This window comes from Buteo buteo, chromosome 6 (assembly GCF_964188355.1).
Source record: "Buteo buteo chromosome 6, bButBut1.hap1.1, whole genome shotgun sequence".
In the NCBI taxonomy this organism is placed as follows: Eukaryota; Metazoa; Chordata; class Aves; order Accipitriformes; family Accipitridae; genus Buteo; species Buteo buteo.
The window spans coordinates 18,503,098-18,791,455 of NC_134176.1; the positions used below are offsets into that span (position 1 = coordinate 18,503,098).

At 39.5% G+C, this 288,358-nt stretch overlaps 6 protein-coding genes and 2 long non-coding RNA genes across 20 annotated transcripts; 5 read left to right on the forward strand and 3 right to left on the reverse strand.

Moving 5' to 3' along the window:
• Positions 1-40,398: 40,398 nt before the first annotated feature.
• CPSF2 (cleavage and polyadenylation specific factor 2) lies at positions 40,399-55,425 on the reverse strand. 3 transcript variants are annotated; one of them, XM_075029943.1, is made up of 15 exons: positions 55,335-55,425; positions 54,482-54,667; positions 52,847-53,006; positions 52,650-52,755; positions 50,992-51,121; positions 50,547-50,662; positions 49,799-49,986; positions 49,093-49,383; positions 47,891-47,991; positions 47,341-47,541; positions 46,549-46,701; positions 45,750-45,975; positions 43,566-43,865; positions 42,455-42,589; positions 40,399-42,349 (listed from the first exon to the last, which is right to left on the reverse strand). In XM_075029943.1, the coding sequence occupies exons 2-15, from the start codon at positions 54,628-54,630 to the stop codon at positions 42,257-42,259; spliced, it is 2,349 nt and encodes a 782-aa protein (XP_074886044.1). In that variant the 5' UTR covers positions 54,631-54,667; positions 55,335-55,425; the 3' UTR covers positions 40,399-42,256. The 3 variants fall into 3 exon arrangements, with proteins under 3 accessions (XP_074886044.1, XP_074886043.1, XP_074886042.1); XM_075029942.1 differs by having other exon boundaries at positions 55,331-55,420; XM_075029941.1 differs by lacking the exon at positions 55,335-55,425 and having other exon boundaries at positions 54,482-55,318.
• A 52-nt stretch (positions 55,426-55,477) lies between these two features.
• On the forward strand, positions 55,478-58,255 carry NDUFB1 (NADH:ubiquinone oxidoreductase subunit B1). Of its 2 annotated transcripts, none has more exons than XM_075029944.1 (3): positions 55,478-55,610; positions 56,640-56,784; positions 57,990-58,255. In XM_075029944.1, exons 2-3 carry the CDS (start codon positions 56,645-56,647, stop codon positions 58,024-58,026), a joined length of 177 nt encoding a protein of 58 aa, XP_074886045.1. In that variant the 5' UTR covers positions 55,478-55,610; positions 56,640-56,644; the 3' UTR covers positions 58,027-58,255. The 2 variants fall into 2 exon arrangements, with proteins under 2 accessions (XP_074886045.1, XP_074886046.1); XM_075029945.1 differs by having other exon boundaries at positions 55,507-55,610; positions 56,643-56,784.
• A 585-nt stretch (positions 58,256-58,840) lies between these two features.
• On the forward strand, positions 58,841-75,508 carry ATXN3 (ataxin 3). 3 transcript variants are annotated; one of them, XM_075029947.1, is made up of 11 exons: positions 58,841-58,914; positions 62,555-62,719; positions 63,248-63,292; positions 64,650-64,735; positions 65,152-65,218; positions 67,571-67,658; positions 67,912-68,044; positions 69,139-69,314; positions 69,746-69,869; positions 70,618-70,706; positions 71,369-75,508. In XM_075029947.1, the coding sequence occupies exons 1-11, from the start codon at positions 58,891-58,893 to the stop codon at positions 71,461-71,463; spliced, it is 1,092 nt and encodes a 363-aa protein (XP_074886048.1). In that variant the 5' UTR covers positions 58,841-58,890; the 3' UTR covers positions 71,464-75,508. The 3 variants fall into 3 exon arrangements, with proteins under 3 accessions (XP_074886048.1, XP_074886049.1, XP_074886050.1); XM_075029948.1 differs by lacking the exons at positions 64,650-64,735; positions 65,152-65,218; XM_075029949.1 differs by lacking the exons at positions 58,841-58,914; positions 62,555-62,719; positions 63,248-63,292; positions 65,152-65,218.
• Positions 63,776-69,820, reverse strand: LOC142031993 (uncharacterized). Its single transcript, XR_012650694.1, has 3 exons — positions 69,070-69,820; positions 67,896-68,006; positions 63,776-63,992 (listed from the first exon to the last, which is right to left on the reverse strand). It is a non-coding gene; the product is annotated as an uncharacterized LOC142031993 (long non-coding RNA).
• Positions 69,918-78,410, reverse strand: LOC142031991 (uncharacterized). Of its 3 annotated transcripts, none has more exons than XR_012650693.1 (3): positions 77,848-78,378; positions 70,153-70,314; positions 69,918-70,042 (listed from the first exon to the last, which is right to left on the reverse strand). It is a non-coding gene; the product is annotated as an uncharacterized LOC142031991 (long non-coding RNA). The 3 variants fall into 3 exon arrangements; XR_012650692.1 differs by lacking the exons at positions 69,918-70,042; positions 70,153-70,314 and adding an exon at positions 71,484-71,607 and having other exon boundaries at positions 77,848-77,990; positions 78,265-78,410; XR_012650691.1 differs by lacking the exons at positions 69,918-70,042; positions 70,153-70,314 and adding an exon at positions 76,562-76,627 and having other exon boundaries at positions 77,848-77,990; positions 78,265-78,410.
• A 199-nt stretch (positions 78,411-78,609) lies between these two features.
• On the forward strand, positions 78,610-113,543 carry TRIP11 (thyroid hormone receptor interactor 11). Its single transcript, XM_075029946.1, has 20 exons — positions 78,610-78,942; positions 81,589-81,665; positions 82,814-82,924; positions 84,057-84,332; positions 85,194-85,262; positions 85,967-86,132; positions 87,808-88,173; positions 88,844-88,884; positions 89,892-90,098; positions 91,195-94,224; positions 97,093-97,233; positions 97,447-97,640; positions 99,119-99,282; positions 99,617-99,720; positions 100,065-100,164; positions 106,150-106,231; positions 107,037-107,151; positions 107,703-107,825; positions 109,144-109,291; positions 111,267-113,543. The coding sequence occupies exons 1-20, from the start codon at positions 78,804-78,806 to the stop codon at positions 111,473-111,475; spliced, it is 5,862 nt and encodes a 1,953-aa protein (XP_074886047.1). The 5' UTR covers positions 78,610-78,803; the 3' UTR covers positions 111,476-113,543.
• Positions 113,544-128,918: 15,375 nt separating this feature from the next.
• On the forward strand, positions 128,919-175,735 carry FBLN5 (fibulin 5). The gene is made up of 11 exons (XM_075029950.1): positions 128,919-129,386; positions 131,530-131,584; positions 134,034-134,085; positions 135,278-135,520; positions 161,571-161,693; positions 164,938-165,054; positions 166,021-166,140; positions 168,988-169,110; positions 169,649-169,775; positions 172,699-172,894; positions 174,873-175,735. The coding sequence occupies exons 1-11, from the start codon at positions 129,370-129,372 to the stop codon at positions 175,032-175,034; spliced, it is 1,335 nt and encodes a 444-aa protein (XP_074886051.1). The 5' UTR covers positions 128,919-129,369; the 3' UTR covers positions 175,035-175,735.
• Positions 175,736-190,471: 14,736 nt separating this feature from the next.
• On the forward strand, positions 190,472-226,281 carry TC2N (tandem C2 domains, nuclear). Of its 6 annotated transcripts, none has more exons than XM_075029951.1 (12): positions 190,472-193,223; positions 208,426-208,552; positions 209,202-209,435; positions 212,672-212,836; positions 215,918-216,009; positions 216,654-216,729; positions 217,786-217,886; positions 218,779-218,895; positions 219,498-219,689; positions 221,642-221,756; positions 222,229-222,428; positions 224,850-226,281. In XM_075029951.1, exons 2-12 carry the CDS (start codon positions 208,486-208,488, stop codon positions 224,958-224,960), a joined length of 1,470 nt encoding a protein of 489 aa, XP_074886052.1. In that variant the 5' UTR covers positions 190,472-193,223; positions 208,426-208,485; the 3' UTR covers positions 224,961-226,281. The 6 variants fall into 6 exon arrangements, with proteins under 6 accessions (XP_074886052.1, XP_074886057.1, XP_074886054.1 ...); XM_075029956.1 differs by having other exon boundaries at positions 209,205-209,435; XM_075029953.1 differs by having other exon boundaries at positions 190,472-193,176.
• Positions 226,282-288,358: the final 62,077 nt, after the last annotated feature.

Here is a 288,358-nt window from a genome sequence, read left to right on the forward strand (position 1 = left end):
GGAACCTGAGACATGCAGCACGGAGCGGTGCCAGCAAGCATAGTCTGGTAGCCACAGAGACTTGGCTAAAAGCTTTTCATTTAGTCAAAGCAATTCCTTTGCTGCTTATTAAATTGATTAGAATTGATCGCTTTTTAACAAAGTTATTGCTTTGATCTTAGGCTCAATACAAAGGAAATAAAATAGGGAAACTCTCATTATGAGATAAAGTGAAACATTGGAGCTCAATGAAAATGTGAAGGCTTCTTTTCTCCTCGTGTTTGATTAGGGGTAACGTTTCAAATGGAGGTTCACACATGAACAATTCATTGAGATTCAATAAGATAGTCACTGTATCTATTTAAATAATGAATTTAAATCATCCTGGCTCTGCACTATCCAGGTCCTCAAGCTGTATTTACCAAGTGGCACTGAAGAGCAGGGAGGGAGGGCCCCTGGTTTCCTCTGCTGTAAGCAGTATGAGAACCAACGATTCCCCCGCATCTCAACTCAAATCCATTAGCTCTGCTCAGGTAGATGGAAATCCAGCACAGCCGTATACCCACACGGCCTTTCCCTGCCTCTTATTCACCAAGTCCTCTCTATTGGCAGCCACACAGGAGTTCTCTGCCGCAGCTTTCCCATCTGTACTTTGGGATAAAAGCACTTCCTTGTGTGATGAGAATCAAACCACTGACATCCAAAAATAGCATTTAAGAACTAATGCTTACATCAGAACAAGATTTAATACAAATTATCTTTTTGACATATAAATAAAATTAGGGAGAAGTTTATGTATACATATATAATTAGTACATGGTTAGAAGGTGGACAGCATTGTCACAGGCTTCATATTTTAGAGGAAATTCCAGTCCCTAGAGGCTTTACTCTGCCATTTGATGCATAATTACTGTTACAGCCTGTCCTGGTTTCAGTTGGGATAGAGTTAATTGTCTTCCTAGTAGCTGGTATAGTGCTATGTTTTGAGTTCAGTATGCGAAGAATGTTGATAACACTGATGTTTTCAGTTGTTGCTAAGTAGTGTTTAGACTAAGTGAAGGATTTTTCAGCTTCTCATGCCTGGCCAGAGAGAAAGCTGGAGGGGCACAAGAAGTTGGCACAGGACACAGCCAGGGCACCTGACCCAAACTGGCCAAAGGGGTATTCCATACCGTGTGGAATAACGACCCATCTAGTATAGGAACTGGGAAGGGCGGGGGGGGGGAGATCGCCGCTCAGGGACTAGCTGGGTGTCAATCGGTGGGTGATGAGCAATTGCACTGCACATCATTTGTACATTCCAATCCTTTTATCATTACTGTTGTCATTTTATTAGTGTTATCATTATCATTATTAGTTTCTTCTTTTCTGTTCTATTAAACCGTTCTTATCTCAACCCATGAGTTTTACTTCTTTTCCCCATTTTCTCCCCCATCCCACTGCGGGGGGGGCGGGGGGGGTGTTGAGTGAGTGGCGGCGTGGTGCTTAGTTGCTGGCTGGGGTGAAACCACGACACAGCCTGAGGACCAGTAAACATCATCCACAAGCTTCATGTGGATGTGCCAAAGAAATTTTCTATCAACTGACACATGCAGACCAACAACAGAAGTTTTCAACCAAGCAAGAGATGGAGAAGATGGAAGAGAAATATTACCAGCGTATGAATCAAACCTGTGTGTCCACAAGATAGCTGTAACTAATGCTGGATATCTACTAAAGATGCAGTGGGTCTAAGTTACCTTCAGGCAAGGTACAGCCCAACAAAATAGATATAATAGAAGTATTTCAGATGTGAAGTTTCAGTTCCAGCCTACTTCTGTCTTCTAAGATAATTCAGTTTAAACTAAAGTACTCACCAAGTTAATGTCACAGAGGTTTTGTTTTTCTCCCAAATTAGAAGAGAACAGAACACAAGTTTGAGCTAACAGTCCAGAAGGGGTGTGTTTGCTGATCCTTATGTAGCAGCACATGTGCCTGATCAGAGTCAAGCAAAAGGGCATGATGGGCCCAGAACAGGTACATATGCCATCAGGACAGTTTACAATGCAGGAAATATGACGATTCATTGGAAAAAATCAGCTGCATTGCTCAGCACTGTACATTCCCAGAGGGAGGGACTCAAGCCATACACAAAACCTGAGAACAAAGTTTTTAGTCAGATACACTACTGCTTAGAAAGAGTAACAGCAGAGATGGACCAACTGCTTGTGCTCATCTGATCAGTCACCAGTGGCTGAAAAGTAGAGTTGTTGCTTGCACTGGTTTTCACCCAATCTCTCTGGGTTTTTATGTACACAGAGCCATTGCTGCTGAAAGAACAGAAAACTCAATACTTTAAAATATATTTTATGGCTTTTGTTAGTATCTGAATAATTGATAATTTCTGAAAAGACAACTTCAAAAGCTAATCTGAAGAGGCTGTAAGTAGCACCTGGGACTCTGGTTATTTCTTCTACTGTCCAACTCTTCATGACTCAGAGGAAACTCACAGAAAACAGACACTTACTACTTCAACTCATGGTCTACAGTCAACAAGTAAACTAGACTAAGGAATTTGGAACTAAGACATGCAGAAGTTAAAAAATCACCCGAAAAACCCAAACAAGCCTGCAGGTAGCACAAGACCATATCCTCGCCAGACTTGGCTTCACAGTTGATCAAAGAAAGATGAAACTGGGAACATACCAGCCCACACTGCTGAGCTTCACAGACAATCTTCACAGTGATTTATATCCTCATAGGGCTACTGCCAGGCTTGTCTGCCTTGGAGGAAAACAACCACATCTGGCTACTTCTGCAGGAAGAACTGATTCAGTTTAACCCTTCCACATACAGCTAGCCTTTTCCTAAACCCAAGTGCACCTCTATGTGTGATTGCAATGATATAATCCTTTCAGCTAATTAAGTAAAGATATTTCCTAGTATAGTCATGGAAAAAGTAGTTTATTAGCATATCTTGTCTCCAGGGGAGGTTTAGACTGGACAGTAGGAAGCATTTCTTTACTGACACGGTGGTCAAACACTGGAACAGGCTTCCTAGAGGTGGTGGATGCCCGAAGCCTGACAGTGTTTAAGAGGCTTTTGGACAGTGCCCTTAATAACATGCTCTAACTTTTGGACAGCCCTGAAGTGGTCAGGCAGTTGGATTAGATGATCATTGTAGGTCCCTTCCAACTGAAATATTCTATTCTATTCTATTCTATTCTATTCTATTCTATTCTATTCCATTCCATTCCATTCCATTCCATTCCATTCCATTCTTTATTTTCCATGACTGATGGTAATATAAGAAAACCCTGCCTTTTCTCCATGAGAATACAATTGATCAGCTAGTGCCCAGAGTATTGAAATGCAGCATGGTTAGCGAAGTCTTGCTGGGATTAAGAAGAGCACAAGCCTCCTGACTTTTTAAAAAACTGGGTTTGGATTAGCACAGGAAGAGAGGACTCAGGAGGGAACTCTGAGAATGTTCTTATGTCTCTGCAAAAGTTTGTCTCAGATTTGTTTGGCTCAGAGGCTGCAGTCTCCAACCTGCCCCTGTGTAGTGTGCAAAGTTAGAGAATAAAACACACAAATGTTTCACCTTTCCAGAGACCTATTTTTAAAACTAGGATCAATCACAAGGAAGACAAATTTGATACTTTGACCTGAGGGCTAAATCCAAAGGGGAACTGAATTAGTCAGAACCAAAGAGACCTCACAGTCCTGGGTAGGGTGTTTGGGGCTCCCCAGGTAATGTCATGAAGCAGTAGAAAGTGGCTTTACTGGAAACAGGCAAACCAAGGAAAGGGCTGTCTAAGCCTAGCCAACGGGGAAGGCCACCAAGAAGAACATGTAGTTGTGTCTGCTTAGAAATGTCAGCTGTGAGCCCATTTCTGAGTTTGGCTGTTTAAAGACAGAGAGAAACAGGTCCAGCTAATGGTTAGATAATTTCAAATTACCGCTTTTGGCTGATTTGGAGCAAGGATTTGAACTCTGTGATGCAAGCCTGCATGATCTCTTTGAGCTTTGTAGACTTGCTGCATGCCAAAGACACTTTAGGAAATTGTAGTCCCTAGAAGACGGAGTCCTTTTTCACCAAATAATTTGCCTGCATTACTAGCTTTCAAACCAAAGATTGACATCCTTCAATCCCCTGAGAGACAAAAAGGGAGTACAACTCTTTGGCCTCCTGAGCAGATCCATTGCACAGGCAGATAAGGGAATCCCCCAGATCCTGATCCCTGCTCCATGGACTGTTTATACATCTCCTTCAGTGACTTTTCCACATGAAACAGTTGGTCAGGACAGTAGCCAGCATCAACCTGCCAAGTCAGTGCACCACTTACTTTTCCCTATCATCTCTGGTCCAGCCAATATTTAAACTTTTATTTTTTTAAATCACAACTTTAATAGGCAAGACAGAAAGACAGAGTAGTACATAGCCATAGCAGGCTGGTAAGAAATGGATTCCTTTTAAGCAGAGGAAGGGACTGAATGTATGCCACGGGCAAACACTCCAGCCGCAAGAGGAGCCATTTTGGCAGAAACCTGTTCTATTACTGTATTTTAAATGTGCTCCAAGGATGCTACGTCTGGTGTGTTAGCCTTGGCCAATAGTCAAACTCCCACCCAGCTGCTCACTCTCCACCTCACACCCCCAGTGGGATAGGGCAGAAAATAGAGGGAAAAAACCAGCAACAAGAAAGCTCATGTGTTGAGATAAAGACAGGAAGATCACTTAGCAATTACCATCATGGGACAAACAAACAGATTTGACTGCCTCGTATCAAAACCTTGCCATCTACACCCAATATACCACCAGAACAAGCCTCTGAGCAGTCTGGTTTTCATAGCAGCACCATACAGGCTGCTATGAAGAAAATTAACTCCATCCCAGCCAGACCCAGTACACCCTGTCACATAAGCAAAGCGGTTTTCCTGTTTGGCCCTACAAAAAGTAACTTCTGAAGGTATCTGCAGAACATCTTACTAACAGATGCAGGTACCTATGGAGTTTGGAAACCTCCAAGGTTAGGAAGGAATTGGCAGGGAGAATGAACCCCGGTTGAACCCCACTCCTGCAGATTGGGAACTGGGCACCAAAATTCAGCCTTGGTCCCTTCTGGGTCTTGGTCCTACGTCGCTCTGTAGATGGAGTGCTTAGTCATTACTGGATGTTTGTATAAATGCAATAGAACATCAGATGGTGGAATTTGCTAGCCCAGCAAAGGTTAGGGCAGAGGTTCTTGCAGATAAGGCTCAAAAATGGTGGCAGAACTGAGGGGGGGAAAGTAGATAAGTTTTGCTCAGCCTCATCTGGTGCATGCTGCACTGGTGGAAGGGAACCAGAGCACCCCTCTAAACCCCCTGGTCCTCCCCAGGGCCTCCGCACTGGCAGGCTGCACTTCTGGAGCAGGAGTCTTTGGTACAATGTTTGAGCTACAGATGGACCATGTCTGCATTTCATGCGTAACCCTGATGTCCTGTGGAAACATCTGCTTGTTACAGGCCTTTCTGGCTTCTTTCTGGGAGCTTGGTAAAACAAGTTCCCTAGAGATGAATGTGCAAAAGTCTAACTAAAAATGAAATTTAATTCTTCTCTGCAGGTGAAATGGAAAGCTGTTACTTTCTGTGCTCCTGAAGGACGCATTTCTGAAAAGAAGATAATTTTCTGAATTGTCTTAAAGGCTTGCAAATAAATTGCTCAGTTTCAGGTTTTATTATAATCTTGAGGTTCAGTAGGAAGTTGCTAAAACATTTGAGCAATGCTGACTAAACATTTGAGTGAACCTAGTGGAATTCAGATTCCAAATGAAAGTCACATAAACGTTACTCTCACTCAACTTTCACAAAACAAGTAAAATAAGGGCATTGGCTTTTGCTTTGACATTATGGACCGTATTCAGAGGGAATGAACTGCTGCTGTATCTGAACAATGAAGAGAGCAAGGCACATCCAAAGAGTGATTTACTGAGCCTATCACGGGGCTGACTGGAAACCCTTCTAGAGCCAGCTAACATAATACTCAGCACAGGAATACAGGTGCAATCGAGGCTGTCTCATACAGGCTTTCCTACTTGGTTCCCTTTAGAGGAACATCACATGCGAGGTGAAGGAAAGGACAAGCAGGCCATTACAAAACAAGAACAAAGAAAAGGCTTGCTCAGCGTGTTGGCAAGCAAGCATACCCCCAAGTTGTAATCTAGTTCTTCTCATCACTGGACCTTGTCTGCAAACACAACCACCCACTGTCCTGTTTTGCTGACAAGGAAATGGAGTTACAAAGGTTAAATTAGTTACAGAAGGACCTTCACCACTGCCCAGAATTGCAAGGGCAAAGCCAGGAGTAAAGTACTAGCATTCAGTTATCTGTTGACAGGGCGTAACTCTGCATTCATTAGTTGGTAACAGTCTCCATAATTTCCAGCTGTTAGAGCCTAAAGCTAGTGGCTTACTACTGAAAATTACGGACTTATGCCTCCTAGTGAGCCTTATGAAATGCGGCCACTGGGTTTTGGTACAGGTTGTGATCTACAGATGTCGCGTCTGGTTTATTTGCAACACCTGTCACCTGAGATTTGCTGTTAACTCCCAACATTGCAGACATGTATACCCAACTCCTGCCAGTATTACCAGGTATACCAGAGCTTAGTGTATGAGCCTCTGACTTCAGTACCTGGTTTCAGAACATTGCAAGTCTGAAGCACTACATTATTTTTTCCTCTCTACTTTTATTGCACCATTTATATGTAGGTTCTAAAAATAACAACAGAAAACAGGAACCACTTGTTGCTAGTCAGTAACTACAGTTGTAAGGAGCACAAACCACAGAATTTACAGAGGACATGTCTGACCAAAAAATACTTCCCATTTTCTATTTCTGTGGGGAAAAAGCCTTGCAGACTTGCATGAAGGAAAATTATCAGAAATAACTGATAGTTATTTTTTTATAGTATTCTGATAGAGGCAGATATTCACATCTGTGATCAAGTTCAGTCATCCTAGCTTTGTTCTAGCTGTCAGTGCCAGAGCTCAGAGAAGTGTCAAATGTGTAGAAGTTCCCACTGGACACAACTTCTGCTGCATTTAACTCTGGTACCAAATAGCATTGGAGGGCAGGGGAAGCCAAAACAGGCTCAGGCTGTCAACCTTCCTCACAAGTCCTAGCACAAAGGGGAGAGCCATTCATCCAAGTGTAGTTGCCTAACTGATTTCAGGCTGTGCCTTGCTTCACTAAGATCTAAAGATCTTTTAGACACCTAAAATAGGACACATGAATCATGTGACTTTTGCCCTAGACTATGGGCTGGAGACCTGGACAACTAGCACAGATAAATCCCAACAGGCAATGGCTGTTTCAACCCTCACTTCAGGGCATCATTTTTTGGCTGCACCATCAGCTTGCATAAATCCCAAAATGATATTACTGTTGGCCCAAAGAAGAGCCTTTTGCCAGTGCCTCTGTGCTGCAGATGGTTCTTCCCCATTTGTCCTAAACACCAGGAGCTCCCTCAGCTCCAGGTCTTACAGTCAGCACCCCCATGCCCGGCTCTTTCCCCACAGAGGTACCTGGCTCCAGACCTCCAGCCTCTCTGCCTATATCTGTACTGCTGAATAACAACAGGACCAAGACTGAGGCCAGGTGACCCACAGTGGGTCACATCCACACTGCATAGACTTGTCCCTGCATGTCCTCTGGGGCCCATGTAATGCTTTGTGGCCCTAAGACATTACTGGGACAGGGGATGGTGTTCAATTAAAAATGCCTGAAATCATGGGATTTAAACACATCATGTGATTTCAGCAGAGTGATGATTTTATAGCAAGTACATGTGAAATAGACATGCCATGCGGCATGGCATAAGGGCATACAGGAGTGTTTGAGGAAGCCAGGCTTGCTGGAGTGTGTCAGGGGACTGAGGAGAGGGGCAGACGCTGCACAGCATCTTCCATTCTGCCTGTGAGGGATGGTCTCTGGAGCATCATCTTCCCTTAGCCACACAGCCTGCTGACTGGCATAGCCCAGACACAGCAGGGAGTAACCTGCCAACTAGGTGATATGGATAATTACTGTCCAGTGCTTAAGCTCACTACTGGATGTTGTTTTATTTAGCTATATGGACACATAGTCTTATATCCAAACACTTCCCTGGAAAAGGGGTGTATCTCAGCAAGAGAGGGACTAGACCTAAAAGTGCAGATAACCTTGCTGCCCCAATAGCCAAAATCTCATGGATATTTTTGCCCTTACTTTCTCGCTCCCTCAATTTCCTATCAGCAAGAAGTGGATAATAGCAAACCAGGGATGGGGCAGTCAATTCACTGAATTCCACAGAGCATGGAGAGCTAATGGAGAGAAATGAGGCACAACTTTGTAAGATCCACCTAAAACCTCGATTAGGTTAGTTATCTACAGCAGAGAAGGATGAATCTAGAAGTAAAGCGTTGATTTTGCAATTGAAATTACCTTTTCAGGCTGTGTTTCTGAGAAGGGTCATAGCTGAATGATGCAGAGCCAGCAGCATGCTGTACATGAATGTGCCAGTGTATATGGCCCTACAAAGGAAACAGGCAGCAGAGAGGCTATTTTAAAAAAATTAAAGAAATTGATTAGATTTTTTTCCAGGGAAAATGTAAAAGACAATCAGAGAAAAGCAAGTGAAAGTTTCTTACACAATCCCATTTTTCATAATCTGAAAAACTATTAGCAGTTGCAGGCAAGGAAGGCATTTACAAAACCCAAAGCTGTCTCTGTGATAAAAAAAAAGGAAGTTACTGAATAGCATTTGCAAAAAGTTTTGAGCCGTCCTTTACTTACGAACAGGCCCATCTCAAAGCAGAGCTAAGTAGGTTGCTCTGTTGCAGGTCGTCACAGATTTCTTCGCCTGGTGTTGCTTATAAAAAGACCAAAAGAGGGTACGGGTATTAGCAGTGAATAATGTATGTGGATGTTCCCTGTCATCTTTTTGATACTGGTCGTACAAAAAGGTTTCTAGAAAACAACAGAAATCTTTTCAGAGGCCATCTCCACTGAACTGGGGCACTGAGTAGCTAATGGCTGTGAGAATGATCAGTGAGGCAGAGCAGTGTTTTGGGTGCGATGGCTTTTTAGGTTTTTCTTTTTCTCCAAATGCTCTCAACAGATTTGTGATGGATTAAAGAAATGATTTACAACAAGATGATGGGGGAAGAATAATAAAATAATCACTTTAATTACCATAAATAATTCATCATTTGTTAGGAAAAATATCAAGCTACCAAATTTGTTTCAGAATATACGGAAATGTCTTCAGGGTGTCTGTTAGAGGATCTGCTCATCTATTCAAAGATTAGTGGCAGAAGACATCCTTGTTTGAGATCAGCGATGCAAGACCTTCATCACCAGTGATGTCACAACTCAACAAAACCAGGATTGTGTTTCTAGACACCATAAGCTGTATGTGTCCTTTCACTCTAAGTCACATATTTGATGAAAATAAATACAAACGTTAATATAAATTCCTCACTAAAGAGAGAAGCTGACCTCAGGGCTCTCTTTCCGAGTTCCTCTAGATGGGATCCTGGCTGTCAAAACAGTACCTGTGCACAGCTCCAGGAACACAAAGAAGCCATAAAGCGGTTCCAAGAAGCAGGTACACACGCAGTTGTGTGTACACATGCAGTTGTCACTGCATGGAGAAATCTTCAGGTAGTGTTGAGAAGACAAGGTAAATTCTGTGTGCTGTTAATGCCCAGGGTACAGGCCCTGTAGGGAGAAAGTGCTTGCAGAAGGGCCCTGGGGAGATCTAACCAGCGTGACCGTGCTGCTGTGAGTGATCCTGAGCCAGGCCAAGGCAGAGCAGCACTGAGGCTGCTTTAACACCTCCTAGGAGAACATCAACGCCCCGGGAATCACAAAAGCTGTGCTGGGCCATCTTTATGCATGTTACATTCCTCTAGTGAGTACAACTCAGCCCGATGCCCGGGCCTCAGGTTTTCATCCTCCTAGGCAGCCTGCTTTCCTACCTTTAGAGACACAGCACTTGCAGCGCTAGCTATGTACAGCACAGGAAAGATGCTTCGGTAACATGCAAAGCTGCCCCATGCCGGGAACCACCAAGGCAAAAATATTCGGTGAAAAACCAGCAACCTTCAGAAATGCTGGAGGAAGGACATTTGCAGCATGACTGCAATCAATGTTCAGTCTGAATTGAGGCCTCAGGCCAGCTGCTGTGCTGAGTACAAAGACTGAGGCTGGCCTGAAATTGTCTGTTTTTCAACAGACAGTATACAATTTATATGAAAGATTTATGTGATCTGAAGAGAAACTAGAGCATGTTTCAGCCAAATACTTTTCTGAGTAAAGCTCTTTTTTAAAAAAAATATATATTTTTCTTTAGAAAGCCAAAATATAGACAAACTTGGCTAAAGTGACAAACTGGCAGTTTCCTGGAGTTCAGTTGCTGAGAATGAAAAAACCCCACTGATTTTTATGAATTTTATTTTTAATTAGAATTATCCATGGAAGGAAAAAAAATTCTCACCATGTCTAAGTTGGCATTCATTTACCCAGCAGCCTTCTGGTCCTGTTCTCCCCACCATAGCCCCTCTTTCTCTTCTTCCACAGCTAAGATTGTCACATAAACTTGTAGAGAGTAGAGACCAATAAGAGACTTAAGTGGGGGCTTTCCTCTGAGAAGCCACGTGTGGCCAAATGTAATACTGAAAATAGCAATAATAATGGGAAAAGAAAGAAAAAATACTTGCTTTGGTCCACATTTCTTACATGCCACAGTCACCACACTAAACTTTCCTAGGCTGTATATCTATTTGCAGCTAGAAACTTTGCAGCTCCCCAGGTTCCTGGTGCACATGTGTAACTTTCATTTCTGTAATTACCATTTTGATGATCTGTGAAGGCATTCTGGCACAGCTTCATCTCTCAAAAGTGAAAGTACAAGGAACTTCAAGTTTTTTTCAAGGATTCAAACAGTGAAAGCTATATCAAATAGGAAGGATTTTAAAATCTGCAGTGGTTTAAAATACGCTGAAAGTTAAAAAGTGCCAATGGGGCTAAATACTGTTCAGATGACAAAACACACGTAGAGCAACTTACATAGTTTGGAAAACTACACTCTGATTTTGGAAGAGCAATATAATAAAATACAACATGACCTTTTTACCTATGTTTCACGTGGATGAACAAGCGGATAGCTTACGAAACATCACACAAATCTCATGATCTTTCAAGTGGTCAGTCTCTCTTTCAGCAGCATCTGCAGTATCACATCCTGACTGAGGTCAGGTCCCCAGGGCCATGCCTTTCCTTGCACTTTCTTCAGCAAAGCACCTTCTATCTGATACCAAACTGTAAAAGTGCTTTCTCAGTGGCACTAGTGAAGAGGAAAAATATTTGCTCATGACCTGGATCTTGAAAAATTAAACCAGATCAATCCTACAATCCAAGCCCCCTCCCTCAGGAGCAGGTTAAAAGACATGCAGGGTTAAAGCCTGTTCCTGTTGCAAGCAGTATGAATTAGATCCATGGTATTGGAGACTACCCCTGGACAGTGATATTGAGGAGGGATAAAGCTCTAAAGCATAGCATCAGAGCAGTAACATTTGATACCACCTTACCCACAGAATACATTACATAAGGTCCAAGACAAAGCTTAGCCCTGAACATATTAATGATCATTTTTTCAACAAGATTTTAACACCCTGATTTTGCAAAGTCTGCATTTTTTTCAGTTGTGGCTTTCTCTATCAAGGAGTGGAGCAAGAAACAAGACTATCCTTTTCTGTTACTTAGAAGATAACTATATCTTTGAATGTGTTTTCCTTTAATTCTCATACATAGCACTACTAGAAGAATTACCTGTCTTAGTATTGGGAAGGTGCTGTATCAGATTGCAAAGTGTTATTAAATCCACCCAATAGCAACAGTGGGATTAAACTCAGCAGTACCCAGCTCACAGTGGCAGAACATCAAATGGAAACAAGCCAGTTAAGATCAAAGCACATTTAGGGTGATGAGGTTCCAGTTAAAGGACGCTGAGACTCAGTAAGGATGTGGCCTGAAAAGGTTTATGCAGCCACTCAGAACATAACTGAGAAAGGTACATAGCAAGCAGGGACTAGCAAATGCTTTGGGGCACTAAAATAAATTTACTTGATCATGTGAGAATCAGGAAACCATCCTGTGACTTGTGAGCCATGACACAACCCCCATCACTGAAAAACAGCAAAAAATAATTCAGAGCAACAAAAATCTTACTGAATCTGTATGTTTGAAAGTAATTGCTCACATGTCAGAGGGGATGGACACACAGAGGACAGACTTGGAGGAGCATCAGTGAAAAAACAAAATTGCAAATTCCTGTTTAGCCCCTAGACTACACGCTTCTCAGTTACCAATACTATTGATAAATATTTTGACAGCTCTTCAGTATGATAGCTTTCAAAGGGGAGACAGCAAGGTCCTGTCATAAGTATCAGATCAGCCTCAGTATCAGAGCTCACAAACAAGGCAGCAGAGTCAGCAAGCGATACTATAGGAAGCTCACGAACCAACTTGTGCACTTTGTTATAGCAATGGCAGCGCTGAGAGATTCCAGCAACTATTTTCCACAGGCACAAGAAGAGAGGTCCCTTGGGAGATCTATACTGAACACTGCTCTAACCATCCTTCCCCTTCTCTATTTCTCTAGTGGAGGGAAAAAAGTAAAAAAAAAAAAAAAAGTCAGGCAGATATAACTGGATCCAGAGTGGAGGCTGGTGATGAGAACCTGCCGACAGCAAAGAGTTTTAAGATATCTTTTAAAAAGTAGAGAAGGAGGCTAACAGAGAAGTAAAAGGAAGTTTGAGGTGTGAAAATTTGCATGTCTGTATATTTATATAGATGATATTAGCAGGATCCAAAAAGAAAGAACGGAAGCTGGAAATTCCTGCACACATTTCAGAATATTGCACATTCCCAAACATTATACTATGTGTGAGGTTTTGACACCTTTAGCATCTCCAGCAGGAAAGAATTTTGCCACAAGTATTGGAAACTGCTGAAAATCCAGTCAACTGACTAAGAGCAAATGACAGCTGGTTTTTTTTTATTAAACATTATGTAAAACATTAACACATAGGCCTGCCATGTTAAATCCTCCCTCAGGGTACTTGGCCTCACATGTGTAAGCCTAAAGCAGCTTTTGCTGAAAGCAAATGAAGCTAGCAAATCTATCCCACAACTACGTCTGAAAGCTAAAATACTGATGAGGCTCTAGCAGACACTGCAATCAGCTACAGCAATCATCTGGCTGCTTGGCCCCTCTTCCGTTCAGGATATGTTTCGGATGTAATGAATTTCTGCAATTGGGGAAAAGGTGGCAGGAAAAGCTCAGGGGACTTGTCTGCAGCAGCGTTAAGCTTTCTGAAGGAAGAGTCCTGCTGCACTGGCGATACAGCAAGGGGGCTGGTACTGGGACACCTCCCATCACTCACAGGTCTGGAGCTGGCAGCGGGGGAAAAGGGAAAGGGGTGGCGAGCCCAGGTGCTCAGGAGCTGAAAATAGCACTAGGAGACCCACCGCAGTGGAGGGGAAGAAGGTAGAGGAATATCCCAGCTCATTCTTTGGAGTAGAAGGAAAATACAGAAAGGTTAAAGCCAGACATCAAGGGAGGGAACAGCAACGGAGTTTGCTCACGTTCATAGGGAAACTGTGGTCCCAGTCATCTTTAGAGGCACTGGGGAGGAGGGCACAGGTCTTTTCCGGGGGACACCCATGAAGGGTTGGGACAACCTGCCCCAGACAACCTACCAGAAGCCTGCTGGGCCTCCAGTCATTCCTTTGAGAAGTACAGGGGGGTCTTACCCCTATTCCTCCTTTGCTGCAACAGTGTTTATGCAGGGTCACAAACACCGGCAGCAGAGGTAGACGAAAACGTCACACCCCATTGGAAATCCCCATCTTAACCCATAACAGTAAGAATATTAACTTGTATATTTTTCATCAACAGTTCTCAAAACATTTTATGGAACAGAAATAACCACCTATTCTCAGTTCACAGATACAGGCATAAATTGGTAAGAGATTTTCCTAAAGCCAGAGAGCAAGTGAGGAGACAGTAGGAGGCCTGCCAGGCCTCCTTCCTCTTCAACCAGGGAGGAGGCCACAACTCAACAAAAGACACCCTCTTTTCCACTTCTGTTCTCATGCCTCTCAAACCTCTCTGAGCTTTGCATCTCAAAAGTGGCCAAATGTGGCAATAGCAGAGCCAAATTAAGCATAAATTGGTTTTGATATCAAGGATACACCTTTTGCAGAGAACTCATACTACCGCTTTGCTGAGCAAATATTTGAATGGAGTGGAACCAATTGGCAATTGTCATGTGTTATTTGCAAGTGAATACACCAGATCTTTTACTGCACTGAGAAAACAAATAACCAGACCCCCAAATTCATGTCCTTTCCCTTTAGAAAGAGCCACATTGTGTTGTTACATCAGCAATTGAAATATGACAGGGTGCTTGTGTTTATACTCAGAGAAGTCATATACAGATTCCATCTGTTCAACATTTGGAGCAAATTTGCAGTGATTACTCAGGCTGAAAATTGCTTTAGAGTTTTGTCTGCTGTTGCTTTACTTGAAATAAATCACTGATGTGGTGCCTCACTTTTAAACACAGACATGCATGTCAAAGTGAGAGGACAGCAGCCGAACTTTGGCTGCTCTGATTTGCAAGACATTCTCGTGTTGTTGACACTCACAGGGTGGTTTTCTCATAGGCTTTGAAGAAACCCAAGAAGAGCTGAAGCTACTGCTGAGGTGAGGAATTAATTTCCTGGAGCTTTGTTTGCGCAAACTAAGACTCATTCTGCTTTGGACGAAGACTATCCCATGCCATGGGCTCTGGGACAGAGCTGTCAATAGACAATGTCACATCATAGAGTTGCAGCTGCATTGCTAAACGTGGTTGCCCAGTAGTCTGATAGAGGTATCAGTTAAACTGAGGCACAGATGATTCGCAGCCTTTTGAGCTCATCAGGTCTGGACTTACATCCAAGCTTTGAAGCAGCAACCTCGCTCTGAACAGGACATAGCCAAGACTCTGGATCTCAACAATATCAAGGAGAACTAAGAAACTTTGGAGTTTGCTCCAGCTTTGCTGATTAGGCTCTAAATCACAGCAACAGAGAGATGAATTTCAAACTCCATCCTTGATATGGTCAAAGAGGAAATCACAAAGGAGAAAAATTAATTTCAGTCGTTCAAATGTAGTTGAATATGCTCAGCTGCAACTTCAGGGAAAAATCAGAGAAGAAGAATTTAGCTGATTAGATTTTGAGCCAGAAACAACTCCTATTAAAGTGCCAGATGTTCAACAGTAGTCACAAATAATAGGGGTTAAGCCCTACATCACCATTATCCAATCCTTCAAAATCATTGACTGACGGGAGGCTTTTTTCTGTGAAGGTAGCTATTCTTCCAACTCTCTGCCTAGCTTGCGAGATCAAGTGGAGTAAAGTAAGATGACTAGCTACCCCAGATAACAAATTAGTAGGATGAAAGAGCGAAAGCATGTGTTGCTCTGAGAATCAGGCTAACTATGTGGGTGGCAAAGAGATGGGAAATGGGTTGGAGGGAGCCGGTATGCATTACCAGCCCCTGATCCTCTGCAAAACTTGTTGACAATGGTACTGCAGCCAGGCAGCTTTGGAAGATGAACAGCTCGGCTGGTGGAAAAACCTGTTCTCTCTGGCCACCCACGCCATGGAAACCAGCGAGCAGTTGGCTTAGGATGGATAAAAGGTTATTTCTATGGATGAAACACACTCAACAATTAAGGGTAAAGTGGCAAAGTTAGGCATCAACTGAGCCCTAGCTAACACCCAGTGACTGCAGCATGACTTGTGAGACACTGACACCATGACACCATCTGTTTTTGATTTATGCTGAACAGACTGCATATAGAAGCAGATGGGAGGTGTCAGCTTTGATCAGAATTGTTATGCTGGTGATTCCGCAGCACATTATATAGCTGAGCGCTTAACTTTCCCACATACTTCTATAAAGAGGAAGGTGTTTGTATTTGTAGGAGCTCCATGTTACTCAGGGAATTATTCTTGCTGAATCCCCACTGGAGAGAGTCCTAAGGTTATGCAGTGGGGACAGACCTTTATTATTGTACCAGATACGTTCAAGACAGACAGTCACTTTGTCAACTCCAATGTTCCTAAAATAAGGTTCCAAAGTGTCTTTTTTGGGCTAGCTCTCAAGGTCAAATCAGAAACTTGCTGAGACTGTGTTCAAGTTCATTATGAAGCGAATCTCAGGCACCACTGTTCTTTAGCACTGCCATGATTATCACTTCAAGTCTCAACATTAGAAGGTTTCCCTTATGCTTTTATGACTTCATGTAATTGTAAAAGTTAATTTTAAGTTTTTGTGACTGTGGAAAAAGCTGATAAATGTAATTCAGATTCAAAATAACAGAAATGCCTGTTGGAAGGGACCCCTGGACAGCCTTTGTGTAATCTCTCACTTGAAGGGTGATCATCTCCAACACTGGAACAGGTCAGCCATGGCTTTGTCTGGCTGGGGCTTGAAAGCCTCCAAATTTAGAGACTGCACATCCTCCCTGGGCAGCATGTTCAGAAGCTGAAATGTAGATATAAAAGAACCCAAACCATGTATTTGCCAAGCCTGATTTATGATTAACACAAATACCTGGCATGGATACCTTCAAGAATAGTTTTCTAGTATAGATAATAGACCAAAAGGCCAATTTGCTGTGTTATCACTGCCTATGGACTTTCCTTAGGCCACACAGTTATTCGGAGACTCAAATCAATAAATATTAGATCAAAATAGCCAAAAATAATGCTACATGTGAAGACAACTGTTAAAAATGAAACTAATTCAAAACTTGAGTATCACTTCTGTGAGAGTGCAGAGGCTTTCTAATATTCCCAGTTAGCTACACTAGAAAGCCACTATTATGAGAGACTTCAAGTCAGTTCTCAGAAGTCTGACAGATTTTTTTACCTTGTTATCCACAGGTGTTCTCCAAGCAGCAACGTGTTCAAATGTAATCTCACTTAAATAGCAGTTATCTGTATCCTGAAATGAATGGGGCATACAACTACTGTGAGAAACCACACCAGTGGGCAGTATGGTGCAATGATCTGTCATTGCTTTCCCAGTTTCTGATCAGGATGTAAATGGGTGAAAGTAAGGTACAAATGTCACCAAGTGACATGGAGCAGAAGAGAAACCCCATATCTGCTCACACACACTTACAAATCCGGGGTAGTCCTACCACAATCAGTGGCACTGAATTCAGGTAAAATGAGTGCAAGAGTGGGACAAGCCCTCTCGTCTCACTTCCACTGATCACTGAGAATGTAAAATGTCTGTGCCTGTGGCTATCAATGTCTTAAATGCTATGCGACTTTTTGCCAGTCAGTGTAAACCAGCTCTCTTGAATGCCAAGGGACTCAAGCCTGTTCACATCAGCAGGGTGCTGAGGCCCACTATATTTTCAAGCATGAATGTATGCGCCAGACCCTCAAAGTACAGGTGAGTAAAATGACACAGGTGTGGATTGTGTAGCACAGAAAAATCTGGCCACCTTTCCCAGGAAGCAAGGGAGTTCTGCTAGTGCTACTCCAGGGCACAGGCCTCAGGACCACTGGCATGTAGCTGCAGGTCCTCACCACTACTGAGAAAGCAAGCACCCAAGCTGTTGATTAGCTGCATAGCACCCACCAGGTTCAAGAATAAAAAGCAGCAGATGGCATAGCAAGAGTCGTTATAGAAACAAAACAGAAAAGTTTTTTTACTTTTTCCTGAAACTAATAAGGTTTCCTGAAACTACAATGAAATGAAGCATGTATCACTCCGAGTTGACACATCTCTCCCGGACGCTGTACCTCAGGGCAGCACTGCAGTGGAGGGAGTCACCTGCACTGCTGGGAGCTACAGACACAGGGGCCACCCACCAGTCATTGCACTTGCAGGACAACAGCAGACATGGGGACCACTTGTTTTAGGGACTGTTTGTATTTACTATATAGACAAGAAAGAGTCGATTAAGAAACAGCACGTTTAGGCTGAAGGAGTTTTTCACAAACTTCCCCAGGCCCTGGAGAAAAAAACCCCACGTTATAATTCCCAAACTCTACTGGCTTTCCACAGTCTGCGCTGCCCCACCTACCTGCTGTTATCAGAACTGATCCTGAAAATCACCTGCCAGATCAATTGCATTAACTTGCCAGGGCAAGATCCAATTTTGCACAGTAAAGATGCAGAGCCCAGGCTGGCCTGAAGGCACGCAGATACAATGGGAGCACAGGGTCTGGCAGGGAGGACACTCAGTGAAACTGGCTGGGAGCTGCTTTCTCAGTAGTCAGCATAGTGAATGGTTTACAACTAGGGACAGAGCCATGGGAAGCAGCTACTGGCAGAGAAAGTTTCCCCGTGTGTTTAGGGCAGAGGAGGGAGGCTATGGCCTTTGGGCAGATACCCCCCCTTTCTGCTGCTTCTGTGCTCAGTGCTGCTGCTTGATTGCTGCCCTTCTGCTCAGCCACCAGGCTGGTTGTGCTGGTGGGCTTAGAAGAGTCACCACTCAATGGTCTCACAGACACTCTCAAGATAGCTGGGTGTGCACACTTATGGTAGCACACCCTGTTGGGGGGCGGGGGGGGGAGCAAAGGACCCTCCCATTCCTCCAGCATCATCCAATTCCCTCAGTTCAGCTTTACTGGGCATATAGACATAGCACAGTCCCTGGACACCTAACACAAGGACGGACGGCATTAGCCTGTGAGAACTTTTCCCAGCCTCATCTACGCTTGTCAGGCATCTTGCAGCCAGGTCAGCAGAGTAGAAAGCCGACAAGGAAGGGTTTCAAACTTGGCCAAGTGTTCGAATAGAGGGGAAATGCTTTCATTTCTTAACTTTCCCTTAAAATAATGCGCACGATCTGTTCTGGGAACACCCACCCAGTGAAAATCCCTCCAGAGGCTGCCTGCCAAAGCCTGTGAAAATCCCTTCTGGGAGCCGTGTCCGCTATTTCAGACACAGCCTGTTCATAGGAACATAAATCTGCTGTCCTCACTGATGAAGATTATTCGAGCTGGATTTAATGTGCCTAGGCACATCTTTCTTAACTTGGCTCAGACAACCACCTGCTACTTCACGTGCATTTGTCGCTCAGTACAGATCTCTTAATAGTCACCCATCCTGTTGATAGCAGCTGCAGAGGGCTGCACACTTACTTTTCCCCACCACCTAGCACAGTCTATGCACGTAACTGGCGCTAGGGAAGAAGCCATTGCTCTCTGCTCTGCCTGAGTATTTCACCTTGGGATTCTCTCCAGTTGCAGCATTTTCCAACACGTTGTCAAATCTCGGGCAGAGAATACCTGATGTTTAAGAAAGAAAATAATAGAGTATGGCACAACTCCCTAAAAATATAACAGTGATGACACTTATGGAAACTTAACAACATCTGTAGAAAGTTACATGAGTATCTCTATACAATTTACAAGAGAGTGGGTTTCTTTTGGTGAACCTCTGTCTGGAAGTCCATACCAGCGACAAAGTGTCTCCTGTATTTCACTAGGGGGTCAAAAGCACTGGAGGAGGATTCTGAATTCTGTAGGACATCTCTCTCCATTACTGTAATTCCTATAGTAAAGGAGGGAGGCAGGAGGAGCAGGAATAAAACCCATATTTTAGCACTTCTTCTGCTGGCAGCTTGTTGAATTGTTTAAAACCAAAGGAATCCCCACATTTTTGGGGACGTCAGAACATTGGCACACACAGACCCTTGTAAGATTTGGCATACGACGACACTGTTTTCACCCATACCCAAAGAGTACTGCACACTGCCAGCCGTTCCAAGCACACTGCCATTACACCGTGCTGCTGGCACCAACTCCACCTGCTGGAAATAACCTACCACCCCAGCTGCATTCAGGTTTTCTGAATGCAATTGCTCTATCAGAGAACTTGACTCTGCTGACATCCTTGGTGATTTCTCAATATTACCACCGAGAATCAATGAGTTCCTGGTGCTTTAAGGTTTCATATTTTTCTGAATTAACTGATCAGAAGTCAATCCTTGTTCTGATGCAACAGTTTAACTCTGTCCATGTTCTTTATAATTCACCCCTTTATCCATGTATTTCAGAAAAATAAAAAACATGTCAAAAATAGAAAGTTTATCCTATGCTCTCAGTTTTTAGATAATCTTAAAGACAGAATCAGTTCAAACTGATTTAGTTTATCTAGTTTGATATAAAGTAGATGAAATAGTAGCAATTAATGATTATTTGTATCTCTCAGCCAAGGCTCCTGGAACACATTACAAGCATTAGGCATAATAATTCATGTTCACGATTCCCTACTAATGGATGATCAGATACCCACATTACCATCATCTTATGTACAAGTACTCAGCACAGAGGATTTCAGATGGTTGTTCCAGTTCTAAATCCACTGTTTATAAGGCTCAGAACTCTGAGTTGAAGCAAGCCTCCACAAGATACTCAGCTTCAATTTGAAATTGCACCCAGTGAGGAAACTACCCTGTCAACTGCTATTGCACTCAACTGTTAATTACCTTCACTGTTAACGTTTTGCATCTTACCTCCAGTGTAATTTCACTTCCAAGAGATGATGGGCTATTATCATCCCTTTAGCTGCCAAGCAAAACACACTCTATTAGTAGAAGTGTCACAATGTGGATGTTTGTCAGCTGAATAAGTTATCACTTAACCTTCCCTTTTTTCCAACTGATAAAGAGGAAAAAGGGATATGGCTGAAATCCAAACAAGGCAATAGCAGAGTCAAGCAGCATGCCTTGCAGGATCTTGATACTCAAACTTCTGTCCCTGACACTACTTTCTTCTAAGAACAAACTGATATTTCTGCTTTTCTCCCAATACTATTTAACAGCAACACAACAAGCTGGTACATGCTGGAAATTCCAAGAATACAGAGTGCAAGATGGTAGACGAATACATGCATTATAAAAACAATATTTTAAACAGCTAGGAAACCGTTGACTCAGATGAACTAATACAAAAGTATCTTGTGAATCAAAGGATAAGAAATAGTAATTTTGAGTTTTACTGCATATTATGATCAAATAAAAATTGATTATTTCCAGAAACAATTCTTTGATTCATCTAATCTGAGAATCAGCAGTAATATTGGGGGGGTTTAAATCATCCAGTGTGCTGAATCCACAATTTTCTAGGTGTCCTACAACATATTTGCTGAAATCAAACACATTCAATCATTGAAGTATGTGGCAAATACCTAATTTTATTTCTTTGTTCTGAGCTTTTCAAAATAAACTAAATGAACACTCAATGCTCACAGATAAAAGCAGGCATAGAAAAGTTCATGTAATGCTGTGTTACTTAGTTCATGAAAATGCTGGCATTTTTCCCAACAATTTGGTGATTTGATTTTCCTAGTATACTTTTTTGCAATAGATAGATTAAACTCATACTTTCTGAAGATACCATCAAAACACCTTCATTAGCCTTCTGTATGATTCACAGTTTTTCTTATGGCTATATACCACTGCAGTAGCTAAGATGGTCTAGCAACATCAGAGGTAAAATTTGCTGGTAAAAGCAGAATCTTTTGTTACAAAAAAATGATGTATTTACGAGAAAAAGGGTTGTATTTTCAAAACATATCAATCTAATATAAAAGCTGCTCTCCTATCAAATTTTCAAAATGTCTTGAGTCAGTTTTAGATCATTAAAGTATCACAAAACTTCTTTGCAGTACTAAACCAGAAAGGTAGTTGCAAACATATTAATCAGAACATTTTTACCTCTTTACATCAAACTTTGTCTTCAAAATCATATGGAAGTTCCTCTAACCTTATACTATTCTCAACATGTTATGTTTCCTAGAAGATAGAGGCTGCAAGTTTGACTCAATATTAGGAACGATTATCTACAGCTGTAGCGCTCTTTCATCAACACTCAAGATGTCACCCATTTGCTCTATGAGTGGAATGACTACTTTTTTTTTAATTAAAAAAAAAAAACAAACAAAACAAACAAGCATGAAATCTCCCAAGAGAAGCTTTAAAAATAAATTTCCTTTTGATTAGTCTGTCACTTCTGGAAAGGCATTTAAGCTTTATCAAGGTGTGTCAGGTGATAATCTCAGATGTGGCAATCAACAAGATGCACAACTTTGATGCAACACCTCACATACACAACAAAAGAGCTTTTTGGATTTTGTTCCAACAATTAAAATCTTCAGCCTTTTGCAGGAACTGAACTGCTGCGTGAGTAAGCTCAGAAGGACACAGAAGACTCAACAGCTGAAAGTACACTTGAGTGAGATCTTAAGCAAGGTTCCACAGATTTCACATCAAATCAGGACTGTCCAGCTTATGGTTTCAGTGAGACCACTGTACCAACACTTGCCATAGCAGAGTCTCTGTTATTGCATCTCTTTCAGTGTGGGCACGAACTAATTATGTACATTGACTGCTGTGACTTCTCCTGTCTCTGGAGTTCTACCAATACTGAGAAAATATTGACAATTTGATAATGAACCATTATCATTTGGGAAAAATGAGGGAGAGATTGAAAGTAAACATCTGGCAAATGGAATTAAACATATTCTCTTATCACACATTATAGGTACTCAAATCACACAGAGTATCTGCTGCAGGTCTGCTGCTCAGCATACACATTTCCATCATGGGTTACAAAACTTTTTTTCTCCTTTTATATCAGATTTATTCTGATACAACTTGGATAACTGCTCTGAAATTATTTGCTTACTGGCCACTGCAATACTGCATCCTATGTATGTCAAAATCCTAACATCCTGTGGCACTGGACATTTTTTTTCCTCCTTCACACTTTTTTACCTGAAAATCCTTTCCCCTCCCTGCAATGCTCACCTAGTGACTTCCTTTTACACCTCCAGCACCAAGTCCTCCTCCTAAAAAAGGCCAAGATCTTGAGCATAATGAGCCATACTTCACACCCATGGAAATTTTGTCATCTTATTCATACCATAACTACTAAAATCAGTCTGCTACAATGTGTGAGGACACAAGAATGGACATTCATTGAAAAGACTTTGAAGTATCTATTTTTGCACTTGAATATCAGGTCAAATTCCTTCGTACCATAAAGGTAAGTTTTTGTAGTCTTATTCTAAGTTATGATTATCAACATTATCTGCTAGTTAAGTAGAAAAGGTCTACGTAATTTTTCAAACAGCTGCTTTTTATCAAGCAATGTGGTTAGTGAGTTTTAAGTTAGTTTATTTATGGAACTATCACAAAGTATCCACTCACTTCTTAAAGTCCTTAAAAATCCCTCAAACAAATAATAAAGAACAGAAAGCAGCAAATTTGTGGGTTTTTTTTTTCCTCTCCCATGTTTCAGAGGTAACCTACCTGATAAGCTTCCATTAAACGTTAATAAAACAAAGGTTACATAATTTACTATCCAGCAAGGACTAAGCAGGATAAAACCAGATACTAATGATGGTTTGTTTGGGATTAATGATAAGCGTTGGATTAGTTGAGGACTTCTTGGTATCTGCAGTTCTCATCTCAACAAAAACTCCAACTGCAAAAGACTAGTGCCACCTTTGGATGAATATTAGTATTAGATCTCTCAGTCAATCTGATCTGTTCCCTACAGACACTGTTTTTTGATTACATATTTTGTCACGCTTTCAGAAAGTTTAGTAAGATTTAATCAGAAAAGCCTTTTTTCCTTCTCTGTCTCACCTTCCTTTTTCCTTTTGCCTCCCATTCAACTTTAATTTTCAAGCAATAGAGAGATAGAGTCCTTCCCTCTTCTCAGTACTCATGTTACTTCACCTCTTTGGAGTTTATCCTTGGAAATGTATCAGAAAGTCTCCTATTAATCATCATGACATTTGATTAAGGTCCATTTGAAAGCTATTTCCACAAAATTGTTAATCATTTAAGGAAAAAAAAAAATCAGTGAAACTTTTTACATAACTTATTGTTTTTTTGGTACTTTGGTACCCATTTCCAGACTATCCTTATTTTACCTTGCTTCGGATAGCCAGAAATGTCCTCATCAGTCATCAGACCTGCAGCGCCTAATTCATCTAACAAGGAAGGACTGCTTAATTTTGAAAGATGGTATCCAAATGTGGTGCACCAGAACTGGCTGGAATAGAGTTCACTTTCTTCATAGTGGACCATGTCCTGTTGCATTTTGAGTTTGTAACTAAAACAGTGTTTGTAACACACCAGTGGTTTTGGCTATTGTTAAACAGTGCTTGCACGGCATCAAAGCTTTCTTGTTTGTCACTCTGTCTCCCCAAGCAGGTAGGCTGTGGGTGGGCAAGAATTTAAGAAGGGACACAGCTGGGACAGCCGACCTAAATTGGCCAAAGGGATATTCCATACCATATGATGTCATGCTCGGTGATAACAACTTCGGGTAGGGAGGTGGAACATCTTCCAACATAGCCATTGCTCAGAGACTGGCTGGGCATCAGTCTGGTCATGAGAGATGGCGAGTGTGCCTTTGCAGCACTTTCCTCCTACCCTCTTTCCTTCACTTTTAAACTGTCTTTACCTTGACCCAGGCATTTTCTAGCTTTTGTTCTTCCTATTCTCTCCTCCTCCCCACTGCAGGAGGTGGTGAGCAAGCAGCTGTGTCGGTGCTTAACTGTTGGCCCGGGTCAAACCACCACACCAGGATTTGGAAAACTTCTGTCTCCAAAATAGGCACACAGAAGCATGCAGTGTCTTACTTCTTAAGGCAAAATGGTATAGTATTACTGACAATCAAATCTACATTCATGTATTAACAAAGAGTGGAGACTGTAAGCTAAAATCCCAGAGAGAGGCAAATGATACCATTTGCTAATTGGCTTTGGTTTTCCATCTCTGTGTGGGTTTTATAATTACACATAAGCTCCATTTGATTTCAGGGGCTCTGCTTTTATTTCTAACAGTAGCACTTTCCAGTTTTTATTGAATGATCCCCTGGAGACCTTGCATTAGGAAAAAAGAAAAAATGTGATCAACCAAACGCTTCACTTCATATGTTCAGGCATACTTCTACAGCAAAATGAAACAGATGCCATTTAATCTACCACACACACAGGCAAGTGACAACTTGAGAAAGACAGTCTGGAGTGAGTCAAATCAAAAGAAGGGACTTTTCTTGATGATTTCCCAATGCAACCAATTAAGTTCACACCCTGTACACTGTGTGGCCTTGTTTTTCAATTTTTCATTACTTTTTTTTCCTAACAATTTCCCTTATACCCTTAGGGATGAATGGACAAGTGTTTGCTTTCTGCTGAGAAAATGCTCTGTCATCAGTGCCCCAGCATGGCCATTCTAGTTTTAAAGCTTCTGATTGCAAAGCTGAGGAAAGTTTGGCCAGCTGAATTTTTTTTGCTCTCTACAAGTATCTCCTACCACTTTAGGAGAAAATTCAGGCTCATCTGCCAAAAAAAATTATTTCACACATCAACATGCAATTGAAGTGATATCACTAATACCACGTGAGCAAACACATAATAATTTATTGGGGAAAGGGCTCATGTTCCCAGTTCAGTTCTTATGACTGTTCTTCATCTTGTCTACATGTTTGGCTCTAGCCATGAGTTGCAGTGAGGTGTCTGCTTTGTAAGAGGCTCTCTCTTTGAACTTACTCATCAAACCTAATTTTAATTCCCTGGTATTACAGGAGGAATCAGGGACAACAGTTATTCTCTAACCTTACTGTAACTCATCCATGTGGGTCCCCAGTGAATGATTCGCTACATAGTCACTGTAACAAGGTCTGACTTTAAAGTCTTGTGGAAAGAAAAGTAAGCAAAGAAATTAAGAGAGAAAACAGTCCATTCACATGCTAAAAAGTAAAAAATATGCTTGTATACCATCACTATAATCACTTTGATCAGGCTAATTTTCATCATCTAATATTTTTTCTGTGATCATTATAAGCAGTTATATTTATGCTGCACTATCAAATTGCTGATTTGTGAAGGCCATTTACAAAGCCATAACTACATAATTTAATACACTCTAAAAATCCAGGGTTTCTCCATATGCCCTACACTAATGCGCGAGTGCCTGTAACTCACCACTTGAGTACAGGTCAGATAAGTATTAGGACAGCGTATGTCAGAAGATTCCTGGAACTCCTGACATGCTGGGAGATTTTAAAGAGTAGCTAGAAATCACATCTTGTGTAACAGCATCTCTTATTCATGTTTTATTTATGTGAAAGTCAGTCAAGGAATTAAAGTGCATGTGCAACTCTTATACTACCTCTTATTTCCCCCACTTCTATCCAAACAAATTTAATACATATCCCAGAAGGAACTTTGGAGCCACAAACATGTCCGTGTACATTTAATAAAATGGAAAAAACCTGAAGTAGATATAAACCAGCAAAAAAACAGCAAATGATGCTCTTTCCTCAGTCCAGGCCCTGTTTCTTGGCCCATCTGGCACTTAAAGCCACCTTTATACTTCCACCAACACAAGGCCATGTGAGCCCAGACTATATCCCAACATAAAAATGAACAGCTCCAGTCTGTGAAAGCTAGATTAAACCATTTGACACGTACTTTATCCCTGTCCTGCCAACATAAAATGCAGCAGCAAGCAGGCCCTGTCTGTCAATACAACTCCTTCATTTTATCAGGAATCCGCCACAAGTCTGCAGTTCCTGTCCAGGTAACTTACATTAAAGCTGACATTCACTCATGCATCTTGATCACACCCAGCTTTAGTGTTATGCTGGGACATATTCAGTGACTGACAGCTGACCACATTAGTATTCAACAGCAGCATGGACCATCATTAGTTGTTACCTTTATGACTGCAGCCAACTAGTCTTAGTAGTTGCCTCGTACCCAAGTCAGAATTTTAATGCAGAACACAAAACTCAGCAGAGGTTGGAAAATGCATCCAAAAAGCTGGGTAAATATTTGGCCAGAGGATCCAGTCCTGGCCTCCCAGAATGGCTAGTTTAAAACATCAACTGCAGCAACAGAGAAAAACATCTGTAGATTCTTGTCAAGTAATTCATCAGAGCATGTAGCTCAACCAATAGGCAATACTCTACTAGACTTACCTCAAGCCTAAGCATACCTGATACCAAAATGATAAGATTGTGACCATATCACAGTACTTAAATTTCTGTATTACCTTGCCCCAAAAGTCTGACACCATCCCCCCTATCTAGGATGCTAATATAGGCAGAAGCCAGTAGGCTGACAGTGGATCCTGGCCCTCTTTTTTCTCCCGGATCAGGTGGGATTCTTTCCTTTCTTCAGCAAACTGCTAGAACTCATACGGCTGCTCTGCTATGAGAAAAGGTAAAGGAGCAATTTTGTTCAGACTGGGGGGAGGGGGATGGGGGGGGACGGGACTGTCACTGCCAGCACCATCTCACCTTGCAGTCTCCCTGGGACAGGTTCTGGCTTTCCAGCAGCTAGATTAACACCTCCCACCCCACATAAACAAACTCTCTCCCCTATCCACCACCCCAGGAAACCATTAGGCCTTTGTCCAACAGGTTTAATAGTAGCACAACTGCAAAAGGTACAATACCAAAGAGAAGCATCAGTATCATGAAAGATGCAAGAGATGCATAGGTAAACGTATTCCAACATTTAACAATACGGTAGGCAATGCAATTCTAGAAAGCCAGCAAGACACACTGTAATACAAATCTAGGCACGCAGAAATGCAGTGGACCCCTTATGCCTAAGGCTGTTAAGTACCAGCAGGGAAAAAAAAAAAAAAAATCTCTTGCAACTCTATTAGAAATCCCATGTCTCCCAAAACTTCAGTGCTAACTCTCAACTTTCAGTGCTTTGTTCTAACTTCTTACCCCAGCCAGGATCTCTCCATGTGCCTCCTACAAAGCACACGGTGCACCGCAGTGCTCAGCTTGACAAGAGCAAAGAGAAATTAATGACCAACACTGTAAAGATGTTTGTTCCACGTATGGTTGCAGCTCACACTTTGTTAGTGTCTGTTCCTGAATGTCAAGTTTATCTGTTGCTTTGATGCTAGCTGGCTCATGCCTGCCTAACCATACCACACGCAAGACAGACAACAGCAGTTTGGTTCCAAGAAATTCCACATTCCATGTAATTCACTTCTCTGGTGAAAAATCATACACTGCATAAGCCTTTTAAAGGTGTCCATAGCAAATAGGATGTTTGATGAGGTCTGTAATATTGCTAGTCAATCACTAATGGCTGACACCATTTTGAACATTTACACCAGCCTGTAATTGACCCTCTGCTTGCCAGGTCAGTGGGCCTGAAGGGACCTTCTCAGGGTGGGCAGTCACAGGCCTGTCACAGGCAGAACAGCCTAGGGACCCAGGGATGTATTCTCAGTGTAATTTATTGCCAGTTAACACCAACTTCGGATCACTGATCTCAGTGCTGGGGGGCAGGGGGGAGTAGAGCACAAACACACCCATGAACAGCTCTCCCCCCGCTTCCTAGTCTCAGCTTTGCCTGGGTCAATGGCTAGTGACAGTCAGCCCGTCCCACCTCCCTGTTGAGGCGACGGACAAGGCAGGCAGTCGCGGTGGTGTGGTAACAGTCTCGCCCGCTGCTCTTTCCATCTTACTGGTTTTCCATTGCCACTCCGCATCTTTGTCTCCAACCCAGTGGTGCACCCACAGCCACTGTCCCTCCATTGGGGGGGTGGGGGGTGGGCAATCCCCACCCTGGTGTGGAGTGCTGACGGCCGCCATCCCTCAGGGGATGCCTCCTCTGGCGTGGGTCACCTTCTTCCAACAACAGCCATCCCCTCAGCATGGTGTCTCCGGCCCCTCACAGCTGCCACTTTTGCTCAAACAGGTCACTGCTGATGGCCATGGGCTGCCCGTACTGGCTGGAACCGGCTGGAACCGGCTGGCACTGGCACAGGGCAGGCGATGGCTGCCTCCCAGCCAGGGCGCCCGCAGCCCCTGCTGCTCAAACACAGTACGTTGCCACGCAGCGACAAGCTGCTGTGCGTCACACAGCTTAAAAGCATTAGAGTCAAACTATTAAAAAAAAAAATAAAAATAAAGAAGTATCTCAGTCTACCTTGCTCTTACACCACTGGGTAAGTCAAAATATTGAAATAATATTAAAGTAGAACAGCACTAACACTTCAGCAGTCTTTCACATGAAATGGTGGAAAATCCTCTCGTGATTTATTGGATTTGTTTATCTGTTCCAGATTTGGCATGTTTTTTCACCCTGCAGATTTCCATTTGTTTTAGCATATATACCAAAACTGGGCTGATATTGCTATGCAAATTGTTTCCCTCAGATTTCTTTTTATAGCTGCTTTTGTTTCAAAGGCTTGCATAACTTGCTAAGGAACTCATGCTTTAAAAATACACGCACTGAAAACAAATTAACATCTTCTGCAGGAGGTTTCAAATATCTGTACAAAGGGGGAGTTAAAAAAAATTAATTATCCTTCTAAGTGGGATATCAGAAGTGAGGCTTTTTAAGTTACTTGAAGATTATAATGGAGGTGTTTGTTCAGACACTGAATGCAATTTCAAACACAAAACTATCATTGGTTCTAATTATATACTTTCCTGAAAAGAGACTTTAATTTGGGCACAGACACACATACATCCTGCTTTTCCAAAGAAGCTTCTTTATAACTACCCCAAGCAGCACCACTGATGCCCCACTTTCTCCTTCAAAGCTCCAGCCTCAGAGCACCGCTGAGACGCAGCACGTGCCCCAAGCCCACAAGCGCAGGCTCTGCATTATGGTGCTGTATGTACTGCAGTGCAGAACCTGAAACTGAGGAGGTGAACATGGCAGGCAAGACACTACGCCCAGACGTGGCATACAGACAAATGCGTTGGGTTTGTACGACAAAGGATTGGTCTTCACTAACAGCCACACCAGCTGTTATTTCTGGCCAACTGTAGAGTTGGTATCACAACTGTCCGCCCCCCCGCCCCCCCCTTTTTTAAAATCAAAATTACTTGCACTTGCAGTCATTTATATTGGGATTTCTTTTCAAACACAGGAAAAGGCACAGAGGAGGTGTTTGCACTGAAATTCTTCTGTTACTTTCATGTGACTGTAGCAAGAGAATGTCTTTTAATCTCTGAACTACAATGCCTTCTACCATATTCTTTAATGATGTGGCTACTAGTAGCTAGCAAAGAGGATTCTGAAATGCGTTATTTTTACAGCTACTGTATATGAAGAAGAGCACTCAAAAAAATCTAGAGCCTCCTTGATATTTCATCATTCAAGATGGCAAAAGAAAATTCAACATTATCATTAGGAATGTGACATTCTGAAAAGACAGTGTTGGTTTTAACAGTCCTGCACATCAAATTTCACCAGAAGTCATAGAAAACAAGACATGTTTTTTCCTCAGTTATATTTTTCTAGGAGTAAAAGACTTCACGGCTCAAACACTGCATGACAGAGCCTTTATAACTTCTACACATTTTGTGACTAGATTATTGGGATGTTTAATCAACAAACTGCACTAGTTTAATCAGACAGCAATAACTAACAAGCAGCAATGCAGAGGCAGACAACTTCCATTAGCTTATGTCCTGGTTTTGGCTGGGATAGAGTTAACTGTCTTCCTAGTAGCTGGTATGGTGCTATGTTTTGAGTTCAGTATGTGAAGAATGTTCATAATGCTGATGTTTTCAGTTGTTGCTAAGTAGTGTTTAGACTAAGTGAAGGATTTTTCAGCTTCTCATGCCCGGCCAGCAAGAAGGCTGGAGGGGCACAAGAAGTTGGCACAGGACACAGCCAGGACAGCTGACCCAAACTGGCCAAAGGGGTATTCCATACCGTGTGACATCCCATCTAGTATAAGAACTGGGAAGTGGGGGTGGGGAATTGCCGCTCAGGGACTAGCTGGGTGTCAATCGGTGGGTGATGAGCAATTGCACTGCGCATCATTTGTACATTCCAATCCTTTTATCATTACTGTTGTCATTTTATTAGTGTTATCATTATTAGTTTCTTCTTTTCTGTTCTATTAAACCGTTTTTATCTCAACCCAGGAGTTTTACTTCTTTTCCCGATTTTCTCCCCCATCCCACTGGGTGGGGGGGGAATGAGTGAGCAGCTACGTGGTGCTTAGTTGCTGGCTGAGATTAAACCACGACATCCTAATATCCCATTTCTTGACTGAAGAATTCAAATCGAGAACAGCCTTGCACCATACAGGCATCCTTATGTCCCTGAAGAACAGCAACTCTTCTCTCAATAAACAGTCAATATGTCACAAGTATTACATGATAACTCCTAAGCTTTCTGAACTTCTGAGACTACCTTCTAATTTAGGCTCGATTTCAGAACTGCCACTTCCACAAGCTGAAAAGCCTAGAAAAGTGAAAAACAATGAGGCATTGTTGGTTGAGTAGAAGAGATCACAGAAAAGACAAAAAGGGGAAGAAATGCACAAAGAACTCAGGAGACCTGGTGTGGAAACCCAGTTGATACCAAGGGAAGATCTCAGGTTCTCATGTTCTGAATCACATCCTCCAGTTTACATAGGCAGCATGAGAACACTAGGCTCCTATTCACCTAAATGGCATAGCTGATGTTAGTAAAAGAGTAACTGCTCTTATCTCCACACACTGTAACAGATCAAGAGTGGAAGACTTGTACAGATCCAACATAGAAAAAAGAAAAAGGCCCTGTGCTTGAGGAGATAGTTATGCTAATGCAGACTAGTATAAACATAAATCACAAATACGGTGAAGCTGATGATCCAGAAAGTAATTCTTACGCATATTCCACAGAAGTATAATTAGACAACCAAGTAGGAACCTGCCTGTCTTCGCCACTTCAATCTTTTCCCCCTTGTGTTCCCTGAAGCATACCATTTTGTCAGCATAGATAGATGTCCAATCAGACTAGACATTACAGGTGCCTTGCTAGCTAAATCTCACCTGCTTACATAGAGTCATAAACTGGTTACCAACTCTGGGGCTACAAATTTGCTAGACAATGGAAAAAGAGACCCTGGGAATCAAAGCCAAGCAGCTGACTTGACATTTTTCAAAATAACATAAATAATGCTGTACTTCAGCAGTTCTCATCAGTCACACAAAGGAAGTCAAAGGTCTGTGCAATAAGAAGTCTGCTGCAATGCTGATAGGACAGAGATTTTACACTTGTACATAAATCAGTAAGCAGCAGACTTTCAAATTGCAATATCCTGTTCAGAGACTTCCATGCATCTGCCCTTTTACAGCCACAATACACAGAAGATGTGGCAGAGTTCTTGCAACAAGAAATCAAGGCTTACAGAAGTATACATTTAGGAAATCAGTACTGCTTTAAACACAATTTTAGAAAGCTCAAGGAATTAAAAAAAAAAGGTTACTATCATAATGAAAAGTCATTGAATACTAGGAAGATTTTTCAATATTTAGGAGCCCAATCATAAAAACTCCCTTTAATTCCAGATTTCATAGAATTACATTGCATATGATTGAACTATTTCATGAATTATTATGCCGCAGAATGGTATGATTAATACAATGAAACAAAAAGCAGAAGTAAATATTGTTTAGTCCAACAAGTTACACAAAGCTGTGTATTCAAAACCTTAAAGACCAATGCTTTGACCAGTGACAGTGAATGGAGTGCTGCATATACTAAAAGTTTATGAACACACAAGAAATAAGTCTTGTAACTTCTTGTTGTTGCTGTCAACCCAGTACCAGTTGATAAAGCATAATTTGCCAAGAATATCCATGATTTGCCTTCAGTGCTCTACTCCATTTGTATTATCAATACCAAGCCTCATTCTAACTTCTCGCACCATGTGACAAAATGTAGATTTGTAACCCTGGTGCCTCTAACCCTGTCCTTAGCCATAACCTAAACTATAAATCAAATAAACCAAACCATCCAGCACAGAACATTTCATAAACCACTTGCAGCCATCAAAACTAGACCTGCAGACCCTGGCTGCGTGATCCATGAGTAAGCCTAACTCTTTCTGATGCTGTTCATAATCTTAACCTAATCTTAATCTGGAGAAAAACATATACCATTCTTTTCTTCTGACATGATAGGCTTACAGACACTGAAAGATCTGCCAGTAAAACTCTCCATTTCCCCTCCCAAATCTTAAACTCATGCCTAATTCTACAGGGAACAGTTGACAAAACATCCATAACCCTCTCAAGCAAAGCAGAACATCTCCCTAGAAAAGTCATCACAGTTTTGATTATTTCTCCTTACCTTCCACGTTGTCTAAAGCTCTTTCTTCATTCCATCTATACCTTATTTCCAAACCAAGAATACCAGGGCAGATATCCTTCCCCAGTCTCAAGAAGATGGTAGGTTTCTTTAAGCAGCTCAACTTTAAAGAAAACATATTCCCTCTGTAGCTAGAAAGGTTATTTTAGAACAATTTCAAAATTGTTAGAGCACATGTTCTCACAAGCAAAGGAAAATTCCATTCACAGATCAAAAAAATACCTGTATAATTTGGAAGCTATTTCTTTCTTAAAAAGCAATTGACTGAATTGTCCTGCAAATGTAGGAGTAAAATTACCAGAAGTGTGAAGCACTCCAGTCCTGTACTCTTAGGTATGTAACTATTGACTCTTGTATACACACAGCTCATACAATGCAGTCTCTAGCTGTTTTTGAGATCATGCACATACGCATTACAAAAAATAAGCTTCAATTCTGTATTAAAAAAAAATCATGTAAATTACCCATTTCTGTACATCAGCTTAAAGGCACTCATTTTTATATATAAATAGCAACAAGGCTACTAGTCAAATGTTCAATCTCTCCAACGGGTTCCTTGCACACAAAGCTGATGACTTCATTCACTATATATTCTAATACCTCAATTACAAATGCAGTCTTTTTTTTTTTTTTTCCCTAAAGCTGGCTTTTTACAGCAAGCTGTCAACTATGACATAAAAGTTGTGCACATGTGAAATCAAGATGATGCATCTTGACTGACCAAAGGCAATGCACAATATTGCAGGAAATAAAGTCATTAATATATGATGGCATGATTTTATGGCTTTTTCATAACAGTTAAGTTGTTAAAACAGTAAGAACAGGGTACACAGAATGAACAAACAGGTGCAGTTTTGCAGGATGAGACTGTCATGCAGGTATTTTACAGCTATTCAGTTTGGAAGGTATAGACTACATACATGATTTCTAGTTTTTCCAGTTTAACATTTCTTTTTCTTTTTGCCTCTCCATACAAGAACCAGAAGAAATTAGTGTATGTTAAATTATCACCAATCCCCTCCTCCCAACCAATGGAGCAGTAGCCAATGGGCTACTTAAATCACATATTAAAAAGTCAAGAATTAATGAAAACAATGCCCCAAAGTAATTAAAATCCTATTCCACACAAGAACAAAAGTAGTATTTTGACACTTCCAGAAGAGAAATCAGAACTATGAAAAGTTGCTACTGAATTTTTGTGATAAATACGATGTTAACTATTCAAGTCATCAATACACAGAAACACAAAAGCTGCGCTGAAGAACTGTTGCCATCATCTCCAAGAGGAAGCAGATTAGGATCATGGTTTGCAATACCAGAGTGTTTTTTGACTGCAACAGAAACTAAATTTAGACCCAGTTACATAAAAAATACTAATAGCTTTAACACTTTTAATCAGCATAAGAGGTTTAGAGATACACAAATGATTTAAAGTCTGTTGACTAGTTTTATACTGCATTTGCAATATTGTGCATTAGTAAAATCAGGGAGCTTATGAAAGAAATACTGAAGCATAATAAAATTACATAAAACATAAAAAGCAGGCTATACAGAGTGACTCCAAACTTTGGTACTAATAGACATTTTACTAGAATACATCAAGAACATAATGTCTCTATAGATTCCTGCAGCATGCAGGCTAACCCACCCAGGTAATGCAACAAAAGTACCTGGCAGGTTCAGAAAACAGGCTGGACTCTTTATACATGCAATATTAACTTGTGTGATCCTACAAAGGGCAAAAAATAAAACGCTTACTATCTTGATACCGTTGCACACTGCTGATCCATGGCTAGTGCAACAGCACAAAGCAATCTGGCAGGCTTTCAAATGCCAAGTCTGGCATGGTGACGGGCAATATGCTCTGCCAGCTGTGCAACTCCTTCAGGAGCTGCAAATGGCAAAAAATAATTCCCTGATGATTTTTAAGGAGAGTTCATTATTATTGCTTGCAGAGCACCCACCAATAATTTATGAAGTATTGATCACATCATGCTCAGGGTTTTTTCTCCACAGCACCTAAACAAGCTCCCTGAAAACAACAGAAGACACAATATTGTCCCAATACAAATAACTACTTGGATAAGCTACAACTGTTGCCCTAGGCATGTGGCAAAATTGCAAAATAGCTGGCAATGTTAATGTATGCCCCATCTCCCATTTTTTGATATGTAATCTACACCATGCAAACATTTTCAGGTTCACATCTTGAAGCATATGCAACAGGCGAGTTAACTAAATGTGGGTAATTATTTTTTTTTTGACTTGAATAGTTCATTGCACAATGTCATCAGAAAGTATTCCTTAAAAGCCTGTTTCTATCACTGCATACTAGCAGATACAGAAATTAAACCGACAGTCCTGAGTTTTAGTGATGACTAAGTTCTATCTACATTCCATTTTTTTCTTTCAAGGATCTTTCAAAATCCTCTTGTACAATTTTTCTATACAATTTGAGTGTTACTACTAATAAAGACGTATTACCTACCCCTTTCAGATTTATTTTTGAGAAACACTGGTAGTAACAGCTGAGATGAGTATACTATAAAACTTACCCAGATGGATTTAAAAGAGGAAAAAAAAGACTAACTTTTAAGCAATTACTGTAAAATATACCTTAAGGCAGGTATTATCATTGATACCTGGCCATTCACTTCCGAAGCCAACTGTTCTTTCTACAAAAATATAAAGATCTGGAGAGGAAGCAGTAGTTTCTCCAGATTAGATTAACTGCAATGGTTTTATATAAAACTACAACTTTAAACAAACCCCAATAAAAGGCTAGCTATTGATTGTTTTTTCTTTGCAGGAACTTATTCTCAGTGATTTAAGCCGCCTCACTCCAGATCAGAGTACTTGTTCCAATTTACCTATCTGTAAAGCAGTCTAGAAAATGACTGTGCTCTGTGTCACAACATTATGGTTTAGAACTGGTGAGACAACTAAACCAGACTCCTTGCAGACAAGGCAACTGAGTTAAGTGACAACTCTAAGAAGGTATCGATGAAACCACCGGCTTGAGAAACTGATCACTCCAAGTGTTGTTGCTTAACAATTGTGTTGCTATGAGTTCATTCTTCGTAACTGACACCTAAATATTCCTATCAACTTATTAGCCACAAAGGAAAAAATAATTTTGGCTGTATCTAAAAAAATCCTTTAATACATTGGAGATGGAATAGTTACTTAACTGCAAGTGTTCTGACATTGTTACATGACATTAAATATTATGCTTTATTTTCTACATCTTAAATACCAGCAAGAGCACCATAGCCACTACCACATGATGAACTCTTTCCATTGATTTCCCTACATAATTTTCCTAAGTCAATTTTATGAAAACTGGTACCAACCTTGTGCTGAGTTGGACAGAAAGTTTGTGGTTTGGTTTTTTTCTTTTTTAACTGGAATTAGCATCATGGCAAATTTCTTTTGTTTGTCAAAAACACCTTTTAGAGAACTTTTAGCACTTCAGAAAAACTGAATTGAAAATGAGAAATAAATAATTAAGAAAAGCCTACACAACTGAAATCATGTATTTGCTCGTTATCAAAATTTGTGAATACCAGATTGCAGTTACAAACTATACTTTTTGGCAGATGCTTAGCTCATTATCACTCAGCTGTTGAACCACAGATCCAGCTTGCATCACCCAAGAGGATTATGCAACAACAGGCAGGTTATTACTGCTTAAAGCTCATATACCAAACTTGCATTTTCATAATATTTTTAGTTCCTATGGATCCCTTTCCAGGAAAACAGCTACATAGCTTATTGGAAGTTGTACTCAAAAATACAGTCTTTTTTTTTTTCCCCACTTCTTATCACAGTGGTAATACATAACCTATCAAGGAGAGTAAAATTTAAAGTGCACTGCATGAAACAATCTAGTTCTCCCATGTTTATCAAAACTCCACACTATCACTACGCACAAGAAGACATACTTGGTAATTAATAGATATTTTAAATACTACTTCTATAGTCCTCTTCTACCACTGTGAGCAAGCTTTACTGAGCTGAAAGGAGTGATCAGTTCACTTACCACTGAACTGCAACTACTCTTCAGAATTTCTCTGCCAGAAACACTAAGACACCTTTTAGGACAAGGAATTAAGAATTTTACTAATGTAATTAAAGTAATTTAGATTGATCAAAACAACATGCTCTTTCATTTCTTGGTTAATACTGGTCAAGCAGTGTGATGTACACTAACAGCTCACAACATATACTGCTTATCATGCTGGGAGGATGCAATTTTAGACCATCCAAAACATTCAACGAATTATCTGCCCTGCTGGCAAACTTCATGGAAGATGATTTTCTACAAAAGCTTGTATTATTATAATGGAAGCGTTCAAACTCACTGGAAAGAATAAAATACTCTCATTTAAGATGAACACTGCTCACATCAACTGCGGCTAACTACCCTGTTCTATACTTGCAGGAAACAAGCCACCCAACTGATTCCCATTTACAAAATAAATTCTAGTGATGCAAACTTTGATCTTTGCATCACATCTCTTTTCCAATCAGAAAGAGTCTCAGAGAAGGTGTCCTGGTTTCAGCTGGGATAGAATTAACTGTCTTCCTAGTAGCTGGTATAGTACTATATTTTTGAGTTAGGATGAGAAGAATGTTTATAATACACTGACATTTTCAGTTTTTGCTAAGTAATGTTTAGACTAAGTGAAGGATTTTTCAGCTTCTCATGCCCAGCCAGCAAGAAGGCTGGAGGGGCACAAGAAGTTGGCACAGGACACAGCCAGGACAGCTGACCCAAAATGGCCAAAAGGGTATTGCATACCATGTGACATCACATCTAGTATATAAACTGGGGGGAGTGGGGGCAGGAGGGATTGCTGCTCAGGGATTAACTGGGTGTCGATTGGTGGGTGGTAAGCAATTGCATTGTGCATCACTTGTAATAATAAAAGGATTGGAATGTACTATTTTCATTTTATTATCATTATCATTTTCTTCTTTTCTGTTCTATTAAACCCTTCCTATCTCAACCCATGCGTTTTACTTCTTTTCCCCAATTCTCTCCCCCATCCCATGGGGGAAATGAGTGAGCAGCTGCGTGATGCTTAGTTGCTGGCTGGGGTTAAACCACGACAGAAGGTAAGACTTAAGACTGTTTAAAGTATTTTTAAAATTAAATTTCCAACAGGCAATTTTAAAGATTCTTTTGATCTAGTTTCATTATCCCAGTTTGAACTACCATTGGTTCCTTATGCAGTTTTCAGATCAAGACCTAAAATTGTTTACTGTTTACATTTCTTTATCAGATTTGACTGCGAGATCATCTTCCCCAGCACTGTCTTTTTAAAACTACGAACACATCTGCAAAAGCCATGAAACAGAATATTGTGCAATGTTCAGATCCTTACAGTAAGATTTCTTTTGCCAAAGTCTCAAAAAATTTTAGTAGTTTTAAGTGTTTTTCCCCAGGCAATACACTGCTCTTTCCTAACTGAAATAATACATGTCATGCCTTATCAAAGAAATCTTGATTCAGCACAAAGTGTTTTAGGGTACAACCATCTATAACAATTATTTATGAGGTGGAGGGGGCAAGGTTTGGGGTTGGTAGGGTGTCTCTTTGCTTGTTTATTCCAAATGAATAGGGTTTGACAGCAATTAAAAGCTAGTACAGATACAGGAGAATTCCCACTTTTCCAAACAAGTTTTACCAGCAAATAGATCTCAAATGCTCTCACAAGACTGTTACTCTGACTGAATGCAGTGCACTACCTTTCCAATAACAGCATATTTTGAGAAGTGGATCTGGTTAAGTCTAAATATTGTCCAAGGAAGGAGAACAAGAAAGATTTTCAGCTTCACTTCACATCCAATATATGTACTGTCAAAGTAAAATGATTAAAAATGAGACTGTCGCCCACGATAAAGTTATTTAACTTCAGGGTAAAGCTATATTTAGACAATGGGAACAGCTTAACAATTAATTCTAGAATTTTTTTATTATTATTATTGAAGAGTTCTGCTTCTACATTCCCTTAATCTTTTGAAATATGTCTTCATATTCTGTTACATAGGCACAGGAAGTAGAGAATACAAAAGCTAGGATTTACTCACAAATACTACAGACTTTGGGGATGAGGGAAGGCAAGTTTCTGCATTTCCTGTGTCTCCACACCCCCTTGTCTCTTCTTAGCTGAGGAATCTGAATTATTTAAGACCCGTAGAAAAAAATATTTTTAAATGGCCATTAAGCACCAAAACTAGGTTTGACTAAGTTAATATGCTTGCCATTAAGAGCAACAGAGCAAAGAGTAAGAAATGGTACTCCTTATCAAATTTTTACTGCTAATGAAGAGAATGCAAAAGTCAGAAAATACAGCTTACAGTCCGTGGCAGCACTGACATTTGTGGAGGTAAGGGGAAATGAATCTTTAATTTCAGATACAAACAAGAACCAGATTAGTAACTCTGAAAATCACACAGAGAAGTTCAATTATTGTTTAAAGCAAATCATAGTTAAGAACAAAACAAACAAACAAAAGAAAAGAAGAAGAATAATATGTCAGAGAACTGATAGCAGACTAGGCAAAATTCATGGGAATTTGCTTCAGTTCCACACTGCTTGCAAGGAATGAATGCATAGCCAAGGAGCACACCTGTCCCACAACGCAGCTGCAGCCTATGGTATGTTTACTACAGACTTCCTGTATTCCCCTGCATCCCTCTCACCACCAGAATTGTCCACAAGCCCAGCTTTCCCCAGTCCCAGCACTCAGATGACTAGTATCGCCTTGCATATCAGCTTTCTAGGTCTGATTTCAAGCCACACATGCTGAACAGACTAAAAAAAGAAGTTAGCTGTTTTGCTCATAGTTGAGTCTTTTCCTTAGTGATGGCACTAATTTGGGGTTCTCCCCTTACCAGAATGTACAGGAATTTAGTGAATGATAACACCAAACTTTTGTTAAACTTAGCCAAATTTGAATCGGTAGGTTAAAAGCGCCAAACAAAACCGATAGAAAGGTTCACGGTCACACTGTCTTGTCTTTATTCCTTTCTTAAAAACAGCGCTATTTTCAGTTTGATTTTCTAAGGGGTGTTTTCTTTATTATTATGATCCATGCAGGCATGTGTGATCTCTGCCCACCCTAAGCCCTCAAGTTAAAAAGTCCTAAGGCCAATATGATCATGTACAAAGTAATTCACTTTATAAAAGTTCATTTGTATCAGCAATAATAGGAATACAACAGTATTCACCAACAAGCATCCAGCAGCATGTAGGTTTACATAGCATTGCTACAAAACAGCTACAAAGACAGAGCATTTCTATGAACTTCTGGCTGCCAATATAATGGAAAATAAACATTTTTCTACACTTAAAAAAAAACCAAGACAAAAAAAACCCCAACACATTCAGCCATTCCTAGCCAAGATTTTCTTTGTGTATCAAAATACATTCTCACTCACCATTAACTTTTCAAGTTTTTTACATTTTTAATATATATAGTTCTAGCAGTTTAGGTTTTTTTTCTGTGGCTTTGTTTTGTTTTTTTTTTTTTAACACAGTCTTCAGTTTTGAGCTACTATTTTAAACAGAATAAGTTGTCTGTAGATCAAGTAGAAAACTAATTGTCAAGAATGAATTGTAAAGTAAATTACCTTTCCATTTATAGCCCACAGGGCTATTTTTTTGCCACTTTTTCAAAAGGTTTTATTTAAACATACACACAGAAAGCACATATTACATTGCTGTTGTATGTAAAAACAAGCAAGCAACCCTCCACTGCTAAGGCTGGTGGTTCACATGTGGACAGGGGGAAAAAAAAAAAAGGATTAAATAAACTTGAGAGGCCATTTGTTTGCATAAGTTAATTTCTGAGAAATTAAGGCGCCCAAAACTGTGCTCAGGTTCACCTAAAAAGTAAGGTCAATTCCTAGCATCAGCAGCTACACTAAGTCCCACTGTCAACTAGAATGAAAAATGGCACAGAACACGCAACTAGAATGAAACATGGCACAAAAGCATTAAATACATCACATGAACTCAGATTTCAAGATAAAGGATCTTCCTGAACTTGGCTCATGGCACTCTGAACAAACAGCAGTGCAGGGATAAAGTACTTTGAAAGTATTAAAAACAGAACTCAGGAAAGATTTTATAGTTGGCATAATTTTGCAAAAGCTAGACATTACAAATCCTGTAAATTTGTACAGAAGTTAATCTGAAGCAGACAATTACTGGATTTTAAACTGCCTGACAATATCATCCAGTCATCTTAGAGTACCTTTCCAAAGTAATTTTTTGATCCTGCAGATTAATACTTTATATAGAATATGAAATGCTGTTCTGGAACAAATCAGTAAAATGGAGCAGATACGTTAAGATGTAGCCAGATTAACACTGGGGGAAAGTTTAAGTAGTCTAGCTTTTAACATGGGCTATTAAAAAAATACTTTAACTAACCGCCATTTAAAAAAACAAACAAAAACCAACCAACCAAAAAAACCCCAAACAAACAAGAAACACCCACAATCTCAAGACTGTCCCCTCAAAGTTACTAAAAAAAACCAAAAAACCCCCCCCAAAAAACCCAAAGGAAAAAAAAAAAAAAACACACAAAACCAACCCACACAGAACCCAAGAAGAACAAAACCAAGGAAAACCACAGTTCCCTATCTAAACTTGTTTTAGAACAGAAGAATGACTTTTATATATTTTGTACTCTTTGGCAGGGTATCTATGAAATCAAAACACACCCTGACAAATTGAACCCTTCCTGAGAAGGGCTCACAGTCATAAATTCATTTATAATGTGTTATGTGGGAGACGGCAAGTCATAACAATTTGAAAATCAACAACATGGAATGTACCAACAGATTTATGAGGAATGACAGTAGCAGTTATTTACATGTTCAGGATAGTTAATTATTCTTTATGAATTAGGTTTCCCCCATATAAATTAGAAAACTACAAAAAGTCAAAACTGGGAGAAATCCCCACTGTCTTTAAAAGTTCAAGTAAAAACATCTTTGCAGCACTTTCCTTAGACAATAGCGTATTGCTCGTATAAAAGGTCTCTTATCCTATAGAAGTCCTGACAGAGACAGCCTTCCAATCCTATGCGCCCCGTCTCAGTCTGAAACAGAAGACACGTTTCAATTTATTATCTTTACACCAATGAGAAACTTAATTTTCATTCAGAATATTATTTACCAACATGTTTAAGACACAGAACACCTACCCTGCGAACAGCCACCAGATTGTTGCACACAAGCACTCCTCCTACAAATTCAGCTTGTATTCCTTCTCGCAGGAGAACTTGCTTGAAGTCAGACAGTCTTGGCTCATTCATAAACACAGACTGATGTCCAAGAACCTTTAAACAATACACACAATTTTAATACTTCTGCTACTTAATACCTTCCATTTTTTCCAAAGATCTCCTTATCATTGCGCTGGCAGCAGCGTAGCCTAGACTACAGGACTATAAGTGAGAAGATTGGTTCTATTTCTGTTCACCTGCAGCAATACACTTCCAGGATAGAAAGGCCTTAGAAGTTATCTGTCAAGTAAAGGAAAAGTTTCTGTCTTTGCTCACATATTGAAGACAAATGGAAGAGGGACCTTCAATGTCAGCTTTCCAAGCCATGTTATGCCAGGGACAGAGCTGTAGTAAGCTGTACTGCTGATCAGATTAAATACTTCTATGACAGTTGTCATGAATCTGAACAGGCTTTAGAGTTGTCTCCACATTTATCTAACTCCTAGAACAGACTATATTCAGGACTGTGCAAGAGTATCTTAAAAAGCAATTCCAGGATTAGAAGGCATTGTAATCATTCAATGAAGAGATAAAATAATATCTACCCACATGCAAAGTATTTTAATTTAAGAGTAAAGATAAATTTCTAGAAAAGATTTAATGAACTCTCAAATCACTACTACAGAAGCAGACATATGAATTTCAAAGATGTGTATCTCCAGTATATGAAGTATTTTCCATAGCATCAACAAAACGTTAATAAAATCCAAGAGTGACTAAACGCCAATTAATTTCCCAATCTGCAAGTACTAACTACAAATATGAAACATGTTAATTAAAATCTTATCTTCATAAATAGATGGTACTGTATGCTAGGCACTGTTAGCGTATGCAAGAGATCATCCTTGCTGAAAAGCATAAAATCTGAACAAAGAACAGTACCAGGTTTAACAAAGAGAAAACCAAACATGAAAATCCAGTTTCAGTTAGGCTTTCATTTGAATAAGATCACTGTATCAACCTCTAAGCACTCAAAAAAGACAAATAAATACAGAGCTGTTTGAAGTCCAGATCAGCGTAATTTCTGTACCTCATGAGGTGGCAGAGGTTCCAAAGTAGGAATGATCTCACTCTCCTCACACATCTCCTTGTCATCATCACCAAAGAGGCTTTTCATGGCCTTCTGTTGTGCAATGACACTAGAGTCTGAAGAAGGCATATCTACTTGCATCTCTAAGTCTTCATCTTCCCTCAGCTCTCCCTCTTCCAAAATAACTCCAGTATCCACTTTCGAAACCCGCATGTCCAGAACACCATCTATCCAAGCCAACTCAGCATCCTTGGCTTTACAGAACTGAAGGGAGCTGACAAGAGAATCTTTTAACCTAACCTGGGTTGCACAAAAATAAAAGTACTGTTAGTTTGATGGAAAACACAGAGAGTTCTTACTTTAAGCTTTAAAAATTAGCAGGTTTTCCTCTCACTGTCTCTCCACATAGGTTTGATTCACACTCTTTTGGGGAGGGAAAGGAGAGAAATGGTATCACCAAGGCAGTATGTTCTATACTTTTAAAATATAATTCTTATAACCCTCACATCACTACTCAACGTAAAAAGCAGCGGAGATCAATACCTTTTTTGTCTTGGTTAAAATAAAAGAACCACCTATACAACTGCAAACTTGAGTTAAACTTACAGCAAGTGCAATCAATTCCTTTTAAAACACCAGGAACTTTTTTGGCGGCCAAGAAGTTCCTCAGTTGGCCTTAGTAAATCTAAGGAAATTTTCTATAGATACATTTAGGTTACTGGACAGCAGTTCCAAATTTCAACCCTCCAAAAAAATTATAATTAATATATTATTGTAAGAAGGGGTGTTGTAAATATCACATTTTAAAGTGACCAAAACATTACCTTACACTGACTCCTCTGGTGCATTCCAGGACCTTAACCCATTAAATAAGCCCTACTCTGAAAGACTGTTATCCACATGAGATTGTGCATCATCCCCATAGCAGAATCAAGGCTGCAACTGTACGAAGGATACTGCAACTATCTATCCGTCTGCAACACAGTTCACTGAAAAGACACTGGGATTCTGATGCCCCACTCATATCTATTATTTTCTAATTCAACGTCTCCAGTGTACTTCATCTACCCAGAAAGCTTCAAACAGAAAAGCAAACTAAAGCTATGCAGAAGATTGAATTTCCCCTTTTCATATATATATATTAAAAATTGATACTAAATATGAGACAATTACAATTTTATTCAGATAAATATTTTGTGAAAAAAATCACATTCCTGTCACCTCCTGCACACTAGCAATCCTCATAGCTTTAAAAAAAAGCAAACCCACACAACAAAAAACCAACAACCAACAAACCAAACACAGAAAACACTGCTGTTTTAAAACCATCAGAATGGGGTAATTTTGAATAACTGGACCTTTTCACTTGCTACAGGGCAACAGATTCTTCTCTGGAAAGAAGCAGAAATACCTCTTTCAAAAATTCTACTGATGTTTTTCTATTAATTTTAAAAGGACAGAAGCAATAAAGGACTAATCCTAAAGTGCATGCGAGAGACTTTCCTCTAAACAACTTCAAAAGTTGAATCGGGACCATACACAATTTTCACATACTTCAGACAAATTAGCCAAGTTTTCTTATTTAGAGCTTAACCGTGAAAATTAAATGCAATATAGCAACACATATTGCATATCACAACACATATTATAACCTTACTTTCCAAGAACCATCACATTCACTTTTTTGGGGCATTAGGTGTGTATTATTTATTTATTGATAACATTAACTTGCTCCTAACTTTACATGTTCATTCTTAAGTATTATTTAGGCACAAAGGACTTTTTTTATCTTTGCTTTCTAAGGCTCCCCTTCAGATTCCAAAAAGAATCCTGAATTACAAGTACTGTACAGTGGTACTCTAAATATAGGCATTATAAAGCTATTAAGACTTGAGTAAACTGATGTTCCCATGGACACGAACCTCGCCTTTTGCACTACAGGTAAAAACGCACTGATCTCATGTTTAAGCTCTTAAACACTTCTTCTAAATAGTAAGTATAAGGAGAATGCTTACCTAGAAGACAGAAAAATGCTACTAATGTCTTGATCACACAAAATCAAGTGTACACACAGGTAGTACCACCTCGCCTCTTCCAAAGGACAGAGGGCCAAATTAGAGTCTGCCAATACAGCTCTACTGCAGTTCACAGTAGTTACACAACTAACAAATTCCAGTACCTTACCTGGTAAATGTGAGTTTCACTGGTTGCATCTACAGTTTCATGCAGTTTTGGCATGTAAACTTTAATATCTTTTCCACCAAAAGCTCTGCAACATTCTGCAAGGTCCTGACTGGCCTCAGGTGGTCCGTGGACAATGATCAGTTGTCTTGGTTTCATTTGGTTAATAATTTTTTTAATTGAGTCCCCATCTGAGCGTCCTTCATAGTCAATGTATGTAACTCTGGCTCTAGTTTGAATTAAAAACCCCAAGAATAACATTTTTTAGTTTAAAAGATTAAACCTTCGAGTGGTCCAAAATATTTCATTTAAAAATGGAAGATATTTTGAAATTATTTTACATCAGCAAAAGCTGTCAGCACAATATATATTATGGATCAGTAAAATACAGACCTGCCAAATATCAGCACGTATGTGTACTTAGCACCATAACATTCACTTACATAGTTATCCAAAACATGAGATAAGCATGTTTGAGTAAGTTGTTCTTTTATCAAAATACATATACATACACTTGAGTATCTATGCTAACATACTATTGTATCATTTGTTCTTCCTCCTTCACTTGTCTCCCATCAGACAGGGAACAAACTGCAAATTTCTTAAGACAGTGAGGAACTGTAAGACTCTCTACTATGCTCCCAGAAAGACTAGCAAAAAACTAACTTAGATAACTTGGGGGAAAAAACTAAAAAGCAAGCCCTTTTCCACTTTCTCACTTCCAAGCTAGCCTTTTATCCAATTTGAACCATACCCATGCCACCATTTTAGCAGAACTGACAAGAACAACAAAGCCACTCACTTAATTTCCATGGATTCTGTTGCAGAAATACATTTGGTAGGAACATCTGACAAATCCTGGTCCATAGGCTCTTCTCCATTTGTCAAACCAGATTCCAATTTGCTTTTTTCTTCTTCTGTTGCTTGAAGTTCTGGAACTAGAAAATCCTCAGGTCTAAAGAATGAAAGGCATTTTGCTTTTAGTAGTCTTACACTAAAACCAAAGCACTACATAATATAAAAACAAACAATGCTGATTATTACTACTGACATGTTTTATAATTGTTATTGCCAACAATTTTATTACACTTGCCTTCAATATTTCCATATTTGAACAGAAGTCATTTGGAAATTATCATCTTCCTATCTTAACAAAGGTATCTCGGGAAATACTAGCAAATTGAGGATTCCTAGCAGTATTCTTTACACAAATAAGACAAGTATCACTAGATTTTTCTAGGCTGAAAAATGTTCTTCCCCCTCATCATAAATTTATCAAAATTATGTGTAATTTAAAGCAGGAAAAAAGTCAGGTTAAAAAAAAAATCAATTAAATCTTACAAGACTTAAAAAAAAAAAGCCCAAAGCGGAAGCACATCCTAGGAGGTGTGAACATGTGAACACAGGCCAAGGATCAGCACTCTGCAGCTTCAATCCTATCATAAGCTTCCTGTGAGACTTAATGCAAACTGTCCTAACTGTTCAAAAGTTACTGTGATTGGAAGAGTACAAAATTATGATTTTTATTTTTATTACTTCTGGTTTTGAATTATTTCATAGCTACTACATGTTAGTATGCATTACCACCACATACTTGATAATCTCGCCATATTCATCCCATTTAATTCTTTCTTCAGGGGCTGGAAACATTGGGTAAGATTTCTTTGCCTGTTTGAAGAAGCTTCCTTTCCGGCTACCTTCACCTTTCATCATCAAATCATGTTTGGTCTTATGTACAGTTGGCTGATCAATATCCTCTTCAGCATCACTCTCATCACTGGAATCGATATCTGCCCTGAAATGATGTTCCAAAAAAAAAAAAACCCAAACAAACTAGCACTTCCTTTTTTCCTTCAGGTTTAATATTACATAAACACACTGACTGGAAAATAACAGTTGACATAACAGTAACCAAGGACAAGGGCAGTTTAGGTATCTCAGAAAGAGCTCACAGTCAAACAGCAGATGAAACAGATCTATAATAACAAGAAGATTAAAAGACAACCACTCCCAATTCCTCAGTGCCCTCAGACAAGTCTACCAGCACTATGATTTTCATTTATCCCTCTAAATGGTTGAAGTGGCAGAATGAAATCTCAACTCTGACCATAACAGAAGAATGCAAGAACAGCCAATATACTTACTCTTTAGACTGTTCTAACTTCTTCGCTGCTTCTTTCTTCAGCTTCTCCTTTTCTAGGTATTCTTCAAGCTCTTTTCCTTCCAACTTGACACGTTTTCTCAACTGCAGACAGAATTAAAATTAATATTGTGAGTAGCTGACATGATTTTACTACTTTTCCTACACACTGCTGGCTAGAATATTTGTATTTAAGTACCAAGTGCAATTACAACTTGTATGTCACATACAAGACAAGATTAGGCAAACATGTGGCACCTTGGCATGGCAACATCATGAAAATGTAATCAATTAGTAGAGTCTACTTTAACAGAAAAGCATTTCTAAAAGTATTAAAGTCAAATAGCTTTACAAAAATTTCTCAAAACATCTTCAGGAAATATCTCTAATACGTGAATGCAAATATTCTGAGATGAGCAGTGTTTTTTATAATTTTTGTGTCACTAATGTCAAACCAGAAGAACCTGGCAAAGTCATACTAGCAGGCAAAACAATGGTAAGTTCTGTTTCTTGTTTTCTGAAAATCAAATTAGAGTATAGGTCACACTAAATAATACTGAATTCTAGTAACAGTCTAATACTGTAATTCAATGCTCCCAATCCAATCTAGAACTAAAGCTGCATCATCAGGATTGAAATTATCACTGCAAACACAGGGGTCTCCTATAAGCTAGCAATGTTTACAAGAGAAGTAGACACAGGTATATAAATTATGGAAAACAATTTGAAAGCATGAATAATAATTAATTGTGTTATAATTCCTAACTTTCACTTATCTTTCTAATTCTGGTGGGGTATGCTATACTAATTTGACTTAATTCTCCCCTTATCCAAAACCAGAGTATTTTCCAGCAAGAATAATAATATATTGTGATCTGTACATCAACTGCAAGCAGAATTTCTTCTATTATAACAAAACCACAAAGTGTTGTCTAAAAATAAATATTTAAAAGCAACTTCACGCTCATCTCTATGGAATATGAGTTTTGCCACACCACCAAAAAGCATTTTGCAATTCCCAATATGAGACCTATTTTTATGCAAGTTTATCCACAATTGGTTAAACATGCAACACAGTGATTTCAGATTTCCCTCTGCCACTAGGAGCATTTTCAGTAGACCAAAGAGGAAACTAAGTTCTGTTTTGCTCATATTCCTGCAGATGACCCACAATAAAAAACTTTGATATACACAGACAGCTCTTACCTCAATATCTATAACTTTTTCAGAAGGATTATCAATCAGGAATCGTGCTAGTGTTCCAGGTGTAGTGCGGTAAGTTAAAATTATAGAGTTTTTGGAATCCTGGCACCACTGAATGAAAAGATCTCTAGAAAACCCACACTCTAGGTCAGGTTGACTGGCAAGAACCACTTTTGGACTAGGCACTCGAGCCAGATCAGACAGACTATGACATAAGGAGAGATGGCGGAACTGAAAAGGATTGTTTCTCTTGTCTTCAAAGCACCTCATCAACTTGTCGCTCATCCATTCAACCTAAAATATGCATTAACAAAAAGTTACCTATAAGAATACAAGTTCTACAATAATGTACAAACCTGATATGATGTACAGGATGCAACATGCACGTGATTACACCGATGCTTCTCAGCAAGTGTAGAAATAATGCTGAGCATAAACAACACAGAAACAAATACTTTATGTCTTCTTTTTTAACAGCTATAAACTATGCTAATAAGTCTTGTCATAACAACAGAAATGAGTATCAAGAAACATGCCCATAGCCATGACTGGACTCTGTGTTACTTGATCAAAAGATCTGAGACACAAACACGTACTATGGAATAAAGACAACACCCAGCATTTAGCCATTTTTTACTGTTAAAAACAAAATGCTTTTGCATATATTCCATTACCCTCTTCATAACTGCATTTTAAAATCAAAACAAACCTGTGATTTGGAGAACTCCACTACATTGTAGCTGACGTTATTCAGAAGTGCTAGAGAGTAGACTCCTAATCCTGCATCTTTCGTTCTCCAGATCTGATCAAGAAGTTGAGCAAGTTCCAGAACTCTGCCTGCTGTATCCACAGCTATTAATACGTTTCCATCACCTCGTAATGTCTCCAAAACATTAGCTAAGAAGAATTAAAAACATTAAAAACCCACTTACACTTTGAACCAAAATCAGAATGTTTGTGGTTTGGCTTTTTTTGTTTTTGTTTGTTACATCACACTAGCAATCATAATTAAAAGCAAATTGAACACAGAAATAAATCAAAATTCAAAAGAGATCCAAACCCACATTTCCACCAAAATTAAAGGGAGCTGGAGTTTTCTTGGTAGCTCTGAAGATCTCACTGCCTTGATACTACTTTTTCTTTCTTTATAAAAAACAAACAAAAAACCCCCAGTAAAATGGAGTTTAAAGAAGACTGTGCTGAGGAAGGTAATTTAAAAATCCCTTAAGAGATTAATTGATACTGGGTAAAATACACTTTTTTCAAATAAGGTTCATTGCGTTCAGGAAAATGTTTAACCCACAGGATCAGTACCACCAGAAAAGAGTAATTCAAAATTTGTTACATTTTAATAAAGGTTCTTAGTTTGGATAGTTATGAATTTCTCATAGAAAAACAATTTACAGTGGCTAATAAATCACATTACTGCTATTTTCAAGCCCAAACAGAATACATACTTAGTAGCTGTTCATCTCTTTGCTTCCTCCTGGGTTGTACGTAAGTAGCATTAAATGAATCTGTAATAAGCAATGAAGGCCTGCTCAACATTTCCAAGGAACATCCATTCAGATGGCTGTGGAAAAAAGGCAAAATCTCACTTTTTGCACTTCTATTTTATGAGAAAAAATAAGACAGCTAGCTTCCAGATGTTTGCATGTACAGAAATCAAACTCCTCAGTAGCTGAATGTTTCCTGCTTCAAACTTAGAAATAAATAAAACTGCGTGGAATGAAGAAACCCAGAGCTAATGCTTGTTTCAAATTGATTAATCTGAATGCGAGTGAAATTAGTGGTCATCTTAGAGCTGGAAAGCACTACTACTACCATACCTGTTTATCACACACTAAACAATGCACAACTAACACAACATCTAAGAAATATGTATTGCTATGTTGAACTTACATCTCCCTCTTGTGGTTGAAATCAACTGCATAAACAATTTCTTCCTCTCCATCCTTGACAATCTTCCAAATTGTGCCTCCTATCATGTGGCCAGCTGGCAATGGTGTGATTGACAAACCATGTCCTTTGCCTACAAAAGTTTTCAGTATTTTAGGCACATTACATGTATTAAAATCCATTACTCTGAATAAGAGAGAATAATTTTAAACAGCTGAATGCTGAAATTATTACTGGGGAAAAACAACAAATGAAGTATGAAAAATCAGTAACATATCTGTCCTTCCCATCTAACCACTAACTTCAAAATTTTTTGCAATTGACTTCTATTTTGCCTCCAGAAAAAGAAACTAAAGTGAAGAACACTTCTTCCCTCCACCACCCACCAGTATTCAGAGGCACTGCAGAGCTGCTGTAACTATAGACCTAAACAACAGTAAATGATATAAAAAACATACTGCAAGCAAGCAAGTACACTGGTGAAAGGCAGACTCCTCTCTGGGGCAACACAAAATGTTTCATATATCATTCACTGTCTAGGTACTTAAAACACACATATAAATTACACAAACTGGAAGTTTTCCAGAATGACAAACATGCAAGTCAAACAATACCAGGAAAGGTGTTCATGTGCTGCAGTCAGGGATGACTAATCTTTTCAACACCTGATGCCTTTTTTTTTTAAATAATGCACTGTTGCTCCTCATCACTGGTGCTAGCCCATTTCTTTGTCAGAGTAAAACTAGACCATCCCATGACCATTACGCACCGAGTTCACTGCATTCCGCCAACTTGAACAGAAGTGCACAGCTTTAATAATAATTAAAACATACATTATTGGATGGATGCATCCATTGAGTCTTTCTGGGTCACTTCCATTAAATATGAAAAAAGTAGGGTGTTTTAAAAAAGCTGTTCACTAAAATTACTTCTAGGATGTAAAAGTTAGCAGCATGGACATAGCCTTGCTACAAATATTTTGAAAAAGGGTCAGCAGACTTTCAAGAATGGCATCCCATTTCTATTTTCCAAATTACAGGACAAGTATTTTGGCAAGCAGCATTCAGGAACTGGGACATACTGCATCTCAGAGACAAGCTGCTGGTGGTCAGATTGTACGTGTCTTTGTTCAAGAACATGGTTTCCATTTCATTCTGATCTTTAAATTCAACAAGAGTGAAAAGCTGCACAGTTCCTAGCAATAAGCTACACTAAGTATCATTCAGAGTCAGTGAAGACCTCACTAAATCATCCACATGCTGTAACTTAAACTCTGCAACCTATCCATTCTCTAGAAAGCTTTCCTTTGTGTTACTGGTTACTGAAGAGTTCTGAAGTATCTACCACTAGGCATGAGTAAATGCATTTGAGAGACAAGCTAATTCCAAGAAAAGTTACAAAAACACAAAAGAAAAACAAATCTCTAAATATGCTTTGGCATGACCTCCTCCTTGTTAAGTGGAAATTCTACCCATTTCCACATACAATTACTGAGGCAAACACTCAGCTAATATAGACTGATGCACACTGCTACTGAATTCAGCCCTGCAAAATGCACATTTCAAAACTTACTCCCTTGAAAAAAAAAATTACTTAAATTCTTAGCGACTCTGCTGCCTTTCACTACAAGTCATTTATTGAAACTTTAGTGACAACTGTACCTTTCAAGTTCACAATCTGAGAAAACTTCAGCTGTTGTATCTTATCAAAGGCTGCATCTACATCATCCAACGTAAAGAGTGTGAAATCCTCAGTATTATGGCGGGACTAAAATAAATAAGAAGTATAGAGCATTCAAGAACGTGAGCACTCTACCATATCAAAGGTGTTGTGTATGAGAGTATCAACTTAAGTATACCTGGTAGAGATCATACATAAACATCTGTCCCATTTTATATACAGGAATAGTTGCATAAATTGCACAATTCAACCCCATTTTTCCAACTGCATATGGAAGAGCACCAAGGTGTAGAGGGTCAGGATGAGAAAGAAGAACAGCATCAACCTGGTGTACGTGTCTACAAAAAGAGGGACAACAGAAGTTGGTGAAAAGAGTTCTGTATGGTGTTAGATACTCCCTATTATGGCTACTTTGAGAACACATACACAGTCTGAATGCCAAACAAGAAAACTTAAATCCTTCCAGCTTTAGAACAAAGTTTTAAAAATCATAACTAAAAATTACAGCTATTTCCAAATCTTCAAGTACTTTAAAATGCAAGTGACTTCCAAAAACATAATTTCAAGGTCTGGAAGACTTACGTTTCACATCAAATTCTTGATTAAAAAGACCTTAATATATACCTGGACACCAGAAAATACACTAACTGAGGGGCCAAAAATACTATCAATGCAGACATGCTACAACTTTTCTCCTAATGAGAAAGATCAAGTAACGGGACCAAAGATACCACCATCTTTGAACTGATAAGGATCAAATCAAAATATATTTCTTTAAAAACAGAAAAGGTCAAATATATCATTTAAGTGGCACATAAATTTGGGGGTTTTGATTAATTTTAAAACCAGAAGATTTTTTTCTTGCAAAGTGTTGCATAAAATAAGAACTCAGACTAAAAACTTACCACCCATCATAACTGAAAAACTTGACGGCATAAAACACATGCAACAAGTGAAAATACAAGTTGAGCTGAAAGCTTTTTGTTCCCTCACATAGTAACCAGGGCACAGACATTCTTCTTGATGGCTGTTATTTAAAAGGGGATTTAATCTAATTGCTTCTCAGGTAAGACAGTCAAAAAATTTTATAAATTATTCTCACTTGAAAAATTTTATAAACTATCCTTAGTACATACTAATCGTCAATTAAGACTTCAAACACTACAAGTGTGTCAATGCTAGAAAAGTGAATTTATAAAAATAGCATCACAAAGCTTAGCTTCTTTCAGGAATTTCCATGTTTCAGTCCTAACCTTGTAATCAATGCCTGCATCAGCAAGGCTCCTTGCTGTAAACCTGCAGAAGTTCAGTATTAAAGTCTAGACAGGTTTATTTCTTTACAGGGCTGGGATAACTAGCAGAAGCTGTTTTCCTGACTGACAGTCTATTCAACTTGGAACAAGAGGCTAGAGTTGAACCACTTTGTATTCCGCCTACATACACTAAGGATTCTTTCATTTAAAACTTAGTTAACCGTTCTAAATTAGTTTAGAGCCAAGGTCAGTCTTCCACAAACTCTTCTCTGTGTGATGTTTATGAAAAAACCAAAACAATCAAGCCAAAACAAACACAGAACAGTTTGAGAATTACAGTTAAAAGATGTAACTCCGTAGACTCACAAGAAAAACCCAAGTTTCTACTGAAAATGTTTCAGCAGCATAATTCCCTTCATATAAAACATACTCCAAACAACAACAAAAGAACAATTTTGTATTTAACATCACCATACACATACCATTACATGGTATTTTGAAAACTTTCAGAAAAGGACAAGACCTATTGAAAAAAAAAGTGTACGAACTGAAGTACTTACTTCCTCAGAGAATCAATTATATCCATAGAAAAGTTTTCATCCCAGCCACAGTCCAAAAGAAAACGAAATTCATCTACTTGTAACAGATAGCAAAGGGCAGATTCCTCCTGCACCCCTGAAAGCGTAGTTAACTTGATAATCGATGTCATTTTCCTCTCCAACTGTTTAATCTCCAAAAGAACTAATCTGAACGGTGGAAGAAAATATTTCATTGACAGAACCAAGGGAAAAGTCTATTTATTTAGACCTAACTTCATACCTTTCTGAGAATACGCAGGATAACACACGTGAATACTGTTCAATACAGCTACTGGATATCAATTAACTCTCAGATAGTAACTTTTGATCGTTGTAGGTCTTTTGTTATTAGAAAGAGGTTTTTTTTAACAAGGAATAAAAAAAAAAAAAAAGGCTCACTAGGAGCAGTGCCGTTAACAGCGGCCCCCCCCCGGGGGCGTATGGGGGCACCGAGACATGGCGCATCCAGGGCTGTGGCCCCTCAAGCCCAGCCACTGCCCGAGACGGGCCGGGGGCTCCGCGCGGCGGCTCCAGCGCCCTGCCGGGCCCCGCCGCCGAGACCGCGGCCCGGCCCTGATGGGGCACACCTCCCCGGCCAGGCCCAGCGTTAAGGGGCCGAGGCCTGCGCCCACGCCAGTCCCGAGAGGAAGAGGAGAAAGAAGAAGATGAGGAAGAGAAGGGCGAGCTCGGCGAGGACAAGCCGAGCGCTTCACGCCTCAGCACCGGGCCGAGCCCGGCTCCCCGCGGGGAGGAGAGGGGCATTCTGCGGGGAGGGCTGGGGCCGACCCGCAGCGCTGCCCCCCGAGCCGCCGCCGCCGCCGCCGTCGCTACCTGCCTCGCGGGCCGCCCGCGCGCCGGCCTCCCTCAAGCCCACCGGGGCCCGCGCCCGCCACCTCCGCCCCGTGCGGGACCCTCCGCCATCTTGCGGGAGGCGGGGAGGGGGAGGAGGAGGGAAGGTGGAAGGGCAACGGACGGCACCACCGCGAGGCCGCCGGGGGTGAGGGCCCTCCTCCCCCTCTCGCTGCGCAGCCGGTGGTCTGTCCCGGCCTGCTCGCGCCGCCCGTTGCCCTTGGTGCGGCCGCTGCGCGGGGCCCGTCGGCAGCGAGGAGCGGTACCGGCTGGGGCTCGCGCGGGGGGCGGGAGCAGCCGAGAGGGTGTTTGCGTGGTACCGGCGTCCGTCTGCGCTGGGGGCGCCTCGCCCTGTCCCCTTCGGCCGGGACACGGGGCCGGGGAGTGGGAGCGCCCCTCAGCCCCCGGGCTTTATGGCGCTCTTGCCCCCGCGGGCACGGGCGTGCGGGGGGCGGTCGGGTTTCTAGGCAGGCTGGGGGTAGCGTTTCTCCGCGCCCGGCGGAGCCGGGAGGCTGGCGGGGCCCTCCCGTGGGTCGGTACCGTGAGCGCCGGCCCGAGCCGTCATCGAGGGCGACGGAGGGAGGAGGGGCCGGGGGAGGTCAGGGCCTCCCGCCGTGCTCCCTCCCCCACACCGCCTCGGGTGTCCGGTGTGCCGCCGGCGCGCGGCGGCTGTGAGAGGAATGGCGCCGTTGGTGCCTGTGCTCTGTAATTAGCATGCCGTTTTGAGCTCGCGGCTGTATGACTTCCTTGGTGTCTCTTGTAGCTTGCGGCAAGACCCTAATCTGGAAGGCTTCGGTTGGGTTGGAAAGGGCTCGCTGGGTTTTAGTAATGTCCGTTCTTCCTTACCTGTCAGTTCCCCACCGAATGTGCAGCGTATCTTTCAGCCTTGTTACAGATAGTAAAGCGTCTGTCTGCAGGAGTCGAGGTTATAAGTGCATTTGTAGCGTTTTACAGAACAGCAAACTTCTGTATTGCTAGAGTTACTTTAATGGATTAATTACTCTAGGACATTTAACGGGAACTATTTCACCGGGGACATCTTAAAAGACATGTTCTGTTTCTCTTCCATTTTAGGATAAAATCCTATTTCCCAGGGCCAAGAGTCAGTTAGGATTATTTCTAAGAACCCTGTGTAGGGATCTGTGAACAGCATGTGTCTTGTAGGAGGTGTTTGATGGCCTTCGTATTTATTATGGTGTTGTAGGATCTTAGAAAGTGAGATTAAAGGTGCCAGGTGTGCAACAGTTTCCATGTACAGATCTATCAGTAACTCTTACGCTTTTCTTTTTAGCAGTCATGGTGAATTTCGCCCAAGCTGTGCGTGATCACTGGGTTCACATCCTTGTTCCCTTAGGATTTGTGATTGGATGCTATTTGGACAGAAGGAATGATGAAAAACTATCTGCCTTCAGAAACAAGAGCTTACTATATAGAAGGTCTGCTTTATGATGCCTCTTAAATATATATCTATAGTTACCTTGCAAAGTGCTTCTCTGTTCTTTTTGAGGGTCTTTAAGTATGACAAAAAAAATCAGTGATGCTGTCAAAATATTAAAGGGAAGAAAGCCCTAAAAATTTCAGCAAGAATACATGAAGGGTCATACAATAGGTCACTAATGCCCTCTGAATATCGGGGCTTTAGGAGCCATCTTAGTCATTAAAGAAAGGATCATTAACTGCTGTCAAGTTCTTAGTCATGAAATGTGGAAACCATCATTTTCTCTCTCTCTAAAACTTCAGCAGGAAACAGAGTGCTTGAATTTTAATTTTCAACTTTTCAGTGGATTATTGCAAGCTTCTGTCTTAATTTTAAAATTATCACAATGCATTTTAACTAATTATAAATTTGTGTCATTTAAAAATAATCAGATTTTAAAAAATTAATACAACATCTATGTTGGCAACTGCTGTACCTTCACTGAGGGATGTGATTATATACACTGATCACTTTGGGCTTAGTGGCTGACTTCTCAGGGAGAATTTAGATAACTTAATACATTGCCTCATCTATGTCAGTTCTCCAAATTCTGTATTAGACCATAGAGTTAACGAAACAGAAAAAAAATATCATGCTGCATAGCATGGACTAATAGTAGGAATGTTATTTTCGGTTTGCTGGTAGACTTTTTTTTTTTTACTCTGGTCTCACCTAAATTAGTTCTGAGTAAGAAAGTAAGCTTACGACATAATCCACCCCACTGTTACATTAGCACTTTCCTTACTGCAGTTGCTGGTGAAGTTGGGCTGGTATTTCAGCGTATTGCAACAATCCCCTCTGCTTTCACACCTAGTTCTCTTCCCACCAAAGCAGTGATTTTTTTTTTATTTAAAAGAAGTAGAATTTTTCCTTTTGGATCCCCTTATGTAAAAAGTGTGTTAACTCCTCAGAGATCAGCTGTTTTTTGCTTCCATTTAAATGAATGGGAGTTAAGAGGACTCAAGCCTTTGGAGCTTTGGAAAGAAAAGAGGAAGCTTCTCAGTATCGAAAGATTTTTAACTGACAATGATTGCAAGGAAAGATAAATTTATACCTAAGTCTCAAAAATTAAGGTATTGTAGAATAATTAATTACATTTATTAGTAATTATTCTGAAAAAATTATCCTAATTTTAGTTTCTTTCCTCTCTTTCTTTCCACACAGAGAGTTGAAGCCTGGTGAAGAAGTTACATGGAAATAAAGGCTGCTGATGAAATGGAAAATATTTTCGTTTGATTCCTCATCGTATCTCACACGTTGAAAGACTAGGATTATGGTTTTTATCTTGAGAGAATATGTAAAGCTACAGAAAAGGACACCTGCAATTCATCAGTGCTAGTTTAATTTCCAATCTTACTTTTGTCCCCAGAAGTCACACTCTGGAGCAGGGAGGGGGAATTATGTAATAAAGAAAAACTATGCAAAAATTACTGAACCGTATGGTGTGGAGTTCATGTATTTCTAGCTAATTTATGAACTAGCCTTGGAAGGAATACTTAACACGGACCCAGAATGTATGTGGTCGACGGTTGGTTTTTTTTTTCATTGAATCGAAACAAGTTTGTTTCCAGATTCCCTGTGTAGCCGTGTCTGCCCGGAGCGGCAGTGAGCGGGGGGGCTGCGGCGGCGTCCCCGGGCGTGAGAAGGGGAAGGTGCAGCCAGAGGACGAGCAGCTGCTGAGAACAGGCAGGGAGCTGGCACTGCGGGGCGTTTGCTGAACTCGGTGACGCAGGGAAATCTGGCCTTTCCGAGGGAACGCGGCATTCGGGGCGTTCTCGAATTCGCGCCGACCACTCGAGGCGAACGGGCGATACCCCTTCGTTTGCCGCCCGGCACCGCGCAGGGCGGCAGGGCGGGGGCGGGAGCTGGCGGCCCATCAGCCCGGCGGCCTCCTTCCCGGCAGGGGGCGCCGCCACGACTGCCAGCCCTCGCGCCGGCCTCGCTCGGGCGGCCTAGCCCAGCAGGGGGACTGCGCGGATTGGCTGCAGCGGCTCGTCGAGGAAGGGAAGGCTTGATTGGCTGGAGAGGTCACGTGAGGCGGAGGCTGCTGCCGTTGACAATAAACATGGAGTCAATCTTCCACGAGCGGGTGAGTGAGGGGTTGGGGGTGGGGTAGTTCCGCTCCTGGCGGAGGCCGGCCGGGATAGAGGGGGTTGCGCCGTCGGATGGGCTCTCCAGGCTGGGGCTGCTTTCTCTGAGGAGCTGCTCGGGGCGGCGGCCGGGTCTCCCGTCCCTGCGCTGGCCCCGAGGCAGCCCCCGGTCCCCACGCGGTACGCTTGGCCCGTGCCCTGCCCGCCTCGGCATCCTTCCGGTGGCGGGATGAGGCAGCGGCAAGGTTTCCTCTGTCTCCGGGGAGAGCTGGGGCCCGCTCGCGCGGCGATGCCGGTGCCCGTGGCCCGGCCCAGCTCGGCTCTGCCAGGCCTGCCGGCTCTGCGGGGCAAGGAAACTTTGTTACTGGAGATCAAAGAGGGTCAGGGCTGAGCCTCGGCGTTTCCCCTTGCGCCGTGACCGCTCTTCTTGGGTCTTTAGAAACAGACCTCAAATATGGGAAGGTGCGGGCTCCAGCTGCTTGTGTTTCTTGAGAGAGATCTCACACGGCTGAGAAATGACCATGAAGATGAGCAGCGGCAGGCAGGGCTGTTTCTGTACTCTCAGACACATCTCTTCACTAGCCTGGCTTGGTTGGGGCTGTGGAAGGAGCAGGGAAAGGGGGAGCTGTGAAGGAAATCCTAATTCGTGTACTGTGCTTCTCTGTGCCAAACAGCGTTTCCTGTTTTGGAGGACAAACGCTTCTGTGAATTGCTGTGGTTTATCCATGTTCCCAAATATGAGCTATTTATGCTTTAATGCTATTCAAATATAATTGTCTTTTTCATGTACTTTGCCAATGTCTCTGCAGCTTTATTGTGTTAAGATTAACACTGGCTTTTATACACTGTTCTCACGCGTAATGGTTGGTTTACTTAGCAAATAAAGCAAGACAGCTGTATAACTTCCAAAAAAACCCCCAAAACCCCTGTTCTAAATCCATAGAACCTGAGGAGTGTTCTTGCAAACTAGATTTGGGTTGCAAAATTTCAGAGGATGAGTGTTGGATTTCAGCCATTATGGCCTCTGCTACAGTGACCTTGAGTTCCAGACTAGATTTGAAAATGAGTTCAAAACAAGTGTACCCTTCTCTTATCTGGCCTAGCATATCACATAATGAAATTATAACTTTTTTTACGATGAAGTTGCTTTCTAGTTTAATAACAAAACTGCTGTAATTTAAGTGACAGAGCATAATACATTCCAAGTTATGAGCTGATTGTAATTTGTAGTTGCTACAGGTTTTGGGGGAAGGAAAGGTACAATCTTGGGTGTCTCACATGTGAAACATAACTGCTCCCTGGTAAGTTAGTTACAAAGTTACACTTCAATGCCTGTTTTAAATTGGAGTACCAAATATTTTTATTTCATTATCATTATTATTCTAGGGGAAATTTAACTGAAAGTCTGCCTTTTTTTCTTAAGGGTTCCCCCCCACCAAGTGCACTATCTTAGTTCCTGTCAAAATATTTAAAGTGCTGCATGTACACGCACACCCCCTGCTTGAATCTGCACACCTCAGATATTCCAATAAAAAGGCATGAAAAACATGGTATTTATAAAGGAAACTTAACAAAAGACCTAAGTAATGTGGCATTTTTAACGGGGGAATGACAATTGCAGAGAGTAGGACATGGGGGTGGGCCTTAAGGAGCCCCTATCTTAGAAGTTGGTCCATTCTTTGATAAGGTACCAGTGATTGAAAACACTGAAAGCAGGGCATTAGTTTATATCATGATAGGTTTCAGTGAGGGGGTTTCAGATTATGGAAAGATGCAGTATTCTCTGCAAAAAAAGATTGAAGTTAATGTCAGTTAAAACCTGTAAGATCAGTTTTCACTTCTGTACTTTGCACTTAGTATGTACAAATTTTCCATATGAAAATTAAAGTTTATTACTTCAAGGTAAAACTGTACAAATACAGAAAGGTCCTTTTAGTGAAACTAAGATATAAGCCTGTAATACAACTCATTTTCAAAGGTATTTTAAACATCTCTGTTTCTAATTCAGTTTCATATAATTCTGGTGGAGAAACCTATGATTCTTGAGCAGGTTCTTCTGTTACAGCTTTATCATATGACCAGCAGCAGGCATGTGGTCCCAAAGGGACAGGAGCTGGTGTTTAGTCTTAAGTTTCTTGTGGGAAGGACATGAGCTGGAGGAGGTTTCTGGATTCTGTTGAACCCTAGCTGTAAAGCCAGTCTAGCTTTAATAACTCATTGCTCAATTGAGTGATGAAGCCCTAGGAAGATTCTGTAATCTGGGGTAAAGGGAATTTTTTAGGTTCCTGCTGTAAGGGAGATCGTGGGAGACTTGTGCATATGATTTGTATGAGGCTTCCATGGAAGTTGAAAGAATATTCCTCCAAGGCATGCTCTTGTATTCTTGGTTTCTGTGGGTTTGGTGTGAGGGAGGGGTGTTCTTTATTGTTGTTGAGGGGTTTTAGTTTTGTTTTTAATAGAGTGCATGCACATTAGAGTTCTTGTTGTAAATAAAAATGAGGACTGTTTAAAACAAAAGAGAAAAGCAGGATTTTGAAACTGATGTTAATCTTATCTTGCACATGTTTTGTAATTTGTAATAAAAGGTTGGTTTCTTTTCATGGGCAACTGTGATTTGGTTTGGTTTTGTTTTTTTAAGAAGGCAGTATTTATCTGCACTTATGAAAATGATGGAGCGTGATATGTAGCACAAATTAAAAAATATCTGATCTGAATGAATACAAAATCATGACTGACACTTCTAATTTACTGATTTTTAATTCAGGTTGACAGTCTAAAAATGTTATATTACAGTTCTGTTATCTCCAATGTGCTGGATATGTAACAAAGTATCTGAAGTGTTTTCCATTTAAATAGTTTATCAACAAAAAAAAATATTTTTGTTGTTTAATATGCTGAATTTAATTTTTTTCTTGCCACCTCATCATTGTCACCAAGATTTTAGAACCAGTACTATTAGCTTCTTTTATCTAGTTATAAATTTCATGTGGAAAATGAGCTTTGTCGCTCGTCCAGCTCCTAATTGCTCTCTCAGCAATAAACAAATTGGTTATAACCTGAACTGGGTGAGTAACCTGAAATGAAGGAAATAAATTCTGTAGATGTATACTTTTAAATCTCTCCAAAGTCCTAATAGTCTGCTTTTCTTTAGCCACATGTGGAGAGCAGATTGCCAATAGTCACATCTGGCAGGGAAGAAATTTAAAAAAGAACGAGAGCATCTGTTGCAGAAAACATTTGTTACTGGGAAGTAGATATCTAAACGGTTTCATTTTTATGTGGTAGAGATTTAGAAGAGGACAGAATCCATTGTCTTGATGGTTGCCGAGTCCTTGTGTGATTTGGTCAGGCCATTGGCAATTTTTACAGTCTTTTCAAAAATAACATTGTTACATGAAATTTAATTCCTCTGAGAAAATAAAGTAGTATGTGTGTTGGTTTTTTTCCCATCAAATTGATGGGAGGGTTGTATTCTGTATTCTGTTGTATTCTGTAATACATCTGAAGAATATATGGCATTCTGGGTGAGTGGGGAGGGCAGGAAGTTTGCGAGGATGAAATGGTTGAGTCATTTTACAGAGTAAAACATTAACGTGTTTTTTTTGTTGTCTTTGGTATTTTTTTCTCTTCCAATGTTAGCAAGAAGGCTCATTGTGTGCTCAGCACTGTCTGAATAATTTGCTACAAGGGGAATATTTCAGTCCTGTTGAGCTATCCTCTATTGCACAGCAGTTGGATGAGGAAGAAAGAATGAGAATGGCAGAGGGAGGAGTGTCTAGTGAAGAATATAGAACATTTTTACAGGTAAAATCATCTTAATTTGGGGCTTGATATTTGCCTGAAATCTAATATTGTGTAGCACATATTCTTGCATAGCTAGAGAAGGTTAATTTTCTAGTGCTAAAACTTCTTAAATTTATACATCTTGTCATTCACACATCTTAAATTTGGCATTTTCAAATGTTACTAGTACAGCTTTACAATAACTCTACAAAAAGCTATGTTATCTTCATCTTACAGGTAGGAAGGTCAGGCATGGCAAGAAGGAGGATCAGCGATTTGCCTATTGTTTTTGTAAGCCAGTGGCAGAGATAGGAACAGAAGTTCCCATGCCTGTCTGTTCTTTAAGTGCTGGGCATTTCTAATTTAAAGGTTTGAGGTTTTAATTAATAAGCTTATTTGGGCATTGTAATCAGCCTTACAGACTAGGACATATTGAGTTGTTGCTTGAAGTATGTGCAGTTATATTTATTTCAAAACTGAATTATTTCTGACCTTTTTTATGCTTACACCATTTTCCCATTTTCTCCCTCCCAACCTCACACTGAGCAGCAGCCTTCTGTAAATATGGATGACAGTGGATTCTTCTCAATTCAAGTAAGCATGGCTTTATACTGCCAGAATTTTTTATTTATGCGACATAAGTTCTCTCATATAATTTAAATGGCGTCAAGCCTTTTCATCTAGTTTCCAGTTTATAGGCTAAATGGGATTAAGTGCTGGACTTCTAAATCTTCACAGTGTTTTCCGTTAAGAGCAGTGACTTGCAGTTCTTCAGTTCATGGGCCCTTAAACACATAGTAGAAGCATGGACTCTTGAAATGTGAAATGACACCTGCTGGCAATAAGTTTGATTTCTAAGTTTCTTCTTATGGGCACTTCAGGTGTAGACCTTGGCTCCCATAGACTACAGATGAAAAAGCAGATTTGAGATTGTTTTCTCTAATTATAGACTGTAAAGCCCTTGGCAATGGTTACAGGGTGATCTGTAGAATGGAAAAAGCTGCAATATCTGCATTCCAGTTTTTACAACACACCTCAGACACTTTAGAGCTGGGGTTTTTTTTCTTTTTTTTTTTTTTAAGGACCATAACGGAAAAGTAATTAATAATAAATACTTAAACCAGAACAACAAAAAAAAAAGGTATATAACACTGAATTGGGGCTTGTGTCTAGCACTAGAGCTGTAAGCAATGCTTTGTACCTTTGGCTGTCTCCTGAGCTTTCAGAGGTGCTTGTCAATCTTCCAGAATCCCTTGAGAGCTTCTCTTCTTTATGGCAGGACAGGGCTGTTTTTCTATTTGGTGAAAAACCATTAGCAGTTTGGCATTTCTTGTATTCTTGATTGTGCTGCTTCAGTATTGAAGCTGAAAAATAATGCTGCCTCATATTCTACTTTTTTTCTCCTGTCATTGCTTTGCTGACTTGCTACATAGTTGGCTCACTGAAAGGAAGATGAATTGTTAACTTAAAATTTCCTACAGCATTATTTAAGATAGCTTTAAACAGTTATTGTAAAAGTTTGTGCTAATGTACCTGACTGATCCGGTGACAATCCAGTGGTGCAAAATTTCCAATAGTTCCTGTGGGGAAGGATGACATTGTATTGGGGGGGGGGGAGGGCAGACTGGTACTTTGAGAGCAGAGATGACAACTTGTGAAGTGTCTGTGGGAGGTGAAGTTACAGCTTTGTCTGGGGGAGTAAGCCTATTAACACATCTTGGTTAAATCCTAGTTTTGTTACTTCCCCCTAGATACAGTAATGTGTGTTATGTTTGCATGTAGATTCATGACAGTTGCGTTTTGAATAATGTAATTGCTAGTTTTGCTAACAATGTTTTGAAATCTAAGGTTTATTAAAACAGTATAATTGTTTATAGCAGCTAAGATGGTTGCATTGCTTAAATTTAGATTTGACTGGTTTGACTTATGAAAAGCGCTATTTTTTTGACAGGTTATAAGCAATGCTTTGAAAGTTTGGGGTTTAGAACTAATCCTCTTCAACAGCCCAGAGTATCAGAGGCTTGGGATCGACCCTATGTAAGACAACTTTTTCTTAGCACCCTGCTTTCATTTTACAGAAAAATAATACTCTTAATCTATGATTTAAATCTTTCTTTAAAATTACTGTTTCAAGCTCTGTTGCATTCTGATGTTTTTATTATCCCCTCTGTCTTTAATTTTTTCCTTTTGGGGGTGTGTGTGAGCATCTGTCCTCTGTGCCTTCATGATATCTCAGTATCTGTGGCATCACAGGTATATGGAGATTTCAGTAATGTTGACAACTTCCTAAATGTTATTAAAGCACTATGAGTATGCTGTAACATGAACAGTTGTATTACTGAAATTTTAATATATAAGTTTAAATTAGTGGTAGCAAAGAACTTAAACATTAATATGCACTCCAATATTAGAGTATTTAATTTTATCTATACCTTTTGTTTTTCTTTTTACAGAAATGAAAAATCATTTATTTGTAATTATAAGGAACACTGGTTTACAGTTCGAAAGTTAGGAAAACAGGTGACATTGTCTTTTTTTATTTAAAAATTGACTTCAGAATGGGGGTGGAAAAGTGGTTGCGAGTAAACCATGTGTTGGCCTTTTGCAAGCTTTTGCTGCAGTTTGCTTTAATAGTATCCCATATTAAAAAAAAAAAAAAAGTAAATGTTTGTTATATCACAAAAATGCCAGGCAGCTTTTTGTGAATATTAGCCTGGGGAAAGACCGTAGGATGAATCCCATCAAAGTGAGCCTATCCTCTAGGAAGCTGCAGCTCTGGTAGAGTCTGTGTGATGTCTTAAGCTCTTTTCTTTTTTTTTCTGCATGAAAAATAGCAGAAAAATTGGACAGGGGGTAGTCCTAGACAAGGATTAGGATCCCTATAGAATGCAAACTTATTTTAATGCACTAAGTTATTGACATTGTAAAAATAATTTTGCTTGTTTAAATGGACAGTAGGTGTAAGACAAAGTTCAAATTTCAAATGTAATAATATTCATGATTGCAAGTATTTAACATAAGGTTGGGGAAAGTAGAATCACAACTTTGCACTACTTTAAAAAACTTTCTGAAGCAGTTGTATTATAAGCAGGAAATAGTTATTAAAGGTAAGGGATGGCCATACAAGTATATGGTACATATATAATAACGCAAGTCACATCCATGTCCCTTGTAACACCAATGCAGTGTTTTATTTCAGTGGCCAATCATTGTTCTGGATCATACTGCATAAGCTTTTATACAATATAAGCTGGTTTTATGTTGGGTTTTGTGTCATAGAAAATGTTCATGAAATAAGCTTTTAGATTCTACAATAGTAGACAGGAGTCTCTTTACCCATTTGGTTCATTTTGCAAGTGGTGTCTACCTATGTTGTCATCCAGACTAAAAAAAACACAACAAAAACCCTGAAATTAAACATTTCACCTGTGAGTAAACAAATTAAACTCTGCTGTTCTGCTTTAGTTTAAAAGTATGGCTAATGTTTACAAGCAGTTTTTGTATATTTGATATCAAAAAGGCTGAATGGTCTCTTAAAAGTATGGAAATGTTCCTTATATATGCAGCCATGTAGGGTGAGATAGCAACCATTTCCAAAATGTTTTAAGTTGGAGGAGGGATGTCTTTTACTTGTACATGTGGTTTGTAACCACTTGAAGACAATACTAGGTGTCTGTTACCTGGAGAGTAATGAGAAAAGATAGACAAAATAGGTTGACTTAGATTTGACCTGCTTCTCTTCTGTTACAGTTAAAGCACAATTAGTTTTCCAAACCTTCCTCCTCCATATTCCCTTTTAGAAAGTTTGTCTGTAATCTGTCCATTGTATTTGTTTACATAACTTTTTATTCCCCACTCCTACACTGTTGGTCTTCTTACCCTTTCCTAATGGCAAAGGGTGTTTTTGACAAATTGCGTGACTGAATGACAGAATGGTAGATAGCCACTTACCTGTATTCCAGGTGAATTACAGTATGGGCCTGACTGCAATTGTGTGACTGCATATATGGAAGTTTGGGTAGATAAATGCATTTTTGTGAGAATGGAGGTAGAATTCTCCTGCTATCTGAAATGGTGCTTCCTGGTTAAAATTGGATAATATTGAACAAGTATGGTATAAAAAAGGTTCTTCAGATTGATTGCAATATATATGGTGTTTTAAAGGTAGAATATTTTGTTGTCCATGTTGAATATATTTTCTCTATAGAAGAAGTATTATAAATTACTAGTCCTCTTCAGGGAGATCAGAAATTATCTGTGTATATTTATCTCAAGTGTCCCCTATTGTAATATTATGCTGTACTATCAACATATAAAATTTGAGTTCATTTTTCTTAATTTTTAAATTTAAAAATTATCTCAGAAGTAAAAAATAGTTTTCAGCATCACCAGCTATTAAAGGCAGAATATTTAATGGAAGTATTTCATGGAAAGAATTCAACGTCTGTTTCCTGTATCTATTAAATTCTTAAGATACAGCATTAACTTATGAAGGGTTTTGTCCTTCATTAGTCTCTGAACAGATTTAAAACTAGGATTAAGCAGAATTTTGGAATTATGTCTGAAATAATTCTTCTACCCTTATATTTTGATTTATCTGTTTTAATCTGTTCGTCTGGTACCAGTGTTCAGTAATGGGAGAGAGCATGCCGTAATTTCCCCACTTTGGATCTCCTCTTAGCTGAAGAGTATTTGAAGGGTAACCTTTAGCAGTATAGGTATTGTGCTTCAAAAGACTTTTAATTTGATAATTTATTTACTAGATTTATTCGGATATTCCATCATAGAAAATGACCACAATGTACAGAAATGGATTACCAAGTAATCTTTATGCTAATTTGTTCTCTCAAACCTTTTTTTTCTTAATTACAGTGGTTTAACTTGAACTCTCTCTTGATGGGTCCAGAACTAATATCAGATACATATCTTGCACTTTTCTTGGCTCAATTACAACAGGAAGGTAATAGTAACTTGCAGATGTTAAATCTCATTAATTAAAAGTAGGTAATAATCATTATTTATTAGATCTTTATGTATTCACTTAACTACCCTTAGTTTTGTGATTGAAATAGTGAAATAACCCCAGTCCTTATAATGAAAGGTAGAGCCTTACACTGTAATAAATTGCACATCATTGTGTTCCGTATAGCGTGCATTTTAGAGTGTTTATGCATGCACCTTAACACTGTAGACTTACAATTTATTTTTCTCAGGTTATTCCATATTTGTAGTAAAAGGTGACCTGCCAGACTGCGAGGCTGATCAGCTATTGCAGATGATTCGGGTGCAGCAGATGCAGCGACCAAAACTAATTGGAGAAGAGACAGCACAGTCAAGAGATCAGAGGTAAGGTAAATAGATTTCATTTTAACAGTGTTCCATATGACTGGTTTCCATGATTAATGCCTATGTGGAGACAACCCTCTTAAGAAGTAATTAGAAGTACCTTTAGTGCAATATGCTTACTACTGTTGCACACAGTAAAAGCAAGTTGGTAGAATACAGATGGTGTATTTTTAAGTGGGCAAAAACTACCTTAATAAGGATTCAATCTTTCCATGCGTGTAAGTGTTGTATAGTGCAGATTTTTAACTTCATGATTACAGTAGTTTCCAATTATAGTAAAACAGGTTAACAGATCTTACCAAACTGTGGTTAATAGTGATCAATCTATAGTTCAGACTGGCTTGTGCATTCTGTTGTAAGTAGAAAAGAACGAGAAACCTGTATCTGAATTGTACATCATATAAATCATACAGCATTTCCTTTTGGAATAATTTCACTGTAAATATTGTGGTGCTCTGTTGTGATGCATACTGCTAATATAAAACAACCTTGAAAGCGTATGAAGTACTACAACTACAATAATTTTATCACATTTTCATAGTGAATAAATTGCATATTGATAAAAAGGCTTAAGGCTTTTCAGAGGAATTAATTATTATTTCTTCCACTTTGTGAAGGTAAACTGTGTTGTAAATTGATCGAATAAAAACAAACTACTTGGCAGTAACATGGGAAGCATGTATAGTTTACAGAGAATCTGTTGCTCTAGTGTGGTCATCAAAGCTTCCTAAGAAGGAGACCACATGCACTATGTTATTCTGGTGTAACTGTTTAAATAGCAATGGGTTTGAATAACATGTATTACAGCTTTTTGTAGGCTTATTATTTTTGAAGTTTTTCCAACAGAACAGATTCTTGTCAATATGTGCATGGGTTTACAGTTGCGGTATTTTCATTTTTGTAGGCCTTTTGTGCTTTTTCATGTAGAAATGAAAATATTTTTTTATATAGCAGATTTTCACAATAGAAATGTTTCTTTCCAAAGTTAGGAAAAAAGTAGAGTTAAATCAGCAGAAAATACTTACTTCAAATCTCACAGTAAAAGTTAATATAATTTCTGTCTGAATTCTGCCATAAATATATCAATTTCACAGGCTTCCCAGAAGTGATGTGGACCAATCAATAGAAGTCAACCATCCTTTTGATGGAACAGGCATGTTAGATGAAGATGAAGAGAATTTTCAGAGAGCCCTGGCTCTAAGTAGGCAGGAAATTGATATGGAAGATGAAGAAGCTGATCTTCGCAGAGCCATTCAACTCAGCATGCAAGGTGCAGTACTCATTTAAATTTCTCTTACAGTGTTCATGTTGCTTATGCTTTAGGCAGCTACTGAAACCAGTTTCAGTCAGCCACTTTATCCAGCATGTGTCAAGCTCTCTGAAAAGACTGGCTTTGAGGCATGGAAGGACAATCCAGGATTTCCTGTAGCTATCTCCTTTCTGCTTTTTGAAAAGCTGTAACTTTCATGTTCGCGTTGATCATTAGGAAGCAAGAACAAATTGGCAAAGGGTGGCAGGAGGGAAGGGCAACAGTCCTAAGGTGAGGGGGAGAGATAGTATCAAGTGAAGTTAGCCTAGGTGCTTATTTTTCCAACAAGTTAGTCTCTTTCTCTGAAGTTTGAGGACATTTCCTTAAGCTATCTTTCATTTACTAACTTCATTTTACTGTAATTAGTAGGATATGGCATGTTCTGGTTTTAGGTAGTCGTCGAAGTGAGTTGTTGGACTCATTACCACAGAATGTTCCTCAGTTGCCTCACACCAGTCAGACAGACTCCCTTTCTTCAGAAGAACTGCGAAGGAGAAGACAAGCATATTTTGAAAAGTAAAGTAGTTAATAGAAGACTGCATGTGGAAGTACATGTTGTATTTTTCAGTGCTTTTGGGGTGTGGATGGGTTTCTGACTGAGGTTTAGCTTAACTTTTCTCTCTTAACATATTTTCTTAACAGTACCCGAATTTTGCTATTCCCAGGTGGTTCCTACGAAGAACAGAAACCTGTAAATAAGAGGGGATCTGTTAGTAATGCAACATCAGTCTTGTGAAGAAAGAAAACATACATGTTATAGAAGTATTTTAAATGAAATCCTGTAAATTTCTGTAATTACCTTCCTGAAGAAAAGTATTCTTTCTCTAAGACTTTGCTTCTGGTAGTGAAGCCTCTGATGTGCATCACATGAAAGCGTTCTAGATGATATTTTATGTTGCTGTTTTGGAGTACCTTCTTAATACATAGTTGGGGTATTGTAGCTTTTCCTTATCTCTGTCTCCTAGTGATGGAGGAAATAAAGACCAGGGAAAAATGCTATGGATGGGAGGAGTTAGACTTTGCATGAGAGGATAAGAACACAGACCATCCAAATTCTGGGAAAATAGTGACGTGGCTTGGAGTATAATGTTGGGAGGATAGGTGTCTGAAGGTTAGGAAGGTGAAACGATTGAAGACAATTTAGGTGCAGGGGTGTTATTGTACCAAACAGCTGACTCTTGGCCTTCCTTACAATGACATAGACTTGATACAGGTCTCATATTGATGTTAATCTTACTCTTTTATAAATTCATAACACTTTCAGGCAGCAACAACAGCTACAGCAGCAAAGTCGGACCCAGAACCTACATGATAAGCCAACTCTAAGCTCAAGCACTCCAGAAGCTGACCCAGGTATTGTTTCTTAAACTTATTTCCAACACTGAAATATTTATGTCTTTTTCACCTTTGTATTGTGCTCTGTTTCTTAACTTTCCTTGTCTGCCTACTTCCTCGCTCCAGCAGCTATTCAAACTGTGTCACAGCCATTACTCGTTTTGGCAGCGAAGGAAATGTTCACTTTCTTGAAAGGCCTGTTCTGCTTTGAATGTCAATAAGCTGTTGCAAAGTGAAGAGCGTTACTATTAGACTATTTGAGTTCTGGCTTTGCTTTTTGTTATTTTGTTTGGCTTTAGCGTTACAAATTGTAATCTTCGATGGGATTTGTGCCAACAATTTGTTTTCTAAATGACTTTTAAAGTTGCATGACAATGTAGTAAACTTGAGTAATATCTGACAAAATAACTGGAACCAATTTTCAGCAGAACATAAGTATGTAGGCCTCACCAGTATTAGGTATTGGTGATCCAAAATTAATGTGTATTACTTGTTACAAACTGACTTGTGGATGGAAAACTAAGTGCCTAATGTTTAATGACTTTAAAAAAACAAAAACAATTTTGGGGGTGGGGTGGAAACAAGTGGGTGTGGACAAAAGGAACAACAAAAGCATTTAACTACAGTTGAGAACTAGCTCTGTGCATTTATTATAATTTACATGCATTTATTTTCTTTAGGAGGTGATATGAGTGAAGAAGACATGCTTCAAGCAGCCATGAATATGTCTCTGGAATCTGTTAGAAACCACTTGAATACAGAAGAGGAGAAATGATGTAACTTCCCCCCCCCCCCCCCCATTGGCAAAACACTAAGTCTTCATTATAATTTTACTGTGTGGATGTTGCACAAGCAGGGTTCATTTCAGAGTTCTGGAAGCAGGAATGAAAGGGGGTCTGGAGGTCAGTTTAGAGGGAATCTGCAAATACAGAAAAGATTGCACTAATTTAGAAGACTGTAGCACTCCTACTACAGAACATCTGTTCACAGAGTAGCTGTATTAAAATTGCTTAAACAATTCACATGAACAAAGTTAGACACGTGTAGCAGCTGTAACTTGCATTTTAAAAGCAAGTTTACGTTGTTTTGAAGAATATAGAATATACAAAACGTGCCAAACTCCAGCATCAACTCATTTCCTTCAGTACTAATGGAAAAATAGATACAAGTAGTAAGTTGTGCTCACAAATGACTAAGTTTTTGTAAGAAATCACTTAAAATGGGAAAAAGAATTAAATTCTGTTTATCTTAGATAATATATTTTGTGATTGTTTATTCTGAATGACTTAATGTCAACTTTTCAATCCTGCTGTCCACTTTTGAAATGACCCATTCTGCAGGAGAAACATGAATCCATAAATTTCTTAGTTTGCAACTCAAGAGAAAATCTTCAGGGTATTGTTGATTATGATGTTACTTCTGTATCTTTCAGTGACTTCTGACCTTCTAATGCTTTGATTTTACTTCCAGTTCCAACTGTAGGTTTTACTTTCTTCAGTCGCAACTAAAATTTTTAGATCCATGTTTAAAGTAGGATTTTTGTGTTGCCTTATTGTCATTTGGCAGGTAACTTGCCTTCTTTGTTTTGTTTTTTTTATTTGTTTTTGCTTTCTTATGGTCTTTCTAGTTATGCCACTATCTGCTATAAAAGTAGTGTAGAATTAGTTGGGTTAAAGAGGTTTTCTTTTCTACCTCTTCTGGAGTCTTTTTTCCTCTTCAAGCTCAACCCTTCATTCTGGCCTTCCAGTATGAAAGAGCTGTAACTGAGTCTAGGAGAAAGGAGGAGGGGATTTAGGTGCCATAAAGTCAGTGCCACACCCATAAGGTGCATTCCTGCAGTCTGAAATGACCCCTGTGCAAGTAGCTCTTTTAAGAATGAATATTTATGTCTGTGTGGATGTTCTTTCTGAAATGCTTTTTATGAGTGTCTGTCAGAATGTTGCAGCTTTTCCAGGAATGGCCTTTTATTCACGCACCTTACGATTTTTTATCATGCTGTTTCTGATCCTGAGAAAAATTGGGGAGCAAAGTATGTGAGATAGCTTATGCTATTGGTTGTAAGACATTTGCTTTGGTATCCAGGATGAATGTGTAACAGGGTGACCAAACCTGACTTTCAGCTTCAGTGCAACAATTGAGAGATGTTTCATTTTCCTAAATGGTGCTTGAAATACAAATTCTGTTTACATATAAATTATATGGAAATATGTTGTAGATAGAGTATGTAAGCTGTAGTCCACTTAATGCATTAACAGTTAGCACAGGCATTCTAAGAATCTTTTGAAGAGAACCCCAAATTTCTTTATCAAAATATTCTAAAGTTATATCATTGCACAATAGTAACATTTAATTAAAATTAGTGTGAAATGAATGGTAGCTAGATGGAAATACACATTCAGCATCAAGTAGTACTGTACATGAAAGGGCTCTTACCTCTCAGTAAAGATTTGTTTACAGCAATGGTTTCTTGATAGCTTAGGATATTATTATATTATACATAATTGGGCTAAATTCTGTTTCCCTTACCTGTGTGCTGAATTTCCACCAGAACTACTGGTATGTGTAAGACAATGTGGATTTTGACATGAGACAGCACTACTTTTTAAAACCTGATTTTAAATTTTGTCTTTTTTAAAAAATTCTGTCACACATATTAATTATAATATCTGTAATGTCTCAAATTAATACAGCTAAACAATGGCTTTAAAAGTCCGTGTGTGCATATGCCATTTTGAAATACTATGTTTTTCAGGATGTAAATTTCTGCTTTCAGTTTAAAATTTATATGAAACTGAAGACAGGAAAGGAATCTCTAAAGCACTGAATTATTTCTTTGCTCATCTATAAGTTATCCACAGCTTTAATTTCCCTTCTTTTGTTGTGCCATAAACTGATTCCGAAATAAGACTCTGAATTTTATAAATAGCTATAGGCTGGCAATTTGATACCAGTACTTGGAACTTGGACCTTTTATCCTCTATTATAAGAATATAATAAGAATGTATTATTTTCTATAGCTATATAGTGTAGCAGCCCTATATTAAAGAAAAAAAAAATCTAAGCCCCTTGAATTACATTAACTGTAACCTGTGACAATTACATGTTTTTATAATCACTAAAGCATGGAGGTTTGCATTTGAACTTTCATGTCACTTTGTAAGTTACTTCATCACCCAAGTGTTTTATTATGTAAGGAATATAAAGTAACAGTGCCTGAAAAGCACAACTGTGTCAATCATTACAGGGCTAACCATATTCCATTCTGTGTAGAAACATTGTCACTCTACAAATAACAGTTTGAATTTCAGAAGAATGTCAAGTTTAATGAAGAAGGTGTATCTGCCTAGTCAAGCAGTTAAGAGGTAGCAATTTAAGCTACGTATGTTAATTGCACCAAAGGAAAAGACTAATTGATGACAGTACATATTTTATAACCCAGACCTAAAGTTCAAAATGTGTGGACCTGCCAAGAAGCTGTCAATAAAAAGCTGATCTCATTTTTTGGTGTGCATTCTTTCAGTGATAAACAGTTCTCAATGTGGCTGAACTATGCTCATAAAGTGTTTACTAATTTAGAGCCTATTCCTAGTGTTACCTATTCTGTCAAGTTGAAAGTTTTTTTTTTCCCATGTTGTAGCTTTAGGCCGAAGTCCATTGTAAAGGAGCAGAAATTGATTTTTAATTTTTTTTTTTTATTGCAGTATGGTACTTGAGGGAATTTCAGATTTCATTCATCCAACAGGTGTTTACTGTCTTCCTTACAGTGAACAGTCCATGTGACATAACTTGTGTTTTTCTGCCTATAGAAGTCAAAGGAGTGGGGGGAATAACTGATACATTAAATATCTTCCAAAATGAGTTCTCTAAGTATAATTCTGTAAACTGCTTTCATGGTCTTATAAGGAGGGTAGGAGGAAAAAGTGTTGCAATGCAGTCATGCTTGAATGCAGTTCTTGTTAGGCACAGCAGGTATAAATGTGAGCTATTTAAATGCTCACATTTTTCTGGGCTTGAAACTAATCTGATACAATACTGGCCTACTTTCCAATGTTTGAGCTCCTTGTGCCCTTCAAACAACTTCAGCAAGTTTAAATGTAATTTTCAGCTAGGGTACTCTTACTGTTTTTCATACTTAATTACTTTGCAGACTACTTAAAAATAACCAATACAAAGTTAAATCTCTGATGTGTTTTAATGTTGGACTATTGCTTCTATTATAAATCTATAAAATGGTGGGCAGTTTAAAATGCCTTCAGCACATGTCTAGTAAGCAATTCTGCTTCTGTATCTCAGACACATACTGTCATTTGCAAGCTGCTTTGTTTTATTACAAAAGTGACAATTAGGCTTTTAAAAATGAACAAGAACATGTTACAACTCTAAAATGTCTGAAATTTTCTAGAATTCAGTTATTGTTTCAAATAATGATGAAAACGTACAAATGGTGGCCTTTTTACTGAGAAATATTATGGGGAATGGGATTGGAGAACTCTAGAACTCAGACTTACAAAGAAGTATTATTGTACAATTCATGTTATCAGCACATACTTTTAAAGGAATCAACAAAAGAATCCAGGGAAAAGAAAAACTGAAGTGGAAACTTTTTTTAAGGGCTTAGATATAAAATTATGTTGCTCGCTTGGTAAGCCATTACTGTCTTGCATCAAACGAACTTAATTCCTGGGAACTCTTCATAGTTACTCACAAATCATTTTAAAAAAAAAAAAACAACAAAACAAAACAGAACAAAAAAACCCCCAAAAAGTCTAATCGGTAAACATATCTACGCATTTCCCCCATACACATAATCGGTTGTTCAAGTAAGAACAATACTTAATACATTTGAACTGGTCAGGCCCAAATATTCAATACTTCAGTTTCGAATTAGTAGCTTCTTTGTGTTGTATCCAGGTTTGCATCTTAAGAGCATGGGCTGTTTTGCAATAAACTTTTTTAACTTGCATACAGACATTTTGCCTTATTTGCATTTCAGACATGGAGGGAATGCTTTAGTATTTAACCTGCCGTAGTCATCTACTTCCCCAATTACAGTTCTTTAGAATGTTAAAGTACATGTGACTTTTCAACTGCTTTTACCAAATCAAAATGTTTTTATTTTCTTTGTTAAGAAAAGCAAATAATTGTTACTACACTTAGATAACTTTTTTTTTTTAACACTCACACCACTCCCCCAGTATAGCCACTGTGTGAATTCAGGAGGGGAAATTTATAAAAGGGTTTGAACAGAAAGGGATGTAATGTTTAAATGCCACTGTGCAAACAAAGGAGAAAAACCTTGATATTGTCTTTAAAGCATGCAAGCATTGATAAAATTTTATTTTTTGCTACATGAAACCCCATGTGTACAAAACACTGTAGTGTCAGGATTTTGTAAGGGAGTAATTTTTTTCATCTCTTGTCTAATAGTTGTGTATTTTAGAAATAATTTTCAGTAATAGATTTTTTTTGTCTTGAGACTGCTTTCAGTATCATGTCTTTGGCTCTGGATTCCTATACAATTGTCTCTATTTTGTGTATATAAAGCATATAATACTGAAAAGATTAAAAAAAGGAAAGCTGAAATGCTTTGTCATTGTTTTCACTGGAAAATGGCAGCGCTGTTTGATATTTTGAAAATGCTCTTCAAGTAGGCACAAATATATATGCTTGTATTTGATATCACTTTTTAAAATAAATATTATTATAGCTTCTAATGTTTCTCTCTTGACACAAGTAATTGTATATCTGCTTTCCCTTATGTGGATTGGGCACAGAATCATCAGACATTAAATTCTCAACTTTGGTATCAATAGGCCTTGCACCAGATGTTGTGTATATATATTAGCAGTGGGGTAATTTTCTGTTGCTCATAACTGACATTTTGTTGTCTGTGATGTCTTTTCATCTGTTGATATCCCCAGATTTGTGTAAAGACACTCCTGTTAGGAAGAAAGTTGGTGCTGATTATAGTTATGCTACATCTTTGAAAATTGTATGCTAATTTTAAAATAAGCTAGTATTTCCTGTTTTGCTACCAGAATATACATTCTTTTTGTGGCACAATGCAGTTTTGTAGCTTAGTCAATCCACAGAGTATACTGGATGGTTTCTGCTTACCTTTTCAGCAGTAGATGAAGCTGGTCAGCTAAATAGTTTCTAGTTTTTCAAAAGTAGTAGTTTAAAGAACTGGGGGGAAAAAAAGCCCTCTGTGCTACTTTCTTGACTTCTTGCCTTACTTAGCATTATAAAATAAACCACAATAGGAGACAATTTCCCATAAAAATGAATTAATCAAATGGTATTGGAAAAGATGACATCTTTTATCTCCTGCGGACCCATATGATTTTTGTTAAGCTACAGTAGAGGGTATTCTGAGCATTGTAAACATTTCATATCCATTAAACCCAATGTTTTAAACTAAAATTAACAAAACTGATCAAGAGATATACGTACATTTCATGCTAATACTTCTTACATTTCTGGTGCCTTTTTTTTTTTTTTTTTGAGCTAGAAATGGATTTGAAGTGTGTATGATCATTATGGATAATTATAAGGGTGGTAAATATACTATTAAAATTTGGTAATGTATAAACCTGATGGAAAAATTGTTCACTAAAAAGAGGGAAAGCAATATTTATTAGAAAACTGTCAAACCCAACAGCTATTTCAGTTATTTTTAACTTCTAAACTCCTGGACCACATACTGTGCCCAACCTCAGAGTTGCCTCTGAGTGACAGTGGACAGTAAAGCTAAAAAGGCAATCCAGTATTGCAGGCCAGCTACGCAGCCTTCACCAAGGCTCTGCAAGATACCATTTGGGAAGCAACTAAAGATGGTTTTTCGATAGCTGCCTGGTAATGTTTGTCAGCTTTTAACTCTACACCATGTGCATTGTGCTTGCTGCATTCTCAGCTCCTCTCTAAAAATGTGAAGATTTCAGCTGTGAAACACTTTCTTCTCAGTTTCATTTTACCATTGATGTGGTGCTTTATTTATTAATTTTTATGTAGTTATTAATTTGAAACACAATGAGCTAGCTGCCCTGTATTTCATTTCCAGTATTGGCAATTTTTTGTATCAGTATTCTTCTTACTGCTGTAGTACCGTATTTTTTGTAACAGTGTAGTACTACTTGTGGTCCCTAATAATTTTACATACCTCGTTTGATCAGAACTGGAAAGAACTTTGAATCGGACCAGTGCCAGGGTTGTGGCTGGAAATCTACCCAAGCATCCACCACATCTGCATCCACAGCAGAAAGGGGCTAGTGTTCCGTACTCGAAGGCGGTGTGTCTCTATTCCTGTAGCAGTCGGACAGGGTGTTTTATTAATGACACATGACCCAAGTACGTGTATTTCACCGGGTTCACGTTAATCGGAGGCCCATCTCCGCTCCCGGCTGACGTTGTCCGTGGTGCCGCCGGCCCCCTTGGCGCCCGGCTTCGCCAGCTTCTCCGTTCCCCCAACTTTACTTTTACCCGGACTAAGATTTATACACAGACACGCACGAGGCACACCGGCCGGGCCTGCTGACAAGGTGGGCCCAGCTGCAGCAACTCAAACTCAACCACGTACCCTGGTTGTGGTTTTGTTCCTCTGAAAGCGACCGCGTTTCAAAACGGCGCGGCCCCGGGCCCGCTGCCTGCCGTGGTGAAGCCTGTCAGCTCGCGGGGACGCTGTCTCGGCCTCCGTGCGTCACCCGCCACACCCCTCGGCCGCCAGCTACCGCCCGCCCGCCCCTGCCGCGGCTCCGCCGCTGTCCCGGCATCCTCCGCTGCCTCACACACGTCATCGCCGCCGCGAGGGCGCGCTAGCCGGCTGCGGCCGCTGTCGATGGTGTTCCGGGAGGGGGTGTCATGGCGACCGTCGAGGTGGCAGAAGCCGGAGCCGCCGGGAGGAGCCGCTGAGCCGGGTCGTGCCGAGGGGGGATGTGCGCGGCGCTGGCGGAGGGGTCGCCGAGACCGGTCTACTGAGCCCGCAGCGGGAGCCTTGACCCTCCCTAGCGAGGAGAAGAGAGGACGCGGCCGCCCCTTCGCCCGCGGGAGCCGGCTGCCAGCTGTGGGGGCCGCCGGGCGCGGGGCTGAGCGAGGCCCGGAGCCCTCTGAGCGGCGGCGATGGCGTCGTGGTTGGGCGGGCTGGGCTCGGGGCTGGGTCAGTCCCTGGGGCAGGTGGGGGGCAGCCTGTCTTCGCTCACCGGCCAGATCTCCAGCTTCACCAAGGACATCCTGCTGGAGGGCGCGGAGGAAGTGGGCGGTAAGGGGGGCTGAGGCGCCGGGCCGGCCGGGGGGCGGGGGGGTGTGTGTCTGCGCTTGCCGGGGCTGTCTCTATTGAGTGCGCCGCTGCTAGGATAGGCCTGGTTTCGTGAGAGAGCCCTTCCTCCCGCCGCCGGTTTCCTCAGGGATCGGCAGCGGCGGGGGCCTGCGCTGGCGATACCGGCACCTGCACCCGCACCCGGCCGTGAGGGAGCTGAAGGGTCCTGCCAAACCGCGGCTGGGTGCCTTTCGGGAGAGCCGCTGGCTTTGCTGGCTTTGTTTTCGTTTTTATTCCGTGCCAGTGACCTCAGGATCTGGAGAATAAACACACGTATTCCCAGGCTGTAATAGCAGAGGTAAACCTGTTCTAGGCTTATTATTCGGATGTTTCCGAATTGTGTGAAGCGTTGTGTTGATCAGTAATGAAAGCACACAAACAACGGTCTTCCTCCGTTCTCTTTGCTTATTTTATCTAAACCCCCCTTTGATTAGCTGCTTTTAGAGTGATTTCATAACACTGCAGAGTAGTAGTAGTAGTAGTAGTAGTACAGAGGGGGTTTTTTGCTACTGAGGTGATCTAAGTCTGACGTGTCACACAGGCAAAGGTCCAGTGTTTCTGATGTTTTTGTCATATTTCAGTTGGGCCCAGAGAAACCTGTGGAGTTCTACCATTCTCCTACAGCCAAGTAGGAGAACATGGCCCTTGTTTTGTAGGGATTAGAAGCTAGGATGACTTATTTATGAAACAAAATTGAAACAAAAAAGCTGAGATACCAGAGTAAGATATTCAATAAAGTAATATTAAATTTATTCTAGACTATAGTTTTTTGTTTATATTTTTGATGCCTTTTTGTTATGAGTTTTTGAATAAAAAGTTTGATTTTTTTCTGGTAAAGCAATTGTATAAATATATAAATTGTATATATTGTATAATAAATATCAGTAGGTTAATACCACTAGTACCGTTTACCATCCTGAAACTACAACTTCTTGAGAAAAATTAGCATTCTCAAAACAGTGTGAAGAGTAGCAACCACAAAGAACAGCTAAGACTTCTGAATACTCATCTTAAACGTGAAATTAAACACTTCTACTTTGTTTGCAACTTCACAACCATGAAGCATTGTGAAAGTATTATATAAATCTTGTTGGTAAGCTGATACTACTGGTCTCATATGGATGGGATTTTTTTGTATACGGGTAGACTGCTTGGAAAAGAGAAATTTATTCTGATAACTGCAAAGTTATCTTTTTTTTTTTTCTTTTCTGAAAGACTTGCTTAGAATTATTTTACATTCCAAAATCCGCATTAGTTTAGTTTGGAAGCTTAATTTACACCTCTGAACTGTGTAGTCATCTAGTGCGTTTGTTTTGCCTTTTTAAAAGATAAATTGAGATTCCGATTCACACGTTTGTGTTTAGTTTGTGCCAGAGAGGTGTGCTGATGTTCAGTAGTTACCTCCAGCGTACTTGACTGCTAGATACTGTTGTGAACAACTTACGTTTCCAACAAATTTCAGAGTAGTATGTTTTTATGGGTTACTTAGCCTTGAGGGTGTAAAAATCTAGTGGCATCTAAGTACTCTTCCTTAAAGACCTTTAAATACTACGTGGCCTAAAGAACACTTTTCAAGCAGTTCCTTGCATCCCTTTTTTTTTTTTATTTCCTAATTTTCTTATATTTCCTAATTTTTAATATTATCCCTTACATTCACTGCTTTGACTGTCATCTGAACTAAAGATGGTGTTTGTGGATTATAGACTTTAACATCTTCAGTTTAGCAGTTTTCATGGGCAGATTGTTGCCTCTGCAGCACTTGAGCTGCATCAGTTTTAAACAGCACATAGGAAATGAAGAAGTACAGTATTTACTTGAAAATTATATTTATTTCAAAGCTTGAAAAATTGTCAAGGTTGCTTTATAGTCAATTCAGGATGATTTCTCATTAATAAAAGGAAATGCATTACTTCTATCCATTAGAAGTGGGAGAAGTAAACACAGCCTATTTGAGGAAGGTTGATCATTAGAGGAAGAGTATCCAGGGACAGAATTATGTGCTTTTTGTAGTAGATAAACTGGTACGGTAGATTGTGTCACCTTTGTAAATGAAAGCATGTTTTACGGGGTTTTGTGCCTTTACAGGGGTGGCAGGGTTGGTGTTTTGTTGTATAGATTATTTTGTGGATTTCATTGGGTTTGGGTGCATGTTTTTTCTGAAAATTTAGTCACTGTTGTATGTATGTTAAGGAACTAATTCTTGTTTTGAAACTTCTCATGAGATTACTGAGAAACACACAACTGTCGTGTCAGGTACAAAGTCCTAAATGAAAAAACAGATTCAGTGACATGAAATAGTGACGTAAAAACTTTTCCTTTCCCTAATTTTAAAGCTTAAATCCATACTTTTTCTGTTAGTTTTGTGATCTGACTTAAAGCCTAGGTAAGAGAGAACTCAGTTAGGTTCAGAAAGACTCTCTGGTCTGAAAAATAATTCCGACAGTATTCCGATAAAAGCAGCTTTTGATATTTACCTAGGAATGAACATTGAAGCAGTCTGAAGTAAGATACTTACTGTGTTCTTAACTGATGTCTACTTAACAGATTAAAAGTAGTTTAATAAAAATGAAAATTTTCCCTTTCTTTCAGATGCAGCAACAGAACTCCACGTGTCCAATTCTAGACTCAGAGAAGTAGAAAGTATTAATGCAGCACAAAAGTTTGAAGTAAGACATTTTGGAACACTAATGTAGTTAAAAGCAATAAATAACATTTGTTTCTGTTAAAGGTGAAATGCTGCAGTGAAGTTGCTTGTCCCTGGGTAAATCTAGAAACAAGGGTGACAGTGGGATTAGAATGTTGCTCTTTTTTTTTTTTTTTTTTTGGTGACAAAGCACCATCACAGTTATGGGAGCACTTTTTTTTTTATTGGAGTATGCATGTGGTGCAAGTTTCATCTTCTGCTAACTGCTGCATCCTGCAACTGTTAGTACCTATCACGTGGACTTGGACTGCAGCAATAGATTGGGCTCTGAAAAGCTTGCAAATGCAAAAGTCTTTTAAGTTTTCATAAATTTTAGCTGGTGAAGAGTTAAAAATGGTTTACAGCATTTTGTATATGACCACAAATAAAAGCAGATCTAGAATGCCCAGTTATGCTGGACAGCATGTCTTTTGCAGCAGGCTTCAAAGTATAGAGTGTACATGTTCCCTGATGCAGTTCTCTGTCTGTGTTGCCCCACTGTATGGTCATTTTGACATAGCTACAGTTGCTCGTGCTCTTCCAAAACTGCTTACAAATCCCATGTGCCCTTGTGGAAAGTGACTTTGTGTAGTTTTACAAAGAACTTGTTGGTCTTGTGACTTAATGGCCATAAACCAACAACTTTCATGTATATCTTCAGCCCTCAAGAGCATTGAGAAGTTACGATAGTATTTTGGGGAAGTAACTGTTCCTGCTTGTCCTTTTTCTAGACTCTTGCCATCTGCTATTGGCCAATGTCAGAGAGAGAATAGCAGACTGTATGGATATTAGCTCTGATTTGTGCTCTGTGGCTGTTCCTAAATTCCACCTGTAGATCATGCTAAGATGTAATTCAGCCCTGAATTTTTCTTCTTGGCATTTACCTCTGGTCACCACAAACCTTTTTCTGAAAGCGAGCTAGGGTCCATGGGATACAAAAATGTAAAGCTTGGACGTGAACATGATTTTGGGCCCACACTTGGAAGTTACTATTACTGTGTGTTTTGAGTGAAATAACATGAGAAATCTGTACAATTTAATTGATTTCTTTACTGTTCAGCAGACTTATGCTTTTCTAATTCTATAAGAACTGTTCTGAATTTACCAACATTCTTTTCTCATTTTTGCCAGAACGAGAGACTGAAAAAAGTTTGTAGTGATTTAGAAGAAAAGCATGAAGCGGCAGAGCTTCAGATAAAGCAGTTATCTATAGAGTACCGCAATCAGCTTCAACAGAAAGAGGTAGGATACAGAGTAAAATATTTGAGTAAGTATGTCCAATAAACGTATGTATTATGCAGTGTAATCTCTTTGTTATAGTATCTGTGCTCTTTCAGTGGAAGTATTGGTCACGTTATGGTTTCTTGGTTTGTTAATGTAGACACTGAGAGACTGAGACATGTATTTCATTGAATCATGTAATATAAGCAGAGCTGTCAGGAGGTAGTTGAGGCAAGAGAGAACTCTGGGAATGTCTAGCATATATCAGAATCTCTGTTGTTTCTGGAGTAACTGTGAGAAAGGACACTTAAACTGCTATTAAGGAAGACAATAGGAGCAAGTTCTCATTTGAAGCAGTTATATTGTCTGTAGATATCATAATTATTTATCTTAACATATACAATTAGAGGGAACAGAACTAGCTTTCATAATTTGCGAATTGTCCCTTTGTGATGGGAACATCAGCTTTATAGCCTATTGTGTAACATGAAATTTCATAGCCTTTTAAATGAAGAAAGTTGCCAGTATGCCTAGAATTACACAATAGGAGTTTTATTTCTGCTTTATTTGTAAATGCATGTAGGAACTAGAGGAGGCAGAATTTTGAGATATATAGAATTCTGCTTATTAAATACAATAATAGAGTTGTTATGAGAAAATTGCATGCAGCTAATTTCAGTTTATTGTAAATAGGCTTAACAACTCAGTGTATTGAAAATTTACTTAAGAGAAATAAAATGCAATATAAATAACTGGGGGAGCATCATATATTGCTTAATTTTCATATCTGAATACCCTCTTTAAATATCTAATTTTTTGTAGAACATGTTAGCCTGAATCTTGCTATAGTATTGGGGTACCTTGGCTTCTAAAAAAATCAGCAAACACTTTTACTGAACTTTTACTTAACTGAAAACTATTAAAACTTTTAATATGTGTTGTTGCATGAGATACCTTGTAAAACATCGGCTAGGACTGCTTTTCTCCATTAGGAGAGTGTTTGGGGTTTTTTTTCTTCTTAGTGAAAGTGATCAGTAATTTGTGCTGGAGTGGAGTTGTTTGGTTAGTTCATATTTCATAAGGCCACAAGGGCTAAAGCAGAGTGTATCTTGATATTCTTATTGAAGCAGTGCATTTTATTCTGTATATTCAGGTGGAAATCAGCCACTTAAAAGCTAGACAGAATGCTCTACAGGAACAACTGCAGAAAGTACAGAAGGCTGCTCAGTCAGCACAGTCAGGAGCTGGTGTTTTGCCACCAGCTGCTACATCAGCTTCCTATGTTCCAGTGGTCAGACACTCCTCAGGTTTTGAAGGAGATGACATGGATTTTGGAGATATAATCTGGTCACAACAAGAAATAAACAGATTGTCCAATGAAGTTTCTAGGCTTGAATCTGAGGTTGACCACTGGAAGCAGATTGCACTGGTAAGTGGTTCCCCTCTATTTACCCTCCCCTCTCCCCTCCAAATTAGTGTTTTCATTGCATTTGGGTTTTTTGGAGTGGGTCTTTTCAAAGTTCATGCTGTACAGTTTCTAGAAGTAACATGATTTGATGGAAGAGCTGAAACCTAATAATGTTTCAGTCATTTTCTTGCTGTCACATGACTAGGGACACATTCAGTGACTAACTTCCAAATGCTTTTTTGTGATGCTTATATACATGATTTGTCATGTTAGGAAAAGGGTTTCATAAACATTTGCCTAGAATACTACTTCAGGGTTTCATTTTTGTGCAGCCTTTCAAAAAATACTTTTCTTCTTCCTGGTTGTGATATCGATTATTTATTGACAGCACAATACTGTTCAAAGTGATAGTTGGATACTTGCATGCTGGTTTTACTTATTCTTCTCTCAGTCCTTAATAAGTCAGTTGTAATTCATGGTCTGCTGAGACAAGAAAGAATATAATCTTTCAAGCTGTTGTTGATGCGAGTCATCATTTTTCAAGCTATAGCCAGATTTCAGAGGTATACTTTTCCCATGTGGAAATACTCAAGTAAAGTTAAGCAACCCTGCTGTCTTATAACAATAAGTTATAAGTGCAATAACACTGCCCACCCCAAACTTTTACAAGTTTGCATGTAACAAAAAAAAAATCCATGGAAAATCAAAATGTTTCCATTAGAATGTCTTTTTTTTTTTTTTGATCAAAAGTACTGTAGATTTGAATTTTGCTTCATGTTAGCTTTGTTGTTTTCTACTTCTGAGTACCAGTAGAGGAAGCACATAAAAACCACATGTATTTATCACAATTTTCACATGGATATGTGATTTTTCTTTTCTCAGTCTTCCAAAGCACAAGGGACATATGATGCTGAACAAAGTGAAATATGCAAACTGCAAAATATTGTTAAGGTAAGATCACAACTTAGACTGCTGTATTCTTGATGGTTTTGCATATGGTCACATGACTTGTGAATATAGTTAAAATGTGTACAACACTAGCACTTACATTTTCTCTATTAAAAATGCATGTGGACATGTAATAGCACAGCAGCATTTCAGTCAGCAGTACAATATTTAAAAACAGTCAGTTACTCTGAGAAAGGATATTTACGTGATTTGATGAATATAGCATGTAAGCTTAAAAGTATGACATTAGTATTTATGAGGGCAAATCACTTTCAGAAGCTGTTGATGACTTATGAGACTGAATTTTAGATACACAAAATAATTTCTTCTCCCTTCTCAGAAACATCTTGCCTTTTTTCATTGAAGATGCAAAATATGGATTTGCATGTCATCCTTGAAAGTTACTAGAAATATGTCCTAGTGTATCCACTTCCTATGACAGAGTTATTATGTCTCTACATTGGTTTAGTATTTGCTATTGTGTAGAGCATACTGTTTGTGTAAATGTATTTTTAAAAGGGATGTCTTTTAACATGTTTAAAAAAATCCAAACCAACAAAAGCTAAGAAACTTGAGCTCTCCTATGAGAAATCCTTTAATAAATCTTTAATTTTACTAGGGAAAACTTTTTTCTTTCTTTTGTATTTTTTCTTTCTTAAGCTTCTGTACTGTATTTTACCATTCTGTTTCTCTAATGATATTTGTAGGAGCTCAAACAGAATTTAAGTCAAGAAATAGATGAACATCAACATGAACTTTCAGTATTGCAGGATGCACACAGACAAAAGCTGGTAGAGATAAGTCGTCGACACCGAGAAGAGTTGAGCGAATATGAAGAGCGAATTGAAGAACTTGAGAATCAATTACAGCAAGGTCTTTATTACCACATGCTTTTTTTTTTAATTTAACATACAGTGAATTTTGGTTAAAGTGTCAAATATGTATGTAACAGTGTAATAGATATCAAATACATGATGTTTAGGAATTTGAATTTCACCTTTAATTCCCCTTCATGTTTAAGACACGTGTGTGTCCTAGTATGTTTTATTCACTGTGGTTGGCTTGGACACTGGAACGATAGCATTTCATCTTCTGACATATATCAATCTAGAGGGTCATTTTCTGTATATATCAAATGTTGTGCTCTAAATTCTACACTTCCTGGGTTTTTTTAAGTTACACTGAATATGGGTGTGGACAAGACATACAAAGTTGAAGGTAAGAAAATCTCAGCACAAAAATCATTTGGGTGAGAAGTTCTATGTGCCAATTGGGTTACTTGACAAAAGCTCAAAGATTGCCATAAGGACCACGCCTTAGGCTGTGGCATGAGTAGGTTGTAGGAGAAGCTCAGTAGTTCTCACCAGGAGCTTTTCGTTATCTTGTAGGTATTTCATATTCCATAAAAATAGTCATATCGGGTTTCCGTTAGGGGTTTCTTTGCACAAATATATAAGATTTGCCTGTAAACCTCTGTTATCTGTTAAAACTCTTACTTCGAAAGAGTGTATACTGTCCTTTTGGAAAGAGAGATCCATTTTCTTTGAAAGAAGGGAAATATTTTCACAGCCTTTTAATTTCTAGGGTAGTGCTGATAAGGAATTTATTTCTTAAAATCAGATGCCTGTTAAGATGTAATCTGTCTTTTACTGCATGTAGGTATACCAGCAGGACTAATTTAATGAAGTCAAAGACAGAAGTTCCATATCTTTTGCATTACAAATTGTCTGTAAAATAAATTCTGCTTACAGTTTTTGAAGAATTAGAGTATTTTACATTTTTATTTTGTTGCTTCTGTTTAACAACATAATACAGACTGGGACAGGAGGAAATGTTTGAGCTTACACTAAAATGAATTCACAAGCACTGTGCTTTCATTTAACTTTTTTTTTCTGTACATGTTTTGATTATGCCTTTTTATACTCTGTAACTTACCTGGAAATTACATTGTGAGGCTTGTACAGAACCATGAATGTCATGATAGTATGGTGGATCTGTAAAAACATCAGTTCTGCAAAATGAAATCTTTAGGTGAAAAACTCTGCATCGTTTAGCAAGTGATAGACTCACTTGTAGCAAATTGTTTTCTATAACAACCATTCAGCAAGCCTTTGAAATTAATTACATTATAAACAGGGATTTTGCATCAGGCTGAATTAGATGGGGTTTATAAATTATTTTTAGAAAATCGAAGGATTCCAAATCCTGATAAATTAGATTCTGTCATCTCCCCACCAAGAGAGGTGGGGGTCAAGTATATTTTAAGTAAATTGTGAACAATGTATGTCTTGCAACACTTACCTTTTAAAAGTATTTCGAGCCAGGAATGCTGAAGTATTTGAAAAGCTGCTTATCAAACCAGTAATATGTATAGCACTGCTTCAAATGTTAATTCTATTTAAGTAAGCTTTCTGTTGTTGATGATGATGTCTTTGGTTTAGACTATTTCCCCTTGTCAGGAGAAGGGGTGGAAGAAGAGACTTTAAAGCAAAAGATCTGTAGTGCTGGCTTTGGTTAATATTGCAAACAATCTTTTTTTGCTTTTTAGATGGTGTGAGCGCTGATGCCATGGATGACTCTAAAATTAGTGAACAGAAGAAAAATGCTCAGAGTCTAGAAGGAGGAAGAGTAGAAGAGTTGCAAGTTGTAAAGGACCTAGAGGATGAAATAAGAAAATTAAATCACAAATTGTCTTCTGCCAAAGAAGAAAACAAAATTCTTCTAAAAGAGCAAGAACTGGCAAAAGTAGAAAAAGTCCAAATAACACGAGAATATGAAAATCTTAAATCTGACTTTAGTATGCTTCAGAGTTCTCTCGCAGAGCAAGATACTCTCCTGAAAGAACAGGAGAAGAAGCTCCAGTCAAGGACATCACTACCAGAAGATGTTGCCAGACTACAGCAAGCACTGTTAGGTACAAAGATGATTTATTATTATTATTTTTTATTTTTAGTATATATTCACAGGCTTTCACTTTTCATGTTCAGAATTTATTTTAAGAATTTGAAACTGAATATGAGAATATGTACCTTTTAAAAATTGCTGCTTTAGAAAAGGGTTGTCCATTGGGGTAAGGCTAAGCAGAAAAGGAGACATAATTAGGACTAGTGTGATTATCATAGGGGTTTCTGATTAGGTAAGTAATCATGTCTGCCAACTGTTTGATAGGTTTTTCTTTCTTTAAAAGTAAGTAAGCCTTAATAAAAGTTGTTTGTTTAAATTCTAAAAGTACATTTTTTTGTGTGTAAAGGCAGTCCATTGCTAATACCGTCTCCTTAAAGAAACACTGAAACATACCTGTTTAAGAAGTATATCTGTATGTAGAAAATCTTTTAATATTGCATAACTGATACGCTGTAGTACCAATGTCCTCCTACTGTGGGCTCAGTTGTAAAAGTAATACTCACTTGGTGGGTGTCATTGATGGTACATTTGAATCTTTTACAGCGCCGATGCTTATCATCACAAAATGCTGTGAAAACTATTCTGAACAGCAGAGTTCTGTTGGGGCAAGGTGGGAGAATGATTTGGTTTTATTGTTTGGAAAGCAGGAAAATGATGTAATTTTCTGTTTTCTTTTATAGAAGCAGAAAATGAAATAGCAAGACTTTCAAGTTTAAATCAGGTAAAGCAATTTCTGAATTAAGCCAACAAAAAAGTTCATAAGAATAGTTACTGATGGAAAATACACATTCTGGCACTATACTTTTTCGGAGCATTCACACTTCTACATAAATAACCTTGTAATTGTGGAAATAATTGTAGATTATGTGCAGTTGATAGAAATAATACATTTTGACTTGTGAAACTCCACAGTGTACTCTGTTACAGAAAACTAGTGGAGTTCCACCTATCCCATTGCTACTTAGGCTGCTGTAATGTACATTTTAAAAGTATTAATAGCACATTCTGTAAAATTTGTCATTTTTCACCTCTTCTACTTTGGCACGTTTCAGTTTTGACACTGTTATCAGTTGTAAAATATCTCTTTTCTTCCATGTAGTACTCTAATAATACTACATTCCACCTTAGTGATGAAGTTTAGCAGTGGAACAGTTTCTCTGGAACACACCTTTGGTTTTTGGCAAAGTTGACTTAGTCCTTTATAAACTCAGGCTTGAGAGCTTTGGCTTAGTTTACTTTGTATCCACTAGTATTTTTCAGCCAGGCTCTTCTGGGTTTTGCATGCATTCAAGAGTTCCCATGGCATTTTACTAAGGACGTTATTCAGATGTCCTTAATTAAAACTTCCTGTCTCACCATGCAGCATACTACATGTTTAGGGTGTACCTTGGGAATAAAATAGTTTACCCCAGCTGCGGATCCATACCTCAAAGGTGGATATAACTTTGTTTGTCAGACCATGGCTTTTTGTGCAGAGGTTTGTAAATTGCACTCCTAAACTTAGTGATGAGAAGATAAATGTGTATATATGAATGCTAGAGGGAAATACTTCACAATGAAGAATTTTTAACTGGGATAATATTCATGTAGGCTTAGAGATTCTAACATAAAAATGCATGCTTTTCTTCTAATTGTTGAAGGGAAAAAAGAAACCATTTCAAATCTAAACAGTTTATAAATTTCAGCAAGGTAAGGTCTAATATTTAGAATTATTTTTTTTAACTTAAGGGGGGACTTGAGAAGGAACTGGCAAGTGCACAACGTAAAAATGAGAATATTCTTTCTGCGTATACTGAGGATCAGAATTCAGAATTAAGTCAATTAAGACAAGACTTGGAGAGGAAACAACATGAATTAAATGAAAGTATTGCTGAAAGAGAAACATTAGTAGCAGAGTTGGAAGAACTAGACAAGCAGAATCAAGAAGCTACTCAGGTAATAAATACTGCAGCTAATTATTGAACTGCTAAAATAAATGTTTAGATTTGTGTGTGTGTGTTTATGTTTTCAGTTGATCTTTGAACATAGATAGCAGGGAAATGCAAGTTATCCTCTGACGCTTAAAAAGAATATTGGGACCAGTGTTTCCTGGGACCAGTGTTTCTCCATATCTGCCATCTCAATGCGAAATTCTGAAGTGCAAGAAACGCACCTGTCATGGACAAAGAAATAATATGGCATGTCAGCTATCGATAAGGGATGTTACTTTCCGAAATGCAGTTAAATACTACTTGATTTTTCCTTGCAAGACTTTTGATGGTTTTTATCCTGCTGGTATTGTGACCTCTGTCTTATGACAGTACACATAACATGAATGATTTTTTAAACTTTTTTTCTTTTCCTTTCACTATTTTTAATTATGTTGAATAATTAAGTTACTTTATTAGAGGTTCTTCATAATAAGAGCATTTGTGGAGTAAAAAAAGGTCACCAATTATATTTAAGCAAAATGGAATGGTACCTTTTTGTCACTGTTCTGATGTGTTTGACCTGTAAACATATAGTTGCAAGCCATGTGTTTTCAATATTGGTTTACTTTACGGAATTGAACACTTGGAAGTGTTTTCCTAGGAGATGAATCCTAGCAAGGGTGTTTTAAAAATAAGGTCAAACAAGAAATTGAAAATAGAGATATGCATTCACTTCTGTAATTTGTTATTTAAAATTTATTGCCTCCCTGTTTTTAAGTAGTGGGTGTTTGCTGCATACTCATTCCAACTGCCCTGACAAATTCTGACAGTCCTTTTTCATAAGTAGTTCTTTTTGTTCCTTGATTTAGGTAGCTAGCATTCTTTTGGGGGAGATGGTGTTCTTGTTTTTAGTGAAATGTAATCTATCCCTATTCGATATTTGGTTTTAATTAATTAAGCATTGACTAGTTGATACTACTTGCCAACTTACATTGACAACTGTGAAACATTTTTGTTTCCTCTCAATTTTTTTTTATATTGTTCAGAGGATAAAAATTAATGAAATGTATAGTTTGGCTGGTTCTCCTCTCCTAATGAATTCTTGTTTGTATTCATTTCAGCATATGATTACACTGAAAGAGCAGCTGTCAAAGCAACATACAGAAACTGATAGTATCATCAAACAGCTGAAATTTGACATAGATTTTGAAAGAAAGAAAGTATCAGAATTAGAAATTGAGAAGATGGAAACTATTAAGGAGTTAGATAGTCAGAAAGAAAAACTAAGCCATTGTTCATATGCACTTAATGATTTGCATATAAGTAAGCAGCAGCTTCAAGATAATATTAAAGATCTTCAGGAACAATTAAGGGACGCCCAGGACTGTAATTTGCATAATAAAAAAGAAATTGGAGAATTGCAGCAGAGACTAAAAGAAAGAGAGGAGGAACTTTCTGTATCCTTGAGAAAGTTAACAGAAAAAAGTAATCAGGAATCTAACTACACTTGTCAAGATCTGATTCTGAAAGAAAGAGAAGTAGAAATTGTGAGACTACAGAATGACATTTCAGAAAATAAACAACTAAATGAAGGCTTAGAGAAATCTCTGTCTGATCTTAGAATAGAAAATGGAAAGCTGATAGCAGCCACTGAAGAACTAAAACAGGAGTTAAGTGATGCCATTTCTGAGAAAAATAAAGTTTACTTGGAAAAAGACACTGTTGTGGAGGCTTTGAAAATGGAAAAAAGACAGTTAGACAGCGAATTAAACCAGATGGAAAAGAGGCTTTTGGAACAGGCACATAAGTATAAGCAAACTATTGAGGAATTATCAAATGCACGTAGTATGGATACCACTGCATTGCAGCTTGAACATGAGCGCCTAGTTAAACTCAATCAAGAGAAAGACTTTGAGATTGCTGAACTTAAAAGGAGCATTGAGCAGATGGAAATTGACCATCAAGAAACAAAAGAGATGTTGACTACTAGCTTAGGAGGACAAAAGCAGTTGACAGAACTCATAAAAGAAAAAGAGGTATTTATTGAAAAATTTAAAAATCAAGCCTTTCAGGTGAAGCGGGAGCTTGAAGAATATATGAAAGTTTCAAAAAAGCAGGATGTCTTAAAACAGAACTTGGAGGAAAAAGACAGAAGTCTTGCAGTCATGAAGGAAGAAAATAATCATTTGAAAGAAGAAATTGAACGCCTTAAGGATCAGCAGACTAGATCTACACCTGTGGTTGAGCCTAAAACTCTAGATATTATTATTGAACTTGAAAGTGAGGTAACGCAGTTAAAGGTGATAAAGAATAATCTTGAAGAAGAAATAGAAGTTCACAAAAAAACAATAGAAGATCAGAATCAAATAACAGTGCAACTTCAGCAGTCTTTGCAGGAGCAAAGAAAGGAAATAGATGAGTCTAAATTTCAATGTGAGCAAATGAATGTCACTCATGAAAGACTTTCTTTGGAGAAAGATGAGGAAATTAAAAATTTGCAGAAAACAATTGAACAAATTAAAACTCAATTGCACAAAGAGAGACAGATTATTCAGACTGATTCCTCTGATCTTTTTCAGGAAACCAAAGTTCAGACTCTTAATGGAGAAAATGGAAATGAAAAACATGACTTATCTAAAGCTGAAATTGAAAGACTGGTAGAAGGTATCAAAGAAAGGGAGATGGAGATTAAGCTTCTAAATGAAAAGAATGTTTCTCTAAGTCAGCAAATTGATCAGTTGTCTAAGGATGAAGTTGGCAAACTTACTCGGATCATTCAAGAGAAGGATTTAGAAATACAAGCTCTCAATGCTAGAGTCTCCTCAGCTTCCTATAGGCAGGATGTTCTTTGTCTTCAGCAGCAGCTGCAAGCTTATGTTATGGAAAGAGAACAAGTATTAGCAGTTCTAAGTGAAAAGACAAGAGAAAACAGTCAGTTAAAAACAGAGTATCGTAATATCATGGATATGGTTGCTGCTAAAGAAGCAGCTTTGGTAAGGTTGCAAGAGGAAAATCAGAAGTTATGTAATAGATCTGAAAACAGCAGTCAAGATATGTCTAGAGAAACTATTCAGAATTTATCCCGTATCATTCGAGAAAAAGATATTGAAATAGATGCTCTAAGTCAAAAATGTCAAACCTTATTGACTGTCTTGCAGACATCCAGTACAGGTACTGATAATGGGTCAGGAGGTGTTAACAGTAACCAGTTTGAGGAACTTCTACAGGAACGTGATAAACTGAAACAGCAAGTAAAGAAGATGGATGAGTGGAAACAACAAGTAATAACCACAGTTCAGAACATGCAGCATGAGTCAGCTCACCTCCAAGAAGAGTTACACAGGCTTCAAGCACAAATTTCAGTTGAAAGCGATAGTAATTCAAAGTTGCAGGTAGATTATAATGGCTTGATTCAGAGTTACGAACAGAATGAGAAAAAGCTGAAAAGTTTTAGTCAGGAATTAGCACAAGTTCAACACAGCATAGGACAGCTTCATAACACCAAGGATCTTCTCCTGAGTAAACTTGATTTGGTAACACCATCTGTGGCAATGGCTTCCACTGTTTCACAGCTTTCAGGCTTTCAGTACAGCGCTCCTGATGTACTCAGCGATGAGTCTAAACTCCTTCAAAAGGAGTTGGAACAACTGAAAAAAAAGTTGCAAGAAAAAGATTCAACTATTAAGACTCTTCAGGAAAACAATCAACGATTATCTGATTCTGTGGCTACAGCATCAGAGATTGAAAGAAAGAGTCAAGAAGGGACTGAGTCAGAGATGAGGCAAATGAGAGAAAAACATGATGTCTTACAGAAATCACTTAGGGAAAAAGACATATTAATTAAATCTAAAAGTGATCAGTTACTTTCTGTGAGTGAAAATCTTAGTAACAAAGAAAATGAAAATGAGCTTTTGAAGCAAGCTGTGACTAATCTTAAAGAAAGAAATTTAATTTTAGAAATGGATATTCGAAAACTGAAAGAAGAAAATGAAAAAATAGTTGCGAGGTGTAGGGAAAAAGAAACTGAATTCCGAGCACTTCAGGAGACTAATATGCAATTTTCAATGATGCTGAAAGAGAAAGAGTTTGAGTCGCACTCAATGACGGAAAAAGCTCTTGCTTTTGAGAAGCTCTTGAAAGAAAAAGAACAGGTATGTGCATTCATATTTATTAATATCTTTTAAAATTAGTCACGTGGTAATGCATTTTTGTGTATATGTAGCCATGAAGTGTTTGCCTGAAATCCATTTGACTCCTTACTGCTTTACACTACAACAAAAATCCTCCCCCTGCAAAGTTAAGAAATTAAAAGTCAGCAGGTGAGTGGTTTACAAGATTATCTGTTAATTGTGCAGCCATAAACTACATTTTTCATTTATTTGGAAATTGCTCATCTACTGAGCAGCTGCTTAATATTTTGCTTTGGCCCTGTTGTTCATTAAATGCCCTATTTTATTTTTCCTGTATTGTGCTCAGACTTCTGCAGAGTTGGCTGGCAGGACTAATTTTTCAATGTGCTTTCCTCTAGTGTTTGTCATTCCACTGTGATTGCTTCACAATGTCCCTGTGAGATGAATGGGTTTATGTATCTTGCTTTTATGGCTGGAGAAACGCCACTGGAGAAGGAAAAAAAAAAAAAGATTGGACAAGCTAAATTAATGGTTTATTCTCTAGAATTTGACATATGGAAAAAATTTATACTTCTTTGAAAGCATATGTTCAGAGAAAAGTTACAGCCGCTTATTAATTATCACGTAATTTGAGGAAGAATCTTTTTTTTAGAAGACCAACGAATTATGTGGCATCATTGATACACAGGTCAACAGCATCTTGTATGAACTGCTGCTGCTGAAGTTAATGAAGTAATGTGTGAATTGCCATTTCTCTTTGAGAAATAGGCATTGAGTACAGTGCAAAAGTCTTCCTGTAGTTTTGACAAACACTTGACAGCAGGACTCCAGGATCTAGATACTTTTGGTTTGCTTTGTAGGCTCTGAAAGTGAGTATGTCCTAGTGGGCAGTCTTTTCTTGTAATTAATTCCAAACAGATAATTTTCTTTCTTTCCTCTGTGCTGTCCAGGTCCCCATTCTCTTCATCTTGGTGGTTCTGGTCGCCATTCTTCAATCTTCTCTTACAGTCGTCCCCTTCCAGGCATACTGTTCTTATTCTCCCTGTTGCCTTTAGCATGCCTTTTCATTTCCCAAAGTGATGAGTATTGCCCATTATCAGAGAGTGGTATTTATGCAATCCATAGCTAAGTAACTTGGCATTAATTTTTTTTTCCTCTGCTATAAGTATAACAAAAAAATTCATGGAATCATAGAATTGTTTGGGTTGGAAGAGACCTGGACATTAAAAATCATCTAGTTCCAACCCCCCTGCCATGGGCAGGGACTCCTTCCACTAGACCAGGTTGCTCAAAGCCTCATCCAGCCTGGCCTTGAACACTTCCAGTGATGGGGCATCCACAACTTCTCTGGGCAACCTGTTCCATTGTCTCACCACCCGGATCTCTTTGATGCATTTTCAAACTACCAACTAAATCTGCAGTGTAATGTATTTGGAAAAGCAAAATATGAATTACATTTAACAATATGTGTCTGTTTAAATTTATCATTTTGAAGTGTCAACTTTGACGTGTGAAAAACGAGGTGTTTGGGTGGTTTGGGGTTGTTTTGAGAAGTTTGACTTAGGACAGATGTTTAGCTCTGTTTGCTCATAGTAGAGGTTTCCCTATGCTGCTCCAAAGAAATACTATAGAATTACAATGAGAAGCTTTATTGTCTTAAAGTACAGTTACATTGTGAAAAATAGCTTTGAATTACCATTGGGACTTCTTATGTTCATCAGTCTTGCCCATATAAAATACACTAATACTTTACAAATTCACACTCTTACTATTTTGATTTTTTTTTTTTTTGTTCTAACTCGTGGAAATCTGCATTGTCTTGCTAGGTTCTCCGTGTTGCATGTCTTTAGCTTAGGCTTTCAATTTCACAAGCATGGAACGTTTGGACATTTTTCTTGCACAAATCTGAGAAGTTCCTGTTACACATTTGTGTTCAGCATGGAGAACTAGGAAAAATAGTATTCAAACAGTTTTGTATTTTGTGTGTGTGTCAGAAGATAACACACCATAAAAGAGAAGGTTTGCCTGCAGGTTTATGGTTCTACTGCAAAAAGAATTTTACTATATTCAGTTTGATTAATAAAAACAAATAATTGAAGCTCATAAGTATTAGTGATAAAAAGAAAGATTGGTTTACTTTTATCCAACGTATTCAATAAAAGTAACGGCTTCCAAAACAACATATGAGACAAAAGGTAAAGAGCATGCTGAAAAATTTCAAGTAACTGAAAATGCATTCATGTGTACAAGTGAATTCTGTAACTGCCGTACTCACACTTCTCCTTTATATGCCGAAGTGAAGTTGTAGTAAATTGGAAAGTAAGCGGGAACATTATTCATTGAAATTTGACACCTGAAAACATGATGGACATTGCTGTGATTTATTGATGTCTAATCTTTGGGCATGAGGTCACCTTATGGTTTGTTTTTAAAGATTTCTTCATGTGTTTAGTCTTTTTAAGTTCAGACAAGTTGGCCTACCTAGGCTGATGTTTTACATGGATGTGGCCTAATAAATGGGTATCACAGAGAATAGTTTCCGAACACTGGGTTAAAATGAAATTTTCAAATATACAAGTATCTGAGAGACTATGTGCATGATATATTTCTCTTATCTAAAATAGGTATGTATCTGTTCACAGCAGTCAATTAAGACAATGTATCTATATAGTGTCTTTTAGCAATAACTTTTACTTTTTCTTGTAACATGTGAGTGAAATAACTTCAAAATAATATTTTCCCTGATGTTTTTCTGTGCTGTAGGCCATGGGTATCCTGGCCTTTTCCTTGTTAGATCAGTATTGTCTTTATGCTCTTCTGGGCAAAGACTGTGTCTCCGTTGGTAAAACCATTTGCCACATTTGAAATGCTTATCTGTGTCTTCAACAGGGCAAAACAGGAGAATTGAATCAACTGTTAAATGAAGTTAAATCAATGCAGGAAAAGGCGGTTACTTTTCAGCAAGAGAGAGACCAAGTCATGGTAGCACTCAAACAGAAGCAAATGGAGAGCAGTGCCCTGCAGAGTGAGGTACACCACCAATTAATTTACAATTGCAAGAAATAAAAAAGAATAAGAAATTGCATCTGTAATATTTTCTGGATTATTTTGGTAGCAATCACTTGTAAAAAGCATTTAAAATCAATACACGTGCAATGTGCTTCAATGGACATGTTTTATGTTTGCTTACATTATTTTTATGAAAGGTGATAGTATGAGCTACTTAAGATATGTTCTACATAGATACAGCATTTGCGTGAGAAAGAGCAGCGCCTAAATCAGGAACTGGAGAGGTTACGTAATCACCTTTTAGAAATGGAAGACTCCTACACGCGAGAAGCTTTAGCTGCAGAAGACAGAGAGGTCAAGCTAAGAAAGAAAGTTTTGATTTTGGAAGAAAAACTCGTGTCTTCATCTACTGCAGTGGAGAATGCCAGGTAGCCTTTTAATTTATACAGCAGCGGCATTGGCTGTAAATATCACAGTTAGCTAGACTGCTACTGATGGCTTTATTTTACTGAATTACCATTCTATAATGTGCTAAGCACTTGAGAAAACAAAAAGGTACGAACTTGTGTTACTCTAAATCAAGAAGGTGATTTGAGATATACTTGGCTACTGCTCAGAACTTAAAGTATTTGTCCTTTTAGTAACAACTATTGGAATCTCACATCTTTGACAGTGCTTTAGAACTAGAAACAACAAAAATCCCTCAACCCATCAGTTTAGTTGGCTGTCAAATCAAAAAAGATGGACTTAACTTAAAGAGTCTTATTTTATACACTTCAGTGCACAGATGTGACTGTCATGCTTTGTGAATTGCTTTCAAGACAAGTACTCATCCTTACTTTATACCTGATACTATGGAAAGTATAAGCTGCTGTAAGCTTTTTTTTCTTTTTAGCGCATATATATATATAAAGCAAGATGCATTGAAGTTCTCATGGGTAGCATGAGAACTTCATCTGGGAGGCTCGAGCCAATTGGGGATTTTATTTATTTGCCATAACCATGTTTTTCAGCTAGAACAATGAAAACCCAAGTATTAAAACTATTCAATGCCTATCTTGACTGCTTTAATGTTTTATTTAAGGGCAATGTTGTTTACTTTGGGCAAAAGAATTATTTTTTCATCTTATTACAGTTGTCCAAACGAACAAGTATTTTAATCAAAAAATATGTATGTAGCTGGAGTCTTTCTAAGTGCTAAAGACTGATTCTGCGTTTAATGTTCTCAGCAAAGAGATTTCTGAGTTGAGCAGAATTTGTTGTGAAAAATTGCGGAGAAAATGGAAGAGTTGGGAGAAGGTTGTGTAAAAACTGTTCATCAGAATGTTTCTTAGTGCTTCATGAAATTTGCCAAATACCTTTTCAGAAATGCTGCCTATTTCCCACCTGATACACACTCTTTAAAAAGACTGTCGTAGTAGTGAATCAGGTTCATAATATTTTTTGCATAATAGGAAGTTAAATGGGGCATTCAGTGGTCAGTATGGAGCAAGATATACCAAGTTCTTGGAGACTGGCTTTAAAAGTAAAAACTGGTAGAAAGACCTATTGATTCATGTAGTAACTGAAGCAGACAGTTAGCAAGGTATGGATTCTTTTTTTGGTAAAGGTACTGTTACATTAATGAACAACAAAGATTAGTTTTTTTCTTTCTCTAATGCACTTCAAACAAAAGTAGAGGGGTTTTTTGATTACCAAAATTTTATTACCAGACTTATTTCAAGTCTGTTGTTAGGCTGGTTTTTTGTTGGATTTTTTTTTATGGAGGAATCAGGAAAAAAAATTGCCTTCATTTTTACAAATTGAGCTGAAAAATTAAAGGTAGGCTATTTTTGCTGGGATTTAATTTGCTCTGTAATGAGTTCTGTTATTGTCTTCATAAATAATGTATTTTATTTTCATTAAGTCATCAAGCTAGTCTGCAAGTTGAATCTTTGCAAGAGCAATTAAACCTGGTTTCCAAGCAGAGAGATGAAACAGTGCTACAGCTCACCATCTCCCAGGACCAAGTGAAGCAGTATGCGTTGTCACTGGCCAACCTGCAGATGGTGCTAGAGCAATTCCAACAGGGTAAGTAAGTTTTGTCAAGAAACGGCAAAAGCTTGCAACAAGCGTTTTTTAGCTGGGATAGTTACTATGTTTTGGTGCTTTTTAAATATTAGTTGCCTGGTTTCCTTTTTGATAGCTTGAATTTCAGAATCTGTTGTCTTTTAAAAAACTTATAAAAACAATTCTGGCCCTGTGAAAACTGATGGTCCATATCCCATTTATGAAATTTGAATTCCACCTCTACTTCATGAAGACCAGATATGATAATGCTGAGGTTTTGCAATTGCATATCCCCAAAAGTTACATGTTGTGAATCAAGATTTTTTTTGTTTGTTTTGTATTTTTAACTCTTTAGAAGAAAAAGCTATGTATTCAGCAGAGCTGGAGAAACACCAAAAACAGAGCACAGAATGGAGGAAAAAAGCAGAAAGCTTAGAAGAAAAAGTTGTATCGCTGCAGGTGGGCTGAATAATGAAATTGAACCGTATGAAACTAAGTGCTAATTCTTGACTGAATTTTTTTGTTTTTAACTGCTGTGTTAAGTATTGCTAAGAATACGTCAAGTTATGTAATTATTCTCTCTTCCTTGGGCGGGGGGTGTGTGTGTGGCACTAACAGAGGGTCAGCAAAGTAGCATTCATCTGCTGACCATCCATTTTCTGAGGATATTTACGATCCACTTATTCTAAAGAGCAAGTGAATGAAGTCTCTGTATCTGTTATGTTTGATCTGTTTGCATTAGTGTAATTGTAATAGTGAACTCTGTTGCTTCTCTTTTTGTTGCTTTCCTGCTCTCTATTCAGGAAAGTTTAGGAGAGGCAAATGCTGCACTGGATGCAGCATCAAGGCTTACTGAGCAGCTTGACATCAAAGAGGAGCAGATTGAAGAGCTTAAGAAAGAAGGTAATTACATTTTTTTAATCTCTGTTTAAAACATTCCAAGCAGCTGAGGAGACAATGTAGCATTCCTAGAAACTTAACAAAATTCATCTCCTATGAGGAAAAGAGTAATTCTCTGCCACCTTTTGAGGACTTCCTTGTTTATAAAGCAAATTTGAAAAAGTATGTTTACCTTCTGTTAGGGATCTTTCTAAAAAGAAAGCCCTGTAGTAGTTGAGTTGTGGGTTTTGTCCCCGTAAATATCACAGCCCTTGATTTAGCTTTGTAAGCATCTTTTTAAAGTTTGTGAAATACCAAATGTTTTCAGGTTTTTCCAAAGTAAGTAACTACCATATTTGACATAGACCCAGGAATACAGTGAGATAGAGAGAAAGAGTGTGCTGTTGGTAAGAGATATAGAGGGAGCAGCTTGTGCACAGATGCGAGACTGTCTGAAGAGATTACGTGGAAGGTCTTGGACATACCTTTAGATTGTATTTTAGATCTCATTTCAAATAAGCTTCCTGATTGCTCATATTTAGAAAGATGTCTTTCATATTGTTCTCAGATTAAGTGCTCTAATATTTGATGGATGTCATTACTTTGGATTTGAAGACAAAACTTGGCCAGGTGGTAGAGGAATTTGCTGGAAGAAACAGTTTTGAAAAGAAAGCATAGTTACGGTGAGGGTGGTCAAACATTGGAATAGGTTGCCCAGAGACGTGGAGTGTCCTTTCATGGAGATATTAAAAACCTAACTGGCCATGGTCCAGAGCAGCCTGCTTTAGATGACCCTGCTTGAGCAGAGGGTGATTGAACTAGATGATCTAGACGTCCTTTCCAATATAAATGTTTCTTTGATTTTGTGATTCTGTGAATATTTTGAGGTGTGGTTTTGGTTTGGTTGGGGTTTTTTCCCTCTTTCTGACATCACTGAAACATGAATTTTGTAAGAGATGCATAGCCTTCTCTTTTCTAAACATGTTTCACATTAAAACTGCAGGAAAGCCTAAAAAGGCAGAATAACCTTTTGCTAAAAACTGATACCATTTCAATGTATTTCTGTTTTGGGGCCTAATGCTATTTAGTCTAATCAAATAGAAAAAATGAAGGGTAATTTCTATATAATGTATTTGAATATCAAACATCAGCAAGATTTATAAGCTCAGACTCACTTGGAGGTGACAGAATAACTATATGAGTAACATAAGGTCACTTTTTTTTTTTTCATTACTGCATTAATTTTAATTTTCATGAGAAAGTAATCATAGCATTAGCTAAAGCAGGACTTAGGACTAATAATGATTTTGCTGGATTTCTGTGCATACATCTCAGCCCTGACTTTTAATTTTGTCTGCAGTGTTTTGTTGAACCAAAGGGGAATGTTACTTCTCTGTGTCTAGTTGCATGACAGTCCTGATATGGGTGAACTTACTAACAGTAACAACTGCTGGGGGAATATTAGGCTTTTTTTCTTTTCTTTTTTTTTTTTTTTTTTTTATTGTCTTCATCTGTCTTTTCCTCTTCCCATTTTCCCAACTGAGTCCTACTTTTTCTTTCCTCCTTTATTTCTGTGGATCACCATATTTTGCTATTACTGCAGCATCCTCTGTCATGGGATAAATCTAAAATCAGAGGAAAACTTGTGATTGGTCCCTGAAGTAGCTCTAAAAAGGGAGCTTGAAGAGCAGAGGTTTGCTCACTCTCTGTAGTTACTTAACAGCTCTTACTCTCCATTTTTTTTCCACCATGTCTCTGGGAATTTTTGGGGTGAATGCCTTTGATTAAGGCTTGCTGCGGGAAGACCTGAAACATCATTGCTGCTGGATGCAGTGGTAACTCTTGCTCTGAACATGTGCAGCTAATTATTGCTGAAAATTTTTAAATTATGATTTGTCTTACTCTCAAAATAAATAATATTTTCTTAAAGCATACTTATGATCAGATAGTGGTGTGAAAAGTCATTTGAAAGTCTTTACAATTTCAGCAAGAACTCTACAAAAAAGTTACAACTTTTCTACTACATAATTGAATGCGTACTTATTTAAATTTAGTTGTGACTAAGTGCAATTTGGCATCCAAGTGGGCCTCATAGGAGTGATCCCTGAGTTCACATATGAATTTTACAAGCTAAATTAAATTTCAAGCTGCTACATGAATGTACAACCAAATACTGATTTGTTTTTTAATTGACTGATATGTATATCTCTGTCTCAGTACAGACATTCACAGAAAAAGTTTTCAAAAAGCCTGGATTGAAATTGACTTTGGCATAGGCAAATTTGGCACTCTCAGATGGGGAGTTCTTCATTACTGGTTAATTTTGATTGCAAACCTTTGCATATGAAAGCAGGAAGGGTTTGAACTTTGAGAGAAAACTGAATCTCAGTATTTTATCAAGCTATGTTGTATTGGCAAGCAATTTACTTGTTAAAAACATTGAAAAGGGATTTGTTGCATAAAGGAAACAGCACTTTAATGTTGTTGTAGAATAAATCATAATTTTTATTGGAGGAAAAAAAAGAGAGCACTCCATTTTCTCTATTTACACAAGAAAACATATAATGTCTTACTGAAAATTGGCCAAATACATTCCCAGACACAGTTTTGTTGGCCAAATCTTTTGAAGGATTTCTTTATGGATTTTTTTAGCAGAAGTGATTTTAATGGAAAAGTATAAGATGTACCAGATGCGGTTTTCTTGATTGCCATAAATGGTTAACAAATTATTGGAGACTGTTGTAAATGTCTGGTTTACAGCAGTCCATGCTGAATTTTGGCTTGGGTCTTTTTAGTTATTCAGTCTTTTCATACACACAAAGTACATGTTTAAGTCTCTTTCAACTGTGAGATTCTATTCTAGAAGGAAATATTCCATTTAAAAAATAAGTTTAATGATAGAGTTGCGTAGTCACTGTGGATGGATTATAGATGTGTAGCTGTCCTTAAAAGTTGGTCCTCTTTGATATAAAAGTCTTTTTGCCAGAAAAAATGGAAAACAACAGTAACATTTCAATGAAATTTTTAATACATTAGTTTTAAAATTCATCATGTGAATAAAAATTGAAAAGGAAACTCATGATTGTCTTGCTTTGTAGAGCAATAGCAACAGCATGAGATTTACTTGAAATTTCTTTTCAGATGCTGTTTGTTTATCTTTTCATGGCATTAGTAGTTGAACTTTTTTAATTCCCTTTTACTCTGTGGAGACGGAAATAACATCTCGACTTCCATGTATGCTCCTACAACTGTTATCATTCCATAATTGTATTGCAGATGTTTTCCTTCAAGTATTCAGGTCCTGTTTAACCACATTTACTAAAGTAGCATAATTTTAATTAAGTTTAAACCTTGAAACCATGGATTAATTCTCCTGTGCCTCACCCTGGTGTTTTGAGAGAGAGGAGTGCTGAAGAGCAGTCACATTATTAGAATGGATTTCAGTGCATATGGATGTAGTTGTTACAAGATATATTGTTGTATAATATATATAATTTTGTTTAATTTTTAACTTGTTTTGAATCAGGAGCTTAATCGTTATGTTTCTTGAATAAGAACTTCCCAGCATGACACTAGTTAGTTTGTTCTTCTCTGTACTCTCTAAAATTCATATTTGTGAAGTAAAATGTTTATATAAAGATGTGGAGTACTTGAACAGGACATACTAGGTTGTATCCATTTCACAACTTAGCTCTCTGATGTGTATATACAAGAAAACTGTGTGGGTTCTCATGGAGTTATTGGTGTTAATTGAGAACCATGTTGTGTCAACATAGTTGTGGCATGTGTTTATTAAAGATTCAAAGTCATATGGAAAGTAGAGTAAAATGTTGTTCATGCATCCCAGATGACTTGAAGGGTATAAAAATTTATAAAAGTCACTTTTCTTACAAAGGTGTTGAGGCTTTTTAGGAATTAACTACAAGATAGATACAAGAAAAATGTATCTTTTGTGTTCTTTTGTGGTTTTGTGGGTTTTGTTTTGTTTTTTAAATGAAGCATTTTTAATTAGCATGATCCTGAGAAGTGTTAAAGTGGTAGGGTAATAAAGTTGATTGGTAATTTTTCCATAGGATTTGAAGATAAGCATTCAGCCTTATAGAGGCAGAGGAGAGAAAGCTCATTATTTCTGCTTATATGACTGTAGGGTAGAGTTAGTCTTCACATGGGCAGTCCATATTATAATATATTTGTCAAGCTTTTGTGTGTGATTCAGGCTTACTTGTACTTTATTAGGAAAAAAGTAACTTCAAAGGAAGTATCTTGCAGAACCCTAGTTTGGTGGAAAAATTACATTTTTGCTGTCTTGAGGTGAAACCATTTGTAGTTTATCTTCTAAGAATTCTTTGTACCTTGTAATTATTTGTTTTCTTGTCTGAGAACATTTTACTGCCAGTGTTCTTAAATCCTGTGTTGGAGGATTAAAGTGAGATAAGTTTTTCTAGCACTTTTTACTCTTTGGTTTTTGTACAAACTTGTGTAGACCTGAACATCAGATACTTTTATCCAGTTTCTAGTATATCTGAGTTTTTATAAAGAGAAAACTTTGTGCCTTCTTTCCTTACAATCAGAATGTTGTAAAATATTGATGGCAAGTAGAACTTCTATGAGAATTTTTTTTCTTTATTATGAGCTTTATTTTTATGACTTTTATGGGAGGTCAGAGGAAGCCCACGTTACTGACGTGGAATGATTGGGGTAATTGGGTGCATTCTCTATTTGAGCTAACAAGTAATTCATGTTAGTGGAATTTTAGAATTGTAGAGAAGTTGGTGCTGTGAAATTGTTGGGCAAGAGTGAATATAACAATATCATGCTGTGGCTCCTTTAATGAAATGGGCTACTACATTTGTATCTCCTTCATTAAACACTCTGATATCATGAGGCTCAAGTGTGTAGATAGTAGACAAAACATTGATTAAGGTCAGGAATTTCAGAAAGCTGAAAAGTTACAGCACTAGTAAATGCAGAATCTAAACTCCTCTCTTACTTTCATAATACTTCCTGTTTCAGGTTTGGAGAGAGGAAAAAATAGGGTCCTTTGTGTAGGCCAAGAATGTCATTATCAGTGTCGTGATGTCCTCGATGAACCCATTTCATGGCAGCCACTACAGAATAGTATTGGAACTTGCAGTCAGTGTGCAAAAAAAGGCAGAAAATCTGTGTAGTGACTCCTAGCATACTCCTAGACAACCTCATGTTAATTAACTTATAATATTGGCCTGTTTGCTTAATTTGCAGGCCATGATGCCTGACTGAAAGTGTTTGCCATTTTCCTCAATTTTGTCTTTCGTTCGTGGCAGCTGTGGCATTTCATCTGTGCCATTTTAACTAAACATTTGTATTCCCAAAAGTATGCAGAGTCTTGCATAAATCTCCTCAGAGTCTTTCTTGCCAGTGTACTGAATTGCGAAGCACAGCACTGGTTCTAGGATGCATTAGTGTGTTCCAGCGTGCTATTTCAAGAACTTGCATTGGTTAACAGGAGCAGGAAAGGTACTAACAGAAGAAACCTACAACAAGTTACTGAAGTTACTCTGCTAGCCAGTAATTCTCCTGGGAGACTGGAGACCTCCATGGTACTTGAAGGCTTTAGCAACCTGGTAGTAGAATATGCAGAAGAGCTGGGTTTAGAAAATACTGGAGGTTAAGTACTGAGATCAAAAGACCTGATGCCAACATGCAGTTTGATCAGATTGTGAAAACGATTGCCACCATAGGACCGTAGACCTTGATCAAAAGTTTCTTTCCAGGTCTGTATTATCTAGGTGGAACAGAACAGTTCATCAGACCTTCTGCAATTGATTTATTTTCTGTGTCTTCCTGTACTTTAGCATTGAGTATCATTCTGTTAAGTTGACAATTTTTTTATAAAAGATCAAGCTGATTTTTTTAAAAGCACCATAACAATATTAGCATATTTTTATTTTTAAATATGTGTATTAAATTTTGCAACAAAGTTTCAAACTTTCCATTTTTGTTTATTTGCTGTGACATGACATTTTATAGGTGAGATCAGAAGAGAAATGTTAGAAGATGTACAAAATAAACTAATGAATCTTATGAACAGCACAGAGGGAAAAGTGGACAAGTAAGTCTTTAATGAAGGTCGTGGTATACCTTTTTGGTTTTTATTCCTCACAATGTACAGATACGTTACTAACACAGTTGCAAGAGTTGTGCAGAACTGGGCTTCTGTATGTGATCTTGTAATTATACTTTGATTATTTTGACATTTTTCAGTTGCTTGGTGGTTGTAAATTTTGATTAGTAAAACCAGTGTGTATGTAAAATTGGATTACTGATGTGTTTCTTAAGTAGAAGTGGACTTCATTAGCACGGGCTCTGCAGATGAAGATAAAAGTTCTCAATGAACATCTGTTATATTGTCTAAGGTTTGAACAGCAAGACCTTCCACGTAGCTAGCATCACCTCAATATTGTGTAAATCTCTCTTCCTTGGTCTCCCCCCAGGTCCCCCTTCTCACCCATTAGAACTGAAACAAGAATAGGCAAATAGGTTCCTCTGTCCCCTTCCTTACGTCTGGATTTGGGACTGCACATAAGTATCCGTTTAAACACTCTCCTGAGTCAAGATCTTAGAATAAACATTATTCTTGATTGTAGTACTTGGATCAAAACTTGCTTGTGTACAATTCAGTTTCATCTTACTGCATACGATATTTCCAATACTGTCCAAATAACACTTACTCTGTAAGAAATGTTACAACTTGTAGAGGAAGGAAGTTGGTGAGGTACCCCTTTAGTTCCTTGTATTAGATTTGGTTTTTTGGACTATTGTAAATTAGGCAAGAATATGAGGAATAAATGCATCAATTTACAGTATCAGCTGTTACGTAAGAGCAGATTGTATAACAAGCTTCCTTTGTTCCGCAGGCTCCTAATGAGAAATCTCTTTGTTGGACATTTTCATACTCCAAAAAATAAACGTCCTGAAGTGTTAAGGTTAATGGGAAGTATCTTGGGAATAAAAAAAGAAGAACTTGATCAGGTAATACTTTGCAGAAAACTAGACTTCCTTTTTTTATTTGCGGTATCCTTACCTGAAAATAGAATAGCTTGCTGCTAAACTAAATGTGACTGTCCCGGCAGTTCTTGTCGGGAAAGTATGTTTTTTGTTCTCACATCTGAATTCATGTTTGATGCGGGACATGCTGATCTTAATGGAATCTTTTGATAACATTTTAATAGAATGGATCTCATTTTGCTGAGGAATGCTAATACAGAAAGGAAGGGATTTAACTTTGTGCTGTTGTGTATAATAGCTGTAATATGTCAGTTACAGAAAAGTAAGCCAGTTTTTATATGTACCGCTAGGTATTGTGAAGAATGTGGGGCTTATTTTTAAGTAAAGAGCCAGATTTTTAGACTGCCAGTCTTTGGGAGGCAGAGAATAAGGTTTTGAGAGTAATTAAAGTTTTTACTTATCTGTAGGATTCCCACATAGTTATGGAGAATAAATATAATGAGCACAATGTTGCAGTTTCTTTTACCTGCTGCTTTTTTTCGGTTTCCTAACTTTTTTTTTTTAACACTTTCTAGTTATTATCTGAAGACCAAAGAGGAGTTACGAGATGGGTGACTGGCTGGCTTGGTGGAGGAGCTGGGTCAAAGAGTGTCCCTAGTACACCTTTGAGGCCAACTCATCAGAACATTTTTAATAGTGTAAGAACTAATTGTGCATTCTCTATGTTTGAGTGGAAAAAAATGGGACAGTTGCATATTAATGCTGATGTTTGGCTCATCAGTATATTGAGTTTCATGTACTGATGCTACTGTTATCTTCCATTATTTGTTGGTTTTGTAAAACTGCTTTGGCACAAGGTTTTTTCATGCACTAAATATATATGTAGGCATTGATGAAAAGTATACAATACTAAGTGTTGTGCTAATACAGAAATCAAATTACTGTTCCACTGGTTCCTATGATCACTGACTTCTCATAGTATGGACTTTATCTTGCAAACTGACAGTGCTGGAGGTTAAATACATGTAGGAGTCTAGAATTCTGCAATACTCAACAGTATAGAAGACCACAACATCTTATTTTGATGACTTTGTTCCCTTATGACCTTTACATTTAATTTGAAAAGCTTTCTCAGCTGCTGCAGCTAGTGCCTCTTACGTACAACATATAAAGTTGATATTTTAAGCTTTCAAATACTGTATAGCAACAGTTCTCATAGCATGGTCCATGGGAGCAGTTAATCTATGGAACTTTACATTTTGCAGACCAGTAGATAATGCTCTCAGGTATAGAGCACTGAGGGATTGGGCTTTTTCGATTAACTTTGGTTTTTTGCTCATTGAGCTAGAAAAGCATGTTGAGAATCATTTCCTGTAAATTATCTTGAAGTACAGGGATGGGGTTTTGCCAGCTAAAATAATGCAGGCACTTAGGCCACCAAAGGATTTTGGTCTGATTAACTATGGATGTAAAAGAGGAAAGCTAATGCTTTTGTATGTATAGTACAGGCTTTACTAAGCAAAATTTTATCTTGTGATGCTACTGACACCTTAATCATTCCAAGCTTCCTTTATTCAAGACTTTTTGTCAAATAAAGCAAGCAGTGGGTTTTAAGAGTTTAAACTTTAAGAGTTTAAGTTTTATGTGTTTCTGGAGGAGTGATGTGCTTGAGCATGAACACAGGAAATACTGTGATGTCAGTAGCAGCATGGGATTCTTGAAACAATTGGCTTAAATCAATAATGGAACCATGCTGGCAGTATGTGTGTTATCTTTATAGTGTATCAGTTTCACATAAATACCACTTACTGAGACAACAAAAAACTGTGTGTTTTGAAAATAAATTTCATTGTCACTCACTAAGGACTACTTAGTACGAAGTACTAGGTACTTGGTACTATGTATGAGTAAAAAATTCTTTAGAGCTGTTGACAGCTTTTTGTTTTATGTACGTACGTATTTTTAACTTACTTTTCAACAGAGCATCAGTAAAATATAACTAGTAGCCTCTTGTAGTCTTTTTCAGAATTGTTTGTGAAGTTCCTCGAAACAGAATCTTGTCCAAGTCTTCCTCCACCCAAGCTCTCTGTTCATGATATGAAAACTTTAGGAGCAGCAGGAACTGGTAAAACTAGCAGTACTCCATCCAACAGTCAAACGCAAGGTAACATTTGAAGGAAAATTTAATCTTTACACAGACCATAAATAACTAAAGGTAGAATTTTCAAGGGGGATTTCAATGATTCTGTGCTTCCTCACTTGAAAACTATGAATTTGATTTCTATCCTCCCTCCCCCCAATATCCTGCTTTCTCTTTGCTTTTTTTTCCCCTTCTTCCCCCACCCCTCCTTCCCACTGCTTCTATATCCCGCTTCCTAAAATCTCAGTATGGAAGATTAGAGGGACCAAATTCCCTTTGATATGCAAAAGCTTTAACAGCACCTGTTAGAGCCAAACTGCTGTGCAGACAGCTCCATATGGTGTATCAGTGAATCCAGTCCTGATTTGCAGCATCCCTGTTGAGCAGCTTAGGTCTCACTGAGTGAAGAAAGCAAGTAATACCAACCTTGTAGTGCCTCTCTGGTATGTAGAACCTGGTTGCTCAGAGAGGACTGAAATAAAATCAGTTGAGTATATGGCCTAATTTGAAGTCTCTGTAAGCTGTGCATGAGTGATTTTTCTAAGGCAGAGAACAATTATGCTTATATCATGTATGTTGAAATTAATGCACTTTTGTCTAAGTAATGTAAGATCCAAATCTTCAGTTTAACTGATCCAGTTTGTACTTAAATTTTGTATGTGCATTTAAGACTTCACATTAATACAGTCCTGCTGATTTGCAGAAGCTTGTTTTGACTGAAACTTTTAACTGTAAACTCAAAAAAACCACACGACCCCAAACCCCAAAAACCTATGTATTATACAGATCTACAGAGAGATATCTATGCTAAAAAGCCCTTTCAATTTGCCTAAAGTAGTTAGACATTACAAAGTGTAAATGTCTACTGTGAAATACCAATTTATCTCTGAAAGCAGTATATAATAGGTTGCTTGCTTGTAAAACTAGACACCCATTATATATATACACACACATATATACACATATATATATATCCCTTTAATTGTTTGGGTGCTTTAAGTTTTTTGTTCCTAGAAATAAACCATATGGTAGCAGTTCTTAAGTGCTGGACACAAATGTCAGTATAATATCCACACAGAAATGCATTTATGAGAATTAGGATGTTTACATGATGAAAGACCTTTTTTAAAACAAAAAAATCTGAATAAAATCACCTACCCAAACAATTAGTATAATATGGGAATGTCAGTTTAGTTTCTGCTCTACATCTAGTATAGGAATCTTGAGAACAGGTCACATCTGGAGCTGAGTGATAGGGGAAGGTGAGGAGGGGCAAGTCGATTGTTAGATTTAAAAAAAATAGTTTATTAATACTCTATTAAAACTAAAGTTTTGTTAGAATTTGACTAATGAGCGAACATTAAGTTTTGCCTCAAGACTAAATTGTGACTTACTGTCCGTGATGTTTATTTACAGGGGTTTTCTTGGGGCTGACCCTGGGGAAGCTGTGCCAATACGCCATGGGGTGGGAAACCTACCTGCATGCTGCATTGTAGTGCATGCACAAGGGCCCTTATGCTTTGCATAGTGCTGGAGTCAATGTGACAGTTATTTCATGTCTGACATTGCATGCGTGAAGTGAACCTTGGCAAAGGGTGTTCATGTTGCCTGTCAGAGATGTATAGATTTTTCTGGATAGCTTGAGCTGTTACTGAATTTCAGCTGCCAACAAGTACAATATGGTTGGCAGGTCCTGGGAGTGCCCTGATCTTTAAGTCAGTCTTGTAACTGGTGGCCTGAAGTGTAGACATAGGAATTGTTCAGCAAAAGCAGCAGTGGCCGATGAGGTCCAACATGAGAGAAGGCAGAGAGAATGAAAGTCTTTGAGAGCCTCTACAGTCCATGGAAAGAAGATAGGATTTTCATGTTGCAAAAGTAATAGGCAATTTTAGAACTTGTTTGTGAACAAATGCTGTAAAACTGGGTAGACTTATGAATGCTTTCTAACAAAGTGTTTTTGTTGTTGGGTTTTGGTTTGGTTTTTTTTTTTACGTTTCAGATTCTGCAGTCTCGGGAATGAGCAGAAGACCAGCTACAAATCCATTTTTAGCACCTCGATCTGCAGCAGTGCCTCTCATAACACCTGCTAGTAGTTCTGGACATCTGCTTATGAAACCTATTTCTGATGCGTTGCCTACATTTACACCACTGCCAGTGTCCCCTGATGCCAGTGCTGGTGCTGTACTAAAAGACCTCCTAAAACAATAGATGATCTTGTATCAAAATGATGATAGTAGCACTTTAAGGAAAATGAGAACACTATGCTGTATATAATTTACCACAATGAGGCCTTCTGTAAAAAGTCATGTACTTGTTTGCAATTGTACCTTGCTTTTCTTTTGATTATGAACTAACCAGTGCTTCGGAAATTCTAATGGTGGCATGAATAACTGCCTTCTTTATAGCAGGCATTCATTCTGGGTGTGGGTTAAATCTTAAACTGAGAAGAAAAAAATCTATCTTGTTGCTAGATTGTCACAAGACAAATAGAAGGATTTTTACACCTTAATTATAGTCTTGAGTTGTTTCAGTTATGCATAGACAGCATTAACTCTTTGGTGTTGAGATCAAATTTTCCATTAAAACAATCTGCCATTGGCAGCAGACCTTCAAGAACCAGAATTTAAAAAAAAAAAAAATTTTAAAAAGTGCCAGCAAAATTGATCTTATTTGAGGTGTTCGATTAATGACACAAACTCCGAAGAATAAGACGGTAAGCATATGGGAGTGTCATTATCGAGCAGCTGCAGTCTTTCCACACAGGATTTATGACATTTACTTAATGTGCACTAGGACAGGTATCTCTTATTTACAGGATTGGTCACATTTGGGGGCAATTTGAGGCATGTTAATCTGTTTTTGCACAATGATTTGATTTTTTTGTTTCTCCCCCCAGACTAATAGCTGCTTTCAGCAGTCAAGTGCATCAGCACCAAGGAGTTAACTGTGGAAGTGAGTGCTTCATTTTCTAGAGGTGTTGATGTGATGAAGAGTGAGTAATTAGCAAAGATAGGTTCACATATATAAAGACACTGTATTCTAACGGTCTAAGATGTATATCTGAGAGACTTTCTATACTGCAGGATTTTGTAGATCCAAATATAGACTTAAAGCTTGAACACATGTATAGAATTTAAAGGGAAGATGATGCTTGCTTATGTCAAATGTGTAAATAGATCTTTGTAAGACCAGGGCCAAAGTCAGTTTTTCTGTAAATTTTGCTGTGATAACTTGTACGCTTTGTTTGGCAGGTTAAAGAATGAAGTTGCCTACTAAAGGATAGAAGTCAACTTGCAAAAGTCATCTTCATAGTGAATCTGAGATAAAACTTCTTCAGTTTAAAATGTGTAATTTCTAAATCTTTTTATATGCCATTCCTTGTTTAGTCAGTGTTAAGGTAACTGTTGTGCAAGTTCTATATTAGAACTGTCAACCTTTACTTCTCGTTTTCATTAAGATCCTGGATTAAATTGTTGTAAGAGTTATATTTAAATAAAATTAATTACTGAAACTTGTACAGAATCAACCAAAATAATGAAAAAAATCTTTGCATTTATTTATGTAGAGGTTAAATAGTGAATTTCTTTTGTTGCCTTGAACTCTAGCAAATTTTTTTTTAATTACTGTATTTACCTTAAGAACTGCTTGAGTCCCTTTTCTCTAGTATGTTAATGATTCATGGAAGACTTATGCAAATTTGGAAGTGGATTGACCATATTGAATTTTTATTTTAAATTTTTTACTCCATTATAGACAAGGTAATTAATTTGACAGTTTGAGTTTGGAAAGGATAGCAGCCACACATAGTATACCAAAGTAAATTCTGCATTACGTGGTAAATGTAATGAGAATTTGAAATTACCTCGGCTGAGAACATTTCAGTTTGGTACTTCAAATGTACGTTTTCATTTAAACTGGACTGGAATAGGTACCTTTTTTTTCTGTAACAAATATAAAGAAAACTCAAATCAGATGGGTTCTGTGCAGTTGCTCTTGTTCTTGTAGTCATGTCTATTTAAGGATATATAGCTGCTTCAGAATAAAACTGCCTTTTGGTGAGCCAAAGCAGAAGGAAATGTTTAGTTTTAAAAAAATTATGTGACTTGTATATTATAAATTACAAATGGACTCATGCTGTTCACTGTCCTCTGAATATACTGAGCAGATCTTAACTTTTTTGTGTGAAGTTTTTCTTTAATTGCAGGGAACTTAATATGTACATGTTTCTTTTCCAGGAAGCTTTATAAATACCAGTAAATAAAACATAGTAAGACCATTTGTTTCTGCATGCTGTAAATCAGCTCCATTTATACAGCGAGCTATGAGTTTGAGGAGGGAAATCTTAAACCAAGCAAAGGTATTGAAGAACTTCAGAGTTCCTCATTAAGCTACTTTGGAGAGAAGAAAATCCTGTACAGGAGAGATACAAGAGACTTCAGTCCTTAAGTCCTAGGAGGTCTGAACTGTGGAGAAAATCACCATGGCTTAGAGGTTGCTGTTCTAGGGCTTATTCCACAACTACATCAGTGAGGTTTGTTGCTTTGTTAGAAATCAAATGTGTTCTGTGTTCCAGGCAGTACTTTATCACTGAAAAGTGTAGAAAACTTCATTGCTTTTTTTTTTCTCTTCTTTCTTAGACTGTTTCACAGACTATTATAAATCTTCAAGATTTGTTTTTATTGAAAGATATTTTTTCCTCTAATTTTTCTTCTGTGTTTACTTTGTGCTTGATAACTGCTTCATACATACTTACCTTACCAGTTTCCCACATATAAGTATGTGACTCACGTAGGCTATCCTGTGAATTGTGTGGGTCTTTCACACAGCAGTGGGGGGGAGGAAATTCTCTGTGGAATTTATGAGCAGGTGCAGTAGTTGAAAATTTTCATTCTTCATTTAACTTAATTGTTCTCTTTCACTTTGCTTTTGCAAGAAAAAAAGAGTATGGTCTGCCTAGTTTTGGTCTAACAAGCTGTCAGTTATCTTTAGTGGTAAGCTAACAGAATTCTAGTAAGGAATTAATTTTGTAAATTTGATATAAAGGGGAAAAATAAGGGTTAGGATTTTCTGTTCTCCTCTTTGGACTCTTTCATTTTTTGCTGTTCTTTGCTCATCCTGCATTCTGTGCAAAGAGAAGGAAGTAACTGGTTGATCTTTCTAATTGTTACTGTAAAAGAATGCACAGTTTGGGGGTTTTTTTTGTTTGTTTTTTTTTTTAAATTAAACTCTCCTGCATTAAACCACTTAGTCACAGCCGTATAATTTGTCACGTTATAGTGACCAGTGTAGAAAGAAAATTTTTTCTTTACGAAATGTCAGTTCCCAGCCTGCATTATGTTATTGCTTCTTACTCATGTTCTTGACCTATCTTGCATGAATAGTTACTAATAAGGCAGGCTACCTGGAATATATATAGCAGTGACTGATAAAGCAGAAGAGACAGAATGGAAGATGCTTGCCTTGTAAGTATTTCACATTATCACATACCTCATGAAAGCTTTGCAGTTTTAAGCCTTATACCATCTTGCTGCCAGTTTTGATGACTTTATTGCCACATTATCATGTGGAAGTTCAAGAATAATTTTCTCAACTCGTTTAATCAGACATACTTGTAAACTTGATGTTGCATCTTCCCAGAGACTCCCAGTTTGGGAGTAGATTTAACTAGAATAAAATTAAATTCTTTTTTTGACACCTACTTGAAGAAAAACTACAAACATTTAATACGGAGAGACATTAGTACACTGTGGAAAGAGCAGGGATAGCAGCTTTATGCATTCTTTCAAACAGAAGTCTTTGATTTATCTAGACATTCAAACCAAAGTAGTCTTGTCAATATTTAAAAAAACCCAAAACATAAAATACATATATGTATATATACACATATGGCAGTTGTACCAATAAGGCTTGAGGAATTAAAAACATTGTATGTATTTGTTTTATTTTGGCTCTATTTTTCCCCATCCAGTAAATTTAATAGTTTGTTCCCTTGCATAGTTGTCTTTCAGGTAGAGCTTCTAATTAGCTTTCTTAGGAAATAATATATAGGAATCACCAGCCTACAATATTTGTTCTATTGTGTTGTGCCATTATATACTGCTGAATTTATTTGCAGTCCCACAAAACTTAAGTATGGAAACGAGTCTTCAATAAAAAATAAAGGAATAGACAGCTGCTGGCATTTTATTTAAAGGAAAAAATAATTTGTACATGGCATGTTGTTTACAGCAGTAGCAACGCTGAGTCTTGGACTATTGTAGTCATCTCAAGCTTATAGAAGAGCATGACATTCTAAATTTCATTATCTGAAAGCATCACCTATCTAACTCTGAAATACATTTTGTAGTAAGTAGTCGTTAAAACATGTTACCAGCATAAATGTGCAAGAAATGTGCCTGTTGTTTGCTGGTTGTGTTACATCTGTTGAAAGGCTAATTTGGACAAATCTTTGCCAAATTAGGAGTTCAGCCATGCTGCTGAAACTCTCAAACATTTTGCCAAGGAGAAGAAAATTGTATCAAGTCATTAAAGGCTTATTTTCCTTGTAGGAAATAACAATTGAAAGATAACTCAATTTTTTCATACATAAAAAAGGGCATTTATCATTCAGTCAGTGCCCATATTAAGTAATTTAGGATCATTCTGTGCCTTACTGAGCTTGTGGCATTCTAGTTAAATCTAATTTCTTTTTAAATGCTCACAGATGTTGTACATCATCCTTGAGCACTGATAGTGAGCTAATCTTTCTCTACTCTTGTATTAAGATAGCCATTAAACAGCCTCTCACAGATTAGATTTTAAAACTTGTATTGCTTGCACTCAAGTTTCTGGCAGTCTCTGACAAACTGCCTTTGAAAAGGTTAACCTTTTCTGTCTGTGATGGTCAGTTAATAAATATTACTGTGAATATCCACAGTAACACCAAAAACTTTTCCCATGCCTCCTAAGCAGACTAAAACCACCCCTTTTTCTCTATTTGTAGGTGTTTTGATTTGAGTTCTTTTACACCTTGGGTTGGTTGGTTGTTTTGGGGTTGGTTTGTTTTTTTTTTTGATTGTTCTCCCTGGGAACCATACACGTTTCCCCCCTCTTTGAGGAAACGTGATGCAGCTCCCTTTGCTACTCATAGTTCCAGCTACGTGGAACGTTTCACCCAGAAAGAAAGTGCCCCTTTTTAAAGTCTGCTTCTGCCAATTCTGTTTCATTCCTATTACCACAGCAATATTTTCTTCCAGTGTGAATGTACACTATTTAGAGTTCCTCCTATAACTATAAATTCTTGCGAATGTTGTAGTACCACAGCTGGGATGGCTTTTGTGGTTGCAGAAGCTGAGTGTGTATGCTGCTAGATCACCTAACTAGAGATAAGAATGTCTTTCAGATGTTTGCATGTAGTTGTGGAGTTCACAGCTGAAAATGTAGTGACTTCTCAAATTTCTGAGAGGTGCAGATTCACAGCAAGTCAAAAGTTCAAGGTGAAAAAAGAGGGGGGAATGGAACATCACAGATTACTCTCTCTTGCTGGATTTCTGTTGTCATTAGGTGGACTAGAAAAATAGAGCAGTCAAGAAAAACATACATGTAGTAGCATAGTCCCAGAAGACTTGTTTTTGAGTGAAATGAGAATAAATTAATCTGATAAATTTAATATACTTACATGTTGATCAAACTTAACATTGATTCCCCTGACAAATTCAAAGCTGTTCATTATGCTCATAAGATGAAAGAGTAATTCCTATTTTAAAGATACAGTGTGTTGGGAGGGATTGGAGCTTTGCCACATTTAAAAAAAGGTCAAATTTGACATCTCAAGCTTGAAGGAACTTCGCTGAACACACAGATGAGGAAACTTCACAGCTAAGGTTATGCCTTCAAGATCATTCAGCCACATATGAACTGAGCTGAGCCCCAGAAACTGACAGCAGTGCAGATAATCGCATTTTCATTAGGCGGTTTCTGGTGACCAATGGTAGCAGCTGCACAAAGCTCTGTAGCAGTGTTCCATTTTGCTGGAATTTTGCCCTAAATCAATGAAGAAAGGAGAAGATGGCTGCAGCTTCTTATTCAACAATAGAAGCTGTGGCCAGAGCTTTGTTTCTTTATATGAGATCATGGAGAAAGGATCCCTTGGATCCTTGTGGTTTGATTTATACTGGAAGAGACAGCTTGCCATTTTCTTAAGTGACTGGCAGTCTTTGGATCATACTGTACATAGCTAGTCTTCCTCAAACTATGAATCTACTGTCAAATATTAGGAGTATAAATATCTTACCCTTTGAATTATGTAGAAATGAGTGTAAACTTTTTTCTGTTTTGGTTGGGGTTTTTTTGCTACTAGAAATGAGTGTAAACTTTTTTGTTTTGGTTTGGTGGGTTTTTTGCTAGAATCGTAAAACCTGTAAAATCTCAGATTCTGCTTCTAATGCCCAGTCAGCTGGAAGAGACCCAGGAGGGAAGCTCGTGTGTATGCAGGAGTCCTTAGTCATCTACTTTTAATAAAGTCCAGTTTTGCTTTGGCAAGACCCAGCCTATCTTGCGACTTAGACCCCCTGCTCTGAAGGAATATATTCCAAAATTCTCTTAGGTGTTTTTTATGGTTAACTGGCAAGTGCATGCAGAGTCAGTGACAACAGAGGAGTTGACATGTTTCATGAAGATGTGAAAACAAGTCAAACTAGCAAATGAGTGTGGGACAACAGATTTCCTGATTGAAGACAAGTTAATGTACAATAGTGAAACGTAGCTACAATGTTCGTATTGGGTGTATATTTGAGTAGATCAACCACATATGTCTTCTAGGGCCTGTATGCTTATCATGTGAGGTAAATTTTAACCTAGTCTGCTGAAAAAAGGAGATCGTGTGCACTTCCTGCAAGTAGATGAGAAAGATGAAATGCGTTTGCTAGCATCCATGCTCCTTTACTGAAGTCTGTCTAAAATGTGCATCTGTATTTATACAACTAAATAAAGATACCCTGATTTATACAACGTGGGTGCCCTGAATCCATGTGGTTCCTGAACAGCAAGTATAGTATTATGAGTAAAAGTACATTTAGCCTAAGCAACAAAGTGGCAACTGGATGTAAATAGCGCAACAGTAAGAGGTAGTAGTAGTTTTGAGCAAATAAGGTGAGTTGGATAAAAATATTAGTTCCTAAATAGGAACATGTATAAAAGATGAGAGCTGCCAACATTATTTCTCAGGAGAATAAACAGTGCCCATGAGAGTGATCCTGAACACTTTCAGGTGCAGGTGTCTGAGAAACTGCATTTAGGAAGGGAAATAAAGGATTCAGCTAGTCATGAGAAGAGCCAACTATATGAAATGTTGGTTGTAAAATTAACCTTTATGTAAAAATGTTTCCCCGTCTCCTGCAGCAGTTTTTCTGTTGTTACAGGGTATTAAAGTACGAGTGACGCTTTTGTTTGTAATAAAAGGGTGTTTTCAGAATTGCAAGCAAATCACTGAGCTGATTCTGGTTCATCCGTATGTTTCGGTTTACATGCCATACCATGGATCCAACACTAAATTGTACTAGGAGTAAAAATATAGTAAAGAAAGTGACTGGAATGGCAGACTGGAGCACTGAAAAATAGTCATCAGAACTGAAACTTTTTCTGGAAATAGAACTGGAAAATATCCAGACTGCACTTTGCTCTGTATGCTCAAGTAAAGGGTGCCAATAAAAAGGCACACAGAAGACTGCCTTATTTTTGACAATAGGAGCAGGAACAGATGTGTTCAACAGTTTTCAGCTAACTTAGAGGAGGCTTATTATGAAACTACAAAAATTTGAGGAGTACAGGATTCTAAAGCAAATGAATGAGTCATGACTAGACTTGCCAGATCTGTCTGGACCTAAACCCAGGCTCTGAATAGCACATTGTCTGCAGAGGTCTCGGGCTCAAGGCCCTGCAGAGTGTCACCTGCAGGCAAAGGTCTTGCAGACAGTACCTATATCTTTACTGGACTATGGACAGAACGACAACTATGGTGTGCTGCCCAGAACCTGCCTACTTCGACTGGGCATTCAGGGAGCCCTCAGCACTCTGGCTGCGATGTTCTTCTCCTGAACTCAATCAGTCAGTGGCTCCAACTTCCTTGTACTGGTACTTTTAATAGTCAGATGCTTTGCAGGCAACCTGAAGCCTCTGCTGCCCTGGCCAAATGTGACTAGTAAACCTAGTTACATGAAAGACAGTACTTCCACTAGAAACTAAAATGGGAATTGATCAAAACCCAAAGGGCCAACCTTCCAGTTCTGGAGGTATAACTAAAACCCTGGTGAGAGGCCAAACTGAGGCTGAATTGAGCCTGTAACTCACAGGAAGAAGGTTACATGTGCTCTGTCAGAGTGACATGGTCCTTGACTTTCTGCTTGGCACTGAGCCTAACAGTTGCATGTGGTGCTGATGAGTCTATGACTGCTACTAAAAGACTACAGAGGAGAGGAGATGGGCTTTGTGCTGAGAAGTTCCACTTCAAAAAGTGGTTGGACTTACCTTCTTGGATCCTTCCCTCTTTACCCACTCCCCAGTCTTCTAAAGGTATCTCAGAAGACCTCCTAATAGCACGTTCCAGTGCCAAGACCTCTGGGAGTCTTAGCCACACCAAACTCGGCCTCAGTGCCCATTCCATGGTCCCTTTCTTGGGCTGTCAAGGCTGGCTACAAAGGCTGTAGATGAAATCCTAGACTTGGAAATAAATGACAACTATTATACCCAAATTCCCAAGTTTTTGCTGGAAAAACTTCATGTTTGCTATTTACAGGTGCCACTTAGGAGACGGCTGGAGCCAGTTTCAGTTGCATAGAGTAACAGAGTAAATGTAAAAATAAATCCACATACCATGGATCAGAGCTAGTTTTCTGAGATACATAGTTGTTAAGGGTAATCTCCAAGAAAATCTATGCCTAAAAGATCAACAGTCTCCTGTGCTGGGCTACTGATTTGCCTGATAGAGTGGATTTACTGTTCTGTATTTTATTAAGCATTATATGGAAACCTATTAAATACAGTATCTTATTTGGTAACTTCTGTTCTTCTAGTACTAAGGCAATTTTTGTGAGAGGTCACACTTAGGATAAACAATTCAGCTGTTACATACCCTCACCTTTAATTCAGTTACAACGCTTAATTTCTAAATGTCAAGTGAGTTCTGATGAATTGTTACTCTTCATTTTCTTGATTTATTCTACAACCTCTTTCTGCTGGTACTTGAATTTTAGGCAGATCCTCCCAAGTATAATTTCTTTTTTTAATTCCACTATGGGAACCTCTTGAAGTTTCTCTAGCAAATGCAGATGAAGAAGAATCACTTAATTTTCTACTGTGATCTTATCTTTACTATTTTTATACCTTGTTCATTTGTTGGCTTTGCAGACTGTTTGGCAGTTCTCCTGCTCTTGGTGTGTCTGAAAAAGAATTTATTATTAGCTTTTATGCCTCTTACAATTTGCTTCTCAAACTTTCTTGGCTTGCTTTTCTGTTTTTTACATTTAACCTGTCAGAGGTTTTGTTCCTTTCTATTTTCTTCATTGGGCACAATTTCAGCTTCTTGAATTTTGCTCTGAAACAGTGGACCAAATGGGGACTGATTGCTTTATCAGGCTCCAGCTATGGTCTCTGTTAGCAGTACAAGTGCTTCTGCTGGGAGAAGGGTCCCATGCCACCAATTTTTCACATGGCTGCTTGAGGTTCTGGTCCTCTACAGCACCCCAACAGGCTGGAGCCCCTGGGATCAGCCAAGCTCCTTCTGCAGGGGGAACTCCCAGTACCGCTCAGCTCCTTCTGCTGTGACAACCAGCACAAGTCAAAGTAGAGGCCAGCAGGTTAAAAAAAGAGAAACCATCTGTGCTGTTAACTGCATCATTTTGCAAGACTTTGTGCGTCCTGCAGCATGCATACAGCAGAACTAGCAAACAGGACTAGCATCCCCTGCCCAGTGGAATTGCTACCTATAGCTTTCTGAATTGCTTCTTTATAGCAGCCCTCATTGCTGCAGAGCAATGGTTGATGAGTCTGAAAACAAAGACAACACACATCATTTTTATCACCCAGTTTCATAGCCAATTTATTTCCAAAGAATATGGTTAACTTAGAAAACCCCCAAAGTAAACAGGCAAATTGTGAAATGGTGTAATCCCTGCTATGGGAATAAGTAAATTAAGTGTAGTAGTTTTTAAATTGAAGAGAAGTTTGAAAATGTCTTCTGGGGTTAGGAAAGCAGTTGAGTAAGTTGACAAAACAGTCAAAATTATCCTCCTCCTCATACAGAAACTTTCTGCCACTCCTACATTTGTCTAACATTTAACCCTGGAAATCATAAGGAAAAGATCAAAAAAAATGTAGGCATCTTTGCCGATTGTTTTATTGGAAAAAGAAACAGAAGTCTTTGCTTATATGTGCCCCTATAAGAGTGAAACATTTAAAAAGGGAAAATTTTCCACCACTTGGAAAGAGAGAAGCTCTGAAAGAGAGGGCTGATGTCAAATATTTTTCTACTCTGGATTCATCAGCAGGGTTCTGGCAGGTGCCCTTACAAAAATAGTGCACATACTTGTGAACATTTAAACATCCCCGTTGAGAGATGGCATTTCCACAGGCTTGTTTGGGTTTGCTCAGAACCTGAAGTGTTTTAATGGAAAATGCAGAATATGCTTGATGCTACAGAGGGCAATCTTTTGCTCTGGATAAAACCAAAGTGAATTGCCTAAGCAGATAAAATGAAATATTAAAAAAAAAAAAAAAGTGGGGGGAGAAAGGATGCTCAACTAAATCTGAAAAAAAAAAAAAGAAAAGAAAAAAGAAAACCCACCCAAAATGTAAATTCCATGTGATGGAAATTATGTACCTGGGAAAGGAGGAAGCACAGATGAAGCTGATGCTGTACTAGCACATGTGCCCCAGCAGATAGGGAACGCTACCAGATTAACTTGGAAGGGTGAACTACTGTCTCCAGTCAGCTGCTCTAACATGCAGCCTGATGCTGTTGTGCCATGTGTGCCCAGTGTGTACGGTGTGGTGTACAAGTCAGTAAAGAACTTGAGAAACTGCAAAAGACTCTGCAGTCTTGAAGCATTTAAGCATAAAATAAATTGGTCCTGAATATTTCTAAGGGAGGTTTTAGTACATACTTCTAACTGTCTGGTCATAATTGGAGACCAATGGTTTATGTATCCCAGGCACTTGCAAAAAGTGAATGTTGGCTTGCTCAAATAGTGCAACAGACTTTAGTCTTGGTCCAGAAGTATTAAGAGTTTATGTCTTTATTTATGGAAGGTCATTCTTAGCTGAAGCTGGCCATAAAGGATTTACACTTGTTATTAAAAGGGGCTGGTAAACATCTTGTCACAAGATTAAAGAATATTGTTTTCAACCACACTGTCTAGACCATTTGAATGGAGTACTGCGTCCAGCTCTGGGGCCCTCAACATAAGAAGGACATGGACCTGTTGGAGAGAGTCCAAAGGAGGGCCACGAAGATGATCAGAGGCCTGGAGCACCTCTGCTATGAAGAAAGGCTGAGAGAGTTGAGGTTGTTCAACCTGGAGAAGAGAAGCGTCTGGGGAGGCCTTATAGCAGCCTTCCAGTACTGAAAGGGGGGGCCTACAGGGAAGCCGGAGAGGCACTTTTTACAAGGGCATGTAGTGATAGGACAAGGGGTAATGTCTTTAAACTGAAAGAGGGTAGATTTAGATTAGATATAAGGAAGAAACTCTTCACTGTGACGGTGGCGAGGCACTGGCACAGGTTGCTCAGAGAGGTTGTGGGTGCCCCATCCCTGGAAGTGTTCAAGGTCAGGTTGGATGGGGCTTTGTTGTGGTTTAAGCCCAGCCAGCAACAAACCACCATGAAGCTGCTCGCTCACTCCTCCTCACCAGTGGGGTGAGGAGGAGAAAATATAAAGAAAAGCTCATGGGTCAAGACAAGGAGGGATCATTCACTAATTATGGCCATGGGCAAAAAACAGACTCAGCTTGGGGAACAAAATCAATTTAATTTGCTACCAATCAAATCAAAATGAGGATAATGGGAAGTAAAACCAAACCTTAGTACACCTTCCCCCCACCCCTCCCTCCTTCCCAGGCTCAACTCCACTCCCAGTTCTCTCTCCCTCCTCCCCCTGGTGGCGCAGGGGAACAGGGGATGGGGGTTGGGGTCAGTTCCTCACACGTTGTCTCTGCCGCTCCTTCCTCCTCAGGGGCAGGACTCATCACACTCTTCCCCTACTCCACCGTGGGGTCACTCCCATGGAGACAGTCCTTCATGAACTTCTCCAGCATGAGTCCTTTCCGTGGGCTGCAGTCCTTCAGTCACAGACTGCTCCAGCGCGGGCTTTCCCACGGAGTCACGGCCATCTTGGGGGGCATCCCCCTGCTCCGGCGTGGGGTATTCCCCGGGGCTGCCGCTGGGCATCTGCTCCCCTGCTCCCTCCACGGGCTGGGGGGGCACAGCCTGCCGTCGCACCACGGGCTGCAGGGGCATCCCCTCCTCCCCCTCCTTCTTCACTGACCTCGGTGTCTGCAGAGGGGTTCCTCTCGCACTCCAACCTCCTCCCCCGCTGCAGGTTCCCCTTCTTAAATCTGTTCTCCCAGAGGCGCTACCACCATCGCTGATGGGCTCGGCCTTGGCCAGAGGCGGGTCCAACTTGGAGCCAGGGAAGCCTCTAGCAGCTTCTCACAGGAGCCACCCCTGTAGCTGCTCCCCCGTTACCAAAAACCCCGCTACACAAACCCAAAACAGGCTTTGAGCAACCCAATCTAGTGGAAGGTGTCCCTTGGAACTAGATGATCTTTAAGGTCCCTTCCAACCCAAACCATTCTATGATTTGACAAAAATGCAGAGGAGCAAAGACCGCAGCCTAGCTTATGTACATGTCAATCTTATAAAATAAACTAAAATATCTGTCTAATTTCAGGCAAAATGTGAATTGCAGTTACCAGAGCTGTGCTCAAGGATGAGATGCAACAGAAACAAAGGTAAAAGTGTTAACAGTAGCTGGGGCATCATGTTCTCAGATACTCAGAATAACTCAAAGAAGAGGTGCAAGTTCTCGAGGCTATCTTTTGTCTTTAGGTACAGGATGGTGTTCTATACACTTTTTACATGAAAATAGTTTTAAAAGCATAAATGCTGGTCATTTAAGTATTGAAAAATCAAGAATAATGTTGTATACTGTTGCAAATTAATAGTAATAGGAAGGAACCTGCTGAGAGTTGTCGCATGCACCAAAAATGCTGTGAAAGATTCTGTATTTTTCCTGGGAAAGTTATAAAAAGCTTTTAGTTTGCTTGCTTACCTTACTTTTGTTGGGGGAAAAAAACCCCTGAACCATACTGAAGCATTCTTCCAAGAATATTGCTCTTTTTTGCCTCAGGTGGCCTTCCTAGACCTTCCTACAAAACACTACAGCTAAACAGGTGGTCATGAACATCAAACTTGATCTCACTAAAGGTAATACACCTGAAATAGTTTTGTCTTACAGCAGATGCAGTTCATTGGGCATGAGTTTAAGCTGTTTGGGTTTTGGTACGTACCTGCTAGATTCTACTATCCCTCATTTAATGGGATGATTAATATGTTTTCAAAGCAATAAAGTGGAGTCAGATACTAGTCCATGTTTAGTGTTGTTACGTTGGAGAATGGATCCAGTGGTGCCGGGGTTTTCCACTGATAACTTTTTTCCTAAAAGAATCTTTGCTGTTAGAAACCAGTATCAGAGTGACCACAGACCTGTAAAGATAGTAACGTCTATAAGATGTAGAGTTAGATAAAGCAAAACAAAAACTTTAAATCCTGGGGTCTGCCTGGTAGGATGCTCTGAGACCATCTGCTACAACATTAGAATGGCAGTCTGCTTACTGTTCTTGGGAAGCAGTGATACCGTCAGTGGTATTGTCATCCCAAAGGAACACATGCTTCAGCCAGATGGGTGACATCCCCATACAGGAGGGAAGGAAGGGATGCTGTATTGGCTCTTTTTTCCACAGATATCTCACACAGATGGTAACTGTACCATGTTGAGGCAACTGAGCCCCAAAAGGCAGCAGCACAACAGAAACTGTTACACTTTCTCCTTCCTAAAAACAGTAGTGTGAGCTGTGACATGACATCTCAGAGACTCTACGTTCCCAGTACATTTTAGTTAGCACTAGTGATGTTTTTACAATTACATATTATGTTAATTTGCACTGTTAATTCTTGCTTGTGTTATGTTTGGCTACAAAAGGAAAATATGTGTGGGTCTGTGCTTTGAGCTTCTGGCCTGAGCCATCTGGAACAGGTTATTGCATCGTTCATGTTATGAGACAGCAATTACATTTCAGACACTGAATGAAGCAGACCTCAGCTGATAACATAAGGTAGTCCATCTTTGAAAAAGGAGAGGGAACCCTCCCCAAACACCAGGAGTTTGCAATTGAGATTCTTTCCTGGGAAGTGGTAGAAACAAGCCCTACTCTTTTTCAGGCAGATTTAGGGTTTGAGACCAAGTTTCCCACATGCTTAGAGCTATTCATGTGGCAGTAGGGTGAAATGTGTATATTTCAAATCACTGCCTGTCATGTGTTATATCAATGTGTGACAATTTCAAAAGCTTACTTATTTGGCAGTCTCCAAGAACACTTGGATCAATCTCCACAGTCAGGTAGAAGCCCAACTTGCAAATCTCATGGAGCTTAGGTGCTATCAAAATGCAATTGTTCCTGCAAATGCCCAGCAGTTGTGCTCTAAGTGTTTTACCAGTTTTGTTGGTAGAAAATTTGGTTCCATAAGGTTTGGTAGGAGCAAAATGAATGTTTTAAGCACCTAACGCTTGAATATATAGGGCCTTAAAGTGTCAGTTATTGGCACATTCCTTTAGTGAATTCAGGTCAGTACGGCTGTGTAAAGGATGCCTAAGACTTGTCACTTAGAATGACTTTGGGCTGTCACTACCACCATACAGATCTGTGTGATTTGACTCTGCTCCAGCAGTTTGACAATGTCCTTGAGAATGTTCAGAGAGGGTGGACTTTAAAAAATGATAAGAACATCTAAAAAGGGTGTTTGACAGATTTACTTCTGGAGACCTGTAAGTATAATATCAGGATTAAAAAAGAAGATGAAGTGTTGTAAAAGTTAGTAGATGAGGACTTGTTTTTGTGAGGCAGATTTTTTGTTCAGGAGTGCTGAGTGTAATTAAGTCTTACTGAGTTCCCTGACCTATATACAGCTTTTGTCTTAGCATTCAAAAGCCATTAAATTATGTTCTTCAGTGCTGAGAGCCCCTATTAACCCAGTGTTGTGCATTATCTACAGGAGCATGGCGCAATTCATACATTTGGTTGTCTCCTCCAAGGAGGGTAGAGTCAAGGTTACATGACATAGTTTATGTGCCCCTTATGATTATGTATTACACAATTTTTGAAATCCAAGTCTTAAACATAATTAGAGATATAGTTTCAACCCTGGCTATGCACTAAGCAAACTTTAAGAACATAGTTACTTAACAGAGCCCCATTTTATACTGGGGACTGTTCTGCACCTCCTCATGAAGACAAAGAAAATGTCAAGGTAGTCTAAATAAAGTAGTGGATTTTATGACATAAGGGGATAGTTGAGACCACTGAAATGAGAGTGCTGCTAGACCTGAAGTTTAGCCACCATCTTCAACATAAATGGTGAAGGTGCCAGCACATGGTGTTGAAAGGTATATTGAATTGTCCATGTTTTTGTAGGGTGAACAAAAGGGGGTTTATGTACCACAAACATCTTCCTTTATGCAACTCTTCATATCAAAGAGAGTTGTGAGAAGGGTGTGGCTGCATCTCATTATTTTGTGGGTCATGGCAGTTACAGAAAGGTACTGCAGAAATTCCACTTAACCATAACATCAAATCCTTTTATTTAGGAAAAAAAAAGTCACCATGCTGTAAACTAGCCCAAGTTGTGGTTTGGTACACTTTTTATACTCTGCTTTTTATCCACTCCAGCTGTCAGATGGAGACAGGAAAAATCAAAACATTTGTACAGTGCTCCTTCTTAAGGGAGCCCCTTAGGTGGTCAGGTCTGGATCCACCTCCTGTCTCCAGCACTGGAGCACGTCTGCCAGTTGGCTCATGAATCAGAACTCTTATAGTCTGAGGCAATTCTTTGGGAGCAGACTGGTGCTGCATTTGTACAGTGATACTGGCATGCATACAATGATTTTGCCATATGATGGTGAGAAAAATTCAGTGAGCAGCAAGTGAAGGATCAACAAGTATATGAAGCAAGCTCTTCATCCACACAAATGGATACTCAGAGCATCTGCTTTGCTGTAGAGCTGTTTCTCATAGTTTCAGTAGATGTTCACACACCTAACATACAGTAAGCACTGCTACTTTTAGACTTGTTAGCTCTCCAGATCATTGAGAGTATTGAGAAACACTGGACTTACGGAGTGATGAGAATGCTCACTGTTAACCTTTTGCCACAATGAAAATTTGGCCAGTCTTTGCTTTCCATCTCTTGCCTGTTTTCTGACCCATGACAAAACTTTCCTCTCACAACATGCCCAGCGAGCTTCTTCAGAAGTCCCTTGTGTGAGTTTTTGTTAAGCTTTTGGGACATCTGTTTAAAATAAGTTAACTTGTTCTTGTTTATCTGCAAATGTATTGACACTGTTTGAATAATTCTAGGAGAGTGTTTAATTTTCCATGCAATGCAAGTGATGTAAGCAAGTCACCAAGAGACAAACTGTCAGAAATGGCACTGAGCGGCTGGTGCTGTCGTTTTTGAAAAATAATTTGGACAATTATAGCCAATTAGCGAGGTACAGAGCTCTTGCACTTCCCATTGGCACCGATATGCCTTGTGGGTGCTCAGCAATCCTGAAGCAGTTCAGTCTTTGTACCTCTCAAGCTGGATATCCATGCTTAGAGGCCAGTTTTATGAATATCTGTTATAATAACTCTGTTTCTCAATCTGTTACAGAGACATGTATGATAGATTTTTATCTCATCAGACATTTCATGTTCCTTAGGAATAACAGTCTTCCTCAAATGGAAGACTCTACAGAAATTCAAAGTAGTAATTTAATGTCTATGTCCTTATTTAATTTCAGTGTTCATCTTTGGATCTAGTATAACCTCTGCAGCATCTGATTGCTTACCTCTCACATCTCATAAATGTTCTGCTTGACCTAGTAAAGCTCTGCCTGTGGCAAAGTTGCAGAACACCTGAAAAAGTACTTTATTTCCTTCCTCTTCAATCATAACTGGAGATCTGCAGGACACGTTTTTCCTGAGAAATATTTCATTTCACAAACTGCTCCCTTAAGCGTGGGGTCAATTTAAAAAGGGCCAGTGTTTGTAGACAAGCCATTTGTTTTCCTTTGAATGTTTAATTTGTTTATTCCTGTTTTCAAATAATCCCTAAGCAATATAGTTCCTGTAGCTGCGATCGTCATGAATTCAAGTTATTCACCTCCCAGAGGGTCAGACCTTTCATCAGTATGCCATTGGCACGAAGCAGCGAGTGTTGCATATTCATCGTCCGAGACACCGGCTAGAGGGCCTCCAAAAAGCCTGACTTTTTTTTTGTTCTCAGAGCAAGGAAAACAATCCCTTCCCTTCTCCAGTCCCTTGATAAGGGTTTCTGTCCAATAACGGTGCTCTCTGCTCTGAGGCACATTTAACTGTGAAGTTTGCAGCGGGAGAGGCTTTCCTTCAAGCTGTTAGTGTTTTATCCTGGCAGGCTCCTCGAGGTTGTTGTGAGGAGTCTAGCCAGTTGGTGAGCTTTGTAATCTAAACCAGCTGTCCCAGGCTGAGGCCCCCATTTGCATTGTTTAACATACTTAGAAAATGAAGTGTTCATTTTTAACATTCCTCCTCCAATTGGTTTAATGCTGAATTACAGAAGAGAACTAAGCAAAACCAGGTGCTTTCTCTGTATTCTCTCCAGTGTCTGAGGAGGTACAGACGGCTCCCGATCTTCTCCATTACTTGCTATTTCATTCTTTGGACTATAAATGACTGAGGAACTGAAGTGTTAGCAGAGGGTAATGTTTGGAAAAACTTTCTAGTTATTCATCAGCACAGGCTCTGGTTTTTTTCCACCTTTCCCCAACGATTTTGGACATGCAAGGATTAAAAAGGTAAGTGGTATGCATGAAACTTCTTTACTTACTGAAGGGAAACCTACTTGTGGAAAATATCTGTGGCAGGGATTCGGTATGCCAATCCACTTGCTAAAGCCATTTGCAAAGAGACAGGATCTCAATGGTCAGAGGTGGGGAAAGACAATCTGTCTGTTATTAAAGCTGTGCTGTCTCTGACGAGTTCCTTCTTGATCTGTGCTTATACTCTGCGCTTTAGAACCCCGGCATCCACGGGAGTGCTGAATTGCAACAGCAAACGATCCTGCTGGCTACAGTGATTGATTTGAAGCTAATTAGTTACTATTGCAGAAGTTAATTACTAGTTTAAAATATTTTGCCTGCTGGGCAAGCTACTATGACCAGCTGCATACAGTGTTGATAGGTTGTGCTGTATGTCTATTAATATTTCTTGAGGGGATTTGACATCTAAAGTAATGAGCAAATTGAGATGGTGGTTGCAGGCAGAACACGTATGAGGCAGTAAGGTCAGCCCCCCCCCCCAAAGGAAAGAATATATCATCTTGTAACAACGGAAACTAAAGACTGTCTAGAAACATATGAGTTTTGTCTGACCAGTTTTATAGGGGATTTTGTTAGCGCGCGCTGCTCTGCAATAATGTAGAGCGTAGCCCAGTTGCTAGGTATGTTGACGCTCAGCTATAACCTGTTCTATTTCCTTCTAGTGCTGTTCTTGCTATATGCAAAGTAAGTATGCAATCTTTATATCAGGGCATGCTTTAAAATCTCTTCAAAAAGATTTGAGGAATCAATAAATGAAGTGCAAACCGAAATGGATATACATTGTACTTTGAATTCTTTACATCCAACTCTAAGGAAAAGTCTGTGCAGAATTTGCCTTCCCTTGTCACTCAAATGCTGCCAACAAGCACAATCTGTCTCCGCAGCACTATGAACAACCATTTTAGGGTTTATGTTTACTTTTCAGAACTTGTGCCTGTCTCCTCATTTAAAACAAATTTGTCCAAATGTGTCGGTCACTGTTTGTGTGTGGTTTTGTCTGATGCATTTGTAGGTCTTGTTCAGCAGCTCAGTTTGCACTGGAAATCAAAGACAGCTCTAAGAGAGAAAGTTGGCAGCTTGCTTGGGTAGCAGAACTAAGGCTACCTAAAATATCCCTTGCTTCCTGTACTGGCTTTGTGGGAATGTATTGTATACAATTGCCATTCAGAACTAGAATCCAAGATAAGCAAGAGGTGGGTCTAATTGTATTGAGAGGGAGTTTTATATAAGGCAGTGGCAAAACACTGAAATCCATAGTACATAGAAAAAAATCATTTCTTACTGTCCTTTCCTGGTTTTCTGTCTGTTAGTAAATACTTAGATGACCAGACTTTTTATGCTCCAGGTAAGGAGTTCCAAAAATAGCCATAAAGCTCTATTAGCAAGGGATCCTCTTCTTTCACTTGCAGTGAAGAGACCCAGTAAGTCCCACTAGATGCTAAGATGATATAACTGGGGAAGGCTCCATTGAAGATAGCAACTTGTAGTAGCTGATGACACTCTGCAAGTGTGTCTACTTGCAGAGCAACATATTACTCAAGATTGAGTAAAGGGACAGAATCTGGCCCTAAGAAAATGGATTAATCTCAAATATAGTCTCCTGGGGATGAAATGCGGTTTAGCGGTTAGAGCAACTGGCTTGGATTCAGGACCTCCTGCATGACATGTCTGCAGCCCTGCCAATGTGTTGCACTCTGAGCTTAGGCAGGGCCTGTGCTCTGGTTTACCCATCTGTAAAATGTGCATAATGTGTAAGAAAAACTTTTATATTCTCAAAAGAAATGTGTCAGAGAGGGGCAAAAATGCTTTTTCGAATATTGCATACTTGTTCATTAAACAGCTGCTGCATGGGATGTCATAAAAAGTAGGTTAGTTAATAGACATGTACAGTCTGATTCTGATCCCAGTTGCATAAAACCATAGTAAAATTAGTGATTTTGAGCTCTGAATCTGGCCCACAGTTGTATTATTCCTTCTCCAGAGGCCAAATTCATATTAGCAAAACTCTGTGGAATACACCAAAGTGTCACTAGAAATTAGCTTCCCCATGTGTATTTAATGCTATGTAATGAGCCTGCATATCAGAAGGTTTTCAGCCTATTTTCTATGCACATTACAGGATACTGACTGCTTTCACACTGGCCATCTACCTTTCAAGCCCTGGAAAAGCACAGGTGAGCAGTGCACGCAAAGATCTATGTACTGTTTTGTACTGAAGCTCTATATGGCATGAGATTTAACTGGCTAGCAGGTGAATAGGAAGCTCTGTGGTCTGGGGTTTACATGAAAAGGAAGCTGTGTGGTCTAAGAGTTTAGAGGGGAGAACTTGGAGCCAGCAGGATTCTGGAGTTGAACATGGACTGAGCTTATTGACTCATCCTTGCCAGCTCAGCAAAATTTCCCTGTAGAAACCTGGACCTCACTGAAAACTTGATTCTGCCTCTGAACTGAACAATTCTGGAAAAGGAAATAAGAAAAGCCATCCCATGAGAGCAGGGACAGCTCAGTTCTGTGGTGGGGAACATCCCCTCTTGGAAAACTTATTCATATAAATAGGCATTTTCTGTGTATAGCAGGATCTTGTCTTAAGACTGTTCAATTTTGGACCGTGATCCTGAATGACTGTATCCTAGTTTTCATTTTAAATTATGCCCGAAACATTTTTGTTCAAGAGGCAGGGCTTTTGAGGGTGGATGGAAGTAAAGCAGTCCAGTTCTTGAAATAGCAGAAGCATTAGTTCTTTGTGTTCTTGGGCTCCATTTGGACTTTAAATTAGGAAAAATGTTTCCCAAAGGCATGTTAAGTTTGGATTCCTAGTTGATACTCCAGATATACTTAGTGTGCAGAGCTGTGTTTCTAAATACCTTTGCCAAAAGTCTCTGAAATGTAGTTGTTGTTTTTTTTTTCTATTACATTGAAAATTTCCTGCACATGGCATGCTTATTGATATTTTTGTGAACATTGGATCTGTATGGGAAATGCTTTTCATGCCCCTGGAGAATTTTTGAGATGTGTTTAAGGGTTTGTTTTTATAATTTAAAAAATATTGTTTCCATTGTGATTTTTATAGAAACAACTTGTACCATAAATTGATTTTTGAAGTCCAAGCAAAAAGCAATTCTTTCTGAAGATATTGAAACTGGTCAGCCTGACAATATTGGAAGCTTTTCTAGAATAAAGTTCTAGAAAGTTGTTGAAACCAGTTCTACGATAGTTTCAGTGCTTCTGAACAATTGCTTACCGTCCCCCCTCCAAAAATTTTGTTAAACACTATCTTAACTTTTCCTATTAACCTAGGTGTAGTCTACACACCACAGCACAGCAAAGAGAACAAAAGGTAGACTACGTACATTCTTTAAAACATGAGGCTGATTATACATTTTCCCATCAGAATATTTTGGCTTTCCACAACACGATACCAAAACATCTCAGAATGCCAAAATAAATGAAGGCAGAATTCCTTCATACTTGTTTGACACTTTTAGCAGTGGTTTTGTGTATTCATATGTGCAAGTGGCAGATGCAGTCCAAACAGTGCCATGTGTTTCACTTCATGTCCCCTCCCTAGTTCCTGCAATGGCCCACTTCCACTGCCTTAGTCCTCTAACACCTTGTCTCCCATCTACAACTTACTACTTTTCCAAACATGAACCAAGTACTTTACTGTTCCACTGATTTCTTCCACAAAGTCCAAAAATAAGTGTCTTTATCATTTAACAACAACAAAAAAGGAAGAATCTTGAAGACAGTCCATCCCTCTGCCCTCTGGTTACTTCAGTGGTTCCTGTTTTCTGGATATCTCTTACATTCCTTAGTATAACCTATTTACTGGCAGGATCCTGTGGTTGTGTCAACTGCTTGGCCCGTTCCTCAACAGCTGGAGGCCCAGTTAAAAACTAGGGAGAGCAGGGGATCATTTTAATGGGCTTTGACACAATCATCACCAGGACTCTTACTGGTTTAGAAATACTGCAGGTCACCAATGAGGTGCTGAAGACTCAAGGTTGAAACCCTGATAAAGACCAGCACCACAGGATAGGAAGGAAGAAGGCTTCCAGTAACTTTGCATGCTTAGAACATGTGTCATCTAAAGATTTATGCTCTAAAAATCAAAATGTTTGGTATAAACAAAAAGCCTTGCTTTTATTAAGCTAGTTATGTTTTAACTGTGGCTTCAGTTCAGTCAGATGCCTCACATGTTGAGATGTATGTACTGAATGGTCTATCTGCAGAGTTTTAGAGCCAGTTAGAGAGGTTAGCTAGTACCTTTTAACTGAACCCCCCTGTTCTGGCAAACACAAGACCCCCAAACAGAAGAATGTAACTTCTGTGTTAAAACCTGGTATAGAGCCCATCACACATTATGTGTTGGTTGCACCCGGGGAGAGGAATAGCCTGACACTGTCACCACCTGAGGGAACCACCTTCTGAGTTAAGGGGCTGGCAGATGTGCTGAGGCCCCAGCTTCATGCCTTGCTGACTTTCTTTTGGGGAAGGGACTTTATCTTGGTGTACTGTAGAGTGCTGAACAATTGTACTAAGCATAATAATCCAGATGAGCATTTGACTCTTGCAACCCTCTCATTTCACAGTCACTGAGTGTCCTTTGTTTTCTCATTCTAGCAACAATGCACTAATGGGTTTGACCTGGATCGTGCCTCTGGGCAATGCTTAGGTAGGACTTTCATTAAATCAATACATTTCAATTGGGGTTCAGAAATCCTGACTTTATTGAGTTAACATTGTGCTGCTGTTAGTATGTTTTAGTTGAAAATTTCTTGCTGTGTGACAAATATGTGTGTTTGTGTATATGTATATACAAAAATTTATATGTATATATATAAATATGTGTGTGTGTGTGTGTGTGTGTGTTTACATAGCGCAAGTATATACTGATCTTTGACATTATTGAGATAGTAACTGGCTGTCAGTGCTTCTCAAATAGCAGTGATGCATTTTGAAGGCAGCTCAGTCTAGTTGCCAAATGGCAAGGGTTGTTCATCCTCCTTCTCCTTCTCCTCCTCCTCCAAACTCTAGTATTTACTGTCTTTGTTGGCAGCCTCCACTTGGAGGCTCAGATAAAGTCTACCACTGCTGAGCGTGTTGAAACTCCAAGTAAATTGTTGAGGCAATATAGGGAAACATGCACTTTGCCCTAGGGCATCTTTTTATCAAAGGCATTCAGTCTCCAGGGCAGCATCTTCTGCATGCATTAAAGTCACTCAAAAAATAAGGTAAAAATCATCAAAAGATTGCTCTCTCTGTCATAGCAGTCCACTGCTTCTGTGCCCCGAGAGCCAGGTGAATGCTCAGTTTGGCTAAACCATTTGTATCTTTCTAAATTTAATTCAGCAATGATCAAAATCGGAGCAAGAAAGAGGCCTGAACCATGTCCCCAGATCTGAATATCCCTAACTTTTTCTGTGGGAGGGACCTCGGGAGTTCCAAATAGGAATCCAAGTTTCACAGCTGGGCAAACCAAACCACCAATGTTTGAAATCCTGATCTGCGTGTTGTGGTTTGGACAGACCCTCTAGCAGGAACAGGCAGTAGCATGCCGTAGCCATGTGTAAATCAGTGTTTAAACTGAACATTTATGGAATAACAAAGCAGGCTTTCCCCTCTCCCTCTACCCTCTAATAATAAAGCAAAACAAGTAGAACACAGGATATGTTGAATATATGGGATGTTTCCTGTTTTAGTATGTTCTAACTTCAAAGTGAGGCTCCACAAGAAAAGATTAGCTTTTCCGTTCAAAGACAGGATCAAATTTTTTAGTGAAGCCTTTAGACAAATGTGCTAACTATTTTTTTGATAGGTCCCATTAAGAAGCAATCACTCATTTAACTTTTGCAATTTCTTTCCAGATATTGATGAATGTCGGACTATTCCTGAGGCCTGCAGAGGAGATATGGTGTGTGTCAATCAGAATGGTGGCTATTTATGCGTACCCCGAACAAACCCAGTGTATCGATCACCATATCTGAATCCTTATTCAAATATTTATCCACCGCCCCCAGCACCAGGCCCCGTTCCTAACTACCCTACTGTTACAAGACCTCTGATCTGTCGATTTGGTTACCAGTTGGATGAAAACAATCAGTGTGCTGGTAAGTAGTAGAAATCTTTATTCTATATTTTTATTTGTATTAAATCTTGTCTGACATTGCAGAAACAATTGTCCTGCAATTGTCCTTTAGTTATTGAATCACTCAAGTCCAGTATTTTGAAGTTCAGCTGCTTTTTTTTTGAAGGATGTGAGCTGTACGTTTCACATAGTCATTATTCAATGCAAGCTAAGATACGATTTAGTCCTATTATTTAATCAGGAAACCCACTTTTATGAGAGAAATAATGTTTTTATGAGATAAAGAACCATCTGATGGCAGGTGATTCGTTAGTGCATCAAAGGCATGCTTTTCATGCTTATGATTCTGTCCTTGAGAGAGAAGATGGCCCTCCATTTGAAGTGTTAGATGGGGACTGAGGAAACCTTGATGCAGTTGTTGGCAGTATGTGACATTGTTCAGATTTCTGGACCTCCATCTTCCTCCTGTAGATGGTATAAATAAGGATTGTTTCCTCCCATGCTTTGCGTTCTTCACTTAGACTATGAGCCCTTTGAAGCACATATATTTCTTATGTAGAGGCTGGTACACAACTGTTAGCACTACCATTGCTTTAATGGCTATAGACCTCAGGTGGGACTAGAACTCCCTTGTTCAAGGCACTGCGCAAACACACAGGGAAAGTATCGCTGCCCTAGCAAAGCACTGACATTGTCTTAGCACCTTGATATTCCCCAATCTCCAATACAAAAAACAAATAACCCTATGAAAAATTTCTTGTGTTGGTAGTTTTTCTACTTTTGCATCTTTTGCTAGATTCTGATTCCACTTACTCCATTTTATACTGTGTTTAACTTAGATATAAGCTGCTCCTGTGTTACTCAAATTTAAGGGAGACTTAGATTTTATCCCTTTGGTTTGCTTGCTTTTGATACTGTCATCTTATGAAGGAATGGAGAGAAATTTTTTGAACTAAACAAAAGTAAATTCCACTGGCCAAAATATTTATTTTGATGCCAAACTTGGAATCAAGAGATCAGGATCAAACTGATCACTGGTGGCTGCTCAGGGTAAGTGCTGGAGATGTAGTCCACAGGTCTACCACAAAGTTAATCTGTAACCACTACTTATTTCTGTGTCTCAGTTGTCCTTATGATAAAGTGAGGGGTTTATCTGTTATTACATGTAGCTAATTGTCTGAAGGTTTTTATCAAAATCTTTTTTTAAGTAGGACTGGTCTTTGACAAGGAAAAAAAAAGCCCAACCCACAGAGATATGAGCTTTCAACAGAGAATTTTCCCTGCCTTTAGACTAAGGAACTGCATTTAACTCAGAACATTTCTTTCTGAATGCTGCTCCAGAACAACACAAGAGCTAAAACTGACTTGTCTTTTGGGCTGATTCTGCCCTATTGTCTGAAATTTCTGGCAGGACTTGGTTTCAGATTATGTACTTTGTTTGCTTCCCTAGTGAGGAGACCATAATGCTTCACGGGAGCCATGAGAGTCTAGATTTAAATTCAGCTACTTTGGGGCATATTTTTCTGTATTTGAATCATTGCCCTCATTACGTTCCAAGGTGGGAAAAATGTGTTTTCTAACCAGCGCTAGTACTAATACCTACTGGAAAATTAAAAAAACTGTTTTTTTAATTAGGAGTTTTGAAATCCTGGGATAACTGATGAGTCTGCTGTAGAAGTAAGCATGTATATTATCCAGTTCTTTGAAAATTGCAAGTAGTCCTCCTCATCTGTGCAAATTGATCATCCTCAGTTATTTTATTTACTGATTTGTAGATTTCCAGGAGTGTTTTCATTTTGCTAACTTTGATGTAGATGAATCAAGAAATGGGGCAGGTAGTGGGAAAGACAAGCTGAAATCGAAGGGGAAATGAAACCCCTGTATTTTACTGTGTCCAGCCTGCTGCGTGCAAACCATACTAATCAAAACAGGTGGATTTTGGAAACTTTTACAGTGGACCTTCCTGCCTGCAAAGGGCATATATGTTCATTCGTATCCATGCTGGCAGAAATGTGAGGACTAATGCTTTCTTCAGTCAGGGCTCTTCGCTTCTGTCACTTTAACTTTCAAATATGGAAATTTAATTGTGAGGGAAAGTTTGATGAATAGAGACATTAACAAAAATAGATGGGAAAGGACAGACTGCCATTTGAGTACTGCAGTTAGCTGGGAGTAGTTTTTGAAAGTCTACATCAGGTTTGAATTTGGACAGATGGTGGATTGTATTTGTGTTAAAGGAAGAAAAACAAAGAAAACAAGACCTGTCAGAGCGAAGGGGTCTCTGCTGGGGTTAGATTTCATTTTTCATTTAGTGAAATCCCCTGGAGACATTCACTGTCTTGATGCAGTATTTATTTTTGTATCTGTGTGCCCTAGGATGGAAAGTGTGGATACCAAGGGAAGTGGCACGAGTACATGTCTCATTGCAGTGGTGGTAGAAAGGCCTGATCCCCTGTTTCCAGGACTTCTGGTGCAGTTAAGAGGGTGATGTGCAGTTTCATGCTTGAAGGCATTGGAGACAAGACACCAGAGAAACTTGACAGGGTCCTCAGGAGCGACCAAAATTTTACCCAGGTCATTCAAGAAAGTCTGAATCACATGAATCATGGCTCCATCCTATTATAAGCTAATTATAAGCATTGCTGATGTTAATGGTATTTCAGTTGCTCTATGCTTTCTTGCTTGTCAGCATTCAGCATGCTTTTAGGATACGAAGCACTTCAAGGGTTAACTTTGTGGTGGAATGGTTGAAAAGAATACACTGGAAGCTGTTTTGCCCAGTAGCTGAGCCACTATATAACTTACAGGTTTGTTATATTGGTGTTCTGGCACCACCTTCCAGCACCTTCTTTCCAAATAAAATTAGTCACAGGTATTTCCATTAGAGATGATGAGACTTTTTGCTACTGACTTCAGGGGAACCAGAACTATTTTAATACCAATGTTTCTGAGAAATCTCCAGTTTTTAACAGAGTACACATTTTTGTCTGGTCAGATATGGGGTTACAGGTCTGGGCCACATTTTCTATTGCTAGGCCAACAGAAATCTTTACTTTCTCTTTGAATTCCAGTCAAAACAGCTTATTAAACACAGGAACCTTCCCTGGGAGATTTGCAGCCTCAGCTTTGAAGCACTGAGCTTGTTCAAAAGACTTCCAAAGTGAAACAGGATAAAAATTTGATCTGAAAGCTGTATGAGATTTAACAAGCTCTGGGTTTTTTTTTTTATCCCCTTCTTTGCTGGAGCTGACAGAAAACATCGGAAGGCTGCGAGAGGGTCGCTCTGTCCCAGCCTGGCATCTGGCCTGCCTGCCAAGGCTCCACGTTCCCTGGCTCTCAGAGGAATGTGCACCCCGGGTGGTTCAAATAACATTCCCCCTCGTGGGGCTGATATATTCCAACACAGCAAAAAAATAAATATAATTCATTCTTCTCCCTTTCAGGCTTTTTTGGCCTCATCCTTTCTGGCCTGGATGGTCATAGGCAGGGGTTAGGTGTCCACATTCTTTCCCCATCCTGTTCACCACTCACTCTTAACAAGACTCTTTTATCTCCAGACCTTGTCCTTTGTGAAAAAAAAACCCAACCTTTCCTGGCACAAGCGCCTCTCAAAGACACCTGTCAGTGACCACTTTGCCCACTCCAGTGTCCTCTGCATGGTGCAGAAGTAGCTGTAGCCATTTGTGGCAAGAAGCAGAGAAATATTTTAGTGATAATTACTTTTTAAATCTTCTGTAGGTTTGATTCCTGATACACGGTATTTTTACCCCTGGAGTTGCTGAATGCTTTATATCTTGTATGTATAAATGTACTATGTCTTCAACAGCATGAAGTCTGTGTAAATTCATTCCAAAGCAGGTTGGGAATTATTTATAACCACAATTAATGCTGAAATAAAAGACCACATACAGGAAAAAGCAAAGAACATCCAGCGCAGGAGCGCTGCTTGAACTGTTTGTCTTCTAACGCTACTTCTCTATAAATACAGACTGGTTAGTCATAATAATGACTTTTTGTTCAAGGAACTTGGTCTAGTAACTGTTGGCAAGATTAAACTGGAGTGAAGGCCCATGTTCTTGCATTATATATTCATAAGCTGAGAGCTCTTTCCAGTTTCCCTTCACTCCACCTTGCTGTTTCCTGATTTACAATGATCTTTAAAACATGCCTCAAAGACAGATCCTTCTGGGCATTGTGGAAAGAACTATAATGGGTGGGCTCTTATTTTTGCTTTCTTTCCCATTAATGCACATGCACAATGTGAAGAGATGATGGGGGTGGGGAGGCATCTAAGAGGGTTGAATGGAAGGATTAGAGAAAGCAGACCACAAAGATAGAGAAGTAGGTATTAGGAAAGGTGTAAGCATAAGGCAAGAGGGGTATGACCGAGAGAAAGAAAGAAGGCAGAAGGCCAGAGGAGTTAATTTAAAAAAAAAAAAAAAAAGACATAATCTTTACTTTTAAAGCAAAAACTAAAAGGAAGAAGCACAAAAAACAGAGGGAAATGGAAAGATGCTCTTTCCAAGTGTAAGAGAGAATTGTTCTTCAAGGCCTCATCTGTGGAATGGTCATTGCTACAGCTTTCCTCATTTCTCAGAGACTGCCAGGACCTCCTGCATTCCCCACCTCCAGGTCCCCAGTCCTACATTCGTGGAAACGCCTTTCTTCAAAACATTACCTTTGCACAGATGGGTTTTAGATCATTATCATTTATATTGCAAGCATACCTAAAACCCACATCTAAGCCTGCAATTGTATTGACCTGCCCTGTGTGCAACCTCGTTAAGAACAGCCTATGTCTAGATGAGTTTTCAGGCAAAATAAAGGAACCAGATGTGCGTGTCTGGGGAGAGGGGAGGGAAATGAAGATACAGGGAACTGAAAGGAGGTGCCCAGGTCTTGTGGTAGGCCTATGGCTGTGCTGGGGATAGAGCCCAGAATTCCTTATCCAATGGCTTAGCCACTAAGCCAGGCTGCCTCCTAATAGTGACTTTTCTAGTGACCTCTCCAGGCATATAGAAACAGGAGGAAGAAAAGGAGGGGAATGTAGCAAGGAAATTATGCCCTGGAAGGGGTTGTGTAAGGGGAAAACAAATGGAATCCACTCCTGCCACTGCCTTTTTAAACTCTATTTGGTTCAGCTCTGTGTCTTTCCCTTTCCCTCTTGGTCTGTGAGACAATCTCTTTTGCTATTCCAGAGGGCCAGTTCCTGAAGGCTATGTATGATCCCTGTTAGGGCAGCGCTGCCATCATGTCCAAATTAACTAGGAAAAAAAAAGGAAAGATTGCATGAGAATAGGTTCTATTGGGTAAACCCACATTCTACAGCTCCAGACAAACTTAACTATAATTCTTCTGGGTCCAGCCTCAGTGCGTGTGATCTGATGGCCAGTTCTATTCACAACCCTAACAATCTTCATAAAGGTAATCACGAGTTGACCATAAAATGGGTAAAAGGGTACATCTGAAAACACTCACAGCTCCTTCCTCCCTCAGGAAACCATTGCACCAGCATGGAGGATGGGCCAGGGCTGAGGAAAGGCAACATTCAGCTAGTCCCTACAGTAGGGTCCATCAGTAGGGTCATTCCTACAGAAATTTGATCACCAATAAATGTATCCTCCCTCAGCAGAATTTACCAAGGAGAATGAGGGTGGAAATGCTGCTTTTCACTGAAGTGAATCCATTTGTGGTGGAGGAGTTGGCTTGATAGAAATGGTTGCTGTATGTATCTGCCTGTAGCAGGGTAAACTGAGCCTTCTGTGGCTTGGATTATTCCTTCTTTCATTCCTCACTAAGTGCAGTGTGGGAGGAGTACGGTCTGGTGGTTAAAGCACAGGCGAGTGCTTCATTTATTTGTGAAGCTTCTACTACTCACAAAGAAATGAGTAAAACTGAACCAAGAAATATAACATGCAAGCCAAGAAGGCTGGCATGTTATTAAGAAAACTGGCATCTCTGTGTACTGGAATGAAAAATAACAGGCTCCTGCATATGGCAAAGTGTAACAGTAAGTGCAAGTCCATCATTCTGCATGGTCAGTGCCTTTAAAGCGCCACTGACTGTATTTATGTGTGATGATGTGAGAAGGGAAAATGAAATAAACACAACTACAGTATAGCCACAACTGAACTTGACTGAACTACAGTCATGGGTAGATAGCTGGATAGTCAACTGGAGACCAAAAACTCTTAGACCTCTGATTACGGTCCCAATTGACTTTGGTGAAGATTCTAGGATCTTGGAGCCGAAGTTCTTGCAATAAATTTATTAGGTTTACATTAATCTGTCTTGAGCCTAAGCCACTGACCATAAATATCTTATGGTCAGGGAGTTTGGTAACATATTTTCCTTCTGCCAGACTCCTGATACGATGATAAGGATTTCCTAGACATCGTGAGGGAAGAATAGACAGCTGGTCAGAAGATCACCTTATGATTAAAAACTGTGGCCACCAGGAGTGTTTGAATTTGCTTTCAACTTTAGCTTGAGCTAAACTGATTCTGTTTGTGGAAGTGTCTTCACCTGTTATTAGGGGTGATTAGAAGTTTTCTGGTTTCTTCTGTACTGAGGCTGGGAGCCAGGAGGGAAGCACAGTGGCATATGGAGGAGGACAGCTGAATGAGAAAGTGTCACGTTACAAAACGTAACTGGTTTGCATGCAGAGGAGGGTCGTAAGCACAGAAGGGACAATGTCCATGTTTTGTTAGATGTGCAGGCCACAGTCCAGACACAGGAAGGTTAAAATCTCTCCAGACTGTGAACTCTCTATTTCATGACGTGCTTCAGTTTTCCCTCTTTCTTGGAATTGTATGATACTTTGGTATACAAGGAGGCGAGAGCCCAGGAATCCCATGTCCCTTGTGCTTTGTAGACTGCAGAGGGAAAGGGTATGCAAGGGAAAGAGGTTTAAATGACACTCTGGGTTTTGGTTGGTTTAATGGCCTTGGTTAAGCTCGGTCTCTGAACTGGGGGTTATTGGTCACTGGGCTCTGAGCCAGATAATACATAGACTTCAGTTGTCACCAAGAGCTAGTTGGCAGGAGGTTATATCTGACTCACTTCAGAGGAGCAGTAATCATGCCCAGCCTGCCATATCCTCAGGCATGTGCTGGCCAGGGCAGGGCTCTCACCCCTGTTGTTAATCTCTGAATGATGCCTTAGTCTTCACTGCTAACAGTGGTTTGATACGTGGGGCTTTGTGGCCGCCTTGCCTTTATTATGTCTTACTTCCAGGGATTTCAGCAGTGCCAGATCAGTTAAAGCCACTATGTACCGATTAGCTCTGTCTGCTCTGGAGCAGATTTTGTGAGCTTTCCTTTGTGGGATAGCTGTCATGCAAGGCAGTCCCGCCAACTAGACAATTACAGGGCTTAAAAGAAAATTAAGAAGATTGACAGACTTCATGAGTACCCTTCCCCAATCCATTGGCTCTGTGGCATGTTCTCTCATTTTCTTATGGGTCTCTGTTTTGGCTGTGGATGACAGTCCATGCCTAGCTTTCTGCTGGGACCCTCAAGGACTATGGTTGCATGAGTGACATCTTCTCTACCTCCCTGTGGCATAACGTGCAGAGTTCAGTACGTGATAGTGTCTCTTCTTACCTGGAAGGCTTATTTATTTTCAGTGCCCTTCATAGCACCAGCACTCTGCTCAGGCCTATGTTAATTTTTGCATATATTTGCAGCACCCACAGTGCCTAGAGATGGCAGTGTTCTCAATGACTTAAAAGTCACTGTTTTTCTTGGCCTCTCCCTTATATTTTTTGGGTCAGCTTTGTTTCTTTTCGCTTGGCTCCAGCCTGAAATTGGCCATGGTTATATGTCACAATCAAGATGTTAAGCCAAAATATATAGAAAATATTAATTGGCTCTTTTGCCAATATAAATCAGCCAGATGGACCATATGTTTTGCCAGAGTCTATAGGCAGAGTGCTGGCATTGCTCCTTTGTGTTGTCCCTAAGACACCGGACCCATGACAGAGCTGCCACGCAGAAATGGAAGAGCTGCCTGATATTGTGTGGAGTTTAACAGGCTCTGACCCCTTCATCTGCCAATTGACTGCCTTCCCATTCAATGAGATGAGATGATTTTTCAAAGAAAATAAAGCTACCAGAAGGTGAATGGGAGTTACACCTCACTAGCCCAGTTCAGGGGAGTAGTTTCAGTGTTCTGCCTCTTGGCTGGGACATGCTGCCTGTTGGGGATGACAAAATGCGCTGAAGTCTATCATCTTCAGTTTTAACACCAGCAAAACCCTCTCTGCTTTTAGTTCTTTTCAACCATAACTCATGGTTGCAGGTCCCCTGTGGTATGAGACCATGCTGCAGTGTGAGGAGAAGGATGGTCCAGATGATAGGGCTTTAGTCTAGGTGAAAGGACAGCTGAAATGAAGGCCCAGATCCCCAAAGCTTGGTTAGGTTCCTTTCACTGATCTTCATCCTCAGTGGAAGTTTTGCATGTAAATGCCCGTTGATCTGGTCTGCAGTCTGGTCTGCAGGCTGCCAGTATGACCTCAGACCTCTTTGCTCAATATTCTTTTCAGAATTGACTACTTATCTGAGGAATCTCAATATCTGAGCAACCAGCTGTAAACCCTTGAGGGGTCTAGGTTTTCAGGCAGAGGCATTCAGCACCTTCTGAAAGTCAGGGTGTGTATGGTTTCTTCATTTGGGCACCTGCAAGTGTGTATATACAAACTTATCATAAGTCCTTCTGGAAAATTTCCTTAGCTTTTCTATGGTTCAGCTCTACATCAATAACATGCCACTACAGTGAGAATAAATCTGTTTGTGTTCATGAGGCATTCAGACACTAAAAAAACAAGAAGTGCTTCAGCTAAACAGGGAGAGCCTAGGAGGAGGGGCAGAAGAGAGCATCATAAACTTGCAGGGTCTGAATGAATCCATGATCCACTGCTTGGTCTGACACTAACTGTGTTGTTTGGTTTGGGTTTTGTTTTGGTTTTCCATGAAAAGAATAATTTTAATGTCTGTTTTGTTCTAATATTTTAAGCTTGTTTCCATTTTCTAATTTTTTTGTGTGTGTGAAGTAAAATTCTTGTTTTCCAGCCAGCCCCCTATGTAAATGAAGCATTAGCTGGTGAGCTGGTAAATTGCTGGCTGGATCAAAGACATAAACTGGTTTTGCAGTACAACCCCAACATACCTATAGGTGATACTGAATGGGAAGATAGTACGAACAGTAATACACAGAGGCCTAGAAAAGCTACAGTTGTGGTCAGGAAATTAAGGGACTGGAAGCCCAGCAGTAGACAAAAAGATAACCTAACACATGGCCATGTGGTGGAAGATGAACAGTAGAAGGCAGTGATGTCAAAAGCAGTGTAGCGTGGGGCAGTTTCTGACAGTGTTACTAAGGCTTCTCATCCCAGAACAGAGAGGGAATAGACCTTCAGTATGTTCTGCTGAGAATGGATCCAACATACTGACATTAAGTGTAAGTACTTTACTACCAGATAAATGTAGATAATCTCAGTATAGAGCAACAGTAAATTGGGGGCATTATTGAGGCTGACTGATTTTTAAAGTGTATTGTAAAGCTTAGGGTAAGATGACAGCAATTGAACTGTAAATGTCAGAGAAGCAGAAGTTGTGTATGGTGGGTGGTACAAAAGAATGATTATTCCTGAATAAGGTGTAATTTGCTGAAATGAAGGAAAATTACTTTTTGACTGAACATAGTAAAGCCCTTTATGACAGTGCAGTGTATCAGCAGAATACACTAGGTATGTTGTAGTAGAGGAATGGTACAAAACATATCAGCAGAAACATTTAAAAAGTGCCTGGAACAATTGTTAGCACGAAAGAGTCTTGCACAAGTTGGGGGTGGGATAGATGTTATCTTTTAAGTATGGTATCTTTAAGTTGCTGTACTTTTGAGTCCTTTGGTGTATTTCCAGCTTCCAGTGTGCACAGAGGCACAAAAGAAAACTGCTTTATCTAACGCTGCAGAGAAAAGTTCATAGCATGGGTAAGAGCCTCCACCCATTAAATAACAGTTATTGTCACTATGGTGGAGCAATGCAAAGCCGAGATAGCTTAAACAGGTAGCCTGACATCCCCTTTCTGAAGGAGGAATCTTGGAGCAGTTCAGAGTCAGTTTGCCAGACTGCCACGCCTTACTCCTGGAGCAGGAACCGGGCCAAGGAGAGGAGACGTGGTCCGAAAGCTATAGCACGCTGCTCATTTCCTGCTATTGCAAACCCTGTGGGGAATCCCAAAGCAGGCATAGGCTGGAGCAGCCTTGGATCATGCTCATGTATTTCAGAGGCAGACTGCAGCAATATATACAACACTTGCTGCCAGCAAATCACTAAGCACTGCATCTGGAGCTTTAATTCAGAAGCAGACTGAAATTATGTTAATTAAAAGCAGGGCTGACTTTGTGATGGAATAGCCCAGAACTGTGCATTGACAGCTATCAGTTGGTTTCATGCAGTCATCCTAGAAGACTGTAGCATACCAGCTTTAGGAAGGAGGTGTTCTTCCCCGCTAAATCAGTGTTATTTGAATATAAGGTTTTGTAAAACCTGTATTATGTTATTCAGGTAGTACATTGCATTTTGGGACAAAATTCTCAGTGAAATCAGTGATTTTCTTTTGGTTTTGGGTTGTTTTTGGTTTTTTGGCTTGCAACATGACTCTTTGGCTCATTGACATTTTCGAGAGGTTTAACTAGTCATAGATGAAAAGTGGCATGAGAGAATAAGACTTTTTTTTACAGGGTTACACATAAGACTTCCAACACTGCCTATGATTTTAATTGAATGTCCTGTTTTTGGCTGGGCTAGAGTTAATTTTCTTCCTAGTAGCTGGTATAGTGCTGTGTTTTGGATTTAATATGAGAATAATGTTGATAACACACTGATGTTTTAGTTGTTGCTGAGCAGTACTTACACTAAGTCAAGGACTTTTCAGTCAGCAAGAAGGCTAGAGGGGCACAAGAAGTTGGGAGGGGGCACAGCCAGGACAGCTGACCCAAACTGGCCAAAGGGGTATTCCATACCATAGGACATCATGCTGAACAAAAAAACTGGCTAGTTGCCCAGGGGGTGGCAGCTGCTGCTTGGCGACTGGCTGGGCATCAGTCAGTATATAGTGAGCAACTGCATTGTGCATCACCTGTTTTGTATGTTCTTTTATAATTATTATTATTTTCCCTTCCTTTTCTGTCCTATTAAACAGTCTTTATCTCAACCCACCAGTTTTACCTTTTTTCCAATTCTCTCCCCCATCCCACCAGGGGGAAGTGAGCGAACAGCTGTGTGGTGTTTAGCTGCCCGCTGGTTAAACTGCAACACTGAAAAAAGTGAAAATTTTATCTCCAGGTTCCCCAGGCAATTTTGAAAACCTGAGTGTAGATTTGAGCCTAGAGTGTTATGGCATAGACTGGAGAATAGCTCTAAATGTAATTAGCAGCTGACAATTTGCAGTATATCCATTAATGGCCCAGCAGGTCATGTGCATTCTGAAGCTGATAAAGGATGCATATTATTACAAGATACAAAACAACATCACACTCTGCTCCACCAAAATTTCAAGCTGACATCTAGAAGCTTGGGACATGAAAGCATTTCAGAAATATATGATCCATCTGTGGTTCATTCCCTCTGACCTGCGGAGGGATGTGAAATGCTGAATTAAGCACTGTCTGCAGTAATTGGCTGGAGATGATTAGAAAGACTACAAATGGTAAAATGCTAATCATGCTAAGGATTTGCGAGGCGTGCTTCTGTGCTGGAGATTGTGCCTTCTGAAATGTGATTGCTCTCTTGCATGACTGAGTATAACCAGAGACCTTGAGGTAATAAGGGGCTAATAAAGAAAAGAACTATGATAAAGGAAAAATATAATTTAGCTTTTCACTAGAGCAGGCCTACATGATGGAAAATTCACTGGGATGTGCCTTCCGGAGAGTAAGAGCAGCAGTTTGCTCCAGGAATAACCACAGACATTAAATGTTCCTGCTGGTTGGGAACATTGCCTTTTTTGTTTATTTATTTACTTGGTGGTTTGTTTTTTTTTTTAATTACCTAAACAGAGCGTGTTTTTTCAGGCCAGGCTACTTGGAATTGAACCATTTGGCTTGGGAATGCTCAATGTGAACATGTGTCTTTCTGAGCTTTCATGGATGTGAGAGCTGATGGGACTGCCTGTGACATTGGTAATATGACTGGCCACGTGCTCAGCCTTTAGTGCTAGTCAGCAATTTCTGAATTCTAGTGCAAAGAAGGTAGACTTACCTTGAAGCTTTGGGGACAAAAATGTGCAGATCTGTATGTGTGAGTAGGGCAGTCCTGGTTCTAGCTGTGTTTGTACAGCATCCAATGAAATAGTTCTCCCATCTCAATAGTTTCTAGTAAATTAAGCAGAGATTCACAAAATACTGCCACTGTGATGAACTGCATTGATTGATAGCAAGGTTTACAACTAATCTGTATATAGAAGCATTCTGAGTATTTTCTCTTAGCTACCTCCAGGAGAGAGTTCAGCAGATTCCTGTTGCCTTCACAGGCACCCAATTCTCCCAGTCATACTGTTGCCCTGGCATAAGAAAGACATGGGCGTACTGAAGGGTATCCAGCAAAGGACTACTGTGGTGGTTAGAGGGTGGGAGCACATAACATACATGGACCAGTTGAGAAAAGAGGGTTTACTCTGCCTTAGGAAGATGAGGCTGGTGAGGGAATTGTATTGCTTGCTGTCTTCAACTGTCTAATGTGAGCATGTAGTGAAGATGAAGCCAGATTCATCTCAGAGGTGCACATGAACAGGAACAGGCAAAAGTTGCAACATTGGAAATGCTTATTAGATAAAGGAGAAATGTTATCACCGTGAAGGTGGTCAGACACTGGAACGGAGGTTCATAAAGTTTGTGGCTGAAGGTTGTGTCCTTGGAGAATTCAAACCTCAGCTGGAGAAGGCCCTGAGCAACCTGACTGAATTGCCCCTGCTTTCAGTGGAGGCTTGGACCAGCTGACTTCCAGAGGTCAGCTCCAGCACGGCTCGTGCAATGGTTCTGAGACTGCAGTGCCTGAAGTGCAGGAGCCTGTGTCTGATACTGGTTCTAGCCTTTAATTTATCTAAGACTCCCATAAAATGTAAGTGATATTTTCTTTATCACATAGACTTTGAGTTTTAGCATTGATTTTGAAGTGCTGTAAGATCTTTGGATGGAAGCTGATACAGTGAAGTAGAAGCAATAACCAGAAGTGAGGGATTTTATTCTCAGCTTTTCAGTGAAGTGAATCTTGAGTTTCACAGAATGCAAATTCAGTCAAGACCATCCAGATCAACGCATTTGTTTTACACCAGGATCAGTACCAGGGAAGAAGATCTGCCCTTATCTCAACTTATTTACTGATTGACAGGCAGGGGCCAGGACTCCTGCAAGTGTTAGTTAACTTTTATTATAAATTTTCTTTGGTGCAGTTTCAGCCTCACATCTTGTCCTGCCTGGGAGTTTCACGACCATCCAGAACCTGTCGTGGTCCTGCTCAAAACTGGCCGTTCTTGGGGCTTAACAAAACACAACTTTCTGCTTCTAAAGGCTCAGCACATCTGCTTTGAGGGCTTGTTATCTCAGGATTTCACAAATCTTGAAAGCTTCTGTCTTAATTTTTGCATTAAAGGTAGCTGAATGGGTTTAAAACACCGGGGGGTGGGGTGGGGGTGGGGGTGGGTGGGTGAAGGGAAAAAGCCCCTTGAGATGAAACACCTCTTTTTCCAGGGAGCCATGAACTGAGAGTAAGGAGAGCAGGAGAATTGCCAGTAGACATCCACATCACACACTAATTGGAACAAAGTAAACCTCCCATATCCACACAGTTTTCATTTATCCAGGAAGGTTTGCAACCCAGTTGGCTGGCAGCAATTTTTGGAACATTGCAAGCGAATATGGCTCAATCATTATAAAACAGTGAATGCCAAATCTGAGTTAAAGCCAGTTATTTGAGCAGGGATTATAGGCATTTTCCAATGATCACCACCACAGAAATAAATAAATAGATGGCTTGCTATGTATACACTCAAAGACGAATGTTGCCCAACATGCATAGCTCTTTGCTATTAACAGTAATGAGGACACAGCTGTCTGAGCCTGGAAGCCAGTATTTGCAGAGGATAATTCTCAAAGATTTTTCTTCTCCACTGGCTTTCATCCACTACCGATTCTTTGCTTACAAAAGAGCCCAAAAGGCCCTAACATTTATATAAGAATTACCTTGGCTTTGTGGTGCTTTTGAGATTGTTATAAAGCATGCTGACACATGGACAGATTTGAAACTCAGATGAAATATGAAAAATAATTTTCTCTCCTGATAAGCTCCCCAGTGCCCTTAGTGCCAAGCATAACACTCTCTTTTTAGTCAATCACGACAGCTCCTAGAGCAGCTGGCAAGGATTGCTGCCATGGGCAGAGTTCTGAAGCTCTCCCTTCATAAGAAGGACTTCTAATTCCCACTGCCTCCAGAGCCTGTGGCTGCACCTGGACAGACTAGTGATGTGAGTGTGGAGTCACGTATAACTGGTCAGCAATACAGAGCCTCTAAAGCAAATATAGAACTGCCCCACTGTCCAGACACATGTTCTACAAGCACTGTTGGTGCAGCCAGGCTCTTTTGCCTGGTTTTATCACCTAGGTTCAGGGAATAAGGCCTTAGATTCCTGGAGGAAGACAGTGTAGTCTCCATTGCATGCGCGTTTGACTCACACAGTTCAAGTGACATGAAGCAACCTACAGCCATGCCACTTCTGGCTGGAGCCTCCTTGCATGCTCAAGCAAAGCAGCTTTGAATCCAGTCCATTCCTGAATGAGATGCTGGTGATGACTGCTGAAACTTTGTGAGAGATTAGTTAGTGATGAATCTCATATTACTATACCAGTTCCACATAATGGAGATCCCTTGTTTATATACATGCGTGGGGTCCCCTTTTTTTATGTATGTTAAAGATTTCAAGGCACCCTGTGAGAGTGACTAGAGCATCCATACTGAATTCTCTCTGGGGGTTTGTACATACTGCACACCTAGAATCTCTCTTGTATTATCAGGTCTCCAGTACTTCACTCCTTCAATTGTTTGCACAACGTGCTTGAGCAACGGTTAAAGCTTTTGGCATGTTGCATATCCGAAGTGGCTGCATTTTAATGGAAGAAGCAACCCTTCCAATGAAAGTTTCTGTTAGATCCTGCAGGTGGATATTTGCATTCCTTTGTTTTCATTGTGGCTTTAATTGCTGGATCCATTTGGATCAATTTCTTCTGCTGTATTAAAAGTAGGGCTGTTCTCCCCTTTACTAGTTGTTGTGGTCTATTCACAGTCTCAGACCTCCTTAGCCTGCCAAAACACTTGGAAAAGGAGCTCTTAATGACTCAGTTAAAATGTACGGTCAAGAAGTTCACTTATTAGAGGAAATGTAAACTGACCACCAATTGGCTAAATCAGCTGGCTGGACTATTTGTGCTAGTGATTTCTCAAAGCTCCCTGGGGAGCAAAAGTGGGAATAGCAGTTCTCTTCTTTTAGTTCTCTCATGCTCTGTACCCAAACACAAAAGTCTTTGAAAGAACTCGTTGGAGGAGAAGCTGATAGGATTTCACAGACATGTATAAAAGCTTTATAAATAGTGTTTTAAACTCCTATATTTTTAATATATTCCTTCTTACAGGGTCTTTTTAAACTATCCCATAGAATTGTAGAGAAAATACACAATTCAGCCATAGAAAATTCACTTTTTCAGTGCTAATGGTTCTACTCCTGTGAAATTTTATAAGCCTTCTCTAGAGGTTCTTGCATGAGACTATTTCATATCATGCAGCAAAGGGAGGACTGTAAGGATCTTTTGCTAGAAGTATGTTTTAATTTCTTAGTGTGCATTTCCTGGTTCTGTTTGCACATCTTTTTTTGTTTCCGTTGCAATAGAAAGTGTCACTTACGTAACCTCCCAGCAGCTGGGAGAGGAGCAGTCTCAGTAAGTGCTCACTGGCTCCTCTCACCACCCTACCAGCAGACCTTGGTGTAGCATATGATCATACAAAATAGGTAATTTTGAGAAATGGGTAGTACAACAGTAACGTTCCATTTATTCAGCTGAAAAATATGTTTCCTACTGATGAAGATGAAACTATGTTGAGCAGCAACTGCTTAGCACCTCCTAATTCTGCAGGTTCAGTGTCATCAGTGGGAAGCTAACACATCTTTACCCCACTCCAGCAGGGTACTTGGGTTACTCTTGTTCTGCTGTACCACAGGTACTTGGAATAGTGTAAGTGCAGCGGGGAAATAACTGAGATTCCCAAATCACATGCACTGACTGTGGATTTCATAAGTTGTGCAGAACCTGCAACAGGAAATGATGAATCCAGAGAGTACAGTTATGCTCCGGCCCATGGAGTTTCCATGTTTAGGCAAAGCCCTTAATTGAAATCAGTAGTTTGTCTCATTTCTGATCCCAGAATTAACATGCAGACCATGCATTTGTGCAAAAGCTCTCATGGGACACTGGGAATAGTCCACACAACCGGGTGTGACCTTGTACCAACAGGGAGCCCTGGGAATCGGTGGGAGTGAGGAGCTGTGGTCATGCAGGTGATGCCAAGTGTGTGAACCATGCACAGGTCTGTTCTGAGCAGAGGGGAAGAGACTGCTGCCCCTTTTATCTTCTTGCTATGCACTTATCTGCATGGCTGTCCCATAAATCTCAATCACAAAAGCAGGACTAGAACTGTGCTCAGAGAGCAAAGTCCTTTCGCAGTTTAGATGTTGTTTATCATCTTTGATTAATGTCAAAAGTGTGCTAGCTAAGGAAAGGCTCAGATAGCTGGCAGGAGATCTAGAACCTGTGACACATGTTGAGCAATTTTCATACCAGGCAGGAGCAGTATTACAGATTCATGCCTCACACTATTAAGTATCCACTTCCAGGCTGACCATCTATGGGAAAAAAAAACCCCTTTAATCCTTGTTTAGCAATCAACCAATAACACAATGCATATGGGATGAAGATAGAAAATGAATTCAGCAATCAACAGCCAGTCCTCAGACAGTGAAATATGCAATTAAACAGGTGTTTAGGGAATTGATCTTGGATTGTGTCCAAGCTCAGCAGGGTCAGTTGTCCTTGGGAAAAAACGATGACCCCACACAGCAGCAGTCTGAATTTGGCTTCAGTCTGCACTTTAGGAATGTGGCATTGTTATTTCTCCCCTTTTCTTATCAAATGTAATTATCTTGAGAAAAAAAAGTTTTGAGAAAACATGTGATTTCACTGAGTAAAAATCTACTACTGAGGAAATTATTTCTCAGTGTCCAAATAAGGAGTGGAGGAGAAGTTTGGGGAAAGTACTCTGTTCCAAGTAATCTTGGAACTGATACCCATGTTACTGAGCTCGGATGTTTAGTCCTGGCCTGCAATTATTCCTATAAAAAATAGACATCCAATCTTTGTATTATTTTAAAATGGAGCCCTGAGGGTTATAAATGACTGAACGAGCTTCAGTGTTTGAACAGACAGAGATTCTGGAACAAGCTCGCAGCCTTGAGCCTCTCTGCAAGAACTTTGTATCTCGAGAGCAGGGTAAGCTCCTGGGGTTGTGATGGTACAACAGTGGGACTAAAATACAGACAGAATAAAATAAAGAAGTAGGGCCCCAAAATCACCCACACCTCCTAGTAGAATGGGGAAGAAGACTTTCCATGGCAAACTTTTTTTGATCTGCAAGACCTGTGCTCTCACAACTGTCAAATTAATCTTCAACTTTACTGTGCTGAACCTTGTGGTGCTAATGGCTCTCAAATAATCAAGGTGGCAAAACCATACCCACTTTTGTCAATGGTTGATCAAAAGCAGGAAACACAGCCATAGCTACTACTGTGACCCACAGAAATTTGTGGCATGATTATCAGACTTCATTACTTAAGAAAGGAAATCATGCATGCTAAATACGTTCCAAATAGAACAAAATGTAACAGTCCATCTGCGAAACAGCACATATTGCCAAAATCATATCATCTTGGAAATCTGCTGTCCACATTGGCTTCCCTCTTGAATACAGAGTCCAAGCAAAGTTTCTCTTCTAATCACCAAAGTCTCCAAGAATGTCGTTCTAGCTCAGAGATAAGTCCACATGCTTCCATGATAGCTCTCTGCTAGGGGCTTTATCACCTTGCCAGCCAGCAGGGAAAGCAGCTGTCATGGCGGGAGTAGAACAGTCACAGCACCCTGAGCATGGACCATGCCTGCAGAGGGGTAGCGTAGTCACAGATCCCACCACTTCCAACAGCAGCAGATGGACTTAAGGCAGTAGTCTCCCTTGTTCCTGTAGTGGCAGGTACAAATCATCTCCTTAGGATGGAGCTTCTTTGGTAAGCTTTCCACATGCATTTACTCTGTCATGTAGTATGTAACCATATGCTCATAAGTACCAAAAGGAAACTCATCAATATATTTATTTAACTTTTTTTTTTCTTTTAAAAGTAGATATTTGTTAAGAAGGTCTTTTCCTGAAGGACTCTGATATTGTCTCTAAACTGATGAGTTGTTCATAGGACTTTTTTTCCTTCTGTGTTTTTTAATGCATAAAGTCTTGTTTATGCACAAAGTCCTGTTTTTTTTGTGCAGAAGAAAGGCAAACAATGTCTTTGCTTACCGTTTTTGAGCCTCACCTTCCAGTGGGCAGGTGCTTCCAGTTTCTAAGCACGTCTGCTCCTTCTTCTTTTGTCTGCTGGCTTTCTGCCCTGGCTTTCCGCCTCTTAAAGTCACTTAGGTTGCCAAACAATCTCCTACTTCCTGCATGTCCACTTCCCCTAACCTGTAGTTTAGTCCCCTCTGGGCTCTTTGATTCAACAAATTGTCTGTGGTAACAACTTGGGGTCTTCCTCTTTATCTTGCTTCATAAAGGTGCAATCATTCTATGTATCCTGAAAGGAAGGTTGTTGGCATACCCAGCATCTTTAGGCTGATGACTCAACACCTTCTAGCGTAAGAATGTTATCAATATTTTCTAAGTTTTCCATATTTTTTCTGCAGTTACTACAAACATTAGAGGTACAATATCTCTCACTAAAAATCAAATTTATTGATAAAAGTACAAACAAAAAATGAAAAATTGTGCATGCATACATTTAAATCTTTGCAAAGGAGAAATCACTTGGAAGAATTTTACAAATTCCTATCCCCATTTTCAGTAGTTTCACTGGCCAAGATAGATCTCCTAATGGCCTAGGAAATGAAAAAAGTGTAAGGTAAGCAGAAAATCTCAGCTGTGATGGTTATGGATGTAGATAAAAATAACTAAATGTTGAATGATGGTAAATCATTCAGTGAAGACTTTAAGACACCACTTAGACCACATAATCTCTATTTTTTGTGACACAGGCCATAGAACCTTACCCAACAATTGGGGTTTCAAGCACACAGCTTTTTGCTACAGCATATTTCAAAGAAGAAATACTGTTCAGATACAAGGCCTTAAAGTAAGGGAAGATCTACCATGAGCTTTATTATGTTTTTCAGATGGTTAATCGGTAGTACTACTAAAGTTTGTGCCTTATTTTTATTTTGAATTTGTCTTCTAAACACTGAATTTCATCCAATTGTCTTTTGCTGGCTTTAGTGACCACCTCCAGCTAAAAACTTTGTTTCCATGGAGAAGTTTATAGATCACAGGCAAATATACCTTGAACTTTTTCTTAAATAGATTATTAAATAGAGCATTATCTTGCTCTGAGGCAAATTTTCATGACTTGGAATTACTCTTTGGAGATTTTCTGATCTCTCTGCAATATTGCTTTTTGAAGTGTTGATACCAGAAATGTATTTCAGTAATTATTTTACTAATGCAATATACAGTGGTAAGAACAATTTCCTGTGTCTACTCAGTGTTCTCATGTTTATGCGTGTCCTTTCAGCAACACTGTGTCAGGAAAAGTTCGTGTTCAAGTGATTAACTTTAATGACCCCAGACTTATTTTCACAACCAACATTTTTTACTCTTGATATATGTCCTTGCGTTTGTCTGCCTTGAAATTCACTTTCAAATGTGCCCATCATACCTAGCAAATTACTTTTATATAAGAGTTCTGTTCACTTTTTAGTTTTTAACTCCACTAGCTTGTGATCCTCTACATTTTATCCCAAATGTGGAAAACTGTGGACCAAAACCAGATCCTCAGGATCCTGTAGACACTCACAGCATGATTCCACATTTATGATTCTCTCTTGAGATTTCTGGTCTCCTAGTTACAGCCTCTTTCATTTCAGCAGTATTGAATATGTCTGGTCTTAATTCAGTGGATTAGAGTGTTGTTTTTCTTTTTATGCTGTTATTTCTTGTGATATTACTGATACAAGTGAGAGTGGCCTCAGTCCTGCATTTGTTGTGGACATGAATCAGTATAAAAGATTACTATGTCTTCTGATAAGGATTAGCCTCCCTGGTGAGATGTGGTCGTGTGCTGCAGTTTGACATCTAGGTTTTCTTTCTGATTATATTAATATGCTGCCCTATTTTTTTTGTATGCATGGCTTTTAAATGATTTCATTTTTTTTAAGTTCATGGACAATGAATTAAAAAATTCATTCATTGTTCTATGATGTGGCTAAATTCTAAAGAATCCATGAAGACTACTGCTAGCTTTTACAGGTAATAAAACACAAAGACAGTAATTTGCATGCTAAACACAATTAGTTCATTTCTTTATTTTGACATTGTAAATGATATCTATCCAGTCACCAGGCATCCTGCCATCCATTAAAAATACAATCTGTACCAATAAAAACAAATCATCAGCACATCACATCCCACAAAAGGCAGCCGGTCAGCCAGAAATATAAAAAAACACTTTCTCCACCCTTCCAGTCCCCAAACGAAACCCCACTACCCCAGCTACCTCACCTCTGTCAAAATGTCAAGTAAACAGAACATCACACCCCAGGGTTGCTAGACCAAACCACCACAGCCATAAATTTTTAAGGCAGACACACTGAGCTGAGAGAGAGGGATGTGGTTAATTTTGGAGTATTCAAGCTCAGACTCTTGCAGCAAGGGCTTCCTGACAAATGTATACGGAGATGCTGCCTACCTATTCTCTCGTTCAGTCAGTAAATCAAAGATCTTTAAAACTCATGGTTTCGATCCATGAGGCTGTGTTTGTTCTAGGTGGTATTTCTTAGGAGGCAGAGAGCGGTGGTCTGGATGGGCCATCTGGTTGCTCTCAGTATTCAGTTGGGAAGTAACAAAGTGAACTGTTCCCACTTCAGGTCAAATTTTAATTTCAGTCTGGACTTCTGCCTGAACTTCTGCCCTTGGAAGTAGCTGTGGGAGCAGTAATGTGAACACAACAACTGGAAAGATGGATGAGAGAATATAGATGACTGCTAATTTGATAGCACACAGCAGCATAATCAAGAGCCGAGACATCCAGGGCCAGTGTTGGCCAAGCACTCCTTGGCAAGAGAATTATTGAACAGGGATCTGTCCTGCCCTGCCTTGGTTCTTTAGTGTGGTTTTAAGTGCTGAACAGCTGCTCTCTCAAAATCAGGAACCTCTAAGGCATCACTCAGAGTCACTAGTCACTTGGGAAAATTTGGACTTACTCAAAATGATTAGGTATGACAGTCTTTAACATCCTCTTGTTTTCATATGTAATTTCACAGCAACAGTCCCAGTCCTGCCTCTAAGGGTAAGGAGAGGTGTGGTAGCTAGATAACTCTTTCAATTTGCCACTGACTGTGTCAGTAGTTCTCTCTCTCTTTCAGTAACTACTGAAAACTTTGAGGTTCAATGCACCATTAGGGTAGAACAATAACATTGTGAGTAGCATAGAGTTTAGCTGAAAGAGCCTTTGATGCCTCCGAGGTCTCCTAGTAGAACATAATGCTTTCAGAATGATGGTTAATCTTTTACTTTAGATCTCATTAGCCAATGTAGAGGCTGCACAAAATTTCTGAAAAAGGTGCATCTTTAAGCATTCATATAATAGGAACAGGTTGTATTGGGCTACATGAAAGACTCCAAGTCAGAAACGTCTGTGACTTGTTCTTGCTGCTGTCTTGTTCAGTGGTCACAGGCTAGTCCTTTAGTTCCGTAGTCTTGAATTTCCTGGTTAAAAGCCAGGGGCACTGATATTTATCAGCAACTGGAACATTACAGGGATTTGTAGTACAGTTTGATTTGTATTAGGATTGGAAGGCTTCAAATAAAAATGGACTAATTGTGAACTGGCTCTGTATATAAGAGGACAGGCCCTGCCCTGAATAGTTTTAGGTGCTAAACAGTGAGGGAGGCTGCACTACGACAGAGATTTTGTTATCCCTGTTTTTCAAATAGGAAGCAGGGCTGTAGAAGATGAAGAGCAAGGATGAGTTCCCACAGGGTACAGCGTGGTTACTGCCACTGTGCCAGTTCGTTGTCCTGTATAGTAACTACCAGGTACCTTAGCCTGTTTTCACTGAGGACAGATCTAGTTCATATTTGCTTCCTAGTTCACCTCATGGCAATTCTTGTTGTAGCCACATACTGAGTAATCTAGCCAAAATCACAGAAGAGGTATTCAATAACGCTACCTATTAGTAAAACCTAGACTTGTTCTCAGGATGCAAGTAATGCTTTCTAAGGATCTTGGTGATGAAATGTACTAAAAGCGGGTTCAGTGGATATCAGTGATGGGTGACACCATCTGATACTTTCATGGTACTGACGCTGAAATCATCAAATATCACAGTCTATTAACACCTTGAATGGGCAGCAGTGGGGTTTCCAGGGTTTCTTGCTAGCTTGCTTCACTTCAGTAACTCTTCTGCTCTCTAGCTGGTTAGACTTTACTTTGTGGCTCAGACAGTTCATTATTTCTTTCCATGGTGAAGACTGCAACACAAGTTATGCCGGGTCAGAGGCACACTTCCAGGCTCCAGAAAACTGCATCTCAGGGACTTTGTAGACACATGTGCTATCCTTGTATTGAGTAGTCCTTACAATTTTTTGTCTTATCTGCTTTGAACCTACAAAACCACTGACAACTTAGTATCATGTACACTTAGCATCACAGTTTTACTCTAGCATTGTGTATGACCCATCACAAGGGCAGAGGTGGTATGAATGAGCTTTGAAGTGATACTTCCAGGGCATGAATCCACATAAGATTTATGTTTGAATGGGCAGAAATAAACTGTGCAACCAGAATAAGAAATTATTTACACATTATTGACTAGCTGTCAGGTTGTTTCCACCTGCAATTTTCCACTCAACCAAAAATGCCCTGGGAGTGTTTTGATATAGTTTCTATGCTGGCACTTAAGTCTAGTGAATCCATTATAGGCAATCTCTCAAAGTTTTATGGCTAGTTTTCTCCCCAGTGGAATTTTTATATTTTTTTTTCCCCCTTTCTGGGTCAAGTGTCTAGTTTTGTCTTTGTCAACCACACCAGTTCTCACTGAGTGCTGCACTGTGTAAATGGATTGGGCAAGGCACCCTCTGTCTCCCAGCTCTGATACTCTTCAAGAGGATACCTAATGTTCAGCCAATTGTTGCACTGACAGTTTTCTTAGTGTGCAAATATCAGCTTTCACTTAGTGAGCCCATGTAACGTAAATAACCCCTGGCAGACAGGCTGGGATTATACTACCTGTTTGAACTGAAAAGGCTGCTTGCCAAAAATAATTGATTTGATTGCATTGGCTGGGTCTGTCAGAGTTTAATGGCACATCATGGTAAGGGACAATCTTAAAGAAAGCTGGGGACATGTAATATAGAAATGTGTGTGTGTGCTGAGGCCCAAGCAAAAAGATTTGGTGCGACCAGTAAAGCTGTTTATACCTGTTGGTTGCATAAAACTTCATTAATGAAGTCAGTGTAAAACACGGGGAGCCAAGGTGTTCTGCACAGACAACTTCAGGTTGATCAGGTTTTCTAGGGACAGCAGGAACTCCATAGGTAGCCTCCGTTGTAAAAAAATTTGCATTCAAATGGAAATACATCTCCAGTACCACCACAAAGGCTGAAGACTGGGAGTAAGCAAAGAAATCTCCTCGGTAGATAGCAAAGAAAGGAGGATCAATGTCTTACTTTTCTGGAGTGATTGTACTGCTTGCTGCTCGTTCAACTGCTACAAAGATGACTCGGGAACAAAACTGATTCTGTAGCTAGCCTTTGCTTTTGGTGAAGGATGCATGTTGTACCCCTGCAAGAAAGATGCACCACAGAAGAGTAGAGGATCTATAGTCTTCAAACAGGGTTGTTACCATATGTGGTGGTAAGACCCTGATGTTCATTTTGTCTCCACTTTGCTTCACCTATTAATATCACTGGAAGCAGGGAGCATGGAAAATGAAAAATCTCCTTTTTAAGCTTGCGTAGGCTAGAAACAGCAGAATTGGCCAGATCCCAAGGTTCCACTCCTAAGATAATAAGCAAACATGACAAATAGAAAGCTTTTTCATTTACAAAACATTAATGTCATTCTTATTAAATTTATGGTTAGATAAAATCTGTGTTCAAATACTACCAATTATGTGTGATATGCTGTATGAAGGAAGGAACCAGAATTTTTAGCCCAATCGCAGAAGTAATAGCTGAACTGAACAACTTATCTATCTATCTATAGTCTAGACTTGTTACCCCTTTCCCATTTCCCCCACTATTTTGCCAACCTTCATCTGTCCAATAAATACGTGGGAACTGATTTCCGACAGAGTTAATTACCTCTAACTGTGCCACTCTTGTTATCTTACCAGCTTTGACTCACCATCAATTGCTCCAGTACAGATGTTGGCAAGATTAAGAACTCTAGACTCTCTCCATATATGTAATATGTGTGTAATTATTTATATATCTGAACACGTTAGATATGCTGCTGTGGTAGATTGGATCAGTTATTTCATGACTGCTGGGATTTTACGGCCAACTGGCTGTGCTAGGTGCCTCAGGCGCAGATACTGAGATGTAATTCCTGCCCTCTGCTGCTTGCTCCAGCCCAGTGCGTTTGTGAGATACTTTCAGTCATGACCCAACAAAGTCTGGGTTAATAAGAATCAGGGAGGATCAAGAGAGTAGCATTGCTTGGATGACATAGTACTTCAGCAAAGACCAGTGCACAGTGTGCTGGAATAAAAAATAGTTTAGGTATCAATAAATAAAACATAGAAATCTGAGTTGGCTGAAAAAATGACATAATTTATCTTCTGATATTTCCATTTCTGACATCTAGAGGCAAACCCGATGCCAGAAACATCAGGGAAGAGATTGAGCAAGGAGGGATTCAAATTGAACTTCTGACTCTGAAAGGCATTTTTAATCAGGTTCCAGGGTCCTGGCTTATATAAATGTAGGAATGCTATTCACCTCCTTTGAAAAAAAAAAAAAACCAACAACAAAAAAAACCCAACCACACCCCCCCCCCCAACAAAAACACCCTAAGGGGTTGTAATAAAAACTCAAATACATTAAAAACAATAAAGATGGTAAAAAAAAATTTAAAAGAAAAGAGTTTTATTGTCAGGAAATTGATTCCAGGGAAGTATACATTTTTATTGTCAGGTTAAGGTTGATTTTAGCTGAACCTTCTCTCAGAAAAATTACAGTGAGATAATCTGCATGGGTGGGGGTAGGAAGTAATTTTTTTTATACGTCTGATTTGTGTTTGTACATCTCTCAAACTCCCGGTCATCTCTTACTTGGCAGTGGGGTTATATAGCCCTTTCAGTAGCTTTTCCCTAGGGCTGAACACTGCCCTGTAGCATGGAAATCCCAGTTCAGTGACAAAGCAAATGTGGAAGTAGTAAAAAGCTCAAGGTAACGCAATCCCTTTCCTGAGGAGCTCTGAGAAACACTGGTCATCTGCAAGAGAGATCTGATGAGCACCTTGAGTTCTCACTGTCCCCAGACGTTTATTTTCATGAATTTTACTTCAGGTTATGGTCATTCTCTCTACTCCACCACACTTTGGTTCCTTGCATGGAGCTGGTGTACACATTGTGAGTGCAAGTCCCTGTACAGTTTGAACAATCTTTTGTTGTTGCCATTTCTAATATTTTCTTGCTGTATTTCTGTGTTGCAGATGTGGATGAATGCGCTTCAGATTCCCACCAGTGTAACCCCACCCAGATCTGCATAAATACTGAGGGAGGTTATACCTGTTCCTGCACTGAAGGCTACTGGCTGTTAGAAGGCCAGTGTTTAGGTAAAAACCTCATGCAATATGGTATTTGAGCATCTGTGTATGTGTACCCGTGAATAGCTGAAATAATGTCACTGAGCATCTTTGTCAAGTACATGGTTAAACCTTCAGCTACATGGAAACTGTCTTTCATCTTTGTTAAATGCCAATGGTATGCTTGGCAGAGACACTCCCTCATGGAACAAAAATATACATGTAAATACCATATGACTATCCATGTAACATGTGGGATTTTCATATTCCCAGTGTGAAGGATTCCCTTTCATATAAGGTCAACCACAAGCATGTATACAGAAAGATTTATTCCCAAATAGACCTGTCCTTTCCACAATGTGGCAGTGTGGACCCAAAGGGATCGGTATTTGATACTAAGAAACAGGGAGCAAATCCCTAGATTCAACCAACCCTTTTGCTTGGGGGTGAGAAAAACATTATCTCTGAACTGGGTGCCGTTTCGGTATCTTCCAAGCAGTTTTATTTCAATTTTGTTATTTTCCTTGCTGCAATGTCCTGTTCATCCTTTTAGCTCAGCCCTGTTGAAAAAAAACACCCCTCAACAAACAGCACAGGAAAACCTTCCAGCTCCCCTCTCCTCCAGCCCATTCCCCTCACTTGACATGCCCATGGGATGATGAAGTAGATGTTAATTTTAGGTACAGAGGTAGGACCTAGGAGATAGGAGAAAACTTTTTTTTTTCTTTAGTTTGCTTATTATTATTTTTTTCCCCTCAGTGCAGGCTGTTTGCTTGCCAGCTCTGCAGAGCTGGACCGTCCTGTCACAACATCTCTGCTGGAAGGAGAATGGGCTTTCCCTGCCCATTCATCCCTGGAACCTCTCCAGTTATTTTCCAACTTTCTCCTCCCAAGTACCAATTCCAGTGAAGGACTGACTCACGGCTGTTTTCCTAACTACTGCAAGCAGCTGCTGTTTAACTCACCTGGCAGGGACAGAGCTGAGCCTCGTCCAAGCTGGGCTCTGTGCAGCCATAGCTGCTTTGGGGAGTCACTGTCTTGTAGTTCCCCTGGGATATGAAGTCTCCAAGCCCCCTGCTCCTTAATCTCTGATAATTCTTCTTCTCTTGGGAAAAAAAGCTTGTGCTGGGTGTTGTACACGTGTACGTGACGGGGTGGGGGTGAGGAGGGCAGGGAGGGGGATTCTGCTCTGCATCACCTGTTTTGTCACCCATTTTCTTCTCCCAGTTACAGCCCAAATGAAAGGGTTGTGTGCAGCATTCAGGATTTGGACATGGATCTAAAGTACTTTACTGCTTGATGGATATACCAGAGAACTGAAATGGCTGCATTGCTGAATTGATTTGAGTATCTGCTTATGCTATTTAAAATAGGCAATAACATCCCAGTCTTGCAGACTTAAATTAATCATGGGGTAGATTATTATAAGGCAATGCAAAGAGCTAAAAGCAAATTGTGTTTAGAGTTGCTATATTTTTCCCTAAGTGTCAAAAAAGTCTCAGTTTTCCGTACTTTCCACTGGCCTTGGAGAAGTGATTTTTGCTGGCATAAAGCAGTAAAAACCATTCACCGTAACCAGGGAGCTGGGTTGGGTTTTAGAGATGGGCTTTTTCGGCGCACTGGTAGTAAACCACAGTTACAAAGAGCTACACTTCTATCTGCTGTAATTATCCCAGTAAAGTTTATACAGGAGGAGCCAGTACAGCACCATTCACACGACCCTCCCACAAGAAGCAGCCCTGTAAAAGTCCTTATCCTCAAAATGTAGCGCTCTTGAGATAAGAGTCCTGCAAAAGCCAAAGCATGTATTTAAAATTGTGTCAGTGAAATGAGGTATTAATTGACTTAAAACCCATCTCACTTCGGGCCAAGCCTACTGCTGGGGTACATACCATAGCTGACCCTGGCCTTTAGGTTATCCTGCTATTTAGAATGCAGTGAGAAATAAAAGCTAGTAAGGGTAAAACTGAGTGTCAGTGTCCTTGTTATTTTACACAGAGAGAGTATTTCCAAGACTTTTGACATTTTCAGAATGGTTTCCTGAGACTTTCTATGGCAAAACTGTCCCAGTGAGGCCAACAACATAAACTTGAAGTGCAGGATGTAGCTACTTATACAGCAGATTCACAACATTGTTTTTATGGTATTACCACATCATGTAAATGTTCAAGTTGTTCAGGAATTCAGTTTCCCAACACATTCTTAATATTTAACACTAAAACAGGAAGCAGCCAATTTAGCTAACAAATAATAAACTGCTGGAATTCATGCAGATATATATATATACACACATGTAAACCATAGGGAGAATACCATCATTTTGATTTTTCACATGCGTTGGAACCTACAATGGGGGTCATTTCACCAAAATCTGTGCCTTCTTGCTTTGGTCCTGGCACACTGACTGGAGATAATACACTTGGTTTTCTACTGAACAAACTTAACTTCAAAGCTTTGAGAGTAGCCATTTATAAAAATCTCCATAAATCAAAAGCCAGTTGATACCAAAGGAAATGTAAAGCCTCAGAAAGGTCAGCTACTCCAGGTGTTTCATTCCAGGTTTTTAGTCTAGGGGCAAAATTCTTCTAGCACTTGCCATCACACATATCTTACAGCATTTTCTTGTGCTTGTAACAGTGAGTCGCATGTATTGCTAATGCTGCAATTCAGCCCAAACTTCTATTTTGGCACTAAATCTACTGTTTACATTTTAAAGTCTATAACTTGTCAGTTAAAAATTAATATAAAGTGTGAATGTGACTATTCGGAAAAAAGTCTTTAAAGAATATCCTCTCTAAAAAAAGAAGTATTAGTAAGAAATACTTATTCTTTTCAAGTGACTAGCTTTGTGGAGGTAAAAAATGCTTCTATCTTGATTCTGACAAAACTTTGCTACAACATTGGCTGTGCTTGAGCTGATGGGCTAGGCCAGCTATCAGGTATACTTCAAGTTAGCTGCTTAAAGGGACTGACTCTGGACTTCCTGATGAGGTCACATTAAGCTGAAGATTACAGCAATGACAGACAGTCAGTTCATAGGACATACTGATAGATGTCAGCTGTGGGTTAAAACACATTACTACATTCTTCTGGGTAGAGATGTTATGTTAACTGTAACTCTGGGTCTGAACACCTGGAAGTTTGGCTGTTATATCTGTAACTAGTATGCTGGGTTATTTCTGTGTTATTGGTACTGTTGACTCAGTGTATTTGCTGCTTTGCACCTGCACGTGAAAATGCAGACCACTCTACTTTTCATCTTTCCCATCTATAGATATAGATGAATGTCGCTACGGCTACTGCCAGCAACTGTGCGCCAATGTGCCCGGTTCCTACTCCTGTACGTGCAACCCAGGCTTTACCCTTAATGATGACGGAAGATCATGCCAAGGTACTGTGTATGGTAAACTATGACTGAAATCTTTGGTCCCAACCCAGCCAACACCCTTAAAACTTGTTTAGTTTTTAGAATACAAGTAACGTTCCCAACACTGCTTTTGAAAACCTTCATAGGTTTGTCAGCCTGAGATATTTCTGTAGTTTCACAGTACCTCGGAGGGGTACAGGTGCAACATGACCAGTGTATTAGGAGAAATATGCACAGAGGACCAACCCCCCTAAAATATAGTTACTCAATTCACTGAAATTACCAAGACTTTAGGCACTGAATTTACTTTTAAAATCTGAGGCTGTGTGACCCATGTGAGACAGGAAAACTCTGTCAGAGCAGTAAATTAGATCCGAGTCTCCCAAGTTCCAGACTAGGGCCCTGAGCATTAGACCACCTTTTGCTGTGATGTGCTACCTCAGTGAAAGTCAACACAACCTCTTCATAAAGCCTCTCCCAAGATAAGGAAGGAGCATCTTCCCACATGCTGCAGGAAATGGTCTGTGCTAATGACGTCCAGAAGCTGCTAATGTCCTAAAAGGAAAAAAAAAATTGCTTTTGTCTTAGCCGTAGGTTTCCATGAGGACCATTCCTCCACTGCATTATCTTCCTCAGGAATATCCTGCTGCATTTTGTGTTCGGTCTGTTATGGCAAAATCAGTTCAATGGTTTTAAAATTGCAGGATAAAGACAGAAGCATTTGTCATAAGTATTTCATCCCCGTCTTCCATGTTATTTATTTGATTGAAGACATTCCCAAAATGCTTCATTTCCACGCATGTCATGTTTCCAACATGCTATTTCCAGGCATCAGCCTGAATCCTGATAAAGAATAATGACTTGCTTATATTTTTTTGGAACAAATCATTCTGACTGTACAGCTAATCTCTTTGAAATACTTTACAGTAATGAATTGAAAATAAGGTTTGGGGCGAAGTCACTGATGCATTGGGCATTGGTTTCCCGTAGATGTGAATGAATGTACAAACGAAAACCCTTGCACTCAGACCTGCGTCAATACCTACGGCTCTTTTCTCTGCCGCTGTGAACCTGGCTATGAACTGGAAGCTGATGGAGTAAACTGCAGTGGTAACTGTCTTTAGTTATTTATTGTCTTGGTTTCTTTCAGTTTTCTTTTTTTGGTTACTTTAAGTTTTCTTTTTCCAATGTATTGTTTTGTACATGCTTTTTAAAAAGTTTTTTGCCTTGGTCCATGGTTAGCAGCAGGATAGCTTCAACTCATAGGATCTTTTCAGTTAAAGCACACGGCAAATACCCAGAAAAGCACAATGGAGGAGGGCTGCAAACCGTTTTAAAGAAATAAGCTAAATATTAAAAAGCTCCAAGATAACAGCAAAACATAAGAAAACACTTTGTAATGCTGAACAGGAAGCTTTATTAGAGCAAATAAAGTAGGGATAGTCCTAGAACATTCTTCCATGATTAAAGAAATACTTTACATACATAAAGCACTTTTCCATTTGTCTGTTGAATGCATGTATTCCTCTTGCTCTTATTACTGCACTCTTCTGCCTGAAACCTTCCCGTTTCCCCTGTATAGCTCTGGCTACACTTCAGAAACAATATATGGTTTCTGAGTACAGCTATTGCTAATCTGTTCAGCACATAGCAGAAGAAACTGTGCTTATGTCACTTTACTTTTTCCTGTCTTGCTTTTGTTTTTATTTTATTGCTTTATTTTAATTGAAGGCAAAACTTACTTCTGTGCTTAATGTTCCCACAGCCTGATAAAATTAGAAAATCCAGCCAATATTTCTTGGAAGGAAAAACACACTGGAAAATACTTGTTTTTTAATTTACAGTAAACAGATGTAACATGCTGTTTCTGAGAGAGGAGACATATGATATGCAGTATGTGTATAGATTAGTGTTTCCAAAGCTGTTTTTCCCTGCAAACCTCCTTATTATAAGGGAAAGAGCAAAGACTTAAATCTCTAAAGGGTCTCATGCATTTAACATTTAGAGCTGCAACACCTAACTTAAGTTTGCTGCTTTCTAATGGAGTTTCTGCTTCTAAGTTAGACTCCTGCACCATTTTATGTGCTCCTGAGCTAGTTGGGGGCCTGAACCAGTTAAGTTCAATGCACTGCCACATAAACACTGCCAGTACAAAATGGTGACAGAAGAGATGGTGCTTGAGCCTCATTCACATCTGAGTTAAGCCAGCAAAAGGGAATTTCCACCATCCAGATTTAGAGCAGAAAACCTTTTATTGGCAATTCTGTGCAAGAAAATGCTTCTCAAAGCAGGTCAAATTTCTCTGGATGAGCTTCTTTCACTTCACAAGCAATCACTACACATTGCTGAGGCTCGCAAAGCGAATGCCAGGTTAGGAGGACACTCCTATGAGACACGCAGGATCCAGATGTACTTCAACAGCCACTGGATTAGTCCATGGCCTAACAGCCAGCTTACCTTGAAGATGGGAGGGATCCCTGCCCCAATTCAAGGAGAGAGGCAGAGATTTCAACCTGGCTTTCTCAACATCGGCATTATTTTCTGATGTCAGAGATTTTGCATGTGCATTAGATGTGCTCTGAAACGCCTACCATCTTGTCCTCCACAGGTAGTCAGCAGAATGCAAGAAGTCTTTAGGAACAGCAAAAATGTGTCTGTCCTCTGTGGGCTCAGCAGCAGAAATGTAGGACCATCGGGGCTTTAAATCCCTCCAGCACTTGACAACAGCTAAGCACAGGTTATATGAATCCAATGTGCTGGAGGTCTGGGCTAGGACACTTCGAGGGAGCGGGTGATATCTTGGTCCCTTTATGGAGTCAGCCCTTGGTCCATGTTTTGTCAGGAGGGTGTTTTTTTCAGTGAACTCACTGGGGCAAGTTACACAACAGGACTATGTAGGTGTAGAGTTCCTTTCATCTCCCTTTTAATGTGGTTGCAGCCATAAAGCCACTTTAACATATTTGGACTTTAAAATGGACTACTTTCCAATCCATCTGCACAAAACACCAAAAGTGTATAAATGGACTGAGCCCAAATTAGAAGAAAGGGAAATTCAGTCTGAAGAGTAAAAGTGATTTGCCTGGGAGAGTCAACATGTCAGAGCTGGGAATAAAAACTTGGGAGTTCCTGGCTGGGCTCTGGCCTTTGTTTCTTTCTTCCCCTGAACAGGGAAATGAGGAAATGATTAACTGCAGCCTCCCTCAGTCTAGCGCCTTTGCATGTGTGTTCCCCTCCTCAGCTATGCCTCCACGCGCAGCTCTGAAGTTCGTCTCTCTTGCTTGAGCGCAGTTCTGCAGAATACAATGACGGGTCAATTCATGAGTGCAAGGGGAAAAGAGCAAAATTTCTGCTTTCAGTCAGAGATTTGACAGACTGCTTAGCTTCCTGGGTATCTGGGAGATGGCTGGGCCTTCTAGTAGGTCTGACCCAAGCTGGGATGAGCTCTGTAGTCTTGCTGGAATGCCTTGGAAGTAACTGGCTAGAGGCTAAGAAAGATAAAACAGCCAGGGCTGGCTGCAGGAGTTCTGCTGGGACCCATGTGGCCCTGGGAAAGGGAAGTTTTCTTTCCAGAAAAAAAGGGAAAAAAAGAAAAGAAAACCACTGCCAAGTCTCTCCTTTCAAATTATAGTTGCAGCTTTTTTGTTGGAGTAGCTCTATCTCTGACGTAAAACAGAACTGAAAACATGGCCAACTGGTGACAGGTATTCAAAAAGAAAAATAAATAAATAAAAGCCACACATTGTGTTCAGCAGCAGCTTTGGTTTCCCTAGGAGAAAAATGTTTAACCAAGAACTTGTTGTATAGCATTTTGCCAGGTTGCTGCAGAGCTCTAGGGAGCTGGAGGGTGCCAACCTCCAGCTGGGGTGATGGGCACGTAGTCTGGATGGCCACCCGCCTGTGGGACTGCTCTTTTGACTGTAAAGCCAAAGACACTAAACTTTTGTTTTACCACTGCAGACATGGATGAATGCAGCTTCTCAGAGTTCCTCTGCCAGCACGAATGTGTGAATGCGCCTGGTTCTTACTACTGTATCTGTCCTTCGGGCTATAACTTGCTTGACGATAGCAGAAGCTGCCAAGGTAAGAACATTCCTGTGCTGATTAAAACCCAAGGGGACCAGAAAATAGGTCCTGTGTCTGGAAAGAGGTTTTCAAGAATTTAGAATGCTTGGTCTTGGCATTGCACAGTGAAATACTCGTAGGGGCCAATTATGTAATTCTGGTAAGAATGTCATCATGTGAATAGTCCCACTGAGGTGAATTGGTGTAAGTAAGACTTTGCTGACTAGGAAACAGCTACACAGGAAAGCCCTCAGATGCTCTCCTCACTGCTGCACATCTCTCTCTAGTTTTACCATTCTCTAAGGTCAGACGGCTTGAGCAGCCAATTTCTTCTCTATTTTTGCAGCACTTAGCATATGGGAGCTCTCCAATAAGCAGAAATGAATGGAGGAAAAACTGGTCTTAAAAGAGAGGCCAGTTATCAAAAGGCCACTTCTTATAGTGCAAGAGTGTTATGAATTCTGGGGCAATTCCTTAAGATGGAAACCAGTTTGTAAGAGTGGTGTCTTGCACATGTTTCCCTGCTTTAGCCTTTCTCTTGTTTCTTATGTTTTAGATATCAATGAATGTGAAACCAGAAACTTCACCTGCACTCTGCAGCAAACGTGTTTCAATATCCCAGGAGAATATAAATGTTTAGACCCAGTAAGATGCGAGGATCCTTATATCCAGATTAATGAAAAGTGAGTAACATACCCACAGCCACAAAAGCAAATTCTATCTGTGTGAAACGTACCTAGAGTGAACGAAATAAGCTGCATTTTTACAACACAGACATGAAGTGTGTCTAGAGAGCTATACATACATGCTGTTGCTGCATTTACCATTGGTAAGCTTTATAAAAATAATAAATTGCAATTCCTTACCAGGTCACCAGGTGGGATATGATATGATATGATATGATACGATACGATACGATACGATACGATATATGATACTCAGATGTGTGGGAAGTTAGACTGGAAAAACACTTATCAGTGAGTGGAGAAAACAGCAAGGTTTGTAATGTAATAAGAGACATTTACTTACATTACTAACTGACTTCATATATGTTCAAATGCAGCCTGTTTATTAGTATGAGTATTTTCTGTAAATATTAACTAGCTTATGTCTGGGAAGTACTTTAAAATATTAGATGATAGTTATAGCAGGATACAAATAGTTTCCTACTGCTTAAAGTTTAAAAGTGCTGAAAAGTCCACAGACTGATTTGCCTTGTCCAGAAATTGGGTATGTCTGGATGGGGCTGTTAGCACTGTTACTGTCTAAACTTGGCATTATTTGAGCAAGCAAAAAAATAAATCCCACATTTCTAAAAATTGACTGTTTCTTTTATGATTTTGTAGGTATTTGCCTGGGGCTCAAAATATTTCAGCTCCAGACAGATCTCTATATATTCCAGCCCATAGTATTTCATCCATAGTGTTTGCACTAAAGCCAATTACTTGGGATTGCTTGGTATTTTATAGAAAGGCAGGAGATGAAGAATCAGCTTCTTTCCATTAGAATTTATTCATGTCTTTACATTGCTTTCTGAACTAGGGCAGTTGAGGAGTGGACACATTCTGTTCTTCCCGTTCTGGGTTTACCTACCTTCAGAGGTGGTAGAGTCTTAAACTGGAATTTGAAATATCTGAAGCTTCTGTATCTAAATTCCTCGGAGCCCAACTATAAAGTCCTCGCAGATCAGCTTGCACCAGAACTCTTGATCTCTGAGCTTTGTATATGGTGGCTTTGGCTCATGTCTAGATGTGACTGCATTTAATTTGTGGCACATGTCTAGAAGTGGTCAGTATAAAAGCCAAGTGAATTCCTTGTATCTGTGTTTTCTGTGGAAGGAACTGGGTGTTTGTAATGCCAGGAGCCTTTTTATGGGGGACATGCCAGATGGGGACATGCCCCACTGTCTGAAATCGGTGTCAGTAGTGGAGGTTACAGAAAAAATAGGCAAAAAGACCCAACTCTTTTTCTAGTAAATTCCCCAATATGCCTTTTAGAAATGGACATCCTGCCTCACAACTTTATTAGAGTTCTCTGAAGAAATCAGCAGCATGTGGCTAGGGCACATGGGCTGATGCAGTCTGTTTGGATTTCCAAAGTCTCCTGAAAAAGAACCTCACAAAATGTTAATACGGAAATCAAGCAGCCATAAGTAAGAGAGAAGTCCCTGGCACGCAAGAATAAGAGGTTGGAAGATAAAAAATAAACATAGTATTAAATTATCAGCTTTCACAGTGAAGTTCTGCAGAAGTCTGAGCTGGACCTACTTGTCCAACATGTTTGTAAGCAACCCAGGAAAAAGGATAAACCATGAGATGGGCAAAGTCTGCAACAGTATCTGGGAACAGTAGAGAAAAGGATGGGCAGAAAAGAATTACAGAAGGACCCCCAATGACTGTGCAATAAAAATGGCAGATGAAATTCAGTGTAGATGAATGTAAAGTAAAAAGACAATCCCAAATTTACAAATTAAATAAAGAGCACCGATCTGATCATAATCTGTCCAAACTGAGATTTGAGGGTTGTTATAGGTAGTTCCATGATCTGCAGTACTCACTAGAGGTCAGAAAAACAATCTGAATTTGAGGTGTTAATAGGTAGAGAATATCCTTAGAGCATGTGCCATTGTGCACCCATGTCTTCAAGTTCCTTCCCCTCCTCTCAAAAGAAATATAACTGGACAAAGGTTCATAAAGAGCAGTGAGGATGATCAAAAGTATGGCATAGCTTCCTTGTGAGAAACAACTAAGTTAGGACTCTTCAGCCGTGAACAGAGTCAAATATGAAACCCTGAGTTGTGTGAGGAGAATGAGCAGGGATTGACTGGCTGCTCTCCTTTCAACAGAAGAGCTGGGAACATCAGATGAAGTCAGCAAGGGGCAGTGCCGAGAGAGGTGAAGGGAGCTGCGGAGCTCCTCGCCACAGGGGACTGTGGATGCCAAACATTGATGTGGGTGTAAAGGGAGGCTGGACAAGCTGATGGATAAGAATTGCATTAAGGGCTGATGAATACACAGAAGACATCTTGGTTTCAAGAATTTCCTGTGTCACAACCAGTTGGAGGCTGTTGGTGGAAGTGTCATATGCTTGGCTTGCTATCCTGATCTTCCTTAGGGCTCTGCATTTAATGCTAGAGCTTCAGTTTGATCCAGGATGTCTTGCTGTATGTTTTCATATGGTACATAAAAGATTGTTAAAAAAATAATACAACATTTATGTAGCACCATCAGTGAAATGATCCAATAATTAATATTATTTGGGGGACAGTTCAGTTTAAATTACTTTCAGAACAAACATGTACCAGGTACCCTACACCTGCAGAGCTGCTTTAAAGAAAATACAGATCTTGAAGTGATCTAAGGAGACAAAGGACGCCATGATATTTTGGCCTAGAAGACAAGAAAAAGAAAGCAGGGATATAGATAGGACAGAATAGCAACACAGAGAATACTAAAAGTGAGAAAATTCATTACAAGTTTCATTGATTCTTTTAGCTGGTCAACAACATTATTTGTTCATTTATTTATGCAGCTGTATTTGCATATAAAGAATCAAATATTACAGGAATTTGTAACCCCTGATGACAATCCTATCTCTGACAATTAGCCGCTGCATGTGTCCAGCTGAAAACACCGGTTGCAGAGATCAGCCTTTCACCATCTTGTACAGAGTGATGGATATGGTGTCCGGGCGTTCTGTGCCTTCTGACATTTTTCAGATGCAAGCAACAACTCGCTACCCTGGAGCCTATTACATCTTCCAAATCAAATCAGGGAACGAGGGCAGGGAATTCTACATGCGGGTAAGTCTGGTGCTCACTGAGAGAAAACACAGAGTACCTTCTCGTTAGCTGACTATCCTTCTGATAGCAGAACTCAGTTTTTAATGAATATCATTTAACCTTCAGTATGAGGCATTTTTACATGCAGACATGCAGAGTGGTGTGCTGATCTGCAGGGGCTGCTGGCTCTTTCAGGAAGGTAACCTACCCAAAGCAAACATGCTTGTTTTACAAGACGCTAGTTTCAGGAAAGTCCAGGGCTGTACCCATGTCTGAGAATAGCTCAGGTTTCCCATGCTCAAGAGAAACTATTGTGCCAAACTTTTCTTTCTTTGATGCACAATCAGTAATTGTCACTGAAAAAGTCAATGTTTCTCGTTTGTTGTATTAAACTCTTCACTGGAAATTTTAAAACCTGAAAACTAAAAAAGTAAGCAAAAAATGGCCCTTTATCCCAAGAACTGACTTTCTGGGTTCTTTGCTTTCATTTATTATATATTTTTTTTCACTGAGAACACACATTTTATGTGGGCACTGTTAGAGAAAACACAACTGATTCTTTTTTTTTTTTTTTAATCTGAGTTTTCCTCAGAAGACATCTGTGTTCCCCAGTCATCTTTTCTGCACCTCTGACATGCAGGGGTGATGGGAAGTGTCTGCACAGAATGAGGCATAGACACCAGGGTTGATGGCATTCAGGAGGCTGATTTTTAACCCTAGGCAAAACCTGGTTTTGACATTCACGTTAAGTGATGTTCAGCGGCTATTGATGGCTCCCACAGCTCACAGAAACCGGTAGTGTGATAGATTCCAATACACATTTCTCACAAGAGCCTCAGATTCTTACCGAAAAAAAAGGGAAAATGTTTCGAAATCCCGAAGTGACAAGCGGTTCGGGAACGACCATTTACATCGCACAACAGCGTTCCCGCTGCACAGTCACTCCTGATCCCACCGCCCTTTTCCCCTCGTCTGGGCCGATCCACCAGACGCTAAGGCTCCAGCGACCAGCACCGTTCCTCGAGCCCGGGAGTGTTCTTTTACCTATTTATCCCCCACCCAGCCACCGGTCGTTGGCCGCCCGAAGCCCTGGGCGGGCGGCAGCAGCGCCGTTCCCGCGTCAGGCCGGTAGCCAGCAGGTGGTGCCTGTTCGTTGCTTTGGGAAGAGCGGGAGCAGCGGGCGGGAAGGCAAGGGGCGCTGGGGAGGCGCGGGGCGGGGCTGCGCCCCGGGTCTGAGGCGCCAGGGCCGGCGGCCCGGGCAGCCCGCCCGGCTCCTCCTCACGGCTCCGTCGGGCTCCTCTGGTCGGAGAGAAGGCAAACGCCCGGCTTCGGGGTGAACCAGGTCCCGCTTTGGGTACCGACGTTTCTGCCGGAAAACAAATTGCGCTTGGTTTTAACCTCAGAAGCTCTGGTTCTTAAATGCTCATAATCCACTGTTCCGGCCCGATGTTTCGAAGGCCTGCTTCCACTTACTAAAAGACAGATTTTTTGAAGTGCTTTCACGTATCTAAAGCCCTCTTCAGAGGGTAAGGTTTTGCGACGTTAACATATGCAAGTATACAACAAACCCTGATCCTGTTCACATAGAACGTCTGTTGTCCAAGCTCTGTTAACGTAATCCCTTCTTGGTGTTCGCTGCTTCAAAGTAACAGCGTTCTTTACATCAAACAAAATTAAAAAAAGGTGTCGTGACTTGTTTATGCCCTAAATCCATGTTTTCGTCTTTTTCCATTTGGACAATAGCAAGTTTCTATGTTCAATAGCTCCTTTTATGTGCAGGGCTCCCAAAGGCTTTACAAACTGTAGAAGGTGGTAGCTCCTACACAACACTGAAATGGAGCCAAATGCTGAAACAAAGCCATCTCTCCTATGAATTCCAGTGGTTTCAAACAATGCAACAGAAAACAGTTATTTTGGCTGCCTGAAGACCATAGTGAGACAATAGTTTTCAAGAGCCATTTTTGAAAATCTCACCTGCTTTCTCTTGTTTTGTGCACAGCAAACGGGACCGATCAGTGCTACTCTGGTGATGACCCGCCCCGTGAAGGGGCCCCGTACTATTCAGTTGGACTTGGAAATGATCACTGTTAACACCGTTATCAACTTCAGAGGAAGCTCTGTCATCCGGCTGAGGATATACGTATCACAGTACTCCTTCTAAACCTTGAGTTTGTGCCCTGGAAACATTAAAACAAAAGAGACGGTTCCTCCTCTGCAGAACTCTCTCCTCAGAAGCCAGTACGTATAGCAGCTCCAAACCAAATCAGTATTTCCACAGACCCAGTGACCTATGCCTGTCTGAGGAGGGAGGCCTCTTCATGCACAGTCCCTATCAGGATGCAGACATCTGAAGATGTATTGTCAGCAGATCCCATATGATTCTCTATGTGGTCATATATTTTAAGGACTCTTCTTTCCATTGTAAACACTTCTAGGGTATGAGTCTATGTTTGAAAGACTGTGAACCTTTGTAGCTCCAAGGCTGCTTAGCAAAAAGCACCAAAGAAACTGAGGAAAAAGCTGGCTTTTGCAATCTTGCCTTTTTTTTTTTTTTTTCATTATAAATGGAAAGCAGACAAACAAGCAGAAACAGAAACAAAAAGCCACCTATTGAAACAAGGGATCTCAGAAGTGCTAACTTACATTCCCAATTATCTCTGGAATTATCAGTCAGGCACTTTGTCTCAATTCACCCTGCATTTGTCTTAGTTTCACCCGTTTTTTTCTTTGATTCTATTTTATAGTTAAAATTCATTGTAAATTCATTCCAAAATACATGTTGTACTATGTAATCTTTTACTTTCTAACAAAGTGTCACATGTTTGGGTTCCTTCCTGTATTAAATCTTTCTATATAACAGAGTTCATAGAAATCTATCACTGGATGGTATGTTTTACAATATTTAGGATGTTATGCTTATTTACACCCAGGCTCTTTGACACAGGCCTCCACTGCCAGAATAGCGTCCAGGGACTTTAGAGCAGATAAGAATCAGAACTTTATTTTTCCCTGTTTTCCTGAGTGTGATAGTTGCAAACAGTTTGTAATGGTTATAAGGTAGTGATACTAACTCTGTAGTTAAGGCTGCAACTAATCTCCTGTTTAAAGACCACTCAGCTCAGACCTGTCCAAATTCCTTCAGAAAAAATGGATTGTTCTGTTCACGCGCAGTCTCTCTCCTACATTGCTAACATTGGGAAAAATAAGCTGAACAGGACTTGGACCAGTCTTATCGTTCATGCATCTTCCACAAAGCAGACCCCACTATACCAGTACCCAGCCCTCAAATGATGGGATCCTACAGTTTCCATAGGCAATGTCTTCTCAGGTATAACTGCTGTAACCAATAGAAAGTTTCTCCTGAAGTCTAGTCTGACTCTCTGCTGTTGTAATTTAAATCCATTGCTTTTTACCATACTTCCAGTAGAAATAGAGAACAGTTTGTCTCCCCCTTTGCAGCAGTCTTTAACATGTCTGAAGACTGTTGTCATGTCTCCCCTCAGACTGTTCCTTTCTAGTCTAAACAAACCCAATTCTTTTGGTCTTTCCTCATACATCACATTTTCTGGACCTTTGATCATTCTTGTTCCTCTCATCTGGATTCTCTCCAGTTAGTTCACATCTTTCTTGAAGTGCAGTGCCCAAAACTGTGAAAAGTATTCCAGCTGAGGCCTCACAGTGCAAAGCTAAATCTATATATATGTTTAGGAGTTTGAAAAAAAAAATTGTATCGTTTGTAGGTATAATGCTTACCTTGTTGAAGCCACTGGCAGTTTGGTCTTTTATTTCAGTAGGGATGAGGGTTCATATACCTTGTTCTTAAATTTCTCTGAAGCAAGTTCTTTTGCTTCTTCCCCCACTTTTTCCTTATTGGCTTATTTGCTCTCCAGCATCGCTAGGGCAGGAAAGACAACCTTTGCTTCATCTTTTTGACAATTGGAAGTGCTTAATGCTACTTGGGAAAAGAAGTTTATGAAGATTATAATGCAAGCAGGCTGGAGCAGAGTAGAAGCATTATGTGAGGTCTTCATTAAAGTGAAGTATTAAATGGGAGATTACAGACTCAGAAAGTTATCACAACACAGACTGCATGACACAATCAGAAAATTGACTCTCTTGTTCCTAATAAGCTTTGTGAGTTAGTCTAGAGTTGGATTTCCCTAGCTTTCATAGAGACTCTGCTCTTTTTACTTGTACTCAGCTTGAAGGAAGTCCTGATGCAATGGCTCACAGCAATGAAACGCTGAGTTGAGTGTGATGTAGCAGCTTTCATGTCTGAACGGTTTAAAGTTTTCTCCGTGCTGCTACAACGTCCTGGGATCCTGTGCCTCAGAGCTCTGTATGCAGGCTGTCCTTTATTGTAAAAACAAAAAGGCTGGAGCCTGACTCCAGGGTTTAGTGGGCCAAGCTGAAGGCAGGGAGCCAACAAGTTTTGTGAGTAGCTGACTTGGAGGAGATAAATGTAGAGGAAATGTGCAGGGAAATATCAGAAACAAGAATGTGTTTCCTGAGTGTATCATGGTTCATCATATACCACAGTCTTGGAGGGGAAAATAGAGATGACCAGGAGGGAGGAATGCTAGTTTATAACCATGGGGCTAAAAGTCCTTATGTGTCCCAGATAATGGAAGTGAGACGTGGGAAACAAGCAGGCTCTGGTGGCCCAGAGAGGAGACAAGAGGCAGACAGGGTCTTGCATTAAAGATGTTAAATTCTTAACATGCTGAAAGTTTTGCCACTGCTTAAAATCCCCCTTTTGCCCCTTTTGTGCCCCTGTGTTATGGCTTCTTCATGCCCAATTGAGGAGTCCTCTCTCTTCCTGCCATCACATCACCTCCTGGAGAGGAAGTGCACCCTGTTAGACATCAGACAGTTTCTCACTTCTGGGCTGTTCTCCCATGGCCCCCACATACCAACCTGATTTAACCCTAATTTAGAAACATCAAACCCCAGAGGAATTCCGTAACAAAACACTTTGTTAAAAGAATAAAGCTTGAATGCTTGGTTTTAGCAGGGTCCAGCAAATACTCATAAAACAATATTACACTTTCTATATAAACATTCTGCGCCTTAAAAAAAAAAAAGTGAAAAGTCTGGAAACAAAGGAATTCAGCCACTTCTCAACCGCCATAACATCTTTCATCACTCACTATCACTCCAGCCAACTTTAACTTTGCCAAAATATATGCCAATCTCAAAATAATAAATTACTAGCAGTTTATAACATCTAAACTCTCCATTTCCTACTCAAGGGTCTGTTTCCAATAGACCATCACAGGCTCGTATAGTACAGCAGTTCTCACCAAATAAAAAAAAGGACTGTGCATGTCAGGTTTTTACAGCATGAAAGTTAAAAATGCAGTCTTGCAACTGCTGTATATGTTCATGTTCTCCTTTGAGGCCAGGCCTCCCTACAAGCAGACAGAATTCCAGGTCTGCTCAGAAAATGATTCTTTATTCTAACCTACTGCAGAGGATTTTCTAACACAAAGAGTTTTGCCATATGGTTAATAGACAATATTCTGGCCGGCACAAGATGAGGGCACTGACCGTGGTCTGGGTACGTGTGGCTTCCCTCGGGCTCTGCTCTGACATGCTCCTCGCTCAGGGTGGCACAGCTGTTCCCTGGACGAGCTAGGGAGGGACAGCTCTTTGCCTCTCCTGCATGTCGGCTGTCATGTCTGTTTAAATGAGGGCCCTCGGGAGAAAGACTGCCTCTCACTATGTGTTTGTACAGCACCTATTGCCAGTGTAATAAATGGAATAAAAGTAAACAAAAGCAGAAATGGCAGTCATCTTTGATACAGACTGCAATGATTGCGAAGGAGAATCTATTCTGATAAATGAACCGCGTGATTCATGCTAGTCGGGCTAGGTGCCAGAGGGAGAAGAATGGCAAGAGATGAATCATCCAGCACTGTAGAGCTGAATGGGTCCTATCATCTGGCTTATTTGATTTTGAGATATTTTTAGGGGATTGACTTTTCTTGACACAGACAACAAAATGTTATTTCACCTAAGAGTTTGCTGGATCCCGCAGAATCTCTTTTCAACTAGTGCTTCTCTGACAACAATAAGTTTGTTGAGAATAACTAAGCTTCTTTGAGTACCTGGTCACCCACGATCACCAAGTGTCATGTCCGGGGCCATTCACACAGAGCTTTCTCCTTTTCAGGTTGGGGGCCTGTACTCATATTTACCATTTTTTGGCTCAGCTTTTAGAAGAGTCAACTTTCATTGTCTCATAAACATGATATCAGCATCAGCAGAACTTACATATTCATTTTTCTCTGTCTAGAGCAAGCAGAGCAATAGAATCAGTACAGTTTGTGGTCATTCAAGTTCTCCAGTCTGGCTTATTTATGGAACATGCTACTGAATATTTTCCGTAGCATGTAGCTGTATTAGAACCCAATGAAAATTTCATAGCACAAAGATGTTAAAAAAAAAAAAAGGAATAAAAGTATGCCCTAATGTTATTCAAGCCTGACAGACATTATTATTAAAATAAATCTCTATCCTGGATGGACAAAACCCTCAGCTGGTGTTAATTTGCATGACTGCTGCTCTTTCTTTAATGGAAAGATTAAAAGTATCCTTAGGATTTTCCCTCTGTGTGTGTAAAGCACTGTGCATACACCTGCACACAAAGAGAATTTACAGAAGCTAAAACTAGTTGTGGTAGTGGAGCTCTGCATTTGGAAGTCAAAGAGTTGTAAGACAACACGGCACAAACAAATCGTGTTTCCTCATCTGACATGAGTGCAGACAAGTGATTTATATGCCTCGCATTTTGTTGTTTTAAGTCTTTGAACCAATTCTGAATAGCTCAACCCCAAAGCAGGTGCCATGCATGAAGACTGAGGCTGATGGTCATAACTAGACTTTTGGGGATTCTGCAGAAAGCCTGCCCAGAAAGGTGACCTGTGCTGAAGGGTCAGTGCCGTAGGAAGTGTAATGGTCCAGAGGTATTTGTGTAGGGATGTCTCTGATCCTGCAGCTGCTTCTTTCCTTGCCTGTTTCAATGCAGAGTGCATCTGATGTTTATAAGTGTGCACATCAGAGGTGGAAATCTCACCTATACCAGTTCTTGGTTCAAATTTCTGAGATCCCTCTAGTGGTTTCCACTGGCCAAACTAACTCCCCGTGTAACTCCACTAATATTGTGGGTCACATGAAGGAGAGTTTGGGTACAAGGCAGGTACACTTTTACACCAGCAAGTGAATAATGATGCAGGAACCTTGATGTAAAAATTGAGGAATGTAGCTGGGTAGCAAAGGGATCTTTAGAAAACACCTCAGCAACCAAAAATTCCTGAAATATTCAATTTCTGTCAATTCCCTCCTGTATCCCAGAAGTCATTTATTCTCCCCTTTGAGTTTGTCCTGGACAAGTGATCTCATTATGGTCATGCACTGCAAGCACACACTGAGTGAGCTCCACCTCGCCTCTGGCACTACGTAACATTTCTCACTTTGCTTTTTGGAGGTCAGTTGTAGGCTATGTGTGTCTTCAACGCTCTGACTGACCTCACTTGCTTTTCTCATAGCCAAGGCAGATCCGTTATTTCCCTGCCAGGTTCCTTTGCACCCACAATCTGTACAACAAGCTCTTCACATGTTTCACTGGAAATGCAGGCAGTGTTGTTGGCCCATTTGCTGCTTTTGTACCCCCCTCCCTCTGCAATGTTGGTAGGCACCCTCACAGCAAAGGATTAGGTCTGAATGGCTGAAGTGATTGCCCAGCCTGCTGGCAGTGCCTGGCTTCATGAAGAGGATTAAAAAAAACCCACAACCTCCCAGTTTTGAAGGCAACAGATGCTTTTTAGGTCCTGATGAATCACTTTTCCCCTGAAGTTGTGTCTATATCATGCTGGATTGATAGTCGCAAAGCTTTTTAAGAAGCCTGATAAGGACATGCCTATGCAATACAGCCTTAGGTTCTTCATGCCTTGGATGAGGTTTTCCCAGTTTGCAAAGAGAGTATTATTTGGCCCAGTCAGAGAGAGTGCAATGTGGTCACCACTATGCTGAAGTCAGTGATCGATAATCACCTTACATCAGGTCTGGATTTAGCCCAGTTTTAAGTCTTGAATTTCAGTGTCAGTGGAATAAATGTAAACAGATATGTATTATTTTTACAGTAGAGCTGAAAGATTGTTTCCAGTAAATAAACAGTAGTATGATTGCAGTATCTCTTTCTCTCTGGGCACAATCTTTGGGTACTTTAAGATTTCCTGAGGTATCCTTTGAAGCTTCAGAATTTCCTCTGGTATTTCAAGCTATTCATTGATGTGTTTCCATGAATGATTCCTCACCCCTGTTCTTCGAAGGCCAACCCAGGCACTTGACTCTACATATTGTTAAAACATCAAGCTACACCCAAGCCTTTGCAGAGTCACAGCTCATGGATCATTCATAGAAATTGTTCCTCTCTGTAACCCATAAGGGATTATGTTGACTTCCTTGAGATTCTGCAGTGTTCAAAGTAATGCATGCGGATGTGTTTTTCAAGACTGGGACCTTAGTCTGGAGATTGTTCATCAGCAACTGGCTGCAAATGTTCTGTATTCTACATGTGAAATCATAGCTACAAAGGTTAGTTTTGACAAAATCCTCAAAACATATGGTGTTTCCTGGCTGCCTACACATAGTGCAAACACAATTCAAAAGTCCAGCATCGGAGTTCTCCAGTATTCATAAGAATCACTGTTTTTATGAAACATTTTGGTCAGTAAACTAATTTTGTGGATTATGTGAAATGCAAACAGAGAGGCAGAAGGCCTGCCAAGATTACACAGATTTGTTATTCAAATCAGTATCCCCAAGAAAACCTGAATCTAGTTCATAATTTAAAAATATTCCTTTGGACTCTGACATCTGATGCCATTTAGGTAGGGGAGGGGGACAGAAAAACTGTCTCCTTCCAAAATAACAGCAGTTGCTCTATAGAGATCCTGGGGCTCCTACAGCGATCAGAAACACCTGTCAGCCTAAGTTTGCACCCCGGGTCAGTGAGGAAGGCACAAAACTCATAGAGACATGTCCTTAGCTGGAGGAGAGATATTTTCATTGACTTCTTAATGATGTCAAGTGGAGTTTTACTTCATAAAGTATATAAAATTTCTCACTGTGTTTATACATCTATGGAAAATTTAAAATGACAGGACCAAGCTATTGCCTACCACATGCATACTACCTGCAGCAAGCTCTAGCACATCACTTTGCCGTTCCCCAGGGTTGTGCTCACTTAGAATTACCCAGTCTGATTTGGTGTGAGTTACAATGGTATAAGTGACAGCACTCAGTTCACAGCAGTGTAAAGTTATTCCTATAGTTGAAAAAGAGAATTGTTGAGGGATAAAATTACAATTGAACCAGAAAGTTAATAAAAAAGAGCTTGCTCATTAGTTAACCTTCAGTGCTTTGGTTATGATGTCATTGCTATTGACAAAAATAATCAACCAGAAACCCGAAATATTAAAAAGGAGATTATCTACTTAAAAAGATAAGTGCCCATGTAGCCTATAAATAGCTCTGGAATTAAGACATCCCACGCAACATCTGGAAAAGGAAGAATTCACTCCTTGACCTCCAGCATCCCTGTCTCCCACTGGCAGGATTAAGCACAGTTGATGCTTACCAGGATACAGACACAATGGCTGTCTGATGGATGTGCCAAGGAAGAGGCAGGCATGGCCAGAAACAAGGGAAGGACAAACCAAGATAATGTAAAAGTACTGAGGAACGTTCTCAGTGTGCAGGATCTCTGAGACAAATCTCTCTCATTGAGAGCATTTTAGCTTTGCTTGGGCCTTTGAAAGACAGACAAGTGCTGACAGTCACTTCAATAAAAATAGGAAGGCAGCATTCATGTGTTTGAATGCAGCATCAGTTTTCAAAAAGGTCACGCTGCCCTGGCCAACCTGCCACCTAATGAGATGCACTGGACACCAGAAGCCTGTAAGTACAATTTAAGGTATAGCACATATAGCACCACCTTATACCAACAGTTTCTCCCGCAACCAGTACAGGTGCAGGGAGAAGGACTCAATCTCCAGCTCAGCCGATGGTCCACAGAACTTCTGCTTCTGCTTAAACAGTCATTTCCCTAACTCTTACTTGCAGGATGTCCAGATTAATAAACATGTTATATTTTGTAGTCTTAATTCTTTTCGGAAGAGGAATACTGTAATTTAAAATGGATGGTTTCACTGTCCCTCACCCTGCCCCTTTAACCTATAACCTATAACCATTACTTCATTTGTAGCAGAAAATGAGCTTTTCATTCTTGTGTTGTTTTACAAATTGTGAACAATTTACATTGAATACGCCAGTAGGGTCCATTTTAAAGCTTTTTTAAAATAAAAAAATATATTGCTAACAAAAATTATAATTGAATCCTAGTTTATTTTGATCATTGCCTGGTTTAGTGGTGATCATATAGGATCACTGCAAGCATTCATGCCAGAATCATGTAACCCCTTTGCAAAGCAAGTTGAATGAGGATCTGTGATACTGGTACATCAACTGGTCATAAATGCTAGTAACATATATACAATACTGGAGAAAACTTCAAAGCAAAATACAATTAATTCTCAAGAGGCTAGTTTTCTTTCACAGTTTTTATGTAGTAAACTTGCCCATACATGGAGGTATATGTGTGTAATTTTACCTTCATTTCCTGCTGGGTTTATGCATGATAAGGCTCAAATTAACATTTTGTGTAATACTACTTTATCTGTACCAGCAGCATGACGTATTAGAGGCATTTCTTTCCCCTGCAACTCCACTGAAGTTTGGAGCAGGTCATTGCTTCTGATAGTGGGATGGGTCCCTTGCCTGCTTCCCCCAGGCACCAGCCGTGCTTTACCCAGCACGTGTTTGGAGGGTGTATGGGAAGGTGGACAGGCTGCATGCTGCAGCCTTGGAGATGTTCCCAGCAGATCCCAGGAGATGAGCTCTCCTCCCAGCCTGACACAGTGTCACTCTCCTCTCCCAGTTGCTCTGGGTCTTGGAAGCACAACATGGACCAGTGAAGGCAGGGGTTTGTGCAGTGAAGATGAGGCTGCGGGCAGAATTTGGCTTAGCTCTGCAGAATAAACCTATCCCCTTAACAAGTAGTGTTAATACAGTTTAGGCTGAACTGGTTTCCTCATACATAAATCATTAACTAGTAGCTAGTTCTCACTCCCACCTGCACTACATAGCTTGTGGCTTTAGTACGAGAAAGGCTTTTCCACCCACACCACACTCAATGACCCATGCCTAATGGGCTTTGGCCGTTTGTTGGTTGGGTTTGTGTTTTGCAAGTGGAATGTTCTTATTTCAGCAAATCGCAAGGGCAGCCAAGCCTGGCTCTGGTTTGCTTTGTGGGAAGTGAATGAACTTATATCACACAGTTGCTCTCTTGCATTCTCATCACTCAGATAACTCACTGCAGAAGTGAGGTAGGTAATATGCCATTCACTGGGCTTGTGATGATTTACAAGCCACTGAGAAAGCTGATACAGATCTTTATAGCTGTTCTGAACTCAAAGGAACTGCTGCTCATTTACAGTATCACAAGGACACGTCAGTTCCCTCCACTACACTGCAAACTGCATTAATTCTGAATCACACACTCAGGAAAAATTACACTGAAATGGACACACATGCAAAGCAATAGAGGAGAGGGCAAGTGCAGGAATGCTGGGCTGCAAAATTTCAGGAGAAGCAAACAACTCTCTGGAACTGCTCAAAGAAAGCGAGAAAGTAGGTCTGTGACCCATGATCAAAGACTTCTGGTTCTTCATTCCCCACCAGGGTGCCTTGATAAAAGTGGTCTGACCACTGAAGCCACCAGACAGCTGGGCTTTCCACTCAATTTGGTGGAGAATGGACACTTGAGGAAACAAAGTTGCTCAGATTTAGTTGTTGGCATACAGCTCAAGCAGTCTAATCTGAGGTTTTCAGACCTGAGCCATTGCATCCTTCTTTCTCTAGCTGCTTACAGTCTGCTTTTCAGGTTGCTCTTATTATACATGCTGTCATGTTTGTCTTAGATGGGGTTGCACATTGGACTGAATAGCATGACCCCCTCCCCTTTTATTGCTCTTTTCACAGCGCAAGACCAATCTGCTCTGACAGTATCTTCCTAGCCAAGGGTCTCTCTGCTCACCAAGGGCTCTGTGGATAAGGCAACGGCATCTCTGGAGCTGACTCACAAGTGTGGACAGGAGAAGAAGGTTGTACCATCCCTTCTGTCAGTGCTGTCCAGCCAGCTGGTAAAGGATGCTGTGCTGCTGGAGAGATGGGGTTTGGCTGGGCTGTAAAATGGATATTCTGCAGGGATTTAACCTCCTGCTGCACTTCCTTAAGGGTGAGCTATAAACCATATTTCCTTGAGAAATCCTATGGGCTGTATTCTGTGTACCAGAACTCCTGCCTTCTCCTCCCCTCTCTGTTTTTGGTGGCACCCGTTACTCCTTGGGCCCGCAGGTGCTGCTGAATGCTGTTAAACTGTCCTCGGTGTCAGCCTGCACATAGCCACATCGGTGATGGAAAAAAATGAGCCCCACGTGGTTTTTCCAGGAAGCCAGACGGCAGCTCCCTGTCTCATACAGGTGAACATTTTCTCACACCGGTAACTCATTAGGACAGCATGCATGAACTTGGCTCTTTCACACTGATGCAAGGGTTCATAGTCTGTGCCACTGTTCATAAGGGCTGTCCCAAATGGCAGATGATTGCTGATCTTTAATGGCATTTCTGCATTTCCATTTTTTCTCTTTCCAGCCTGTGTTATTTCTCCTTTTCTGGGCTCTTGCACAGTTCAGTCACCATACCATTACAGAATGATCAACAAGGCACCCTAAAATCCAGTACTGAAACACAGCATCTGTCTGCCTGCTAATGAAAATCCTTGTCAGTCATGGGATCACCACATCAGCTTAGGCGAGGGAGCAGCCAGAGCATTGGCTGAGAAACATTTGGTTACGTTTTCTAAGATCTTGAAGAACTAGTTCAATAAATCCTTGCTTGCTTGAATGAGTGCACCTTCCATCTCCCACCACATTTTTCATTATGTCACTTGGATACAAATGCACGTGGTTTTAATGTGAAGTTAATCCCCGAGCTGCAGTGAAATGATTAACCCTTCACCCTTGAATTCTTTGCTACCATATGATCTAGTTCTTATGGAGCTAAGAGCTAAAGCAATAGTGACAGCTGAAAATACTTGAGGCAAGTGAATATTTGTTCACCATGGAAGGCCAGGCTCAGTCATACATATATAACCTTTTTAGCTTGGGGAGCACAGGTAAACAACATGGCAAAGCTACTATGTCCTGCAAACAAATATTTGTACCTACATTTATTACTGCTGACTCAGGATTCTTGAAAATAATCTGTCAAGAAAATACTGTCAAGAATAAATATCCTGCAGTTTGCAGCTGTTAAACTTCCTGTTAAAACACAGGTTCACGATGCCTGTGCCATTCAGCTCGGGTGTACGATCAAGGTGTACCAAGATGGTAACCCATTTCAGTCTCTTCAGCGGAGCGGTCTCTGAAAGGCTGTATATTCTCTCCTCTCTGGATATTTATGTGTATAACCAAACATGAATTAAATATGCATAATCCTCTGCTTTGGGGTGAGAGTGCATCCTTATTCCTGCCCTAAACTCCCTAGTGATACTGGCAAGGGTTGTAACCACAGCACGTTTAATTCCCAGTGATTCTGGGTGCACTGGTGAGGAGCAGCCAATGCTGCTGGCGGGCCTGCAAAGTGAAGGCCAGGAGGGTGGGCAGCAGGTTGGCTTTGCCTTATTTTGTGTACCTTAAGAGGGCTGGATATTGGTGTGTTTGCCTGGGAATAGGGCCAAACACGCTGCAGCTGGATTAAAGTGTTAAAATTCGGGTAGAGTGGGCTGGTAACCTCTGTTTCTAGTTATGGTCTTTCTTAAATGGCTTTAAGTACCAAGCCAGACTGGCCTGGTTTTGCCTCCTTGCCTTTCCCTGAGGGACGTGCCCAGAGCTCCAGCTAGAAGGTCAGCGTGTGCTCGTGTTTGGTCTTGTTTTGAACTGAGCAATTTTAGATGGAAGAACAGCATTCCAGCTTCTGTGAGTGACCGGTTACTGGCCTCAATAGATTTTCTTCCCGGCTCCCTCATTTCCACAGGGCTGGCAGGCTTTAAAGTGTTGTGATTTCTGGGATGGCTTTTTGCCCTCACCCCCTTTAAGCAAGGTAAATGAAGTTTGCTTCCACCTGAAAATAGAAGAAGAAAAAAAAAAAGAGTTTTACAACTGGAAACAATAAATTATTTTTGTGCTTCACAAGTTGGGGCTGTTTCTTGACTCAGTGCCTTTCAGGAAGGCCCTTTTGTGTGTTGCCCTTGCTCTGTGTGCGGGTGACAGCTGGCTGGCCCCTGTGTCCTGGGGAGAGGAACATCTGCTCGTCCTTGGGCAGGCCTGTGTCTTTTTTCAGAAGAGAGGCCAGCTCTGAGGCCCCGAGCAGACCCCAGAGAGATGATGGTGTGACAACACAGGGCAGAGCAGCAGCACCTGGCCCTGAGGTCCCCAAAAAGGTAGGGGATGGATGAAAGGGGCTGGATAGGCATTTGGGCATCTCCTGCCCCTGGGTCAGCTGCCTGCCCTCCCCTTTGCTTGGGCAGGCAGGTACCCAGGCCCCAAGGAGACTCAGAGGCCTGGAAAGCTGCCTCTCATCACCTCTTCCATGTTGAAAGAGGCATTTCTGGGCAGTGTCACAGGCAAGTGGGACTGCAACGGTGTTTGGGGAGACACCCCAGAGGCACCCCAGGAGGTGGCACCATCCCAGCCCAGTGGGAGAGCACCTCCTGGGGAGACTGGGCTTCACAAATAGCCCAGGGAGCATCCCCTGGGTATTGGGAAAGGGCTGCTCCTATGAGGTTTTCACTGGCCTGGGTAAGAGAGGGGAGAGAGGGATAAACTGCGGGAGTGATGGTCTCCAGCTCCCCACGGCCCTGGTGTCCTGCCCAGCCCCGTCCCATCCCCAGCCCCACAGAGATGCCTGGTGCCTGGGGCTGCCTGGCTGCCCTGCGCCATGGCTGGGGGTGCGTAGGGGTGGCCTGGCTTCCCCCTCAGTCCTTGGCTTCCCCAGCTACAGAGGTTCCCTGCCAATTCCCTCCTCACTCCCTTCGCAGAGCGGGGGCGTAGTGAAAATACAGACGTGCACTTAAGCAATTGCTTGCATTTGGACCTTTCTTTCCAGCCCATTTCTAACTGCAGTGCTTAAACCCCACAGATTTTCACTGCTAGCTGGTCACAGCTATCATTCCTTGATGTGCTTTTGAATCAGATGAGCTAAAATAGTTCTGTGAGATCTGTTATGTCTCTGGCTTGTAAAATACAATAATTTCTTACTAGGTTACACTAATATTTCGTAATTCATTCTTAATATTATTCTTCAATAAAGCTCTGCGCAAACAATCTATCCCACAGGAGGAACTTCTGCCAGATTCCAGATGTCAAACACATTTGCTTCAAATACAGGAGTTCATGACCTTTTATGTTTGTTAATGTGACGCCATGGAAATTATTTATAATAAATAAGCATATTTCAGAGTCAGGTTCTCCATGGGGCCTTTTTCAGTGATACAACAGCCTTTCCTGAAACAGGTCTTTCCTGTTTTGGGTTTTTTTTTTTTCCCCCTAACAGTGAAGGTTTGGGAACAATCTGAAACCCTGTTATTGAACTGAGTCCAGCTACTGCACTAAAAGGTAGACAGGAACTCAAAGATATCTCAGATTTCAAATCTTTCCTGAAATCAGCAACAGATAAGGTTCTTCCTTGCTCTTTCATCCTTTATCCTGAAAATGCAGTTTTCAAACAGCAGACTATGGATCCAGACAAAAACTAAATATATTGGCTTAAAGCACCAAATCAAACAGGAAACTACTGGAATTGTTTGGATCCAGATCACAGATTTGATTTTTGCATGTAGCATGCTCATTTTAAAGCTGTGGTAGCACCATCTACCCACAATCTTGTAGATATAAGAGCTCTAGAAAATACCTGAAGGTGTCAATATGTTGATAACATTTAATCTTATCTTTTTTCAGCAGGTGTGACAAAGTCCTCCCAACCTGTGCTGGGATTAAGAGCAGCTGGCTCTTAATGAAGCCAGGCAAGAAAAGGATGCAGTTGGAAACACTGGAAGGAGCATGCCTTGGCTTTGTTTCATCCTTTTGTCAACTGTACATGAAGGTTTATAATGCCTCCTGAGTTTACTGGATTCATCATCTTGGATTCCTAGACAGTAGCAGCAGCATGAAATGTCTCCTGAGGAGGAAACCGAACCGTTTGTTCCTGCATAAATATGTGCCCACAGTCACTCCTGTTTGTCACTCCAGGCTGAAGCTGATGGCCCGAAAACTCCAGTCCAGGCCCAGCATAGCACCCCTGTGCCCCAGTGGTTATCCACCCAGGAACCTCACTTTGCCTTGGGCTAGTTTGGGGCTGGCAGCCATTTACGAGATTGAAGACTGCCAGGTAGCTCAGAAGCAATTGCTGCAGCCCACACAGATGTGGGACTGGCTGTGGAGAGACAGGACCAAAGTGTTCTGCTGCACAAAGGATGAGCCCTCCTTGGATTTATTATCAGAATGTATCAATGATGTGTGTGTGTACAAAGAAAATCTGCCTCATAGCATAAAGCAAGACATAACAAGCCAGCAAATCTCTTTTCAAATTCACAGTACATCAAATCTAAGTGAGTTGAAGAGAGGGTCTAATTTGGACAAGAAAGTATCTCCATGCAATTGCTCCTCTAGGCATCCTAGCAACATTTTCAAAAGATGCTGGACATAGATTGTGCAATAAAGCTGTTCTTCTGCAGCGCTGTGGGAAGAGGCAACTGGCTGCAGTCTCAGGTGGTGGACAGAATTACAACGGGTTATGTCAGGAAAGCATGACGTTAAATGTGCATTTGAAAAAAACAAAAAATAATAGTCACACACTGAATTATAGCAGCTTTCTATAATGAAGTGTGTGGACTCCACCCAGCATCTGTGGCAGAGGAGGGAAGGTGTCTGCTAAACCCAAAGGTTATGATGGGAATGGAAAAAGCCAGGCTCCAGCTGAGAGTAGGACAGGGAGGATGAGGAAACAGTTTCATGTTTCTCCCAGCAAAACCTCAGGGGATAAGGATTACTGCTGCAAAAACTGTAATGGTAGTAAAAGCCTCTGGCTGCAGAAGTTGTTTATAACGAAGGTGTATTAACCGCTTGGAGACTTCAGCTGAAAAGGGCTGTGCTATTTCACTGAAATCTAAGTTGCAAAATCATTTTTTCTTTCTCAAAAAGCCTCTGTGACAGAAAACTTAATTTAGTGGCTACACATAGAGTTTGGCCGTGAGACGGTGTATGCTGTGTGCTGGACTTGTCCTGATAACGCCCTGCTTTTAGGTCCCGACGGCTGAGCTCATCACTTGGCTATTGCAGTATACACTGGATTTTAACTCTGATCATAAGTACATCACTTCATGTTAGTTTCTCAAACTAAAATATTTCACAAGCAGTAGTGTTAGATGCTTGCTTGCTCTGAAGGATTCTCAGCAGAGCTGGGGAAGTTATTTGCAATCACTAACTGCTTAATTGCATTTAATCTTTTGCAAACTAGGCAAGAACTACTAAGCAACGAAATTTTCCACTTTTTTGCTTGAAAGCTTTGAGTGTGCTCTGTGCAAACATGATTCAACCTATGAACCACTTGATTTTTAACACGGAAGTTGGCATGATGCAGTAAGTGTGCACAAGTGGTGGGATCAGGTTTCTGATGCAAAGGATTGCATGGGAGAATTCAGGCTTGATTTATGGAAAGTTGCAGCCTCCGTCAACATTCCTGCTTAAAACTTTGTTCACTGGAGAATTTGCACAAAGTGAAGAGAAAGGGTCTGTCTGAAAGCTTTTGCAGATATAAAGAATTACTCAAAAGTATTTGTGTCAGTATTTATACATGGGGGTTTTATTGTTTCAGGTGTACTTCCTAAAGGTTTGAGGCCCAAAGAAAATAATATGCTTGTGGCTACTTTCTGCAGTATTTGAAGAGAATGGCTACTCCTTTTTCATGGAGAAAAACACTGGGAAGTTGTAATCCAATAGCATAAACAGCCTCAGCAACAAGTGAAAAAGTGTGCTGTGCAGAGGTTCAAAACAGATGAGACGGGCCTCGCTGGGGGATATAAGAGGTGAAGCATAGCCCAGACTAATAAATTCTCCCTTGTTGGCTCTGCAAGGGTCTGCTCAAGTGTCTCAGCCCTGCTTTTCTGGAGCCGAGAGTGTGGTGGTTTGGCACAGCCAGCCAAAACCAGCCAAGTTTATTAGCTTGGTGTTAGTACCGGGCAGGGGGCTGGGCTGGGTGGAGGCAGCATGAGAAGGCAGCATGAGGAGGCAAGAGCTGCTGTGGAGGAGCTAGTGAAGACGAGTGGTTGGAATGGCAGTCTGGGATGGACATGGAGGAGAGAGGGGCCAAGAGCAGGCATCAGTGAGGCATGGGAATATCACCAGGTTTCTCAAGTGAGGTTTAGTTACAGAAAGATTAGCAAGTGCTAGAGCAGAGCATGGGGCACTGTTTATGTTGCCAGGAGGCTGGCAGGGAAGGAAGATCGTATTTGCAGCCAACAGAGAGGTCTAGAGAGCAAAGAACAGAGGTAAATTGGTTTCACTGCTGATCTTCAGACTAGATTTGTTTGGGACAAAAATCTTCTAAGGGAGATGGGAGGTTTGTTACCCATCCCAGCTAAAAAAAATAGCACAGCACGGTAATGTTCTCCCCCTCTATGCAAAATCACTCAGCCACATCCCTTACCATGCACAGCTGAATTTTGTGCTTATTGAAACAAACCTCCCAATTGCCAAGCAGCTGAAAGCAGAATGGCAGGTGTGTCCCAAACTATCAAATGAGCCCTGGGGATGTGAGAAGAGGCCCCCTCAAATTACAGAGGACAGCCTTGCCTTGAGAAAAAAGGAAGGTAGTCTTGCAAAGTGTTTTTTTCTTTTAACTGCCTTGTCAAAAATACCATTTTTAATGTCCTTTCCTTCATCAGAGAGACAATCTGCAGTCCCAAAGGCTGGCTGCTACCACACTGCTGACTCCAGCAGCTGGAGAGCCACTCAGGCAGGACTGGAATTGGATGAAGAGCCTGAAAAACCCTTGAGCATGAAAATGCTGACATAACCTGATAGCAGCAAGCTGCATACAGGGACCTAATCAGTAGTTAAACAACACATTTCTATGAACAGTGAAAAGAAAGCTGTTCGATCACATAAATTAATTCAGTGAGATGCCTTGAAATGTGTACTTAATGTGCATCTCAGGAGGACTCAGATCATTTTTGAAGCATACCAGGTTACTGGTTATTTTTTTTAAATAGTGACCCACATAATCTTATGAGCTCCATTAACACAGATCAGAGCCGCTCTGCTATGTGATACTCCAGTATTGTGCAACTGCCTCTGCACAGAGATTAACAGAGATGCTTGGTTAGCTCAAATATTATGAGTCTGTGCTTTTGGCAAAGGGTCTCCCCTTACAGTGGCTCTGGAGCTCGAAGACTCTGTGTTATACTGCATGATGACAGGCATGAAATTCATAGTTAGCAGCAGATCCATGGTGTGTGGTGGTATTAAATGAAAAAAAAAATCATCATAGAAAAACTACAGTCTTGGTGGATGGGGAATCCACTAAAGGCTGCAATTCAAGAGCTATTAGGGTGACTGTGTGAAACTTCACTGACTGGAAATCTTAATGCTCTTAGAGTGTAAACAGCATTTCCTTGAGGAACTACTCCCTTTTTCCTACTAATGCAGCCCCACTTCTTGCTCGTATTTGCCTCCTGGGGTATTTTAGCACTTCCAGTTCCTTATCAGAAACTGGAATTGAGGAGAGGAGAGGAAGGGGGAGAGGAAGAGGAGACCACCTTGAGTGTCACAGAATTTTCCTTCTTGCAAGGCAATTTCTGAACCAAGGCACTCTGTATGATCCATAAATTATCCTACAGATTACACGCTCTGTGGCAGGGGCTTTCTCTCACGTCTCTACGTAAGGCCTAACTTGACAGGGATCCATATTCCAGCTGGACATGCCATTTACTAAGAACATTATAAAAAATAAAAAATTCACTTTTCCTCTCTAAAATATAGGCCTGGTTTTGCTTCTACCAAAGCAAGAGGCAGCTTTGGCACCGACTTCACCAGTGTAACGGTCCAGAGAGCGACAAGGAGAAGTTATTGGCGGCTATTTGGAGAGGAATCTGCCCCTGTTGAGTGGCTTTGGTGAGGCGGGTGAGTCCCAGGTCGGCGGGGAAACTCCCCCTCCGCCACGGGGAGCGGTGAGTAAGCTCTGCGGGAGCGCACCTGAAGGGCCGTGCGGGCGGCGAGCCCGGCAGTGCCTGGCTGGGAAGGGCGGGCGGGGGCCGGCAGCCGCCGGGCGGGGGGAGAGGCAGCGAGAGGCCGGGCAGGAGCCGCGGGGCAGGGCGCGGCCCCGGGGCAGGGCAGGCCCGCGGGAGCGGTGGGCCGGAGACGGCCGGCGGCGAGCGGGCGGAGGGGCGGCCGGCCGCTCTCCCAGCAGGTACCGGGCCGGGGGAGCCGGGCGGGAGCGGGGAGCGAGGGCCGGAGCCGCCGCCCGCCGCCGGCTCTCTGAGGAGATGGGGGGCGGCGGAGCGCGGCCGAGGCAGCGGGGAGGGCGGCAGGTGCGGGCGGGGGCCGCGGGGGAGGCCGAGCGCCGCGCCGCGCCGGGCCGGGCCGGGCCGGGCCGGGGGAGCTGCCCCGGCGGCCGCGGGCAGGCCGCGGCCCCGCGGTGGCGGCCGCCGGCGGAGCCCGGAGCCGGGCGTACCGCACCGAGGCGGCGCGGGTGTCCTCTGCGGGCGGGACCTCCTCGGGCACCGCGGCGGACGGTGGAGGCGATGGTTTGCTTTCCTTGCCTAGTCGCTCATCGGAAATGTAAAGTTGGGCTTCCCACTTCCAGCAGAACCATTTGGTTGCCGATCTGCAGCAGCCTCTGTATCTCGTGGCACACCTCAGTATGGCAACGTGGGCCGTGCGTGAGAGTAAATGGGAACAAAACTAGCGCGGAAGGTTGCCTTTGGTTGGGCTGTCTTGCTAAAGTGACTGTTCCGTATATATCGCTGATGTCTTTGAATATAACGTAACTGCCTCGTGTATAGATACTTAGAGTATTTAAATGTGAACATACAGTGATACTTTTGCAATTTGTAAATTATTATTTTCTCACTGTGCATGTAAAGCTCCTGAGAAACAGAAGCTAATGATCTTTTTTACAAACCCTGATGTATTTCACCTGATACTGATAGGTATATTGAATGGAACCGCATATTTTTAAAGTCAGAATTCTTTAAGGAAGTCAGCATATTAATCTTTGTGGTTTTTTAAGTAGGCTGAAACTTGACAGGCTGATTCAACTTGCAGAACATGAATTACAAAAGGCAGTGTTACTGGACAGTTTGTGTTACGGGTGATGCTGTACATCGGTAGTGCCTTGCCACCACACTACAGTATCAGTGGGGTTCTTGGAGTGAAGACCTTTCAGTGCCCTGGCCTTGTTTGTTTATGGCTGCATGAGTGTTAATTTGACAGTGTGCATCCAAGATTCGGCTTGGGACTATATTTTCTATCAAGTGACAGACCTTGAGAAATGGAGGCAGGTAGAAAAATAGTAGCTATATTGAACTACTACAGAATTAAATCTTCATATGAATTAGGTCTGAGATTAAATTGTACTTAAAACAGTCTCAAACTGGTATTATAAAATCCAAATAATCTGTGTGAATTAACATCTAAGCATTATCATAGGCAAGAAATAACTAATTAGATCACCTTCTTTAGGAACACTTCAGGTCATTAGAGATACAGTTTAGCCAAAACTCAGAAGGAAGTTGTGAATATAGCTAGAGAGAGTTTCCCTTCTGTACTAGATGAAATTAGCATCAGAAAATACATGATATTTACTGAAGTTACAACCTGCTGTATCCAAGAGCACTGTTAAAGCAGCAGTCATGATTGTAAGCAGTTTCAAACTGTCCTGTTCAAAAGCCACAGTGTACTTTTTTTAATGCATACCATACAGCTGGATTGCTGGGTGGTTCAGATCACTGGTTATTAAACAGCAGTCTGAAATAAATATCATCTTAAATTAAGCTGGTCTTGAAACTTTCCTTAGGTGCGGAAACATGTCCAATGTCTTGTGTGATGCACTTCTCTAGATAAGAATGGAAAGGTCAATATCATGGCTGTTCCTACAATGTACACTTCTAGTCAGTGCTGTTGTAATAGTGCAGGAAGAGAACTAGATCTCAAGGGACATATGCTGGGCCACAGCTGTCAAGTGCTTGGGCATCTAAATGATCCTGTGGGTACTGGCTCCTCAGAGCTAGATCCTTGCAGTCCTAACCCTCAGTCTCTGATCTGTGCAGGCCAGTAATATTCTCTGAATGCATTGAGGTCTGCTGCTTGATGTGCCTTTAGTTTTGACAATGTTGATTATTTAGGAGCCCAAGCTGTCCAAGGATCTACAAGTGAGGTGTTCCTTGACAAGTTCCTCTTGGAGAGCCCAAGTGTCTTCAGAAAACATATATATGATCAGGACCAATTAAAAAACATGCAGGGGAGTATATTACCATGCTTTTTTTTTTTTTTTCCCCTCCTTCTTACTAGGCTTTGTCTAGAGCTGTTACCCAGATGTGAAGAGCAAAGTTCTGAATTTGCATCTTTCATTTCTCAAGACAGTGCTAGAACCATAAACCTGTGTGTTGTTCTGGGCTGGTGGTCTCTTACTCCTTACTTATGAAACTGTTTTGCCTTGCTTTGAATACAGAAATATTCATTAGGTGACCTGTGGCTAGGGCATGAATTCAGGAATGGGGAAGTTTGATTTCTAGTCCTTTTCCCAGCTGTATGTTAAATATTTAAAATATGTTTGCAGAATACATGTAGTTAAGTAATATTGAATTTCAAGAAAAATATATTTATTATTAAAGTGTCCCTTGATTCTTGCAAATACTTATAAAAATCACACCTACTAAAAACACTGCACCCAAAGGGTATGTTGGACTCCACAGAAGTCCCATCAATTCCACTGCCGTTCCCTGCACTTAATTTAGGTGATGGATCCCCAGGTGATTAAGTACTCTTTCTTCTTATGCTGCGGAAAGACTGAATGTGGGCAGGATTGTTCAGTCAGTCCTGTGTGTAGGCTATTAATTTACAATGTTGCCAAGAAGGCTCAGTCTCTGGTCTCTTTTTCTTTGTCCTAATGCTTAGGCTCAGTCTTTTTACTTGTTTGTTCTGTCACTTGTGTTTTGTATCAGCTGGTTTGCTTTTCGCTCAGCCTCCGTTCACCATACTCATAGGTGTTTTAGTTACAGATGTACGTTACTCTAAATGCACTCCCCAGGGTTGTGGGTTAGCTGTGAAAAGGGCAGTCCTGCTCTGGCCCCTCATTTTCCGCACTGTGCATGCTGACCCCACCTTGTGCAGTCAACCACAGGGGGTGTTGGAAAACTACTTTTTAACAAAAAACCATGTTTGTTTATTTTGGTGGTTTAGTTTTGCGTCTCATCAGTGAGCTGGGCCGACTCATCGTGCAGCTGCGTGTTTACTAGATCCAACAGGAATGGTTGTTGGCAAGGGAGAGCGGAACTGCCCGTCCGGTAGCAGTCAGCCCTTTAGACAAGTTCAGGACAGATGGACGCAGCCCCCATGTGTGGTGGACAGAGCCAGAGGACCTGCCTTAGAAGGGCAGCTTCCACTAGGAAGCCGGGCTTTGGTTAGCTTAGGCCTGCTGTCTTTTTGTGAATCCTAACTGCTTTGGCTTAAACAGGAAGTACCCTTTGTCTTTCTGGAAACATTTATTGAACTTGTTTGCTTGATTAAAATGCTATTTACTTAGGTTAGTGAATTTTGCATGATGCATATCCTGACCTATTGCTCCCCTCTTTGGACTCTTGTTTAATTTTATAAAAGAATGACTTCGATTACTCTGAATTGCTATCTCCCAAGATACCTTAAATCTGGTAAATACTCTCTCTCTAATCTAAGCAGGACAACACCCAATCTCTGTCAGCAGAGAACCTAAGATTTTGTCTCTTTAAAGTGAAAGGCAAGGCAGGCTTTGACTTTAAGTAGGACAGGCTGAGTTTGGGTTAAGCCATGTTGTCATTCTGGTTAGTAATGCTATTCAGGTTCCATCAGAAAGATTGCTTATGCAGAGAAAAATTATGTTCATAGCCTTTTGCAGCCAGGATGAATCTTCACACCTAAACTGAGGAGCCTCATGTGGGAAGAGGTTCAAATCCTGGGTCTGGTTTGAGCTCATCTGTGTTGCATATCTCTTACTCATGTTAATACATCAAACTGTGCAGAATTAGTGAGGACACTTCTCTTAAGCTTAGTATGAGTGTTTGTTTGCCTGTCATCGCAGCTGAAGTTTACATTAATTCAGTGCCAAAAAAAAATTATGTCAGCAATCTGATGCTTATCTTTCCTGTAAATTGTACCCTAGTGATTTTGTTTTGAAGCTTTGTTTTTCAGTGATCTAATAGCCACACTTAAACTGGAGAGAACAGATAATTAGGCCCCAAACGAAGGCCCTTGGTGTTTGGGGGGTTCTTGTGGCCATTGCAATGAGCTGTGGGTCTGGCCTGAAGAGCAAGTTCTGGAGATACTGCTTTGGCAATTAAACCAGCTTTGAAGTCCAAAAAAACAACCGAGAAGGACCATGACCCAGTGGCCTCAAAACCTGTTAGGCACTTAAATTAATTTGGCACCTGTGCTTTGGAGCCTGGAACCTGGATGTGGACTTGTACAGCGTGCTCCAGCCTGGACAGGTGGGTGCCTGGCTCCCTGCCCAGCTCTGCTGGGCACCGGGCAAGGCAGAGGGCGGTGTGCTGGGCCCCGGAGCCCCTGCGGCCTCATCGGCAGCACGTGCTTGGGATACGTTAATACACGCGTGTAGCGCCTCAGCGTCGTCTGAAGCATGGAGAGCTAGAAGGCTGCTTGGCTTTTGTGGGACAGCCTCGTCACCAGAGCTGTGGGAGGGTCCCATCCACCTGCGGGAATTCAATCCCTCGCTCCCACAGAGCCCTGATGCCTCCGGGCCGAGGGGGCTAGATGTGGCCCTGTCCACCCTGCTTGCTGAAGCTGGGCCAGCACGTGCAGCGTCAGGTGGTTCATGTGGCCAGAAGATGGCCCAAACCTTGACCAGGGCTTGGCAGGGGCTAGAGGGGGCAGATAAAGGGGGCTAAGGGTGGGTTCTCTTTGCAAAATTCAGGCATCCAATTTCCTGTGTGTGTACATCCTCTGATGAGGAAAGCACCTGCTATATAGAGAGGATGTTTAAAAGTAGCTAGAGCCAGCAGTGCTTCTGTGGTCAGCAGTGAACTGGTAGAAAAACAAGTTGTGTTTCCTGTTTCTGAGAGATTCATAAAATGATTAGTACTCATCTTCTAGGTGACAACAAAACATTTGCAAGACCAGTTTCATTTCACAGTACACGAAAATTCAAAACTTTATAGTTCTGGGTTGGGGTGTTGTTTTTTTGTGGGTGGTTTGGGGGTTTTTTTTCCCCAATTTACTTCTGCAAAATGGGACTGTTGGCTTCTAGATTGGGAACTCTCTGTCAGTCTCCCATTCAGGTTCTTTGTCTGCTTAGCAGTGACTAGAGTAGCTAAAAAGTTTCCTCCATGAAACCTTGATTAAGCACAGAACATCTCCCTGAATCATCCTGGCTTTTGTTCAGTTCAGTGGTACATGTACTTCCAGATCTAGTTTCACCAATGTGTGAAATCATGGGTCAAAAATCTCGTGAAGAGTGTTTGTTGATTTAAACTCAACAGGATAACCCCCCCCCCCCATACATTCGTGGTGTAGCTATTGTTCACTTTGTTGCTAAGCAAATCTGTCCTGAGGGGAAAAAGGGAATGGTAAATTCATGTTGCTGACTTCTGTCTTCTCTGAAGGGAGCGGAGCCCCGCCACTCTGCCCCATAGTTGTAGCAGCATTTGGCCAATAATAATTAGGATGTTAGATGCTCCCATAAAATTGAGACAGCTCTGACTTCCGCTGGTTTCTCCCAATGTTTATGCAAAATTCTTTAAAAATACCTCCTTTATGCAGTGCCTGGTTGCCATTCATCTGCCTGGGCAGCTGCCATCTACTCCAGAGAGTACAGCTCTCTGAGAGGCTGGGGCTGTTAAAACTGGTTGTGGGCCCCTGGTGTGAGTGGATTTAAAGCAAAAAGTAATAAATAGTTGTACCTGATAAAGACGGGATCCTCCTGGACTTTATTTTAAAGTGTGTTTAGGCAGCTTCCTGAGCTCAGTGCACATGCCCTGCAGAGCCATACTCCCAGTCTGGTTTGCATTTGAATTAATTAAGATCAGTTCCCATTTCCTGTTCTAGAGCAATTCATTTTATCTGTTTTCATATATGAGATGTACTGCAGTCACCTGTTGCCTTTCTTAATCTCAGCCATAGTCTTTTAGCCTTCATTTATACAATTTACATATTTCCTTCCTCTCACTACAATGCCATAACTGGTTATAGAGTGACACTGCGGAGCAGAACTGCTGAACAGGGAATCCTCATCCTGTGGAAACTCCGTAATTTAAAGTTTTTTGGTTTTGTCATGAAACAAGATAATAATTATATGTAAAATAACTATTAAATAATTAATGTAAAATAACTAATAAAAAACTGCTTCACCAAAAATAAAGCAGTAGATGTGTGTGTACATATATATATATATATAAAAAAAGAAATATTCCATCTTGACTCTTGTGGGTCAACAGGTTTCCCTTAAAATAATTTTAATGGTAATGAAACTGTATTTTTCCATGCAAAACTGTTTGGGTTTTCTTCTTTTTTCATATATACAGGAGGAGCTATTTTTCATTAGCTGTCTGGATATTATATGTGTATCCACGTGTTTTCTGTGTGGCTCTGTGGTCATGGCAGAGGCTGAGGAGTCCTGGATGCCATTCTGTGCTTTCTTTCAGTGTTGTATTGAGTTGGTTTCCAAGGGCCCTCTTTTCAAAGCTGGACATGTTTAGCCACGTTAGGGAACTCCACTGCACAGGCAGATGCACTTGCCTAAAATACCTTCTTCTGGGCTGTCCTGTCGAAAAATGCATCCAGATGTTTCCAGTTCTCTTCGATATCAGGGCTATAGAGGGACTGCTGACGGTTCTATTTTTGTGGCTTCCTGGCATTACTGTAGAAGGAGAAAAAAAATTGGATTAAAACCTGACACGGAATACATAAAGAAAGTCTTAAGTTTTAACTTAGATTATAAAGTAACCATCGTTGATTGTCATGATTTTTTTCCTAATCTGCTTAGAGTGAAGGACTTATCTTATGTTGAATTCTTTCCATGTTCTCATCAAAAGCCAAGTTCTTTTTACAGAGATTTCAGTCTCTTAAGTTTTCTGGTGTCCTGACTTCAACTCTTGCTTTGCTGTTTTCCATCTGAGTCCAAAATGATCTGCAGTCCAACATCATGGATTTATTCTTTTGTGTTTACTGCCCCAATACATACCATATTGTACATCTTTGTCCAAGTCAGTGAATTTATCTACAGTTCACAGGAACAGTGTTGTCAGTTCAGTAATTGGATGAATTGGTTACTTGCCTAATGCAGCATTAGGAAGAAACACTATCTCTATCACTTTTACAGCCCAGAGCATAGGGGATTCAGCATATTAAAATCCCAAGTTTTAAGCTTTATCGTGGGATAGATTTATAATATTCCCTTCTTAATTCAAATACAAATCTTGCATGAGAAGAATTGGCTCAGATTTATGAAAATTGTTCTTTTGGCCCTTGTAAATGATATTATTAATCTTCTGCATACTGGGGCAGGCTTGGATTAAGTCTGCATTTAAGGGCTGCAGGTGCAAGGCATAATGCTAAGCCAGAGTCAGGGTGTCCCTGGGGGCTATGTCAGAAGGACTACTTTGGGTTGTGTAATCGTGCCAGGGCTTGTTCCCCTTCTCCAGGGGGTGCCTGGAAAGCAGAGGCAGTTGTCCCTGTAGCACAATAGCTCGAGCACACGCACCTGCTCAGCTTTATTTTTCTTCAGGGAAGTAGGCAAGAGCAATTAGTTCTTCTTCGTGACGTACTCTGTTTGGTGGTCTGTGCCCGGGCTGCGTGTGCAGATGCGCTGAAGGCCATTTGGCCTCCTCCAGTTGAGCCCTGGGAAGAAGCAGCTGCTGAGCTGAAGGAGACCACAAGCTAGATTGCACAAGTGCTCTTTCTGTAGGGTTCAGCTCAGGGCCTGCATGAAGGGAGACATGTATTAGATCATCTTTGTCTGGGCAGAGAGGCTGGAGGGATAAGGGAAAGTTACAGTGGAACACGGCATGGTTTCTCACAACTGCATGTTGGAAGACATGGCTGTTCCAGGCAAAGCTGCTGCCCTTGTTCGGTTAGAGCTAGACCTCCTCGGCAGGAGAACATATAAAGCAGCTCATGGGATGACAGAGAGCTCTGCCTTTACTGCTATGACAACAGCTCAGCTAAGAATTGACTTCTGAGGTGGTTTTCTTTGCCTCAGGAGAAGCCTGCTAAAGCTGAATAAGTAATATTTTTGTACAATTGTCACATCCTGGCTGATAGCAGTGAAGTATTGAGCACTCCCACTGATTACTAGGGTTTTAAACTATACGTGCAACTGTTATCTCTAGGAGAGCCCAGCAAACAATATCTTACCTGAATGCCACACAGTCACCAGAGGGACTGTGGAGGTGTTCTCTGCAGGTTCCCATCCTCCTCCTCTTCTCCACTTGCTCAGAATATAGTCAGGAGGATGAAGAGGCAATGGTGGACCTGTAACAGTTTGGGATCTCAATACAATGCTGTGGGAATGAGAACAATGCTCCTTGCAAGTATTAAGTAATGAAATATATTGTCACCTTAGATTATCCTGTGACATTGCTGAGTCTGAGGTGCATAGTTCAGTTGTGGTATGAGCCTGAATAAAACTGGTCAAAGAAGCTGGATAATGTTTTGAGAAGAACCATGCAAAACAGACTTGAATGGTGTAAAACCTACAGGTGTAAACTTGTCTGCATGGCTTGCTTTGGTCTGCTTAGCTTACTGAAGAGAAATATAAGAGAAGGTTAGATCCTAATCTTTTAAGATATGAATGAAGAAAGGAGATACTACTGGTAATTAACACTTAATATAGCAAAGACATACAAACTAGGGAAAAAAATTAAACTAGAAATAGAGTTAAAATATTAACAGTAAAGGTGATTAGCTATTGGAATATTTTCTGAAATAAAACCCAAATGTCTTCCTGCTGAAGTTGGTCAGTGTAGTGCAGGAGTTACTGGTTGAAATCCAGTGGTATCAGTAACTGAGGAGGGTGGGACAAGGGCGCATAATGGACCTTCTGGTCTTCAAAAGTAAGATTCTGCTTTACTAAAGTGTAAGTGAATGAGAGGAGTTTGCAGGACAGGACTGTGCTGGTTCAGCCTAGTGGTCTGTTCAGTTCAGTTTCATGTTTCTGGGATCAGCAAGAGGAACCTGTAAAGCTTCCCCCATGGGCTGTTGAGCCATCATTTACCAGCGTGGGAAGGTGCTTCCTGTGCCTAGGCAGTTAGTGGTTTGTTTGCATCATGGAACATGACACTTTTCCTAGCAACTTTTTACCATCTGTTTCTGTTACCAGATTTAATTGTGTAAGCACTCAAACAATGCCACTAGGCTCTTTGCCCCAGGAAAGCTGTGCAACAGTCCATCATAAAATCCCCATCATCTAAACTAGGTTAATGATGCATAGTCTTTTTTTTCAGTTTTAAATACGTAATTACACTTCTTCATTTATTTGCTGCACTGGCAGAGCTTTGCATCTCTTCATTGTGTTTCTGTCAAACTGTTTGTAAGATGTCTCTTGCCAGAATGCCTTTCTGGTTGTGTCCTTCAAAAGCTTTCTCATAACTTCTCTTTCTCTGTTGTGTTATTTCAGCATTTCCTTTGTGATCCACTGCTTTCAGGGTGAAATCCCTTTCTCTTTCCAGGCACAGAAGAAAGGAAAGCCTCACCTTTTCTTCATTTCCCTGGAAGACAGGAGAACTGGAATAATCTCTGTGTGCAGATTTCCAGAGCTTTCATGCTTTTCCCTGAATTGCAGTTACAAACAGAGAAGGAAGGTGTATGTACACACACCCACACCCACTAGTTACTGCAGATATCACTGTTGTGGGGTTCTCCTGCAACAGGCATAGATAGGAACCTTTATCATGCACCTGGTAGGTGTGTGTTGGCGTGACATTTTTGTGTTTCCCTTTTTCTTTTTTTTCCTCTTCCTTCAGACAACCTACTACTGCCTAGTTTCATAATGAATAGTAACAAAAGGTTGTGTTCTGTCTTTTCACATGCTCAGACCCATTTGAAGTGCCTCTCTCTCCTGTGTGGATGGTACAAATCAGACCTGCCTACAGTCCCCAAAAAACTAGGGCCTGTTTTTTAAACTGTGGGTTTTATGCCTTGGCAAGCGTATGCCTGTGTGTGGCACTATGTGTGTAGGTGGGTGCTTGTGCTGTCCTTGCTGCTGCAGTAGCAAAGTACCTGGAGACAAATTTCTCAAAACCCTTTAAGCTGTTTTACTAGTGTTGACTGGTTTTGAGATGCAGTGGTCACAAACCACCCCTCTTCAGACGAAATGCTGTGCTCAGACCAGTGCGCAGCTCCAGATGCTTTCCCCCAGAAACAAAACTACAAAACAGCTGGCCGTGGAAGTTTTAAACCTTCTGCAGCATCTGCACTGTCAAAAGAGAATCCATCTGACCTGCAGCAGAAGCAGCTTTTGCTGTGCTGTGTTTTTGTTAATCATCTGGAGACCTGCGGTGGTATTTTTATGCTTTTTGAAAGTTTTATATGACTGGGATTGACTGCATCTCCTGGATCTGAAAAGCAGAAAGGCACAGAGGTAGCATAAACATGGAGTTTGGCTGAGGTGTGAACTGGCAAACTTGAGCTCACTTTCTCCACAGGGCAGATCCTCAGATGTTGCAAAGCATCGTGGCTCTACTGGGCCTACTGGACCTGTAGACACATATGTCATTCAAGGATCTGTCCCAAATGCTTAATAACAACTGATCATCCCTGTTTCCGGGTATTTTCTTTTACACCTCCCACTTTGTGAGGGCTTACTGCTACTAGAAATTTTGCCATGACGTGATTCTGGAATGCAGATCTGAGAATGCGTTTTATACATTTATGGCTGGCAATAAATCTCACTATGTTGGAAACCTCTGGTTTAGCCAGGTTTCCCAGTTTGAGATCAGCTATTTCACCTTTGTGTCTATTGCATAGTTTTAAATGTGTTACCTGATCAACTCCTATGGAGCAGTGCTGTGACTACATGCAGTAAAATACATCAGCCTACAAATTTGTTGCAAAACATGCCCTCTCATCATAAGGCAGCAAAGACCTGACATTTCAGACTGCTTTCAGCTTTTAATATTTAATATAGCGATCATCCGTTTTCTATCATGTTCTTTTTATTTAATGAGTTGTTGAAAATATTTACTTTCTTCTCCAAATATCTCTGTCTTGTAATCATTCTGGAGGCATCTGGAACTGAAGTCTTTGATTTTTGAAGTCTCTGTTTATCTGATTTTAGCTCATTCAAAATTTCTATCAGAGAAGTCTGGAAATCATTAAGATAATTTATGTTCTCCATCTAAACCCATTAAAATAGTAGTGATTGTAATTCTCTAGGCTCTGTGTATGTGTGTGGTTGGTTTTTTAAGCTTTGTTGTTTCCAGGATGTTCTAATAACCTTGGCTCTCCTCCTGCCTTAGTGTGGAAGGACTATTGCTGAGTTATATTTGATTATCTTATTTTGGCTTGATACTGGGAAGAGAGAAATGAAAAAGCTTACTGAAATTGGTAGTAAACACCAAGAAAGAGAGAGAATTTGAGACAGTGACAAGGTCTGGGTTCAGTTCCCTCTGCTGCTGCAAGTGATCTAATTTCTCTATCTCAGTTTTTTGTCTGAAAATCAGGGATAATTCTCCTTTTCCTCCTGTCATTTTCTAAGTCTAATATCTCCAAAATGGAGGATGTCTTTGGCATATGCATATTGCCTAACAAAAATGGACCCCAAAACTTAGCAATAGGGTCATGTGTCCTAACTTTTTGTTAAGATGGATGGCATTGCTGGGAAGTCAGTACTACTTTGGAATTTGGTGGTGCACCTAACAAATGTCTCTACAGTTCAGGTTTATTTGGTAAATTTAGTCCCAGACAACTGCATGTTAGTACAACCTTTTAACAACTGTTAAATGATATGCTGAGGATTTTGGGGTAGCTGACACCAGCAAAAGGTTCTGGCATGTGGGAGAAGTTTAATCTTTGATAGAAATGTCAACTTCTGTCAAGATCATAAAATACTTTTTTAATCTTCTACAAGATTTTTGTTTGTTTTCAGTTAATAAAATACACAACAGAACCTGCTAAATTTCTGTCTGTCCCAGATGGCTAACACAAAACTTTTGCATGTAGTGAAAGCTGTATAACTAACCGTAGGCAACTTGGGAATTACAGATACGAGAAAATAAATGAACTGGGAGCCAAGCCATCTAATTCACTGCCAGGATTGCTCTTCTGAACTAAACAAACAAAAATGTATTTATGTCTGTAGCTTAATTAAGTGAATTAAAACTTTAATAAAGTAATTTGAGATCATCCATGTTGTGATTTCATGAACAAAGCAAAGTGCTCTAAACAGAATGAGGGAGCACTGTATCTGGATGATTTGTCCCTCAGCAAATGCTTTCATTTTTTTGTAATGTGGCTGTGGTCTAAGTCTAGGAACACAAGTGCAAATTTTGTCACTGAAACCATTACATTTTTAAGCTTAAAAAAGTGTAAACAGTGTTCTAGTCTCTTACTCTTGGAACTTTATTTTCAAAATACCGTATTTAAGCTGAAACTGAATTGGAAACTCTAAGCTATGTGTCTATATACTTTGGCATTGGCTACTGATATTACCTTGCCTACAAAACAGTAATCTGTAAATAGTGTACTCTCTTCTGTACAATAGGTAGTGTTGAATTGCTTTGTATTTGTCTTCAGATAGAAAAAAAATGTATGAATGTTTGCATATTGATAAATGGGGACGAAAAGATAATGGTCAAAGACTATCACAGGTTACTTGGTCTTACTGTGAAGAACATGGCCTTTTTTTAATGATAGAAGTACACAAGATGTAGAATTGCATTATTACTGTTATATCCTCAATACCCGTATGTAGCCCTTTCTTTCTAGGTAAGGCACTCAACCACTTGATGGAAAGCCAACTGCTTGTAACAGATGATTTACACTTGTTTATCTGCTCACGTTAATGGTTCCAGCTAAACAATTCTGGGTAAAGAAATTACTACCATGAACTGAATTTTTTCCACTTTATGTAGCTGAAAAGCAGGGCTGTTACTAACATTTTGGTTTCTTCACCAGCAGTAGCGAATAAATTCAGTCTGGATGTTTTGAGATAAAAGACTGTTTTGACTGTGCAAGCTGCCACTGAGGCTTAGATACCATTGTTGCAAAGCTTAGAGCAAACGAAGCAGCTGTTTCAGCCCAGTTTAAACATGGTGAACAAGAGTAAAGCATATTAACTCCAGCTGTGTACTGATAACAGCTGGGAAGGAAAATCACTGCAAGGGAACCTTAAAGTAAACTTTGAATTCTAGCAGGCTTAGCTATCACGAGTGTGCCTCTAAGGGAGGAGCAGCAGAGAAAATTTGATCCTTAGAAACGTGGAGAATTTAAAGAGAAATTCCTGTGCTACTTTTTGTGCTTCTGTAAAGATGCAGACCAGGTTCTGAAGTCGGTGGTGTCGCTTCTGAAGATTTTTGAAGCAGATCTCATACTGTATTTATGCTCATGGGCAATTTTGAGATCAGGATGAGTACGGAGTGATGGATTCTGTGCAGAGTAATGGTGTCCCTTTTAAAGCAGGATATTGCACCCCTGCCCTGTCTGTTTAGAGACTATGCTGTAATCTCTTCAGTAGCGTTCCGTTTTCCAGAATAACATGTACCAGTATTCAGGCTACTTCTGAGGTTTTTATATTCGGGTCACTTACATTTTGTTCATTTTGGTCTATTGAGCACAAAGAGCAGTGTAAAACTAGAGGAAATAATTAATGTCACTTAGTGGTAAAACCAGAAAAAATTATTCAGAGAAATTGTATTAAACCAAATATTCCCTTAGGTCCTTGTTGCAGTAGACTAATGGTTTACTTAGGTTTAAGTCTAATGGTAATATATTTTAAGAATTTCCTTCTAATCAGTACTTTGTGATAGTTCATGATTAAGAATAATTCTGGAATGGTTACATAGTTGTAATAATAAACCTTCGGTATATTTCACACTAGTATTTTAAAGATAAGTTAATTCAAGGCTTCCTCATGAAGCCAAGTGCTCTCAGTGACTTTGCAAAAGCACAGAAGCTTTCAGCAATTTCTTGTGATTGAGATAACTGAGCAAACATGTCCATTTTTGTGTAATTATCACTTTCTCTTTGTGCTTTCCCCCTTTCTCTTATTTGTTGTCTTCCCCATCCCTTCAGCTTATGTTCATGTTCTGTTTGGTGTCTTCTAACCTCTGTGGAGTTGGAATCATGTCTTGGGTATGTTCTACAAAGAACCTTGTGTACTTTAGGTACATGTAAAAGGACTAGGCTTAGACAGCTAAAGTTTTGGACAAGAAGCAACGCAGCTGTCTGTCCCTCTGAAAAGAGAACATAAGGATATGAATAAAGACATTTAAATGAGGCCAGTTAGTATTGTCATAAAGTTCTTTTAATGTTAACCAGCTGTTATAGACTTGTTCTCATTCTTTAATAGATTACATGCCTCTTATTTTGCTGGAAGTCAGCGCGCTCTATTTCTGTATGCATAGCAGACAATTATATAATAAAACAGGTCTTCAGTTTCATGTGTATACAATTATGAGGAAGCAGTAGCTCCTCAAAGAAGGCAATTTTGGCATCATACATAAAGAGTGTTTTCAAATGTAAAGCATGGAGCATGTTGAACAAAAAATGTAAACACGTATGGATGTATGTGAAAATAGTACATGAGTGAAAGAGGGTAAGAAAAACATGAACAAGGGAAACAGAATTAAAAACACGTCTTGCAAATGACTTGACAAGACTACATCAAAATAGCTGTAAAGCTGAGTACATGCCAAAGCCCAGTGGCACACACAAATATGAGGAGAATTTTAGTGTTCCTGAAAGACAGGGACCTGAGTGGGTCACTGAAAGTACTTGGATGCTGCACGTTAAAATTATTATCTCTTTCCTTGTGCTTTTATATAAAAAATAATTTGTCTCAGTGAGAGAAATCTGATGGCTCTTTTCCTTTTACGACTGAAGTAACTTTCTCATTGACCCTGGGACTATGTTCAATAAGAAATCACGTATTAAATAACTGATAATACTGATTTCATTTTGATTTCAGTTATTCCCATCTACTATCATTTGTTTTATTGTGTTTTTCAGGTTCGATAGCTACACTGGATCTTTGATTGTGGTCTCCTCCAAATTGCAACACTGAAAACAATGGCAACAGAATGTATAAAAAACTGCTGTAAATGGTGTTTCTGCATGGAAAAAGAAAAAAATGATCGTGAGTTCTGACATTGACTAAGGGTTTTGCTCTTCTGGCTTCATTAATGATGAGACTTCCCATTAGTAAAATGGCTGCATCATCCCTGATAAACTTGAATTCTTTTACAACATCCAAAATTCTTTCCATACCTCCACTTGGAGATTGAACATGTGGTTGTTAGTGTTATGAATTGGAACTGTAACTGAAAAATAACACTTCTCTGAAGTCTGCTCCTTGCAGCCTAGGATGCTGTCAGAAAAGCCAGCTTTTCTACCTAAGATTGTGTAAAGGTCTTATATCTTTCAAACTCTAAGAGTGAACACTTTTTTTTTTTTTTTTTTTAAACTCCCTGTGGATTGACTGTTAGGATTTTTTTGATGTCTTAGTTGTTTGAAGAACAAGCGTATCTCTTGCAAAAATTCACTTAAGAGCAAGGTAGCTATAAATATAGAAGCTTGGGCAACAAAGAGTTTGGATCAGTACAGGTGTCATGAGGATGAATATCTTTTCCAGGTGCTAGTCCTGAATGCTGGTAAAACAGAATACTAGCAGCTGTTAAGTAATGTACCAAGCACAGATCCTATTAAATAAAAGAGATCTGTTCACAGTATTGTTCAAAACTTAATGCACATGTGGACCATCTGGTTTTCTTGCTCTTTATTTTTAGCAGTTTCCATGGTGCAGGAATCTGAAGCAGTAGCCGCAAGCAAGCCAACTATTGTAGAGAAGCCTCCATTGTCTTCTGTGTCAGTGAAGCGTCAAGTTGGCTGTTCAGAGGATTATCTTCTTTCTAAACTGCCCCTGGATGGTCAGGAGGTACCATTTGTGGTCCCTCCATTCAAATTGGCTTATGTACAGCCGAAGAACCTTCCTAGTATCTCACACGCTGGAGGGATTCAAGGTAAAATATAAACAGCATAGCTGAAATAGTTGTTTAGCTTCTGCTACTCCTTGAAAGTTGTCAAGTATTCCTACTGAAAACATATGTTTGCAGAACTTTTCTAGAAGCCTGGTCTTGTTTCTTTTCTCTGTGGACACCCAGAGATTTTTGGGGAAGGATGTCATCTCACTATGAATCTCTGTGATGTTGCATGAATAAAACTGAAAGGGAGGATTGCACACCAGTGCTCATACTCAAAGCCATGGAAGACACTTGAAGGAAACAGAAGCTTTAGTAAAGAATCTATTGGAGGCAAGGAAAGACCTAACACAGCCCCAGCGTCCAGATCGCTCAAGTAAAGAAGGAGGGTGGTCTGGCTTTCATGTTTAATGTACTGATACGTTTTAACATGCTAACATATCTTCCTTTTCAGATTTTGCCAATAGATAGCATGTGCTACTACATTGCAGAATTTTTTGCCCCTACTATTCCTGATATTTTTGCTGCTCTTTGGGAGGCCAGGGGTCACAGATCTCAGTGGTATAAGGTTGCGCATGATACTGTGATTCTTTGCTTCACAACAATTTTGTGCTTCAACCTCTGCCAGTTAGTCCCATGCTTAGACCGCCAAAATGATGTAGATGCAATTTAGGCACAGTGGCATTTTAAAAGAATAGGAGCGTGGCCCGGTAACATGAGTTACAGGGCATATGCTATTGCTAGGCTCTTGGTCCTGCCAGGAGATGCCTAGAATTAGGTACCAGAAAATTTTGGCACAGGGACATAGCTGAATGGTTGTTTTCTCTGGAGTTGCTTTGCCTCAAGGACGTGATAAGCTGGTAATATGCTTTTAGTCCCATGTGATGGTATTTCTTTTCTAAGAGTGGAAACCTTAATAACTGAAAAAAGTCAACCACATATTGCATAATAACTAATGCAGTACTACCTAGCTTTTTTGTGTTTGTGTGGTTTTACTCCCACCCTTCTTCTCTTCTCCCTAGGTCCTTGCTGTTGCTTCTTTCCTCCTCCTGCATGCCTATTACCAAACTTCCTCCTCACCCTCGCCCACCCCTGCTTGTGACACTGGCACCAGAGCCAAGCTAATCAGCCTAGCAGAGCTTTTTGGTATAGATTGGCCATTCTGTGCCCAATCTTTTTAGTGGGCTTCATTTGTGATGTCTGCCTCACCAGACATGGACAGGCAACCTAATAGCTGGAGATAGAACATGTGAGGCCTTCCTCATCTCTGAGCCTGATCTCCTTCAGCCTCCCCACTTGCCTGCTACTTCAGTAGCTAGTTCTTGTAAGTCCATACTTGGACAAGGTATGGAAATGCAGGACATGATTCTGGTAATCCCCTTTCTTACTAGGTCTGGGTTCATGCTCTGCCTTGCTTTGTCCTACCTCATCCTCAAGATACTGTACAGACAAGTCCATCAAGGACTCTGAAGCACAAGTGTTTTCCAGGGAGAAGGAAGATGTGTTTAACAACATTTAGATAAATGTTTTCTTTATTCATGCTGTTCTACACAATCTTAACAGTCAGTGACTTATAAACCAGTGACTTGTCTTCATTGGGAATTCTGCTTCATCATAATTTTTGAAGGACCTGGTGAACAGTGTGGCCCTTAAGCTATAAAGCCGGTAGATCTTCTGGCAGGATGACCTGACTCTTCATAATTGTCTCTCTTGAGCAAATATTTTAAATTCTTGAACAAATATTTGAAAAGTGGCTCTTATGTCAAGTAGGCAACTTCCATTTCTCTTTCTAAATATAAATACTTATTTTTTAAGCCTCATTAAATTTGTGTTTAAAAATGCAAAGTTTACTTTTTAGGGAGATTTACTAAATACAGTGAAGTGTGCTGTCATTCCTTCTTCACATTAGCCAAAGCACCAGCATATTCAAAAAATGTATTTAGAGTATTTGTTTCTTAGACCGTTGTTAAATATCTGTAGAAGTCCAAGTTCTACTCTCAGTACCACTCCATTTTCTGTCCATGTCTGACCATTTTCCTTTAGTGAAACAGGACATGTTCAGTGTTAGCTCTTGGCATCCCTTCTGAAAGCAATTGAGTTCTGGCAGCCTTTCTTTTCAATACTCACTGTAGCATGTCTCATGCTCTCACAGAAGTAAGCTAGCAGGAAGAAGTGTGCTCCTGGTCTGGAACACTGGCTTTTCCGTCATCTGCTGTGTAGCAGTTCTTTATGGCCTCACTTCTAGCATTCATCCTAATTTACATCACGCTCAAGCCCATGATACTTGAATTCTTGCTTTATCATCTCTCATGCTCCATCTCACTGTTTTAGTTACTCTTTTTTACTTACTCTACTAACACCTGGAGGAAAGGATTTTACATCAATAATAGTTTGCCTCTTATGGTGCAATAGACTTGCAGAATTGAAGGCACTTTACAATGGGGTAAAGAACTTTTTAACAGATAGGTTCAAGTCCGGGGAGGTGAAATGAAGGAAGGAAATGTCAGAGCTTGGCAGAGTCCAGGTCACCCCATCCCTGTTCTCTACTGTACTATTACATGTGGCTTATTTTCACTCCAGACAGACAAAATGAAGCACTACAGCAGTGTTCTTTACTGTTCTGCTGACCAAGACATGCATGTTTTTTCTGAAATGATTATAAATAAAGGAAAGAAAAATAGAGCAGCTGTGCTGTAATGGGCTGAGTAAAGGGCTGGGATTCAAGCATTCTCAGATTTGTCTACTTGTGCCTCAGCCAACAATTCAAGTCATTTTGGACCAGTGATTTTACCACTGACAGACTTCCTATGGAAATTGGATGACAAGGAGACTGCAGTCATAAGTTGCATTATCTTTCCATACAAGACCCTCCTGAAGGTCTGGGATCTGTTAGCTGAGTGAGAATGTCCCAGGGGTAGGTAGCCAAATAAGTCAGAGGTTTTCTGTACACATGGCCCTACTTTTCATGTTAATTTCTGTCTTGCTGTCTATCTTTGGAGCCTTCTGTATATTAAATAGTTAGACATTTATTGTGGAACTTCAAGGAAGGGTATGCATAGCTTTTTATGGCCAATTTAATTCCAGTGTTTGCTAGCACACTGTGGAAATCTGACATAATGTGTATGTGTGTTTTCTTTACTTTTTTTTTTTCCCCCCAAAGTAGATAATACTGAAATATTTTGTCCTTTGCCCTGAAGGCACTCTGCCTGCCTTATGAAGCCAGGCAGCATGTGTTCTGTCTGGAACTCTTGCATTTGATGTTTACTTGTGCTCTGCAGAATCTGCCAGAGCCTCACTTGGTGACCGGAAAGCAGAACTGCACGGCATGTACCAATGGCCCCGCTATGACGTGTACAACCCATTCTATTTGGAGCATCGGGTTTCGCCAGATCTGATTAGGCGCTTCCAAGCAAAATCAGATAATAGGAAATTATACGGATCAGGTGAGAAAGACCACACCCTTACTTTTCTGTCTTACTCCCTTTCCCAAAGTTTATAGGTAAGAGAAAAAAGCCATTTGTCTACAGAAGATGTGTTTGATTATAGCAGTTCTCAAACTGGTCTGTATGCTACAGACACTTCTTGGTTGGTGAATGAATCTGTGGAGCCAGCTCTGCTTGATTTCCAGCTGCGCTGTTACTTTCTGTCCTTTGGGGGCTTGAGAAGGTTTGCATGCATCACACAAAGGTAGACAAATTGGCAAAGCAAGCTAGTATAGCTGCTTCCGATCCAAAATAGGATGCAGTACTGGAGATTCCAGCTACCAGTGATAGGAGTGTTTGAGGGAGATGGAAAAAGGAAGTTGGGCAATATGCTGAGTGGAGGAATGCCTGTGGAGTATATGTATGGAGAGAGGAACAAGCACCAAAAAACATTCAGGAGCAGATGATAAGAACAGGTGCAAAATGGGAAGTGATGCTATGTGCCAGCTTTTTTGTAGTTTGCTTTTGAAGGTGCAGAAATGTCCCCACTCTCATTGTATAAGTGTGTTCAAGAATGGGGAGGGCTGTGAGATAATAAAAGTTTAGATAAAAAGTGTTTGGCTACCTAGGTATAAATTTTCTTCTGTGCTGTTCATTGGTACGTGTATCCTATCATGAATGCTGTTTAGGGGGAAGTAGGTGACTAAGTGTTGCTTGGTGTAAGTGACTGCTAAGGCAAATGCATTCACAAAAATCACACGCTCGAAGAAACATACACACTTCTGTATCGCATCGGAAGCTGGCAACAGCATGCATTTTTAAAGATGTTTTATTTAGAATGGTATAGCATGCTTATTTTACAGCTGGGGAAATGTCTCAGTCTGTGTCCCGTTTTAAAAATAATTCTCAATCACCGTAGAGACTACATGAAGAGACTACTCCATATATTTTTTTAAGAGAACAAAACACATGCAGAATTTTAGCAGCCTTTAATGCGTATGGTTTTGCTAGCCTTTGTAAGCACCTGTAGTGGGAGCCAAATAGGTTTTGTAAAACTGTCTTGAACATCTTCCCTTCAGTTCATCATCTCTTTTTCCATTTTTCTTCAAGCTAAGTAAAGACTTCACTAGTTTTGTCTTAGTAAGCTTAAACACAAGAAAGGTCACTTAAGTGTGTCTAGAGTACAGCTCTAAAATGCCTTCTTCCTCCAGAGTTTTTTGACAGCAGTTTCAAAAACTAGATGATTCTCTTCATGTGCATCTATAGACTATTTAAGCAAAATTCTAAGCCTGTTTTGTTGCAGCAAGTGCTGTGATACTTTTCATGTGTCTAGGCTTAGAACTACAGAATGTGTTTATTTGGAACGTATGAAGTGAAATTCTTGAATTTTCATGTGAAGTCCCTCCTCTACATCTTAAAAACAAACAAAAAACCCCCCAGCAACAACAAACAAACTGAATAATAAATTCATTAATATTTTTCCAAATTTCTAGTTATTATTAGTAAACAAGATATGTTTATGGTTAAAATTTTTCTGCTTTTTTATATTTTACAGGCAGCTTTCTCAGTGTAAAAATTGTCTTTTTTTCCATTAAAAACTTAAGTTTTTGAAAAAGGCACCATCTCTTTCCCCCTGTCCCCCCCTCCATGTTCTTTGAAAACTTTAACCAGCTTTACTAGAAACAGCAGATCATACTGTCTTTAAAACGTTTCAGTGATTTGTAACGGGTAGATTCAAGTGTGTGTTTCCCAGTAGTTTGTGAAAGTCATGAGTACTGAATACGGAATTAATTTCCATAACCAATTTCAAATCAAGTAATGGGCTGGTCTATCCTTTGCTTCTATTATATCAAACAAGGTTTCTAGGCCTTGTATTATAATGCTGTTTCTACACTGGACTCTGTGAACAACTTGGCCCTTTTGTCTCATGTGCAAGCGAGAATTTGGAACTCATGCCAGACACACAGACCTTCATTAAATTTTATCTAAATTATGTTACTTTCCTTTTCCTCCCATGGGTTGTCAAAACTTTCTTTATCTTTTGTTCTCTTTTTCTTCCTTGGGAAAAGAAAAAATTGTTCTTTATTGTCACATTTCACAATAAGCAGAACTGGTTATTTCTTTTGATAGCAATAAAAGGGAAATAAATTTTCAGTAATGAGTGATGTAATTCTATTAAGCTATCATCAGTGAATTGTAACGGAAGTGTTCTCAAATACCATAACACAGCATTGCAACAAAAAGCAATTCATTGTATCAGATAGTCCTAGAAGTTAAACCATACTGCTTTCATTCATTTCAGTATGGGTCAGTTTTGAAGTTGAGAGGCTTTAAAAACCTCTTGAACGTAACTGGACTTAGCAAAGATTGCTGAAACAGTGGCATTAGTTCAGCTCTCCTTTTCTACTGTTGCTGTATAATATGCATAGACAATGTGCTTTAGCTCTGTATTGCTTTGGCGTCTAAAGAAAACTGATAGGATCTACTTAAACACCTCCAACTGCTGAGGAAACTACCCTTCTATAAAATAAAGATCTTGCTTTTATGCTATAACAAGTATGTGTCATCTTAGAATTAAGACTTGCTTTGTCTGAGATCTAGTAAGGGTGCAGAGTATGGTGCTTTGACACTGTGATCAGTAAAGCCAGGGAGATGAGGCCAAGTTCAGCAGGCAGCATGTTTTCACCACTGGCATCTTTACTGTGGAAAAATTTAAAAAAGGAGACCAGGCTAAGCCCCAGTTCTGCCTGACTAGATTTAAAGATAAGGCTTTTCTGTTTTGCTAAAGCATCTACTAAAAGAACCATTTCTCTTGAGGAATTAACTTTGAGGTGGGCTCCCCATTCTACCAGTGCTACCAACGTGACCGAGTAAGTTTGAACTATTTCAAAGATGGAATTGATTAAGATATTTTAATGGCTTGTTTTCTCCATTTGCTCATTTCAGGGAAGTGTTTTGGGAAAGGTGCTGACATCCTTCCTTAGATGTTATTTAGCTAGGTTTCAATTCTACCATAGGTCTACTTAAATTTTAAAAAATCTTCTTTTTTTTTTCCTAGCAATGATGCTTACATGATTTGTATTGTTCTCTTTGTCTTTTTAGTTTGTGATTTAAGACCTAGTGCTTTGCCTGCATCATTCGATGTAAGTCGTTCAATGTTTGATCTCAGAAGCCCACCTCATCGATTCATGAAGGTGAGTTCCCCTTGTAATTTAGGTTATACTGAAACCTCAGCTTACTTGGTGTATCTGTTCCTGTTGCATTGCGTTTTCAAAGTAAACAGTGAAGGGCATTGTACTATGCACTGGAAAGACTAGAGGGCAAAGTTCAGCGTCGACCAATTTCAAGAGGCTCTTTCCTGATGTCTCCTCTGACTACTGCTGTTCTGGCCCAATGGGGCTATTGAGAACCTGAGTAGGCTGTTAGGCAGGACAAGACAGACAAGAGGTGGTGGTTTGTCATCTTGTGATTTCCCCCATCAGTTGAAAAGTGGAACACTAGAAGTTTCCATTGATGCAAAAAACACTGCTTTTTTTTTCTTTTTTTTTTTTTTTTTTCAAATAACCATCTTTTACATAGAGATGAAGTTGCATATATATCAGTGAGCAAAAAAAATCTGTGCTGGCCATATGTGTCCTGTATTAGCTCTCTGCATCAAAATAGTAATTTCATGCTGCTGGATCAAAAGATTAGTAGGGAATGAGAAAATTATTTGAAATTCAGTGTTGTTTTGTTTTCATCTTGTCTTGTCCAATTGTAGAATCTCTCTGACTTTTTGCGTCTGTTGCTCTGAATGAAGTGATTTTTTTTTTAATTTTTTTTTTTTTTTTTCCCCCAGAGATACGATTCATTCTCCAGTGTACCTAGCAGTACATCTTCCAGGAAGGATTCGCAAGGCAGTAACAGGAGTCTGGGTAATGTTTTGTTTGTTTACCTTGTAATGAAATATTTCCCTTTGCACTTGAAACATTAAGCTGTCTCTACTGTTGATGATATTTTTGGGAGGGGGGGGTTGGTTTTGGGGTTTTCTTAGATAAATCTGATTAGCAAGTCATTTTTGAGATTACTTTGCAATTTGAAATTAAGAGTTTTGGACTTGCACCTTCCTGTTGTCAGGAGATTGAGCCTTTGAGGAGTTCTTTTGCTTTTGAAAAATTCATCCCTGGATTTACTATCCCTGTGAACTAAGATGTTACAGATGTTCTGTTAGGATAGAATGCGGCACCTTGGTCACAGCTCTAGTCCATTTTCATGTATCAGTATTTCTCTATAGGAGGTGCCTGGAATCCAATACCCATATTACTCTGAGAATTAGGCAAGAATATTGCATGCAAACCTGGTATCCTTATTTATGAAAGAATGCTGAAGAAGTGGAGATACTGCAAAATAAACACTAAAAAATGAGTGAAGTCCCCACGAAAGTCACTCTGCTGGAAGTCAGAATTTCACCCAGTCTCCTCAGAAGGAAGACTGGGGTGCAATGACCTAGTTTCAGTCATGACAGAGAAATGCTGGATATTAAATGGCTCTTCTGACTTGGAGAAGAGCATAACAGTAAAATGTTTACTAGGCTGGAATTGAAATCTGAGAAAGATAAAAAGGAGGCCAATTTATAAACTAAACAGTGAAAGTAATTAATCTGAGGGAGGTAATAGATTATAAATGTGTTCTGGGTGTTTCAAGCACATGCTTTTTTTCCTTTCTAAAAGTTGTTCGAGTTCAGCACAAATTATTAAATTCAGTAGAGATAATTGAGGTAAATGTGAAGGCTTTTAGCTATGCAGAAGGTCAGGCTACAGGACTTCATGGATATTTTGTCCTTAAAATGTAGGTGTTAAGTATTTCAAACTTATGTTGAGAGAAGTTTTCAAAGATAGGCAGTCCACCTACTAATGAGTTCCCTTATTCTTGGAATGAACTTTTAAGATACTGCATTACTTCTAAAAACACTAATTGGCTTTCTTCCATAGATACTATTACATTATCAGGTGATGAAAGAGACTTTGGAAGACTGAATGTGAAGTTGTGTTATGTTTCTTCTGTAGAACAGATTTGGATCACAGTTTTACATGTAAGAAAATATAGATAACTTTATTATTTACTCAAATGGCTATTTTACTATACTTAGTGTTCATTCTCATTGAATTGGTTTCTGTTACTTTAAGCAATACTTTTAGGAGAAAAAAAATTACTTTTAAGTATTAATATAAACAAAGTTCAGTCAAATGTAATACTGAGCTTCATTCAAAGTATCTTCTTCTTCCCCACCCCCTCCCTCCCCTTTTTTTTCCCCCCTGTTGCAACCTCTATTCTGGGGCAGTCAATAGTAAAAAGTAGTATATGACTCTATGTTACTATACATATGTTCTGATTGTGGACTGAGGAACTGTTCTGCATAGATAAGAAAGCTGAGCTGGTCATAGGCTGGTCCTGCTATGGAACTTTTCCTGTGGAAATTTGGAGGCAGCAAATTGGAGCAACTTTGGATGCAGCATTTAACTGACTTTAAATCTAACAGTTCCTTCAGGGCAGAACCATAATAGCACTTTGAGGACATGTAGCTTCTTGTGGCTTTTTTGTTAGCTAATGTGATACTGCTATGCTGGCTGTTTTATACGCTTCCAGGAACTATGAATAATTTTTAGGCAATGGAACTTTGAGTAGTCAGAAACCTTGTAACTACATCAAGTGATAAATACTACGTAAGGGATTTCATGATTTATCTGTTGTCAAATTGCCACATAGTGAAATCATTAAAGTCTACCAAATAACTTTTTACCTCTGGTTGTGAAAATTAATTATTAAATGATCTGAAGTGACACAATCATTACACTGGCTCTGATTTATTTCAATATTACAGGAATTATGCATAATTCTAGAAGAGTGTAGAAGAGTCTGTTTCTAAGTTGTCGGAAGGCCAGAGTCTTACATTGTCTAATCTGACTGTGTTTTCAATGTTGCAGTGCAAAGATCTGAGCTGGCCTTCTAGCTATGGGGAAAATCCTTGTATCTACGTCAAGGGAATTCTCACACTGCCCAAACCAGTGCATTTCAAATCTTCTGCCAAGGAAGGGTGCAATGTAAGTAGAGGCAGGGATAACACCAAGAAATCTTTTTCCCCCAAAAAATTAAACTGAAATGTAAACAGGTTTTTTTAAATGGACCAAACATACTCCAATACTCCTATGCCATATTTGCTGTGGTAGTTGCCCAAGTTCAGGTTGCTTCCTTCCCTGCTCTGCCCCCCAACTTCTCAAAATCCTATTAAAAGCCTTGTTCCATTTCCTCCGCCTATATCCTCTCTTGCATTGTACTGTTGTCCTCCTTCTCTCCCAAGTCTGCAGGACTGTCCTCACAGGGGACTGAACCATGAGCTTCTGGCCTTGGCAACTCAGTGGTGGGGAACTGGGGGAAGACTGGGCATACCTGTAGGTGCATATTCACCCCAGGGAAGGTAGATGATGTCCTCAGCTCGTTAAGGTAGTGAAAAATAATTCAGAGCTTTGTCCCTGCCAGGGTGTGTCAGTGGGGGCTTACAACTGCAAAAGCACACTTTTCCATGGCAACCTAAAATGGTAGCCAGGAGTGGTGGCTATAGGACCAGCAAGCCTTGGTTTCTAGGTTTCAGGCTCGGTGTGACTCTTCTACAATGGTGATGTTACCCCTCTGTTTTTCTTTCTAGGACATTGAATTTATGGAAACTTTTGTATTTGCTATTAAACTGCAAAGCCTCCAGGCTGTCAGATTGGTATTTAAAATCCAGATGCAGACTCCCAGGAAAAAAACAATTGGAGAGTGCTCCTTGGCACTGCGGGAGCTCAGCTCAGAGGAGTCAAGTCATTGGCTGGATATATCTCCTCCCTCCAAAGCACCTGTAAGTGCCAATACTGCAAAAGTATGTTGCTAAATCACCTAGAAAATGTTGCTGGAAATCTAAGTAAAATAATTCGGTACTAATTCAATGTTAACAACAAACAGTTTTTTTCTTTTTCTTTCTTTTTTTTTTTCTTTTGCCCCCCCCCCCCCCCCCTTTTTTTATTGGGGAAAGGCATTTTGATGGGAGGAAAAAATGCAGACTTTTCAACTCCGCACATAGCTGTTCTGGTCATAAACTACAGCTGTTTCTGGGAAAAGAGCTAGAGCAAGCTCTTCCACACCATGGCCCACAGCTTGAGGGAGGGGCATTCTGGGGAAATGTTCAGCGGAGGACACCGGGTAATTGCCTTTTCCAGCCAAAAAAGCATCAGAAGATCCTTAGGACTCACAGCAAGAGCTCAGAGCAAATGGAATCTGCTTTTGTTATGGAAGAAAAGTGCTAAGGTCTTCAGTGGCTTGAAACTGCAGAGATAGCTATATATTTCATACTCAGATTGCATGCTGTGAAGTAATAATTCAGACAGTTCATTTCCAGTAGTGTAATAAGATGCAGGTGGTTTTCACAGTGGGATTTCCTTTCCCCCTACCCTCACTTTGTTTCTTTTTCAGATTGTGTCTAGACATTTGTATTTTCAACAAATTAAACTTGAATTAGCAATTCAAAAGCAAATTTTATCTAAGTGTGTCTGAGTAATATGCGTGATACTCTTGATTTCTAACATAAGTTACACTTGACATTTTTTAGTTCTAACAAGAATAAGCATATTGCTTCAAAAGCAGTAAGATTAAGTGAAAGAGGAAGCTGTTTTAGAAACTACTTCATCCCAATACAAATTCCCGAATCATCTCATAGTTTCTCTCTTTGCGTTGGCTTTCCTCACCATTGTATGCAAGAGCCCTCCAGACATTGCTGGATTTCATCCCTGTATTACCCTGTGAGGCAGCAAACTACCCTACTTGCCAATAAAGAGCCAAAGCTCAGAGTCGAGTAAGTGGCTTCCTCTCAGGGTTACACAGAAATTTTGTGGCTGAGCTGCAAAGAGAATTTGGGTCTCTTCAATGAACTGGAGCCTGACTTCTCTTTATCTGACCTGTTGCGCTCCTGCTTGGTGCATTTTGCTTCACTGAAGTGTGTTAAAACTTGGAAGGGAACCAGGACTAACAACGTCCTTTTAAATGGAGGCTGACAGGAAAGCTGGGTCTCCACTGACCTTGTGCTGCTGTTCTTATAGTGTTCAGAGTACGTTAGCATCTGACAGGAGAGTAATGAGGGTGCCTCAATGCAACTTTCCCACTAGCAAAAATTCTAAAAAAAATTCAGACTGGAAATCTCAGTACATTCATGGGGCCGGGGGGACGGTGTATGTGTGTAGGCATGTAAAACATAAGTACTTCCATAACATAGGAAACTCCACAGCATGCAGTCACCCTGAACATTCATGACATTAAGTGACGGGGCCTTGTATCTATGGAAAGCATTGCTTATATCTCTATATTGCAAAATTCAAAAGTGTGGGAGGAGAATTCTGAAGGTTTTTGTGTTAGTGGAGCATACCTGGTCTCTTACTTCCACACCCAGGTTTAATAGAGCTACAGCTGCATGTCCAGTTTTCCCTGTATGTGTCTGCGCTTACCATTGAGGAGTCTTTCCCAGATGAAAATTGAGGACTCGTTTATTTGTCCAGTATCTCTGGCTGCAGCCCATGAGCGCCATATGTGCGCTGCACGTAAGCAGTCTGTCAGTGGAGCACATGTACTACAGCTATGACAAGTGCAAGATGCACTTACTTACTGTGCATCTGCAGGTTGTGTATACAACATATGCTTACGTTTCTGTCCAGGAAATCCCAGATAGAAATGTGGGAGCCCAACATATGACAGAATTCCTGTGTTTCCTGAGTTTATAAGCAACTTAATCCAGATGTTATGGCAACATTCTTCTGCTTGTAGGTGTGCCGTGCAGAACTTCAAATAGGAACTTGTTTTCAGGCAATAAACAGGAGGATTCAGTTACAGATTCTTGAAGCACAAAACCTTCCAGTTTCATCTACACCGCTGTCTTCAAGTAAGTTACATCAGCTGTCTCATGCCTCCTGTCTAAAAGTATTTGTAACAGGTAAATTGCTGCTCAAATGGGTTGGCAATTCATAACATTCCTTGCAAACCTCAGACTAACATACTGTGCAGTAGGTTTCCATTGCCAAGGCTTGTTTCCACAGATGTCTTACTTGATTACTTTTTGTTTGGTTTGAAGCTATGTGTTTATGTATTTTGGAAGATTTTTTATCCCAATATTAATCCTGACATACAAGAGCATTAGCTTGCACTTGCTGTTTGGATACTGTGTTAATCAATTCAGTCTTACTGAACATACTCTGTGTGACTAGTCAGGAAAGCTATTGTACAGTTCTTTTGGCTAGACTTTTGGGAAATTGTTGCAATTTGAACCGTACATGTGGATCTTGTCAGTTCCTTTTTGGGTGTGTTTGTGAATAACCCTTTGTGTGCTATGCCTTTTTCCTTCCCTTTTGTGCTAGATTTCTTTGTGAAAGTTGGAATGTTTAGTACAGAAGGGATGATTTATAAGAAGAAGACTCGTCTTCTGAAGTCCACTAATGGCCAAGTGAAGTGGGGAGAAATGATGATTTTTCCAGTTAGCCAAGCTGAACAAGGAATTAGCTTTCTCATCAAGCTCTACAGCAGAAGCTCAGTGAGAAGAAAACACTTCTTAGGACAGGTTGGTTTCTGCTAACTAGCATGATATCCTTTACTTAAAATCCAGTTCCACAGGTTTCTTGGTATGAGTTTTAAAATACTTTAAATAAGGTGGCATATAGTAAAATAGTAAATTCTAATAAACTCTTCTGGATGTAACCCGAGAAGGAATAGTACTGGGCTCTTAAACATACACTAACATCAGAATGGGAGCTGACATTTGATTTTTCTTTTAAAAAGAAATCCTTAAGTCATTTTTGTGTGGAGTATGTGGAAGATTCCTTCCTACAGAGAGACATAAGATGTCCTTCTTGGCTCTAGGCTTTCTAAAGAAGATAAACATGGCACTCACAGGAGCTCCACAATCTACAATGTACTGTACAGAAAGGGGGTGTGTTGGCTTACCATACCAATACACTTCCAGAGAGGTGTGTGTAAAAGGAAGTAGCAACAGCTACAATATCAGATTGCCTTCCTGGGTAAAACAATGCTGAAATCAGCACAATATTATAAATATGTATGATCAAGAGATAATATAGGTGACTAAACAAAATTATTTTTTAATTGAGTGCTCTTTCTTGCCCCCCCGTTCCTTTCTTGCCCCCCCGTTCCTTTCTTGCCCCCCCGTTCCTTTCTTGCCCCCCCGTTCCTCTCTGTTTCTCTTTCTTTTTTCCTTAACAGCTGAAACTTCAGTAGTATCTCTTTGAAAGCATTTGTGTGATCATATTTATTTAACCACCATAAAACTTTGTAGTCTGATCTCTTATTCTCTCTGTCCTCTTCCCCTGGTTGTTCTAATTTACCGTCATCCTGTCCCTTTTTTCTCTCCTTTTCTTCTTGGTATAGTGAGCCATAGCTGTTCTTAATGCACTGTGCTTTCCCTGACCCAGCTAGATTTAGTAGCAGAATTTTAATATATGCATAAATTAATAATGTAGAATTGATTTTGAGACCCTAACTGTAATGTCCCTTGTCAGATGAAGAACTGTGCTATCCTTAGGTACAGAAAATGGTACTGTCCCATTCTGGTGATGTTTCTTGTGCCCGCTGAAGACATGCGGTTTTAGGAGATGCTGATGTGCTATAGAAATGATGTGCCAGCAAGAGTTATGTGAAGTTCCTCCATTTTATGGAGCCTCATGTCACACACGTTCCATCCTTTTGTGATTCCTGTTGGTGGAACTGGATTTGGAATAGGAAAAGAAAAAAATTGTTCTTTTTAGTTGTGCTATGTTGGGGCAAAAATAAGGGTATGATTTTGCAGTCACTTAGCAATATGTGAGGTCATCTCAATCTGATGAGTTACATTTAATCATGGATCTTATTTTTAGGGGAAGGAAATGAGCTACTTCTGCTCCGCAGAGGTTATTTGGAAAAGGTTGTTTCAGCTCATGCAGGCAGACATTGCCACATAACACATGAAGACATAAAATATGGCTCAGGGAAAAATGAACTTGGAGCAATTGGCTGGATAGCTGGAAAAAGATGAATATAGCTGGATCTATTAACTTTGTTCTTCAGAGAATGATGTTTAATTGGATGCTGTTCTAAGCAGACAATACTTAGATTAGGCTGCTTTTACAGGCATGTCTTTAATCATGAGCAAGATGTATATTGAGTCTCTGTGGATGAAACATCAGCTGTCTGTGGTATTCTGGAAGACATTATTCTCACTTCTTGAGGACTTATGCCTCAGCAGTGTAAGCTAAATGTACTTCATGGTGAAGGTTTCTGAGAAGTCTTAAAAGGACTCATTCTTGGAAGACTTGAGGAAATAGAGTCCTGTAAATAATGATACCTACTTACATAAGCAGAATTCTTTTGGCAGTGGAGGCTGGTGATAATGTTCAGGGGGAAAATTTCCTACTTGTACCTCACTTCCTCATTTAATGGCCACTATCCATTAATTGAATACTGAGAAGAAACGGTGTCTTACTGCGTGACTATGTATGGTATGGGCATGTTAGTAACCTCTGTGGAATGCAGGTTTGGCCCTGTCTGTTGGAGTGTGTGATTTTAAATGCTCATGAAAATGCTGGACAGCTAGCTCAGAATGCCAGATGGCTTGCAGCCAACTGGAGTTTGAATGCATAGAGCCATCACTGGCCCTGATGAGCCCTTGACCCCAGCACATGCATTTGAATGGAGCAAGGAATGCTTAACTCAGAACATCATATTAAGTAGAGAAATACTAGTATGTAGTGAGTTCTCTAAGCTATTTTAGAGGGTAAATTTAAACCCAGACTCCCTGTGTTCCCAGCTGAAAGCCAAAATATGTTCGTCCTAACAGAACTGTATTTGTTGCTGTCATGCTTTGGTTGCAGTCTACATGTTGTATCTCATTCTGTACTTCTGTGGTATTTATTTGGAACTGATAAAGGCTGGGCCTCTGTGTTATATCAGGTAAACTCAATTTTATTTTTCTTTTTGTTTCTTACTGCAGATCTGGATAAGTTCTGATAGCAGTAACAGTGAAGCAGTAGAGCAGTGGAAAGATACTATTGCCAACCCTGAAAAAGTTGTTGTTAAATGGTACAGCATTGGTCCATCCTGAAGACTGGAGATGAAACTCGGGACTGATTTTTTTTATTTTTTTTTTTACAAAGATACTCCTACGCTGTTTAAAATAGTACAAATAAAAAGAAAAATATTGTCTACACAGGGTCTTCAGAAGTCCTCCACTGCATCACACCTCCATGGTAACTAGGAAAATTCAGTTTCACCGAGACAAATACTGGCTAAATATTATTAAAAGGAGGACATAGGAACTGGGGAAAGTGCTTATTCGATTTTAAAAAAATCCACCTTGAAAAATATATTTTTGCCCCTTTCAGGCTCCACAAGAGCACAGAAATCCAATCTTGGAGAGAAGCAGCTTGAATCAGCATCTTCTTCACTAGTCACTGATGTCATCCTCATCGGCAATCTTGTCTTTGGCAGACTCCAGAGTCCATGCGAATCAGTCCAGTCAGTGGCTTGATCCTAGGTATCTCTGAGCCTCTGGGGTTGCACCTGTGTTGACAAGATTTGATCAGAGTAACGTGTGCCTGAGCAAGTGGGAAAGCTGCGGCAGTAGGAGAAGGCATAAAGAGAACTACACAGTAAGGGAGTTCCCAAAAGCTTTTCTAATCTCCATCTTTGATGAAGATGTTCAGTACCCTGACATGCCTGTAGCTGGGCTGTTCCCCCATCCTTCTCTCTAAACAGAGAGATGGAAAGATCAGAGTTTCTCTAACTGTGATCTTTGCAAGTGGAGCCCTCCAGACTTGCTCTGTTTGGTTGAATTCTGTCTGGAATCAATGGAATAATACAAAGAGGCAACAGCCCTGCCTAGGATCAGGGCCAATACTTTTAGATAAATTACTTTCTTATATAGAATTCTTATATGTAAACCACTTCCTATCTAATCAACAATGTTCTAGCATTTGCTTACATTGCTAAAACTCAGACTAACATGAATGAAGGAGTAAGCAAATATTTACTGACATAAGTGCTTTTTGATATTCATTAAAATGCAGCACAGTAAGGGACTCCGTCTTTGTTTAAAAGGCAGGCTGCTACTGCAGAAGTATTTGTTACGTGTCTAGGATGCTGAAAAATTATGTGTGGGAGTATATTTTTGTTATTTGTTTCTAGCAAGAAGAAATTACCATGTTTTTATTGTGAATTACATTTTTCCTATAAAATCCTAAGATTATTTTTTCTATTAGTCCCCATATTTTCAGGGGTTTATTCACAGTTATTTTTAAGGCAGGAAAATGCCATGTATATGATCGATAATACATACATCTAAAAGCACAGACCTCTTTGCACTACTTTAACTACTGGATTTAAAGAATATATATTTTCCATTAAATCCACTGCTTACACATTTACTGTTGGCTGTCTGGACTGTACAAATATGTGTGTTCATATAGATGCTGAATAATTATATCTTTTTTGTAACTTGGATCCCGTTCAAACATCTGACATTAGCTAGAGTGGCAGTGAGAGTACTCGCTGCTGGAAGGCAAAGGAACAGTGGGGAACAGAGAAAACACTGTAACAGGAAAGCATAGTATTGTATTTAAGCATAGAGCTCAGAGCACCTTTATTTTAACTTTTTTGACTTTAAGGGTCAAGAAAAAATGGAATCTTGTAGATTATTTTTTATCAGCTGATATTGAAGCTTTTAAAACTTCAACTATCCAGATTTTTGTTGTTGCAATTTAGTATTTTGAAAATGGGCAAAGAAAAGGATTTTCCCAGGCTCTTACATGTTCTGCTTTTTGAACAGTTTTTATAAATGAACTGAAAAAGTTTTATGCGTTTTACTCAGAGAACAAACATCAGTTCTAGCTCTTACTGACAGTCATTGCAAAGCTCCCAGGAGGCCCAGAGGATCTTGACTGACAGCGTTAACTTCTAGCCAGTTACATTACAACACTTGGAATGAGCCTGGCCTGTTGGGTAAAATGATAAAAAGGAGCTGGACTGAGCTGATGTTCTTGGACTATCTTTACTTGAATACCTGGATCTTTTTTATTGATTGTGGCTGAACTGCAGTAAACAAAATTGCAAACTGTTTGCTTATGCAGAACACTGCTCTATTTGAAAGAGACGACAGGGATTATCCCAGTGTTTTGGAAGCTTCGATTACCACAGCAGTGGTTCTATAGAGATTGCCAACTCAGTGGATACTGTGTAAAATGGACTTTTGGGGCTGGTTTAGGACACCTAGCCTTTTAAGGGCTTAACTAGTAATGTCTCCTTCTTCCTCTGTTAATATTTAATCTATGTGTTTATAATAAAAGTTATGAACAGAAAATAATAGAATCATTTAGGTTGGAAAAGACCTTAAAGATCATAGAGCCCAACCATCATCCATGCCCACTAAACCATGTTCTGGAGTACCTTGTCTATGCGCTTTTTTAATACCTCCAGGGATGGTGACTCCACCACTTCCCTGGGCAGCCCAATGTCTGATAACCCTCTCGGTAAAGCAATTTTTCCTAATATCCAACCTAAATCTCCCTTGCTGCAAGTTGAGGCCATTTCCTCTCGTCCTATCTCCAGCCACCTGACAGAAGAGACCAACACCCACCTCACTACAACCTCCTTTCAGGTAGTTGTAGAGAGCGATAAGGTCTCCCCTCAGCCTCCTCTTCTCCAGACTAAACAGCTCCAGCTCCCTCAGCTGCTCCTCATAAGACTTACACTCAAATTTTCCATCTTTTTTTTTTTTCGGTTGTTTATACCAGTGTTTACCAGCATCTCAAACTGATGTTCAAGTCCTACCTTTTTCTCTGAGGAAATGCCAACTAAGGAACTATATTTCATGTAGCGTTGAATGTAGGGGAGTTGACTGCTAACACATTGAGGAGGTATATAAGGCCTCTTTTTGCAAGATGCACACAGGTACTAGAGAATGTACTCTGAGGCACTGCTTCATCCTGTGCTTATTCCCAGGCTTTGGGGTTTTCTGCATTTGTGTGTGCATTCATGTAAGAATTTAATGAATTCTTAATAGTTGGCTAAAGACACTGTGCTTTTTTTCTACAAAATTGGAGCATTTAAGTTGCTTGTTGCCCAGATTTATTCCTCAATTTGTCCAGAGCACTACAGTATTCTTGAGGAAACTGTATTTCAGGTTTAGAAAGCAAAAGGTCCTTTATTTGTCCCACCACACAAAATTCGGCTCTGCTTGTTACTAGTCTTGGCTGACTCAATGCACACTCCATTACTGAGAGCATGGCAGCAGAGCATTGGGATGTCCGTTTCTGTGTGCATTCCAGCCTTGTTGTGTGTAGTGGGGTAGAGAGGGAAACAGGCAATACTTGGCTGCAGTAAAATGATGAGGAAAAGAAACTTACATTGCACTGTTTTGGCGGCTTTTTTTTTTTTTTTTTTTTTTTAACTGCTGTGTCCTACTTCTGTCCTAATTACTGGCTCCCAAGATCTTGGGAGGAAACCAGGAATTCTCTTTGCTCTCACTACTGAGGAAAATCATCCAGAGATGCAGAGGGACCTGCCCAGCTCAAGAACCAAAAAGTGCGCATTCATCGCATGAGTATTTAGCGTGCAAGTAGACCAAAGCTGTGCTTCAGACAACCCATCATCACCTGAAGTAATAGTCCAGTCCTCACAATAATGCCTCTTTTGGTGCTTCTGAGGTTGCCTGCCAGGTGAATGGTTGTCCAGAGGATTGCTTACAGTGGGTTGGAAAATGAAACTCTTTTGGAGGATGGGTGCTGCCAGTGAGTTAATTATGTGAGGTTATCTGTATAAGAGGTGTTGCAGAGGATGTATGGGAATGGAAAATGGCTGGAAGGAAAAGTCTTTGTAGATTATTTTCTTCCAAGTGCATGTTGAGAAGACACTGGTGTGCATACACACTAACTCTTGAGCAGAATTGTGAAAGATGGAAGATAATTTGTGGTGTAGTAGAATCAACCAGTTAGACAAACTTACTAGCTGTCACATAAACCATTTTTCATTGATGATTCATTGGGTCTAGAGCTTATCAATATGTTTTTTATGTTGGACAACAGTTCTGAAGAAAAAACAGGAGACAAGGGGATACATGCGTATTTCTAGCACCAGTCCCAGGGTACAGCTGGCTTTAAAATGGGGTGTTCCAGCAGGTGTTATTTCAATTTGAATGTCTTAAAAGGCCAGCTAGAAATCACATGGGCTGTCTTGCCTTTTAAGTGCAGAATATTTTACTTTACTGCTTAGTGACTGCCTCACTGTAAATGCATGTGAGACTTTGGCTCCTCCAAATTCAGCTCCTGGCTTATTTGAGACTAACACAGTTTTCCAGAAAAATAAAATGATGCATCAACCAATCCACAATATAAATTAGCAAGGAACTTTAGGTAATCCAGGACACAAGCAAGAAGGAGAAGAGGTGTCCCAAAGCACTCTTCTAATGGTGACAGCTGAATGTTGTCCCTTTAATGCATGCTCAGCCACTATTTTGATTGTTACATCCAAGTTTACTGCCATTGAAAATACTGTTATGAAATCTGTTTTGTCAGTTCACTTAATTTGTAGATATAATGCACACATGGTTTATAGTTTGATTTGCTTGTAGTTAGTGACTCACTCAGCTTCTTAATTTAAAACAGTTTTGATGAAAGCAGCAAAGTTTCAGAAGCTGCACCAGTTTTATTTCAGTGGACTCCAAAATGGATGTAGGTGAACTGGCACAACAGTTACAATCTTACATTAAATGTTACTCATACAGAGATCTGTGCCTGCTTAGTTAGAAACCAACCATAGACTAAACTTAATCAGATTTTCCAGAATGTGTGTATATAATTTCACTGGTTAATCAAACAATTCTGTTTTAAGTTTGTTTATTTATGACTAATAGCATTCTGTATGTAAATGAGGCCAACATTTATTTTTCAAGTCTTTACATCTCAATGGCACGGCATGGCATTCCTTTTAAGGAAAAATATGTAAGATTCTACCTCAAAAGATGAGTGGGTGTAACAGTTTGTAAATCACATTATCATAAAACATTACTTGGAAAATAATTGTATTTGAATATCTGATCTTTTGTGATCATAACATAAATAGTGCCATGTTGCTAAATCCATCAGACATCCCTGGTTTGTTCTTTTGTTGGCAGGACATTTGTATAAAACAAAAGGTAATTTTGTAAGCGTTCAATTAGGCACATATGCTGTTTGACTTGAAAACTGTCTGCCTGATGGAGGTTGCTTTTTGAGTTATGAGTTGATTTTGCAGCCAAAGAATAAGGTTGTCTAGCAATTGGGGGCAGGGTTGTCCCACTTCTTACTTTAATCCTGCCAACATATGTATGACATGGGAGGGAGGCTGCATAGTTGTGGAAAGCTTGGCATAAATCATGCTGGACATGATATACCCTCCTTGTTTTTCCAGCTTCTGCTGTAAAATTACATCACCATGTAAATACAGCCCTGTACATGATCTCATGCTTGGTGCATGGAAAAAGCCATCGCTAAAATCAGCACCATGTTCCACAAACACTGCTCCAGCAGATTTACATTCTTTTCTTTAGCTTGCACTGAGGGACAGGCCATCATCTCTCGCAATCTATAGCAAAACTCCCATCGTGTCCAGCAGAAGCAACCAGCCTTCAAAGCTGTTTTAGTTATTTCAGCATTGTGACAGTATGATTTATCTAACAAAAGGTTACACACAGCTTAAATTTTTTTATATTTTTAAAATAGATAAAAATCTGTTCACAGTAATGTTTCTGTAGAAACTGAATTTCATTGAAAGTTGATCTACATCTCTTAAACATAATGCAAGTCTTCCCATAGATTTCAGTGGCTTTGAAACAAATCCTCTATGCTGATTTTTTTCCCCGTATTTCTGACTGTGCAACTTTTTCCTTCCTTTTATTTGCCTGTAGACTTCTCTCCTTGCTCCCTCAGCATAAACATTTAAATGATACCTGCTTTTTGCAATTAACTTTCTGCTTTCCTAGTAATGTTTCCCTTCTTCCTTATCTAGTACTGGGACCAGCATTATACATGTTCTACTTTTGCTATTTAAAGAACTAGCTACAAGCATAAGGCTTTCAATCCTAGGGCTTGGATCATGTCTGATGCTCTGCATTTCTGAGCTACCTTTGCTCACAGCTTTGATGATATGGTTCTTTTGGATCGCCCTGAATTTCTGTGTTGTCTACCACCATTGAATACAACAATGTATATAAGTTGTAACTTATTATGTGTACCGGGGTATCTTCACTTGCCTTTCTCCCCCCAAAATTACCTTAGGAAATCATTTTGGGTGATGAGAAGGAGCAAGCTGTTTGTGCTTCTGACCTTCAAGGACAGTATGGTTGTTGGACTGCCATTGTCTGTGCTGTGAGACAAAAAGGAAGACTCAAGGAAGAGTCATGAAAAGCTGCATCACTGGGTGGAGGGAGGCTTGTACCTCTTGTATATATGATCTGGGAAACACTTACTAGCCTGTGGACTGGAATCCCTTTCCAGATGCCCAAAGGGAGGGGTCATCATATTGTACTTTATAACGTTATCTTGTAAAACTCTCTGGAGCTATGGAGCAACTAACTAGGGAAATTTTGCATAGGAGGAATGGTATGGTTCACAGATTTCTATGAAGCAGAGCACTGACTCAAAAGATCTTGGGAGTCTTTGGAAAAAAAACCCAGTCATAGGAATGTACTTGTTAGTTTTAAATATAGACAAGCTTTGTCACTTCTCATAGGAGAGGAGTGAATTCTTAGCTTGTGATACATAGTAGAAGAAGAAAATGGCGTGCACACCCAAAACAGGGCTGGGTCTCCTCTGCATTGGTATTCGTTAGTCCTTCGAACACTGAGGTGAAACTATACATGCTAATCTGCCCCTTTCCTGCAGTAAGGACAGGTTGGGTGGGAATGGTTAAGGGCAGGTAGTGAAGGAAGTAAAATAAAAGCAGCACTTCTGTTTTGAAAAACATTGTTTTTCAAAGCAATGTAACGTGCCTGTAACTATTGACAAAGCTTTTATTTGACGTGACTTAAGATAGATGATTACGTATTTAGATATTTGCTTAGGTTCTTTCAATACTTCCCTGGCCTGAGAATGAATTCATCCTCTTTATATTTAAATAATACTTCGTTCTGCTGTGTTCATCGACCTTTGAGCTCTAGACCTAATTGTGCCTGATTTCCTATGGATTCATCCCTTGTGGTTGATTGACTTCGGTATGCAAATCAGGGTAGACCTTCTTGAATCTTTTTGCTGCACATCAGGTAGTTGCAGAGTTTCTCTCCCAGATGGATTCTCTGATTTCTAGTAAGAGGTGAGCTCATGACAGCTATTCCTTCACCTGGGAAACTGGGAGCTGGCTCTCCCTTGTGTACCTGAATGTTGTTGGGTGTAGGGTTCAATTATATGGAACTTAGTTATCGGGCCTGAAAGTAGCTCATGGTCACAAGAGTGTTCCAGACGCCTTTAGAAGGCTTTGAACAGACTAAACAAGAAGATAGAAAAAGAAAGATCCCAGTTAGAAAAACACAGGTGCACATTCCACGATAAAGGGAACTTGGCACAAACAACCTCAGTTCAGGGGCTTATCTTGACCAATTGGACTAAGACAAGTCTTGCATGCTCTAATTAATATGGCCAATTATGTCCTATGTTTATGCGCGTGTACAGAGCGGGTATTGTAGGGGTCGGCGTTCAGAAGATCTCGCGATGTCACGGAAAGTTAGAGGGTTAGTTGCAGCCTTGTGATGTACCTGTAACCCCACCTCCCCTTGTTAGTATAAAAGGAATTAACTGCGCAATAAAAGGCGGAAGTTGGCGCTCACACTGCGTGTGTTATCTGTCTCTTTCCCTGGTCCGGGCCGACCAGTGATCTAAGTGTGGCACCTTGATATGTAGCGAATGCTACAGGGTATAACTAATTTTATCTTACGTTTGTGCGCGTGGACAGTACCGATGTAACCAATCACCGTTTATACTTGTGTGCGTGGACACCAAATGCTTGCATGCAGCAACCAATCAGAGTTTCTAAACAACTTAGAGAATTGTATAAGATCAGCTAGGCTCAATAAAGGGGCAACTTTAATCATCATATTGGTGTTCTATCGTCCGGACCCCGCGGAAATAAACCCTAAACCCTACAGTTGGGTTTTCTTGAAACCTTTGGAAACAATTATCTGTGACATCTCTACCATCAGTCGGATTTGGCTGCAATGACTATTGGGCTAAAAAAAAATTATTGTGAGCCTTGGAGAGAATGAGAGAAAACAAGTTATGCTGCTTCAGGACCCTGGGGCTCAGCTGTATTTTCCTTTGTTCTGCCACAGGCCAAAGGAGCTTTTCAGATCATTGCTGATCATGACTCCAGCAATACTAGTTTTCAAGGCAGCTCAAGAAGACACATTTGTTAAAGCATGGATATTTTGGAGCAGTATGCTATGGAGCTGGGCACTTGCTGGCGTTTCACAGTAATGCAGTTTTAAAGATCTGGGTGAAGAGAGTTTTGATGTACCTTGAAATTACCATTGACTAAAAGCAGAAGCTGAGGTTTAATTAAGGTTAGTATGAAGAAATGCTTTAAAAGCTTCATTTTTAGATAATAGAATAACCAGTAGCAGCAGACATCAAGTCCCCTTCTAATGTCCAGCATGTACAACTAATTAGGACTCCATTAAAGCTCACAGGCAATAATAATGCCTTTTTTTAAACCATTAGCCTTGCTACATTTAATTCGGCACTGAGGCTGAAAAGCTCGGTGTTCCACTGGCAAAGCGCTGACTCGGGCAGCTACAAACTGTGCTGAACCTTGGGAGCAGGATCTGAGATTTCTAACCATTGTTTTCAGATCTACCCTGTGACTTGTGCAGAACATCAGAAAAATTTGCCAATGGAATCAGCTTAGTTTCAGGTCGTCTGACTTGCTTTTGGAGCACATACCTTATTGAAAGTTGTGAGTCTGTGGATCTAGATTTACTGCACAAACATCCCCAAGGAACTGGATGATTGGATGATGAATCAAATCAAAAGTTTTAGATGGTTTTTTTAAGAGCAGGACAGATAAGCCCAAGGAATTCTGGATTAAATTGTGACAATCAAATCTGCATTTGCGATTAACATGACTGGCTCAAGCTGATAAGCCTGTGTAGGGAATAAAGTGGGTCAGAATGCCCATGAAAGAAAAGCAGGGAAAAGTGGATAAATAGAGAGAGAAAGGGCTGCAAAAATCAGGATTAATACACTCCCCTATTGTCAAAGGCAAGGAAGTAGAGCGTTTGTAATGTTAGGGGCACTTTAACCAAGCGCTTGTGCTAAGGTGAAGTAGATCTTGGGAGTAGAAGAGGATCTCTAGTCCTTTGCTGTGATTTGTTACACTTTCCTCTCTCTCCACATCACGCATTTTGTAGACCAAATACAACTCTTCTTTGGTGTAGACAAATTGCATTGTTTGTATAAATTAAAGCCTTACATGTGATGGATTCAGAAGTATACTACAACGGGATTTCTGGTACTAACTCTGCATGTAACGCCAAAATTCATAGAGAAGGAAATGTAACATCAGTGTGGATTCAGTATTCTCTGTCTAGCAACACTGTTCCTGGCTGTGAGAGTAAAAATGCTACAAATATCCTTTCTGAAAAATAGATCAGGTGCTGATACTCTAGTCAAACTGAGTGGTATTTATGGCATCCACTTGTTCTCAGCTACTTTATTTCATCAGCACTTCGTTCCCTTTCCCTGCCTGCACCTCTCTTAGTTGCCTAAGAGACAAAGCATACTCAAACACATCCAGCTGTTTTACTTCCTTTAATCAGCCCCTGGAAGGTCATCGGAATGACAAGTTTCTCCTGTGCTTTAGAAACGTGTCAAATCTGTTTGCAAATGTCCCTCTGTATGAACAGATCAAAGCACTAGCGTGGTCAACAAAAGCAACGAGCGTTATCAGCCATGCAAACTGCATCAATACTTCAGCAGGAATTTTGGCAGAACAAGCCATGAATCCAATATTCAGGTGCAGATCCTCAGCTGCTGCAACATAAACTGGACTGTGCATTGATAGGCCTGAGCCAGCTCATCTTAGCTGGGGGTCTGGACATGCAAGCCACAGAAACTACAATCTTCTGCTAAAAAGCAAGAAGATTGTGACTGTTGCTGTTCATTCCTTGGAAAGCTTCCGCAGGCTGCATCAGGGTCTCAGAAGCAAGTGTTCAGGGCTGGAAATCCACTTTCAGCAGCTCACATGAAAACAGGAAAGAAGAACCCTCACCTATAGTCTGGAGTGATGCAGAGTTATTCTGCATGGCCTTTCATATCCCTGGAGATCCATGATTTGCTTTCTCAGTTTTAGTGTTTCCCGATTAAAATATGGCTTCATGATCAACTAATAAGCCTTATCCATTTGTATCTGTCTTACTAAATAAGACAGGATTTAATGTGGCAGGAAAGAGGGAGGTAGAGGGGAAGAATATTTACTGTGATCCTTGTCAACACTCCAATAACCTGCTTTAATATTTCTCTGAACTAGTTGTCTGTGAGCTGCAAGTGGGAAGCCATTTTACCCTAATAGAAATGGTTAACATACTGAACTCAGAAAAAATGGCCTAGTTCAAGCCTTTGACACCAAGTCTGTTTCTTCATGTGATGCAACAGAGATAATTCTTTCTTACCTTACAGAAGAGACCCAAATCAATAAATACATAAAATGTCTTGCTTATTAAAATACAGTATTATAAAGTATGTACTGCTTATTAATTAAAATATAGTATTATATGTCCTTACCTATGTTACTAAATACCTCAAAGAGTTAAAACACCAATGATTTTTTCAGACGTATGCTTTTTCTTCGTTTGAGCTCCTACATTTTCTTTGGGCAATGCAAATAAACTGGCCATATTTACTTTGAGTGAGACTGAATCTCCTTCATGCAGTATTCATTCAATAACTGGTTTTCTGTAAAGTTTTAATAACTTCTTTTGTTGACTGAATTTGATCCAAAATCTGAAATTTGGTTTCATTTTAATATTATATTGCCTGTTTATCTGCAGTATGCCAAATAAAAATTATAAAGGTTGTCAGAAGCAAAGGTGGCAAAGCATTTACAGGAAGGGTAGGTCTTGAAGGATGCAGAACTGATTACCGAGTTGTAGTTCTAACAAGTTCAAATACAACCCTAGCTGCTTATCCCTGGAAGTAGTTAAGTGTTTGAGGTTGTTAAACAGTCTTTGCAAAACAATGCGATGCTTTCGGTCCAAAGATGTCTCCTTCTCTCAGAAGGTGTCCGCAGCTGTTAAAAGAAACAATGGGAAAGATAAGAATGAAATTGGGATTATTCTTCGACTGTGGGCCTTTTGAGTCAGGCTTGAGACACATCAGAGATGCATCAAATGGTGAATGGCTGCTACCCGTGCTGCATGAATTTTGTGCCAAATCAAAAGACTTTGTTCTCCAGCTCTGTTGCCAGTCATGGGACTTAAATCATAATACATAATATCTAATAATAAGCTTGCAAATGTTCTGATGAACTGCTTTTGTGCAGTAGAGTGATTTCTAGTTTCTGTGATCCTCAGTCTTTTACAGGGGAGCCAACAACACATGCTTGGAAATGCATCTGCTAAACAATTAGCCCAGGAACCCCCTCCCTGGGATTTAAGAGTTCCGTAGTGCCCAGACTTACAGGTACGACAAGCACATAGTCAAGTAGAACTATGCAGCAAATCTTAGTTCCAAGGATAAAATTTTGAGAATTTGGAACATTAAGAAGTATTTCACTAACAAGAATTTGAAAGGTTCTGAATCTGCAACACATAAAGGTTGCAGTCATTTCAAAGCATGCCCAGGGAAGTAGGAGTTTGAAAATGGGGGAAGCCTGGCATTTGGGTGCCACAGCCTCCTGAGACCACACCTGAGAACGCGGTGCATGAGGCTTTTACTACTTCTTAGTGGAGATCTATTTTCTAATTAATGGAGATTAACTTAGGCTGTCTATGAAACCATCCTGCAGATATATAAGGACTGCACTACATGTAAAAGTGAAAATTACTAAATTCACATTTTTAGAAAGAGAAGGTGAAGTATATTTCAATCTTTCAAGTTGGAGGAGTTCACTAAGGCCCCAAGAAAAGACCAGATCATACCTGGAAACAAAGATAAGAAACTGTGACACTACAAACTCTACAATTAATTTGTGATAAAACCATTGGACTTACTTTGAAAAACAGTGGCAGACATCCAGCTCATAAAAGCTCCTGCAGAATTACTAAGGCTGTAACAGAATGTATGTAATAGGCGATCCAAAATACAAGAAAAAAAGGTTAAAGAATAAAGGCATGCAACACTAATGAAGAGGTCAGGAAAAACCCAAGCTGATTCCCCATGCTGCAGCAAATGGCACGAGCTAAGACAATGCTCAGCATTTTGATGAAGACGCAAAACCTGCAGTAGATCAGACAGCCACACAGGAGTTTCCTCATGCCAGCACCCTGTGCACAGATGAAGACAGTGGCGTTGCTACCACAAAGAAATTCTTCATGGGGAAAGGATTGGGGGGCCATTTTGTGACAGGTAAAGTACATGGTCCTCATGAAAGCACACAGGCTACTGACTGCTATTAAACAATCACAGAGTGAAAGCTGAGAAACTAATGGCACTATGTTCATGTTGGAAACTGGCATCCATCTACCTGGACATCGGTTACAGCCAGAGATGGCAAAGAGGAAAAACCCTGATATTTTGGAGTTCTGGGACCTGTCACATAATTGGCATCATACGTGCATTTACATACACACACACATATAGAGAGAGACATACACATAGACTGGGAGACAAATGGTCTTGGCAGCAGCATCATAAGAGGTCATCCTGTTGTTCAGTGAGCTTGTTACTGTGAGTAGAAAAAAACCAGCCCCAAAAGGTGACACTTTCTTCAAATCCCACACAGCTGAACAGCAAATTTTGCCCAGGGGGCCAGAATTCATATCACCTCCCTCAGTGAAGTTGGCATCTTTCTCTATAAATATCAAGCTGGCAGTCATTCAGTTCCAGACACATAGGCCACACAAGCCTATACTGAGTAATTCCACAGAAAAGGCTGTCCAGTGCTTTGGCAGCAGATCTTTTTGTTACATTGCTTGTAAATGTAGAAAGAAGGTGCAAAATAACACAAACTGCAAAGGGGTCATAGCTCTGTATCTATCATGTTTGTAAGGTCAGGTATGAGAACACTACAGACTCAGCCAACTATCAGATGGAAAGAAAGGCACATCTTGGTACCAGCATCCCAGCCACTGGGGTATGATACAATGGCATTGATTCTTCATATTCCATTCAATTTTGAGTGTGCAGTCATGTCAGGGATAATATTCCATGGTGTTGAGGTTAATTGCTAAATTGCTGTTTATCCAAGCTGATTGCAGGCTTCCCAAATTACATTTACTTTAAAAACATTGAAACATCTCCTGATGTCTGTAATAAATTAGCCTGCTGCTGGAATTTACAGGAAGGAGGTAGTAAAGGCAAAACTATAGCACGGTAATTTCTGGAGATTCATACTGAAAGCAGAAAGGGGTACAGTACACATTTTCAAAAGGTGAAGCTGGTATTTCGTGCTTCAGAATAAAGATATTTGAACTGGCAATATAGTACTGTTGCAAAAATGGCAAATACCATCCTGAGACCATAGTTAAGAGTTTTGCACAGATGACACAGAGCTGTCCATTGCTTCACTTAGTGCTGGGAAAGCCCCAGCTGACAAATGGTGTCGAGCTGTAGTCATCATCTTTCAAGACAGATACAGACAAAATGGAGAAAGTTTAGAGGAAATAACAAGATTAAGAACAAGCAAATCTGACCTGTGAGTAAGGAGTAAAGGTACTGGGTTGTTTAAGCTGGAAAGAGAAAGCATGGAGATAAAATTCTAATATACTAATATGCAGTAGTTTGTTGAAAAGGACAGAGAATGACTGTTCTCTGTGTCTGCTAGGGATGAACTGAATACTCACGTCATCACAGGTGACAAGGAAGTTTCAGCTAGAAAATATCTGCTTCAATTTTTTAGACTGCCCAGCAACATGTTAACATCTATATAAAACATTGAAGCAAGAATGTGCTCAGTTATAACCTGCTTATCTTAAAAGTTTGATTATTGCTGAAGATGAATGAAAAGATGGGTTTTTTTAGTTCTTTAGTTTGCTGGCCTGCAGAACAGTCTTTAAAAAACAGTTCTTAACAGCAGTCCAAAAATTATATACGAAAAGTTTTCAGTGAAATTAAAATAATACCTCTTTTCATCTGGCTTTTTAATCCTTTCATGAAAGTTTGGCAGTTCTCAGAATTAAAACTGACAAAAAGTTAATTTTGCAAAGGGAATGTGAAGCACTGACCTCACTGGTGATGAGGAAATAACCTTATATAATTCACCCATTGGGTAGATACATATTTCTGATACAGTAATGGTCCACATGGTAAATATAATCTTAGTATTACCATAAAGCACAACTTTCAGCAAACACAGCATCTCTACCTTTTGTTTAATCCATTAATTCCTTATTGTCTCTTCTAGCCCATAAACATTGCTTTGTAAAAGCTTTCCATTACATCAGGTATGAGCAAAAAGCTAAAACAAAGGTTCATTGAATTCCTCAGTCAGGGGCCTCATCACACATTCCTTAGGTGCTTTTCATTGCAAGGGGTGTGTCAAGTACGCACAGGGCTCCTGGTCAGGCCACCAGCCAGAAACATGGGTTTATAAAGTACTGTTGAAAAGGTTTAGGAAGTGCTAGGTTTTTATCTCATTTTGGAAGCTCCCTTAGTGATTTCCACTGTCTAAGCCCACTTTCATCAGTTTAGTTGTTAACACTGACATTTAATGAAACAGGATGAAGATGCCTGCAATAAAATCATGGTGGTATACAACTGGGGTGGAATTTGTTCCAGTTCTCTCTCCTGGATACAAGCAGGACCATACTGAAACCAGAGAAAATGCTTTTAATCTGTTTCTTTTCTTTTCAAGTCTCATCCTATGACACCATCAGTTTCTTTTTGACCTAGCAGTTGGAATCTGATATTACTGTCTATGGGGATGGCAAGGATTTAGTCAGAGTGAAGAGCTATGCTAATAACGTGGAACAAAACACTGGCAGCAATAAAATATATTCTGTTCTTGGTTTAAAGCTGAATTTGCCTTAACTGGGTGAACTGGTGGCTACTTTGAACTTAAATGTGTTTTGACTTATTAACATGTAAAAGGTAATTATTAAAAACCCCACATTCTATATTAATGGGACACATGCATGAGGTAAAGTTTAAGAAGGTAGCTGTTGCTTGATCTTCTCTAATGTTACTATAATGCATAGTTGGAAACTCAAGCAGCACCACTGGAGACTTTTAAAATGAATTTGTTTATATTTCAGTCCCAAGCTATTCACATTTATAGTATAGTCTGTATTTCCAGATGAAATTGATTAAGCACATTTTGAATTTCAAAGCCCTTCTGTGTTCACTCATATTTGTTAAAAGTTTGACGCACAAGCAGCTCTTTGCTGATTCCCGAATGAGTCCAGGTATAACAGGACTGGGCCTACTATGTCTTATGTTGATTTTCTGATTATGGTATTTTATTACACTTAATTTACACACTGAAACAATTTTTTTTTCTCTTACAGAACTTCCTGTTGGCAATATGACATTGTGTGAATGGCATATAATCTTGACTCCTTTTGCAATATCCTGTGGTCTAATGCCAACTTCTTGTTTAAAAAGGGTGGGAAAGGATTTGACTGATGAGAAAACGATACTAAACATTAACTGTGACATCGTTTCAGCACCTGCCTCATAAATAACCCCGGATACTCTCACAGATGCAGAGTAGAATAGAATCGAAACTGTTTAAAATCTATTTCAGTAAGAATTCTGCCATAAAATCCCATGTGTCCTTTCTGTCTTTAGCTCCTAACTTAAGTAAAAGGTTTGTTCTTGTTTGATGAACAAAGAATTTGCAGCTGATACCAAATACCTAATTACTGTAAACTGTATGCTCTGGACAAAGGCCAACAATGATAACCATACTTTACCTTAGTAAGCTTCTAATTAATTTCATAAGCTGTTTAATGTGGTTATCAATTTCCCATCTCCACTTATGCAGCATTGCTAGGTGTTCTTACCCCACCTGTGATTCAGCTCTGCTCAGCTGATTTTGTGAGTTTTCCTGTGGGCACAGAAATCTTTGCGAATGCATAAGTTGTGTTACAGCAATAAAAACATCACAACAGAAATCATGAATAGAGATTTTTACAGATGAAAATGAATATGCAGAAGATCTTATTTAAGTATATTTTCTAATTACTTAGACCTTCTGCCTTGGAATGAGTATTTATTTAAATAAAAAAGTCAATGGCCATGAGCAGTTCCAAGGTTTGCATGTGAAGCGCTGCCTGAAAAATGGAACAGAATTAAGTGACTTATTTGAGTACTTATTGTCATGTTCTCTTCAGAAGCTGTTTTCTTGTGGAATAGACAAAACAAAACATTATTATTCAGCTCCACTACTAATTTTTTTGTAAAAGGCTTAGGTCTTAAGGTAAGGTCTCAATGTGAAAAGCTCTGCCTTTCCATCCAGTCATTATTGCACAGATTTCCTCTAAGTGCTTCTTTGTGTATAGCTGAGCGGAAGAAAGAGAATTGCACCCAAACCTCCAAGTCTTTGGTTTTAAAATAGTATATACTAGTCAAACAAACCAAAACAAAAAGAATTTTAATGATGGAACTGATGGAACTGAAAATATACTATGAGGAGTGGGACAGAAAGGACTAACTACATCTCACCAAATTCAGTCAGTGGAGACAGGGCTAGGGAGGTCAAACGACAGACCAAAACCACACTGTAATTGAATGTTTATTTTTTGCATTTCACAGTAAATCAAAACTCCTGTAGTAGAACTGCCCTCTTTGAAAACAGCTTCCACCTCCAATGACTGAGGACAGAGTTGTGGTTGAAATTAACTTCAGCTGAGTAACTGCTGTAGGGAGATGTTTGTCTTACTCTGTCAATAAGACAGAGGAAGGTGGTCCTTACACTCCCTTGAAATGCTGAGCAGGCGCCATTTTAAGACAGCACCTTTTCTGTGGGGATAATGGTCCTTTGAAACCAATGGAGTTACTTTTGAAAAGTAACTTCTAATGCTATGCTATTCTGAAGGAAAATATATTTCGTATTATGAAATTACAGAATCATCATTAATTTTATGTATTTTCTTGATAAACTATTCATTGCACCAGATACATTCCACAAGGATGGAATAAGAAAGAAGCAGAAGACTTAAGAATAAGCCGTGCCCAAGTGAATATGGGGTAGTAGAAAGCTGATGTGTGCTTCTCTGTCTGTGTGAATTTATACATTTAGTTTATGTGTATCCATACCTATATAGAGGTACCTGTAGAAAGAGCTGTAGAAGAAACTGGTAGAAGGACTGCAAGATAGTTGTGTGCAGAGTAAGGCCCAGGGAAGAACAGAGAAGCCCCAAAGATAGCAGGCAGCTGACACATGAGCAGTAGAGCTGAGCTTGGCCAGACGCTTGTGCTACTCTGGCAATACCAAGTATTTGTGAAAACAATTTGATTATTCAGTGCGCTCTGGCTGCTTTAAGATGCTCTGAAGTAAATCAAACCAAATATAACTTTTTTTCATAACTATCAAGTTAAAGCATGAGATGGCGGAGACTAAAGTCATTTTCATGCTCAAATGATGTGTTTTCAGTATCTTTAATGTGCTAGATTTTCATTAACCTTAATTCTGAGTTTCCTAGGTTTATCATGTTTAGTTTAGGACTAATAACAACATCACTTTAAAGTCATCTGGAAAAAATTGTCTGGATTTTACTCTACATTATGAAATCCATTTTCAAGTAGTTTTGTCAGGGAATATAATTCCCAGCATTGGTTGAAACAGTTTTGGCGGAAAATTAGATCTTTATTAAATGCACATTTTTAAACAAAAAGCCCGCTTTCTGAGGAAAACCTTGTTTTCTTTTAAATTAACTAATTAAATACTCAGAACTAGTCTTTTAGCCAAAAGCTGAAAAGTCTCACTTTGGAAATACTCCCATCTCTCCCCATGGGAGTTGTAGCTCAAATGCCTCATTGTCCTCTATTAGGAGTTGCTCTTTCTAAGGAGATTGCAACTCCAAGGAGGCACTGCAGGCAACTGACACGACAGGAGACTGACAGACATAGTCACAAGCCAAACCTGCACCCTCAGTTACAGCTCCAAGGACTCAGCAGGATGATATTTTCTAGACTCAAACTTTTGAAACTCTTAGGGAATAGCTGGAAATGTGACTTCCTCTTGTGTTCCAAGATTCAACACCTTTTCTGCAACATAAAATTTCCAAAAGCAATGGAAAAAATTTACTATCAGCTTGTCTTCCTCCTTGCTCATTAGAAACTAGCGTTATTCATATATCTGAACATGGGAACTATACAAGGTTTTGATGTTGTGGGGGTGTGGCACTTGGTAGTACTGGTCCCGCCATCTTCCAGAACTGTCATCTGACAGTTAACTAAATCATGTTATACCCAGCGTCTGTAAATTTGTTTGCGTATATGAATTAGAATTTATATAACTCTTAATAATATTGTAAAAGAAAGTTCACCCACAAAATATCCATCAGCTTAGCTTAATAAACAGCCTTATCTACATTTACATTAGGCTTCCACTCTTTCCCATTCAACATATGGTTTCACTTTGAAAGAGCAGACTTACAGTAAACTGTATCATCAGTAGGCTGATAAATACTGTAATTCATAACAGCGCGTCTGTTTGAGGAAGATTTCCCATGCCTAGTGAATGCTTAATGGCTTTCTAAAATACTAACTTTCTTTTATATTTCAACACTGAGTACTGTATATAGGAAAAGAAATTATGGTTCTTGCCCACCTCTCCAAGGATTTTAGCTTTTCATTTATTTTACAAGTAGATGCTGGTGTTGGAATACTTAACACAGATGCTAACCTCAAGATCCTTTGTCTGTAAGAGGCAAATGGGATCTTAATTCTACCTCGGTGCACCTGGGTTTGCTGCTCTTGTAATGTGGCATGTTAGAAGTTCTCAATAGCGTAAATTACATTTCACAGTGCAAGTGTGATGGGATCAGCAGGTCCCATGCTGGGATCTGGAAGGTTTCTGAAAACCTACTGGCCCAGATGAAGACTTGGGCCTGCCTGTATGAAACATTTTGCTTGTAGGTCAGCTGAGATGCAGAGGTCCTTGAGGTTTCTGAGGTTCCTTGTGACTTTTTCTTTCTTTCTTTCTTCCTTTTGTGAAGCAGCAAAGCTGGACATCACCAGAACACATACATGATTAACAGGTGAGGAAGCCAGTTCCCACTTGAACCATCAGTGTCTTTTGCCCTGTGCAGTGAAACAGATCACTGCATTGAGACAATTTCTCTGTATGTGGTAATTGTGGATGCATCTACACAGCCCCAAATGGAGGCAAACCATGCACACCCTTAAAATAACAAGGATAGTGCAGGTCAATGCCCAGTGCTTTGTTCTTGTAGACTCCAGTCTGCAAAGAAATGCTTCCAGAAAAGTCTGGTCAGGTAAGACATATATAGAGCAGTATGAAGACTAATGACATTGTAGGGCTTGGAGTCTGCCTGGTAAAGCACTGCCATAACCTGTAAACATGGGAAAGGATTAAGGTCATATCAACATGCTGACGCAGGAGGTTTATGACTAAGTTAATCATCCCATTTGAAATGCAAACTCGCTCCCGTCAGAAAAGCATGCAAAGGGGCCACTAATAGTGCCTAGAGCCAGAAATTTCCAGGTTCTGCTCTCACAGACAGGGCAGCTGGCAAAGACAGATTCTGCAGATGGGACAGATATAAGGCAGGAGAAAATGGGATGAGAAAATCCAGGCACCCCTTCCCTGAGTGGTAGAGAATGTCAAGTCTAGTAGAAATCATCAGCCCACCCTTGGTGTTGGATGCAATGACCTATGCCTCACGATAGCAAGTCCTGGATCATTTGGCAAAGGAAAGAGCCAAACCCTGACCAAGATTTTCATCAACCTTACTGCATTATTAAAAATAGGTACACTTTGCAACACTCTCAGGCAGATGAAGTCACAATGCAAATGCTGATCCTGAAGCTATATTCCAAAGAAATGCTGCATTTGGGGCTATTCCAGCCTCTTGGGAAACAAACAATTCCCTGTGTAATTGCCATTGTTGCTGGTTTTGGCATGGGTTCATAAAGGCACTGAAAGGTTTCTTCTTTTATGTCTGCAAATCAAAGCTTTAACTAACAGTGGAGACATTTGGATATCCAGCTATGATGGAATGAACGTTTCTCACTCAACTCCCAACAAGTAAATACTGTATCCCAATCTGGTGTCATGCTTTAGGCTGATGAAGTGCTGGAATGACTAGGGAAGGCAAGGCACCTGGAAACACCTCACTTTCCCAAGTGATATTGGTCTGTTCCTTTTGTGACTGACTGATATGACAAGTGCTGTAATAATGTACTTTGACTTTACTTCCATTCAGCCTAGACAGATCTGCAGCTATTTCTCAGGAGAAAATTACTTATTTCTTATCTGTATGAGCCCTTATATTGCTTCCCGCTTAGTTAGTGTGTCATCCATGATCAAGATTGAGAATTTTACCTGAAGCTGCTGATGACTGTTCTACAATTCACAACAAACTACAGATTTTACAACCAACCCATTTAAATGTAGCTCTAATCAGCCATAAACTCAATGTCTCAGATATGCAATGGGAAACTGACAGATGTTGCTGCTGGCAAGGCAGCAACACATACAACCTGTATTATACTTAAGTTGGAAGATATTTCTATGAGAAAACGGTGGGAAGGCCTAGCATGCCAATGGACTGAAACATAATCTACTGGGTAATATGTTTATATATGAGTCTGCAGGAAAAAACTGCTCAGTATGTAGACCGGATCCTGGAGCCTCTGCTCAAAGTGCTAACCTGAAGCAACATTTCAACTGGTGCTACTGAAAGATACGATCCAGGAAACAACCTAATGATCAACAACATAAATAAAATCAAGCTTTGTCAATTCTGCCTTTTATAGAGCAACGTGAGTAGTTAATCAAAGGAAGTAGCTCATCAAAGCAAGCAGGTTGACCTGGGACACAAACTCCTGAAAGACACATCTCTTTGAATGACCCAACAGTGGAGATAGATAAGCAATGAATACTGACTTTGAAACCCAGAGGGAAAAGTGTAAACAATCCACTGAGATACAGAGGTAAAGTTCACCTTCCTAGTGTTACTGGTTTTGGCGGGCTATGGACTTAGGAAGCTGACACACTTGGTTCCTATTTCCATTATTGTCTTTGCAGACTTAAGAATAGTATTTATTTTTCCTTTTTTTTTTTTAACCCTAGTAGATCTTACAGTAGTTCATAGATTCTGTGTCAAATTCTACTGGATCAAAATTGAGATATAGCTGAATAAGCAGAAGTTTGGTACAGACCGATGACTGTATTAAGAGCTTCTCTGTTTCTCACTTTGCAGTGCACAGTGAAAACCAGTCTCAAAGGACTAGCAATTTAATAGGACCATGTAAAAAGATCACATGAATGAATAGGTCTTTGTGAACTCAGTAAATCTGAATAACTTCAGGGTTTTTTCTTACTCTAGGATCTTTTTGTTTGTTCCATTTGGCTGTTTATGACTTCTTTGGCCACTGACAGATGGATTCTGGTTCCTCATTCCATGTACACCCAAAATTCTCTCTTGAAGTTTAGCCAGAGGATCGATCATATGTCCAAGAAGCAGGATCAGTCTTGTCATAGTTATTTCTTGCAGCAATAGTGTCTTCAGTTGACCAACATTTAAGCTTTCTCACAGTTCCTGTTTAGTTGCAAACCTGTTTAACCTGTAACCCGTGCAAAGTTGTTGCTTGTAGAAGTGAGGGACTTCCAGTCTTATGCAGGTAGTCATCATATCAGGCCAGCTTAATCAAAATTTTTAGCAAGTTAAGTAGCCCCATTGGGACTAATGCTCACATTCATATGCTGGAAATATGTTCTACATGTTTTATAAAAGCCAGGCTATATGCATGTTGCCTTTCAGGACTAATATTCTATAAAACACTGTACAATAAGAAATGGAAGACAAACATTTCAGCCACTGAAATGTAGCACAGGTTTATAAGACAGAAGTCTTCTCCAAACAAGGTATAAGGCACAGATCCACTACAGAATTCCTAAACATTCACACAATGAGCAAATAAGAAGTCAATAGTTATATTTGCATTCTTTAAATTTTTAATTTTCATGAGTTTCTATCAAAAACATTTGCTTAAAATTTGGATCATGTTTCCTGAAACTTTGCAAATCCATATGGGTGGTTTTGTGCTTTTCCTTTTTTTGTAGTCTTGGATTTCAACATCAATTGTTCCCATGGTTATGTTCAACACTGTTCTCTAAACACAGTCTGGTATCGCCTGAAGTGTGTTTTGACACAATGATGTCTTTAATTAAGAGATGTAGGTTGGATTGTTTTGGTTTGGGTTTGCCTTTTAGTTTGTCAATACTTAAGCAAACGTGCTGCGACTGTAGCTTATTATGCACACTACATCATAGACAATCATACTCGTCTCTATTTTGTATTACCCAACTCTGTTTCTGTTGTCCACAAATACACTGAGCTGGCGCCATCTTTTCTCTTTATGTATGTGATGATTACTTGAAAGAGGCCCCAACTTCTGAAGCTTTTAGTAGCTAATTCAAAATTAACATGAAAAAAAATTTGCATTTTTAATTTAAACTCCTGATCAGGACATATATATTCTGCCAGTAGTTCCATTCAGCATTGATCTTAAATACTGAGGTGGAGCTAATTAAAACCCTGGTTGTCCTTAACATGTCTTTTTTGCTGTTATGTGTGGATAATGACATACCAGCTTCTCAGTTTGGTGGCCAAACTAAACAAATGGAAAATAATTTTGGTTTGGGTAGAACTGAAAACATTTTAGTCAACCCAAAACAAAAGGGTTTATTTTGATTTCTTGTTATGCATCGCCTGGAAAATCAAATTTAAAATGAAAATGTAATTTTAAGACTATAATTTTGTCCAGAGTTTGCAGCAACAACACGCATTGAACTTTCTGTATTATTTTCAGGTCTTGAAAAAACTTTATTAGGTGGCATCTGACTTTTTGTTACTAATTGTGATGTTCTGAAAGCATGTTTTTCAGAAAAATCTAGATTTTGCTAAAAATAGGGCTCCCTACTATGCTGTGAATATGGGTCAACAAGTTTTCTGTTTCTTTGAAGGAACGCTGGCTTCTAAGAGGGGAAAAGCCATCTAATTTTTCTCGTCGTGCCAACAGGAACTCCCTGGAGTTCTACTTATTGTCGTCTGTTGAGGGGATTATTTTTAAATTCAGTTTTGATTCTTTTGCCTGGCTGTCCTGCACATCCACGTCCCGGCAGCTCCTTCTGCTCAGAACCAGCTTCACCAGGGCCCACAGCCGCCCTTCAGACCCGCCACCTCGGCGGCTCCTCCGGAAACCGCCCCTCCTCCAAACCCGCCTGCGACGGGCAGCCCAGGCCGCGGCGCACTCTGCTCGGCGGTAAAACTCACGCCAGCCGCTGGCTCTGCCCATCAGCGGAACGAACCCCCTCCACCTGGATTCCTTCGCACCTTTACAAGTAATTAACTGTCAGCTAATGGCACGCTTGCTCGGCTAGCCGTTGTTATTCCCCCAGCGGTGCCTGCCCCCGGCCCCGTAGGTCCCCACAAGCCGCCCGCCCACAGCAGGCAGACAAGATGGCGCCTGCCTGAGGCTGGCGGCCGCAGGCTGCACACTTCCCCTGCCGCTGTCCTCCGAAAATCAGAATCTTGATCTCTTCTGCCACGCAGTGGCTACTGTGGAGAACTGCCCGAAAACCATATGGCAGACCTCTGATAAATCGGGAGATTTAATTCCCGCCTTCCCCTCCGTTTTGGTCAGTTCGAAGTGCAAGTAACCGCCCCCTTCCTCAGCCGCGGCTCCGGCCCTGTGCTCGCACACTCAAGCTCGCACATCAACACCGCCCGAGCCTTCTCCCGCGCTCTTCCCAAGCTCCTCAGCTGTTCCTTCCTTTTTAGGGGGAAAAAGTAAACACAGAGAGCAATGCCTTTGATTTAGTCCAACAAGCTCCGTCTCGTAAACTGATCATTTGAAAACGGGGTAAGAGCCGTACTGGCATCTGCGGTGCTCTGCGCAGCCGGCTGTACGGACGTCCCGGTGCCGATGCTGTTCTGAGGTGCCGGGACCAGGTATCGCCACAGAAACACACAGTGCAGCAGGACAGTTTAACCCACCTCCACGCTCACAGGGGTTATGTGTCTCCCTGGGATCTGAGCTGATGTCTCACACTGATGCTGAGCAGCACTGGGCTGTGTAGTCACCAAATTGCTCATTAGCTGCAGCCTCTTAAATGAGGAACTCCTCTGAATCGTACAGGCACCGCTTCAGGTGCTGCCAAATTTGAAACCAGAGAGAACCACTATTAGGGAGTTGTAGACCAACAAAAGCAATTCCAGTAGGTAAGGAGGTAGCCCTATATCCTCTTATAATTGACTTGAAGGGAAATAGGTCTTCTCAAATTGGTTTGGCAATTTCAGCACATGTTGCTATCTTCAGTCAGGTGAGGGAACCTGCTGCTTTCTTCATTGCAGAAGGTATGAATAAGCTGCTAGCAGGGAGCCTCTTTTGATTCATAATTCACAGAACTGGATTTATGGTGTTCAGAGATTCTTTGGTAAGGAACATACTGAAGTAAGGAGCCATCTGATGCATTTGTCTGATGAGCTGGAAACATACAGATTTTACCACAACTCTGACCCACCTCAGAATGGACAGAGGTTGGGAAGTGTTTTTCTTTACCAGCCCAGCTTACCTTCCTAGAAGAGATACACGGACTGACTACGTTAGGCTAGATCAGACTCACCCCATTAACCAAGAAGGCTGTGAAAACAGTGCCTTGCCTTCCACCCTATTGCTGATACTACTTGGCAGAATGAATTCCTGATCTTCCTTGAAAAGGAACTCTCAATTTAAGGTTACAAAATGTACTGTCAGAATGGTATTACTTTTCACTTATACTGTCCAAGACAAGTTCAGTTTAAAAATATGGCTTGGTTATGCCATTTCATTTGCTGAAAAAATTGAGTTTCCCTGTTACTTGAAAAGGAAAAATGACAGGCCTGTGCTTCCAACAATTCACATACACAAGTGCAAAACAGCGGGTTTCTGGGTTGGCTGATTGACCTCTCCATCCTTCTAGGATCTAGATTGGCAAGAGAGACACTTTCAATCATTTTTATCCTTGCAATAAACATGTAGAACCTATGAGACCCTCTCTTCAGGTATTACTCCCTGAGCATTATTATTCTTATTATATATTATTGAGGAGTCTGGTTCATTGTCCATTGAAGCCAATGGCAAATTCTCCCTTGACTGACCCAGTGGTCACAGATGAGGGCCAGGTAGGGAGCAGGCCTCTGTTCTGCCAAGATTCAGCCAAAGACACACACACAAAAGGCAATACCTCTCCCAGAAAACTTACAATCTAAGATAAAAGATAGTAGTATTCTGCCATTTCCTACTGTTTCCAACAAACAGTTTGAAGGTTCATAAATTTCAAAGACTTCACTGCAAAAAAATTCTTCAGTTTTAACATAACTGCCAATGTAGTTTGTCTGGGACATCCTGAAAGTATTCTCTCCCCCATTTAATGATTGACATTCCAGCATTAGTTGAGAGACATGTATTAGCACTAGAATGAACTTCAGAAAAAAATTCTTTTTAAATGGATGCACTCAGCCAAGCAATTTCCATGTTGCCTCTGCTAATTCTGGAGCTAAGTGTATTTGAATAGAAATGTATCTCCTTAACCTTTGTTTTCTCATTTGGCTGAGTCTATAGTGATCCTGTGTTCTATGTTTGCAAAATAAGATTTGGTGCTACAGATTTACTGCAGGGTCAAGTATGGTGGAAAAGTATGTTGAGAGAAAGCCAAAGCCTTCTTAAAACACAGATGCCTTAAATATTACAGATGTCATCCATGTTTAGCAAATAGGGTAGGGGGCTGGATAGCTGATGAGATTGATGATGAGTGATCAACCTTTCACTGTTAGACCACCAGTCCTAAACAAGCATAGAACAGTGATTACCAATTACATCTTTGTATCTGATTATATGAAATACACTTGCTGGCCATTATCCATTTTACAGTGAACAAATCTGCACTTCTTAAAAACCTACAGCAACATAAGAACTCATTGCTCTATCACAGATACCAACTAGGATAAAGCATTTTTCTTTCAGCAGCAGATCCTTTGGACTAGGATCAGGGGAGAAGCATATATTGTTCTTAGCCTGCACTTCTACTGCTAAAGAGTTCAGGCCTGGGGAATGTAAAGAAAGCACCCAGTAGCAGCATGAAATTTAGAAAATAAAAGTCAGCCAAAACTAGTTTATGGAAACTTATGGAGATTAGACTCGGGGACACCACTGACCTTTAGATATTCTGTGATGGGAAGTGAGTGTGCTATTTACAGTAAGTATTTGGAAAGCTCTCACAGCTTCCTTGAGGCTAAGAGAAATAAGTTTGGCAGTATGGACTGCACTATGACCTTCTTTATCCTTCCCAGTGATTGCTGGGTTTTTTTCATGATTGACTTTCTGGTGAGAACTGAACTTGGCAGAAGTTTATTATACTTAGTGATTTCTTTCCTTTGAATTACAATTCTCTTTAATATAAAAGCTTCCTCTATTTCCAATTTTTTTTCTCTTCAAATATTGTTTCTCTTCAAATATTTTTTTCTGTCGTTTTAAATGGTAATTTTCCTTACTAAGTACAATTTTCCACTGTTTATTTTAATCATTATGTTTCACTGGCTTATCATTGCTTTTGCAACACAATGTTTGGCAACCATTGCTCTCCTACACTCATAATATACTGGTATCATAATGACAACATGGTCTTATTTTTAAGAGACTGACCCAACAGCTTCTGTAATACATAAAAATCTTTGTACAGATTACAGTGTGCTTTGGATCAGTGTTGCATATCACAAATTGAAAATCTGAGATCAAAAGTCTTTTCCTGGCTATGTCACAGACATTTTTATGTGAGTTAGGGACAATAGTTTTCAGCACCATATCTTATTTTCACCATCTGCTGTGTGACCGTACCTGTCTGCATCTCAGGCACGTTGGAACTCAGCTTGCTGGCATTTGTAAAACACTTTAACATCTTTGCAAACGCTACTTGCAATTACTATTAATTCTATGACCTGAGCATTGTAATATATAGATGTTGTTCTAATGTGTATATTGTGACAAGTTAGACTGTAAAAGACTTACTGCTGTTGTCACTTTTATAGGCCTATTGATTTAAGGGGCTGTTCTGATGTTTTATAAATATCTATATTTGTCTGTATGTATAGGTATACATTAGTATGCAGAGGGCATATATAGGTTATGTAGGGCAGTGGTGTCACTACTGTTTTTATTGCTTCAGTCAGTTTCTGCTTCCACCTGTTGAACTCCTCATTTTGCAATTTACTCCAGTGGACGTTTGCCATGGATGATCAGTTGTTTGCCAGTTTTATCACCCACACATTTGAAGCTCTTTCCTTTGCAACTTGGGAGAGCAGAGGAGAAATTTAGATATGCTGATACCATCACCTGTGAATAAGGCTTTACTGTGGTTTTGTGTTTGGCCAGTTGTTAGAACTGCCTACAGTCATGTCGGCAGTATATTGCTGCACAGCTGTTTATGGCACAGTAACTTGCATTCATGCTTGGCTCTCTCTGTGTTCTGTTAGAGAGGGGAGAAAACACTAAGCATTCAGAGTTGATTGATGCTGCAATCTTTACTCACTGTCCATAGAAGGATAAATATGGACACTTATAAAAGAAATGGCATCTTTAAAAACTAGGGGCATTAGCTATTCTCTTTAGATTTTGTTCTTTACCATGTCTGGTCTGGAGTATAAGAAATCTGTCATAAGCCTGTCAGAGGAAATAATGTAGCTCATACCAATTAACAGTATGATCAGGTGATTGCAAGCGGATGTGTGAGGGCTGCTTCAGATGTTGCTGACTCCTCCATTCAGCTGGCTGCGAGCACACATCTAATTGTTTGCAGGAAAAAGTGAGATGTGTTTAACCCCCCTGGAGGAGAGGTTGGCAGCAGGCAGCTCTGGTTATCAACCTTTTTAAACTGCTAAAGGGAAAACACAAATCGCTACTGCTGGTCTTCACAGGGTCAGAAGTGAATTGCAGGTGAACATCAGCTCCATAGTGACTGAAGCCATTGAGGCAAGACTGTCTGTCCAAGGTGTGAAAGGAGGCAGAGCCGACAGCCCTCGGGTTTGCTCTGACGGGGGGGTCCGTGGCTCTGCTTCCCCAAAGGGGCAGGGCAGGCCACAGGGGATGGTTGGAGCTGCCAATAGCTGCCTCAGGCAGGCCAGTGTGCCCCAGCCAAGGAGCTGTGGTGGCTCATTACCAACCCAGCAAAGCATGGACTGGGAGTGGAGAGGTCTGACCAGGTATGGTGGGGAGAAAAAAATGGGCTCTCCTGTTACCTGTGTTGCAGCTGTGCTAGAAAGAAGGGATAGTACCTTAAATGCAGGGAATAACAGGAATAAAGCTGAAGTGAGGGGTGAGAAATTAAACAGAGAGGAAGCATAGATGTGTAAAGGAGGACTTGCTAAAGGAAACAGGCATCAGACTTTACATTCGTGCTATACCTTCTCACCTAGACCTCAAAGCTTTCCTGATGCTTTCTGAGATAGATGTGGAGTATGTGATGCATGGAGAATGAATAACTTGTCTAAAGCCACACAAAGTCAGGTGGTCCTGCTTGAACAGAGGTGTTGGACCAGATGATCTCCAGAGGTCCCTTCCAACTCCAATCATTTTATGATTCTATAGTCAGAAGACTTCGGGCATATTTTGAACATGCACTCAGCCTGTCATGACACAGACTGCATTCCAGTTTCTTTTCTGTACCAGTAGCAAGCTCAGCAGCTATCAGTCTTGCATCCAGATTTTAGTTTTGAAACTTAAATCTTCGTGTCTATTTGTCTCCTTCAACTAATTGCAACCTATTACTTCAAATTTGATCCTAAATATTCTCCACTCATAGATTTGTCTTAATACATAAAACACATTACTTTCAGTCTAAAGTTAACATATGCAAGTTATGATGTATATGAAGTTGTTTTCATGAAGATTATGGCCTCTATGATCCCAGACTTGTTGCAGCATATCTGCTTTTAAGGGCAAATAGTGTATACAAAGAAATTCAACCAATTCAATCAATTATTCATCTATGAAGTCTGTTAAGTGTTTGATCAGTTTAATTGCAATGGAGGGATAGCAGAAGATTTCTCAAGTTAAAACATGAATTTTTCTTTTTCAGAGAAAATCAGCTGTTATTTATATAGCATAAATGGGGAGAATAACATGGAATGAGAAGCTTCTACTGATGTATAACTCTGTAGGGCTTGCTCCCACCATTAAGATCATGAGCAACACCCATTCTTGCATCTTCCACTTCAGAATGAAACAGGTGACACTTAGTTTTTCCCAGGACATGTTTGATGAGCATGGGTTATAAATTGGTTTCAGTGACAATACTAACACAATTGTTTTACTAATTCTCTGTGTTGCCCCAGAACTTGTGAAACCCGTAGTCATGATTGGGACTGTGTAGATACCCTACCTGTAATTTATTCTTTTTCTTGTCGGCTAGGTAGCTGGGTTAGCTTTGCAGTTCTCTCAAGATTACAGACCAGTACAAGAGAAACATGTTTAAATAAGGCTTCATCCACTCTCATCCCTTTGTTCTTGATACAGTATTTTGAAGTTCAGTGCTAGAGTAAGAAACTTGGTGATAGCTAATGGAAGGTAGGCTGAATAGTGGCAGGTGGTGGTTGTTTAAATTAGATAGGTGAGTTGCAGAATACAAACAAGTGCAGAGGGGGAAGTTAGAAGCTGGGACTTCCAGGTGGAAGTACTGAATCTCTGTTGCCCAGGAAAGAATGAGTGCTGTAAGCACTAAAGGTTTCATGATCTTCTGCATATACCATTGTAGCTGCTTGGGAGAATTAATAAAGAACAAACAAGAAATTCAAGTTTGGGTTGTCCAAGTAGCTCCCTGTAATTTTTGTAAACTTTGAACAGCTCTCAAAACTGACAAATTCTATCCAGAGTGTAATGTCTAAGTATCATGGAATTCTTTCCACTTTTCACTGATTTTCATGGGGTTTTTTTGTGACAATTTAGTCCTAGTTCAGATACCTCTTGAAGACATTTTTGATGCTCTGAGGCCTAGACACTTTACTGCTTACTTATGCTGGTATTATCACAGCAATTCAAACACTCTCAGGTGATGAAATTTATTCTCCAAAGGCACATGATACTGATACAGTATAGCTGTTCTCATACAGAGAGAAATTATACTGGTATGCATTGTCTTGATTGGCACAACTGCATCCACATCAATTGGTCTAATTACTTTTCCCAACAGGTACAGTTATACTAGCAACATATATACACATACACACCCCACTGTGTGTTTATATATATATATGCACACACACACATATAAAACGAACACAGATCTTATTATACATTGATGTTTAGGCAAAAATTTCTGTGTATGTTTAAGGACTGGTAAAGGTACCATAGTGTCAGCTCTATCAGCACAAGGTGCTCAAAGAAAAGGGGGGGGGGGGGGTGGGGATTTGAATCCAGGTGCTCAAGAGCACATATCCAAAGGAATCTGACTCCCATCAACTAAAGAAAGGTTTGATATGCAGTCAGGGCTTAATGGGACAGATACAAAAGCATAAATGACACCAAAGGTTCTGTGAACCAGTGGGGTCCTGGTATATCCCCACTGACTTCAGCCAGAGATAAACTCAAGGAATGTGCTCTGAAGACTTCTGTATCCAGAAGCTTTTACCCTCAGACTTAGTCCTACAGTGGTGCAGTAAGTCATGGACAATTAGATATGTAATTGGGGAACGGGGTGTTTTTAAAAATAGCCTTTGCAAGAAAGTTTTAAAGTCTCTTTTAAATACTGGCTTTCATTTCTAAAGCAAACTGGAAACAACTCAAGTATTTGACATCATTATCCCCAGAGTAAATGTTACATATAATACTGGTAAGAGTTTTAAAATCATACTTCATATCAATATGTTTTTCTTTGGATAAAATTGATATTTTTTCCTGTAGCTATAGTGCTCTCTCATAATTAATTAACTTTCCTGCTGTGTTCAATACTCTTTTGATTTTGTTGTCACTCAAATATTTGCAGATTTTTTTATCCACTTAAAATGGTGTCATACCAATTCTACAGGTGGTTGGTTTTGCTAAACTTTCCTTAAAAAGAAAATTTTCAGATTTTTTTCCTTGAGTTATTTTTATTTTCCAAAGACTTTGCTATTAAGAATGCAGTTACTGAATGACGAACAAACATATTCATTGCTTACTATTGCAGAAATGACTGGAGTTCAGTCTTTATAAACTATTTTTTAATAACAGCTCTCCCAACTTGAGAGTTCATATCCAGAATCATGCTGGCATATTTGGTTTCAAACTCCTGTGTTTTGTCCACTAACGCCCTGTTTCTTTCAGCACCACTGCTGCTCATATTTGTGTCTCATAAAATATCTGGTTTTCATATTATATTTCTTCTTGCAGACTGGCTTTAACTTTCCTAGATTGAATCCTTGACTTTTTTTTTTTTTTAAAAAATAAAATTCTAAGACCTTTAGATGATTTCTCATTGCTCATTTATGCCTGCAAAATCTCCTAATTTAGTGTCTGGACACTTTAACACTACCATTTCCTGCCAATATTGCAGATTTTTAAAGAAATCTGCCTAGCACTAAACACTGTGATGTTGCATTAAATGCCCTCACAGTCTAGGCTGTTGACAACTTACTCCAGAGAAGTGGTTTTCTCAGTGTCTCTGTTGCAGTGCTAATGCTGGTATGCTGCTGTTGGGGTTAGGAGGAGTTTGTAAAATCTCTGCTGTTATGCAATTGTGCAAGTGTACAATTGATTTGAAGTTCTTGATAATAGTCTTCCGCCTGGTCTAGTGCTCAGTATTATGGCAGGAGTCATTTTGGACAAAACTCGGTATTTGTATATCAAAACAATTGGCTTTCCAAACATTGTAGTTTGTCATTTTATTTACTTTGTGCTCTTTACCTAGCTTTCACTTGATGTAGCCAAGACATTTCCAGTGAATGTTTAGGATAAGAAAACAGTATCTTTTAATTGTTAAATATCCAGATATATTGACTTCTTGTATCCCTCATATTCAGCTAACTTTTTATATGAATTGTTTAGCTATGCATTTTTTTCTAGCTACGTACTGATGTCCTTGCTCAGTAATCAGTTGCTACTAAAAAAGAGATCTGATGGCAAAGGGAAGAATGTCTCTTCTGTGAGTATCATTCTTCTGTGGTATTTTATAAGATTGAAACATTTCAATAATATTAGCTTCGTGTTCAAGCAGACATTGCTCCAATATAGCAATGGCTTGTAAAACTCAGAATACCTCATGGATTAAATATATTTACCACCGAGGTGAGAATAAGATAAGGCCTAGTCCTTATATATGTTGAAACCACGGGTTAAATTCAGTGTACTATCCCAAACCTCTTTCCATTGAAATCCAATCCTAGCCACAGCAGACATGAGGTTTCAGATCTGGCAGCTCTTAAGGTTAACTTTGCAATCTTCATAGTGTTCTTTTTAATACAGATGCACGTAAAACATAATTTAAGAAACAAAAAAGCTCTTAAATTTTACACAGATGCTTTTTGCCACAGTGTATATGCTAATACTGCAACACAGATGAGTTTAATGAATTTGCGTTCTCCATGTTAAAAGCATGGTCTTACATTTCAATGATGTTTCTTTTCTTGATATGTGTTTGTTAATAAGTGGACTCTTCCTTTCATGCTAGAGATAAAGCTATTTAATAAATTTATTTTTTTACATGCTTATTATACTTTACCCTCTATCTATTATATTTGTCGTCTTATTCCCCAAATCCATAATATCTCAAGACTGGTTCATATGCATACAGTTTATTCATGCTTTGTCTGTTAAGCAGCTAGACATTTCTCTTCCACAGAACCTATTCTTCAGTGGGAACTTGGTGAAAAAATATACCCTAAAGACCTTGATGCTGTAATACCTTATGTGATAAATATCACATTGTCAAAATCTTCTAGTGCTAATGATGTGGTAGTCATTGCTCTCATCTGTAGTGCTACAGTTCGTGGTAAGTGTAGACCTCTGGGCTTTCACAAATGCACAATGAATCTAACAAGTGAAAAGCAATGAATATGTGAAAGAACTGTTATGTTCGAATTAGCTACAATTTATCAAATTACCTTCTGCCATCTGCTGTGTCCTTTTTGCAAAATCAGTTTAGCCAAAGAAACAGGCTGGTATAATGCTTTAATTAAAATTTAGACATAGTCAGATAAATACCTAGGAGTATATTCTCTGTATTTTTATGTGTTTTATAGTTCACATGTATTCTCACTCTTCCTACTGAGTGTTATTCGTTTTTTTAAAACAATGCAGAGCCTAAGGAAAAAGAAAAAGAAATATAAAAAAAAACCCAGATGAAATTATCTGAGATAGGAAAGAACATTCAGAAGTCTAGGGATATTTAATGTAGCAAACAAATAAAGGAGGAAACAATTGATAGTTCTGTAACATAACAAACTGCACAGGAAAGGCCTTTTGAGCGTATGCTTCCAGAGCAAGGACTCTCAGTGAAGACCTTCCTCTTTGTTTTTAAGGCAAGTTATAAATACTTTGTTGACATCAGTATCTCACTATGTGTTGGGACAGAGTTGTTTGATTTTTCCAAAGGGCTATGACTTTTTATACAGACAACAGACCTGATCTCTGTTGTTGTTCATGTTCTCTCAGGTGAGATTCATCTCTGGATTTGTTTATGTGCAATGTGGGTATTACTTCTAGCTCATTGCCCAAACTCTTTATAGTCAAAGGAGAGAAATAAGCATTTTTAGAATGCAAAGTTCTTCTCATCTAACTTTAGATGTCTGTCTTTGGACAGACATCTTTATCCAGACAGTGTGTCTGGATAAAGTGTTAACTTGTGTCTGTGATATTCGTCTCAAGTCTAAAACGATTTTTTAAAAAAATCTCCTAAACTCCTCACCTACTTCTCCCCAGCTGTTCTTGCAAATTCTCATCTAGACAATGCTTGCCACTCTGTCCTGGTTGTGTTTTACTTTGTCTTGTAGGCTTCGCCTAAGTTCTTTCCACTATTATCTCAAGATTCAGCTTTTCCTATTCCTCCCCAAAGCTGAAAGTCTCATGACTTATCCTCTCTCTTGATTATGAAATTATCTTCTGTATTAGGCAAAGTCAGAGAAATCTTACACCTTCATATACACTCAGTGCTGATGGGGAGGGAGGAAGCATTTCCTTCTATCTTTCTGCTCTCCCCCTTTACTATTACTCCAAACAGAAGCTGTTTTTACTTTGGTGTGAAAACTCTTCATAGCCTTTCCTTACTCCACCTTGTCTCATTCAGTATTTACAACTTACCTATGATGCCCTTGTCCATATACTTGTTGAATTTTCAGCTAAACCTTTTTTTCTTTCTCCAATATTACTCCTCACTCTAGGAAGATTATGCAGGCACTTACAGAGCTGTCGTCTTATTATTTCTCAAATACCTCCTCAAAGCAATCCTCTGCACCAACAGCTCTACTATTAAGAATATATTTAGACCACTGCTATGCAGAAACCATTGCCTCTCATGTTGAACAATATTTCATTGTTTCCTGTCTTCAGGTATCCATTGCGTCTCTTGCTTAGATTTTAAAATGGGGATAAGTTTATACATTTATTCTGTGTTTGTACACCACAAACCAAAGGACATCTCAGTCCTTTATTAGGATTCCTAGACACTGTGGTAATACAAAAAATCCATTACAGCAATACTGAAATTATTAAAGTAATAGTTAACATTTTTTGTAGCACTTTCCATAAACACGTATGTGCTATTCTTACTGTTTTCTAGATAGGCACCTGAGGCACTGAGCAGTGATATACCTGGCTCCAGTTATTCAGTTTTTTGATGGATTTTATTCCAGTCGCTAGCAAGTGAACCCCTGCTGCAGAATTTGTGTTGACCATTATCCAGGTCCAGGAAAAAAGTCACACTATACAAAAGGATTATGCAATTGACTGTACTATGAAGGCTTTAAGACATCCTAGGAAAATGGATGTGATGAGCTGTTACTGGAGATGAAGGATTTGCTAGGTAGTCACTTGAAAAGTAGAATGGTTGACTGACCCATAAGTCGTAATTCTGGAAGAACCCAGGGTGATCTTTCAGTCTTACCTTTACTGTAACACAGCCTGCAGAATTTTCCAGGTTTGCTTCTAGAGAAAGTATTAGTTATGTTGGCTCTGTCTCTCTTCATCCGCTACCTTTTCCAGGCATTGGTGAGTTCAGCTATGCCTTATAGGCTGGTGGAGCCTAAGAGACATCAATTTCCTACAAGTTTTAGAAAATAAATGACTGGTTAAAAAAGACAGCTTATTCATGTGCCAGTGAGGGGGAAGTAACAGCCTGCACGTATCTTTTAGTAGACATCACACAGAAGATCCACAACATAAGTCTTCCATCTCATTAAAATAATTGTGTCTTGTAACAGTGTGTTATTTAGAGGCATATCTGTCTTTATACGTCTTATTAGCATGAACAACTTCAATATTTAGCAAACCAGTTTTATATACCATTCTACAATCTGCTGAGATGATATACAGACTTTAATGTCTGCAGTGCCAATAAAAGTGACTGCTCCCATCTAATGAGAAATGTAAAAACAACAGAAAAATAAAAGTAAACGGATTTCTACTCTATACCAATAACTGTAGACATGTAAACAGATATTTTCGCAGATCCAGAAAGTTCAAAATAGGACCTAAATAGAGTAGTGAGTGGAAGAATAACATGTAGTTAAAATTGCCAAATAATTTAAGAATATTTTTAACATGCTATCTAACAGTGTATTTAAGAGGTGCAGGTGATTTATCTGAACTATGATAAGTATGTTCTGTTGAAATTTACCGCAATTTTTAAGAATGGTTTTGCAGTTGCTTACTTATTAATTGCATTGAAACATTGTACTATAAAACATTGGGGTAGAAAGTGAGGCAAAAGCTGTTGTGAGGATTTCTTGTTGAATTTTTCAACGAGAACTGAGAACACTTCAGCTGTTCATTACAAAACCTGACAAATTCACATGGCAAAAATAGGATCTGAAGAGATGAAAGGCAGAATTAACATGTGGGGGGCAAGCATTTGATAATTAAACTCAAAAAAAAGCCAGCTAAAAGTCTTCCTGCTTACACCTTCAAACTTTGTTTTTTATATATATATGTGTGTGTGTGTGTGTGTGTACATACCCTTCCTTTGTCCCTCCTTCTTTTGTTCCCATGTTTAAGTTATTTTAAAATGTTTTTTGTTTTAAAGTTCCATTCTCACCCTTTATGAAAAAGTATGTGTGCTGAGTAAAAACATTTCAAAACAAGCCCCAGAGCAAGATGCTCACAGCTCCTTAAACTGAATATTGTTCAGGATGCTACTGTGAATTGTATTTGAAATGAGGACCATCTTTTCTTTTTTTCTTGCATAGTGCTAAGCACAAGCAGTTTGCACTAAATAATAATAAGAAATCTACCATGTTCCTAGCAAAGGACTCGGACTTGACATCAGTTGTTGTTCCAGTTCAAAATACATCTGAAGCCAATTGATGGTTTTATGTCAAAATGGCTGATGTTGATAAATCTAAGTAAAAGAAATAAACCTACATATTTGTAGAAGTTAAGTGCAGTAACAGCAGCAGCTAAGGCACCAAAGTTTGAAACAAGCTTCATTTTTATTCCAGTGGTCTCAACCAGCCTTTACTTGGGTCTCAGATAGGAACAGTTCTATGAAAGTTACTGTACTGAAGCATTACAAGTCTCAGAATTTCCAGACATCATCATTGTGATTTATTCTGTTCATGCTAGTAGTGTTTTTACCTGAATAGGGGAATGTTATATCTGTTCTGTGCAAAAAAATATATTTCCTAAATAGGTCTAACATTAGAGGAGAGATTCTTAAAATAGATGTCTCTTTCATGTCAATGGGGTTTTTTTGGTTTTTTTGGGGGGGGTGTTGGGGGTTTTGGGGGGTTTGGGGGGGCTTTTGGTTTTTTTTTTTGTTTTTTGGGGGGGTGGGGTTTCGGGGGGTGTTTTTGGTTTTGTTTTGTTTTGGGGGCTTTTGGTTTTTTGTTTGTTGTTTGTTTTGGGGGGGTGGGGGGTTTTGGGGGGTTTTGGGGGTTTGGGGGGGGTTGTTTTTGGTTTTTGGGGGTTTTGGGGGTTTTGGGTTTTTTTTGGGGGGGTGGGTTTTGGGGGGGTTCTGGGTTTTGGGGGTTTTTTTGGGGGGGGTTGGGGGTTTTTTTTGTTTTTTTGGGGGGTTGGGTTTTTGGGGGGTTTGGGGGTGTTTTTGGGGGTGTTTTGGGGGGTTGGGGTTTTTTTTTTGTTTTTTTTGTTTTTGTGGTTTTTTGGGGGGGGGTGAGGGGTCTTGGTTTTTTGGGGTTTTTTTGTTTTGTTTTGTTTTTTTACTTTTTAGGTGTCTATGTAGTCATTAGCTATACTGGTTTTGTATATGAGGAAACAAGGTGGTTCAATATGACAAAAAAACTGTGTACCAAGCTGGATGGTGGTAAATTTTGATTTCACAATGATTTAGCTAGGCAAATCTGGTGGGGAGATGATACTAAGATAATAGGACTGGGGAGGAGGGGAAAAAAAACCTATTTATTCATCTATCTATCTATCTAATTTATTTATTTTAGAACACATAGACCTTCTCTGAATGTGAAACAAAAGCAATATTGTTTTAAGTGAAGTATAACCTGAGAGCAGCTGTTCTAATTTTAACTGAATTTGTTTAATGATTATGAAAATTAAAAAAAAAAAAGAAAAAAAAAGTGTGTGGGGCGGTGTACTGGTGGAACTAAAGGGTCAGCAGAAGAGCAGAAGTTAGTTGTGGGAAAAACTATCATGCATTATCAAAACAATATTTATAATTTGCTATATCAAGTAGACTTATGAATATGAGCTCCCAGATGCTTCTTCAAAGTTATTCTGTAAGTCTCTTAAGAATCAGGACTAAAGATCAGCGCTTAAATGATCATGCCCAATGGTTATTAAATGTTTGTATATTTTTATTGTCTGCCTTAGATTATTTGGTCAGTAGTGGTTGCTTGATTTTATGGATGTTATTTGCATGATGGCATCTGAGTTAATGTATGAAGAATATTGTATTCTCTTTATATATACCTGGAATTACAGAGATTTTGATGATTCATTTGTGGCTGTGGAGAAATTTTACATTTATTGCTCAGCATAGTCTTGTTCTGTCTAGGGACTGTCAATTTAAAGGAAACTTGCTTCTGACTCAGCTGCTGGGATGTTATTTAAAAATGGTGTTGGTGTGCATATGAAAGGAACTTCTTTGACATTGGATAGGGGAAGCAATTTAGTTTGGATGTTTAAAAACTGTAGTAAGGTGTATTTTTAGACATGGATCTTACCATTTTTGTGTCAATCATTTGTAAAGCACTCTAGAGCAGCTGTTTGCAGGGACAGTATGATCTTAAACCTGCCTAGCTGACTGCATGGAGATGTGCCTCCATGCCAGGCAGCATACAATGCGTGAATACTGTATTATACAAGGAGCATGCTTAGCTGTACAGTTTGAAGTGTAGGTTCCTCTGCAGGTTGGTTGTCTGCATGAGCCTCCCCTCTAGTTTTGAGGGCAACTCCTGGGTGTTTATGTGAATACTCTAGGGTAGACTTCAGGAATAGCAAATGATGCCAACAAAACAACAACTCTTCACAATGTTAATTTTTTACCTCCCCAAGTCTGTGATGACCTCTCACTTGTGAATATCAACTTAACAAATCACTATTTAATAGTCCTCACAACAATGGGTTTATTTGTCAGTGAAGACCTATGCTGTCCTACTGGAAAAACCTTAAAAGTAAGTAATATGAAGTAGCTTTTAACCCAGTTTTTCAAAATTTCAACTAAATAGGAAGTAAACAATTGTAACTATTTTCAGAGAGGTATTCTGGAAATATGATACTGTACATTTTCAGTCTTCTGTTTTCATTTTGTGAAAGACTACTTTTTGAAGCTCTCAGTAAAAAATCATAAAATTAAAGACAGTGACTAAAGACAAGAAACCTAGTGTTTATCTTTCCAAAAAAGTACATAATGTTGTCTAAAGAATAGATTTTATACATGAATTTACTATATTATCAAAGTATTTTGAAAGAAGTATGACACTTCCAGCACTCCTTTATTATTTTGTACCTCTTGCAGAAGGAAAAACTAAATCTTGCACAGGAAATTAAGTACCTATTTATTAATTTCAAGCTACTCAGCCAAGTTTTCAATGGATTTTGTTGATCTGAGTGATTTGAAATCCAGTTAGCAAGGTTGATTAGTACTTCTTCATTTTGAAGACATTTTTTTCTGTTTGGTATATAATCAGCATCTTTTAATCAGCACTTTAGGATATATATAATTCATAATAAGCAATGCAAAGGACTGGGTACTGCTGTAAATGTGTGATTCCTGTATCTAATATGATTTTTAAGTAATATTCTTCCTTGGGTTTTTTTTTTCCTGTCAATTGTAGGCATATGTTTCCTTTGAAATTGTGGGCATTTTCTTTCAAATTAGCTATCTCATGTAGTAATTTCCTTGACAGATCATTCTATGTATAGAAGTGATCATGGTAAGAAACCTGGAAATGCAATCTGCTTTCAGTCTTCATATTTGCAAATCTCTCTACATGAGTGAATATTTGTTTGAAAGTATTTGAACTCTTTGGGACAAACCAGCTCAACTGCTTAACATCTTAACATTGAGAAATTTTAGGGTAAACCAAGATACTAGAAAAATGCAACTTCACATTGTAACTCTGGAATTTACTTGCAGCTACTTGAATTTGGCTGGCATGTTACCAGTGAATATTCTTGTAAGAATGCAAAGAGGTGTTTTTAAACAGAATGAACAAAGCTTTGATTTTCTGTATGATCAGAATAATTAGGTCTCCAGTGGGTAGTATTGCTGCTGCTGCTGTTTGTTAATGTTCAGACATTTCACTTTCCTGACTAGGAGAATAATCCATGTGCTATTTCCTTGGAGGTCTTTCAGAGTACTGACCAGATTCCATCTTTCTTAGCTTGAGATCAGTCAAGCTTTAAGTGATCTAGCTATATCCAAGTACAATGAATCATTCATTTTGCCTGCCTATTATTGAAAGTAAATTTGTGTTATTTATAGATTTATTTTTATGTCAAAGGAGATACAATCACGTCACTGATTTCTTTTTATTTCTCATAGGAATATTATTTCAGTGCAAGTATATGGTATAATCACTAGTGCTTAGCTAACAGTGAAATCTATGAAGGTAAGATATCAGTTTTCAAATTTAAGAGGAAGAGAAAAAATAATAAAAATCCTAATAAAGTCCATTCAGAAGTTAATTTTTTCTTCAGCTTCTCAATCTCAAAATTGTGAAGGAATTCATATCCCACTAAACTTGCATAGAATTTGGGGACCAAACTGCCTAGTTCATGTGAACACCTCAATTCTTAATTGCCACGTATCTCTGTCATTTTAGAGCTATTTAATCTCTTAAATTTTATCCTGCTTCTAATATTCTTATCTGGCGAAAGGAACAGAAACTTATGATTTTGACATGTCAGCACAGGTAATGGAAGAGCTGGATGGAAAGAACCCTGCGCTTGCCAACCGTGCTCCGTACAGCGATCCGGTGTCTTGCTCTCATGCACTTACGCTTTAGGCCGCCTGTTGATAAGAGCGCCACCTTGTGCACAGCAAGCGAAAAGCACTTACTGTTACAATCGACACTACGGAGTAACAGTTGAGAAACTTCGCATTACTGAGATGAGGATTCTTTCTCGGCAAGTTCCTCTCATATCCATGTGAAACAAAGTTACTCAGGTCTTGGGGAAAAAATTAGCTTGTGCACAAGTCAATATATATGGACAAGTTTTTTAAAAGATACATTTGTGTCACCCATCTTTTACAAGTATTTTGCACAAGCAAGGTAAGATGTTCACATACCAGTGCTTATTTTCTGGTTCTTAATATTGTTTTGCATAGTTATTTGAATTCAAAACAGCTACGCTTGTAATATGGATTGGAAACAACATCTGAGAACTGCAGATCACAATTTCTGCTCAAAAGTGTCTATGAAGTCTACTGAGACATCCTGTACGCAGAGGCTGGCATGTCTGTGTCCATGCAGAGTACAGCCAGTTGAAGTGAACTATCCTTATGCCAAAATTAGCCTTTGTGAATACACCACTATTCCTTGTCTCATTAAAGAGATGACTAGGAAAGGACTGAAATCATGACCAGTGCAGGAAAAGGTCCAGGGAATTTCTTAAAGTACATATCCAAGTTTCTGTTTCTTTCCCCATGCCCAAATACTAGACTAGATGGATCTTTTCTCCCTTTAAATGGCTGTTATTTTCTTATATACAGAAATGTAGTTTTCCTTTCTTTAAAATAGTTCTTATTGTTTCAATACATTGAAGAATGCACCATAGAGGTGCTAACGTTCCTTCTAAGCTGCCCGGAAATATACCAGTAGGCACATCCTCTTTTGTATGCAGATCAAAGACTGTATCATTAATACTTGCTTATGTGTAAAATCACTCAATTAATTATACAAGATGACATAGACCCTGTATTAAAATTTCTTACTACATAATCTGCCTTTTTTTTTTTTTAAGTTGGTAGATTAATGAAAGTTTTGTTTATTCTAGAGGGTGTTGTTAGTGTCACATTCAACAAAGATAAGACATGGAGCCAGGTAAGGAAATGGTAGGTTTACGATATGCTGCATAGTACAAGTTTGCCTGATAGCTTAATTTTAAAATTCCTATTTTGTTACTATTTCTCTGCCTGAGTATTTTAAGCTTTAATATTACTAGTCCATAAATACTGACATATTATATCCCAGGATTAGAAATCTAAAACTGCCATTTAAAAATTGCTTTCCAGATTATTTAATGAATAAATGCTAGTTCATACTATATCCTAATAATCTTACTGACTGGTACTGGTAACTTCTGGCCCTTTTAGATCAGTGAGCCACCAGACTGTTGCAAGTAGCTTTTTGCATGGACTTAGATGTAGGTCCAGAGACCTTAATTTGAAATTCTGTATCAGAAAGAATTTGTAATACCTATAGGAAAAGCTGCTTACCTTTCACCTCCCAAGTTTTCCATCTGCTGATACCAGATGAATGATTAACGTTTGCCTTAGTTTCAAAGAATGCAATCAAATTTATGTAAGTAAATTTCAGGACTTGAATAAATCTAAGTATTGCTGAAGAGTTTTGTAAGAAGACATTCTACCTTGGTACTTCTATGCCTTTTATGTGGCACTGAGGTAGTTTATGCTGAGGATCTGATTTTAACTTTAAGATACAGAAACAGAGCAAATTCAAATAAGCCCATTCATAATGTCAACATACAGAGTTTACTAACAATATTCTTTCTTTCTCTCAGATGTCAACCTGTTTTTATAGTTACGATCCCTTCTCTAGTTGGGCAAGTTGCCTTCCTGGAGTACTCAGTGGCACAAAGACATTATCCAAAAGAGTAATAGTGTTTCTGATTGATTATTAGCAGAATACAGGAATAGGATTTTTTTATGGTTCAGGTATGTTATAGAGCCAGGGACAACTTCTCTGGCTTTGAATATCTATATATATTATTTATAAATTAGATTAAATTGATCGTTCTTACTTGTCATTCTAATGTATTTGACCAAAGAAGGTTGCATGATGTTAGTGAGAAGACTAGGAAAAGACACTTCAACCCAGCAGATCTTGGTGCTGTTCTTAGCTGCTTCACTGCACAGGCAAATTGCTTGCTTTCTTTGTGTGCCAGTTTTCCTATTTCTAAATTGGGCAATTTATAAGAACTTAGAAGAATCTGTTCACTGTGTGAAATTCAGTCTGAAAAGATTGAGGAGAGGTTTACAGGATGCAAATGCTTTTCTGGTTTATGTTGTACTTCTGCCTGACAGAGAATTTCTCCTAAGAGTCTCTCAATTTGAGATCTTTGCCAGTGATGCATTAAAAATTGTAAAATAAGAATGATCTGTTTTTCTCTTTTATTTCCATGATATTTCCTCCTTCCCATACTTGGGACCCAAAAACTTAAGGGACAGTATCTTTTTCATCAGCACAATTATGTTGATTTGAGTGAATTTTTAGTTTCAACTGGAAATACAATCTGCTTCTCCAGGCTTCCCACAGATTCAGCTACAACTCCTTTGGTTTAGCTACAGCACCTTTCCCTCTTCTTAAAAACATTTCATCTTCCAAACACAGAAAAAAATATCCTTTCTTGAAATTTACAGGTGACCATGGAGTACTTGTATTTGACCAGTTGAAGGAAATGCACATTTGAAATCAGATATGTAATATTTACTGCTTTCTTTTTCCAACATATGTCTACTGTTTGCTTTCTCCTGACTTTAAATTCATTCCCAGCTTAAGTGTACTGTCTACCTTTAATTTTTTGGTAGTCTATATAATAATTGCATAGCCATTATACTATTATCTCAGCTATTGATACTTAATGTGTTAGTTCTTTTCAGAGAAAGTCAATGGTTGCTGTTTACAGACATGTAAATGGTTGACTGTTCACAAACTGTATCAGAACCCAAAATTTACAGTGTTTGTATTTCTAAACACCAGATTTTTGTCACATGGAATGTTTTTCCACCCATAGAGTCATTTCTTCTACGTTTATGGAAATGAAGTATATATGCAAAGAAAGTAATGTTGAATTTGAGTGTAACTTAACTTTTTTCTTTTTCTTCTTCTTTCTTTTCTTTTTTTTTTTTTTTTAGGAAGTAAATAGTCCAAATCTGTTGTTAGAACTGTTTCGGCCAAGTTCATGCTGATTTCAATGGAATCGAGCTCAAAAAATATTAGTTTCATGCATTTTTCAATTACTTGACTTACTTTTTTGCAGGATTTGTACCACCTCTGTCAGTGGTCTCATTAAAATTGTGAGATTTTCTGAAATAATAGTTATTCAGCATCAGTACCATTGGCAGAAATTGATCTTTAGTGAGGAAATCTTTCATTTTAGGTTTTTATAGAGACTACTGAAGAAGCTATCCCTTAAAAACAATTTTTTTGTTACAGGAAAATCTTGAATCAACAGAAAGAGGGTTTTTTTATAAACAAGGTTCTGTGTTCTGTCAGTTTGGTCTACGCACAGTAGTTTACAGGCAATTACTAAGATAAATGGCACTTTTACACTTGATGGAATAGACATGTAGTCTTTTCAAAAAATAGTAATTAACTAATAAACATTCTCTGTAGTTGCTCTGCCTCTAAGTATACATAGTAATTCAGCAGTGACTATTTATTTAATAAGTGTGGTTATCTAGTAATGGAGGCAATTCTTTTCAATTATTAATAAGTCTGGAAGATGAAAAAATTATAAAAGCAAATACGTGTGTACAGTCATTCAGTCACATTCATGAGTGGTAAGGGAAGCATTTTCTTCACTAAGGCAGGTGAGGGCTTTAAACCTACTTTTGCAGTGAAGTGAGGCATGACAACTACATGGAAAAGCTCCTGCATTAACCAATCCTCACATGTACCTTGTTAAGACCGTTGTACAGTAAACATTAATACTTCCTGTTGATAAGTTCTGAGTGAACTGCCAGGTTAGAATAGTTGAAAGAAAGATGAGGTTTGTAGGAAGTAGTAGTACTGTGTTTTATTAGTTGCGTAGTTGACAGAAACAAGCTTGTAATCACACTATCCTTCACCTAGTTGAAGAGCAGCAGGCTTCAGGCAAAGTATTATACTGATACCAACAAGCAAAGACAAACAAGGAAAGTGTAGTGTGTGACTGTGCCAAGCATGAGAAGTCATGCTTCATTACTTGCTGAGAGGTCATCAAAGGACATAGCAAGCTAGTCAGTCATGTACCATATATTCCTTGCTCTTCTGTTGCAGAATGCAGATGGCTATAATCAAATAGCTCCTGTATTGTCATTGTATGAATCGAATCTTAACACGCAGACTGTCCTTTCTTCTTTTCCATTTGTTGTAGTGTGCTATGTATAGCATACTAGGATAAAATTGGCTTATATAGATGATATCAGGAAAGTACAGATTTAATTTAGCTGTCTTTAATTAATCTCTTCACTTGGGAAAAAAAACCCACCCATAGTTAGTCCATGTAAGAAGAGAACATTTTAGAAGTCACTTTCTATGACAATAACAGTGATTCAACAGTCCAGGAACTGCTGATTTTAGTGGAATGTTTTTGTACTATACTTTGCCATGAGGGAGAAGAAAATGTGACATTATTTTTGTGTGGTGACAGTCCTGTGAGAATCCAAATCCAGTTTGCTCACTGCTGCAGTAATGTACAAAGAAACCTATCAAGTTAAATGTACATACATAAATTCCACTGGAGGAGGTGTGTATTGATGCTTTAGCAAGATGTAAACTGTGTGTGAAAGATTATGGAAATCAATGGGAATTTTGCCATTGTTTTTGCCATGCTTTGGGTCGAGCCCTAGGTTTTCCAATCTGAAAAAGAAGTATATAGACATGAAGCCCTTTGTTCTTGTAGAACCTCCTTGAATTTATTAGACATAAGTATGCACCCCAATGACCAGTGCAGGATGATGCACATGGTATTTTTTGAGGTATCTTAGGAAAAAAATATTCTATTTTGTTCACTTCTCAATTTGCTTTAATGAGGTGCTTTTCTTCCCCTAACTAATTTACTGTGAAATTGTTTCTTTAGGCGCATGTCAAAGCAAGAGATCTGACTGAAGTACTGACCCTCATTGCTACTCCTGTATCAGCTTAAGCAGCATGACTTTTGTCTCCTCCTCATGTGCATTATCTACTTCTAATTTATTGCCTGTATTTCTTCTTTGTAGGTTTGGAAACATACGCTAGGTCTGAGACTCTAGTAGCAAGTGTTGTCAGTTTGTACTATGACCATTTGGGAACTTTCCATCTAATTATTTTGGGTAAGTCAAAGTCTGATAGGCTGGAAATAAAGAAGCTAGATGTTTTAAAATCAGTGGACGTCAGCTGTCAAAAAAATTCAAATAACTGCTGCAAAATATCCTTTAAATCTGCAAGGAACAGTATGTTTGTCACTGTGCACAACTTCAAGAAGATTTGGTTTGTGCAAGAAATTGAATAAAAAAATATCCTTATTGTATGGAGAAATGCCAGGCTGTTGCATATATACAGCTGTATGTACATTTTAAATGTCCATTACAAGGTGAGGAAACAGCCATTTTTACAGAAACTAATGATTTTCATTATTTCCACTTGTCAATAGGTTTTTTGATTGGATTATGTGGCATCAAAATAAGTTTATATATTATAATACTAGAAATGGAGAATAAATAAGATAACCATCTTTTTTTTCCCCGACCTTTTAGGAAGTAAACAAATTATTTGTCTGTGTATTGTGCCCACAATATATCACTGAGCAGCAAATAATATTTTCTGAGCATAATTCAACCAGAAGGAAAGGCAGTATCAAGAGCTCAAAAATTCATAACCTCAATAAAGGTCAAGTGATACAGTATTGGTAAGATGATGATGATAATATATCAAGACTTAATATGCTAGTATTTAATACTTTCAAACGGTAACTAGCAAAAGGGCATTGGCAAAACACTTCATAGTTTCTATTTTTACTTTTTTGATATGCTGTTTTAGAAATTAGAAATAAATAATAAAATGTTCTAACAAATGTGAAATTTCATAATTTGATTGTGAAAGTATAGTTGAATATGCCATTCTTTGTTAATTATTACTTTTTCAGCTTTTCAAAACCAGATTCAATAGCAGTAATTCTGACTCATGCAAAACTTTGCCAAAGCCCTGTGAATTCTCAGAGAATGTTAAAAACCACTGTCAGGTAGTGAACAGCAAAGATTAGAAACATTACCTTCTTTGCTGCCACCTTGGTTGCTGGAGTGACGTCAGCAGCAAATAAACTGGTTAAAATTGCAGTCATTTGAGCAAGTGGCAGTTAGTAGTTCTTGGAAAACTACTAAGTAGAATAGATCTTCAGTGGGAATATTGTTTTATGTAGGACTGATGAATCTGGTCCCTGAAATACAAAGTTGTGGGGTTTGTGGAACCTGTGCTTACCTGCTGTCTTCCTATGTGATAGTGTTGTGTGTTGAATCAGCAGTTTACTGGTTCAATACACTTCAGCAGACTGTCACTGAGGCTACCAGGAGTGGACTAAGACTTGTTTTCAGCTGACCTGTTAGTGTTTGTAGTTATATCAGCATTTACATTTTGTAAATTAATATAATACTTATTCAAGTGATCCTGAACTCCTTGGCAACAGGCTCTTAAAGTATTTGGTTTCTTTCAGAGAGAGAGAGAAATGGGGATAAAACCATTTCTGTTTTTCTAAAACTGAAGACTCAAGATGTCAGAAGTCACCTCCTCAGACTATGGAGTGTATCTCATCTCATCTCATATACCAATAATGGAGTACATCAAGCTCTGAATAGCCCTCTGTTGAAAGCACATAGCAGTTCTTATTCTTACATGGTTTATGGGGTATTTTATTCAGCCCCCAATTGTCTTTTTGCCACTTAGGCTGAGAGGACAGATCCTTGTACTAATTCTCTAAGGACCACAAGTAGAGATTTCTTGTCAAAGGAAGCTAAAGTCTATGGTTGACTATTCTGATGTCTCTAAAGAAGAATCTGCCTTCACACCAACAGTATCAATTATTTCCTTGTATTTCCATGCACAGTTAACAGTATAAAATGGTCTGTCTGCACTGATGATTTGTACCTCTGCTTTGATGGGAACAAGTTCTGAAAGCAGGGGCACAGCCTATTTAGCACAACCTATTGGGTCTGCCTTTAGCTCAGCATTGATGCCATGAATATTACAAATTCTAGTTTCAAAGATTCATAGATTCCTTAGTCACCTATGTGATTCATACAGAAGTCTGGAAAAGTCAGGAGATCCTTTCCTGGATGAGCTCAAGAACTAATAGATGCCATATACCTTAAAGCTAGAGACAGTGTCTTACTTTTTGAGTATTTATGCAATTCAGTCCAAGTAAAAAAGTTCTGTTATCAGTCCTAAAGATGTCTCTTCTGATTATTACCTCATCAGAAGTTTTCAGAAACACCCCATGAGAAACCGAAGTTACATAGCATCAGTGAGTATGGTAGATTATTAGTAGCAACAGTACCTGAGAACATCTCTTAGGTTACCACCACTACTAATAATCTATCATAACCTCTGACAAAATCAGTTTGACAAGTATTGTAAGAGATGTCAGTGAATCCTGAGAGATTCATACCCTTAGCTACTCCTTTCTAGGAAATCATTTGAACTGTTCTCAGAAGCTGCATAATAGTATAATTTCCATGGACACTCTACAGTTTCCACCTATCTTGCATATCTACTTTTTTTTCATCCTTGTTTGCTAAATATGTTCTTCCACAAGAGTTCATTGGATTCACAAACATAGGCCTGTGTGAAGTGATTCTTCAAGTGTGTCCGCTGTTAAGCTGATCTATTTTACCTTTCTCTCTAGCTGTATCAGTTATTAATAATATTCCAAATTTTTGTAAGTAGGTGGAGGTGGGAAGAAGCATGGAGGGAAGATAGGGCATTCATTCCCATATTGCATTTAATGTAATCATTGATTCATGTGTAAATCCACAGAGTAAAAACTTTGTTGTCTCTCAACCCTACTTCTCCACCATGTTCTGTCTTCCATAAAGTGTACATGTGTACCAGAACCTAACCTTCTTTGTAACATTCTAAAGGTTTGGGTTTGGGGTTGGTTGTTTTTTTAAGAAATTCTGTCATTGTAAAGTAACAAATTTCTAACTCTGTTGTCTCCCCCAAACCAGAAATTTCTGAAGAAATGGTTGCTTTGTACATTTCAGATGTCATTGTATAGAAATTTCTTACATTCTTCACTGCCTATACTGACTTATTTAAGGACCAGGCAATTTCAGCTCAGGTATGTGCCACCTTGCATGAATGTGTGCTCCAAGACAGCTCTTTCAGAGGCCACAAGGCAGATTACGGTGCATTTTAGCAATGAAAAAACAACTTCTGGTGCTTCTTATCAGTACTCCCATAAGAGAGAGATTATGGAAACTGTATGCTGTGCGTATGTGCATGTATGTATCATATATATGTTTATGCATATAGACAGAGAGACTATAAGACTATAAGTAATTTTAGTGTGGTTTCTTAGTTTGATAAAGTTGTGTTTTACTCACTGAACAACTCAGCACCTTCTGCCAATAACTCTGCCAATAGCTGCGGAATACATATGGACAAGGCCACATGAACTCTGTTTATGAGAAGGAAGGTAAGTAATTGCTCTTTGTCTTTTTCAACAGGTAGGCAAAAGGCATACAACTAAAGAATCTAAGCCTGTCCCACTAGGTGATAGCATTATGAGGACCTACTTTCAAATATTGTTTCATCTGTGCAGGTCACCTGGCATCCCCATTTGGTATTTGCCAGTTTGCTTTGACTTTGGAGAGGTTTTTCTTTAGTATTTGTAAAAACAGTGTGAAAGACACATGCTTTTTACTTAGGGAATTATCCAACACAATAAGAAAATTTTACTTCTTGTCATTATAGGCCAGTTGGAGCAGCTGTGACTTCCCACTGGGACATTCTTCTCATTATATATCCTCTGTGGTTGTAGATGTTCTGGAGAAGTTTCCCATTGAATCTGAAGGAAGCAATCCCTGCATAAAACATACATTAGCTGTTACAAAGGGCATAAAGGATACTAGCGTTACACTCTACCTTTCTAATCCTGGTAAGCTGCAGATGCATTTGATCATGAGTCATTAGTTACAGTAAAAAGAATATTAATATATGTTCCCTCTTATTTCAAGCCATGAATTGTGGTCCTGCATTGCAATACCACTGTTTTTTATTCCAAATAGGCACACCACTTCTTTGTGAGTGGGGAAGCTTCATATGAAATGCAAGTGCCAGAGAACAGACTAACTAAAAAGTCACTGCCTTTAGCAGATGCAAAGTATTTCACATCTCTGACAATTAGTGATCTGGGAGCTGCTCAGTTCTGAATGCAGCAGGATTCAAAAGATCCTACACCTTATAGAGGCAAAGTTTTCTTCCTGGCACCTTCTTTCTCAGAGTCCAATATTCTCTGACCAGATTCTTTTAGATATTCCACATAAGGAGGGTTTAATATTTAATATCAAACATACTTATTTGGTATATTTGGCATTACATGGGGGGTTGATTTAGCAGAGTGATACAGCAATGAACTGACATCACAACACAAGCATAATATAGCAATTGTAATATTCAACTGTAGTTGAATCTTGATGCAAATGTAATTCTTATTACTGGTCTCTGTATGCTCACTGCCATGACACTGGGCAACCCCAGTCACCTGGAAGGAATAAGTGGATTGAAACCAAGCTCAAGCCTGTTGCTCCCTTCAAAGCTTATTATTTGTCCAATTTTTATGCTTTGTGTTGGGCTGAGCGACCTACACTCTGCCCCCCACCCACTCCCCACTGCTGCTCTGGCTAGCTCACAAACATATTATTCTTTGTTAATAGTCTCAGGGAATCTGATGATTCACTGATGCAGCTGTCATATCTAAAACCAAGGTTACCCGCCAGTCTACCTGGTATCAAGATAAGTGCAGCTTGCTTTATTTTATGTTCTTCCTCAAGCTCACTGGTTTTTGCCCTTTTTTGAGCTCTCCTCCACTGTGGGGGTGTGCTGCTTGGATACATAGCTGAGCTGCCAAAGCCCCTGCTGAGTCCGGAAGTCAATGGATGTTGGTGGCCATACCACTATGCTTTTGCCTTCCTTGAGCAACAGTAACAGCTGGCTTACAGAAGTCCATGTTGAATCCCGTCACCACAAAGCCCAGCATGCTACAAGCAGCCTGGCCTCGCTGTGAACAGCAAGGGATGCCAAAAGCTGTTGCTCTGTGAGTAGCAGCTCCTACCTCACATTTCTGCTGAGCTCATAACCTAAGCTTTTAAACTCATAACAGTTTGGATTTAAGTTCATAAACATTTTCCACTTATTTCAACCATGCATATAAATGTGGTTATAGCTGTCTATAAATAAATAGGCCCTTAAATATTATTTTCTTTTTGGTTGTGATATGCTTTGAACATAGTCATATAATCATTTTAGAAATCACTATAGTATATTAAAATGTTATCAATTACCAGGTGATTATTAGCACTTCAAAATTTTTGATGAGCTCACAAGTCACTTCAAGACCTTATGGAAGCAAAACCCACTACAGTTCAAAGTCAGCTACCTGCAATTTTATCACCTTCAGCAATGTTGTAATGTTTTACATGATAGTATGGTAAGACAGGGGAGTGGAAAAATCATTGCTCCATCCATTTGCTTCATCTGTCTCCAAGTTGGCTGCAGTATAGATCACTCAGTGGGCTGCAAATTGGTTGAGGATGAAAATGTGTTGACTTTAGATAAAAACAATCCAAAAGTCAAAACTGTACTGTCTGTCTTTCTGATATATGCTAAATTTAGTAGGCATATTGGTTCAGCTAAGAGAATAAATTAGTAACTGAGCCTGGTATTTCATTATAGTGTGCATACAAATGTATGTTCTTTGGAAACAAGAGGCATTAAGCACAAAGTGGGGGCATTTTCTATCTTTCTGAGCCACTTTCAGCCACTGCTCAGGCCAAGAAGCTTAGTCTCCTTCATTTTACTTAGTGTATATTCTGCTATTTCTTGGCTTTCTGCTTCTTTTTCTGTCAGTTCCCATGTTTTTCCTTGCTCCTTCTACTTCACCTTCACTGAGGCAACATTCCCTTTCAGCCAATCTCTGCTCTTTGGGTATAGCTTGTACTCCACTTTTCCCCATGACTTTGAGGCAGAGGCATCTCACATTGTGTCTCTTTCATAAAGAAGCCCAGATTCTTTTTACATTGCTCTTAATGAAAGGTGGTTTCTATACCTACCAGTACACGAGTCTTGTAAATGCGTAACATCCTCATCTTATTTCAACTCATGGTCCTGATGAGGTTTAAAAGAACAACATTGTAAACTCTTTCCAGCAAGGCAACAAACATCTAATTGAACATTTTATGCAGCCTTAACTATATTTATTTATTTGTTTGTTTCCACTTTTTTTTCTTTTAGGTTATATTAACATCACCAGATGAAAGCAATATATTTGGATTGAAATCATCATGGAGATTTAGTTCCTTTTTTGGTTTTTGTTCAGCTGCCAGAGAGTAGTTTCTTTTAGCAAGCCCCTCAGGAATGATTAACATCTCCCCACAGGCAAAGGCCTAAGCACACCATTGGCACATAGCCTGTTCAAGGTCTCACATGACATTACTGGGCAGAGGTTCTGTATCCGTAAAAGAGTCTTTTCACAGTGAACATTCCTTAGCTAACACAAATGCTCATGTCATTTGACAAAGGTTTTGTGATTCCCAAGGCGTAATGGGCAGTTTTGAAATAGTGATACAAACTCAAATCTTCCTTTCCCAGATCTAGTCCAGTGAGTTGATACCTGCTTTGGTCATTCTTTTCTGTATTTTTTTCTTACTGCATCCCAAAAGGTCTCACTATAGTATTCTGAGGAAAGAATACTACCTCCCAAATGCCTCTTTTTGCCTAATTACTTTGTAATTGCACCCAAAGGTGATATCATTAGCTGCCCTATAGGAAGCTCTAATTTGATCTGAAATTTCTCAATAGCTTATAAGTTCTGTTTGTTACTGGGAAATGTTGAGGTGAATGGTAAAAGATTAGCTTCTCGCAAAGTTCAGTCTTGTGCCAGATGACTACCTATGTCTTTGTCAGCTGCATGTTAACCAGAAAATCTCTGGTTTCATTGCATTCATTTTCAGGTGTGACCTTGCACTGGACAAATCTAAAAGAAATTCCAGAAGCTTCCTTTCTCACCTCCCTTTCTTATCTATACAGAAGTTACTAAATTTGTTGGTTAAGATTAAGCAATTGCAGTTCCCCTTGCACTATCTGTTATTTGTTGGAAACACTCAGCACAATGCCAGGGATATATTTTGCTTTTGAGCATCAAGAAAGTTTGAAGCCAAAAATCCCCAGAAATCTTGGTCATAAACCTGAATCTAACTAATCATTTTTTTAAAATTTAAATTAAAAGATACCGCATCAGGTAACCACTTTCAGGATTTCTATCCTGTCAAAGGAGAACATTTCCACTACAAATCAATTGATTTCCCCAATGTACCCATAGCCCGAGTCTTTGTGATTCTCTTCCTGAGACTATTTCAGAACTATTTATAGTGAAATCCTGACAAAACTGCTGCATGACAACTGTTGTTCAAGTGCACACTTTTATCCTGCAGTAAATATAAGCTAATATAAGGACACTTATTTCATAATGGATGGAGCATAGATGACATCCCATTGACCACTGAGTAAGAGCAGCTAGATGTTGGGAGGATGTACTCTAGCTACCCCTACAGTAAGGTACAGTAGGCGTGCACCTGCTAGTGTATTTCTAAACCCATGGACAGACAGACATCCAGATGCACCTTCACAGATTAGCAGTCCACACTGAAATTACGTGCAAGTAATCTATGTTACCCTTGCTTACACATGCCCAGCATAAGTCTTTTGGAAGCTCCACAGGTTCTGGGGGGAGGTTGCTATTGTTTCAGTTCTCTAGAACTAAACGGATTTCAGTTACTCTTTTAATAATTTATGAAGGGCACCTGTTATACCTGCTAGTTTCAAAAGGACTTAACCCTACCCAAACAATATTTTAATAACTTTTTAAGCAATTTTTACTTCTTCACTGCTGTAAATTATTACGGAGATTATTAGTATTTAATGTCACATTCCAATAGTGTCCAGAAAACACACAATGAAAGTAGAAAAAGACATGTAAAGCTAGGTGGGTTGTGAAGAACTAAGAAAGGTAATTTGAAATGTGGACAAGGAGAGGCTGGTCAGCAAAAACCTTCTAATCAGCAAAAACCTTCTGAGATCTGAGCTGTTCACATACTTCCTGATTCTTTCTTCCCAGCAAGGGAAACTACAATCAAAATCTTTGAAAAGCCAGTATACTCTAAGGCTGAGTTGTCCTTCCTTTCATGGAGTGTATGTCTCCAATTCATAAACTTTGGCTAATTAAAAATAATAATCTTTAGTTAAATTTTATACAGTACTATTTAAAAATTGTTCATTTTAAAAGCTCAAACTGGTTTAATTTTCTAAGACAAAAAGCAGCTACATTTTTCTTAAATTTTGTTACAAGTATGTGTAAAGTGATTCTGCATGGTTCGCTTAGCAGCAAGTTTTGTGGTACACCTAAATTTTTTTTTGGTGTAGCTGTTGAAATCAAAATTGAAACATAAAAATTGAGGGTGCCAGACTTGACTCCTGCTGCAGTGTACAAAGCAGAGTTTGAAGTCACTTTGCAAGGAATGGGACAGGCCCAAAAAGGTATTTCTATGTCATTTTTTGCCTGTGTGTTTGTCAGAAAGGCAAGCACAAACAAAAATAAAATTGTGATTAGCTAGAAGACTTTTCTTCTATCCCATCTCCAGCTGTAGTAATGGCATTGGATTGGTGCTTTGAGGGAAAGCGATTGTTGTTAATATTTTTAAATGAATTGTGGGATATATGCTGTATTCGTATAACTTTATACATCATGTTAAAATGGAAGTGCTGATCATGCCATGGATTCTACCTCTAATAGTGAGATTGCTGTAAGTAACATGAATTTTTTAATGAGGAATTTTACTTAGAAAGCTTCTTTATGAACATTTTAAACTGCAGCTATAGGCCAGATTGTGTTGCTCTGTGGTCTTTCAAATAGCAGGGGTAAGGAATTACTCAAAATGAAGGTCATGATTTGGCCACAGAACCACAATGCTAAAAATAAACAAGCGAACTTTAACTCTTTGCTGTCTTTAGGTGAAAATGGATTGAGAAGCACTGATGTGGAAGACAATAGTGATTCCAGGGAGCAGTATTTTTCTAATCACAAGAATTCTGGACAATAGAATTGCTATAGCAGAGCCCACCATCCTGACAAGGTGCCTTTTGACAGGAGCTTTGCATCCAAGCAATGGTTCTTGCATGACTTTGGTACTATAAATGGGAAAAAACCAAAACCTGAAGTTAGAAGGGTACAGGTATTTGATGCAAGACTATAATAATATAGCAAAGAACAGTGTTAAATACTTGGATCTGAACACAACCTACACTTTGAGATTCAGAGCAGTCCCTCAATATACAGGTAAGAGACTTAGCATTTAGTCCTTTTTTAAGCATATAGTTTGTGTGCAATACATGAAATGCCCATTAGCTCATTTGTGTGACTTTGCACAGCTAAATAATCTAAGCAAATTTAAACTTTAGGTATGTCTACTAAAATATTTCTTCCTTATTTTTAAATGCTATTACCTGGGAAATGTATTCTAAATGCTTATATTCAGCCAAAAGTGAATCTTACCAGATTCTGTCTCTCTTGTCTTTTCTACTGAGAAATAAAAGCACTTTACTTTGGCTGTTATGAAATCTTTTAAGTCTCTTTCAATTTGGCAATGTCCATACATGTGTTATCTTTTGTCAAATACCTTAGCACTGGCCTAATTTAAAGTATTAAGCTAGCTATAAATGTGAAGTCTATAGGTTCATCTGTAATTTTGATTTAATGTCTCAAAGTTAATTTGAGAAGTGGGCATAATTCCACTGATTTAATTGAGCTACACATGACCCTTTGTCTTCATCAAAGAAAAATGGCTTTTGATAATTTTCAAATGAAAACCATATAAATAAATATAGTTAGAGACATTTAAAGTAAAGCCAAATGATTTATTTTTTAAAGTATTTATTCATTTTCTATTGCATGTAGACATAGTTACTGTCCCTGATTCACATACACAACTTCTTAAATAGCTGGTCCTTAGCAGATCATTGAATAAGTCAAATTAATAAAATAGAGGCAAAGGGAATGTAAGTAACAGAGATCAGTGCTTAAATAGAACCTTAATCTAACAAAACAAAGTGTGCGGTTTGACAATTATTTTAGTTGTGTGAAAAATATTGTGGATTTTGGCGAGATTTGTCTTGTAAAGCAAGTTATTTCTACTGGTAAAAGTTTGCATGGTAAAGTTGTTTAGGAGGAGATTATCGTAATCAATAAGATAAACATCTCTCACCGAGACTTCAGAAGGGTAATTCTGCAGTAATTGGTCTTGACTAGTTGAAGTTGGAGTTTACTCTGACTGGCTGTTTGTTGAAAATATAAGCATATGATAGTGTTATCAGTGGTGTTCAAATCACTAAGGAAAACAGTGGCTAGGTAAGAAATTAACATTCTAAATCAGGAGGACAAAACACTTCAAAGACATATTTCCTAAAGATTACAGCATTTATGAATGCAGGTCTCTTTGGGAAATTATAGAGTTTTATGGTCTTAGATCCCCAGGACACATTTGAAAATCCCAACTCTCACCTGTACAGAGGAGAGCAAGTCCTATCCTGTGCATCTGATATGATGTGAGCTACACATAACCTATCTGGGGAGGCAGGAAGGAATTCAAGGTATTCTTGACACCACAGTACTTTATCCCAAGCTGACCAAGCACCTTGCCGTTATCAGAGAGCAGTACCAGGATTTATAGCTGATCGTGCTGGGAGCAGGTGATCTATCAAGATGCCTACATAGTCCTGTAAGGAAATTCTTTCATGGAAAAAGTATGCATACCCTTCAGGAATGCTAAAGAGTTGATATTCAATATATTAATTAGTTTCAGTAGTACCTGTCTGACGTTTTTGCCTCTTAAAGGAAAACCAAGCTAGCTACTGTGCTCCTGCCACTGATGCTTGTGTACACTGCAAATGTACTGAGAGTCTTGCTCTGATTGCTGTGGCCTAAATTGTTCCCTCCCATAGCTACAAAAACAGTTCATCCTCTGCATATAAGCCCTTCATTCTGGGTTCTCACTCACTGTACAATGACTGCAGTTGAACTCTGGTCTCTGATCTTAAGACTATTGTTATAAGTCACTGAAGTAAGAAATCAAAACCAGTTCCAGCCATCAGCCAGGAACTTAGGACTCTCTCTTCCCTCTGCAGTCCTATCATGTTGGACCATCATGCTCTCCCATGCATACTGTATTTCTGGCTTAATTTCCCTGTGTACATGGCTAGCAGCAAGTATTTCAGCATTAGGGAAGATGGAGACAGCAGCATGTTTACCCAACTTTATAAACTAACAGTCAAGATGCTCTCCTGAGAAAAGGGTCTGGACTTAGGCTGTGGAGAAAGTTGAACATAGGGCTTGTATGGAAGAAGTTGAACATAGGGCTTGTACTTTCTGGGTGAGTGCTCTGATTCTTATACTGTACTGCCAATGATCAGCATGCCTAGCAACAGCTGGTTTTGGAAAACTAAAGTGGCTACACAAACATTTTAAAACTGAAGGGGGGCACTTAAGATTCCATTTAACTTGACTCAATGAACCACACCAACAGATCTCCTTAGGAAATTAATGAGCCACTCCACTTACATTTGGATCCCTACTAACTTATGTGAGAGCTTGGTGGTTACTTGCATAGGCCAGAGCAGCCTGGTAATGCTCAGGAGTGTTGAAAGAACACAACGACAGAGGCAATGGTGACAAAAGGAAACACAGGAAATTCCATTTAAGCATAAGAAAAATATATTTTACTGTGAGGGTGGTAAATCACTACCTGTGGACTCTTCAGCCTTAGAGATATTAAAAAAATGACTCGACAAGATCCAGAGCAGTCCTTTCTAATGGATTCTGTTTTGTGCAGGAGATTTAGACTAGGTAGTCTCCAGAAGTCCCTTCCAACCTCAACTATTCTGTGATTCTGTGAACTCTGAGAATTTGAAGGCCAAACAGAAAGACGAACTCTGGCTTCAGACTCAACTTTTGGTGCTTGAAACTCAGATAAATCCTATTTTAAGTACCCAAGTCCTCACTGAGATCAAAGCAAAGAAAACCAGCTGTGAAGAGAACTTCCTTTGCACTTGCACGTGTTTTCTTTCATGCTTGTAAGAAAGAATTAAACCCAAGGGCTAGAGAGCTCAAAGCAATGGAAGTCAGACAGAACATTTTTAAGTCAACACTTTGTACAGATTTTAAACTGTGAAATAAGTGGAGATGGAAATGCTAGACAAAAAAGTTAAATATGCTTCCACAGTTACTTTCATTGTCCTTGGCTACCGTACAATGAAGTACTAGTTAGGCAGGCAGCCAAACTAGCAAAGAAGCAATTACTGGTATTGTGGAGGGAGTACACATAGAGTTATGATGAAGAAATTTTCCCTATTCCATTCACATACCTTTGAATGGAAGTAAGTTCTAGAGCTTGTGTTGGCAATCCATCACTACTGGAAGTGAATGCAAAAGAGGACTGGGATGAAATGGATAATTACACACTGGAGTTCTCTGTTTGCAGCAAATATTACAAGCCAGTAAGGGAAGACAATTCATTCTGAGCAACAGCTATGCTTCCACCATTCTTTTATTCTGAACAATTATTCAAATACAGCATTATTTTAATTGGAATAGTTTAAGTAAGTGGGGGAGTTATCTTTAGATTGAGTCTGAAAAAGCAATGATTTATTTATGTATTGTAAAAAATAATTATGTAAAATTTTACTGAAATTTCCTGATCATCTTTTCTCAGTCCTTGGATAGAACATTAATATATGTCAACAAAGCATTCCTCTACATAATGAACATTGTTAAAAAAAATTTATGATATATGAAACTTCAGGTGGGAGTCTCCCTCTTCTTCTGTTTTTGGTTCACTCTTGTTTCTTTATTATTACATCTTGCAGCTTCTTTGTATCGTCATCTAAACAGCCAGTTTCTTCCTGAACTTTCTCAATTTGGAGTCCTTTTCCTATTTGATTACATAGAGGTGTGCATTTAATTATAAATATCACATGAGATGTAGTTCAGAATGATTGAAGGAGATCAAACCCTAGGCAAAGGGTGAGATGGATCTTTGTAAGAATGTCTTCTGATGGAACGGAACTACCTTGACATAGCAGGGAAATCTTAGATAGGTAATGGGAGATTTCAAGAACTGGAAAATCATCTGAGAACTCTTTCACACTGACATGTCATTAGAAAAGTTTGTAGAATAAGTCAGTTAAAGAAATAGTAAATAACTGCCAGGGCATAGAATGGTCATTCAAGAATTTTAAACATAAAATTTCTCACTTGAAAATTGAGGTGTGTAACCTATCATTTCAATCAGTCAGGAGAGCAGAAGATGACAGACATGCCACCAGTTTTTAAAAACTATTTCAGGGGTGATCTGGGGAATTACAATACCCAAAGTTTGACTTTCATGGGTGGCAAACTGATTGAAATTATTGTAAAAAACAACTACTAGAAATTTGAATAAATTAAAATATGAGGGAAGAACCAACATGGATTTTGAGACAGGAACTTGTGTAGCAAATGTAGCACTCATGAGACTGAGCTAGTGATTCTTGCGTATTTGGGTTTGTAAAATGCTTCTTTGAGAAAAGCACCTCACTAAAAGCTCTCGAAGAAGCTAAGCTGTCATGAAACAGGAGCAAAGGTCATCCATGGGCTAGCAACTGGAAGGGAGATCCAAATAAATGATTATTTTTCACAAATAATACAGAAAATAGCCAGTGGAGTACCACTGGATCTACAGAGGTCCAGATCCTGCTGTACAAGCTATTCACAAACAACAATGAAAAGGTGTATACTGAAGCAGGATAGTTTGCAGAAGATAAAAAGTTGTGTAGCAAAGTCATAACTAAAGCAGACAGCAAAGAGTTGAAGAAAGGTTTAACAAATGCTGAGCAGCCTGACAGTAAAACCTCTTGTATAACACACGCTTAACAAATTCAGACAAACGCACTTGAAAGAAAAATACAACACAGAGAGCTCTTAGCTGTTACGACTCATGAAAGGGATTTGGGAGTTACTGGATAGGCAGCACCATGCTCTGTGGCAAGAAAAGACAAACTGAGTATTACAATTATATCTTTATGAAGTGAATAGATAACAAACCAGGAAAACATCACAATACTATTGTACCAATCTTAAATCCCAAATACATGCACATCTGGTCATTCATCTCAAAGACCAATGTAATAGCACTAGATAACACGCAGAGAAGTTAAACAGTAGGGATGTGAAACAATTAATAGGTTCTATACAAGGGAAAATGAATAGGACTTTCCTTTGTGGAAAAGTGATGATTAAAGGTGGATAGGGCATAAAATCAGTTGTATAAAGATGGTGATTCATTGTTTCTCAGAAGTGCAAAAGCTATATAGTAATTTGAAACAACAAAAGGAAACACTTTTTTTTCCATGTTGCTTACTTGAATTGCTGAAGTCATTGCTAGAGGATGCTTTGGAAATCAAAAGTATAGATAGGTTTAAAAAGGGATTAGACAAACATATGGAGGATATGTCCATTGTTTGCTATTGAATTCAATGGTCCAAAATGCTTTAACAACTGATTGTCAGAAATAAGGACCACTTTGTACGACCCTGTTTCTTACACTCTTTCTCTGAACAGTCACAACTGGTTACAGTACAGAATGCTGAAATAGATGGACCTTTGGTCTGATCGGTGTGGCAGTTCTTACGGTCTTGTGACAGCCACTTTTTCTTTGACTGTGTTCAGTGTCATGCTGAGGCAACATCAGTTGAGCAATATGAGAAGTTCAGTATAAAAATAACATCCTTTTCAAAGTATTCTTTCCATTTGTATCTACCGCCCCTCTCTACTGTGGCAGGCATTGCCAGTAGCTAAAAATACACAAGCCCATAAATAACATCAGTCCCAATCGTGTGGCAGTGATCTGCTTGTACCGTACTTGTCCACATCATTTCTGTTATCAGTTTTACCAATTCCTAATTGGCAACTGCTTCCCCCAAGTACTCTGGTAAAAGTATGGCATTGCCACATACGCTGAAAACTAACAAAATCAGGCTTTGTTATGTTAAAACTAGAACTATGAATTCTTCAGACACCTTGCTAAGTACATTCTGCTATGAGGCCATTCCTAACAAAAAGAAGGACCAATTAAATGGTCTTCTATTCATTACCATAGGAGCATTACAAAGGGAGAAAGCCAGTTTTGAAATGTGTGGCTCCAAGATAAACAAATTCAAACCAGTCTCTTTATACCCTTGCATTAGGTTAGTAGGCAGGAGGAGCAAACTTTGCAATGCAGATATATCTGCCAGTGCAAACATCGTATTTACTACATTCTTTTAAATGGCTATCTTTGTTTTCGGTGTACTAATTTATTTTCACAACATAGCTACCTACGGGGTAAATCTACAATAGCTGTGATTATCCCAGAAGCATCATGTATTTGTGATATGGTAGCATATATTATAACACTGAAGAGTGGCAGTGTATGTGGGAAATCAATTCATTACATTTCTCCAGTTCTGATGACTGCTGAACCGTGGCTACAGAAAAATCCAAAAGATGAAAATGGTTTTCCTCTCCTAAAAGAACTGCTGGTAAGAAAGCTAAGCAGCCATTAGGTGGTGCCTCGGAATTGGTACAGAAAGGGAAAGCCTTCCTACCTTGTGCATTCATTTTTGCAGAAGAACCAGGAGCATGTGTATACTTAAGTGCATGTTTATCTGAAGAAGTTGTCAACAGCAGCCTACCAATTTCGTTGGGGGAATGCATTGTGCAGAAATAAATCAATGTGCAAAATCAGACACTAGATTGAAAAAGTGCATAAAATTAGTCTATTTTTAATGTATGCTAAAATATGCCTTTTACTATTTAGGTTGCATAAATTAAACTGCTACTTTCCATGTAACCCCATGACCTCCCAGGGCTTTTATTTTCAGTACAGTGTTTTTGGGGAAAAAAAAAAGGAATTTCTCTCAGGATCCCTAAGTTGTTCTGCTATGAAAGATCTGAACTGAGATAGCTGGAGGCAAGAAACAGCACAGTTCCCAATTATGATACCATTCACTGTACTACTATTAGAAAAGTACCATTTAATTGTCATTCCATAAACATCTCCTGTTTAAATGGATGAAGACTTCTTTTGCTAACAAGTTTTTGTTTCACTTTGTGAAATGTGTGGTCTCAACCTTGGTTGAGAAAATGTTTTCACTTTCAGCTTTCTCAGACTGTACAGGGAAGGTAAGAAATAAAGCAGAAGTATCGAAATTATTGTTTCTAAGCTAAATTCTGGTACTTGGCCAGGCACCCAACCAGTATTAGAGAACTGCTCAAGGAAAATTGTGCTCAAATTGGACTACAAAGGAGACATTCCAAACCACCACCAAGGCTTGAAAGGCTTAATGAATGCCTGAAATAACTAGAGCAGTTTTTCCTTTAAATGTAGCCATATAACAACACACAATTTAAATTTCAGGTTCTAAGAATGAAGTAACCAGTTACAATGCTTCCAAGCAGTTTCCAACGTAAGCATTTCAGGTCCATTAGAAATCTGTCATTTCCTTATTTTGTCACAGTTACTGAAGTCAACCAAAGGACAGGCTGGGAAGTCAAAGGTAAGGATAATTTGAAATTTGAAATTACAGAAAAATTTTGACCCCAGTAAGTCCATGGCAGAACCCAGTTATTTCAGTGAAACCAGGAGTCATGATCTTTAAAGGTCATTGCATAGTAAGAGAAGCCAGAAATCTTTCTGAGTATTCCTCTAAGAAAAGCATCCCTTTTCGCCCATACTGTTACTCTTCTCACGTCTGTGCCTTCATCATAGTTTGTGGTTACAGTGGATTTTCTATATAGTTATTTTGCAATATTATCAGGAATCTTTTTCCCCTTGCCACTCCTCATGCCTACAAAGAGGCTAGACTGAACTAAATGACAAGGATGTGTGCAGGAATCCCCAAAAAGTCACTTCCTGGGAAAACTCAGAACAGTGTTTGCAATATGAAGAATAAAGGGCACTACACATAGGATAAACCAGAAGCAGATACATGCTGATTGATGGGGTAAGGATTTCAAAGCACTATAAGACAGAAAGGAGAAGGATAGTAAAAAACACTGAGAACGTATTTGGCTTGAGGAGGGAACCAAGTTGTGTAGAACCTTGCAAGTGTAGAGATTAGTCCTATAGCAGGGGACACGGTAAGGCAGAGATTTCAAACTAGTGATGGGTATGAGCAGAATGGCAGTTGAGAACATAACCTAAGCACAAATCATTTGAGTGTGCTGAAAGCAATCA

What these genes read in the sequence shown, in the direction of transcription:
- TC2N (XM_075029951.1), top strand. Translation starts at nt 208,486, where the DNA reads ATGGCAACAGAATGTATAAAAAACTGCTGTAAATGGTGTTTCTGCATG. An exon ending in TTTGGATCACAGTTTTACAT is followed by an intron (nt 217,887 to 218,778) that starts GTAAGAAAATAT and finishes TCAATGTTGCAG; the next exon opens with TGCAAAGATCTGAGCTGGCC. An exon ending in ATCTACACCGCTGTCTTCAA is followed by an intron (nt 221,757 to 222,228) that starts GTAAGTTACATC and finishes CTTTTGTGCTAG; the next exon opens with ATTTCTTTGTGAAAGTTGGA.
- ATXN3 (XM_075029947.1), top strand. Translation starts at nt 58,891, where the DNA reads ATGGAGTCAATCTTCCACGAGCGG. An exon ending in AGTCAATCTTCCACGAGCGG is followed by an intron (nt 58,915 to 62,554) that starts GTGAGTGAGGGG and finishes TTCCAATGTTAG; the next exon opens with CAAGAAGGCTCATTGTGTGC. An exon ending in CATTCAACTCAGCATGCAAG is followed by an intron (nt 69,315 to 69,745) that starts GTGCAGTACTCA and finishes TTCTGGTTTTAG; the next exon opens with GTAGTCGTCGAAGTGAGTTG.
- TRIP11 (XM_075029946.1), top strand. Translation starts at nt 78,804, where the DNA reads ATGGCGTCGTGGTTGGGCGGGCTGGGCTCGGGGCTGGGTCAGTCCCTG. An exon ending in ACTGGAAGCAGATTGCACTG is followed by an intron (nt 84,333 to 85,193) that starts GTAAGTGGTTCC and finishes TTCTTTTCTCAG; the next exon opens with TCTTCCAAAGCACAAGGGAC. An exon ending in TGAGAATCAATTACAGCAAG is followed by an intron (nt 86,133 to 87,807) that starts GTCTTTATTACC and finishes TTTGCTTTTTAG; the next exon opens with ATGGTGTGAGCGCTGATGCC.
- FBLN5 (XM_075029950.1), top strand. An exon ending in TGACGGAAGATCATGCCAAG is followed by an intron (nt 165,055 to 166,020) that starts GTACTGTGTATG and finishes GGTTTCCCGTAG; the next exon opens with ATGTGAATGAATGTACAAAC. An exon ending in CGATAGCAGAAGCTGCCAAG is followed by an intron (nt 169,111 to 169,648) that starts GTAAGAACATTC and finishes CTTATGTTTTAG; the next exon opens with ATATCAATGAATGTGAAACC.
- CPSF2 (XM_075029941.1), bottom strand. Translation starts at nt 54,693, where the DNA reads ATGAAATATTTTCTTCCACCGTTCAGATTAGTTCTTTTGGAGATTAAA. An exon ending in TTATGTATGATCTCTACCAG is followed by an intron (nt 52,756 to 52,846) that starts GTATACTTAAGT and finishes TATTTATTTTAG; the next exon opens with TCCCGCCATAATACTGAGGA. An exon ending in AAGAGATGAACAGCTACTAA is followed by an intron (nt 49,987 to 50,546) that starts GTATGTATTCTG and finishes AATTCTTCTTAG; the next exon opens with CTAATGTTTTGGAGACATTA.
- NDUFB1 (XM_075029944.1), top strand. Translation starts at nt 56,645, where the DNA reads ATGGTGAATTTCGCCCAAGCTGTGCGTGATCACTGGGTTCACATCCTT. An exon ending in AAGAGCTTACTATATAGAAG is followed by an intron (nt 56,785 to 57,989) that starts GTCTGCTTTATG and finishes CTTTCCACACAG; the next exon opens with AGAGTTGAAGCCTGGTGAAG.